The following is a 208,149-nucleotide window of genomic DNA, read 5'->3' on the forward strand; positions in this document are numbered from 1 at the left end:
ATGATAATGTTTGTTGTCTTTCAGCAATCGAGTTTGAGTTGACCACAAAATTCTGAACTTGACTTTGAGACAAGGAATTGGACCAAGTCGGATCCCCTGTTTATACTCCAAAGAGGACTAATCCTCTGATGATATTCGAGCGTGGGCTGACCAGTCATCGATTGTCGCGGTGTGGAAAAATAAAGCCCAAATGTGGACTTCGTGGAAATTGGAATCGTTACTTTCCAATCAGGGAACAAAAGTGGAAAACAAATTTCACATTTTCTTTTTTTCATATTCTGTAAATGTCATTCAAGATGCATCTTAGGGGATACTAGTTGCTTCAACTTGGTAAGTCATACTGTCATGCGCAAACATAGTCCAAATGTGAATTATGTGTAAATTGGAATTTGTGCAGCACTTTCTATTTAACCACAAACTAACAAATACTGATTCAAAATAATAATAATGTTATGTTCATGAAGTTATTACACAAAATTTATAGCTCAAGTTAATTTTCATTGATTAAAATAATAAAATGTACCTTAATTTTATATAAATTATACATATATATGTGCTACGGGAGATTTTACATTTTAAATCTCACTTATGTCATGATTGAGGATGGGTGTCATTTTATGTGGTTTTTTTTTTATTTTAAATAAAAAATAAATGAAATTATAATAAAACGTGGGCCACTACAATTTTTCTAGAAAGTGCTTTGGGTTAGAATCCTAAAATGTTGTTTTCCTTGTTTTATTTATCCAAATCAAACTCAACGATTTTTATTTTTCCTTTACCTAAAACACATTTAAATAGCCTTGTAACGGTCATCTAATCTTATTTTTCAAAAGATAAAATTATTTTGTTATGATATCTATTTATATCCTGTATTGTAAGAAAATTGTTATTGAAAACAATTGCGCACTTATAGATACTTTTAGTATTCTTAGAAATTACATCAAAACTCTGAACTTCAATAATAGTTCCTTAATATTTGTCCATCATATTTTTAATTATTAGAATTACTGGAAATATAATTCAAATTTCTGAATGGTATCCAATCTTTGTTAGCTAAAATGGCTCTTTTTTAAATAATTTTCTAATCACGAATCAAAAGATTGTTGAACATTAAGAGAGTGTTTGTTTGTTAACTTAATGACTTCAAATGACTTAACTTAATTGATTAAGTTAATTAAAGATGTTTATTTTTATAGCTTAATGGGAGTTTTTAGATAACTTTGACTTAAACCAATTTTTTTTTAATTTTTTATTTAATGGAGAAATCTTAATCACACAACTAATTTTTTATGTTTAAAAAAATCTCTCTCCAAAGCCCACCCATACACGTTTTCCCACTAATAATCTCATCTTTATGTTTTTTTTAAACAGTCATGGAATCTCTTCTAACTTTTGCCTTTCTCATCAAGTTCTTCAATCTCCTATTAATCAAAGTTATTATTCTTAAGCTTTTATATGCAATTCTATAATATGTTTTTACTAAAAAAGGATTTTATATATTATAACTACAAAATCGTTATGTATTTACTTGAACTCTTATATATAATAAAATATTATGGTACTTATATTTTTTGAGATATATATTATTTATTTGACATTCAAATTTAATAAGAGTATAAATATAAAAATATATGTTTTTAGTTTTTTAAATTGTCAAAACAAACGACTTAATACTTTTTTTTTTTTATGTGTGTGTGCGTGTCAATTCATATTCAGACATTTAGGTCTATTTAAATTTCAAATAAAAAAAGCCACCTATTTCTCCACAATATGAATTGATAAATAAAACTAAATGTAATATTCATAATAATCTTTGGTCAACATATTAATAAAAAGGTTTTTATTAAATTACGTCATTTACAACTTTTACAAACGTAAAATCAAATTTGTTTTAAATAACTCAATTAATAGTTGTTAAATAACTGATGAGTTATAAAAAAATTAATTTTGAACCAACAGCTGCCTAATAAAACAATAATAACAATTTCCACTCCCCTTTGAATTTTCTTTTGCCTTTTTAGTTTTTTTTTTTTTTTTAATAATGTTTATTTTTTGGACTTCTTTTTCTTTGATGTAACAAAAAAGCAAAAACACGACGAGACAAGATACCATTAAAAAGCTTAAGGCCACAGCGCAGCTACCCGAACGCACTGTAAAGCTAAGATATTATCATCTCGGTTTGACTCAAAACGGTTTGAGGGAGATGAGGGTGCGGGTACCCCGTGGGTGGCGGACAAATCGGCGACCCCACCAGCTCTGCTCAGGACATGATTACTTTATCTCATTACTCTCCAGCCAGTGGGGCCCACCACATAGAATCACCTTTTATACTCCCGCAATCGGTGCCACGCTAAATAGCCTCAAAATTACAACTCAATAGTCAATAGCTCGTAGAAGCGGCGGACCTGAGTAGAATTTTCCAATCCAATTAATTAACTGAATGCCAGTTGGAGTCCGCTGCGTACGGGCACAACTTTTGGATTATTTGGATGGACTATCGGCGTAGGGGGCCAAGTATTTTATTATCTTTCTTTTTCTTTTGAGAAGAAATATTATCTAATTTTGGACCTGTCTATGGTACAGATTCTGTAACAAACATCTCCCGTCATCCAACGGCTGATGCTGCAGTCTGTATTTTACGATAAGGTACTAAGTAAGTTACTGTTTGTCTTTTTATGATGATAAGTAAGGTGGCGTTTATTTTTTAACTTAATGACTTAAAGTGACTTAACTTAATTATTTAAGTTAATTAAAAGTATTTATTTTTATAACTTAATGAGATTTTTTAGATAATTTTGACTTAATAAAATAAACTAATTTTTTTTTTTTTTATTTAATGGAGAAATTTGAATTAAGTCAATTACTTGCTAATCTCAAAAATATTCCTGCTTTATAATTTATTTTTCATGTCTATCCCAAAATTCACCCATAGACATTTACCCCACATAAAAATTTCCCTACTTTTTCTTTCTTATATTATATACGATAAAATTTAAAATTTATGATATTTTATATATTCACTTTAATATAGTTTTACTTATAAATGTTAAAATATTGTGGTATTTAATTTATTATTTATTTGACATTCAAATTTAATAAGGATTCAAATGTAAAAGTACATATTTTTAGCTTTTTAAGTTGAAAAAAACAAACAACTTAATACTCATTTTCCGAGATTCATACAAAAAAACAAACATATTATTTAGATTCAGACATTCAGATCTATTCAGAATTCAGATTAATTCATGTCTATTCAGATTTCAGATAAAAAAACAAACGCCACCTAAGTTTATGTTTGTTTATTTGTTTTTTTTTTATATATATTTACTTATTATTTGTTTTCCTAACTTATCATTTATTGTAAGTTAATTTTATGTGAACAGAAAGGTAAAAAATTCATTTCTATCTAAAATGTAAATAGCAAATTTTAATTTTGAAACTCAAAAATACCCCATAACATTTTTTGCATTATCATTAAAGATATTTTTTAATTCTTTTTAATTTTCATTCGTATGGTAACATTAACTAACCAAATATTGAACAACTTAGTGTTGTACTGTAATGGCTTCCATAGATGAATTATGTCCATTGTCATACAAACATGAAGACGGAAAAATTTGTGTTAATTTTATAACCACAATTGACGTAATAGTAATATCTTTTATTATAATGCTAAATTAAGAAATCACGATAGTAGTATTTTTTTTTAAATCCTATCAAACTAATTAACTTGCTAAATTTCTAAATATGAAGAAAAAATATATCCACAACTTAAAATGATGTTTATGTCAAACATAAAATATAAAATAAATATATCGTTTAGATACTTACATTTGTACCTATTCAAACTTTAGCTATATTCATTCCTATTCAAATTTCTTTGGAAAAATAAAATAAACACATCCTTAAGGAACAAATTGAAAAATAAAAAAAAAAATTATAAATTTTAATATTACAAGACAAAATATACCATAATAAAATATATTTTTTCTCTCTTAATTATATATTATTTTAATAAAACAAGAGAATTCTCTTATTGTAAAATTACTCTTACTTATCTAAATGTACATAGTTTGCTAGCTAAGAACCTGACCCTTAGGCTTCTGTTCTAACACAAATACCATTTACCCAACCCTTTTGTTTATTAGACTTTTCATTTTCGCGCCCCGACAACAAATTTAAGGTTCCCTAGATATGCTCAATTAATTAATTAGCTGCCAAATTTCTATTAAAAAAAAAGAAGAAAGAGAACAAAATGCAATGGGTGGTCTAAGAATTTGAATTAAGTGTGTATAAATTGAAGTAAAAGACACACTCCTTTGTTTATTTATATTCAAAACGATGACACATTCATGGTACATTCACTTTCTGAATTTGAAATCAGGATCATTAATAGTGTTTGCTTACAAAATTGAGGTTGAAATTGAAACCAAAATCGTGGGAAGCCCACAAATTTAAAAATCATTTCCATAGATTTGATTCCCAACCTTTCCAACAACTTCTAAGGAAGGGTTGGGAATCAAAATATAACTTCTAGAACTACTCATTATACCCTCATTAAATTCTTATAATCCCCAAAGCGTTGTCAATTAAGTTTCATTATTTTTTTACATTTTTTTACAGAATTTATGAAATATCTAGAAGTTTTGTATTACTTACAAATAGGTCCTATACTACTAATAATAATAAAAATAATGATGATGATGATTATTATTATTATAATCATCATCGCCATCATTATTATTTATTAATGTCATTATTATTATATTAATATTATTGTTATTAAATTATTATTATTATTATTACTACTAATTTCCTTATCATTAAATTTCTTAAATTTATTTTTCAGTATTATTATTATTATCATTAATGTCATCATTATAAATATATATAAGTTTATTATTTTAATTGTTATTATTAATATCATTATTTTTAATATTAATGCTATTATTTAAATTTATTAATTTTTTACTTTAGTTATTATTTATTATTTTTATTGTCATTAATTTAATTATTATTATTACTGTTAAAATTTATTAATTTTACTGTTTTAATTAATATTACTGTCGTTATTATTATTTTCAGTTTTATTATTGTTTCTATTCTTATTATTGTTATTATTATCATATATAAGTATTATATTAGAGAAAATAATTAACAAAGGGTATTTTAGTAATTTAAAATAATCCATTTTGATTCCAAGATAAAATAAATACATCAATGTTAATACATATTTCGATTCTGATTCTTACAATTCTAGTAAACAACTTATTCTGATTATAATTCTTTATTTTGATTCTTACTCATTCTAAATTGAATCTATTCTAATTGCAGCTCATTTTTATTTTCATTTAGTAAATACACGATTATTATAGATGGGACGGATATTTCTTTATCCTTTATAATTAGAGTGATATTTTAAATAATAATAATAATAATAATGCTGTGAAAGTGAGCTAAGTACCGAAAGGAAGAGGCCACACTGGGAAGGTGGCGCACGTCCGATCGGCCCACAATAATAAATACGAAAAATAATGAAAGATGCAACACCTGGCTGTCTAATTTTTGCAAGATTAGAATATGGCGAGAAGGGTATCTGAGTCCGCGTCTCTCACTCCTCCGGTCTTCCCTTCTTTTGTCACGCGAAAAAGCAAAAGGGGTTAGAGACTTAAGTGCAGATGAGCAAAGTGAACTGGGCAGTGTCACGTGAAGAGAGGGCGAGAGAAGCCTTAAATCATTATAGAAACCAACAAAGATGAAAGCAAGACGGACTTTGCTAGGTTACAGAATCTGTAAGTTACAGACTGCACCATCATCCGTTGGATGTGGAGTGAGAAATTAAACAATAAAAGATTGGATGGTGGGATGGTGGGAGATGTTAGTTACAGAAGCTGCACCATAGACAGGTTCAAGAAAGACACGTGAAGCGGATTTGGTCATCATGTAATAATGCGCCAACACCAATGTACAGATGCAGGTTACATCATACAGTGGCATGGATACCCTCTGACATATCTTTTCACTATCAATCTTAGTTAGTCTTAAGTTTCACTCCACACGCCGCTCGCCGCCGGCTAGGCCTGCCACAAGGCGCCTACCTACGGTTTAGGTTTTAGTTAGGGATGGCTATTATTTGTTTGTTAAAAGATAATTTATATTTGGGAGTCCCTATATTACCTATATCACATTTAATGTATCATACGTAACAAAACCACATAAATTGTGGAACCCATATAATTATGTAGTTCTTGTAGATTATGTATGGTACATTAAATGTAACATAACAAAATTCTTTATATTTGCTTTACATTGGTTTAATTTAATTTGTTGATCATATATTTAATTATATATTTTTTTTCATTTTATTTTTAAATTGATATTATTTGCAGTAATACATATTTAGATATCACTTTTTAAAATGAATAATTATGAAATGAAATAAAATTCATATAATAAAGTATATTGAATAATTCTGATAAGAGGGAGACATTCTCATTTTAACAAAATAAAAATATTATTAATAAAAAAATAAAAAAATAAACCTTTATATTTTTAATAGATAATGACTTTTAGATGTGCGGATGCCTAAATATAAATTTCATTGAGATTCATTATTATATTATATGATGTAATAGTTAATTGAATAGAAACTACAACATCATTTAGTGTAATAATAAATTGGTATAAAATTCACATTTAGATATTTATATCTAAAAAACTGTAAATATAAGGTAGTAGATATAATGAAACTACTCCACCATAAAATATTAATGATAACTGTCAGATTATAATAATAAATATAAATATAATATTTATTTTTACAATTATACGGTTATCATCCATGTTCCACTATAATTCAGTTCCAAGATAACCGAAACCTCTATATAAATATGTGTGTGTGTGTGGGGAGAGATCTCAAAATCTTAGTTGTTAGATTTATTATGGACTCGACTAGCTTACAGAATCTGTAAGCTACAGACTGCAGCATCAGCCGTTGGACGTGATTGGATGTGGAGTGAGAAATTAAACCATAGAAATGGGACGGTGGGATGACGGGAGATGTTAGGTACAGAACCTGTACCATAGGCAGGTCCATTTATTATATAATAGAAAAGAAAAGAAAACGAATTGGGTTGGGCTGAGTTGAGACGCTGAGTAGATGATGATGGTCAAAATTGTGGGCGTGGAATGCTTTGCACCGATCCCAAAATCCAAACAATCAGTCTAATCTAATTTTACCTTTGAATATTTTAGTCTATGGCTAACATAAGCAACATAGGCTGTTTTATATAATATTATCTATTTTCCTATAATACCCTCACTCATTATTTCGTCTACAATCTTACGAAACTATTGGTGGTTATTCGGGAAATATAAAATCGGTTTGGTATGAACACCAATCATTGATCAACATAACAATTAACACCGTCTTTCTCTCGTAGCTGCGAAAGCCACAAGCTCTTTATAAAAAGCCTAAACACGTGTTATCCCCGTGATCTCGGAATAAAAGCTCCCAGTGACTAGTGAGTGGCCCATCCACGTAATTTTCCCCAAAATCCATGTCCATTTACACTAGCACTCTGTATTAAGTTCACCTTCCCCAAACCACTCCATTTAACCACCACTCCACTCCCTCCGTCTCTCCGACTTCACATGAAACCAAGCTCTTGAAAAGAAGCGACGTCGTTTTCAGCTTCAGTGAAAATGACGTCGGGGACGAGAATGCCGACGTGGAAGGAGAGGGACAACAACAAGAGACGAGAGCGGCGACGGAGAGCCATCGCCGCGAAGATCTACGCTGGATTAAGAATGTACGGTAACTATAGGCTCCCCAAACACTGCGACAATAACGAGGTGTTAAAAGCTCTCTGTAATGAGGCTGGCTGGACCGTCGAAGAAGACGGCACCACTTACAGAAAGGTAATGGACTAATTACACCATAAATTCCCTTAATTTTTTCCATTGATTTTAGATTCGCATGTTAGTGAACTAGTTGTCTCCGGTGATTATCTGCGCCGGTACCGTTGGATTTTCCGTGCTCGATCTGAAATCTGAAATTATTGACATTTTTTTGGTCATTTGAGCTGAAGTCTGTCAGTTCAGGCGAATCACGTTTTCTTCTTTTAGTGATCGACGGTTGAGATTGGTTTGGTTTGGTTGATTTTACTTTATTTTTTATTAAAATCTTTATTCAGTTGAGAGCTCGGAACACAAGACCGTAATATTCGCTCCCTGTTTCATTTACTGATTTGACGTTATAACACCCTTTGTTAGTTTGTCGACTCAACCTACTTCTTTCCTCTGATAAGGTCCGAGGATTTTACTTTCAACGGGTAGTTTCGTCATTTCACTTTTAATCTATTTCTTAGATCGAACTTTCACTTGCTTTTAATGCAGCGTCTGTACCGTGAAGCCCTTTTTAAGTTTTTATCTTTTTTTTTTCATAGACATCGTGCATGCACTTTTTAGTCGTTACTGTAAGGATAGTTCCGTCATTTTCGGACATTTCCCCGAGATTTGCGGAATTCTATCCTTTTGTGGGCCGGTGAGTTTTCTTCTTGTTCACAAATTGTTGAAAGAAAAGTTTGTAGGTTTTAATTAGTTGTTTATATATGAAGGAGAAAAAAGATATTTGCATCTTTGGATTCCACTTTTATTAATAATTTTTTAATTTAGACAGTAAAGTGTGCGAGATATCTTTGGACTTTGATCAATGTAGGAACATGTTGGGAGATAGCGTGTTGTTTGGTGCATCATTATTTATTGATGTAGTATGTTATGTAGTGGCTTTGTCGGAGTGCAATGCCGATATTACCCATCATTACAATTGAAACATGGATAAAATGTGACGATGGTATAAGTTCATACAAAATCATTTATTCTGCATTTGCGTTTACTGTTTAACAGTTAAATTGTGCATCTTGTATTCTTGGTGTCTCAGAGATACCGGAAGGATAAGAACTATCATAAGGGATACTCTTAGCCAATTATATGACATGTTAAACTTAACATTGGCTTTCCCATTTGGATTGAATTATCCATCTTCAGGACTTGTGATTCTTACATTTCAAAGCAAAAAGAGAAAACAATACGAACCAGGGAATTTTGGCAATTTATAGCTTTTATCTTCATGCTTTTGGGTACAAACCCATAATATATAATACAGAGGAGCATTGAAGGGGATAATGTAGCTGATATGATAGGTTGTTATACTAGTCTTTGGCTGGTAAATAGTGAAGTTTTTCAATTTCCTCCTTTCACTTGGAATTGTGATTTGGCCGCCACTGACTGACTTATAGGATGTTTAGATTATGTTTTGTGATGCTGCCATCATTGATAGATGTCCAGCATGATACTACTATTGGTTTACAAACAAGTTTCACATATATTAAAAAGCTTTGTACTAGTATCAAAATCCAGGATCAAAATGACATTTAGCTAATGTGAATGAATTTGAAATCATCTTGACTCAAGATCAAGTAAAAACTATCTAGGACAACGCATAAAACAGAAAAGGTCTATTTGGTCTGTAGCGGCATTTGATAATAGCAATTTTTTCTCTAGATAAAATTGGTCAGCTGCATTTCTTTTTTGCTACAAAATTTGTTTATACCTGAAATTTCAATATTCCCTTCTGTGCTATTTCTTAGGGATGCAAACCTGTAGAATACATGGATGTCATGGGAGGGTCCGCATCAGCCAGTGCCTGCTCATCATACCAGCAAAGCCCATGTGCATCCTACAATCCCAGTCCTGGCTCATCTTCCTTTCCAAGTCCACGGTCTTCTCATTACACACCTCATGCTAATGGTAGTGCTGATGCCAATTCACTCATCCCATGGCTCAAAAACCTTTCATCTAGCTCATCATCAGCTTCATCCAAGGACCCCCACCATATGTACATTCATGGAGGTTCCATAAGTGCTCCAGTCACCCCTCCGCTGAGTTCCCCAACTTGCCGAACTCCTCGAACAAAAAATGACTGGGATGAACCAACTGCTGTTGCTGCTTGGGCTGGTCAGCACTATCCTTTCTTGCCTTCTTCCACCCCACCAAGTCCTGGCCGTCAGGTCCTGCCTGATTCAGGATGGCTATCAGGCATCCAAATTCCCCAGAGTGGGCCATCATCACCTACATTTAGCCTGGTTTCACGAAATCCTTTTGGGTTCAGGGAAGAGGTTTTATCAGGCGGACCATCCCGAATGTGGACTCCTGGACAAAGTGGGACATGCTCTCCTGCAGTTCCTGCTGGTGTTGATAACACATCAGATGTCCCAATGTCAGATTGTATTGCAACTGAATTTGCATTTGGCTGCAATGCGACGGGCTTGGTAAAGCCTTGGGAAGGAGAGAGGATCCATGAGGAATGTGTATCTGACGATCTTGAACTTACACTGGGTAACTCTAAAACAAGGTAACTTCAAACACACTTTGAGGCTATATGATGCAGCATGCAGTAAAATTCCTTATTTTCATTGTAGTTTTGTTAACTGATGAACTGTTTTGCTGGTGCAGATAAAGAAGCTTCTTCATAAAATGTGGTTTGAGGGAATCATCCTGTCCCTTGAGTTGGCTTCTCACATGAGCAAAATTAGACTCCAGATTATCTGGATTTCATAATGCACTTCTGTTGGCAAGGCAGCTGAATTAGAAGTACAGTGAATAGGAGCTCAGCCCCCCCCCCCCTCCCCCCCCCCCCCTTTTTCAACAAGAAAAGAAGACAAAAAGTTTAAATTATAAATAGTTCATGGTGTTGACTTTGCCCCCCTTTGTTCAATTCATTCTTCTGTTTATTATTCCATCTTATTTTCCAGATAGAAGTTCCAATTGAAGAATTGATAGATTTGCTATTAGGTTTTCTTGTGTGAGGTTTGTGATTAAAAAAAGGTTTTTGATGTCAAGATTAACTGACAGGTATTGAAGTTGTTACCACATTTGTGCTTGTGCATCCATACAACACAATTATGCTGTATGTTATATGGTGACATTATCCAATCGCAATCCCAGGTCACGCCAATTGTTGTCCCCGACTCTACCCACTGCCACTGCAATTGGTTTGGTTACCTAATTCCAACCAAACCAAAGCTAAACAAAAGTCTCACTTGTTTTTGAATCATGACCCTTCCGTTGAGTGGAGGCTTGATGTAATTATTATTATGTCTATGTCCTCGTTGCTGGATAAATGTGGTGGAACATCATGATTGATTTTGATGGTCAACAGCTTGCACGGATGATGAGATTGGCTGTATATCCAGCGGATCCCGCCTAATTTTGGAGAGTGATGATGAGCACAAGTCTGTGCTTGGCGACAAAGAGAGATCTGTTTGACGCATATTGTAATTGTTGTAAGTGCAAAATTTTTGTGTACTTTGTGGTTGTGACTAGTGAAAGGTAGTTTTCATTAGTAGATTTCATCCTAGGTCAACTAAACTCTAACTACTTATTTCGATTTAATTATCCCTCAAACCCTAGAGTAGATCTGAGAACATAATGGATGATGTTCCCATGTTGACCCAATCGGCGAAAGACTGAGCCAACTACCAGTCAAACAACTCCTTTGTTTTAGGTGGGCGTCCAAAACATGGCGTGATCTAAAGAGTTGATTGCCTTAATTTTCCAGTTGGTTCAATTGGTTAATTTTGGTTATTAATTAGCAGTTTTTAAGTGTAATAATATTTGCAAATTAGATTGACACATATCCAGTGCATATTCTGAAGATATATAGTTGCGAAGACATATAGTTGGCTAGTTGCAAGTTTATATGATTATTCTTACAACACTGGTTGAGCTTCTTAACTTCACATACTATATGCGAACTTGTTTCTTTCATATATATCACAGCAATTGTATCATGTACGGCTTAAACTGACTACCGTAGGATTTTAAAGATATGTAATTTGTTATAGTTGTAATATATTGTACTTGTTTTCTTGATTGTTTTGGTATTTGATTGGACGTGAATGTGATAGGTTATAATCTATATTTTCTCTGAGCCTCCGTCAAATTTCTCTTCAGATGCTATGCTACGTTGATGTTTAATCTTTCACATAGAAACTGTGGGTTGTTTAATGGTCAAGTTGCCAAGAGAAGATCAAGATTCAAGATAGAACGGACGGAAGTCTCAACTCCGTTGAGCTGTCTTTCTTTGTGCGTGCCTTTCAAAGCTTATCGTGCAATATGCATCATGCCTTTTAAATGTAATTATAAATGTTACCTATTTATGTATAAACAAGCAATTCTGTTAAAATTTGTTTAATCTTACCCGTCTCTCCTTCAAACCTAGCGTGACAGGTTAAACAAGTTTTAGTAAACTGTTATCAGGTAAATAATTTTTAGATCTTTGTTTTGTTGGGTGAAAATACTCTGTGATCCATGTAATTTATTTTTAAAATAAGTAATACCGTACTTAAATGAGATACACGCCTAACTTGTCATACATTGTGAGATATATAATTTACATCAATGTATATACTTTATATCCCAAATGACGTGACATCAATGTATCATTCATCCATAAATAGAGTAAGATTATCATATTAATTATTGAAAATAAAATCAACTTACACAAACACATGACAAAAAATAACTGGTAACGTACATCAAGAGCTGCGAACAATGTATATCCTCAATATGTAGGGCGAAAGCATATAATTAAGCATATCGTTATTGTTAATTTTGATAATTTCGTGTTGCATTCTACCAATACTATTATGCCCCACAAAATAACTTCGTGGCCCACGGAATTTGTCAATTACAAAGAATGCGAACCAGGGTGTAATAAACCCGCATTATACATGATATCATGCAATCACTTTTCGGGGATATGTATCCTATTCAAGTATGAATTTATGCATGCTGTACACTTCAGTTCAACTATTTACACGGCCACAATAGCGGCTAAAGAATCCTTAATATGAATTCCTTCACAGATATGCACAAAAGGTTCAGTGGTCCTAGGATTTCTTTTGTCCATATAAACATTTGGCAAACAGTATTCAATGCCACTCCAAATCAATCACCTCTGCAGCTTCTGATATAGATCTTCGAGTGCATGGTAAAGCATGGCAGCTGCAGGTGGAATAGGCATTGAGCCAAGAAGTACATCTGATGCAGTTACTGACTGGCTGCCATAAAATCGGGAATTCTCTTGTGTGCGGGTAGTGAAAACACTTCCTTCCAGAGAGCATCCAACGAAAGCACCTGCATATAATAAAAAGTATAAATTGAATGCCTCACAAGGAATCTAGACAGAGCTTGATGCTATTTTGGCCTGTAGATCATTTGCATCTTGGGTAGATTCTAAAGAACTTCTATGATTGTGCATCTCCAAAATTGTTTCCCTTCTGGATGCTTATTATGTTTCATTCTTCTTGGTATAAAATTCAATAATTTCCATTAAACATGACTTTTGGAAATGAAAAATACTTGAATCCTTAAGCATACAAGAACTCAGTTAAGAAAAAGATAAAAACTTGGAAAAAAGATCTACAGTACGCCTAATGTAACAGAATTAAAGCGAGTACCTTTACTGCAGCTGTACGTATAACAAGCAGCATAACCACCATCACCAGCCCGTACACCAGCTTCAACTACTCGTCCAACGGTGCCAACTGCTGCACTCAAGCCAGCTCCAATCGAGATGTGCGCATTACCAGTAAATGTCTTGACAGCGTCATTTGTTCTCAAAACGATTATGAAGTCGGTCAATTCTCCTCCAGCCTGTTGCCAAATAAACCCCACATTAATGGAAAGAGCAAACATAAAAGCAAACAGATATTAATAGCTGGGATCAAAGCTTTGTTGAATTTCTAACAATTGTAAAAGAATGATTATTTCACCTGAGCTCCCCATCCCATACCAAATGAAGAAATAGCAGAAGGCGGAGACCATGAGCCATCATTTCTACGAGCAATTACAAGACCCGTTCCAATATTGTAGGTAACCATCACACCAACTTTTGCAACTGATAATATGGCAAGGCCCTTTGCCTGTCGTAGAATGATATCTGGTATTGATTTTTCAGGTTTTAGAAAACCAACCTGAGAAGAAATATCACATCAAGACAGTGAGCGACACTTTCAAGAGATTTGCACAAATCAATAGTTCTTCCTACAGGCAGATTTCTTGAAGTATTAAAGAATAATAATCCCGTGAACTAATGAGTCAGTGTAAATAACAGCTTCTGGAAACTTTTTTATAGATGATCAAAACAATTCATTGCCTTTTTTCGCATGTGGCATCCACAAAAAGAGTGATACATTAATAAATCACGAATTATACCAGGAGGGATTTACCTTACTGTAACCCCGTATAGTATTTGCTGCCTTGTAAATCTCGTACTCCATGGACTGTCCCCATGGAAAATTGACCCAGGATCTCAATGTGCTGAGGTCTGTCAGGTCACGGGTTGGTAACTGAGCAGCATGACTTACTTGGTTCATTAGGTATGGTTGGACAGACTGAAGCCGCACACAGCACACATCACAAACTCGTTGTGGATCTGAAACTCGAAACTTTACAGGCAGCAAGCTCCTTCCTTTAGAACACTCACCACAAAATATTCCTCCACAAAAGCGGCAGTGATGCCTAGAGCACATGATTGGATGAAACCGCACACCACATAACATACAAGCAGAAGCAGAACTATCAGCCAACCATCTCGGTGGTTCAGCATCAAGAAGTTCGCTCACATTTCCAAAATTAGCTTCAGTGAGAGTTTGAGCCATCTCTTGCCAAGCTTGTTCAAGTAAATGGCTTGACATCCATGAAAAATTACATCCGTGAATATCACCTTTGGCTAAAGCGTGCACTTTTCCACGAGCTGCAAGTAACATTTCCACTACCACATCCCACATGGTCAACTCCTTATCTTCCTTAAGGTATTGGCTCCAACCCATGTCAACTTCAGGGAAGTAACCCCCATCGGAATGAAATCCTCTTGCCCACTCATCATCCTTGCTGTCCAACATAGGTGGAACAGATACAGGTATCCATACCCCAGTATCTTCGTAATGCGGCGAGTCGTAAAAGAAGTATTTTCCTTTCCTTGGACTGCTAGGTTGTAATTCCCTCTTCTTGCCATTCTCCTCATTAAATTGTGTTGGCAACTCAGTATCATATTCTTTAGAACCAACCATTCTTTGGCTCTCAAACTCAACAGCAGACATTGAGTTACAGCTCGCTCGAGAATTTTCTAATCCCATATCATCCTGTCATCAGCATCAAAAAGAAAAACAAAGCTAAAAACTTTACTAATGATGCAACAATCTGTTGTCCAATTTCCAACCATAATACAAAAAGTAAAAATTGTTTATGCATTCTACAGTCGTAATTGCGTCTCCAACCACCAAAATCTAACATAAAAATGGATTAATTCAAACAGAATACGATAATCAATTTGTAGTTCCATCAATGACTGTAAATATTTAACCAAGTCGAAATCAAAGAACAATGGAATTGAATAGGCTGAGCTACGGAATAGACAAGTTACCGGCGGAGAAGAAGGAATACGACGACTGGACGCCGGAGCTCCGATTTCTTCCGCATCGGGTTTGGGATTAACTGTCTTGCCCTCCATCCTACGTCAATAAAGCTACCACATAAACTATAGACAAATAAAATTTATTTTCAATCAGAGAAAAAAAAGAAAAAACTAGACGAATTTTTATTATGTTGCTGCTTACTTTTGGGGAATTAAAGCGGGTTTAATTAAACTAATTACGTAAAGGTTTAAAATTACAACGGGAATTGCGTCTCTTTGGCCGCCTGGCTTCCTTGTACATGTATAAAAGCAATAACAATGAGTTGCTGACGTGTGCAAGGCAAGGGCATTCGGGGGAAGCAACGGCCGCTTGTTGATTGTTTAATTAGGCTAAACCAATGAGACGCCGACACTTGACAACTCCGCATGGCATTTTAAGAAGGCTTTTATGGATTGTGATAATAAAATAAAATTCTAATTGAAAAAAAATAAATCCTATCATGTTAATAAAGTTTTTAAAATTATCAGAAATTATGCACGAGTATGAAAATCAAAACTTCAAGTTTATTATGTCCTCCACTTATGAAAGGGGGAGGTGAGACTACCGTGTTTGTGGGAATAAGATTTGAATTATATTGATTTTTAAAAAATATTTGGTCATGTATCTTTTAATAATAATGTATAGGTAAAATTTAATTTTTTTTAATTTTTTTATATATTAACAACCAATCAATAATTAATTAGTTTGCTCAGAGCATGATCAGATCAGGAGAAAATCTTGATCCTGTGTTTGTAACCACCCTAGCCAATCTAAAGTTAATTATTTTTTAGCACTTATAATTAAATAAAATTAAAGTTAATTAATAATATAACACCAATTAAAGTTAATTAATAAATGATGTAACGATACATGGCCAGACGGCCTAATAATTATTATCATTATGTGATCTTTTTTTTAATTTGTTTGACACTTTTTTTAACCATTTTTACCTTTTCTTATTCCCCTTTAAACCTGGAGTGGGGTAGCTGGGTGCTGAGTACTCACTTTGCGCACCGACTCGCCCACTTGGGTCTCATGGCAACGAGCTATAGATTTACGGTACTAATCTTCGTCGTCGTGCTATCAACGCTTTACCAATTTTCATCATTATCAGCTGCCGACTCTTCTTCGTCGTATCGAAGCCTATTGGCAGTTCAAAGGAGCAGCAACCGGATCCCACGCTGCAACGAAATGGGGTCAAGATCTGAGTGTTCGCTGAACCCCAAGTGCAAATGGTGCCGTAGTGAAGCTCTTGATGACATGTGCTTCAGCGAATCTGAAGCTTGGAGGCTGCCTCACCAGGTCTTCACTTGTGGTTCTTGATTCATCACTCTTCTTCTTCTTGTGCCAGGTTAGATGACTTGGTTAAATTTATCCTTCTTTTGAGTACTTTACCCAAACGGGGGAGCTTATCTTTGTAATGCTTTTCTCTCTTCTCCCTTTTGTATTCGTATCTTAACTTGTACTTGATTGTATAAATGAACTCAACGGAAGAAAATTGTTATCTTTCCTTGTTATTGGTTCGTATGAATTTGGAAAAAAATTTCTCTGTCGTCAATGAGGTTCTTTTTTTATTTTCATTTTTTGTTTATTTATTCATTCTTTTTCTTGAGGAGCTCGGTGTTTTGTGGCTACTGACTGATCCACAGGATTGGTACTGAATTTGGTAGAAAGCATTTAATTTATCACTTCAAACTTCAAAGCTCTTCTCTTTTTAAGCTTTAAGGACTTCATGCTCCATTTGGTTGGTGCGAGAATGTGTGGAAAGGATAAAATCTTAACATCTGTTTTTGTTAGGGAGCGATGGAAACAGTCAACCTTCAAAACTCTCCCTGTTTAAGAATTAATTGGTTCTAGATTGTTTCTCATTTCTGTGTCCATTACAATGCTGCATGTTGAACCGGCTCAATTCGCCATCTCATTGAATTTTATATGCCCCTTTTTAATATGTTCCATACTTCCATTGGACTAAAGTTCTGGCTCTTCATGCAGCAATCATCCATTATTCAAGGATGAGACTTTTTACTTCTTTGTATCTACTATCTATGATGCTATGTGCTGGTGCTAATTGCAGGTCCTGTCCTCGCCACATGCCTTCTGCTTTTCCAATTATGTGTTTTCTTATATCATTGATGTCCATTGTAGGATTAAGTACTGATATTTCTTCTTAAGAGAGTAGATAAATTAGCTTCTTTAAGTAGAATGTTAGACTTTTTTTTTTCCCTTGGGCAGCGGTTACGGTTTCTCTTTAAAGTTGTGGATTTGGCCTCCAATCTGATGTTGACATAGTTGGAGATTAAGGTTTGCTGTGATTGTGTTAGCTTTTGAAGTGAATTTTGTTAGTCTGCACCGCTCAGTTCATTTAATAAAGAACAGATTGATGATGGGGGGCAAGATAATGTGAGCTGGTAAAGCAACAGAGAAGGGAGTTCAATGATATGGCTTAAAAGCTTGTCTCAGAGATTTGAACTCTCTTGAAGAATTTACCTAGGAACTCTGATCCCCACTTTAAGAGAGTTGTAGTCGATTGTCAAGAAGTTTGCAGTAAATTAGATTGAAAGCAAAAAGAAGACCAGCAGTTAAATAGTGGATGGTGTTGGTGCTATTGACTTAAGAGACTAGTGGGTGAAAATATTTTCTGTATTGAGCATAACTCCAGAACCAAAAAAAATTATGAAGAGACGAATTGGGAGGGAAGAAGAAAGATGCTTTCCCTTTCTGAAATCTCAAGATAACCAGCTGACCGTTTATCTTGCATGTGATAGTGAAGATATATATAAATATAAAATCTTGTTTGCAAGATAGGTAATTTTTGTTTCTATCAAAATTAAGGTTTCATTAGAATAGGTGGCCCTTTGGAAGTTTAGGTTATGTTTCATTGAATATATAGTACAGTCAATTCTCAATAAACCAATCGCATTTAGACCGTGGAAAATTTATTAATTTAGCGAATACTAATTTTATGGATGTGTATTTGATAACCCCATTCAAGACTTCTCTTCGGTGCTTTTGTGCATATAATCAATCGGATATCCATCAATTTCTCAAAACGGAGAAAAAGAAACATTGAACTATCAACTATGTTGTGGATGGGTGGATGCAAACGTGTTATTTATGAAACTAGAAGAGACATTTTACAAGATAGTAGCGCCCTTGTGGCTACTATTCAAATTTACAACATTACCTTGAGATTGACAGTACATAGCCAGCATCAAAAGTTGAACTGGAATAGACTTTTTTCAAGTGCACCTCACCACACGTTGGTGCAAATGATTTTCGACATTCATCTGCAAAATGAACCACTTTTTGTAGAATTTCAAGAAACAAGAAACCCTACTGTGATATCACATGATACATATACTAGTTCTTTTTGGACAGATGAGAAGAAATGCTTCTCAAGCTGCAATTCTGACTCTACAATTGTAAACTCTATATATATATAATCTATTTTCTTCATTAAATCTTTAAGCCAAAGGAATGAACTGAAGTCCAAAATTTACTCGGCAAAATTGAAAGAACAATGTGACGTTATTGATAAGTAAAAGCTAAACTAAAAGGATTTGATCTTCACAAATCACCAAAAAAAAAAAAAAAATTGACTAAATAAATAAACAAAAGTAAAATAAAATAAAAGTAAAGTAAAGTAAAATAAAAGGATTTGAACAACTCCAGAAAAAAAATTAATCCTGGATTTGACAACTTAAATTGGAATCAATCAAAACATAGACTACAAATTGGATTACAATCAGAGGAACTTTCTACACGATTACCAACTTCAACTCAAGAAATTGAACAATCCTATGCTGAATACATATCATTTCAACAAATCAAAAGAACAATAAAAATCACATTTCTTCCAACTTCTCATACCTTTCGCCAAGATCAAACGCCTTCACAGCGTCCCTCATGTCAACAAAACAATCACAAGCCTCAAAAAAATTGACCAACTTCCACAACTCAATATCGCTAGGATCACCGGTGAAGGGCTTCACCGGAATGGCATTTTCCGGCTGAAATATGTAAGCATTAGGATTATCATCGACAATGACAACTTGCTTCAAGTTCCTCCCCATCTCGGATAAGTCCTTCACAAACTTGCCATCAATCTGCTTGCAAGAGTCACGATAAAGGCGGTGCGAAATCACCCCATTCCTGTCGAGCCTATTAAGAAGCAAAGAAGCATACTCTTTTAACCCGGCTGTGAACACGACCACCTCGTACTTCTTGCTTATTGCATCCAAAAAAGCATCAACGCCGGGCCGTTTCAACACATAAAAGTTCAAAACTTCTCCGTCAATCCTCGGCCTAACAATGAAATCAAATCTTTCGGGAGGAGGGTCAGGCTTGGAGTGAATCAAGGTCTCATCAAGATCAAGAAAAATTGTCTTCTTATCGGGGGAGATCAGAGGAGGCAACAGATGTTCATTGCCAAAGAAAAGTACTTGCGGAACAAGAAGTTGATCTTCGCCATTTGAATTTGAATCTTTATCTTGGGATCTCAGGATTTTGTAGCCTTTGGTCTTGCATCTTGACGGGGTGGTGATGCGTACCAATTTGGAGAAAATCCTGGCGAGGCGACGCTTGCATGTGTGCAAAGACTTGTTAATGGAGGAGATGATGGTGGCGGCGGAGGCGGTCTTCGCCGGAGACTTCTTGCGGTGGTGGTGGCGCCGTTGATGCTTGAAAGTCTTTGTTGGGGTTCTCTTGCCCATTTTGGCCACCATTTTTAGCTTGTGTGTTTTCTCGGATAATTTGAAAGAAAGAGAGGGTCCGAGATTTGGGGATTGAATTTAGGGGTGTGATTTTGTCTTTGTGGGAGACGCTGCCGTTGCCGTTGGGTGTTTTAAATTTCGCTTCGGTGTAACGGTAATGAAGTTAGGTTCGGTTCCGAAGCTACTTTTATTTTTATTTTTATTTATTTATTTTTTTGGCAAAATTGAAAAGTGAGGCCGCGAAATTGATAAGTGAGGCGGAGATTGGATTTGCTAATTTACAACTTATGTCGCGAGTATGTTACACTCACATCATCACCAAAATATTTTTCAAATAAGATTTTATTACTTATTTAAAGAGTTACATTAATATTTAAGGATTCAAAAGACACTCTAATTAAGATTCTTCAAATAAGAAATGATCATCTCTCTTTTCAAATTTGAAGAATTATTTTCTCCCTCTTTAATTTATATTTTATTACTTTTTGTTGAAGAAAAAGAGAAATGTGCTTTAATTATATTCACTTTTCCTTTTAAAAAATAGTTATTTAATTAAAATAATATTAACTCATTTATATTTGAAAAGTCTTTTGGAAAACAACATCTTTTTTCACTCATCTATTTGCCACATAGGTAAGCAAATGAATATTTTTCATGTTTATTGTCCTCCTATACCTCTAAAATCTCTAAATTTAAGATCAAGAAAATTACTATTTGTAGATCAATTTGCGCATACTCAAATCTATCATGGAGATGGCCATTTGAAAGTAGTAAGGGTGCATTGACATTCCTTCTCCTTGTACACAACAATAGGATTTTATTATTGGTTTATGTAATTGTGTTGATTACTTATAAATTAATCTAATGTCACAAAGGAATTTGCTTAGTTTAATTTTAAATCTGAGTTGAAGGGAGAAATACTCATTCATTGGCTGGATGATTTTTACTTTCCTTTCTTAATTTTAAGAGATGGGGTTCAATTTCTAGTAATAATAAATTAATATTAAAATATGAGTGTATTTTATTTGAAGTCGATTCCTTCAATTTTAGTGCCTATTTTTAGTTTGTTCTCCTCATCGTCTTATACTACTATATTTTTAATTGAAATATTAGTAGAACTGTCTGTAATATTTAAAAAAAAAAAAGAAATTGAGTTAGAGGAATAATTGAGGTTTATGTTTAATTTTTTTTTTCTTGAAAATGGAAAGCAAAGGCTTGGGCCTTTTTTGGGCTTTAGACATACTTCCGCTATTACTAAGTAGTAATTCGAACCGACAGTCTCAGGATTAAGCCCGTTATACAAACTTCACCCGCCAAAATCTTTTATTTTTGGGGTAAAAGCTTGGTGCGTCTACATTATTTAAAAAATAAGATTTGAATACACTGATGAGCTTTTGACGTCCGACCTTTAGGTTATGTTTGGGAGTCAGATTAAATATAAGGTTGGACTAATTTTTATGACAAAGTATTATTCTCATGTTTGATATATGCACTTGCATTTGACAAATGGACTAAATTTAAATTTTAATCCCAGTTTTCATGTGGATTTAGTTAGGATCAGACAATAAGAAGAAAAATACTTGTCCATTTACTATTCTTATTTATAACTTAAAAATTATTTATTTATTTTTGTTATTAATTAAGCAATTTTTTTATTTTTTTTATTCATGATTTACTTAAAAATTATTAATTAATTTATTATTTCAATAATTTTATTTATTTTCTTAATGAAATAATATATCTCATATGAAATCATCTATATTTTAAATCATATATATATATATTCTTATTAGCTTTATTTTTAATTAATTATAATATTTCTTATTAAATATCTATAAATAGTTGTATTTAAATTCAAATATTAACTTAAATACTATTTAACTTCATTTAAATTTAATGTAACATAGTCCAATCTAATACTATATAAATATAAGTTATCACTATGTATAATCCAATTAATATAATTCAATTTAATCCTTCGTGTCAAACGTAGCCTCACTGATTTATGGACTCCAACAAAAAATAGTCAAGTTATTTTACTGCTCGACTTATTCTTCTATTACACAGTGACAGGCCTTAATGATACTGTAAGCTAGTCGAGTCCCTAAATTCATGATATGCAACTTGGTGCCGCAAAATGAGGATGCAAAGATGTGGAATTTTGTGCACAACGGGAACGAAAGGTCAAAGTCTATGCCTGCCATTAATTTAAAACAGAGAATTTTGTTGAGTTTCCATGAAGTATGGGCGAGATTTGAGGAGTCAGCAAAACACTACTAATTTGATGTGAAATGTGAAACCAATGTGAAAGCGTAAAATTCCAAGAAGAAGATTGAAGATTTGAAGTGGCATCCAAAGACCCAAAAAAAAAAAGTCACAAAAAGTGAATAGGGGAAAAAGATGACCAATTGATCGACATCCATAGCTTTGAATATGTAATATCCTATAGACACCGACTGGGATTAAAGCAAAGATGGTGGGTGCATTAACAATATTAATGTAGATGACTACTTGAACGAATTACAAGGGTGGCATTTAATGGTGAGTTTGCACTTTGCGCGTTGAAATATTTATCTCATTGCTCGCTCCTCTGTTTGATCTTTACTGTTTGTAGCTTTCAATTACGCTTGTTGAATGAATCCAATGGAAACTTTTGAAGAGTAGTTGATGTTTGCATGCACTAGCTAGTAAGGATATTTTTTTCCCCCCCCCAAGTGCTTTCTTTTGACAATTTTACAGAGCAATACTTGCCCGTGGAAAATAGGAAAATAAGTATATGACCCATCTGTATGTGTGTGTAAAAGAACTACGGAAGCCGTGACAAAATGTGAGATCATCATGATCTAGATGATTGGACTTTGATATGTCAAACTTGTACAATTTTCTTCTTTCATAGGACCCATTAATTAAATTGTCCAAGAAAATAAATAAAGGAAAATGTACTTTGAAATATAACCTGTCCATTTCATCTTCATATTAATTCCGGTAGTTTTGGTATATTGCCGCCGTGAAATGGAATCAGTTGACAGAAGTTGCAAAAATTAATTAAGTAGAGTTTGTTTGAGGGGGAGCAGGGGAGTGAATTAATTAACGTGGGGTAAATCCATTTGTAAACAGGTGGTAGTATATTGTTTGACTGGTCTTTCAAGTGCTTGCCTCATGTTACAACTAATGGCGTGATTATATGGATTTTGTTCACCTATAAGTTGTATAAATAAAATCCAACCAATCGGGTATAGAAAATATGCATACTTATGTACAATTATGCCGGTAAGGTAAAGAAAACGAGGCTGTGGTTGGATAATTAATCTGTTGCTTTGTATGCAAGGAAGCAAAATAATTAGAGGAGAGATCTCTAGAGTCCATATAATTTAGAGCAGAGGATGCGGTATTTGTGTAATTTTGTTCAGAGATAATATTGCCATTGATGTCATTTGCTTGATCGGGAAAGCAAAATCCCTTAACCTTTTTATCTTATTCTTTTGGTAATATTGAGGGAAGCAGAATTCCCTCTTTGACCTTTTTTCTTTTTTTTTTTTAATTGAGAAGCTTTTTGACTTAAAACTTGTTTAAAATGTGGTATTACAGGAACTAAAGATTGATGGACTAATTGCCATTGATCTACCCTCAACATTTGAGCCGCCCCGTCGGGGCTAATTCATTCCCCTTTTCATATGTTTTGAAGAGTTGTAACTATTTATTCAAGAAGAAAACAAAAGATTGAAGGATTAATTAGTCAAATTGATAGAGATGTCAAAAAGGTGGATTATATGAATTTAAGCCTTAATTTGGTTTTGAATAAATGTCTGAACTTATTATTTTTCTTGTATTTTTGACAAATAAAAAAAATTATAAGATATTTGTTAAAACTTACCATCACTTTTTGTTTCTTTGTTAGACGTGGGTAAATCCCGAATCCATAATGCAGCCCTACTACTAATACTGCGACATCTATCAATTTGAATTTAAAAATGTTTCTTTATCAATTGGAAATTTCAGAGGATTTACAAATCAACATTATAGGGTTAAATAAGAGACGAATGGCATAATTGGTTTTCGATGATGGCGAGAGAACATTGAAAGAAAATAGGGTAAAAGAGAAAAAAAAAAAAAAAAGAGAAAGAAAGGGAGATAAAAAAAATTAAAACTATTAGTCGGTTTTGCAAGTGTAGAATTAGTTTCAACAGAAAATGAAAAAGAAGAAAACAACTTAGTTCTTTTCTAAAATATGGTATGTCCAGAATGAAAAATTACTTCCATAATAAACATATTGACATTTTTGCCAGGAAAAATGTTAAATAAGGTAAGCAGAAATTGCCAAGTAAGTATTTTTGAATATGGGTAAGGGAAGCAATATTAATTGTGGCTAAATCAAATAATGGATTTATTCAAAAAAGGGAAAAATAAGTACATTAGGTGTTATTAAAAAAGGAAGGCCTTGCTTCATGAGTTTCTGTATTTCCGGCGGGTGGTTGGAAGCAGCCTTCAATGCCTTTTCTTAACACTAACTATTAATTGTCGCATATTTCAACGATATCTCCAAAGCAGCAAACGGATAATGACATTGAAAAATAAAAATTAATATAAACAAGGAAAAAAAAAAAAAGATTGAAATTCTAATTCAATTTAAAGAAGAAGAAAAATAAAAAGGTGGCCATAAGCGTCTCACAATAAATACTTTGTGACGAAGTCCACCTATCCATTTTCTCAGGATTCTCTTTCGCTTGTCCATAAATTGCATGTGATTTCAGAAGGACACCAAATAAAACTCACTCCACCTCCCGGCCCCAAGTAAAGAGAAATCACTGTGCCTTTGTCTGTCCACTTTGCTCTCCGATCACTGTGCCTTGATCCTATATAGATAGATCATGGCCGATAATTCAGGGACAGGGAGCAATGGAGTTTGTGTAACATTCAAAGATTGTGAAGATGCCATTCAGAATTGCCCTTCCTCTGCTCCTCCTCCTCCTCCTCCTTCATGCGACACAAAGGACTCCGTATATTTTTCAGTACCCTTCATGCAAAAGGTGACTAAATGTAAATTATTTTTCCTTATTAATTTTCTTTCATTCATTCATACATTTTGTTCCGTTGTCGATGGATTGATGGGATTGATGAGCATATATATGTATGTGCAGTTGATGGCGGAGATTTTGGGGACATATTTTATGATATTCGCGGGATGTGCATCGGTGGTGGTGAATCTGAACAATGAAAAGATAGTGTCGCTTCCAGGAATATCAATTGTGTGGGGACTTGTTGTGATGGTGCTTGTTTACTCCCTCGGTCACATCTCCGGCGCCCATTTCAATCCTTCTGTCACCATTGCTCATGCCACCTGCAAACGTTTTCCCTGGAAACAGGTTCATCTTCTTTTCTTTTCTTTATCTTTTCTTTACAAATTCTTATTGTCACGGTCAAATTAAGTTCTCTTAGGGATTCAACTATTTCTTCTTCTTCTTATTATTTTTCACCAAATTTGGTAAACTACTCAAACCAACTTATAGTTAGGTTAGTCTTTTCTTTGTCACACTGTCGTTAATGATTATGTGGATTTGATTAGAGAAGTCATACAACACTTGAAATCTCTCAAACGGCTCGTCCTGACACTGAATCCTATCTCGTATAATTAATGAATGTTGCAGGTTCCGCCTTATATACTATGCCAAGTTCTGGGATCAACGTTGGCTGCGGGAACACTTCGGTTACTGTTTCAAGAAAAACAGGATCAGTTCGCAGGAACACTTCCAGCTGGCTCCAATATTCAGGCGTTTGTGATGGAGTTCATTATCACCTTCTACCTCATGTTTGTCATATCCGGTGTCGCCACCGATAACAGAGCTGTCGGTTCATCTTTCTTTACCTATTAAGAATAATCATTGCTTCTAATTTTGTCATTATATTTGATTTAAGTATATGTTTAGTCAATTTGGGTTGGCAGATTATATTGCTTAACAAGTTTTGGCATTTCATGATCACCCTGTCTAATATTTGCCAAAGAGTGCTTCTTCTGCTGTGTCAACTCACAATATATCTTAAACCATTAGTTTAATTTTGACGATGACTTAAGCTTACCTGTATTGAGTATTGACAAAGATAAATATATAGACATTTAATTTTATATACATATGCATTATTTTGATAAATAATTTGTTGGGTTGCTTATGCAGATAGGCGAGCTTGCAGGTCTCGCTGTTGGTTCCACAGTGCTGCTTAATGTCATGTTTGCCGGGTATATGTATATGTTAACTCGATCATTTCTAATTGATACCTGTACATGTGTGCACGGGAATGATGCTTATACTGTGATGTGGAATGCAGGCCAATAACAGGAGCATCAATGAACCCAGCAAGAAGCTTGGGGCCAGCAATTGTATCAAGTCAGTACAAGGGTTTGTGGATATACATTGTGGCGCCACCTCTAGGGGCAACTGCAGGGGCTTGGGTTTACAACATGGTGAGATATACTGACAAGCCTTTGCGAGAGATTACAAAGAGTGCCTCTTTCTTAAAGGGAGCTGGACGTTCTTAATCTCAGATGATTGGATTTGTTCCAATAGTTAATAATTGATGGCTTCTGATTTGAGATAAGATGCTAATTCTGTGATTTGTGTAAACTAGAAGAGCCAAGAGGAGGACGCTGTTTTTTTCTTCTTGTTTTGCTTTTGTACTTCAATGCAAATCTTAATTATGTGTGAATGGCATGTACTGGACTTCAAAATGAAATGAACTACAATATATTAAAATTGTAGCGTCTTTGCTCGTTTCATCTTTCATTACGTGTCTTCAGAAATTTCTACAGATAAGATCAATTCTGCAGTCTGATTTTTTTTATTCTAGAAACTTGTCCAACGAAAATTTTCTGATTATGCGCATTCCATTCTGGCTTGTATTGCAATAATACGTGTTCATTATCCAAAACCTGAATCTGGTACACATAATCTACGTGAATGGCGTGCTAGTAGTAAATGACTTTTAAAAGAGAAACATGAATTGAAATTTGCTAACCACACAACACAACACGGGCAAAGTGAATTGGGGTATTCAACCGTCCTTAGTATTCTCACAATTTGGATAAAATAAGAGACGATGTGTCCTGGTCTGAGATGATCATTGAACAGAACGTGTTGCCGCCGCCCTCGAATGGATAAGCAACAGATTTAAGATTATTTCCTTAACCAAATTGTTGTTCCAGAGGTCACATGATTCAAGCTCCATACACGTAAAACAGAACACGTTAAAATATAAGTATGCAAAACGCAAGATTTTGCGAGACCAAGTGGCCTTTAAGAATTACAGATGCACTTGCATCACAACTTTTTCAATTTCCATCTAAAAGAATCATACAAACCATGTGAACCATTTTGGCGTCATGAGAAGAACATTGAATTATAGAAATTTACAATGTAAAATTAGTATTACAACTAATATGCAAGAGCATAATCTGCTCTCTAAGTTCACATATTTTAAAATTCTGTTTTCGACAGGTAAACCATTTACTGCTAAACAACTACACTCAGTTAAAAAACACATGCATTGCGGCCAAAGTAGAGTTGCAAAAAGTTTTTTGAACAATCAAAGTAAGAAATTACTTGAATATGAATGAATTTGTTAGAAAATGTGAGTGCTGATGTACAGAGGTTAATCTTCACCTAACATCATTTCCTCAAGTTTGCTGAGGTCGTGGCCTCGATTCTGTTTGTGATGGGAGACTACCTGGAGTAGTGCTACTGCTAGCAGGATCCTCCCTACGCCTCGGTCTTGGAAGTATAAGAGGTCTACAGCATATAAGTGCAAAGAACAACTGCGTCATAAACAATGTCATGGTAATCCACACAAAAATAGTTCTCTTCCAGTACCATATGATCCTTTTGAATAGTGGAAGCTCTGATTCAAGGATAAGGGGTGTATCGTATAATTCAGGGATACCAGCACCAGGCTGGAATTCTGCTCTTTGTTCAATCATCACCTTCAAGCAGGAGGTAGGAACATCCCGTTCTACAAAACCTCTAAACTTCACATTCAGAGTTTGAGTTTCCGATACATATCCAACAACAATAGGAGCAACTTTGAAGAAAGTCAAAAGATGACGGACAGGTTCACTTTTAAACTTTAACATGGTACGATGGCTTGAACTTGAGAGGGTTTCACCATTACCAGAAAGGAACTCTACTCTGACCTTCAAAACAAAAACAAAACAAGTCAGACAAACATTCATCCTATATTGATATTGAAAAACCAACATGATAAATACACAGGCAGATTAAAAAAAAGAAATAAAAAAAGGAATAGAGAACCAAGAATTCAAATGCAATAATTACACTCACTATCTTCAGTAATAAAAAAAGGGAAAAGAATAAGGCTGCTTTGAGATAACACGTCATAAGTTAAAGTGATGCTCTTCAAAAGAGAACTGCTTATAATAGTAGAATCTCTCAATTTTCAACATCACAAGGAGGGGGGGGGGGGGGGAAGACACTTTCTTTTTCAACAGCAGCAAGTGGTCTAAGTACTAAGTTGACATAATATACCATCAAGTGCATAATGTTAGGTTAATATGGTATTTCATTCCTAACTTTTTATGATGTTACCACAAAGAAAAGTTCCCCACAAAGGTTCTTGGTAATCTTAGGAAAGACAAAAATTGCTTGTCATTGGGTGAACTGCAACTTCAATGACAAGAAGGGAGGAAGGAGGTGCGGTTTTACCTCAAAAACTGGGAAATAACTCTTTCCATACTGAAAAACTATATCACCTTACTAAAGGTCTAAATGAGGCCCTTTCATTCTCTAAATAAAAATCATGTCTAATACTTTCCACACGGTATGATTAACCAACTTGCACGAAGAAACTGCTACTTCAAATACATTTATGGAATCCAGCAGAACATACAAGCTATCAGTTTCCTTGTGCACAACACATCTTAAGTAACAATGTGGTAATTGGAAATAGCAATAATCCTTCCAAAGGAATTGAGCTTCTAAATTGCACTAACAATGCAAAAAACAATAAGAATCACCTAAAATTTTATCTTGGCTGTTATAAAATTAATCCATTCAACTTCCTAATTATTTTTATGCAAAGATAAGATGTTTCAAGCATAGAATGCTGTAGCTTGAATTTGAAACAGAGAAATCAGAAAGATTTACCATAAACTCAATAACAACTTGAACAAAATGAACTTTGAAAAAGAACAGATGTAAACTCGAAAGTAAATGAATCAAATAAATACCTGAAAAATCCCAAGTCTTCGGTTGTAGTCCGACTCTGGCAATGTTAACTTCACAGTAACCTGTAGTTTATGACCAATTGGTATAACCCGCGGGCCTAAACCCCAAGGAAGTTCTTTCTTCTCTTTACAATTGACACCAGAGAAAGCGCAATCACATGACATTATAGGCACAAAGGCAACCGGTCTATTCTTTGTGTAATCAAAATTCAATGTTTCCCTTATTTGAATTGGTTTCTCAACCAAGAACCTCATCAAAATCCCACTTGTAAGAATTGAAAAAAGCAATAACCCACACAATATGGAACACACAAAAATCGCCCAAAACAAGCCCCAACCAAAACGCGAAACGAACTTCCATATTGATTCGTGCCCTTTAAACCAATCATGAATCAGAGGACTAACAAACCCCCAAATTAAATTCCAGAAATTATACAATTTTTGTAATAAATAATCCTTTCCACGATTCACAGTACCAAACGGGTTCGTAATTAACATAAAAGAGTAATAAATAACGTTAAAAGGAAGCAAGATGAAGCCAATTAGCAAATTAACTTGAAAACCAATTGCTTTAATCACCAATCCAACAGTCCAATCAAGCAAACTCGACGGTTGTGGCGACTCAGCCTCGGAAACAAGCGAGTCAACAACTCGTTCTTCATTCTCAGTAGTCACCGTCGACTCCTCCTCCTTCTCTTCGCTAACACCACTTCCGAGATGGACTGAGACATCTCGGTCCTTCATGATGGGCTCAGATTTTATCAAATTAGTTTCTTTTTCTCTCTGATTTCGAGAAAGTTTGTACCTTTTCTCTCCGGAGTTATTAATATCAGTTCGGCGGTTGGGGATAGAACGGCGTCGTAGAGTGGAGGTGGTCTCTTTGTATTCTGACGTGGATTGATCTGATTGGTCGGTGGAAATGCAGTCGTAAGAGGGAAAATCGTCGAGCGTATCAAAGAATTCGTCGTCGTCATCGTTGGTTTGATTCCGTTCGTCCATTCAGCAACCAGAGATTAGGGTTTCAGTTTCCGGTTATCGCTTATCAGCATCGAATTTACTTGCCATTCACCATGTTTGCACCTTCCACGTCATCCCCCTTTTTTTGGGGGGGTTCGGTTAATAACATTTGTATCCCTAATTTTAACCATTTCTCAATAATACAATTTTTTTCTTATTCGCTCAAAATGTCATATATTCTTTCTTGCACATTAAACTTTTTCTTTTCTTTTATTTTCTTTTTTTAAATAGCCTTCGCAATATTAAACTTTTATCATTAGTAATTGTTTGTAACTTAGGGGTCGTTTTTTTTATTTAATTAACTTAATTCAATCAGTTAAAGTATTAAAATTCTATTTGGTATAACTCTTCAAATAAAGATTATTTAAATAGAGTTTTCATAATTAAAGTTTTTACTAAAAAAATTTTAGTTATTTGGTTGTCAATGAAAATTTTTATTAAAAATCATAAAATTATCTTAATAGGCAAGTTATCTAAAGTAACATTAGAAAAAAAAATGAAATAAGATTATGGAATAAATAACTGATATTTTAAACATTTTAACATTTTAAAAAAGCTTTTCAACATTTACTCCTCAAAGTTTAAAATTTGAACTTTTACTAGTAGAAGCAGAATAAGTAATTTAATCTTCAAAACCTCTACTAAAAAACAATCAAACGATAATAAAAAAAATTTGAAAACAACTTATAGATTAAATAAATACTTATAGCCATTAGATAAGCCATACCAAATATGCACCAAGTCTATTTGGTTTTTTCAACTTAATAAAAAATTTTAGTCATTAAGTTATTAAGCTAATTTTTTTAACTTTTGGTTTAATCTAAAAAGTTTGAATAATGTTATTAAAAAATAGGGTAATTATCCACCAAACACTTTTTTTTTCTAGATTTTTCAAAAATACACAAATCTTTTTTTTTTTGGGCAGCGCTCCACCTGAAGTTATCATTTTTTGCACTAGTCCACTCTCGTTATAACATTGTTAGAACTTTACTGATATCATAAAGGTAAATTTATCATTTCACAATGACATTATTTGAAAACAGAAGTGGACAGGTGCAAAACAATATAACTTTAAGTGGATTTCAGCAAAAAAAAATTAAGAATTGTGTAATTTTCAAAAAACTGTGAAAAAAAGTGGTCGGTGGTAATTGTTCTTTTACATCTGGGGGTAAAAAAGTCATTTAAATAATATTTTGTTAGTTCTCTTAACATTTTGAAGACAGAAGTGGACATGTGTAAAATAATATAATTTCGAGTGGAGTTCATAAAAAAAATTAAGAATTGTATATTTTTGAAAAAAGTGCGAAAAAATAAGTAGTTGGTGGATAATTGCCCTAAAAGATATTCTTTAAAATATCACTATCTAATTAATTAATTTTCATCCTTACCTAAATAAAATTTAATAATTAGAATTATTACACAATCTCCATAACTTGTGATAATATAATGGTTGATCATTGTTATTTTTATCTTTTTATTTTCTTCAAATTAGCATTATTTTTTTACAAATTTTTATGAATATTTTTCATATAAAAACATCATAAACTATAATGATTAACATTCACTAATTTAGAATATTAATTTGCAAGCGCACAAAATGTAAAAATACTTGTTTTTAGATTTTTTAAAGTAAAAAAAATGACTTAATATTTATTTTTAGTGATTTAGAGAAAAAAAAATAACTATATCATTTAGCTCTATTAACATTCAGACTAAAGTGTAAGAGTTTGGATCATTAGGCATGTAAGACAATAAGAAATCCTATAATGTGTGTATATATATATATAGTCATTCTTTAGTGAGAACATTCATATTTTGTTAAAATGAGAATGTCACTAACAAAAAAAAAAAACACAGATTCCAATATAATAACAGATAAAAAATACTGATTTTAATATATTAAAAATTATATTTTTTGTATTCTAATGATATACTCCGCTTAATAGAGTGAGAATGTCTTCATTAGAAATTTCTTAAATCTCACGGTGGGGACATAGTTTTTCCATTTGTATTAAAAAGGTCACAAACCCTTTTTCTTAAATCTCACTGTAATATATCCGAAATTGTAATCATTCAAACGAAAAAGGGGTTTGTGACCTTTTTAATACAAGTGGGAAAACAATGTCCTTACCGTCAGATTTAAGAAACAATAGCAAACAAGATACGGGCTTATTATTATTTTCTGGTTCCGCTAAACTTCCAAGACACGTGCCTCTCGGACCCGGCGGGAAACGCCATCGCCCATCGCATATATATACATTTGTTTTGTAAATTTTTCTCTTTCATCATTGAAGCCAAATGGAAATGGTAACATAAATATTTTATTTCTTCAGTGGGAAAAAGAAAGAAGAGAGAGTTCTTTGCATGAGCATAATAATCTCGAAGTCCGCTGAGAAATGTACTGTAAAAATAAAAAGTCTACTAAGAAAAGTAAAGCCAAAAATTTATCTTCAATCTTGAGAAAATTTTTGAAACAACCAATAGTCGATGCGTGTATTTTGTGAAAGATAGCCAATGGGAACGGGGAGGTAACGTAATCAAAGTGAGACATGCATCTCCAAGTTAATATATATATATATTTTTAACCACCAAGCCAACATGGATTTCTCTTTTTTTGTTTTAAAAGGTCCAATTAACTAACTAATCAAATTCAGATTGTATATGGACATCTGTGACTAACTAGTTAATTAATATACATAATATATATATATATATATATAGACACACACACGCACACATATATATCTCTCTCTCTGTAATCTCTTCTATGGATCCTAATGCTGCTATTATATACACACTCACACACACACACACACTATATATATATATGTATGTATGTATGTATGTATGTATAATAAAGGAAAAATAATTAATTTCCTAAGACATGCATTATTGCACTAAAATAATAGTGATTGATGTGAAAAATATCAGAAAGCCGTGGCCACGTTGCCTAATTTCGATGGTCAAAATTAAGTTATTTAAAGCAGAATCCTACAATATGAACATGCAAAAAACCAATGACAATTCAAAATCGGGGATTAATTAATCAGATAAACTGCGGATGAGGTTTAAGTCACTGGCAGCCAGGCAGGCGGCAAGTGGACCATGTGCAGAACCAACTTTTGATTAAAATAATGCATTTGGATACTATGCAGAATTAGGGGGACAATGGGGCAGATATGGGTTGGATCTACTCTGCTCTATATTTAAATTTATAATAAAAATCAAGATTTGTATTTGCTCCAGATTCGTCATGAATCCATATTTTTCGTTTCATATTCAGATCCAAAAAAGAAATAAATATCTATATTTACTTCAAATCCGAAAAAAAATTAAAATTCATATCTGCTCTAAATCTGTCATGAATTCTAAAATTCAGTAATAAAAAAAAAATAATTTTTTAGATTGAAAATTGAAGGCTATAATGTATTGATAACAAATAAATTATATAATTTTTCTCAAAAATATAATAAATATTGTAGCTTATACTTTTACACCAAAACAACAAATAAGAAAGATAATAAATATCATTCAGAAGTAATTGCAGGAGTAAGATCAATATAATATTCTATTGTCTCCTTCATCATTCTAATATCCACGATACACCTACCATCATTCCTACAACATTAGATAATGACATATAAATTAAATATGATTTATATTCAGTCCTTTATTATTTTTATTATGAACATATTTGACTAAATATATGAATAATTATATTCCTTAAAAATTATTTGGCCAATATAATAAAATAAATTGTCAGGTTATATTACTTGGCTTGCAATTTGAATATTGCATGTACATGCTTTGAGGCTGGCTGACCTTTAAATTTACAAAACTAATCTCTAAGTTTTAAGAATTTAAATGCATGATAAATACTACTAATATGCTATGAATAAAATTTATTATCATTATAATTCCACAATTGTTAAGAAAATTTTAAAATAAAATAAAATTAAAAGATGAGTAAATATAGATATGGATTTAGATATTAAGATAGATCTAGATCTGCTCCAGATCCGTCTTAGATCCGCACATCAATATCTAAATCCGATCCAAATCTATTTTAAACCGATTCAAATCCGATCCGATTAAATTTAAATCACGTGAATCTTGGATGATATCCAATCCATTGCCATCTATGCAGAATATGATAAGAACAATCTAACTTTAATTTGACTGGTACTGCATTCTATAATCGCCCCATGACGAAAGACAAAATCATATTAGAAGGATAGACTGAATTTTCTTAATCGAGCTATTTGCTTGGAATATTCATCATTCCTGCAGCTCAGCGGATGCAAAAGAAGAGCAAGATTATTAAAATAACGTAATAATAACAGCTCATCCGAAGATCCATACGGTACAGCAAGGAAACTGGAGAGAGTTGAAAGATATAGCCCGAAGCTCATACCTCACACACAGCTAGCTTTTCTGGGTTTTCAAAGATGTTCTTCTTGAAGCTTGATCTTCTACTTGTTTCACTTCTGTCTTTAAGCAGCTTATGGACACAAGTACTTGTTTCTGCTATGCTGCCTCAAGCTGAAGGTGGGAATGATAACTTTCATTTTATTTTCAATATTCCCTTCTTCATGATATGCTGTGACCAGTTGTAGCTTATGTTTCCGTCCTTTTTTTTTTTTTTTTCTTTCTCCCGGTATTAGTAGTATAATACTCTCAGAAATAAAGTAATAAAACATTGTTAAGAGCCTAACATGATTATTGAATTGAGGGTCAACGATCTTCAAATGATCAGATTAGTTGCATTCGTAATATTATTAAAAAAAATAAAAAAATAAAAAAAGAACTTCAAATTTGGTGACCGGTCAAACTCAAAACTGTTACTTTCAGAAGTTCTGATGTTGAACTGAGAGATGCTTCTGTGTGTATGTAGTTGATGCGCTCAATCAAATTGCCAAAACAATGGGAGCTAGAGACTGGACGTTTGATGCTAATGCTTGTGACCTGAATGAGACACCGATAGTGCTGGAAGAAGATCCCACCAGGATCATCACTTGCAACCTTGGAATCGATAATACAAGCCACATTACTGAAATGTAGGTTCTTTTTCCGTTATTTTATAAAATTTTAAGTGGCATATTTTTATTTTTCTGTTTTGCGTGTAGGTTGATTTTGGGTATGTTTTGTTTTCCATTTTCAGACAATTCAAACGTTGCAACCTTTCTGGAACACTTCCACCGGAATTGGTTCAGCTTCCTTCCATCCAGAAAGTGTGAGTTGAACAGTCTCCAATTTAATGCATTGGGAGATTAAACTTATAAATAAATTAATCGTTTTTGTTAATTTGCAGTGATTTTGCCTACAACTATCTAAATGGTTCCATACCAGTCGAATGGGCTTTGTTGCAGTTGAAGTTCATGTAAGCTATATCTAATTCTCTCTAATCAGGTTAAGCATTTAGCATTCTACTAGTTTCGTACAGTTAATTGATCGTCAATAATCTTAATGCAGCTCTGTTTTTGGAAACCGGTTATCAGGCAATATTCCAAGCCATTTGACGAACATTACCAGTCTCACGTACTTGTAAGCTCTCAATTCTTGGTTTATGCAAACATATTTAGGCCACTGATGTAAATGATAACAAATTTATTCCATTTGTAATCTGAATGGGTCTATTTTACCAGGGACATTGAAGCAAACCAATTCTCAGGAACCGTACCTGAGGAGTTCAGGAAATTAGTGAACTTGGGAACTCTGTAAGGCATTTTCAAGCTTTTTTGTGGCTGATATTTGTTCATGATCAATGTAATCATTTGGACGATAAATTGTCATGGGTTACAGGAGACTATCGTCCAATCAGTTGAGTGGAAGTTTGCCCACGGGACTAGCTGAGCTAAAAAATTTAACGGACTTGTAAGCTTTCTTGATTAGTGTCAGATCATGCTCAAAATTCATCAGAGGTATATCATTCTTATTGCACATTGCAGTAGGATCAGTGACAACAACTTCAATTGGAGTATACCAGAATTTATACAAAACTGGAAGCAACTTGAGAGACTGTACGGTGATCTACATTACAAAGATTTCTCATCTTACATTCTGGTTCTTGATTGTTCTTGATTTGTTAATTTGAGTTGATGCAGAGAAATGCAAGGTAGTGGATTCGATGGACCCATTCCGTCATCCATCTCTGTCTTGGAAAATCTGAAACAATTGTGAGTAAATATTTCTCTTACAAGAATCGGAATGATTCAATACATCAACTTATGCATTTGATTCAATGTAATTAATGTTACTAAAAGGATCTGTTAATCATGGCTCTCAAACAGGAAGATTAGTGACATTGCTGGAACAAATCATCCTTTTCCAGATCTTAGAAACATGACAGGCATTACTATGATGTATGCTGCTTGCCTATTTTCTATCATGTTGAAGGAGTAGAATTCTTTGCCTTATAATTACCTTACAGGGTTAACGTTGGATTTTCAGAAATTTGAGAAACTGTAGTATTTCCGGGGAGCTTCCTGAATATATCTGGGGAATGAATAAACTGCAAATTTTGTAAGTACGCTACACACTTTGTTTTTTAATGCAGAAATTAAATACTTGAAAAATGAAAGCAAAATTCCAGGTTGGCATTAATGCAATGTAACAACTAAGTAGTAATGTAGTATTTTTCTATACTTTGCAGCTGCAATAACAGCAATAGAGTTGAAGTATCAGCACTTACAGGCCACTTAATGTATTTATGTGGATAATCGTTATCTTTTGAATTTGTTTTGGATAGGGATCTCAGTTTTAACAGGCTAATCGGGGAAATTCCCAATGTTGCAACTCCTTCGACTTTGAAGTTCATGTAAGTTAACCAACTGTCTGGATTTACAATGTTAATTATGAGATGTCCAACTTATTAACCACTTGATATGGCCTTGGTCAGCTTTCTTACCGGCAACTTTCTCAGCGGGAACATACCAGCATCGATCTTGAGGAAAGGAACTAATGTGTGTGTATCTTATCACCTGGATGCCTTGGTTCTTCGTATTTGAGTAATTTATGTTCATATATCTTTGTAATCCGTTGATTTACAATATAGTAAATGGTGATGCATAGTCATATATAGCTTCTTATCCTGTTTCTAAAGAGACGACATTAAACATCAATTTTGAAAAGCACCATATGTGAAATTTCCTTCGGTGCTTCTTTCTTGCATGCAGGGATCTGTCATACAATAATTTGACTTATCAAAGCCCTGAGCAGCCTGCTTGTCTGGAGAGACAGTCAGTATATTTTCCCTCTCTTTGTGAATAAATAATCTTCTATGCTTATAATATCATTTGGTATATCTGCGTGCTGATATTTGCTTCGTCTTCTGTTATTTCGTTAGGAATTTAAATCTGAACCTGTTCCGAAGTTCTTCTGTGGACAGCAATTTGTATGTCACTTTTCATGCTTTGTTATTATTGTAGCTTATGTGACAGATTTAACAACCAATGAATCAAGAATTTTGCATATATACAGTCATTTTATCATCCAATAAATATAAAAGCAACATATATTTTTATATTAGACAATGCAATGTCTATTGCATGCTAATATTCTTTTTTCCCTTGGCTAAAACCAGAAGTGGAGTTCTTCCATGCAGGAATAATTTCAAATGCGATCGATGTAAGTATACTCTAATATCTATAAGCCGCCATGAAATCTACATCTCAAGTATGTTGACTTTTAGAATCACAATTGGTAGCCTAGCTATTAATTATATCATATTCAAATCAACTTCAATTCCTCCATTTATTTTTTCAATTGTCAATTCATTTCTGGTTTCTTGAAAGCTCATTGCTCAAATTGTCTTTGAAATTCTTTTGTCTCGGCAGATTGGCACTCTCTGCATATTAATTGTGGTGGAAATGAAGCAAAAATAAATGGCAGCACATTTGAAGGAGATGGACAAATTGGTGGTGGTGCTGCAACGTTCCATTTACAAGATGATACTAACTGGGGTTTTAGTAGCACTGGAGACTTCTCTGATGATAATGATGACCAAAACACCCGTTACACTGCAACTTCTGACTCATCAGGCCTTTCTGAACTATACATTAATGCACGCATTGCTCCTCTTTCACTTACGTATTTTGGATATTGTTTAGACAATGGGAATTATACATTGAGTCTACACTTTGCGGAGATCCAGTTCAGTAATGGAATTACATTTCACAGCCTGGGAAGGCGTTTGTTTGATATTTATATTCAGGTAATTAATTAAAATTAGGAAATAGATTTTCATTGGACGCATTTCTCTCCGTGAGTTCTTGGGAGACAGACATGCTATTGAGTAATATGATGGATGATTCTCAAAATGTTTCTCTGGATTTTCTTGTTTCAGGACAATTTAGTTGAGAGGAATTTCAATATAAAAGCTGAGGCTTCTGGGGTTCTTAAGCCAGTTGCAAGATCCTATAATGTCACTGTTACAAATCACATTATAGAGATCCGTTTCCATTGGGCTGGCAAAGGGACTACCGCACTTCCTAAAAGGGGAATCTATGGCCCCCTAGTATCAGCTATTTCATTGAATGACCCCAGTGAGTACTTTTCATCTCTTATTCTGTTTCTAAAATGCTTTTAAAATCGACTAACATTATAATACGTTCCGAAGTCCTGATTTTTAGTAATACAAGTTCAAATGTTTTTGTTTGAAGTTTAACTCTTTACGGCCATTGCCATTGTACATTAGAAAACAACCAAAATTCAGATATCTAGTTTGTTTCCAGCCATTTTCTTATGTATCCATTTACGTAACAGGAAAAAGAAAATCCCCATTAGTTATTTAGCCTATTCAATGTAGTTCTGAATTTTTTTCATAGCCACACATTTCTGTAAGGCATTTGTTCCATGTTTTCACATGCTTCTGATAATCAAAACTGCTTCATGGATTCTCATCGGCAGAGTTCAAACCTGAGAAGAAGAAGGTAGTACCGATTGTTGTTGGAGTAGTTGCAGGATTATCTCTCATAATCTTGGTGGTCAGTATCCTCGGTTGGAGATACTATTTGAGAATCAAGAGGCGCAAAGAGACAGGTGTGCGCTTCTTTTAGATAAAAATTTAAAAATGCTTCAATTTGCTACTCAACATTTATTCACATTCATTTTCTTTTTCATTAGAATAATCAAAATAGTAGTTTTATAACAGCATTAATTTTAGTTCTTGACAGCATTTATGTAAGCATTTGAAGACATTTGGGTTCAAACTACATGCTGATGCTAATTTTGTTTAATGAACCCGGAAACTCATCTAAAGGCTAAAGCTACTTGTCTCATCTAAAGGCTAAAGCACACTTGTCTCTCTTTATTTGGACAGGTTTTATGAAAGAGTCGGATCTCCAAACAATTTCTTTTACCTTAAAGCAAATTAAAGCTGCAACTAACAATTTTGATTCTGCAAAGAAGATTGGAGAAGGTGGATTTGGACCTGTGTACAAGGTATATTGGCCAACCTTTTGCACCTAATCATCCTCTTAACACAAAATTTCCTTCAATGGTTACTTAAAATTTGTACATTTCTTTTTTCATAACTGGGATGCAGGGTCAACTAGCAGATGGTACTATAATTGCTGTGAAGCAGCTCTCTTCAAAATCAAGGCAGGGGAATCGTGAATTCTTAAATGAGATAGCCATGATTTCGTGCTTGCAACACCCAAATCTTGTTAAAATTCATGGCTGTTGTGTTGAAGGGGATCAACTCTTGCTAGTATACGAATACATGGAAAACAACAGCCTTGCCCGTGCTTTGTTTGGTAAGTTTAGTCTAGTAAAACAAGAAGCAAATGTTACATACAGGTATACTATGTTTCATTTTCTGTAGGGATGTTTCTGATTGGATTCGGAATGGTTATTGTATTTTTAAGGTCGTGAAAACTGTGAACTGGAATTGGACTGGCCGACCAGGCAGAAGATCTGTCTTGGCATAGCCAGGGGGTTAGCTTTTCTTCATGAAGAATCAAGATTCAAAATTGTTCACAGAGACATCAAAGCTACAAATGTTCTGCTAGATAGGGATTTAAACCCCAAAATATCAGATTTTGGACTAGCTAAGCTTGATGAGGAGGATAAAACCCACATCAGCACTCGCATTGCTGGAACCATGTAAGCCTCATTTCATGTCTCTCATTTAAAACTGATAATTTTGTTATTGTTTCAGTGTAATACAAAATTGATAATTTTGACTTCAGAGGATACATGGCACCAGAATATGCACTCTGGGGCTATTTGACCTACAAAGCAGATGTTTACAGTTTTGGGATCGTGGCCTTGGAAATTGTTAGTGGGAAAAATAATATGAGTTATGCTTCAGCTCTGGAGTTCGACTGCACTTGTCTTCTCGATTGGGTCAGCAACTAACTCATATAATTCACCTTCTGCATTTTCATTTCTGTGGTTGTTGTGTCTTCTCTAATGCTATGTTTTGGTTTGGGTAGGCCTGTCATCTTCAGCTAGATGGAAAGTTAGTGGAGCTAGTGGATGAAAGGCTAGGATCAAAATACAACAAGGAAGAAGTAGAAAGGATGATCAAAGTATCTCTTTTGTGCACAAATGCTTCGCCATCACTAAGGCCAACAATGTCGGAAGTGGTAAACATGCTGGAAGGAAAAACTGCCATACCAGATATGATACCAGAAGCTGGAAGTTATAGTCAAGATTTGAGGTTCAAAGCCTTGAGAGACCAAAAGGGGCTGAGGCGTAGTCAGAATTCGACAGCAACTCAGTCCCAGCATTCAATATCAGCTGAGTTCTATCAGGCCTCTTCCTCTACTTCTGCTGCCCAAGATCTCTACGAAATTAATGAGGAGTCATATAAGAAGTATAAAGTCATTAGAGACGGTTATAAGCTGATCCACGGAATGAATTCAGAGGTACAGCTTTCGACGACTATGCCCTCATGAACCGCCTATGATCTTTACAACCATAATTCATCGAGTTCCTAGAAACATACGTCATTTTTGGTGTTGTCAATTCCGCAGTTCCTTTTTCATTTTTTGAAAATATGTGTGTATATACACATGTATATTATTGTGCATTTTGTTACATTGGTGACTGTAAGATTACAAACTAACTATACATTTGGAGTCCACAAAACAAGTGTGAAAAGAACAAATTTGATGATTGCTGGCTTCCTCAATAATTTTAGAGGCGCACGCAACCATTTCCAATCTGATTGGCCCTAGCTGACTGCCATGTCTAGCCGCTCGCATCCGTCCTGCTTTGGAAAAACAGCGGCGATGAATGTATAAAAATTAGTTAAAAAATAGCACATCACTATTAAAAGATAAAAGGCATTCACTGCAAAATAAAAAAAAATTCTGTTACAAGATATGTTTAATCTTCACTTTTCAACATTTTGACTAAAGAAAAATTGGATGTGCGTGCATACAGCATATTTTATTTATGGAGCTGCAATGTATTTTAACCTTTTCTACTGTGTAAAACAAAAAGTAAGGATAAAGTAAAATAGAACAATTGGATGACGTTGGCCGCTAGAGGCAAAAAGAGAGCTGCTCTGCTGAAGGCATATTTTGTGTACAAACTTGAATACAGATTCCTATTTTGGGTTTTGCGAAAATGTTCTTCTTCTTCAAACGTTTTCTACTTCTTGTGCTGGTTATGAGTTGCTTTTGGGCTCAAATTTTTGCTGCTGTTAAACTGCCTCGAGATGAAGGTAACCTCAATTTTTTGCGATTTTAGTACAGATTTTCATTTTTAACAAGTAGGATCTACTTCGATTAGTAGGTTTTGATTGTGTTGGCAGTTGGTTTGATCCTATCTCTGAATAATTACTTTATCAAGATAGTAAAAACCCAGAATCTCAAATATTCTTTTAAAAGCATTATTAACAGTTTTTTTTTAACTTTTAAATTTTCTGATGATGATGATGAAATGCAGTTGATGTTCTCAATCAGATAGCTCAAACAATGGGAGCCACTAACTGGACTTTTGGTTCTGATGCTTGTGAAGATCACATCACTATAAAGCAGATTTTATTAACAGATCCTTTGAGAAACATCACTTGCAACTGCCAATTTCAGAATGAAACCTGCCACATTATTGCCATGTAAGTTAGTTGCCTTGATTCTCTCGTGAACATGTTCTTCCTTGAAAGTTAATTCCAGAATTTATTCTAAAGATATCTTCTGCAAATCACAAGTTTTTGTAGCATTCTTTCAAAGAGGAATCTTGGTCACGCTGTGTCAATTTTTAATATAGTAAAAAAAAGTCTGAACATTGCTATTGCCCATTAATGGAGTGTGAAAAGTGCTTTTTTTGCGAAAAGGAAATTTCTTTTCCCATAAAATAATCTGGGTTTGCTTTACTTTTTCAGGAAATTCATGCTTTTCAGCCTTCCAGGAACTCTTCCACCTCAAATTGTCAATCTTCCTTACCTCGAAACTGTGTAAGATTGTACACAACTTTCATCAATGCATATATATGGTAATTTTATTGTTCGCTAATTTTTTATGCATTTGGGATTGATGCCCAATTTTGTTGAGAGGGTTTCTGTGAATGCTTGTGAAAGAACTTTAAAAGCACTTACTGATGCTTCTCCATAAAGCATTTCCAGTACATTTTTGACCCTCAAAGCATTTTCTAGAAATCATCTACAAGTGCTTCCTCAGAAGGAATTTTGCATTTTTGTTTATTTTTAGACTAATGCAACCAAAAAATAGACCCATGCCAAAAATGTAACTAAATGCACCCCTATTAGTCTACTGCATTATGAATATCTTCGTTTCCTTCTTTCTTTTACAGACCAATTTGTAAATTTGATTGATATTGTTGTGGAATGCAGTGATTTTGCTTACAACTATCTGCATGGTTCGATACCACGTGAATGGGCCTCGATGCAACTGAAGTATATGTAAGCTATATCTGCATCTTTCTATCAGTCGAGCAAATAAAATTTTGTTTGTCTCACTGAATTAACCATATTGGAATTGTCCATGCAGCTCTGTTTTTGCAAACCGATTGTCAGGCAATATTCCAAGCCATTTGGGGAACATTACTAGTCTCACATACTTGTACGCTTCGAAAACTCATCATGACTACAATATCCAGTTGATGGACTTGCAGAAATGAACTGATTATAGTTTTTCATTATTTTAAATTTCATGAATTTTCCAATTATTTTTTATTTCTTTGACCGAGAGAACAAAATTCTTGTTAAAATTCTTGTTTCTTCAAGGAGATAAACTAGAAGTCTTATGCTTAATTATTCCTCAGAATATTTTCTTTGTTCATGTGTATGTGCAAATTTGCAGGTAAGAGTCCTTTAAGTTTTTATACCAATATGTTCTGCGATTATTAGAAATCTCAATGGATCTGTTTACCAGGGACCTTGAAGAAAACCAATTTTCAGGAACAATACCTCGAGAGCTTGGGAATTTAGTTAACTTGGAAACCTTGTAAGGCATTTATGGGGTTTCTTTACGTTCAGTTTTCGTCCGTTATCAGCATATTCATCGGAGGATAATCTACATTTTATTGCAGGAGACTATCATCCAATAGATTGATTGGAAATTTACCAATGGAACTTGTGAAGCTGAAAAATTTAACGGACTTGTAAGCTTTTCAAAAGTTTATTCTGAGGATATTCTAAAATTTGGCAGAAAGTGTAAGCCATAATTCATTCTTGTTCTTGTTGGACAATGCAGTAGGATTAATGACAACAACTTCAATGGGAGTGCGCCAGATTTTATACAAAGCTGGACGCAACTCAACAGACTGTAGGCTCTTCGACATGCCAAAAATTGTTCAAGTTACTGTCAGGCCCTTGAAATATTATTGATTGCTTTACTTAACTTAATGCAGAGAAATTCAAGGTAGTGGACTTGAAGGACCCATTCCGCCATCAATCTCTGCTTTGGATAAGCTAAATCAATTGTCAGTGAAAATTTAATAAGTATTCTTTTACAATAATTCAAATGATTTAATACTTTCATTGTCATAATAGTTTAGCATATTGAATATTGCTGAAAAGATCTGTTAATGACGATACTTATATGAACAGGAGGATTAGTGACTTGCAAGGACCGAATCAGACTTTTCCGATGCTTAGAAACATGACAGGCCTTACACGGATGTATGACTCTTCATTTTTATCACATTAATGGAGTTTATTCACCTCAAAATTGCTTCATCTGATTTGATTGTTGATGGATTTCCAGAATTTTGAGGAACTGTAATATAGCTGGAGAGATACCTGAATATATATGGGGAATAAAAAATCTTCGGTTTCTGTAAGTATGTTACTTACTTACTTTTCGATTACCTATGTTCTATTGTGCAGATCATCATATGTAGTTAGGGTCTCTAATTAGCACACGTATAAATTTTTATTCTCGCTCTTTTTTTTTTTTTTTTTGGCTTTTATAGGGATCTCAGCTTTAACCAGCTAACTGGGGAACTTCCCGATGTTGCAGTCCCAGCCGATTTGAAATTCATGCAAGTTACTTAAACAAAAGTTTTAATTTTACTATTCTAATTTTCAAATGTCCAGATACTAACTGCTTGATCTGGCCTTTATCAGCTTTCTTACCGGCAATTCTATCCAAGGGGATGTACCGGAGTCAATCCTGAAGAAAGGAACTAATGTGTGTGTACCTTATCTCTTGGATTTTCGATTCTTATGTTTATCAGAGGAGTTTATGAGCATCAATCCTTGTAACGTGCATTTGTTATCCATCGTTAAGCTCTATAAATTTGTTAATCTGTTAATTTACTATTGTTGAAAATGAGTTTCCTGGAGGCATATGAACAAGCCATTATGTTAGGCTTAGTGGAGCACATCACACATCACTACTAGCACATATTAGAAACAAATCAATTTTGAGGTTTAGCTTTTTCATTTGATGAGGATAGCAGTGAGGGGGTTGTGTCAAACACAAAGACAATCTCTTGTATCTTTCAATTGCTTCATCATTTTAAATTAAATTTCCATCTACACTGAAAAGATCGTTGTTTCTTTCTTGCATGCAGGGACCTTTCTTACAATAATTTCACTTGGCAGAGTCCTGAGCAGCCTGCTTGCCGTGAGAAACCGTCAGTATATTTCTCTTAAGTGAATAATTATCTGATTCTGTTTACTTCTATGTATATCCTGTGATGGATCTAAGTCCTGATAGATGTATCATTTTTCACTAGGAATCTAAATCTGAACTTGTTCCGGAGTTCTTCAGTGGAAAATAACTTGTAAGTTCCCTTTTTCTTTCCTATTATACCAGCTTAAGTTACAGTGGTAATTCCTTGCAAAAAAAAAAAAAAAGTTACAGAAGTAATTACCTCAACATGAAGAATTTTGCGCATATACCTGGTCATTCTATCATTAAATCTTCATTTCTTTTTTGATGGTGCCATTTGCGTTTCAATGAAAGCAAGAAATCTTCTCATGACAGCCATTTCTAACTCTACTGTTGTTGACTTCACTTGGCAACGATATGGAGCTAATCTGTTTTGTTTACATTTTTTCTTGACTAAAACCAGAAGTGGAGTTTTTCCATGTACAAACAATTTCACATGTCATCGATGTAAGTATCATTCGGATTTGATGTTGTTAGAATTCTCTTTGTATTAGAATTTCTTCGATATTCTCTTCACATTTATTGACTCCTGGAATCACAATTCTTTGTCATGTTCTTTACTAATTCAATCACAAGTCTTGTTATCACGTACGTAAGTGCTTTATCTGAAGTACTTAAAGGCAAGGTGAAGTAATCTAGTTGATCCCTAGAATTGATGATCATACAATTACGTTTGCCGATCACTCACAAGTTCCCCAACCCCCAACAAAATAAATAAAAAAAATAAAAAACTGACCATATGAGCTTGTTTTCCTTTTAATGTTTTCAAATGGATTAACAGTATGTGAAAATGTCTTTGCTGCTTTAGTAGTTCACATTGTTTTCTCTTCACAGATTGGCACTCTTTGCACATTAATTGTGGTGGAGGTAATGTAAAAGTAAATGACAGCACATTCGAAGGAGATGCAGGAGTTGGTGGTGGTGCTGCAACATACCATTTACTGGATAGTACTAACTGGGGAATCAGTAGCACAGGAGATTTCACAGATGATGATGATGAGCAAAATACTAATTATATTGCAAATTCACAGTCATCAGGGATTTCTGAATTGTACATTGATGCACGTATTTCTCCTCTTTCGCTTACTTATATTGGATATTGTTTAGAAAATGGGAATTATTCAGTGGTTCTACACTTTGCGGAGATCCAATTCACAAATGACAAAACATATAAAACCCTTGGCAGGCGCATATTTGATATTTATATCCAGGTACTTTATGACAATCAAGAAATATATTTTCATCAAAGTCAACTCAGGCTGTGATGCCTGAGAATCAGATGATGGGTTGTGGGCTTGTATATTATAATTTTGTGCCAGATGTGTTCCATTCAAAATGTACCATCTTGTGAGATGTCTCTAGTTGTGTGATATGTTTAAAGCTATTCTTGAGAGCCCATTTTCTTGGTCACTTGGTCATATGGAGTTTGTTTCTTTCAGGATAACAAATACAAATTTTGTTGGTTTGCTATGTTGCAGGACAAATTAGTTGAGAAGGATTTTAACATTGAAGCTGAAGCTCATGGAGTTCTTAAGCCAGTCACGAGACCATTCACTGCCAATGTTTCCAATCACATTTTAGAGATTCGCTTCCAATGGGCTGGCAAAGGCACTACTGCAATTCCTAGTGGTGGAGTTTATGGGCCTCTTATATCAGCTATTTCTGTGGATCCCAGTGAGTGATTTTCTTTTCCTCTTCTTCCATGTTCCATGTCGGGCTAACAATGTGACATGTTGTACAATCATTTTGAGAATAAAAGTTCAAGTGCTCCAGTAGTGTGAAATCTAAGAACTGTAAGCCACAGCACCTATGGTAGAAAACCATTTGAAAATTTAAAGCAAACATCCAACTAATCGATATAGTCTTGAATACTCACAGTCATTCTTTCTTCCTATGTTTGTGTATATGTTTCTGATTATCATAATTTCTTGGCTTATGCTTTCTGGCAGACTTCAAACCCCTTTATGGAGCAGGAAAAAAGAAGATTGCACCAATTGTTGCCGGCGTTATTATAGGATCATGTCTCGTTATCTTGGTGTTGGGTATCTTCTGTTGGAGGCACTATTTTAGAACCAAGAGCGGAAGACAAGAAGGTTTGGAATCTTTCAAATAGATAAGTAACTGCTTCGGGAAGAGAGAACTGAAACTAAAACAATCATAACAAAACCTTGTGGCTGGAGGATATTTATCCATTGAAAATGTTTTTTCAGCTGGTCTATGGTTCTTTTACAAAGCGTATACACTAAAAATCAGGCAACTTTTTAAAACTGTACTTCTCTTTCATTCGAACAGATCTTGAAGGACTAGAATTCCAAGCCAGTTCTTTTACCTTAAAGCAAATAAGAGCTGCCACTAGCAATTTTGATCCCATGAACAAGATTGGTGAAGGTGGATTTGGACCTGTTTACAAGGTATATACTCAAACCTTTGTTCATTGTGATTATTCTTTGGTATACAGGACTTCTTTAATGGTTCTTCTTGATACATACATACATGCAGGGTCAGTTAACTGATGGTACTATAATTGCCGTGAAGCTGCTGTCTTCAAAATCAAGACAAGGAAATCGTGAATTCTTGAATGAGATAGGCACTATTTCGTGCTTGCAACACCCAAATCTTGTGAAACTTTATGGCTGTTGTATTGAAGGGGATCAACTCATGCTGGTATATGAATACTTGGAAAACAACAGCCTTGCCCATGCTTTATTCGGTAAGTGTAATCTATTGATGATTTCTTGATTGATTATATGAGAGGAAAATAAAATAGTAACTTAGAAACACTTTACAAGTTTATAACAATCTATTATTCGCCCTAGTAATATTTCTTGGAATGGTTATGTTAAGGTGGTGAAATCAGTCAACTGAAATTGAACTGGTCAGTGAGGCAGAAGATCTGCCTTGGGATAGCCAGAGGTTTAGCTTTTCTACATGAAGAATCCAGATTCAAAATAGTTCATAGAGACATCAAAGCTACGAATGTTCTGCTAGATAGAGATTTAAACCCCAAAATATCTGACTTTGGATTGGCTAAGCTTGATGAGGAGGAGAAAACTCACATCAGTACTCGAGTCGCTGGAACAATGTAAGCTACATGTCTCTCTTTTCAATGACATTTTGTCACTGTTTTAACATCAAAACTCATGATAATTTTATATGCAGAGGATATATGGCACCAGAGTACGCTCTATGGGGTTACTTGACCTACAAAGCAGATGTTTACAGTTTCGGAGTTGTGGCTTTGGAAATTGTCAGTGGGAAGAATAATATGAGTTATGTGCCAGACAGTAATTGCACCTGTCCTCTTGACTGGGTACGAGATTAACTAAATTTTTATTCTTTAGTAGCACATTTAACTCCATTTTAGTGGGGACATGTTTGTTTGTTTGTTATTTATTTATTTGGGACAACAGTTATGGCATGAGTTTAAATCCAATAAATGTAGAATTTTTAACATAATTGTCTCGGTTATGTATTTCCCAGGCCTTCCATTTACACCGAAGTGGTACGTTAATGGAGTTAGTGGATCCAAGGCTCGGATCAGAATTCGACAAGGTTGAAGCAGAGAGAATGATTAAAGTAGCACTCTTGTGCACCAATGCGTCACCTTCACTAAGGCCAACCATGTCTGAAGTGGTAAGCATGCTGGAAGGATCTTCTAACATTCCGTATGTAATCCCCGAAGCCGGTGGTTTGAGTGAAGACTTGAGGTTTAAAACTCTAAGAGATCATCCAAGAGAAATGAATAGTTCGGGTTTGGAAGGAAGTCTGTCTCATTATTCATCGTCAGCCAGCTTCTTGCCTGGTTCTTCCTCTACCAATGATGTCCGTGAAATTAATGCAGAGGCATATTTGAAGTTTAAAGCCATGAGAGACAGTCGTATTCATATGGAAAGACAAAGTTCGGTTGCCCAAGTATCAACACCAGTCCCCTCATGGACTGGCTCTTCAAAATCTGCCCATGATCTTCACAACACAATTTGAGTCCAGCGGATGTGCAAAATCATCCGCAAGCTAGTTTCAAGTTTCAACATTCAACTTTTTTGTAACCTACGTCTATGTGTCATACCTTCTCGCACCATCTTTGTATCTAAAATTTTCAGCGACTCAACCTCGGAAACAAGCGAGTCAACAACTCGTTCTTCGTTCTCAGTAGTCACCGTCGACTCCTCCTCCTTCTCTTCGCTAACACCACTTCCGAGATGGACTGAGTCAACTCGGTCCTTGATGATGGGCTCAGATTTTATCAAATTAGTTTCTTTTTCTCTCTGATTTCGAGAAAGTTTGTACCTTTTCTCTCCGGAGTTATTAATATCAGTTCGGCGGTTGGGGATAGAACGGCATCGTAGAGTGGAGGTGGTTTCTTTGTATTCTGACGTGGATTGATCTGATTGGTCGGCGGGAATGCAGTCGTAAGAGGGAAAATCGTCGAGCGTATCAAAGAATTCGTCGTCCTCATCGTTGGTTTTATTCCGTTCGTCCATTCAGCAACCAGAGATTAGGGTTTCAGTTTCCGGTTATCGCTTATCAGGATCGAATTTGCTTGCAATTCACCGTGTTTGCAGCCTTCGCGTCATCCTTTTTTTTTGTGGTTCGGTTAATAACATTTGCATCCCTAATTTGTAACCATTTCTCATGAATATTTTTTTTTTCTTTTTAGCTCAAAATGTCGTATATTTTTTCTAACACATTAAACTTTTTTTCTTTTCAATTTTTTTTTTTTAAATAGCCTTTGCAATATTCAACTTTACCATTAGTAATTGTTTGTGACTTAGAGGCCTTCTGCTTCTTTTGATTTACTGACTTAATTAATTTAATTTTAAGTAATTAAGGTATTAAGGTGGCGTTTGTTTTTTAACTTAATGGCTTAAAGTGACTTAACTTAATTAATTAAGTTAATTAGAGGTGTTTGTTTTTATAACTTAATGAGATTTTTTAGATAATTTTAACTTAATAAAATAAGTTAATTTTTTTTAGTTTTTTACTTAATGGAGAAATTTAAATTAAGTTAATTACTTGCTAATGTCAAAAATATCCTTGTTTTATAATTTATTTTTCATGTCTATCCCAAAAATCACCTATAGATATTTACCCCATATAAAAATATCCCTGTTTTTTCTTTCTTATATTATATATGATAAATTTGAAATTTATGGTATTTTATATATTAAATTTTTAAAATAATTATGTATTCACTTGAATATAGTTTTACTTATAAATGTTAAAATATTGTGGTATTTAATATATTATTTATTTGACATTCAAATTTAATAAAGATACAAATGTAAAAGTACATATTTTCAGCTTTTTAAGTTGAAAAAAACAAACAACTTAATACTTATTTTTTGAGATTCAGACGAAAAAATAAACATATTATTCAGATTCAGACATTCAGACCTATTCAGAATTCAGACTAATTCAGGTCTATGCAGATTTCAGACAAAAAAAAAACGCCACTGTCTTTTTATTTTTAATTTAATGAAAATTTTTAGTCATTAAGTCAATTCTTTTTTACTTTTTACTTAATCTAAAAACTAAAAAGTCTGGATATTATCATTAAAATATATTCTCTAAAATATTTCTATTTAATTTATTAATTTTTATCCTTACCTAAATTAAATTTTAATAATTAGCATTATTACATGTTTCTATAACTTGTGATAATATAATGGCAAACTATTATTGTTTTTATCTTTTTATTTTCTTCTAGTTGCACTATAAATAAATAAATAAATAAATATATATATATATATATATATATATATATATATATATATATATATATATATATATATAGATAGATAGATAGATATCTAAAATCTAAAATCCTAGTAGATTTCAAGCTGTAATATATCCGAAATCGTAATCATTCAAAAGAAAAATGGTTTGGGACTTTTTTAATACAAACGGAGAACCAATATCCTTTCCATGAGATTTGAGAAACAATAATAGCAAACAAGAAGTCATCTTATTGTTATTTTCTGGCTACGCACGATATAGGATCCGGCGGGAATCGCCAATCGCCCGTCATATTACAGCTTGAAATCTGTTTTGCAAATGTCTCTTTCATCATTGAAATTAAATAGTAAATAATTATTTTCTTTCTTTAATGGGAAAAAGCAAGAAGAGAAAGTTCTTTGCATGAACACAAAAATCTCCAAGTCCACTAAGAAATGTACTTACAAAAATAAAAGTCTACTGAGAAATGTAAAACCAAAAATTTATCTTCAAACTAGAGAAAATTTTTCAAACAACCAATAGTCAATGCGTGTATTTTGTGAAAGATAGCCAATGGGAATGGGAGGTAACGTAGTCAAATAATTTATTGATTTATTCAAGTCATCAATATCAAAGTGAGACATCCATTTCCAATTGGAAGAAAAAAAACATATTTTAATTACCAAACCAGAGTGGATTTCTCTCTCTCTCTCTCTCTCTCTCTCTCTCTTTTTAAGGTCCAATTAACACACTAATTAAGTTCAGATTGTGTATGGACATCTGTGAGTAATTGGTTAATTGATTCATTAAACTATATCTCTATAATCTTTTCTATCCATATTCCATTCTAATGTTGCTATGACATATATATAAATAAATAAATATTTATTTGTGTGTGTATAAGGAAATTTAATTAATTTCCTAACACATGCATTATTGCATTAAAATAATAGTCACTGATGTAAAAAAAAAAATCAGAGAGCCGTGGCCATGCTGCCTCAATTTCGATGGTCAAAAGCAAAATATTTAAAGCAGAATCCTACAGTTTGACCATGCAAAAAAACCAATGAAAATTCAAATATCGGGGGGTCGTATACCAATAGATTCGATAGGGACCAACAATTCAATTTGTGAGGGATGTATCTTTCGTTGACCTGTAAGGTAGAAAAATTCATGTCGGCGATTAATTAATCAGACATGCTGTGGATGAGGTTTAATAAGAATCTTATCATTGGCAGCAAGTCAACCTTGTGCCGAGACAATTTTTTATTAAAACAATGCACTTGGATACAATTCAGAATATGACAAAAACAAATCTAACTTTAGTTTGACTGGTACTGCATTCTAAAATCGTACCAGGACGAAAGACAAAATCACATTAGAAGGGTGGTTGGAATTTTCTTAATCGAGCTATTTGCTTGGAAGATTCATCATCCCTGCATTTAGCAAATATAAAAGAAGCGCAAGATTATTAAAACAACGTCATAATAACAGCTCATCAGAAGATCCGTACGGTACAACAAGGAAACTGGGTAGAATTGAAAGATAGCTCATAGCTCATACCTCACGGCTAGCTTTTCTGGGTCTTCAAAGATGTCCTTCTTGAAGCTTGACCTGCTCCTTGTCTCAATTCTGTCTTTAAGCTGCTTATGGACACAAGTACTTGTTTCTGCTACTCTGCCTCGAGCTGAAGGTTCGACTGATAAAATTTTCTTTTTATTTTCAATATCCCCTTCTTCATGATATCTTGTAACCAATTGTAGCTTATGTTTCATTTCTCTCTCTCTCTCTCTCTCTCTTGGTATTAGTAGTGTATTATTCTCAGAAATAAAGAATAAAACATTGTTAAGAGCCTAAGATGATAATTGAATTGAGGGTCAGCGATCTTACAATGGTCAGATTAGTGGCATTCATAATATTATTAAAAAAATAAAAAAAATACAAGGGAGAATTGCGTGGGATATACCCCATTTCCTTCTAAATACCCAATATATACCTAAAATTATAACACTCTTAAATTTTACACATATATACTCTAAAAAACTAGAGAAAGTACAAAAATAACCACAACTAAATCCTCATAAAACTAAACCCAACTCCTCGAAGTCGGGTAAATATTCGAGAATACTCGACTTCAACCAAACCATACACAATTAGTAATTCAGCATAAATTCTCAACTTTTTCATGTTAGTCGGGTAAATAGTCGAGAATACTCGACTTCAATTGAAATAAAAAATTATTTGAAATTTTTTTGATTTTTTCAAGTAAGTCGAGTAAAGAGTCAAGAATATCCGACTTTAATTTAACCTTACCTAATATTCATTCAGCAAAAATTTTTGATTTTTCATTAAAGTTCGATAATTAGTTGAGAATACTCGACTCAAATTGAAATAAAAATTTTCTTTTTAATTAAGTCAGGTAACAAGTCCAGTATACTTGACTTTGGTTGTGTTATTATGTAGAAATCATGAGAGAGAAAGTAAACGTAAATAGATGGTTTTTTTAGGTTATTTTTTACTTTTTACACTTTCACGAGGTATATGTTTGTAATGGGGTATAGATTTAGTATTTAAGCACAAATGGGGGCATATTTAAATAAAAAACCCAAAATACAACTTCAAATTTGGTGACTGGTCGAACTCAAAACTGTTATTTTCACCAAGTTCTGATGTTTAATTGAGAGATGCATCTTTGTGTATGTAGTTGATGCGCTCAATCGAATTGCCAAAACAATGGGAGCTAGGGACTGGACGTTTGATGCTAATGCTTGTGACCTGAATGAGACACCGATAGTGCTGGAAGAAGGTCCCACCAGGATCATTACTTGCAACCTTGGAATCGATAATACAAGCCACATCACTGAAATGTAGGATCTTTTTCTGTCATTTTATAAAATTTGAAGCGGCATATTTTTATTTTTCAGTCTTGTGTTTAGGTTGATGTGAAGGACCAATTTTGGGTATCTTTTGTTTTCCATTTTCAGACAATTCAAACGTTGCAACCTTTCTGGAACACTTCCACCGGAATTGGTTCAGCTTCCTTCCATCCAGAAAGTGTGAGTTGAACAGTCTCCAATTTAATGCATTGGGAGATTAAACTTATAAATAAATTAATCGTTTTTGTTAATTTGCAGTGATTTTGCCTACAACTATCTAAATGGTTCCATACCAGTCGAATGGGCTTTGTTGCAGTTGAAGTTCATGTAAGCTATATCTAATTCTCTCTAATCAGGTTAAGCATTTAGCATTCTACTAGTTTCGTACAGTTAATTGATCGTCAATAATCTTAATGCAGCTCTGTTTTTGGAAACCGGTTATCAGGCAATATTCCAAGCCATTTGACGAACATTACCAGTCTCACGTACTTGTAAGCTCTCAATTCTTGGTTTATGCAAACATATTTAGGCCACTGATGTAAATGATAACAAATTTATTCCATTTGTAATCTGAATGGGTCTATTTTACCAGGGACATTGAAGCAAACCAATTCTCAGGAACCGTACCTGAGGAGTTCAGGAAATTAGTGAACTTGGGAACTCTGTAAGGCATTGTCAAGCTTTTTTGTGGCTGATATTTGTTCATGATCAATGTAATCATTTGGACGATAAATTGTCATGGGTTACAGGAGACTATCGTCCAATCAGTTGAGTGGAAGTTTGCCCACGGGACTAGCTGAGCTAAAAAATTTAACGGACTTGTAAGCTTTCTTGATTAGTGTCAGATCATGCTCAAAATTCATCAGAGGTATAAGCTGTACTCATTCTTATTGCACATTGCAGTAGGATCAGTGACAACAACTTCAATGGGAGTATACCAGAATTTATACAAAACTGGAAGCAACTTGACAGACTGTACGATCATCTACATTACAAAGATTTCTCAGCATACATTCTGGTTCTTGATTGTTCTTGATTGGTTAATTTGAGTTGATGCAGAGAAATGCAAGGTAGTGAATTTCATGGACCCATTCCATCATCCATCTCTGTCTTGGAAAAGCTGACACAATTGTGAGTAAATATTTCTCTACTTTTCAATTACAATAATCAGAATGATTTAATACATCAATTTATATGATTAATTTATTATATTTAACGATACTAAAAGGATCTGTTAATTATGGCACTCTAACAGGAGGATTAGTGACATAGCTGGAAGAAATCATCCTTTTCCGGATCTTAGAAAGATGGCAGGCATTAAAAGGATGTATGCTCATTGGCTATTTTCTATCATTTTGATGGAGTATGATTATTCGCCTTATAATTATCTTACAGGATTAATGTTGGATTTTCAGAATTTTGAGAAACTGTGGTATTTCTGGGGAGTTTCCTGAATATATCTGGCGAATGAATAATCTGCGAATTTTGTAAGTATGCTACATTCTTTGTTTTCTAATGCAGAAATTAAATACTTGAAAATGAAAGCAAAATTCACGGTTAGCATTCATGAAATGTAACACCAACTAGTAATGTAGTATTCTTCTATACCTTGCAGCTGCCATAGCAGCAATAGAGTTGAAGCATCAGCACTTACAGGCCAGTTAATGTATTTACATGGATAATCATTCTCTTTTGAATTTGGTTTGGACAGGGATCTCAGTTTTAATAGGCTAACCGGGAAAATTCCCAATGTTGCAACTCCACCGAGTTTGAAATTCATGTAAGTTAATGAAATCAACTGTCTGGATTTACAATGTTAATTATGTGATGTCCAACTCATTAACCACTTGATATGGCCTTGGTCAGCTTTCTAACTGGCAACTTTCTCAGCGGGAACATACCAGCGTCGATCTTGAGGAAAGGAACTAATGTGTGTGTATCTTATCACCTGGATGCCTTGAGTTTTACTTATTTTGGTGATTTATGTTCATATATATTTGCAATCTGTTGATTTACTATATAGTAACCATATGTAACTTTGTAATCCTGTTTCTAAAGAGACCATATTAAACATCAATTTTGTTAAATAAATAATCTTATGCATGAAATTTCCTTCATTGCTTCTTTCTTGCATGCAGGGATCTGTCATATAATAATTTCACTCATCAAAACCCTGAGCAGCCTGCTTGTCGGGAGATACAGTCAGTATATTTCCCTCTCTATGTTAAATAAATAATCTTCTCCGCTTATAATATCACTTGGTATATCTGAGTGCTGATATTTGCTTTGTCTCCCGTTATTTCGTTAGGAATCTAAATCTGAACCTGTTCCGAAGTTCTTCTGGGGACAGCAATTTGTATGTTGCTTTTCATGCTTTCTTATTATTGTAGCTTATGTGACAGATTTAACAACCAATGTATAAAGAAGTTTGCAAATATACAGTAATTTTATCATCCAATAAATAAGAAGCAACGTATATTTTTAGATTAGACAATGTAATGTCTACTAATATTCTTTTTTTCCTTGACTAAAACCAGAAGTGGAGTTCTTCCATGTAGGAATAATTTCAAATGCGATCGATGTAAGTATACTCTACTATCAGTAAGTCACCATAAAATCTATATCTCGAATATGTTGACTTTTAGAATCACAAATATTTGGTAGCCTAGCTATTAATAATATCATATTCAAATCAACTTCAATTCTTCTGTTTATTTTTTAATTGTCAGTTCATTTCTGGTTTCTTGAAAACTCATTGCTCAGATAGTCTTTAACATTCTTTTTTCTCGGCAGATTGGCACTCACTGCACATTAATTGTGGTGGAAATGAAGTAAAAGTAAATGGCAGCACATTTGAAGGAGATGGACAAATTGGTGGTGGTGCTGCAACATACCATTCACAAGATGATACTAACTGGGGTTTTAGTAGCAGTGGAGACTTCACTGATGATGATGATGAACAAAACAGACGTTACATTGCAACTCCTGACTCATCAAACCTTTCTGAACTATACATTAATGCACGCATTGCTCCTCTTTCACTTACGTATTTTGGATATTGTTTAGACAACGGAAATTATACTTTGAGTCTACACTTTGCGGAGGTCCAGTTCAGTAATGGAATTACATTTTTCAGCCTGGGAAGGCGTCTGTTTGATATTTATATTCAGGTAATTAATCAGAATCAGCAAATAGATTTTCATCGGACACATTTCTCTCTGTGAGTTCTTGGGAGACAGTTGTGCTATTGAGTAATATGATGGATGATTCTCAATATGTTTCTCTGGATTGTCTTGTTTCAGGACAAACTAGTTGAGAGGAATTTCGATATAAAAGCTGAAGCTTCTGGGGCTCTTAAGCCAGTTGCAAGACCCTATAATGTCACTGTTACAAATCACATTATAGAGATCCGTTTCCATTGGGCTGGAAAAGGGACTACGGCACTTCCTAAAAGGGGAGTTTATGGCCCCCTAGTATCAGCTATTTCATTGAATGACCCCAGTGAGTCCTTTTCATCCCTTATTCTGTTTTCAAAATCGACTAACATTATAATACGTTGCGAAGTCCGGATTTTTAGTAACACAATTTCAAATGTTCTTTTTTGAAGTTTAACTCTCTACGATTGTACATTAGAAAACAACCAAAATTCAGATATTTAGTTTGTTTGCAGCCATTTTCTTACATATCCATTTTATGTGAAAGGAAAAAGAAAATCTCCATAAGTTATTAAGCCTATCAATGTAGTTTTGAATTTTTTTTCATGCCCACACGTTTCTGTAATGCATTCGTTCCATGTTTTCACATGCTTCTGATAATCCTGCTTCATGGATTCTCCTTGGCAGACTTCAAACCTGAAAAGAAGAAGGTAGTGCCGATTGTTGTTGGAGTAGTTGCAGGATTATCTCTCATAATCTTGGCGTTCGGTATCCTCGGTTGGAGGTACTATTTGAGAACCAAGAGGCGCAAAGAAAGAGGTGTGGGCTTCTTTTAGATAAAAATTTAAAAATGCTTCCGTTTGCTACTCAACATTTATTCACAATCATTTTCTTTTTCATTATAATAATCAAAATAGTAGCTTTATAACAGCATTAACTTTAGCTCTTGACAGCATTTATGTAAGCATGTGAAGACATTTAGGTTCAAACTACATGCTGATGCTCATTTTGACCATCCACATTAAATTTAGTAAGGAAATAACTTAATGAATCCAGAAACTCATCTACACTTGTCTCTCTTTATTTGGACAGGTTTTATGAAAGAGTCGGATCTCCAAACAATTTCTTTTACCTTAAAGCAAATTAAAGCTGCAACTAACAATTTTGATTCTGCAAAGAAGATTGGAGAAGGTGGATTTGGACCTGTGTACAAGGTATATTGGCCAACCTTTTGCCCCTAATCATCCTCTTAACACAAAATTTCCTTCAATGGTTACTTAAAATTTGTACATTTCTTTTTTCATAACTGGGATGCAGGGTCAACTAGCAGATGGTACTATAATTGCTGTGAAGCAGCTCTCTTCAAAATCAAGGCAGGGGAATCGTGAATTCTTAAATGAGATAGCCATGATTTCGTGCTTGCAACACCCAAATCTTGTTAAAATTCATGGCTGTTGTGTTGAAGGGGATCAACTCTTGCTAGTATACGAATACATGGAAAACAACAGCCTTGCCCGTGCTTTGTTTGGTAAGTTTAGTCTAGTAAAACAAGAAGCAAATGTTACATACAGGTATATTATGTTTCATTTTCTGTAGGGATGTTTCTGATTGGATTCGGAATGGTTATTGTATTTTTAAGGTCGTGAAAACTGTGAACTGGAATTGGACTGGCCGACCAGGCAGAAGATCTGTCTTGGCATAGCCAGGGGGTTAGCTTTTCTTCATGAAGAATCAAGATTCAAAATTGTTCACAGAGACATCAAAGCTACAAATGTTCTGCTAGATAGGGATTTAAACGCCAAAATATCAGATTTTGGACTAGCTAAGCTTGATGAGGAGGATAAAACCCACATCAGCACTCGCATTGCTGGAACCATGTAAGCCTCATTTCATGTCTCTCATTTAAAACTGATAATTTTGTTATTGTTTCAGTGTAATACAAAATTGATAATTTTGACTTCAGAGGATACATGGCACCAGAATATGCACTCTGGGGCTATTTGACCTACAAAGCAGATGTTTACAGTTTTGGGATCGTGGCCTTGGAAATTGTTAGTGGGAAAAATAATATGAGTTATGCTCCAGCTCTGGAGTTCGACTGCACTTGTCTTCTTGATTGGGTCAGCAACTAACTCATATAATTCACCTTCTGCATTTTCATTTCTGTGGTTGTTGTGTCTTCTCTAATGCTATGTTTTGGTTTGGGTAGGCCTGTCATCTTCAGCTAGATGGAAAGTTAGTGGAGCTAGTGGATGAAAGGCTAGGATCAAAATACAACAAGGAAGAAGTAGAAAGGATGATCAAAGTATCTCTTTTGTGCACAAATGCTTCGCCATCACTAAGGCCAACAATGTCGGAAGTGGTAAACATGCTGGAAGGAAAAACTGCCATACCAGATATGATACCAGAAGCTGGAAGTTATAGTCAAGATTTGAGGTTCAAAGCCTTGAGAGACCAAAAGGGGCTGAGGCGTAGTCAGAATTCGACAGCAACTCAGTCCCAGCATTCAATATCAGCTGAGTTCAATCAGGCCTCTTCCTCTACTTCTGCTGCCCAAGATCTCTATGAAATTAATGAGGAGTCATATAAGAAGTATAAAGTCATTAGAGACGGTTATAGGCTGATCCAAGGCATGAATTCAGAGGTACAGCTTTCGACGACTATGCCCTCATGAACCGCGTATGATCTTTACAACCATAATTCATCGAGTTCCTAGAAACATACATCATTTTTGGTGTTGTCAATTCCGCAGTTCCTTTTTCATTTTTTGAAAATATGTGTGTATATACACATCTATGTTATTGTGCATTTTGTTACATTGGTGACTGTAAGATTACAAACTAACTATACATTTGGAGTCCACAAAACAAATGTGAAAAGAACAACTTTGATGATTGCTGGCTTCCTCAATAATTTTAGAGGCGCACGCAACCATTTCCAATCTGATTGGCCCTAGCTGGCTGCCATGTGTAGCGGCTCACATCCGTCCTGCTTTGGAAAAACAGCAGCGATGAATGTATCAAAATTAGTTAAAAAAATAGCACCTCACTATTAAAAGATAAAAGAAATTCACTACAAAATTAAAAAAAAAGTTATGTTACAAGATATTTTTTGGAGTCTCCCATGCTATTTGTGCTCATTTTCTACATAAGATCTATGACTCATCCATATCAAATTGACAGTTTGACACTAACTATTCATATATTTGAGCTATCAATGATCAATGCGTGTCCAAATGATTCACTTCGCTCCAAGCTCAAGAAGTTTTGCGAGTTTGCAGGCGTGGCAAAGCTACAGCAGCGAAGGAATCTGAAACCTTATCATTGATTTGACAAAAGCAATAACCGGCCCTTTCTGTTAGAGTTACTATCATTAGTCATACGAAATGTTAAACGTTGATTCCTACTAAAAAAAAAAAGAAAAAAAGTAAAGGTATTCGTATTGCATGCTCATGCATGCACGGAAAGGTGAATTGAAAGTAATTAAGATGGCTGTTTAATCTTCACTTTTCAACATTTTGACTAAAGAAATATTGGATGTGCGTGCATACAGCATATTTTATTTATGGAGCTGCATAATATTCTAACCTTTCCCACTGTGTAAATCAAAAAGTAAGGATAAAGGAGAAGAGAACGATTGGATGACGTTGGCTGCTAGAGGCAAAAAGAGAGCTGCTCTGCTCAAGGCATATTTTGTGTACAAACTTGAATACAGATTCCTATTTTGGGTTTTTCGAAAATGCTCCTCTTCTTCAAACGTTTTCTACTTCTTGTGCTGGTTATGAGTTGCTTTTGGGCTCAAATTTTTGCTGCTGCTAAACTGCCTCGAGATGAAGGTAAGTTCAATTTTTTGCAATTTTAGTACACATTTTCATTTTTGCCAAGTAGGATCTACTTCGATTAGTAGGTTTTGATTGTGTTGGCAGTTGGTTTGATCCTATCTCTGAATAATTACTTTATCAAGATAGTAAAAACCCAGAATCTCAAGTATTCTTTTAAAAGCATTATTAGCAGTTTTTTTTTTAACTTTTAAATTTTCTGATGATGATGATGAAAATGCAGTTGATGTTCTCAATCAGATAGCTCAAACAATGGGAGCCACTAACTGGACTTTCGGTTCTGATGCTTGTGAAGATCACGTCACTATAAAACAGATTGTATTAACAGATCCTTTGAGAAACATCACCTGCAACTGCCAATTTCAGAATGAAACCTGCCACATTATTGCCATGTAAGTTAGTTGCCTTGATTCTCTCACGAATTAGTTGCCTTGATTCTCTCACGAACATGTTTCTTTGAAAGTTAATTCCAGAATTTATTCTAAAGATATCTTCTGCAAATCACAAGTATTTGTAGCATTCTTTCAAAGAGGAATCTTGGTCACACAGTGTCAATTTTTAATGTAGTAATTAAAAAGTCTGAAAATTGCTATTGCCCATTAATGGAGTGTGAAAAGTGCTGTTTTTACGAAAAGGAAATTTCTTTTCCCATAAAATAATCTGGGTTTGCTTTACTTTTTCAGGGAATTCATGCGTTTCAGCCTTCCAGGAACTCTCCCACCTCAAATTGTCAATCTTCCTTACCTCGAAAATGTGTAAGATTGTACACAACTTTCATCAATGCATATATATTGTAATTTTATTGTTCGCTAATTTTTTATGCATTTGGGATTGATACCCGATTTTGTTGAGAGGGTTTCTGTGAATGCTTGTGAAAGAACTTTAAAAGCACTTGCTGATGCTCCTCCATAAAGCATTTCCGGTACATTTTTGACCCTCAAAGCATTTTCTAGAAATCATCTACAAGTGCTTCCTCAGAAGGAATTTTGCAATTTTGTTTATTTTTAGTCTAATGCTACCAAAAAATAGACCCATGCCAAAAATGTAACTAAATGCACCCCTAGTAGTCTACTACATTATGAATATCTTTGTTTCCTTCTTTCTTTTACAGACCAATTTGTAAATTTGATTGATATTGTTGTGGAATGCAGTGATTTTGCTTACAACTATCTGCATGGTTCGATACCACGTGAATGGGCCTCGATGCAACTGAAGTATATGTAAGCTATATCTGCATCTTTCTATCAGTCGAGCAAATAAAATTTTGTTTGTCTCACTGAATTAACCATATTGGAATTGTCCATGCAGATCTGTTTTTGCAAACCGATTGTCAGGCAATATTCCAAGCCATTTGGGGAACATTACTAGTCTCACATACTTGTAAGCTTCGAAAACTCATCATGACTACAATATCCAGTTGATGGACTTGCAGAAATGAACTGATTATAGTTTTTCATTATTTTAAATTTCATGAATTTTCCAATTATTTTTTATTTCTTTGACTGAGAGAACAAAATTCTTGTTTCTTCAAGGAGATAAACTAGAAGTCTTATGCTTAATTATTCCTCAGAATATTTTCTTTGTGCATGTGTATGTACAAATTTGCAGGTAAGAGTCCTTTAAGTTTTTATACCAATATGTTCTACGATTATTAGAAATCTCAATGGATCTGTTTACCAGGGACCTTGAAGAAAACCAATTTTCAGGAACAATACCTCAAGAGCTTGGGAATTTCGTTAACTTGGAAACCTTGTAAGGCATTTATGGGGTTTCTTTACGTTCAGTTTTTGTCCGTTATCAGCATATTCATCGGAGGATAATCTACATTTTATTGCAGGAGACTATCATCCAATAGATTGATTGGAAATTTACCAATGGAACTTGTGAAGCTGAAAAATTTAACAGACTTGTAAGCTTTTCAAAAGTTTATTCTGAGGATATTCTGAAATTTGGCAGAAAGTGTAAGCCATAATTCATTCTTGTTCTTGTTGGACAATGCAGTAGGATTAATGACAACAACTTCAATGGGAGTGTGCCAGATTTTATACAAAGCTGGACACAACTTAACAGACTGTAGGCTCTTCGACATGCCAAAATTGTTCAAGTTACTGTCAGGCCCTTGAAATATTATTGATTGCTTTACTTAACTTAATGCAGAGAAATTCAAGGTAGTGGACTTGAAGGACCCATTCCGCCATCAATCTCTGCTTTGGATAAGCTAAATCAATTGTCAGTGAAAATTTAATAAGCATTCTTTTACAATAATTCAAATGATTTAATACTTTCATTGTCATATTAGTTCAGCATATTGAATATTGCTGAAAAGATATGTTAATGACGATACTTATATGAACAGGAGGATTAGTGACTTGCAAGGAATGAATCAGACTTTTCCGATGCTTAGAAACATGACAGGCCTTACACGGATGTATGACTCTTCATTTTTATCACATTAATGGAGTTTATTCACCTCAAAATTGCTTCATCTGATTTGATTGTTGATGGATTTCCAGAATTTTGAGGAACTGTAATATATCTGGAGAGATACCTGAATATATATGGGGAATAAAAAATCTTCGGTTTCTGTAAGTATGTTACTTACTTACTTATCGATTACCTATGTTCTATTGTGCAGATCATCATATGTAGTTAGGGTCTCTAATTAGCACACGTATAAATTTTTGTTCTCTCTCTTTCTTTCTTTTTTTTCTTTTTTTGGCTTTTATAGGGATCTCAGCTTTAATCATCTAACTGGGGAACTTCCCGATGTTGCACTCCCAGCCGATTTGAAATTCACGCAAGTTACTGAAACAAAAGTTTTAATTTTACTATTCTAATTTTCAAATGTCCAGATACTAACTGCTTGATCTGGCCTTTATCAGCTTTCTTACCGGCAATTCTATCCAAGGGAATGTACCGGAGTCAATCCTGAAGAAAGGAACTAATGTGTGTGTACCTTATCTCTTGGATTTTAGATTCTTATGTTTATCAGAGGAGTTTATGAGCATCAATCCTTGTAACGTGCATTTGTTATCCATCGTTAAGCTCTATAAATTTGTTAATCTGTTAATTTACTATTGTTGAAAATGAGTTTGCTGGAGGCATATGAACAAGCCATTATGTTAGGCTTTGTGGAGCACATCACATATCACAACTAGCACATATTAGAAACAAAACAATTTTGAGGTTTAGCTTTTTCATTTGATGAGGATAGCAGTGAGGGGGTTGTGTCAAACACAAAGACATTCTCTTGTATCTTTCAATTGCTTCATCATTTTAAATTAAATTTCCATCTACAATGAAAAGATCGTTGTTTCTTTCTTGCATGCAGGGACCTTTCTTACAATAATTTCACTTGGCAGAGTCCTGAGCAGCCTGCTTGCCGTGAGAAACCGTCAGTATATTTCTCTTAAGTGAATAATTATCTGATTCTGTTTACCTCCATGTATATCCTGTGATGGATCTAAGTCCTGATAGATGTATCATTTTTTAACTAGGAATCTAAATCTGAATTTGTTCCGGAGTTCTTCAGTGGAAAATAACTTGTAAGTTCCCTTTTTCTTTCCTATTATACCAGCTTAAGTTACAGTGGTAATTCCTTTAAAAACAAAAAAAGTTACGAAGGTAATTACCTCTACATGAAGTATTTTGCGCATATAGCTGGTCATTCTATCATTAAATCTTCATTTCTGTTTTGATGGTGCCATTTGCTTTTCAATGAAAGCAAGAAATCTTCTCACGACAGCCATTTGTTACTCTACTGTTGTTGACCTCACTTGGCAACGATATGGAGCTAATCTGTTTTGTTTACATTTTTTCTTGACTAAAACCAGACGTGGAGTTTTTCCATGTACAAACAATTTCACATGTCATCGATGTAAGTATCATTTCAGATTTGATGTTGTTAGAATTCTCTTCGTATTAGAATCTCTTCTATATTCTCTTCACATTTATTGACTCCTGGAATCACAATTCTTTGTCATGTTCTTTACGAATTCAATCACAAGTCTTGTTATCATGTACGTAAGTGCTTTATCTGAAGTACTTAAAGGCAAGGTGAAGTAATCTAGTTGATCCCTAGAATTGATGATAATACAATTACGTTTGCTGATCACTCACAAGTTCCCCAACCCCCAACAAAATAAATAATAAATAAAAAAACTGACCATATGAGCTTGCTTTCCTTTTAATGTTTTCAAATGGATTAACAGTATGTGAAAAGGTCTTTGCTGCTTTAGTATTTCACATTGTTTTCTCTTCACAGATTGGCACTCTTTGCACATTAATTGTGGTGGAGGTAATGTAAAAGTAAATGACAGCACATTCGAAGGAGATGCAGGAGTTGGTGGTGGTGCTGCAACATACCATTTACTGGATGGTACTAACTGGGGAATCAGTAGCACAGGAGATTTCACAGATGATGATGATGAGCAAAATACTAATTATATTGCAAATTCACAGTCATCAGGGATTTCTGAATTGTACAATGATGCACGTATTTCTCCTCTTTCGCTTACTTATATTGGATATTGTTTAGAAAATGGGAATTATTCAGTGGCTCTACACTTTGCGGAGATCCAATTCACAAATGACAAAACATATAAAACCCTTGGCAGGCGCATATTTGATATTTATATCCAGGTACTTTATGACAATCAAGAAATATATTTTCATCAGAGTCAACTCAGGCTGTGATGCCTGAGAATCAGATGATGGGTTGTGGGCTTGCATATTATAATTTTGTGCCTGATGTGTTCCATTCAAAATGTTCCATCTTGTGAGATGTCTCCAGTTGTGTGATATGTTTAAAGCTATTCTTGAGAGCCCATTTTCTTAGTCACTTGGTCATATGGAGTTTGTTTCTTTCAGGATAACAAATACAAATTTTGTTGGTTTGCTATGTTGCAGGACAAATTAGTTGAGAAGGATTTTAACATTGAAGCTGAAGCTCATGGAGTTCTTAAACCAATCACGAGACCATTCACTGCCAATGTTTCCAATCACATTTTAGAGATTCGCTTCCAATGGGCTGGCAAAGGCACTACTGCAATTCCTATTGGTGGAGTTTATGGGCCTCTTATATCAGCTATTTCTGTGGATCCCAGTGAGTGATTTTCTTTTCCACTTCTTCCATGTCCCATGTCGGGCTAACAATGTGACATGTTGTACAATCATTTTGAGAATAAAAGTTCAAGTGCTCCAATAGTGTGAAATCTAAGAACTGTAAGCCACAGCACCTATGGTAGAAAACCATTTGAAAATTTAAAGCAAACATCCAACTAATCGATATAGTCTTGAATACTCACAGTCATTCTTTCTTCCTATGTTTGTTGTTTCTGATTATCATAATTTCTTGGCTTATGCTTTCTGGCAGACTTCAAACCCCTCTATGGGGCAGGAAAAAAGACGATTGCACCAATTGTTGCTGGCGTTATTATAGGATCATGTCTCATTATCTTGGTGTTGGGTATCTTCTGTTGGAGACACTATTTTAGAACCAAGAGCGGAAGACAAGAAGGTTTGGAATCTTTCAAATAGATGAGTAACTGCTTCAGGAAGAGAGAACTGAAACTAAAACAATCATAACAAAACCTTGTGGCTGGAGGAAATTTATCGATTGAAAATGTTTTTTTAGCTGGTCTATGGTTCTTTTACAAAGCGTAAACACTAAAAATCAGGCAACTTTTTAAAACTGTACTTCTCTTTCATTTGAACAGATCTTGAAGGACTAGAATTCCAAGCCAGTTCTTTTACCTTAAAGCAAATAAGAGCTGCCACTAGCAATTTTGATCCCATGAACAAGATTGGCGAAGGTGGATTTGGACCTGTTTACAAGGTATACACTCAAACCTTTGGTCATCGTGATTATTCTTTTGTATACAGAACTTCCTTTAACGGTTCTTCTTGTTACATACATACATGCAGGGTCAGTTAACCAATGGTACTATAATTGCTGTGAAGCAGCTCTCTTCAAAATCAAGGCAGGGGAATCGTGAATTCTTAAATGAGATAGCCATGATTTCGTGTTTGCAACACCCAAATCTTGTTAAAATTCATGGCTGTTGTGTTGAAGGGGATCAACTCTTGCTAGTATATGAATACATGGAAAACAACAGCCTTGCCCATGCTTTATTCGGTAAGTGTAATATATTGATGATTGCTTGATTGATTAAATGAGAGGAAAATAAAATAGTAACTTAGAAACACTATACAAGTTATATAACAATCTATTATTCTCCCTAGTAATATTTCTTGGAATGGTCATGTTAAGGTGGCGAAAACAGTCAACTGAAATTGAACTGGCCAGTGAGGCAGAAGATCTGCCTTGGGATAGCCAGAGGTTTAGCTTTTCTACATGAAGAATCCAGATTCAAAATAGTTCATAGAGACATCAAAGCTACGAATGTTCTGCTAGATAGAGATTTAAACCCCAAAATATCTGACTTTGGACTGGCTAAGCTTGATGAGGAGGAAAAAACTCACATCAGTACTCGAGTTGCTGGAACAATGTAAGCTACATGTCTCTCTTTTCAATGACATTTTGTCACTATTTTAACATCAAAACTCATGATAATTTTATATGCAGAGGATATATGGCACCAGAGTACGCTCTATGGGGTTACTTGACCTACAAAGCAGATGTTTACAGTTTCGGAGTTGTGGCTTTGGAAATCGTCAGTGGGAAGAATAATATGAGTTATGTGCCAGACAGTAATTGCACCTGTCCTCTTGACTGGGTACGAGATTAACTAAATTTTTATTCTTTAGTAGCACATTTAACTCCATTTTAGTGGGGACATGTTTGTTTGTTTGTTATTTATTTATTTGGGACAACGGTTATGGCATGAGTTTAAATCCAATAAATGTAGAATTTTTAACATAATTGTCTCGGTTATGTATTTCCCAGGCCTTCCATTTACACCGAAGTGGTACGTTAATGGAGTTAGTGGATCCAAGGCTCGGATCAGAATTCAACAAGGTTGAAGCAGAGAGAATGATTAAAATAGCACTCTTATGCACCAATGCGTCACCTTCACTAAGGCCAACCATGTCTGAAGTGGTAAGCATGCTGGAAGGATCTTCTAACATTCCGGATGTAATCCCTGAAGCCGGTGGTTTGAGTGAAGACTTGAGGTTTAAAACTCTAAGAGACCATCCAAGAGAAATGAATAGTTCGGGTTTGGAAGGAAGTCTGTCTCATTATTCATCGTCAGCCAGCTTCTTGCCTGGTTCTTCCTCTACCGATGATGTCCGTGAAATTAATGCAGAGGCATATTTGAAGTTTAAGGCCATGAGAGACAGTCATATTCATATGGAAAGACAAAGATCGGTTGCCCAATTATCAACACCAGTCCCCTCATGGACTGGTTCTTCAAAATCTGCCCATGATCTTCACAACACAATTTGAGTCCAGCGGATGTGCAAAATCATCCGCAAGCTAGTTTCAAGTTTCAACATTCAACTTTTTTGTAACCTACGTCTATGTGTCATACCTTCTCGCATCATCTTTGTATCTAAAATTTTCAGCAAGTACGTACTATAGAAGTCATATCTGTGTGTTTGGAGGAAAGAGTTACCATTTTTCTGGAGTTGTTGAAATTATGGAGCTTGAAGGTTGATGCGGAAATCCTTCATCATTGAATAATATTGTGATTTTTTTTAATTAAATTCCTTTATTTGGATGAATGTATGTATACGTATATATGTACGATTTTTTAGAAATAGGTGAAAGATGTGATAAAATTGATGATGTTGATAACACATATAAAAAGTTTTGAGTTGAGGAAAATTATCAATTGGTAATAGCGATGCTGATAATGAATAGTTTATAAACTAATGCGCAAATACTATACGCGACCCAACCCGATCATATATATATATATATATATATATATTTTTTTTAATTTTTTTATGTGAACATTCTAAGTCCATCCTTTTTAGATAAGGAGTGCAATGCATTCAGACAAGCCGATCCTTATACCCTCAAAATTTAGGAAAATAATTAAGTAGACATAAATTTTCAACAAAAGATACTTAAATTATGTTCTGATTATAATACCCTTAGTAAATAATAATTAAAAATTTTACTTTAAAATTATTTAATAAGTACAAATATAATGTAAATAGTTTAATTTTTCTAGTATTCTAATAATATTAGAATATTTTTTAATATATAAAATTATCTTCAAAATTATTGAAATTATTTTGAAATGCATATATTAATTTATAAGTGCACAAATGTAAAAATACTTGTTTTTAGATTTTTTAAGTTAACAAAATAACTTAATTTTTTTTTTTAGAGATTCAAACAAAAAATAAATAGATCATTTAGATTCAGACATTCAGTTCTATTAAAATTCAAACTAATTCAAGTTTATTCAAATTTTTTAGATAAAAAAATAAACACCACCTTAGGTTTTAAATATACTTTTATTATTTTAATAAGAGTTTAGAAAATTAGGTATGTAATACAATAAGAACCCCTATACCTACAATGTGTATATATATAGTCATTTTTTAATGAGACATCTTTACTTTGATAAAGTGATGATGCGACTAATAAATAAAACACATATTTCAATATACTAATAGATAAAAAATATAAATTTTAATATATTAAAAATTATATTTTTTATATTTTAGTAGCATCTTTATTTTAACAAAATGAGAATATCCATATTAAAAAAGAAATATATTGAGAGAGGGATAGAAAATTGTAAGGGAGAGAAGATTTATGAACTAGATATTTTAGTTGCACTATAAATATATATATATATCTAAAATCTAAAATCCTAATAAATTTCAAGCTGTAATAAATCCGAAATCATAATCATTCAAAAGAAAAATGGTATTTTCTGGCAAACGGAGAACCAATATCCTTTCCGTGAGATTTGAGAAACAATAATAGCAGACAAGAAATCAGCTTATTGTTATTTTCTGGCTACGCACGCTATAGGATCCGGCGGGAATCGCCACTCGCCAATCGCCCACAACTCAAATATCTGAGGGGGGGGAGGACTCACAACTCAACTTGTGAGGGGATATACACAAATATCTGAGGGGGGAGAGGACCCACAACTCTGTAAGGGAATGTACCTTCCATTAACGCGTAAGGTAGGAAATGCATATCGGGGAATGATTAATCAGACATGCTGTGGATGAGGTTTAATAAGAATCTTATCACTGGCAGCAAGGCAACCACGTGCACAGACAATTTTTTATTAAAATAATGCACTTGGAAATTTTCTTAATCGAGCTGTTTGCTTGGAGGAAGATTCATCATTCCTACATTTAGCAAATATAAAAGAAGCGCAAGATTATTAAAACAACGTCATAATAACAGCTCATCAGAAGATCCGTACGGTACAACAAGGAAACTGGAGAGAATTGAAAGATGGCTCATACCTCATACCTCACGGCTAGCTTTTCTGGGTCTTCAAAGATGTCCTTCTTGAAGCTTGACCTGTTCCTTGTCTCAATTCTGTCTTTAAGCTGCTTATGGACACAAGTACTTGTTTCTGCTACTCTGCCTCGAGCTGAAGGTTCGAATGATCCCCTTCTTCATGATATCTTGTAACCAGTTGTAGCTTATGTTTCATTTCTCTCTCTCTCTCTCTCTCTCTTGGTATTAGTATTGTATTACTCTCAGAAATAAATAATAAAACATTGTTAAGAGCCTAAGATGATAATTGAATTGAGGGTCAGCGATCTTACAATGGTCAGATTAGTGACATTCATAATGTTATTAAAAAAATAAAAAAAAAATACAACTTCAAATTTGGTGACTGGTCGAACTCAAAACTGTTATTTTCACCAAGTTCTGATGTTTAATTGAGAGATGCTTCTTTGTGTATGTAGTTGATGCGCTCAATCAAATTGCCAAAACAATGGGAACTAGGGACTGGACGTTTGATGCTAATGCTTGTGACCTGAATGATATACTCCCAGTGCAGGAATTAGATCCCACCAGGAACATTACTTGCAACCGTGGACTCGATAATACACAGCACATTACTGAAATGTAGGTTCTTTTTCTGTCATTTTATAAAATTTGAAGCGGCATATTTTTATTTTTCAGTCTTGTGTTTAGGTTGATGTGAAGGACCAATTTTGGGTATCTTTTGTTTCCATTTTCAGACAATTCAAACATTGCAACCTTTCTGGAACACTTTCACCGGAATTGGTTCAGCTTCCTTCCATCCAGAAAGTGTGAGTTGAACAGTCTCCAATTTAATGCATTGGGAGATTAAACTTATAAATAAACTAAGAAATAGAACTGCGTTTCGCGCGACTTTAAAAAAAAAAATTGTATTATTATTTTTTCTTACTTTACATTTGATGAAACAGATAAAAAATATGAATTGATTTTTTTTTTAAAGATTAAGTAGCTTTATAAAATTAATGTTATTTATGAAAGTTAATTATTTTTTTTGTTAACTTTAAAAATATATATTAATGTGTATAGTGAAAGTGTACATACCTCATACCTTTTATAATTATTGATAAGTTCCAAATTATATTCAACTTGCTAATTTGGTAGAACTTTTATATCTCTTTTTTTTTCAACCAGCTCTAACAATCTCAATATTGATATGAATCTTAACAGTTCATTCTTCTAACCTCTTAAGCGAAGTTATAACCAAGAAAATAATCTTATACTAATTTGAAAGTGCTCTGTACTCACCTGTAGTTGAAACAACTTTTAAATTTTGACACTGTACAAAGAACCCTCACTCAACATGTGCCTAAACCTTGTCACTAAATTTTTCCTGATTGTTGCATGCATTAAATTTTCCTACGAAAAAAAAATGCTACATTAAGTGTAAAACAATTGGGAAAAAAATTAGAGAAAACAATGGGAGAATGAATTTTTTATATAATATTTTCATCAATAAAAATCATGTTCATGCTAATCAATTCTCCATTCTTCTTGGTATTATCAGACTCACACATCCTACAAATTCTAACCCTTATCATCCAACTATCTTTATCATTGTTCAACTCATGGAAAAGAGTACTCCATGAAGCACACAATATTAAAAATTCAAAAAAATAAAAAAATAAAAAGACAAGACATTTATAAAGAGGATGTTGGTTAAATAATAAAAAAACTCAAACGTAACAAATCTTAAATACTTAATGTTTATAAAGTTTGAAGAAGGCAAAATACACTAAACAAAATGTTGCATAATTAAATATGTGATTATGATATTAAAATTAGGTTTTAATGGCATTAATGAGAGAAGATGAAGGAACCTTCCTTCCTATATTAATTAGTTGATGTATTTTAAGCCACTAAAATTTAGTTGTTGGCTTAATAAAATAAATTAATGTTTCAAGACTTATAATTAATTATTATTAATGGTTACATATTGTTGAATTTAAATAGAAAGGGAGAAGAGACATGTAATCTTGTGTAATCTAATAATTATTTTCTATTTTTAATATTTTGTAATGTAATTATTTTTAATCTCAACCAATATATTAGATAATAGAGAATATAAAAAGATGAGAAATAATGATGCCACAAATCTTAAATACTTAATGTTTATAGAGTTTGAAGAAACCAAAATGCACTAAACAAAAGGTTGCATAATTAAATATGAGATTATGACATTAAAATTAGGCCCTAATGGCATTGTTGAGGGAAGATGAAGGAACTTTCTTTCCTATATTAATTAATTGATAAATTTTAAGCCATTAAAGTTTAATTGTAGGCATAATAAAATAAATAAATGTTTCAAAATTTATAATTAATTATTATTAATGGTTACATATTGTTGAATTTAAATAGAGAGAGAGGAAGAAAAATGTAATCTTTTGTAATCTAATAATTATTTTTTATTTTAAATAATTTGTAATATAATTATTTTTTAATCTCAACCAATATATTAGATAATAAAAAATACAAGAAGATGAGAAATAGTGATGCCACATCACCTCTTATGATCCCAGTTTTATATATATATATATAGATAGATATGAATCGTTTTTGTTAATTTGCAGTGATTTTGCCTACAACTACCTAAATGGTTCCATACCAGTCGAATGGGCTATGTTGCAGTTGAAGTTCATGTAAGCTATATCTAATTCTCTCTAATCAGGTTACGCATTTAGCATTCTACTTGATTCGTACAGTTAATTGATCGTCAATAATCTTAATGCAGCTCTGTTTTTTGAAACCGGTTATCAGGCGATATTCCAAGCTATTTGGCGGACATTACCAGTCTCACGTACTTGTAAGCTATCAATTCTTGGTTTATGCAAACATATTTAGGCCACTGATGGAAATGATAACTAATTTATTCCCTTTGTAATCTGAATGGGTCTAATTTGCCAGGGACATTGAAGCAAACCAATTCTCAGGAACCGTACCTCAGGAGTTCAGGAAATTAGTAAACTTGGGAACTCTGTAAGGCATTGTCAAGCTTTTTTGTGGCTGATATTTGTTCATGATCAATGTAATCATTTGGACCATAAATTGTCATGGGTTACAGGAGACTATCCTCCAATCAGTTGAGTGGAAGTTTGCCGACGGGACTAGCTGAGCTAAAAAATTTAACGGACTTGTAAGCTTTCTTGATTAGTGTCAGATCATGCTCAAAATTCATCAGAGGTATAAGCTGTACTCATTCTTATTGCACATTGCAGTAGGATCAGTGACAATAACTTCAATGGGAGTATACCAGAATTTATACAAAACTGGAAGCAACTTGAGAGACTGTACGGTCATCTACATTACAAGGATTTCTCATCTTACATTCTGGTTCTTGATTGTTCTTGATTTGTTAATTTGAGTTGATGCAGAGAAATGCAAGGTAGTGGATTCGATGGACCCATTCCGTCATCCATCTCTGTCTTGGAAAATCTGAAACAATTGTGAGTAAATATTTCTCTACTTTTCAATTACAAGAATCAGAATGATTTAATACATCAATTTATAATTTATACGATTAATTTATTATATTTAATGATACTAAAAGGATCTGTTAATTATGGCACTCTACCAGGAGGATTAGTGACATAGCTGTAAGAAATCATCCTTTTCCGGATCTTAGAAAGATGGCAGGCATTATAACGATGTATGCTCATTGGCTATTTTCTATCATTTTGATGGAGTATGATTATTCGCCTTATAATTATCTTACAGGATTAATGTTGGATTTTCAGAACTTTGAGAAACTGTGGTATTTCTGGGGAGTTTCCTGAATATATCTGGCGAATGAATAATCTGCGAATTTTGTAAGTATGCTACATTCTTTGTTTTCTAATGCAGAAATTAAATACTTGAAAATGAAAGCAAAATTCACGGTTAGCATTCATGAAATGTAACACCAACTAGTAATGTAGTATTCTTCTATACCTTGCAGCTGCCATAGCAGCAATAGAGGTGAAGCATCAGCACTTACAGGCCAGTTAATGTATTTACATGGATAATCATTCTCTTTTGAATTTGGTTTGGACAGGGATCTCAGTTTTAATAGGCTAACCGGGAAAATTCCCAATGTTGCAACTCCACCGAGTTTGAAATTCATGTAAGTTAATGAAATCAACTGTCTGGATTTACAATGTTAATTATGTGATGTCCAACTCATTAACCACTTGATATGGCCTTGGTCAGCTTTCTAACTGGCAACTTTCTCAGTGGGAACATACCAGCGTCGATCTTGAGGAAAGAAACCAATGTGTGTGTATCTTATCACCTGGATGCCTTGAGTTTTATTTATTTTAGTGATTTATGTTCATGTATATTTGCAATCTGTTGATTTACTATATAGTAACCATATGTAACTTTCTAATCTTGTTTCTAAAGAAACCATATTAAACATCAATTTTGAAAAGCATTATGCATGAAATTTCCTTCATTGCTTCTTTCTTGCATGCAGGGATCTGTCATATAATAATTTCACTCATCAAAGCCCTGAGCAGCCTGCTTGTCAGGAGATACAGTCAGTATATTTCCCTCTCTATGTTAAATAAATAATCTTCTCCGCTTATAATATCACTTGGGATATCTGAGTGCTGATATTTGCTTTGTCTTCCATTATTTCGTTAGGAGTCTAAATCTGAACCTGTTCCGAAGTTCTTCTGGGGACAGCAATTTGTATGTTGCTTTTCATGCTTTCTTATTATTGTAGCTTATGTGACTGATTTAACAACCAATGTATAAAGAAGTTTGCAAATATCCAGTCATTTTATCATCCAATAAATAAGAAGCAACGTATATTTTTAGATTAGACAATGTAATGTCTACTAATATTCTTTATTCCCTTGACTAAAACCAGAAGTGAAGTTCTTCCATGTAGGAATAATTTCAAATGTGATCGATGTAAGTATACTCTACTATCAGTAAGTCACCATAAAATTTACATCTCGAATATGTTGACTTTTAGAATCACAAATATTTGGTAGCCTAGCTATTAATTATATCATATTCAAATCAACTCCAATTCCTCCATTTATTTTTTCAATTGTCAATTCATTTCTGGTTTCCTGAAAGCTCATTGCTCAATTGTCTTTGAAATTCATTTGTCTCGGCAGATTGGCACTCTCTGCATATCAATTGTGGTGGAAATGACGTAAAAGTAAATGGCAGCACATTTGAAGGAGATGGACAAATTGGTGGTGGTGCTGCAACATGCCATTCACAAGATGATACTAACTGGGGTTTTAGTAGCAGTGGAGACTTCACTGATGACAATGATGAAGAAAACAAACGTTACATTGCAACTTCTAACTCATCAGACCTTTCTGAACTATATATTAATGCACGCATTGCTCCTCTTTCACTTACGTATTTTGGATATTGTTTAGACAATAGGAATTATATGTTGAGTCTACACTTTGCGGAGATCCAGTTCAGTAATGGAATTACATTTCACAGCCTGGGAAGCCGTTTGTTTGATATTTATATTCAGGTAATTAATTAAAATTAGGAAATAGATTTTCATTGGAAAAATTTCTCTGTGTGAGTTCTTGGGACACAGACATGCTATTGAGTAGTATGATGGATGATTCTCAAAATGTTTCTCTGGATTGTCTTGTTTCAGGACAAACTAGTTGAGAGGAATTTCGATATAAAAGCTGAAGCTTCTGGGGTTCTTAAGCCAGTTGCAAGATCCTATAATGTCACTGTTACAAATCACATTATAGAGATCCATTTCCATTGGGCTGGCAAAGGGACTACCGCACTTCCTAAGAGGGGAATCTACGGCCCCCTAGTATCAGCTATTTCATTGAATGACCCCAGTGAGTCCTTTTCATCCCTTATTCTGTTTTCAAAATCGACTAACATTATAATACGTTGCGAAGTCCGGATTTTTAGTAACACAATTTCAAATTTTCTTGTTTGAAGTTTAACTCTCTACGATTGTACATTAGAAAACAACCAAAATTCAGATATTTAGTTTGTTTGCAGCCATTTTCTTACATATCGATTTTATGTGAAAGGAAAAAGAAAATCCCCATAAGTTATTAAGCCTATCAACGTAGTTTTGAATTTTTTTTCATGCCCACACGTTTCTGTAATGCATTCGTTCCATGTTTTCACATGCTTCTGATAATCCTGCTTCATGGATTCTCCTTGGCAGACTTCAAACCTGAAAATAAGAAGGTAGTGCCGATTGTTGTTGGAGTAGTTGCAGGATTATCTCTCATAATCTTGGCGTTCGGTATCCTCGGTTGGAGGTACTATCTGAGAACCAAGAGGCGCAAAGAAAGAGGTGTGGGCTTCTTTTAGATAAAAATTTAAAAATGCTTCCGTTTGCTACTCAACATTTATTCACAATCATTTTCTTTTTCATTATAATAATCAAAATAGTAGCTTTATAACAGCATTAACTTTAGTTCTTGACAGCATTTATGTAAGCATGTGAAGACATTTAGGTTCAAACTACATGCTGATGCTCATTTTGACCATCCACATTAAATTTAGTAAGCAAATAACTTAATGAACCCGGAAACTCATCTAGAGGCTAAAGCACACTTGTCTTAATTTAGACAGGTTTTATGAAAGAGTCGGATCTCCAAACAATTTCTTTTACCTTAAAGCAAATTAAAGCTGCAACTAACAATTTTGATTCTGCAAAGAAGATTGGAGAAGGTGGATTTGGACCTGTGTACAAGGTATATTGGCCAACCTTTTGCCCCTAATCATCCTCTTAACACAAAATTTCCTTCAATGGTTACTTAAAATATGTACATTCCTTTTTTCATAACTGGGATGCAGGGTCAACTAGCAGATGGTACTATAATTGCTGTGAAGCAGCTCTCTTCAAAATCAAGGCAGGGGAATCGTGAATTCTTAAATGAGATAGCCATGATTTCGTGTTTGCAACACCCAAATCTTGTTAAAATTCATGGCTGTTGTGTTGAAGGGGATCAACTCTTGCTAGTATATGAATACATGGAAAACAACAGCCTTGCCCATGCGTTATTCGGTAAGTGTAATATATTGATGATTGCTTGATTGATTATATGAGAGGAAAATAAAATAGTAACTTAGAAACACTATACAAGTTATATACCAATCTATTATTCTCCCTAGTAATATTTCTTGGAATGGTCATGTTAAGGTGGTGAAAACAGTCAACTGAAATTGAACTGGTCAGTGAGGCAGAAGATCTGCCTTGCGATAGCCAGAGGTTTAGCTTTTCTACATGAAGAATCCAGATTCAAGATAGTTCATAGAGACATCAAAGCTACGAATGTTCTGCTAGATAGAGATTTAAACCCCAAAATATCTGACTTTGGACTGGCTAAGCTTGATGAGGAGGAGAAAACTCACATCAGTACTCGAGTTGCTGGAACAATGTAAGCTACATGTCTCTCTTTTCAATGACATTTTGTCACTGTTTTAACATCAAAACTCATGATAATTTGATATGCAGAGGATATATGGCACCCGAGTACGCTCTATGGGGTTACCTGACCTACAAAGCAGATGTTTACAGTTTCGGAGTTGTGGCTTTGGAAATTGTCAGTGGGAAGTATAATATGAGTTATGTGCCAGACAGTAATTGCATCTGTCCTCTTGACTGGGTACAAGATTAACTAAATTTTTAATTCTTTAGTAGTACATTTAACTCCATTTTAGTGGGGACATGTTTGTTTGTTTGTTATTTATTTATTTGGGACAACAGTTATGGCATGAGTTTAAATCCAATAAATGTAGAATTTTTAACATAATTGTCTCGGTTATGTATTTCCCAGGCCTTCCATTTACACCGAAGTGGTACGTTAATGGAGTTAGTGGATCCAAGGCTGGGATCAGAATTCAACAAGGTTGAAGCAGAGAGAATGATTAAAATAGCACTCTTATGCACCAATGCGTCACCTTCACTAAGGCCAACCATGTCTGAAGTGGTAAGCATGCTGGAAGGATCTTCTAACATTCCGGATGTAATCCCTGAAGCCAGTGGTTTAAGTGAAGACTTGAGGTTTAAAACTCTAAGAGACCATCCAAGAGAAATGAATAGTTCGGGTTTGGAAGGAAGTCTGTCTCGTTATTCATCGTCAGCCAGCTTCTTGCCTGGTTCTTCCAGCTTCTTGTCTGGTTCTTCCCCTACCGATGATGTCCGTGAAATTAATGCAGAGGCATATTTGAAGTTTAAGGCCATGAGAGACAGTCATATTCATATGGAAAGACAAAGTTCGGTTGCCCAAGTATCAACACCAGTCCCCTCATGGACTGGCTCTTCAAAATCTGCCCATGATGTGCAAAATCATCCGCTAGCTAGTTTCAAGTTTCAACATTCAACTTTTTTGTAACCTACGTCTATGTGTCATACCTTCTCGCATCATCTTTGTATCTAAAATTTTCAGCAAGTACGTACTATAGAAGTCATGTTTGTGTGTTTGGAGGAAAGAGTTATCATTTTTCTGGAGTTGTTGAAATTATGGAGCTTGAAGGTTGATGCGAAAACCCATTGTTTGGGGGAAAAAAATGAAAGATAGCAGAACGTCACGTGTCGACGAATGGAATAACTTTAGTATAATCTGAGGTACCTGGCATGATTCGAGGTACCCCACATGATTCGAGGTACCCCACATGATTAGAGGTACCCGGTATGATTAGAGGTACCTGGCACGATCGGAGGTACACCGCATAATTCCAGAGTAACTCGAGGTACTTCGCATAAATTGGGGTATCTTGTATAATTTGAGGTACCTGGAATAACTCCAACATAATTCAAGGTATCCAGAATAACTTCAGCATAATTCAAGGTATCCGAAATAACTCCAGTATAATTCAAGATACCCGGAACAACTCTAGGTACCCGAAATAACTCGAGGTATCCGGCATAATTCAATGTACCCGGCATAATTCAAGGTACTTGGTATAACTCCAAAGTAACTCGAGGTACCCTGCATAGATCGGGGTACCCCATATAACTTGGGGTACCCGACAAATTCGACTCAGGAGTATCCTTTAAAAAAGTCTGTCATGAGAAATGTTTCGACCTCTTAAAAGATAATATTCGATTTTGTCAAAATTAAGAATAAAAAACGTCGTACTAAAAGGGGGGGACAGCTGCCTACTACCTCTGCCAAAAGTGAAGAACATTGTCCCGAGGACAGCGGTCCTCAACCGCCTACCCGACAGCCACTGCAGAGGTACCCTGGACCACTCTCCAGCGCGAGTCATGTTTCCAAATGATGAGATACACCGCGAACTTGTACATAACGGCTCAAAAATCATAAAAAGGTAAAAAGACGTTAGCCAAAAAGGATACGCCACATGGCAGCTGAGGTACTTCATATATAAAGATGTCTAGGTTTTATTCTCGATCAGGTTCTCATTCACCATCAACACTCACACTCCGAAAAATATGTTTTCTTCAACTTTAAACCCTGATTTACAGAGGGATGACCAGCTCTGTTTGCTATAAAAAGCTTGAGTTTGCTAACTTGAGCGTCGGAGTGTGAACGCCGGGGTATCCCGGCTTCACCTCGAACCTCTATTTCACTGTTTTGCAGGCGTGAAGCTCATTTGGAAGGAATTTTTTTTTCTTATTTATGACATTTCTCCATTGTTACCACTCACTCTTCCCTTCTCACCTCCTCCAAATTCAGAAACACCGCACACAACAAACCAGTGAGGTATCTCGTCTTCTCTAAAAATATAAATTCATTGTTCTAGATAGATTTGTCTTTTCCTACCCCCAAAATATGTCGAAAACACCCATCATCACTGAATAATATTGTTTTGTTTTTAATCAAATTCCTTCATTTGGATGAATGTATGTATAGTATACATTTATATGTACGATTTTTAAGATGTGATAAAATTGATGATGTTGATAACACATATACAAAGTTTGAGTGAGGAAAATTATCTATTGGTAATAGCGATGCTGATAATGAATACTTTATGAACTAATGTGTAAATACTATATGCGACCCAACCCGATCATTATTTTTTAAAAAAAAATTATGTGAACATTCTAAGTTTATCCTTTTTAGATAAGGAGTGCAATGCATTTAGACAAGCCGAATTCATAAATTAAAGTGAAAAATACTAGTCAAAGCATTTGTCCCGAGGGAAAAAGATACTCATATTCTCAAGATTTAGGAAAATAATTATGTAGACTTAAGTTTTCAATAAGAGATACTAAAATTCTCTTTTGGTTATAATACCCTTAATAAATAATAACTAAATTGTTTAATTTAAAAATATTTAATAAGTATAAATATAATTTAAATAATTTAATTTTTCTAATGTTCTAATATTATTAGAATATTTTTTAATATATAAAATTATCTTCAAAATGTAAAATATTATACTAATTTTCATAATATATTTGTATTTATTATAAAAATTTAAATAAATCTTCGGTTAAATAGATTTTACAATTAATAAAATGTGTCTCATGTATTAATAGTATGAAAATTATTTTATAATATTGAAAATAATTAAAATTTTTATATATTTAATTGAATATTGTGTTTCTATTTATTATAGAATTTAGTTTAATATAATATAAGATTGTAAAGTATTAAAATTTTTAAATATTGAAATTATATCAAAATGCATATATTGTTACATTTATTTTAATTTCATATTTTTATTCATTATAAAACATTGGAGTCAATTTTTGTGAGTTAATAGAGCCAAACAATATTTTAGTTAAAAATGAGTCTTGCTGTTCTTTATTACAAACATGAATACTTGACCATTTTTCTAAATTTTAGGGGTGTATGTGTCGATTTCACTAACATTAATAATAATGAGAAAAGAATCAAAGAAAGAAGAGATATTTTTTGGTAACAAGAGGAGTTGCCCTTGATTTTTAGGACCCGTTTTGTATTGCTTTTAGAAGACTCAAATGTGATTTTAAAAAGCTATAAATTAATTTTAGTATTTCGTAAATTTGCTCAAAATTCCTTTTAACAAAATTGTCCATTCTGCAACATATTTTGAAAAGCGAGAAATGAATAGTTTTTTAGAATCTGATTTTAAAAATCAGTTTTATACTTAATACAATTTCATATATATTTTCATATATATTATATAAATACAAAATTATCCTTATTAATTAGGAAATAAATTTATTAACGTTAAAGAAATTATTATTATTAATTTTTTCTAATTTTATTGAGATAACAAAATAAAAAATAAAATTAATAATATAAAATATTTATTTTAGCTAGCAATTATATTCACACACACATGTTTTATGTTTATAAATGTATAAGTAAATTTTTTATTCAACATTATGTCAAATTCAGTCACTTACATTCTTATAATAGCTTAACAATAAGATTTAGTCAAAACACATGCTATTGCTTGTAAACTCACAATATTTTTAAAAATAAATTTTATTAAACATTTAACTGATTCTCTTCTACCTAATTATTTCTACACCATTGCTAACATCAATTATTTTAAAAAGTATAATATTACCAAACTAACCCTTAATGTGTCTTAGGGATGGCAAACACATGGCTTAATGCTACAGTTAAGGGCGTGTGGCATGATTTTTTGATTGGATTGTAATGAATATGATTGATTAAGATAAAATTAAACTAGATTAGATTGAGAAACATTTAGTGGTGTTCTCATGATTAGTTTAATACATGATTGGACTAAATTGTATAAATAAATTTACCATTAAATTACTTAAAATACAAATAAATATAACTCAATTTAATTATCCTTAAAAAATTAAATTTGATTATAGACTATATAAATATGCACTTCGATTAACGGATTTTGGTGGAGTGAAACTGTGGAGGATTTATAAGCAAGGGAATGAACAATTTTTTATGGGAAGAGAGATAAAAGATTTTATTTTATTTTATCTTTCTCGTCCACCCTTTATCGTATAGACAACTTTTTAGCCTCAAATTATCTAGGACAAAATTTTTAACTATTTAGGGACTAAATGGTAAGATCATGATAATTTAATTTAACACAAGTAAACTTTTTTGTACCGAATTTATTTTCTACTAAAATAAACCAATTCCATGATTTTATTTGCACCAACAAGCCCCAATGTTGAAAGGAAACTTTACATAACTAGCCCAAAATTTTTTGAGTTTTCTAAAATTGGTCACCCTAACTTTTTCCATCATAGTTAGACAAATACAAATTTTTTGGACTAAATTACATCATTATCTCATAGCTCTCTCTCTCTCTCTCTCTCTCTCTCTCTCTCATACTGTAACCCACTAATTCCCGCTCTCAAATATCCACAGGGGCAACAACCAAGATCCAACATTGGAAACACTACAATAATGTCAGCATAATGGCTCATCAGCTTATTTTTAGCGACAACATGTCTATCCTTTAATTTATAAATATTAATTTTTTTCGTAGGTTAGTATTAAGTTAGTTAATCCTTTAGTTATTGGAATTTTCTTATTGATTAATTTTATAATTGATTTTGCACTATTAGTTATCATTAGGATAATATTTATGAATCTTATAAACCATTTGTAGTTCAAATAGTTAAACTTATTATTGGACATAATGTATTTGAGTTAAACTTATTATTGGACATAATGTATTTGACGAAATGTGTGCGAAAGTGAATGTGTTATTGTAAGCTTCCCCTTTTTGTGTGAATAAGTGTTTCTATCACATCAAAAACTGCCACAATCATGCTGGGTGTGATGGGCATATTTATCTCATCTGTCCTTAGTAAGAGAGGTGCTTGTTGCACTAAAACTCAGTATATATATATTTTTTTAAATTTTTATTATAATTTTATAAATAAATAAAAGTTTAGATTTGACCGTTTGAGTGTGCTATTTTTCTGTGATAGAATGGTGTATGCACTTATTTGGTGCGATAAACATCATATGTGTCTCTATTTTGGTGCTTATCGCATGGCTTATTACACCCGTAGGTTATGTTTTGGTGCGAGAGATATTTGCTGCACTAAACACAAGTTCGACAGTTTTTTTTATATACTAAAGCAAACTAGGTATTTTATGAACTCACATTATTAAAAATAAAATTTAAAACAAACTAAGTATTTTATAAACCCACGTTATTAAAAATAAAATTTAAAACATCATCAATATTATTTTATGAATTTGGTGAATTGTTGAAGGTTGTGGTGACTGGTGAGGTTCGGAGATTTTTCAAGAGTACCATTAACTTTTTCTATTATAATTAGTTAATTACAATTTTTTTTTTGTGATATTTATCCTCACTATATCAATAGATTACCAAACCAATAGCATAAACAAATCATCAAATTTTAAGAAATTTAAAAGATTTTGGGTCATTTATGTAAATTTTCCATGTTGAAAAGTTGAAAAAAGTAGCAGTCAACTGAGAATCCAGTTCCAGCCAACAAAAACGCGTTTTAAGACATTATTGTAGTCAAAAGTCAAAGCCCCCACAAGCACATTACACATTTCAACACGTACACATTTGTCCTAAAGCAACAGCAATCAAATAAAAACAAGAGCAACATAAAATAAATAAATTTTTTTTAAAAAAATAAAAATACTCTTCTTCAGTTTTCACCAACTACAAGGTCCCCCCTTTCTCCCTTCTCCGTCCCCGACTTGGCCCACAACACAACAACAAATAAACTGAAAAAGAACAAAAACAATATATTTCAATTTTTTTGTTATTTTGTTTTTACATCATGAGATAAAAGAACTATTTTTCTTGTTTATGAATGAAAAAAGAATTCCCGTTCTATGGAAAATCAGATTGCTACTACTCTTCGGTACTCAATCCAAGCTCTGGGGCGTGGCTTTGATGTCACATCTGATATAAGGCTTCTTTATTGTAAGGGAGCACCTGGGTCGAGGCTTGTTCACATAGATGAGGATCATCATGCAGGAGATCTTGTTGTTTCTGATGGTGTTTTGGTGCCTAATGTCTCTGTTGATATTGAGTGTTCTAAAGGCAATAGAAGCATTGAGAGAATACCTGTTTGCAGCTTCCATGAGGTGACTGTTTCTCAGATTTTCAATCTTCTTTTTTTTTTTTTTTTTTATATCGTCTGTTGGCTTGGTGAGCTAAAATTGTTGTCTGGGTATGCTTAAATCTTATTGCTTTATTGAAAATTTTCTGGTTGCTGGCATGCTGGCTTCCTTGCAATTTGTTTTTTCCAATGCTTTAATTTGATGATTTGTTGGGGATGTGTGACATTTATTAGCTTAGTAAGACCAGAATTCTGTTTTCCTGATTTCTGCTCTTCAGCTGCTTTCACGTTTAGAAACATCCATTTATTTATTATAGGAATCTGAATAATTTCATACTAGTTGGATTAACAAACTGCATTTTGTGAATATTGGTTTCTCCCGGCTAAGTTTTGGCGATGTCTTAAAATTGAAGCTATTAGGCTTTTTGGGTAATTGCAACGTTATTATAGCTCCTGTCATAAGTTCGATTGAAGTGAAAGAGTTAATGTTCTAGATTGAATGGAATGTCCATGTTGTCAATAGTTTCTGTACATTAGAAAATCACGTCTGAATCAATGTTTTGGCATGAGTTTCTTGATTGCGATGAACGAATCTTGTTTCTTGTTAAACTGTGAACTTTTAATGGAGGCCTTTGATGCTTGAAATTCCAGATGGCAGGATACTTCAATGAGAAATCCGGTATATCGGGAAACATTCCACTTGGAAGCTTCAATGCCATGTTCAATTTCACTGGTTGCTGGCAAGCTGATGCAGCAGCTACAAAATCCCTTGCCATGGTTGGAAATTTCATTTCCCTTTATAAGGTTAAGCTAGCTAAGCTAAATTTAGTTCTCCGTGAAGAAATCAGGCGTGCTGTTCCTTATTCATGGGATCCCCCTTTGTTGGCAAGGTAAAGTGGTAAATTACTAACTACACCATCTTTGTGTAGTGCTGTACACTCTTTGACTTCACGCACATGCACCACATTTTCTATACAATATCCATTTGATAGATGTTTCCTCATTTCCACTTCTTTTTTCGTTTTTGCCAGTTTTATTGAAAATTATGGTACCCATATTGTTACATCTATAACAATTGGTGGAAGAGATGTGGTTTATATCAGGCAACACCAATCATCTCCTTTGTCAATGATGGATATCGAGAACTACGTGAAAGACATTGGGGATGAAAGGTTTATGGACTCAAAAAGTCAGTCAAGTGCTGCTCCCTTAAAGTACAAGGACAAGGTAGGTTTTCTTTCTATTTGTTATTTTTTAGTTAAACCTAACCCTGGTGTGAGCAAGATTTGATGTTAAGGCCTCTCATTTTATTTATGTTGCTGCCTCTTCTTTATTTTTTTATTTTTATTTTTTGGAGATTAGAGCTGTTGTTGGAATTGAACTATTTAATCTGCTAGTTTTACCGACTTATTTGAGCGTCATTGCACTTTTAGCTTGTTATATTTTGTTTTTGCGAAAGTAAAATTCTGAGGCACTTCCTGTTTCCTTAACATAGATCTTCTCTGGCACTTTTCTGTAAGAATATCCATTTAAAAAATTTCTTCTTGTAGGATGTCACAGTCATTTTTAGGAGGAGAGGAGGTGATGATCTAGAGCAAAGTCATGCTAAATGGGCAGAGACTGTACAACTGGCACCGGATGTAATTAACATGACATTTACGCCCATTGTTTCACTGCTTGAAGGAGTGCCTGGTATAAAGCATTTAGCCCGTGCAATTGAATTATACTTGGAATGTAAGTTTTCACCTAACGGTTAGATGTTCTTGTGGTTTGAATTGTTCATTGATTTCACATATATTGTAATTCATCAAGGATTCCTAGAGAATCTAGCATATCATCATTTATACTTCAAAAGTCTTCATGGAGCCGATTCAATTGATTGTCCAATAGTATCCCTGATTTAGCAGAGTCTGGGAAACACCTCATCACATTATCTCCTTAATCATAGGAAATATTGTAGAGAGTCCTAGTTTGCATAAGTTCAGTTTCACATATTCACAACAGGGTTAGTGTTGCTTTCAATTGTCCTGTTGTCTTGCTCTTTGTTCTGATCATAAAAGATGGAGCTCAAATTTGTTGAAATTTCTACAACAGTGCATCAGTTACATTGACTTCAATCGGTGCTTATTTTCTTTCATAGTAGATGTGGCCGTATTTATGCAAATACTATCACATTTGCTTTTGTCTTGCATTAAAATAGATTGATAATAATTTACTGATTGATTGACTGTTTATTTCTTTACCAGACAAACCACCGATTGAGGATTTACAGTATTTCTTGGATTATCAAATTCCTCGAGTTTGGGCCCCACAACATAGTAATATTCAAAGAAAGGAGCCTGTTTGTTCATCCCTTCAATTTAGCTTAATGGGTCCTAAGCTTTATATTAGCCCAGATCAGGTATTTTTCATTTTTTTAAAAATTTTTCATTTTTTTTAAATCTACAGTGTGAGATTAAATTATTAAATTATAATCTACTGAGGTAATTATAATATAATTCTTTCATGTCCAAGTGAATTAGAGGTAGCCTACTAATATCTCTCATTATCTGTAGCCCAATTTCCCGTTCAGTTTATTTTGCTTTGACGATAATGTGATGGTTTTAGTTCACACAAGAAGATAAAAATGACGACAGAAAAAAGTTTAGGTGCATGTTTAGTTAAAGCGTAATGCTATGCTTAGTCAGTTGGGATACTTAGTTTGTATCCCAACTGATATGCACAGAAGAAATTATTGCTTGTATGAAATGAAACATAGTGGTGGCTTCTGGTCTATCATTTTGGTGATCTTTTCTCGGGTGTTGGAAGATCTTGAAGTTGCAAGTCTTTAATTTATATGTTACTAGCAAAGGCAGAATCCTTGTGTAAATCTACAAAAATGAAATAGTGAAATTGTAATCCTGTAGTGCTGCACCTTCTTTTCCTGGTGTACATTTATGAGGGAGAGTAGTGGTTTCAGACCTTTTAGTAGTGGACGTCTCAAAGGGATGGTCTCCTTCTGCCCTTGTAGTGAAATGTGCAAAACTAATATATATCTTAAAAGAGTTGCCTGATATTGTTTAGTATGGCAATAACTTTTCTCTAGCTAAGCCAAAATATGCCATGATGTTATCAGGTAACTGTTGGCCGTAAGCCTGTCACTGGTCTTAAACTTGGCCTAGAGGGCAGCAAACAAAATAGACTTGAAATTAACTTGCAGCATCTAGTGTCTCTTCCAAAGATCCTTCAACCCCATTGGGATGCTCATGTGGCTATAGGTGCACCTAAGTGGCAAGGTCCTGAGGAGCAAGACAGCCGCTGGTTTGAGCCCATCAAGTGGAAGAATTTCTCCCATGTAAGCACTGCACCAATAGAGTATACTGATACCAGCATTGGAGACCTCTCTGGTGTTCATGTAGTTACAGGGGCTCAGCTTGGTGTATGGGATTTTGGAGCCAAAAATGTATTACACCTGAAACTCCTTTTCTCCAAAGTACCTGGATGTACGATAAGGCGGTCTGTATGGGATCACAGCCCTTCCATCCCTTCCACCTCTCAGAAGCCAGGCAGTGCTTCTTCATCAGTCTCAAACGAGAAAATGCCTGAGGATAAGAGGGAAGATAGTTCAGGCCACATAGGGAAACTGGCGAAAATTGTGGACGTAACTGAAATGTCAAAGGGACCACAAGATTTACCAGGTCATTGGTTGGTAACAGGGGCTAAGCTTGGAGTGGACAAGGGAAGGATTGTATTGCGTGTAAAGTACTCTTTATTGAATTATTGATAGATTATTTCTGTTTACTTTTGCAGGATTAACCCCCTTTATTCCTCTTACAACCATATTCTACATTCTTTGCACAGGATATCCAGTTCTTTCTTCTGTTGTTCAGGACCTTAGGAGTTAGGTCAGCATTACATTATTGATGTTCAATTTTTTTTTTCTTTTTTGGGGGGTCGTGTTTTGAGGATTACAGGTTTTAAATTTAGATTACACTGTTAGAGGAATCGAGTTACAGTGATGAAAGAGTTACCAAATGTTTTGGAATTCATGGATTAAGTAATGATTTGTTGTATGTAGTCTGTTTCAAGATTCTTGTATACCCAGCGTAAGTGTCAGATTTCACTCGGCTTTTTCATCGTAGTCAGGATCAGGGATGATAATAAGACACAGGTTCCTCCTGACTGCCGTTCTGTTTTTGTAATGTAAGCAATTATATTAATAACTCGAACAGTCGAACTCTAATGGTTTGGTGGCCCAAACAAAAAAAAATGCTAACTCGAACTCAGAAGCCTGAGTTTTACTCTAAAATACTTTCTATCTTAATAATTTTTAATAATCCTTTAGTCCCTTAGTTTGAGTCAATTGAAGACAATTCATATTTTTTTAACTATTACCTAAAACATCTATGTCATTATTTTCATAGTAGTTAATTTAACTTTTCTGAAATAGATTTTAACCTGATATAATTTATAAAATTCAAATAAATCCGAAATTTAAATAAAAGTAGATGATAATTAAATTGATTTTGATCAAAACAGATTTAAGATATGGACCTTTTAGGTAATTTTAGAAAATAGCTCTTACGCTTTTGAAATAGTATTTCAATTTTATTCATTCTAAATGGTAAAAGAGGTCATATTCATCCATTAAATAGTGATATACATCAAGTTTTCTTTTAAGTCATGAAGTTTAATAGAATCAATTTTTAGTACATATTTGATATGTCTTATTTAATTATCATAAGTGTTTATTTGATCTCATAAGCTTTATCAAAATTTTTATTGTTGTTTGGTTATTTTTTAATAGAGATTTTGAATCTTAAATAAGCTATTTTACCTCAACTAGTAAAAACTCCAATTTCGGACTTTTGATAGTAAAGATTGAAAGTTTTTTTTTAAATGTTAAAATATTTAAAATATTCTCTCCTTAGTTTACAATTTTATTTTATCCTTTCATAACGTTACAATTTTGTTTGGTTATTTTTAAATGTTACAATTTTAAAATATTCTCTCCCTGGGGGCATGGTAGACGGAGCCTTTCATAACATAACTTTTAAAAACTTACATATTAAAGTGATTTTATAATTTTTAATAAAAGTTATCATTGACAACTAAACAACTAAAATTTTAACAAAAATACACTATAAATCGTGCGACTTAACATAGTTAATTTTTAATACACTAGAAAGCCGTGCAATTTAATAGTATTAAGACTCCATTTGATACAACTTTTTTAAATAGAGCTTATTTAAATAAAGTTTTAATTAGTAGAGTTTTTATAAATAGAGTTTTTACCCACAAACACATGTACACACACTAATTTGCAATTTTACATGATATAAAATTATCATTTTATTGGATGCAATCAACTTCAGATTAAAATGTTGGGATACTATGTCATTAACATTTTTACCTTTTGGAAAAGACATGAGCCGGCAACAAGTAGATTAACATATAGACTGGAGGTAACACTCATTCAATTTCACACTGGACAACGAGCAATGCAATAAGCTCGGAAAATTTTTGTTGGTCGTCCATGACCAATTCAGTATCATTTAATCAGTCCAATGTGGGATCACAAAAGTTTCTGTCGTTATTTTGTTTTAATTTTTCCTTATTAACAATAGACATGACCTTTTCAATGAAATCACTTACATTCTTGGACCCACTTCAGAAAATAGAATTATATCTGCTTAAATGCCTGCAGCTTCCGGTAAAGAGACATTTGGCTAAACAAATCAATAGGCCACCTTCATATTTAATTAAAAAAAAATAATCAACACAAATTGCTGAAATGTCTGAAAGGAAGAAACTGATGACTACGAGCGAAAATACAACTGGAGAAGTGTTGGGATGCTTTTGGATTAAGCATCATGTCTTTCTGCTTGTAATGTTTCTCAACTTAAAATATTTACTTTCACGCCATTGTATGCATCCTGTTGTCAAAAGCCTGACAGATACATAGAATCTCTCGGCCCAGAAGTCGGCAAGCTTTCAATAGCGTATGCAAACAAGCAGAAGGGCCTAAGAATTGTGGTCGCCAATTCCATATTCGGATGTTGAGTTCGTACTCTTTATATATATATAAAGCTTAAGCTATCTATTCTTCAGCATTAAGGCACCAAATCAGCTGGGCTACCTTGAAGCTATGGTACTTTCTAGTTCACAATTGCTTATGGCTTTTTAGTTAAGTTATGTTTTTCATTTAACCATCATTAACTAATTTTGTGATTTCCTTATAGGAGAACCTTGAGCTTGTTGAAGGAAAGGTAGATTGGAAAGGAAGACCAGCTGTGAAGTATAAGCATGGAGGAATAAAGACTTCTTTGCTCATACTAGGTCGAAACTCTATCATGCATGGTCTAGATTTTGAAGTATAATCAGAGAGGTTGTGAAGGTCGTTTCAGTCTTGTAATAACTATAATGGTTGTGTTTTGTGTTGCAGCTGCATTTGGTTTCGAAAACTTGGCAACTATAGCACTGGGAGTGAATTTGGTGACATACTTCAATGGGGTGTTGCACTTAGATCTAGCTGAGGCAGCTAACCAAGTGACCAACTACATGGGTACTAGTTATATCCTCAGCATTGTAGTGGCTTTGCTTGCAGATGCTTTCATTGGCAGATTCAAAGCTGTGCTAATTTCAGGAAGTGTTGAGTTTCTGGTATATATGCTAATTCAGCTCCAACAATAATAATAAGCCAAATTTGGCTATGCTACTTACAAACTCGTTGGTAACTGTTTTTCTTTCTTCTTTTTTTTCCTTTTTTTTCCTTCTCTCTCTTCCATTCAGGGACTAGCATTGATAACAATCCAAGCTCACTACCCCGATCTTAAGCCACCTCCTTGTAATGTCTTTGACCCGACTGCTGGTTGTAAGAAGATTGAGGGTAGTGATGCTGCGCTTCTCTTTGTTGCACTCTACTTGATAGCCACTGGCACAGCAGGAATTAAAGCTGCACTTCCACCTTATGGTGCTGATCAATTTGATGAGAAAGACCCAATAGAGGCTAGACAAATGTCCAGCTTCTTTAATCTGCTCTTCCTAGCAGTGTGCATAGGCGGTGCAATTAGTGTAACCCTCATCGTGTGGATCCAAGATAACAAAGGATGGGATAGGGGATTTGGTCTCTCTTCGGTTGCCGTATTCTTGGCTACGATCATCTTTGCAGCCGGATTGCCACTGTACCGATTTCAAGTTGTTCAAGGAAGTAGCGTGCTCATTGAAATTATACAGGTATTTTAATTATATATATATATATATATATATATAATCTAGTGAATATTTCCGTATTTTATTAAAATGCGAAAATGCTATTATACATTCTTGTAATATCATTTCTGTACTTTAATAAAGTGCAAAAACTCACTAAATACTGAATTTATATATATATTTGAACTTTAAATTTTACAATTTAAGAATTAATGATTTAATAATTTTATTTTCTTGTCTTCAGGTATATGTTGCTGCCATTCGAAATAGGAAACTTGAACTTCCTGAAGACCCTATGGAGCTCTATGAGATTAACATGGACAAAGAAGCTGCTATAGAAACAGAATTTCTGCCTCACAGAGATATTTTCAGGTTAATTTTAAAGTTTGTTACAAACTCCTTATACATACATAAATACCAACATCTCATATAGAAATTTTCCTAGTACAAATGCCAATATATTAAATTTGTGTTATGACATTCAGGTTCCTAGACAAAGCAGCAATCCAGAAAACATCCACAGAAAATCTTGAGATAACAGAAGCTCCGAATCCATGGAAACTTTGCCGGGTAACTCAAGTAGAAAATGCAAAGATCATCCTAGGCATGATTCCAATTTTTTGTTGCACTATTGTGATGACACTATGCCTAGCTCAGCTCCAAACTTTCTCCATCCAACAAGGTCTAACGATGGACACAAGCGTCACTACATCATTCCACATACCACCAGCTTCATTACCCATCCTCCCAATTTTATTCATGATCCTTGCAGTTCCCGTTTATGATAGAATATTTGTACCCTTTGCTGGCAAGATCACAGGCAACCCAACAGGGATTACTCACTTGCAACGCGTAGGAGTTGGCTTAGTCCTTTCTTGTATCTCCATGGCTATTGCTGCAATATTTGAAGTGATACGCAAAGACGTGGCACGTGATCACAATATGCTTGACGCTATCCCAGTAGTACAGCCATTGCCAATCAGCACATTTTGGCTATCAATTCAGTTCTTTATATTTGGAATTGCAGACATGTTCACATACGTAGGATTGCTTGAATTTTTCTATTCAGAGGCACCAAAAGGGATCAAATCTCTTTCTACTTGCTTTCTTTGGTGTTCCATGGCGCTTGGATATTTTTTCAGCACCATTTTGGTTAACATAGTTAACAGTGCAACAAGGGGAATTACTCAAAGTGGAGGCTGGTTAGCAGGCAACAATATTAACAGGAACCATTTGAATCTATTCTTCTGGTTGCTTTCTGCATTGAGCTTCATCAACTTCTCTGTGTATTTGTTTATGTCTAGTCGGTACAACTACAGACCTCAGACTTCTGTTGGAGGGACAGCATGCAAGAGCTTTAGCCAAGATTTATCGAAGTAGAATGAATATTCGTGGGGCAAAAGCGAATTATTAATGGAAAATTGTTAGTGTATGCCTGTGTGTGTGTGTTTTTTTTTTTTGGTCCCCTCTATAATCTCTTAATTTGTAGTTATTTGAATTTGATACGTTGTGATAGAAAAGGGAAACGTGAAAATGTAATATTTATTTCAGAAATTTCATTTCTCAATTCAAGTGATTTGGCAGTAAGTATCAGCAGACGTCGTACAATTGTATATAAAATAACATATGGTTTAATTGTGAGGATCTAGCGATACATTCTAAATTAAAGTAAAAATTAATTTGATTCCTCGGTTTAAGATTGCTATAATTTTAACGTGCCTCAAGAATATGAGATCAATACTAAAGTGAATAGCACGTAGATCAGCTAGTACGAGGCTATTCTAACTTAACCAAAGTTTTTGGTTCGAGACTTGGAAATACAGCTACGTTAAATATTTGTTGGGAGAGATTTGCCGTCCTAGTAGTTTCACCCAACTCAAATCTGAATTAGTCGGAGCCCAATGTAATTTTTAGATACCAAATAATTTAATACATCGAAAAAGAAAAGTGAATATTTTACTAATTAATGAATTATATTAACATCTTTCACATAAAATTTCCAAATTAACTAGCTAGTAATTTTACTTAGCTAGGTACCAAAATAGCAGCATAGATCTTGATGATCAACTAAGAAGGCCAAGTTTAGCTCAAACTCTTCCATTTGTCCGCACCCTTCACGATTCTTAGCCACCTCATAACCAATGCATGCACACGTGTACTCGCTTTAACTCCCCCACGTCGTTTTCCAAGCACTCAGATATGCATGCATCTCTCAGAATAGCATATATATATATATATATATGATCAACTGAACTAGCAAAACCGAATACAGAAAACATAGATCAAAATTCAAAGGCGGTAGCTAGGTAGCTGCGTTTTATGAATTAATGGCATCAAGTGACAAGTCCCCGGAACCCACACCGCCGTATGGAGGGGAGCAGCCGCCAGGGAAGCCTATGACGATGAAGCAACACGTGTTGGACAAGGGAGCGGCGATGATGCAATCTTTGAAGCCCATAAAGCAGATGAGCCAACACGTTTGCACTTTCGCCTTGTACAGCCACGACATGCCTCGCCAGATCGAGACTCATCACTATGTGTCTAGACTCAACCAAGACTTCCTCCAATGCGCCGTTTATGACTCTGATGACTCCACTGCCCGTCTCATCGGTAATTTATTTAAAAATAAAATACCCACCAAACCGGTTATTAATGTATCCTTTAGTTTAATTTTGTGTATTTTCATATTATTATTATTTTACACGTCAGGAATGTTTTATTTATTGATATATTGTGAATGAAATATTGACATCAATTTGTACGTATCGTTACAGGAGTGGAGTATATTGTTTCTGATAAGATATTTGAAGCTTTGCCACTAGAGGAGCAAAAACTTTGGCATTCCCATGCTTATGAGGTTAATTAATAAACTATGTACTTATTATAGTATTCCTTGCAATTATTTTTGGATCATTATGTAAAAAGTGTGTGTGTGTGTAATGATGAGCATGCAGTATTAATAAATAATTAATTGGAATCATCCAATATAGTTTGTTAATTAATCCAGGTGAAATCAGGCCTATGGGTTAATCCTAGAGTTCCAGAAATGATAGGGAGACCGGAACTGGATAACATGGCGAAAACCTACGGCAAGTTTTGGTGCACTTGGCAGGTTGATAGAGGTGATAGGCTGCCACTGGGTGCACCGGCGCTGATGATGTCTCCACAGGCAGTGAACTTGGGCATGGTGCGCCCAGACTTGGTTCAGAAAAGGGATGACAAGTACAACATATCAACTGATGCGTTGAAGCAATCGAGGGTGGAGATTGACGAGCCTGAATGGATTAGTCCACAGGCTGACTACTGGAAGCAGCATGCCAAGGGCTTTGCCGTCGATATTCAATCAAGCGAAATGAAGAAGAGGGCACCGTTCCCTTGAGCTTCGCACAGCAACAGCCACAGCCGCAGCCTCAGCTTCTGTCTTTCATGTTCAAGCGTTGTTTCGTTGCATGTTACTCTATATTAGTCTTTTGTAAAATCTGTGTAAACTGTTGCTGCTTTTTCTTTTTCTTTTTCTTTTTCTTTTTCCTTTTATGTATTTTCTGCTACGGAAGTCTGAAACTTCCGCTTTATTTGTATGTATATTTTGTAGCTTCCATGTCAACAATTGGCGTTTGCCATGTTTGTGGTCGTTTCCATGTCAACATTTTGGGCGTCTGCCGTGTTTGTGATTGTTGATTTCTTGAGTTTTCCATGATGGTAGTCTGTAGACACACTGGAATTGCCAACGTACCTATAAATTAGCTTCTAAGAATATAATTTCTCAGAGGTAGATTTTTATAATTTAGATTGGGTTAATAAAAGTTCCAAGTTATTGTTCCAAATTAATATATCCAGAGTGCATGGATATATTAATTAAATAAACGTCCTATTAAAATATGGCTTGAAAAATTGATAAATATAATACAGAAATAAATCTTCACCATGTATATATTTTTTTTTAAAACAATACATTGAAATTATGCTTAGAAATTTTAAAAATGGGTGTGTTACAGGAGAACTTTTTACGAAGTTACTCACCTATCTATCTTCATGGTACTTTTTTTTTAAGTACTTTATTTACACACTGTTCCATGCGTATGCTATTGAGTATTGAGATATTGAGTATACAGATTTTATTTTATATTTAAAAGTTGTAGATTTTAAGTTGTGGATGCCGTAAAAAAATTAATTATAAAATAAAAATGAATAATGCATATGATTTTTAAATATTATTATAAAATAAAAATTAATAATATAGGATAAATATAATTTTTAAATAATTATTTTAATAAAAAAAATAAAAAATTATAAAGATATTACATTTTTACATTATAAAAATAATTAATATTTTTTAAATATTTAGTAACTTTTAATTTATAACCGTCTGATAGATTGAACCAAATCAACATTAATTGTGAGTTTTTCCAGGCAATTCCTATTCGGAGAAGTAAACCCAATACTAGTAGTACTACTTGCGAATTAGGACTATAATTTAGTCGATCTCGCTTAACACATGGACGGCCAAGATCAAGTCAAAGGAATAAAAGGAAAATGCCCTTATCCACTCGCGCCGCATGTGATTACGCCACTTCTTCAGATCCCCAGCATATATCCAGCCACGCGCCAACTTTCCCATCTCGCCAATGCCGCGGACACCTCAAGATCCCCAGCAAAGAAAGCTGCTAAACTCATAATCAACTCACACTTCCCTCAAGACTGAACAGAACGCTTGTTGATTTATCTTAATCATTAATGGAAGCCCCTGAAACGGTCGTAGTTGATAAAAACAAAAAGGGTTTTTATTCTGTGTGGGCGATTCCACCTGATGAGGTGAGGGCGAGGGTGAAGAAGTTGATGGAGGGTCTGAGGTCCGAGTTCGGTGGGCCCCAGTTCGACCCGCATGTTACTGTTGTTGGGGCCATGAGTCTGACGGCGGATGATGCGTTGGAGAAGTTTAAATCAGCGTGTAACGGGCTTAAGGCGTATAACTGTACTGTGAATCGGGTGGCCACTGGGACTTTCTTTTACCAGTGTGTTTTTCTGCTGCTTCATCCCACCCCTGAGGTTATTTGTTTTTATTTATTTATTTTGGGAAACCTTAGCAGTTTTTGAGCCCATAATGATAAATATTGTTTTTTTTTTTTTTTTGGGTTTTTCAGGTGGCGGAACCTAGCTCACATTGCTGTGGCCATTTTGGTTACAAATCCTCCACACGTTAGTTCTTAAATTTTTTTTTTTTTTTCGTTAAAACTCTGATTTTTGACTGAGGCTATGATGTTAAAGGGCACCATGAACGGAATTTTTAGGTTTAAATTCTCTGGAAAGATGCTAATACAAGCTGCTGGTGTTTTCTTGGGGACATTTTAGGATAAAGAGACATCTAATTATGTTATATTTGAGGAGATAAAATTCTTATGAATTTGTGACGGTGATTTTAATATTTTAAGAGTGTAAATGCCAAGACATTTCTTGAAAGTTTGAATATCTCAAGTAACATAAAAGCTAAACTGTTATCATACTATTGTAATGTTAATTTTGAGTCTCATCTGGTCGTAAATGCTGAGGGACAATTTTAGTATTGTATGTTTTGTTCTGTATCCTGATATTCAGGTCCCTAGATTGACAGGTGCTACTTAACTAAGTCTTGATTTCAAACTATTTGAGATTAGTTGCACAAATCAACTTCCTTCATTCTGCATTATCTGGTGTAATGTTTTCTATTTGTTGGAAGTTGTAATTTTCAGATCCCAGATAAAACAAGTACAGCAAGCCTTTCCTGAGAGCTTTAAGATGAGCTCTTTTTCACATGACGTGGCACATACGTAATAATGTATAGCTCTTGAGATTTGTGATACTTGCTAAGACTATGGAAATGCTACGTATTTAGACAACTCATTAGGTAATGTTGCTTGGTTGTAATGAATGTTTCATGTCATTTGAATTTTTGTGGGAGATTAGAAAAGTACATGTTTTAGTTGAAGGCTGCAGTTGATTGTGTGATGTGATTCATTCTAGACTTGTAATTGATCTTTAACAAAGATAAGTAATGGCATTTCAATCAAAACTTTGAAATGTTAATGCACAGTTCTTGCATAACAGAGATATTGTCTTGCAGCTTACATGCCACATTTGAGCCTCCTTTACGGGGACCTCACAGATGATGAAAAGAAGATTGCACAAGAAAAAGCTCACAAACTTGATGAAAGCATTGGCAGTTTGAGCTTCCCAATCACTCGCCTTCAATTGTGGAAGACAGACACAGAGGATACCACTCTCAAGTCTTGGGAGATGGTTGCTGAATGCAACTTGAGCCCAGATTAGCTCTTTTTGTGGTCCCTGATTTGAATAACTAGCATTATCTTTCTTTTTTTCTTTTTTTTTGGGGGGGTGGGGAGTTGGTTGATACTGATCTGATCTCCCCCATGATGGTATACAATAATAAAGCACCCCCATCTTGTCCACGGTCTGTTGTCAATGATATTGGCTGTCTCCTCTTGTGTTATATATATGGCCAATTGAATATGGAGTGTAAATGAATCTTGAAAGGGTTTAGTATATCCAGTTCCAGTTGGTTGTCAAACAAAACTATTCCGACAATTTAGCTAAACAAGCTATAGACTCTCTTATGAGTTATGATTCAATTGCAGCAGAGGTTTTGCATAAAAATCTTGGATTCAGATGTGTTTAGACTGCAGATGATGAGACTGATACAACAACCTTAGGCGTCGTGCTTGGGTATTCACTTACATACCAGAGACGTGCATTGGATGCCAAATTTGTTACAACTACTCAGCTGCCTATAACGTATAGACCTACTAATTTGGGCTCATTATCATCCAGGGACATATGAGCCGGAAAAAGGAAATGCTAGGAAACTTTTGCGTAAAAATGAGGAGCAAAAGTTTCATCTGGGAAGTGGAAACTGCTAGAAGTTCCATATGATTTTATCCATTGTCACGTGTGGTAAATTACATTAGTCCTTGTTTTCAACAGTCAACAGCAGCCTTCATTTGTTTCTGGGTATTTATGAGCTGGACTGGATCACTGTTCTGTATCGCTAACCAAATACTAGTCAAAACCCTACCCACACAAGTGACGCAACTCACAGTCTGATCAGATCATATTCCCTTCAATGCTAGAGTAAAGATAAGATTTCAAGGTCAAGTAATGCCACCTCAATTTCACTTTGGTAGATTGGACATTAGTTTATGATTCAACAATTTGTAAGGCCGCTTGCTTAAAGTCTTAGCAAATTTGACTTTGCATTAAAGGAATGAATCAAATTTGGGTATAAGCCAGCTTTGTTTAACTTGCAGAATCAACGGATAATAATTTTTTTTAACATTAATTCTCATAAAATGATTGAAGGAGTTTCTTCCCTTTTTTTTTTTTTTTCAAGAAAAGATATTCCCTTATCCAGTTGATTGTGTGCAAAATTGATATCTTTCAACTATATCAGCAAGTTGAGAGATAATTAAGATAAGGAGTAATGATATAACCACAAATTCTTGTACAAACTTATTTTGTACAACCTGATGTGGCATGATAAGATTGGTTGAATTAAATATCACTTGGCCCACTTGATTTGTTTTTATTATTTTATATTTTCATTCAACCAATGAATTAATGCCATGTCAGTTTGTACAAAATAAATTTGTCCAAGAGTTGCTGCACATGAAAAATTCGGTGAACAGGTAAAAACGCAATTATAATAAAGAAAAGGTTCAATTTAACTTTTAAAAGTTCACCAGAACACAGGAGAAATTGAACCAAAACACAGGAGAAAATGAACTTTACGAACTACTAATCACGTTTTCTCCTAAAGGGGTATGGACTGTGGTGCTGCCTACAATCATCTGAAACGCGCCATGGCAGCCAGTGACTGCGTTAACGCCCTTTAACTGACAGCCTGGCCGGGATGCCGTTAACCCTAAGGCTCACGTTAGTCAACTTCTATTTACCTTTCGCCTGATCCGCGTGCGCCGACATCTTGTTCACGTGCTTTCCATGCGCGTTGCCCACAATTTTCCTCCCAATTGAACGTTAATACATTCAATTTTTCACCAAAATCGTCTAACGTTACCAAACCCCTCTTAACTTCAGGACACACACAAGCTTCAGAACAACGTTACTAAAATCGTGAAGTGTGATCTCTTCTTAATCGTCTCTCTTCAAATATCTCATGTTATAGATCTCCTCCAATTCTAGTTTAAGCACAGTTTTATTTTCAACAATTAAAGAAAAAACAAAAGAAATATATTCAGCCAGAGAGTATGGAGACGAAGGTTCCTGTGAGGACGACATTATTGAAGCAGTCGTCGTTGGCGCCGGATCGCGAGCGGAAGGAGGCGGAGCTAAACGGCTTAGATGACGACGGTGAGGAAATTAAACCGGAGTTCAGGCTGATGTTCTTAGCAAATGAACGTGACGTGGAAGGAATCAAGGAGCTCTTGGATTCTGGCATCGATGTCAACTTTCGAGATATCGATAACCGCACGGCTCTCCATGTGGCCGCCTGCCAAGGCTTCACCGAAGTTGTTAGCTTGTTGCTCGAACGTGGCGCCGACGTTGACCCCAAAGACCGCTGGGGAAGCACCGTGAGTAACAATGAACTTTCAACTCAACCCTGTCGTTTTGGTAATTGATAATTGGTAATTTTTTTTTCAAATTTGATAATCTAGTGTTGGTTAAACAGCCTCTTGGAGATGCTATATATTATAAAAACCATGAGGTGATCAAACTCCTAGAGAAACATGGAGCAAAGCCTCTGGTATGGATTTCTTTTCTAGTTTATGCTAATGATTCGAAATTCTTCATGTTCATACAAAGAATTATGCGTATGCACTGTTTCAAGTTATTGTGAATTGATATTTCAGATGGCTCCAATGCATGTTAAACATGCTCGTGAAGTCCCGGAATATGAAATTGACCCTCATGAACTCGATTTTACTAATAGCGTTGAGATTACTAAGGTAATTTGTTGTTTTTCAATATTTGGATAGCTGGGAAGTGAAGTTGTATTTTAATTCTAGTGATTGATTGGTTAGATAATGCCCATAAATATGGTAAATTTGATTACATAATAATACCCTACAGAAGATGAATGTGTAGTAATCCAGGGGACTTACTTATCAGAAGTGTTGTAACATGGAATATGATAATCTGCATAGTTCTTTGCTGGAGGTTGACATTGATTACTAGTGGAGGAAGTTGAGTTGCTTTATTCCTGGAATTGTTTGTTTTAGCAATGTATCAGAATACACAGGAGGGATCTTAAGGTTAGATATTGCAATGCAGGTCTCGCTTAAGGGGTTATAGGAGATTTGCCAATTAGAGCAAGGTTAATGCCATTTTGTGAAATATGCTGAAATGAAGGTTCAAGCAAGTGGAAGGCCCTAGCTGACAGCTTAAAGGAATTTTTATAAAGTTAACATTGTTCAAAGAAGGAGGCAAAAGAGAAAATACATCAAATTAAATTCTCAAAAATTTTATTTGTCAAATTGCTGATGTTGAGGAAATGAGGTTTTTTTTTTTTTTTCCCCTTCAGAAGTGTAGTGGCTCTGTTTCCGCTTGCCACTGTTTCATCTTTAACAAAGTTAATATTAATATATGCCAGGGGACATTCATTCTTGCATTTTGGCGTGGAATTCAAGTCGCTGTGAAAAAGCTTGGGGAAGAAGTGATTTCTGATGATGATAGAGTGTAGGTTATTCGTCAATTGAGAAAATCTTTTGTTCCTTTTCTTGCTTTGACAACTTGTTTCTTCCTCTATTTTTTCTCACTGTTTGCCTGTTCTCAATCCGGTTATTTTGTGCACAGGAGGGCATTTAGAGATGAGCTTGCATTGCTTCAGAAGATACGACATCCAAATGTTGTCCAATTTCTGGGTGCTGTAACTCAAAGTAGTCCTATGATGATTGTAACAGAATATTTACCGAAGGTCTTCCCTAACCCTTGATGGCTTGATTCACTGACTGTCAATATAGCTATCCTGATGAAGTCTGGAATTATTTCTCTTTGCTGAATCTCTAACTTATTTTTAACTTTTTTCTGTTGGGCTTTCATTTTGCTGTATTGACTTTTTGATTTAGAATATTTTTGTTACCTGCTATTTTAAGTTCTAGGATAGTCAATGTAAAAAGTATTTCCTAAATATGGTTTCTGTTCAAATTTTAGGTTCACAACATGCCACATATTTGTGAAACAATGACTTAAATTGAATCAAAACGCTGGTGCTTTGATTTTTGTGCCTATAGTACTTATCTTGTTTGTATAGAAAGAAATTTAGAGCTAAAGTAGTTAAATCTCATCATGAAGCTTGGTTATGTAACTATATATATATAAGTTTTCTTTCATGTTGCAGGGAGATCTTCGTGCATTCTTGAAAAGGAAAGGAGCTTTAAAACCGTCAACGGCTGTGAGATTTGCGCTTGATATTGCAAGGTAATGTGATGAATTTTACTTACAAATAACAAGTTAGTTCTAACAGTAAAACTATGAGCAATACTATTTTTGCATTTGTTATCTTGGTCTGAGCCATTCATACTTCCAGCTTAGCTGAAAGATTGTTAACCTGTCTTTAATTGTAGAGGAATGAATTATTTGCACGAGAATAAACCGGTACCAATCATTCACCGTGATCTAGAGCCTTCGTAAGTTCTTTTACAATACGATTTTGGTTTTTCTTACTCAAAAGTAATTTGGTTGCCTCTGTTTCCTAATATTATTAGGGACCTTTATGTTGCTTATTGGCAAAATGACAGAAATATATTGCGAGATGATTCTGGAAATCTTAAAGTTGCAGACTTTGGAGTTAGCAAGCTGCTCACAGTTAAAGAAGATAGACCTCTAACTTGTCAAGACACTTCTTGTAAGTGCTGTTGCTTGTCAGAATATTTCATTTAATTTTTTTTTAAAGAAAAAAGTGTCTGAATTTCCCAATTGAGTTTCTTATTTATTTATTCAGAGTAAAACTGATATTGTGACCTTTCATTTTTAGTTGAAGGTACACTTATTGATTGTAATTGAAATGTGTTATTTGTCACTGACAGGCCGGTATGTGGCACCTGAGGTTTTCAAAAATGAAGAATATGATACCAAAGTAGATGTGTTCTCATTTGCTTTAATATTGCAGGAGGTGAAGTTTTATAATCAATGAGCAGTGTATTTAAATTACTCCAACAATGTTGATTATTTCTTGCTTAATCGCTAGTCTTTACACGTGAAATTGTGTCTGGTTTTGAACCTTCCATTGACGGTACAGAATGAAATCAAATTCTTATGAACAGTACAGGAGTCATATATATGAAACCTGATTTGGTGTTCTGTGAAACCTTTTACCATATATTACGTGTATGAGATTGGCTTAATAATTGATGCCTGTATTGGATGTACACCAGATGATTGAAGGCTGTCCCCCGTTTACCATGAAGCATGACAATGAAGTTCCTAAAGCATATGCTGCCAGACAGCGTCCACCTTTCAAAGCTCCTGCAAAGCTTTATGCACGTGGACTGAAGGAGTAAGTCCTTGTTTCTTAGATGTTCATTGTATTGTGAATTTCTTCTTCCTTAGATATAGTTGTACACTAGATTCCTTTAGTCAATAAAACCAGGATTCCCTATTTCCCTCTTGTTGTTGAGAGCTATAATCAGTGAATCTTGATTTTATTGTGTTGGTGCATATAGTTTAAGGATAAATGAAACTTTTGCTAACATTTTCTGCTTGCAGGTTGATTGAGGAATGCTGGAATGAGAAGCCAGCTAAGCGACCAACATTCAGGCAAATAATACCAAGACTGGAATCGATTAATAACAGTATTAATCATAAGAGGCGCTGGAAGGTCTATCTTTTTCTCTCTCTCAGTGTGTGTTTGCATCTGTTTACATGGATATCAATCATCATCATTCTATGATCTTACGTGCTAGCACCCTAACCCTTGGCCTTTTTTGAGTTGGATTCTCATTGGATGAGGCATGTCAGCTAATTTGGTGATTTGTATCAGTTGTTTAAATTTACTTTAGTACCTTGACCCATCCCTTGGGAACTAGGTAGGGAGCCAATAGGCTTCTGTTTTAGGCTGCATAAATGCTTGAGGTAGTCACTAGTCACCATTATTAATATTATAGAACTAATAGATCCCTTTTGTTAATTTGTAAAATGTACAGATTAGAACAATGAAATGCTTTCATAATCTGGAAGCCATGCTGAAGAAAGATCATTCCAGCCCCAGCAGCCGCAGGAAATCATCTTGTTCAACCAGCAGCATCTGAATAATAGATTGCCGTTTCCATTAGCTTGTGAATCTGCAGAAGTTATCAACTTTCGTCATGAATCAATAGTGTGACAAAAAGATTGGGTTTTCAGGTGGTAGGATAGCTGTCGCATAGGTGAATTCTGTTGTGGTAGTAGTCAAATGAAATTTCTTTTCCACATTTTTGAGATCTCCCTTTGAAATTGTGGGCTGAGGATAACATTTCTACGATGTATTGATTTGTCAAAAATTATAGCCATAAGTGTACATCATGTGCATATGACAAACTAGACATTCATCTTTTTTTTTTTTTTGGAAATAATGAATTTAAGAATGTATTGACTGAAAAGTTAACTCCGTTTGATGAACTGCGACGATGGGTTGAAACCAACGTGAGTGAAAATCTCATTGGTTGCTTTTTAGGCCCAGGTTTACTTGGGGGCCCAAATAGTGATTTGAACTTGGAGTTGGAGTTGGAAACCTTCTTGAGAGTTAGCGGTCTTTCCTTCCTACAATTGTAAGCAGCCCAACAGTGGTCGAATGCACAGTCATACAGCTGGCAAATAAAAAATCCATGATTTAATCACTGTTTCTTTAAAAAAAAAAAAGAAAAAAAGATATATAATGAGTCATCCAGGTATTTGTCAAAGGATAATTTCATGGACCACAAAGTTGTAGCTGAGTTTGCAGAAGGTTTAATATCAAATGATCAAATATTATTGACAAATTTTTAATTCAGTCCACTCTTAGTCGTGCGACTGACCATTACACTCGTAGAATTAATGTCTTATGCGCCCCCAGCTCAACTTTCTCTAGTCTTTCCCGACTTCGAATTTCGGTTAATCAAAATTATCGTTACTCTTGAAATCTGAGTTTTCAAAGGAAGAAACTTTCGTCGCTTTTATTTCTTGTAATTTTAGCTTTCCTCTAGAGTTGAAAAGAACATCCGTAAACTTCAAATTCTTACTATTTATCTTGTATTTTCAGGGAGCTGCTTGTGGATAAAATCATCAAATCTTTTTGAAAAAAATTCCTATAAAAATGACAAGTAATTCACTTCCGGAAAATGAAATGTGCATCTCACTTACACGAACATTCTTTTGTTCGTGTCATGATAATATTATTGGTGGTTTGTGGACCCATTTGAACAATAAAAGAGGATTTTCCTCTATATAGGGGAAAACTTACAGCAATCGGTGACTTTGGTAATAAAGTAAAACAAGGAACTGGAAACTGGAAAAAGAAATTCATAATTATAACTGAAAACTTGTGAAAGTAGTTGTGTTGATGATTTGTCTCCTGAATTGTGACAAGCTGTGCACACATACATGTATATGTTGAAGATGAAGCAAAATCCAAACTGAATTTTCTAATAGCTGAAAAATAACCACCAAATCTATTTTATTTTTTTTATTTCACTTTGATCTAAAGAAGGAAAAAGAACTGCAAGACTTGGGATTCATCACAACCAGTTTTTGCTTCTTCAATGAAAATACTGTCACCCGCAAGAGTAGATGCTGTAAATGAGAGGTAGCAACTTGTTATAAGTGTATGCATTCAGCCCACTGAAGATAGCAAGCAGTACACAATTGACAATTCTCTCTCTCTCTCTCCCCTTCTTTTATTTTTTGATATTTGATAGACTCACTCTCTTTTTCTTTTAATTTATATTATTGTGCTTTAAATATTTAAATTATTTCTAAAAGATTCATGCGATGGACTGATGCTGCAATTTGGATAACATGGCGAATTGACCCAGATTAATTAAATCAAATCGAATTTCAAATAATTTTTTTAATTTTTTTTTTACCTAATTTATGAATTTACCGCCAAGATATTCAATGTATCTCAAACAATAAAACAAACCTTAGAATGCTCTCAAAATTATATCGTTAATAATTAAGTGAATATACTATCCTTTTAACCAATCTCATAATGCTCTTTGAATTATTTTACACATTTAGGGATGCATCCATGACAAATTTTTTAAAAGTCTGGGGTTACAGATTCTAGATTAGGAAATGGCACTGCTTTACATTGTGTGAGATAGGGCCACAACTTTGCTTCCTTTGCTGGCAAGATCTGCGATTCCTTGGTGTATTTTGGTTGTGGCCATTATTGTAAATTAGGTAAAACTTTATTTAATCCCTATATTTTAAAGTTAGTGTCCTATATTGTAAATTGACCATCTATATTTTGATGTTTTGATATATTTTTAAAAATACATGGACTAATTGGACATTAACCTCAAAATATAGGGACTAAACAAAGTCTTACCATTATAAATTTCAGCTTTGTTAATTTGCTCGCTAATAATTGTTACAAATAAATTCATGTCCTTGCCTCAGGCCTCAGCACACACCTCCTGAGAGATTGAAACAAGACATTGTCAAAGCAAATTAATCACAGTTGACTTGTGTGATGAGGATTAGTGAAATAAAAAATTGCCCCATCTGGGTATTTCAAAATGCGCACAGCAAATTGCTGCTTTGTTGTCTTAACTGGCGGGAATGATTCATATGAAATCAAGTAACACTCATAATAACATGTGGGTGGTGTGTATGTTGCATGAGGACGTGGCCATGAAATGTAAATTAGTCGGCTATAATTCAAATGGTCATGAAACTCGGAGTCATTTCCAACCACAACTGTTCAGAAAAAAAAAAATTGTGATTACGCATACAAACCAATTAAGGAATGAGGGCTACCCATGCTAGCTCTTTGCAGCCAGCCGCAAAATTTGTTGTTATTGGTGACAAATTGAACCCTAACTTGAATGGAGCCTTTAAGGTTAGTAGCTGCCTCAACTTTAACAGAAAGCAAAATCATTAACTGATTGACACAAGGAGAATTGTTCGTTGTGAAAGGAATCATGAACATTAGCAATGTATATAATTCGCCATTGACCTTGTTGATTTGAGGAAATTGGATTCGGATAAAGTATATTAGCTAGGACTGTGAGTGGGCAAGTTGAGATTCGATGGGAAATGAAGCTTTCGGTATTGACAAAAGTATGCATGTGAGCCCCCACATAAAAAATATACATCATATGAACATTAAAAACGTGGAAGCAGCAGGCAAATGTCTATGGCTTTCATTTATACATAATACATTATCAGCTGAATCGAGGCTATAAATAACAATTTGGTTTTTTCCCTCCTATTGATCTTTGTTAATTTCAACGCCCCTCGCCCTCCCTAAAAATCATCGAGACAATCCAACCATTAGAAACATTGTTAACTTCCAATATTTTTTTATTGTAGTATCTTAAATATTTTTATCCTTAGAAATTTATATTGGTTAATTGTGAGTTTTATGAATTCAAGAGTAAATTATAAAAGACACACACAAAAAAAAAAAAAAAAACGAAGAGAGAAATAATTAATTTACTAAAACAATCTTGTGGTGAGTTTGATCATTGTTCATTTTCAAAACTATGTAGATCGTTTATGAGCATGATAATAGTGAGCCGGCGTGGAGATAAAACGTGATACAAAAATGATTCATAGAAGTAAGCTGGCTTCGTCGATGAGAATGTAAGCAAAAAAATATTTGACATCTTATTGCATGCCGATCGAATTGACTAATAATGGCAGAATATATATAAAACAAGGAGAAGAGTCCAAACTATAATGCAGGTTAGTTATTTTGTTTATGATTGAGGCTAATAGCTAGCTAGCTACGTGTTCGTTGGGTTTATGTCGGTCAAATTATTGACTAGCCATCGCATGTAATTCAAGCTTCAACTTCTGTGTTTTCTTTTCGGCCGCAATAAAATTGTTTGTTTGACGATAAATGTCGGCGAGTTAAGTACGTGGCACCTCTAAGAATTTAACCAACTTTTTCACTATCGAACCAATATTTAATTTTATAATCATATTAGACTATCGGCACCCCCCCACCCCCCCATAATCCTCTTTAAATCCTTTTTCAATATTTACAACTTTAACCTTAATTGTGATTACAATATTGAATGAGAGACTATATATCAAACTAAACCTACATATTTTATATACACACACATATATTACTTTTGTACGTAGTAAAAAATCTTTACACAATCAAATATGTTGTATGTATTTTTTTTTATTTTTAACACTCTTGTTATAAACTCCCTTTTATATATATTTAGCCCTAAATTAAATATATTTCTTTTATTAACTATTTTTATACCAAGAGTGAGCAAAAAAGAATCATAAATTTATATAAATAAAAAAATCTGATGAATTTTTTTTAGAAGTAATTATGTAGGAAATCTTAATCACCTTTTTTTTTTCTTCAAATAAGAGAGAGAGAGAGAGAGAGAGAGAGAGAGAGAAAGAAACTCCATGGATATTAGGTGTGAACAATAAAAAAGAAAAAAAATGAAACATTAGTTTTGATGAAGAATAATTTTAATTAAAACAAAATTTTTTGTTATAGGTTGTTATATATATTTCTAGATATTGAAATTAGAAAAATGAAGAAAATGGTTTTAAGAAATATATATAGCCATATAGGGGTGCCTATGTTCTGACTCTTAGGTAGCGTTTGTTTTTTTATTTGAAATCTAAATGAGTCTAAATTTTTCTGAAGTCTGAATAGGTTTAATTATGAAAATATGAATGACATGTTTGTTTTTTGTTTTTAAATATCTGAATAAAAGTGGCATCTTATTTGTTTTCACAATAAAAAACATCTTAAATTTGGTTATTTGACATTTATGTCCTTCTAAATTAAAACAAAAAAGAGGATTAAATTTTATATTTAGGAAATAAATTATTTTACAAAGATATTTTTGGAATATAATATTTACTTGTCATTAAGACCTTTTTTCATTCAGATAAAAGTCATAAAAATTTACTTTTTCTATTCAGATGTAAATATATGAAAATCAGACATAAGTTTCAAAAAATAAACAAATATATTTTAAAAAATATATAAAATTAATAAAATTTCATATTTAAAACATTTAATAAACAACCTCTAGTGTGTTAGTGTGTGTGTATATATCGTAAGAATGGCATATAAGAAACGTATCGGCAATGGAACCCACTTGTGCATTTGTTGTGTGGAGTTTGTTGGCCATATTTTCCTTATTAGCACTATTTTAGCTCAATCACAACTCAACTCAATTTATTGTCTTATGCTTTGAATCTTGATCACTACATTAAAGAATCACGTGACTGATGGAACAACTCCACAGAATGATCCATTTCCCATTAACCTTTTATGCTTATGCCCTTTGCTTTCCTTTTTTACACACCATTTATCGTGGAAGCTTTTAATCAAGCTTCCGCATTTTGAATTTTCGATTAATTTCAGAACTTGTTACTGTGCTTTGATAGTTTGATTTAATTGTTTAAATAATGTTAAAGATCCTAATATCTGGATCCCAATTTATATAATACTGATATTTATATATTAAATAATATAATAATAATTTTACTACTTATAAAAGTCACATCTAATACATAAGTGATATATGGGGTTAATTAGGGTAGAAATTGAGACTTAACATTCCCTACCATTATTAATCGTTAATTGTTCTCCTTTAAAAGGGGTTGATTTGGAGGGTGAGCACTTGGTCTGAAGCAACATATAACTCATCAATGTTGTAGTTGCAACTTGCAAAATCAATTACTCTATCACATGGTTCGTTAGTTTCTCAGGGTTTTGCTTATTTACCGCATCATCGACAAAAGTTTAGAGCAAAGGGAAACCCCCCATTCAGTCCCTTATTTTTGGTTTCTCATTTACTCAGATTGTCAAAAATACTTAAATATTTATCTATCAATTGAAAGATTTTGTTAAAAGTTTACCATTTTTCCCCACGTTTTCATGTTTCAAATGGTCTGTGAGTTTCCTTTTTTTTTTTTTCCCCCTTTTCGATATTAATTAATATGACGAGAAAGGTGACGTTTAGCCTTCAAATATAAAATTTAGATGTCAATTTTCTAGTAGTCGATAGGTATTAAGTTTTTTTTTTTTAAGAAAATTGGAAGTCAAAGTATGAAAAGTTCCAGTTATGTACATGTCTAGACTTTTGAACACTATTTATCACTCCGTAATGGATTAACAGAACTTGGAACCACCATTTTTAAGAGGCAGAAAATTCATCAAGCTCAAAAGCAGAAGTCCCCATTTCGGGGGTTTCTAACGTGAGGGCTTAAAATGTCATCAATAATCAATAAGATGATTAATTAACCTGTTTTTATCAAGAACTACCCGGGGTAAAAAAAAAGAAAAAAAGACAAGCTAATTAAGTATACTAGTAATCAAGAATCTCTGTACACAGTTTATTGTGAAAAATAGTAGGTGAGTTGAGTGCGTTGGTTTACTTGTACATATATACAAAGATTATTTTTAAGGATCACAATGACAATGGCCATGGCGATAGTGACTAGCCACGAAGCATTTAATGAATTAGGTCTTGGCATTGAAGCTGTGAACCATCCAGCATCTTTCGAAGGTCTATTGTTGAAAATCTCATCTTATTTTGTGGTCCCATTCATAATCAAAGAGAATATATATTAGTTTCGGATGTGACTTGTTGATGCGCGTACTTTCCTTAGTTTTTCCTCCATATTATTATGATCGAGTGTACAAAGTAACAATATTATTGACCTTGTTAATTAATTACTTTCTTAAGGCATACACACCTTGGTAATAAAGTCATTCATTCTTAATGTTGATAATCAAGAAATAGTATTTCCTTTTTCTGCTAAACACGTCAAAACCCTTGGCTTTGGATTTTCAATTTGTCCTGACAATTTCCATGAAACACAAGGGAAAAAAAACAGGAACCAGTATTAAGGTTTAAGTTCGACCGTTTCTTGAAGTCTTTTAAGGACTATGGGTCATTCCAACTCACTTAGGAAACTTATTTCGCATATGGTTAACACTTAATGTGCGGTCCAAATTGAGAGAGAGAGAAGAAATTGGCTTCCAACCCACACAAAGATTTCCCTTTTTTGGTAAATTTTTAATTGCTACGCACCTTTACCATTCATGTCGGATACTTTTTGAATTTGAGCTTTAATTTTGAGCCACTACATGCTTAAGCTTATAGCTCATGATTTCCAAATAAAAACAAAGGAATAGATTTTGACCATAGATCAATAACAATATATGCGTGTTAAAAAAAAAAAAAAATCAATAGTTTTTTGAAATGATAAAAATTCTTACCTGAATTTCTTTTCGATTGTAATGACCTCATTGGAATATTTTTTGTTTTTTTTGACAAATTTCTTGGAATCTTTCTTGTAAATCTCAAAGGTTAAGGAACGCTTTATGAGGTTTTTAAAATCAATCTATGTCTTTCTCCATTTTAGGCAAAAAGTATTTATATGACTTTCTTGTTAGGAAAAATGATAGCATGCTTACACTAAGGAAAAGAAAAATGAGAAAAGAAAAAAACGATGTCCCTCTTGATATACTCGAAACAATTTACCACAAAAGACAAGTCTGAGGTGTAGGTATTTTCGTATGTTACATCTTGCAAAATTAATTGAAACACATATAATTCAGCGGTAAAACTTTCTATATATTTAGTTGTACAAAATGTGATAAAAGCACAGTACTAATTGCCCTCAAAGTGGTCCTCTTAAGAGATATGGGGAGATTTTCTTGTTGTGAACCCATTAAGAAAATTTGACTGAAGAGACCATCCATAATTATATCATTAATTGTCCTTTCTACTTTAAAAATAATCAGATTCAGCCTCATAGCTAATTGTAGTAAAAGAGTTTTCAGAAAGTCCATACTCTAATGACACAGGAAGAAAGAAAATTTAAAAACGATCATCTAAATTGATCTTCTTATTGCCAAATGAACAAGCTTGAATTTTCTAAGAAGATCGATCATATTGTGTCATCTTTTTACTACGAATTTAAGCATATGAAATTACGCACGAAATTGCACAGAATTTGTTACTATGTCTGCGTCACAAATATTAGCCCTAGCTAGGTGAAATAACTACGTTTAATTAACGTGTTTCCTGTACAGTCACAATAATCGCGGAAAAAAAAAAATAATGCAAATCATTAAGAGAAAAAAAAAATCTTCATATTAGTGAAACCACTTGAATCAACGACTTCAAATACGACTCAAAAAATTAAATTGTTTGACAATTGCTTGAGTAACACTTGCGTGATTGCTTGTGTTACGGAAATCTGATCAATAGAGAACCCTAAGGTGGCTGACTATGTGTAAAGAATTTGAAGACGTTTGAGTGTGAATGCTATTGCCACGCATCAATTAATTTTTGACTACTTGATCAAATGATAAAATATCAATGTATATATGAACCATGGACTTGAATCATGTATGCGTGGTTCCATGTCCATAGGAAACACTATATCACTCATAATGATCGCTAAAAAATGACTAATCATTCCAACATTTAACATGTAATGTCAAGGTGGGTATGCAAAAAGTGACCTGTCCTTGAGAACTATTAAGTGACGTCTGGCACGAGGTAAAGCAGAGAACAAACTGTGTGGCTGGGGGAGATAATCATTAGTTCAACGTTGATCCAATCGAATTAATCAAAGAGAGAGTGAGGTGACAGAGGAATATTTGAGAAGCAATGCCAGTTGGTAAAGTCAGTAATTCTCATTTGAGCAGTGCATATGATTGCCAAAGTATAAATTAAAGCAGGAAACAAAAAATGAAAGAAGAAGAAATAAGTTAATTAGAGCACTAAGTGGGATTGGCATTGAATCATGAAACGGATGAACAAACCCGTCAAACCTATGGCTCTCACACAATACTAAAATATTGAAAAAAAAAAGGGAAACGATTAATTGATTCGTTGATTGCCAAATGCTTCTTCTACAACTACTATAAATGAGTTTAACAGTATAAGTAGATGAATGCTAGATGCATCACATGGAGTTGCCTTCACTTTTGTCATAACCCATGAGTCACAACCCTAGTCCTAGTAAAACAGTCATGCTTTCAAGAAGGTAAGAAAATTGAGAGCTGAAGAGAATAATGGAGCCTTTGAAGTGTGAGTGGGGTCTAATTCTAATAAAGGAAAGAGGTCTTATTGTATTGATTATACCTTTGAGCAATTTTGTACAAGTATATTTTTCTTATATAACATTTATCATATCGCCATTGCTAATTATTTAATAATTAAATAAATTATTCTTTTATATATATTTGTATGTATGTATTTAATTCATTCATGTAGTCAAAAAGTCTAAGTAGAAAACAATATTAATTGAAAATGGCACTATTCATAAAAAATATTTCTAGTGAGGCACAATGGGAATTGAAACTATGAGAAGAATAGATCCATTAAGCACACACAAACTTGAAATAGTAATTAAAAAAAAATTAATGATATAGTCACAAACTCTTGTATAAGTTTATTTTGTACAAACTGATATGACACTAATTCATTGGTTGAATTAAATATCCCTTAGCTCACATGATTTATTTATATTATTTTATATTTTCATCCAACCAATGAATTAATGCCACATCAGTTTGTACAAAATAAATTTGTACAAGAGTTTGTGGTTGTATCATCACTCTAAAAAAATATAACAATCTATTAAAAGTTCATTGCGCAAGTGTAAGGTGTGTATGCAGCTTAAGTTTCATTCAGGATTCAGATTGAAACACTATAAGGGGCTTATTTCATATATAATTTTTTCAGCAAATATGATATTTTGTAAATTTCTTAAAGGCCGCTTATTTTATAAGTTTCTCTATATTGAAAATGGTTAGTAAAAACAAATATGAGGTTAGTTTTTATAAGCATCTTATTAAATTTTTAAAAACAGATGGCAGCTTACTTTTTATAAATAGCCTATTATTAAATAAGTCAACACACTTTTTCAAAATTCCTATTATAATTTTAATATCTCAACAAAAAAATGTATTATTTTTCAATGCGTCCTAATATATAAATTAAAGGAAATTTAAACTTATGTCATTCTTGTCATTTTATAATAAAATAACATTTTTCGTAATAAAATTTACCAAATGTACGTTGGTTTTTAAATTCATAGCAATTGCAACAATATATATTTTAACAAACACCAAGTACTTTTTTTATCAGCAGCCTATTTTATCCGCACAAGAGAAGAAACTTATTTCATCATCTACCCCAATTGAAAACTGGCTCTTAAGTAATTTAATCTCCATAAATTGAATAAAAATAATTACCCGCTTATATATGGTTTCTGAATATTATGAGAGAGTGTATGCGATTCCCAAATTTAGCCTCCTCTTTTGCTTCATCTCCAATTCATACCACTTGTAATTTTTATTTTTATTTTTTTAAAAAAAAAAAAGAAAAAGACAATAAAGAAAACAACAAAAACTATAAGCATAAAATTTTTATTTTTTTATTATTTTCTTTCAGTTATAAAAAAAAGGTAAAAATCTTAGAAAGTTAGCAGAGTAGAGATTAAGTGAATATATAAAAACTAAATGGACGAACCCCAATTAATTAATTAAGAGTCGTAAATATACTTTATAAATACCCACCTCATCCTCAAAAGCTCCATCTCCTTAACTTTCACTTTCTCTTCTGCTTCTCTCCCTGCTCTGTTCTCATTTTTTGTTAAGTAAGAAAGAAGAGAGAAATCCCAAATCCTGCTGAATCCTGCTGAAACCTTTGTTTCTGCTGTCCTTTTGATAATCAAAATCATTCTACATTCCTTTGGTTAGATAGTGAGTGAGAAAAATAACACAATAAATCCCATCTCCGTTTTAATTGCTCCTCCGCTTTTGTGTTACTCTCAACTTATATATGTATATGTTGATCATCGCAAAAAGTACAAATTAATTAAGATACACACAGTCTATATAACTAGAATATCAGCAATATTGTTTCTTCTAAAAATTTGCCCGACTAAACCAAATGATTCTAAATGTATTACAGCTAGCTACCTTATAAATTAATTAATTAGTTATATATTATAAGTATTCATCACTTTTGTTTTTGTTCTGTTGAATGAATGAATCAGGCAGGTGGTCAAGAAAAGAATGGCGTTTCCAAATGAATTAGCAGCAGGAAGAGAGGAATTATCACCAAAGAGAAAAATGGGGAGAGGAAAGATCGAGATCAAGCGGATCGAAAACACAACAAATCGCCAAGTGACCTTCTGCAAGAGGCGCAATGGTTTGCTCAAGAAAGCTTACGAATTATCTGTTCTTTGTGATGCTGAGGTTTCTCTTATCGTCTTCTCCAGCCGCGGCCGCCTTTATGAGTATTCCAACAACAGGTATAATATTTTATATACCTCCACTAATCTCTACACATATTACATACATATCTGTATGTCTCTACCTTTCTCAATCCCAATTTCTCAACCCTACTTTGATTTTTTTTCTTTTTTTCTTTTTTAACTTAATTTCATGTTTTTTTTTTTTAAATCACTTAAGTTCTGAAGAAATCTTGTAGCTTTTTTCTAAGGTTATATGGTCATGGTGATTTTCTTTAGTTTTCTTTTCTAAAATTGGGACTTTTATTTCTTTCTTGATTTCTTTTTCCGGGGGTTATTCTGCAAAAGTTTCGGAATATTAGATCCTAGTCATGATTTTTTTTTTTTTTTTTTTTTTTTGCTTCTGCTATAGATCTTTGGCTGGATTTAAGGTCAAAGAACATACTCATTAATTTTTTTTTTTAAAAAAAAAAATAGATTCACTTGTCTTTCTTCTTTCTGTTTTGTTTTTTTTCTTTTTATGAGCTTTATGGGGGTGTTTATATTTTTTTTTGTTTATTTATTTATTTTAGCTTTCTGTTTATGATCATATTTTGAGCTCTTGGTTTGGTGAATACATAGATCTGGTGTAATAGATAGAAATAGAAGCATTATATATGGTTATGGTCACACAGTAGTAGAAGTAGCAGCAGAAACAAGCATAGGTTTGGCAGTGAGATCACCTCCCTCCATTGTTGTTAAATTTTCTGTTTACTTTCTTTTTTGCCCTTCCCCATTATTCCTCTTTGCCTTCTTTTGCTCTCTTTCCCTTTCTCTTCTGTGTTTGTTATTGTCATCTATGAGGCTGGCTAGCCAAGTGAAAGGCCTACTAGCCAACTGAAGCTAGCTGTCCAATTTCTTTGTCACTTCCTTAATGGCACGTCAGTCGCACATCAACGCAATCACAAGTACATAGTCAAAACTCAAAAGCAAAATTATCAATCCAGTCTCAAATAAAGATTTTTTATATACATATGAACATTAGGGTTCCGAACAAGGAACCCCCAATTTTGGTTTCTCTGATCAAAACTTTTATCAAATCTAACTCTTTCAACCAATCAAAACCGAATTAAGTCACGTTTAATCAACACCCATATTACGTCTTCGCCAAAATCACACGAAATCTTCTCTAGCCAATCAGATTTAATCACAAATTTTACTTTTTCTTAAAAAAAACTAACCCTAGTTAGGGTTTGAGGACCATACCAGACCGAGATGAAGTTGGTTTGTGGTTTGTTGTCTTAGTTACAAGAATCTTGGGTCACGTCACACACGATTTTTCAGTTTCTTTCCATTACTGACAAAAGAGTTTATGTCATGATTCCTAAAACTAGCTTCTCCTTATTATTATTATTATTTTAATTTCATCCCGTCATCTGAACCCTAATTTTTTTTTTTTAACACTTTTAAATCTTCTATGGTGCTAAAATTCAAATATCCCACCTGCTGCCCCATTTTTTACAAATTTGATTTACCTGTTTCTCTCTCTCAGTTAAATTCTTTTACAAAGCTCTGTTAGACACAGTCGTGGAACCAATCAGATTGCATCAACTGAGAAAATCATTACAGCAAGTCACTGTTGGCATTTTCCAGAGAGCTTTGCATATGTTGAAGATCTTGCATAGATATTTTTATGTAAGTTTAGTTTTATAGAGAGAGAGAGAGAGAGAGATTACAAGAAAGATGGTGATGATGATGTGGGTTCTGCGAGCCAATGAGAGACTTCTGAGCTTTTTTTTATTTTCCTTTTGGCTTCTTTCATGCAATCAAAACTTTGGCTGCTCAGTCGGACTCGGACGGCTCTGATTCACTCTGACCTTCAGACTGAATAAAGTTTCTGATTTGCAACAAAATAAGATAAAAACTTAAATCTTATACAGTACTTTCACTAATCGAGGTGGATAATAAGGTTAGGGTTCTGGCTATCATCTATTGGTTAATGGGTAAGTGACACATGGCGCATATTTGACCATAGACCGCATTTAGCCAATCATATGTTTAGGGCTTATGCCAGCTTGGCAGAGACAGCCAGTCACAGGTCGAGGAAATTAAGGTATCTGAACCACGATCGAGAAAAGATAAGTGGATCTCTTTTCACTGTTGCAAATAGAAATTATTATTATTACTTTTAGCAAAAAATTCATATCATATCACACGAATTTGGGATAATTTTTCAGACAAGAGTATGAGTCTGACTCAGCAACTGAGATTTCATCCTTCGCCATTATTATACGCTTTAAGGTTTCGTATTAGGTTTAGTTAACTGAAAGAGTTGGTTGATTTGACCGTTGAGACGGCACAATTTGGCGGTTAATTGCATTAGAGCTTTTCCCACTGTCCAGAATTAGAGTCATCATAACATGCCCACGTGAGAGATTCGAAAAGGTTGCTTATTTTTTTGCTGAAAATCAGGAGCTACTTGCATTCGGGACAATATATATATGTGTATTGTCACCATTCAAATCCTAATGTTGCTTTTTTAGCCATTATGGGAAATTTTTTTTTCCTCTATGTTCAATTATTCAAAGATTTGTACTGATCTATTTTCTATATATCAAATCTCAATGACTTCGTCTAGAGGGTTTGAGATTGGAAGAGGACAAGTTCTTGTAGAGATATTAATTTTCTCATAACAGCTAACTAATTTGCTGCTTGATTATCCATAAATCAACATAAGTTATGCCAAGATTACTGTAATATGCGTATGTGTTTGTTGGTAGATTGGATACCTTTATGGCATTTAAATATAACTGGGAGGAGGGTAAGATTATGTCTTTCAATATTAAAATTCGCCGGTGGATTTTTTTGCATTTGTTTTCTTTAGTTCTCCTTCTATATTGAGAACTAATGCTATGAATATGGTATATTGCAGTGTGAAATCAACAATTGACAGGTACAAGAAGGCCACTGCAGATACCTCAAATACTGGGTCTATCTGTGAAGCAAATGCTCAGGTACAATTTAAGCTCTCAACTTTACTTGTAATGGAAGAAATATAGGTCTTTTAAGGTGGGTTACTGGCTACATTTGGTTCTTAGACTAATGATGATTTCTTATAGTGTGGTAAGAGTGGTTGCCACTTGCCATTGCCTTTTATCTATTTGCTTAATTAAATTAAGGTTGCGAAAATGGTGCTTTGTGTTTCGACTTCAAAATTAAGTACTACAAAGTTCATTTGATGAAGTTTGCCAGATAAATCAATTCAAGAAACTGTTGTACCAATGTTAGAGAAGATCAATATTAAAGGAGAGCATATGTATGAGAATTTTGAATATTGTTATGATTTATAGTATTTATGAATTTATGTAAAACAAGTATACGTAATTGCATATGTATGACTTAAAATAACTTTTTTCTGCCCTCTAGAGGCTAAGATCAAGTGGTTTTCAAACAATTCTTTTTGACTTGCTATCCGAGTTGAATTCTAAGGCAATAGAGGACAAAAAAATTGATTTGGACTTAAGTGACCCCTTCTTTTTTAAAGAAAAATAATAATTTTTTTTTCCTAAACCATGAATTGAGGTCTTAACATTTCTGAATAATGTAGCATCAAGAAAAAAAAAAACAAAAAAGAAAACCTTGCAAGAGAGAATGCAACTAATAAACAATTCTATGGTCAATTACCATAAATAATTTCATCTAGGTTTAGAAGAGTTCCAGCATTTTTTTGCTCAGCACCGTCGATGCAATCATATAAATATGTTTTTTTTTTCTTTTTTTGCATGACTGGAAAAATGTTGTACACTTTTGATTTAACAAATAGGCATCATGAATTATGAATTTTATGTAACACTTTTTATTTGACTGCATTGTGCACCTTAAAAAACACTAGTATAAATACTCTCAAAATGTTGCAAGGCTGTGAAAATTCAATGTGTTATTATGAAGAAAAACAAACTTCTGAGAATGATATGGAAAGCAAGAGAGATGAATATTTTGTGCAAAAATTATTTTTAGAAGAATGCTAGGAGATGGGAGAATTTTAAGAAGGTTAATACACTTTTTAAAGTACTGTATGTGCCTTTTCCATATAACATTATTTAATTATCTTGTAAGTTCTCTGACAACATAAGTCTTACACCATTAATGTTTTGCTAATCCTAATAAAATACGTCAGCATCAATGTGGCTCCAAATCCCTAGTTAAAAAATTTTCTTCACTTGATAGTAAGCCGTTCACTAATTAATTTGTTATGCTCATTGCTATTGTATCCTTTGAGGTTCTAAAGTACTTTCTTGTGGTCACAAATCTCAGTTCTACCAGCAAGAAGCTGCCAAGCTGAGGATACAAATTAGCAATATGCAAAATTCAAACAGGTAATTATAATCTCAAATGGTCCTAGTCAATAATTGATTATTTGGATTGTTTTTGGGTTGAAACAATGTTTTGACAAAGCTATTAATTTCCAGAAACATGTTGGGTGAATCACTAAGTGGGTTAAATTTCAAGGAACTCAAGAACATGGAGACTCGTTTAGAGAAAGGTATTAGCAGAATCCGATCTAAAAAGGTATTCACTATCAATTCACATATATATTTATGATACTTATTTATGATCATTATAATATCAAGAAAAATAAAAGTAAATATATGTGATTTATATCTATGTTACTAGCTTCAATAATACTGATACTTTTATTTTCCTTTTCCTCTTAAACTGTGCCAGAATGAGCTGCTGTTTGCAGAAATTGAGTACATGCAGAAGAGGGTATCTAAACTTTACCTCTGTTATCTCTCAATAAGTTCTTGTTTACGTTTCATTATGTAATTCGTATGCTTATCCTGACATGGATCACTGTTATAATTGAATTTTTATTATTTGTTTAGCCTTGTTTAAATGGGGTGGGGGAATCCACAATTTTAGGAGTGATGATCGATTACTTAACATTGAGGATCTAATGAAGGTACTTCAGTAAATTGCATGGCTAACCGTCTAATCGAGAAAAGAACAAGATACAAATTTGTGGAAAAGATACAATATAGGGCTGTATTGATACGGCTGCCATTCATATATCGTCAGAAATATGAGATATGGATATAGTATAAGAGAAAATTAATGAAGAAATATGAGTGAATTTCTATACATTGAGCTGTGATTTAACTGTGCAATGGGAATCTCAACATTTATAGGTTGATATTTTTATAGTAGCATATATAATTATAGTGGTCTGTCTCTTTGTTTAAGCTACATAATGTTGCCTTCAGTGCGCTTATATAAAATAGTTGCATTGCAGGAAGTTGACTTGCACAACAGCAACCAGCTTCTCCGAGCAAAGGTTTCTGTATTATACCTTGTTATCAATGTTTGTGTGTGTGTGTCACTTTGCCAAATTTGTAGTACTGGCTAGTAACTGAATGAATCTTCTTATGGTTGGTCTTTGTAGATAGCCGAGAATGAAAGAGGACAGCAGAACATGAATTTGATGCAAGGAGGGAGTAGCTACGAGATTATACAGTCTCAGCCATTTGATTCCCGGAGCTATTTCCAAGTCAATGCATTACAGCCCACCAATCATTACCCACGCCAGGATCAGATGGCCCTTCAGTTAGTGTATGAATATCCTCTTCTCCCTAAGCTTTCCCAGCTTATTTATAAATTTAATTATCTCATCATTGCACTGCTCCAAATGTATAGTTCTGTTGCATTGATTGTCGACAGGGATTCAGATTTCCCCCCTTAAAATATGTAGTCTTAAGTGCTTCACTAACTGCCTGACTCAAATGGGCTTATGTACACACATATATACATTTTGATGGTTCTTGTTAATTGATTCATTTGAGGATGATGATTGTTGAAAAAGTAATGGAGAACAAATCGGGAGTCATGCTGATCTTGTAGATAAATTCATGATGCATTTTTTGGAGATTCCATGCCTTTGGTTCTTCATTAGTGAAATCATTTGTCTGATATAATCTTCTTTTACATGTGCAGTTAATATGTTTGAAGAATATTCTGCCATGTCATATCCTATGGAGGGTATCTAGCTATTACTTCATTCTAGATAAAAGGTGTGCAGGTGCGCGCTCAAAATTGCTATAAGATGCAGCGAAGAAATCAACTTTGCTTAATTAAGTGATCATCAGGGGCCTAAGCTAGTAGCTATATAAACTATTTTAAGACTCATAAATATTATATATATGTTTGTCAGCCATGAATTCATATTCTGTATGCCTAATGCAAACACAAAGTCTCTGCATTTTATATTAATTTCGAATATGATATTAATGATTAGTAAATGTCGAGTGTCCGTATGTATGTGCATGGCTTAGATTTAAAACACACACACACACACACACACGCACACATATATACCAAGAGTATGTGCAAGAAGATTTCTGTGTATATACTTAATCAGAAAGTTCCTTTCACTAACTGCGGGTAGAGTGAGCTTCTGGATTAAAATGAACTAAACGTTGAATATCCGTGGGATATGCATCAGATGTGGCTTCAGAATGGAAAGCTTTATTGGCTGCAATGAGGTTCAACACTTCTGCAGGATGGAATGAATCCCAAAATATGTGGGTTGCCCTTTGACTGCAAGGAGATTTAGCACGGATGCAGAGACCAAAGTCGTTTACATCACAGCACCTTAAGGTTGACATATTGAATCCTGAAGTGATTAACGTATACATATCACCAGTACACTAAGACAGAGACAAAATATTGAGGAGATTAACTAATTAAATTAATTACCAGGAGGAAATCCCGGTGGCGTTTGGACTAAGGTGTTCAAAGCGATAAATTTGGAATCTTGGTGTTTGGCATTGAGTTGATCAACGAGTGTTACTAGCCTTTTATTAAAAAGCTGGACGGCAGAATTCATCTTGTCCACGCATAGGGAGCCATTAGTCCCATAATATGATGTTGCATTTGGGGTGCAGCCAATTGCTCCGATTCCAGCCAACGTCACCTTCCTGGCTCCGTAACGGTGCAAAGTCTAAACAAATTACTTAGTTAACATTAACAACACAGCGACTCAGAGGAAACTGAAATAAAATGATCGATTTCGGTCACCTTCAGTTGACGAGAATATTGTTGGGAAAGGATTCTTGCGTAGGCGGACGGTGTATAGAGCTGGCTTGAATTATAAAACTGCGGCAAGAAGTAATTGTTGATGTAATCGTTACTGCCTATGGTGAACGAATATAAGCACTTTTTCAAATGCTCATAAGCTGAGTGGTAACTCCCTAGGAACCCAGCAATGCGTGAGATTATAATTTTGTGATTTTTCAACTGCTTATTTAAGCTTATGCAAACACCCTGCATGCGCCACGTAACGGATATTAATTTTTCAATCGTCAGTTGTTATTTGTTAATTCATTTCAAGTGTTCGGTTTTATGAATGTCTACAAATGCAGGTGATTAAAGTAACATATTAATATTGTGTGTATATTCGTATAATACCTGATGCGACCCGGTTTCGTCGCGAATTCCAGCACTCCCGGATGCATAATTGACTCCTTTGATTATCTCCGGGCCATTAGCAGTTGCAAATGGTGGAATGTAATCGTCAAATCCCAGTCGTTCGGCTGAAATGATCAAACAAATATACATATGCATGCTCAATTAATATATATATATAGAGAGAGAGAGAGAGAGAGAGTAATAGAACTAATTAAGATTTCAGTTAGTAATTATTAATAAATATATGTACACCGACCGGTTACATCAGCTATGGTTCGGCCGTTGCAAAATCTTCCGGTAGGACCCTTGGGAAAATCAATCCCATATGGCCAGTAATTTACTTTGGCATCTGTTGCAAGGTTATTGTTGTTGCCACTATCAACCAATGAATCTCCAAAAACAAAGTAACAAGGCACTGCTGGTTTTCCCCATACAGGGCTTTGCAGGTTGAAGACCGAAATAAATACAAATGCCATAACCCAATTCCAGCAGCATGATTTTGTTTCACAAGCCATATTCGCTAGGCAAATGAATTCAGTACGTATTAAACTAAGAACAAATAAATACAATTACAAAGATTAGCACATCACGTTTGTAAGAGATTGAAATTTAAAAATTTTTAAAAAAAAAAAGAAAAGGGGAATAAGGCAGGAATTTAATGCATGCGATTAAGGTGAGCCGAAAGAGATTGTTAATGAAGCAAATGATTTGTAAGGTGAGGAATAATTGTAGGCTAGGAAGACTGTTCGAAAGATAATTTTAAAATGGAGGCAACATAGTTGTGACAAAACCGAGATGTATAGATTACCAAATGAATTAAAACATTAATTGATTAATTTGCATGGCAAGAGGTTTCTTAATGGGCACAAATCGGCAGCTAGCAAGAGGTTACCAATTAATGTAGCAAGCTCTCTTGTCTCTACCTCTAGAAAATTAGGCAATTAGCATAAATCACGCTGGCTCGTTGTGAGGCAGGACAAAAATCCGAGACGATTCGCGGGTAGAATTATCGCCTGTGTTTTCGCTCATAAATTGTAAGTCGCTTCTCACCTCCAAACTTTTATTTAAGTTTATTTCGTAATTATCATCTAATTTAGAAAAACTAAAAATCTTGGCACAAGCTTCATCAGGGTCAAAGTTCGTATCAATTCTTATTTTTATTTTTGTTTATCAATTGTAAAAATACCTTGTATTGCAATACAAGGAGCATCTCTCACTCTGAAACCTACCATACATAGACATACACAAACACTAGGTATAAAACTACGAAAAATAAAAATAAAAGAAGTACATGTATATTTTAACATTACAATGTGTCAATTTTCAGAAATTAAAATAAATTAAACAATAAATAGCTCATAGATGAGGTACCAGCTTGGTAGCAGCATTGAATTGATGGACGAGTGATTTAAGCCCGTTATGAGATAGTTTGATGACTTTGTTCGTGCTCTCTGCGCATCTGGAGCCATTTCCTGGATGTGTAGCAATTGCATTAGGAGTGCAACTCATTAGTCCCTCAGGCCAAACAACACCACCTTCGATTCCTTGCTCCCAAATGATCATGCAGTGTTTAAAGAAAAAATAATGTAAAGATTGTTTACATCAAACACTTTTAACTTTTGTGCTTTCAGAACTAATTGAAGCATGCGATACTATATATTAATTAATTAAAAGAGTAATTATAAATCGTACTAGGCATTAACTTTTATTTGCGATGAATATTGTTCTCTAAGAAGCGCGGCAAATTGCTCAGGGGTTAAGAGGATAGTGGCATAAAGTACGTTGTTAATGCAATCGTTGCTGCCCATTCCAATTGTATACAAACACTTGTAAAGGTACTTAACTGAAAGCTCAGTCCTCATCTCCCAGTCGAGTAATGATACCAGTGGCTATCAATTTGTGAGGAATAGTTTGACTATTGAAACTGATATCATCACACAAGTGAAACGAATCAAACATCATGATCATCACTTGAGAATGTTTAAATTTAAGTGAGTGTGTGCGTACAGATGATATGATATCATCTGTGACAATTGACATGCATGCCAGTTATGTCGTATGCAGTACGGCCACTGCAAAACCTTCCAGTGGATCCAGAAGGAAAATTGGATTTAGCTAATATTGGAAGCAAATTGTTATTGCCACTACCAGCCAAGGAGTCTCCAAAATGAAATAGCAAGGCACTTGTCGTCGTGCTTTTCCTTTAGGGAAATGTAATTGAAAGTAATTATCTAATATCACCGGCCAAACCCAGACGACCATCAACCATAGCTTTGGTTCTTTGGCGAACAGGAACAAAGTAGGCAGCAGGCGGGACGGGGGTGTTATGGGGGTGGCCATACGGAGATGAGTTATACTATTGGCGAAGTGTGTTGATTTTGGTGTGTATAAATTAGGAGAAATCAATATACATGTATGCATATATTATAAATGTAGGCTAGAGAATAAAGTTAAAGAAGTTGTGAAGTGAACGGCATGCATAGGGGTGGGCATGGGTTGGGTTGGGTTGGGTTGGATAGAGTTTGTGAAAACTCAACCCAACTCATTATTGAATGGGTTGAAATAAAAACAATTCAATCCAATTAAATAAACATATTCAACTCAACCCTTAAATCATCGGGTTGGGTTGAAGATTTGAAAATCGAATCAAAATTAAAAATTAAATAAAGAAAAAGATATGAAACTTATAATAAAACTTATTGAAATCAAATATAAATATATTATAGTATGAAAATTCTATTCATGGTCTAGTATTAAAAAAAATATAAAGAATATAGAATAAATAAATAAGATAAATACCTTTTTGACTGAGAATTGAGATTTAAGAGAGTGATTTTAGTTATGATATTAGAGTCTATAGTAAATGCAAGAACAAAATAGTCTCTTTTATAAAAGAATAAAAAGAGGATAAAAAATATATTAGCCGTTTAGATTTTTAGGATTTTTCAAATTGAGAATTATTATTATTATTATTATTATTATTATTATTATTATTATTATTATTATTATTATTATTATTATTATTATTATTATTATTATTATTATTATTATTATTTATGAGGGTTGGGTTGGGTTAAATAGGATTCATCATAATTAATTGGGTTAAAAAAATTAATCCAATTAATTCATAATAACCCACTCAACCCGTCGAAATTAAATTGAGTTAGGTTGGGTCTATTGGGTTGGATTAGATTTGCCCACCCTTAGCATGCATGCTTCGCAATTGCAAATAATTTAAGAAAGGTGTGTGTTGTCTTTCAACGACGACATTTTGCAATAGATGTGTGGATCTCTCTCTCTCTCTCTCTCTCTCTCTCTCTCTCTCTCTCTCTCTCTCTCTCTCTCTCTCTCTCTCTCTCTTTCTCTCTCTCTCTCTATGTGTGTGTGTGTGTGTATGTCATATTGTTAAAAAGAAAACTAAAGGGCAAACCAGATTCCAGGAAGCAAATACTATATGTTACTTAAAAAGGTAGCCTAATGACTTGCATAACTTTAAAACATGCAGATATGCTCAATTATCTAGTTGATCACACTCAAAATTCATGTCATGTCGTATTAATTTATGAATAGCGTATGACATATTGTTATGTAAATATAATAATAGATCATGTCATGTCATATTAATTAATCAATAGCGTATGACATATTGTTATGTAAATATAATAATAGATCATGTCATGTCGTATTAATTTATGAATAACATATGACATATCGTTATGTAAATATAATAATAGATGACATATCGTACATATTTTACTATGGAGTAAAATTTTTACCATACTCATTTATAAATTGAGTGTGTAGAGGACATGTTGAAAGTCAATTAAATAATAAATATGTGGCGTCGTTTATATTTTTAGCATATAGAAGCATGTTCTATTATTAAATAATTGAATAATCTAAATAAAATTTGTTTAAGTATTTTATGCTAGTAAGTATTATCATGGAATAATTTAAACCATACTCATTTATAAATTGAGTGTGTAGAGGACATGTTGAAAGTCAATTAAATAATAAATATGTGGCGTCATTTATATTTTTAGCATATAGAAGCATGTTCTATTATTAAATAATTGAATAATCTAAATAAAATTTGTTTAAGTATTTTATGCTAGTAAGTATTATCATGGAATAATTTAAATTAATTATAAAATATTTTTGGAGTATTTTATGTATAATAGTAAATTAGTGACTATTATTTTATGAATTAAATATTTAAACTACTTATATATTAACATCAATTTTCATTAATGTAAGTTTAATTATTTTTTATGAAAATAAAAAATTAATAAATAACATATTTTCATGTTATCAATTAATAATTATAGATGTTATAATTTAATATTAAAATTTTAGCCGAATAACTAAATATCTACATTTTAATTTAAATTAATTACATGTTAATTATAATACATTTTTCTATAACACGCCGCATCAAATTGAGAAACTCAACACCAAATTCAAATTCAATAAAAATGGCTAATTATTTATTGTAACTTTAGTTGATCACCAATTCCGCTGGAACTAGGTTGAAAAGGGAAGCAAAAAAGTATATGATTGATTATGTATGGCAGAAGAAGTTATTGATCGATAAAAAAAAGACAACGTGGAATGACCTAACAAATTCCAGAAACAAATCCTAATCCTAATGGCATATAAAAGATTATAATATTTGAGATAATATATACTTTAACAAGGTCGTTAATGGGGTGGTCGTTAGAGTTTTCAGATGATCTTATTCGATGACTACCATTTTCCAAATTAATTAGAGTTGACAGTGATGTATCTTATAGTTATACCATTAATTTTTTATTTTCTTTTTATTTGGTAGTTTAACAACAATAGCAAGTATTTGAAACAAAAATAAAAAACAAACAGTACAACACATTTAGAAAACGCCATTTCCAAATGAGTAATGATAAGCCACAAACTCTTGTACAAACTTATTTTGTACAAACTTATGTGGCATGATAAGATTGGTTGAATTAAATATCATTTGGTCCACATTATTTGTTTTTATTATTTTATATTTTCATTCAACTAATGAATTAATGCCACGTCAGTTTGTACAAAATAAATTTATACAAGAGTTTATGGTTGTATCATTACTCTTTACAAATTATTCAACGAACAAAATTTCACTTAATTGAGCTAGCTATTTTATTTTTCATAAAAGGTTATTTAAAAAACAAAACACCATATAGGAAACGAAACGATACCATGCAAACTCCCAAGGAAAAAAAAAAAGGAATAAATAAATGATGATGGGTGGATGATGGATGTTGATTACATGTTGATCAAATGGCTGATATCAAAGGGATAAGCATCAGAGGGATGGGCAGCATTTAATGCTCTCTGTCCAAATCGATTCATAGCCTCTGTAGTGTGGAATTCGTCCCAGAACCTGTACTCATTCCTATTTTTACGTGCACTTCGGAAAGGAGTGCTTGTCAGGTTACCCACTGTTTTGCAGCAAGGAGCATCGATCACCTTGAAACCTGCCATGGCATGCATTTTCATACATCCACAAAATTAATTACAATCAATAATTATGCTTACTATATATTTTCTAAGACCTGGCAAAGAAAATGAGCAAAACAGAATTCGAGCTGATGGTTATTACTTGCTGGACTATTTTGAAAGCAAGGAATATATTCTTGTTTGAAGCAAAGAAACCTAGTTCTCAAATGTCAGTAGCAAAGGCAGAAGCTTTATTGGAAGCCTATCAGCGAGTAAAGCCTTCAGGATTGACTTGTGGAGCTGATAAAGAGAAGAAAACAGCCAAAGTTTGGAAACCTCCACCGCAATACTGGTTCAAGGTGAATGTTGATGCGGCCATAATTAGGAAGAAACATCTATCAGGGTTGGGAGCAGTGATTAGAGATTCAGCGGGGAATGCCATAGTTGCTGCTGTTAAGACTTCAAGGTTTCATGGGTATGTATCATATGCAGAAGCTGAAGCAGTAAGATGGGGATTACAGGCAGCTGAGGATGCAGGCTTATCTTCATTAATTATCGAAACTGACTCTCAAATGGTGGCCAATTTAATTAACAACAGAAAGGGCAGCAAGAATTAGATTTATTGGGTTATTTCAGAGATCCAAGACAAGATTAAGGATCTCCGCAATGTTAAATGTTATTATACCCCGAGATCTTGTAATGCGATTGCCCACTCATTGGCTAAATTAACCTTTGATCATTTAGGAGCTGTTGTTTGGTTGGGTTCTTTTCCAACCGAAGTTATGAATGTATTCAACTCTTTTGATTAAATGAAAGTTTTTAGTCCTTTTAAAAAAAAAAAAAAAACGTAGCATCCAATTTGCTATATATATATATATAATCGACAAATTAAATTATATACTATATGGACTATCTAGGTATATATATACCTAGGGGTGTGTGTGTGTACCTTGGGCGGCAGCATCCCCTGAGATTATCCCAGAAGCGTTTATAAATATAAATTGTGCATTAGAATGATCTTTATTGAATTTATCTACCAATTATTTGAGTCCCTCATCGAATAATTTGGCTGCGTTGTTCATTTTCTCAACGCACTTGGCACCATTTCTGGGATATGTAGCAATTGCATTTGGAGTGCAACCTAGGGGTCCCAGGCCAACCATGGCAACCTTTCTTGCTCCCATATTATACAAACGCTAATTTGAGAAACAGTTAACAACAACAGAGAAATGGTTAGCCAGATCGATCGACCAAAAATAACTTAATTGATAGAAGAGAAATTAAGGATGGAAATTAATTAAACTAAAGAAAGTAATAACTTTGATTTGCGGAGAAAAGTGTTGAATAAGAAGTTCAGCAAATTGGCTTGGGGGTGTAAAGGGGGCCTGATGGGTAATAGGGCAAGAAGTAGTTGCGAATGTAATCGTTGATGCCCATATTCACTACATAAAAGCACTTTTTAAGGTAACTGGAAGCTGATTCAGTATTCCCCAGCTGTGACTTGATATAAAAGACACTATTAATCCGTGACGGGTTAGCTGCTTTTTCATTGGGATATTTCCGCCCTGCAATAAATAATTGCGTGCGCAGCCCAGTCAAATTAAAACATATGGTCAGAATTTCGAAAACTAGCCTTTATGCTCTATTCATTTAGTTAATTCGATCTATGTCCATTTCCCATCATCTCATGTCGCGCTAATATGAGACGTGGTTCAATACAAATTATATAGCTAGCCAACGACACAGGTTGTTAATTATGTTCCAGGAGTAAATGCACATTCGCTAGCTAGTCAATACAGTTTAATTTTGGAAAATGAGAAGACCTTATTTTGTGGTGCCTAGAAGGAAATTAAGGGCAACTAAAAGTCAAAGGTATGACTATATTATCTACTCTACAGATTAACTTCTTAGCCAAATACTTAATTATTATTTATTTTAGAAAATTAAATTCTTATGCTAATATGGGAGCGAATTAAATAATTAATGACACTTTCCCCTTCCTCTATAGCTACGACTTCCTCTTCCTTTCTTTCTTTCTTTATTTATATCTTTATATTTTTTGGGTTTTGGGGGTGGGGAGGAGTTGAAATTTATTAGACATCAAAAGAGTAATGATATATTTGAAAATTTATATATAAACTTTAAAATTATGGAAAAATTGTCCATTTTCCTTTGGAATCCCAAAAACCACTTGGGCATAGATTTGCAAGATCTTTTTTGGGTTGAACAATCTAATACAAATCCTTTCTTTCAACTATATTTTAATTGTTTTCAAAGGAAAACATTTTAAAGTGAACTGATTGTTGTCATTTTCAAGGATATTTTACAAATTTATTCCTGAGCCCAAATCTTAGTTCTTTCCTTGAAATTACTACTCATTAAAGGTACAGTACACCACTAATGAATGGTGATTGAAGTATTTTTATGTTACCAACAATCTCACCCAAAAGTTTATTCATACAATTTATGACATTAATTTAAATGTACATACATTTAGTCGTGTTGCTTATTAATGTTATACCAGACATAAATTATATTTTTGTAACTTATTCATTTAATTTATATTAGATCATTTATTAGATATCATATCTTACATAATAGAAATAGATTCTGAAGCATTTATGCTTTTAAACTAAAGTAATAATAATAACAACATTATAAATTTAAAAGAGGGTTAAAATTTAATTTTTTAAATAAACCATATGTTCCAGTGAAATTATTACGAACTATGAGGGTGATGATAATTATTTTACAAAAATTATCCTCCTCCTCAAAAGTTAAAACAGTTTAAGAAACGGTTGCAATAACTATTAAATAATTTATCTTTTTTTAATACAAATATTAATCCAATGGTCGCAGACATTTTTAACATCATTGATGCTACAAAAAAATTAATGGCACCATACAATGACCTAGTAAATAATTCCTGGACCGGTTAATAATGGCCCAAAAAAAAAAGTGATTGAAATTCTTGGTTATAGATATTTTATATTGACGCAAAAAATAAAACAAAATACTGTGATTGAAATAGAAAATTAGACAAATGGAAAGATAGGGTGGCAGCCAAAATCTGTTACATTAATTCCTCATTGGATAAATTGAAATACACGCATAATTTAACTTAAAATACATGAGCTTTAGTGATTTGAAATATTTATGTATAATTCCACAAACTGATATAACAATTGCAACAAGAAATTAAAATGACAGAGTAATAAAAGAAGTTGTTTTGGAGCGAGTAATATATAACGCTATCACATAAAAGTTTATCTTAATTTAATGCATGTAAGAAATTATATGCTTTATCTTAATAGGCAGCCGTGTTGGTGTTGAGAATCAGAGCTGAGCTAAGCGTCGAATATCAATGGGGTAAGCGTCTGATGGAGACTGAGCAGAGTAAGATCTGGTGGCGATGATCGTATTCGCAGCTTCAGTTGGATGAAAAGCATCCCAAAACACGTACTCCCTCCTGTTTGGGCATGGATTTTGAAGAGGAAGACATGTAATTTGCCCATTGTTTCTTCCAACACCACAGCACCCAGTATTTGTCACTCTAAAACCTGTTACGTACAAATATAAATATAATGAAATGTGCACACGATGATACAAATATTTCTAATTTGATTGATTAATTAAATTAAAAGTTACCATAGCGTGCAGGATTGGCTGTAATATCTTGGAAAATCCCATAAGCATTGATGTAGATAAACTTGGCATCAGAATCGTTGTTGTTGAATTGATCAACGAGGCCTCTGAGCTTGTTATTGAATATTACGTTTGCGTCATTCACTCTCTTCACACAAGTTCTCCCATCTGGACTGTTTTGAGCCAATTGATTCGGGCTGCACCCTATCTGTCCCACTCCAATCAACACAAATTTCCTTGCCCCATAGTTGTACAACGCCTATATTATACACATATTCATTCACGATTCATCAGTACTTAAAATTATTTGAGAATTCATAATGGAAAAAAAAAGGGGTCTGAGCGACGCAGGTACGTACCTGAAGTTGCTGAGTGTACTGTTGAATAAGAAGGTCTGCATACTGCTCGGGGGTGTATTGACGACCGGTTGAATAATAGAGGGGCTGGAAGTAGTTGTTGAGGTAGTCGTTGCTGCCTAATCCGATTGAGTATATGCATCGGCTCAGGTAATTAGCAGCTTGATCTTGATTTCCTAGTAAGTTCACTACTTGCTGAACCGTGTTTTGGTAATTCTTTACCTGCCCACTAAAACTGATTCGATCTCCCTGCAATATAATATTGCATGTGCATGTATGTATAACATTAGTTATTTCAGGATTCACACTTCATCAGTTGATGCATGCTATTGTTAATTATTTGTTGATATGAAATGGACATTATTAAAGTTCATATATGCATGCATGCATTAAATAAATAAATTAACTAATTAATGGGATTGATTATTTTCTTTTTATTTACCAGCTGTCGACCAGTTTCCTCCCTGATACCAGCAGCTGCAGATGCATAATTGACTCCTCTGAGTATATCCTGACCTCTTGCAGCCGAATATGGAGGAATGTAACCGTCGAAGCCCAGAAGTTGGGCTGCAGACAAGCAAAACTAATGTGAGATTAATTAGTGGCTGGCAGGCATAATTTTTCAGTAGATTAAGTTGAGCTTACCAATGACATCGACGGTAGTTTTGCCATTGGAAAATCTTCCTGTAGGGCCATTAGGGAAGTCAATTCCATAAGGCAAGTAATTAGCTCTAGCCAATGAAGATAGTTGATTATTATTCCCGTTATCCACCAATGAATCCCCAAATATGAAGTAGCAAGGCACTTGAGGCGCTGCTTTGGCCCCATAATAATAATTCTGTATATTGATCAAAACCAACAACACCATCACCACCCACCATTTTCTTAAATCCATCAAGCCCGAAAGAGGAAACAAATTCTAAAACCCAGATGAGATGAGGAATGATCAAAATTGATTAGAGGAATGGTGAGTATGTGACAAAACAAAAATGATAGGTCATAGAGTTTTATATAGAGAGAACAGAAGTAGCAAATTGAAGAAGATGTAATTATTAGCTTTTACAGTTGAGGAGTTGGTTCGGGGCATTAAATTCACGCGGAGATAACGTGAGAATGAATGCCAAATAAAAATCAAAGCTCTCTGCTCTGAATTTCAATTTCCTCTGCCTGTGGGATTAATGGATATAATTACACTAAGTACATTACATGTGCAATTGATACACGGCACAATTTTGAATTGATCAAAGCTTGTTTGTGAGTGAGAACGCGCCTCCTCGCCCTGTGCCTTGTCGGTAGTCAGCTACCCAGCTTTGGTCCATCGCCACAAATTTCAACCCCCACTAATCATTAATGTGATCAATTAATTATGTATACCATTGCGACACTTTACGTTCTGAAATCCCCAAATTTTCTATTTTGTATTAGCAACTGTTTAACATGCCCGGGAGTTTAAATAGCATATGGACAGCAAAAAACTGAATATTTCTTGTCCTTTTTTTTTGTCAATTAAATAACACGATAATTTTTTTTTTAACTATAAAATTTGAGTAGAGATATTCTTCAGATTTTTCTTTTTTTTTAAAAAAAAGAAAAGAAAAAGAAATAACCATAGAATACACATTAACACTATTTATATTATCCTTAATTGGAAAATATACATAAACACCTTATGATTTTATTTAATTTCTGTAGCTGTTCTATAACTATTATGAATAAACATAATTTTTCTCGCTCTATTACAGGTTAACTAATACCCAATTCTCTTTCCACTAATATGAACAGTATTTTAATCCCAAATCTCTTATTTTAAGCAAGTGATTTTACTAACTGAACTAAATAGACCCACTCCATTAGCATGATATTTATAAAAAAAAAGATGTAAAATGCAATTATCTATTTTTGGGTTCTCTAGAGGGAATACAAGATGACGACAAGATATTAATTATTCAGAGTTATTAGGCATTCAAAATAGAAAATGAAGTATGGTCGTTAATTGATTACTTTCGGGGTCCCATTGTGATGAATATGAAAGCAAATCGGTTAGACTATAGCAACTAAATTATTTGACGATGGCACAACAACTAATTCAGAAGAGTAGGAGTAACTGTAAGTGAAAATTAAGATAATATTGCTGTCATATGTCAATGGTATGGACTTTGAGCCCACTAAATCACAGTTGTTACCCTAGAAAATTCTCAGAAAAAATCAACTTCCAGTAAGACTGGCTACAATTTTATCACAAACCATTACAATACCAAATCCAATCATGTGATGCCGGTGACCTTTTTCGAGTCAATATCATTTTGATTTATGGATTACAGCAAAATGATGAAGAAACGCGTTACTCTCCCAGAGGAAAGAACATGCTCTTTGATTGGAAACAGCTAGAGAGTGGAGATATATAGGAGAGAGCATGGAGACATAGCTGCGCTGTTTCAACGGTTGATAATTAAGAAAGGTAGAGATCCAACGGTGACTGCGTTGCATGGTAAGAAGCGTAGCTGGCTACTTTGCCATTAATACCAGTGGGTGAGAAAATTTAATGCATGAAGACAAGAAGTCATACACAGTAACGTGGGTGTCGTGTCTACAAGTACAGAGACGACCTTTCTGAAATGAAGGTGCAATTTTATCACTCGATCATCTTCCCAACCAGTTTGGCTATGTCGTAGTCATTAACTCAACATTAACTTGTACTTGAAATAATAATAAGTCGTTCTTCAGGAACTGAGACGTAAACAGATTATGAAAAGTTCTAGCAATTAGTTTCTTTTAATTTTAGTCAAATCTCTCATTTCACATAAAGTGCATGCCAAGAAAAATATTATTGCTTAGAATTTGAGGAGGCAACTTGGAGTTGACCTATCCGTCGGTGGTGAGTGGTGGACCGACGACCAGTAGTAGCAAGAAAATTGGAAGCCTGGCATATATTGTGCAACCTTCTCACCGAGATGATTGATTTGAAGTATCACTAGCATTTCTGGTTCTAGTATATCAATTTGTTACTTCAATTTTATTGGTTTGAATACGAGGATTTTCTTATCATGTTCTCGTCATTATCCTATGATGTATAGTCATATTTATTTAAAAAGAGACACTGAAAAAAAAAAATGTTCGTAGAGGCAAATAAATCACCATCATAACCAGACACAAGTATCAGTCCACACTGAACAATCAACTGCAATAGTTCATTGGGATGCTTATCACTTATGAAGCTTGTTTGCAAAATCATAGGTTCTTAATTAAAAACTAGAACTTTAGTTGGCATTTATCATGCATGTTTCCGTTTCATCACCCACCATATGAAATATTTCATAATTACCAGCTTCTGTTGTCAATTGCCGTGCCTTTTGTCCGCGGCCCGTTCCATAGATTTTTAGTGCGGGGGGACTTGCAGTTTTAACAAGCTGAAATCTGGAAATTATAATCTTTAATAAAATGAATTTGTTTGTTTTACAGTGAAATATTGCAATTTACATACAATATCATGCACAAAATATCACGTCCCGGCTGGTCCCCAAAAGCTAGAATGCCGGATTACACAAAAAGATAGTTTGAGCCCCAATGGTTAGTTAACAGTAATTTTGGAAATTGATGCAGGCTGGGCCTCCACCAGCTGTTGTTACTCGAAATCCGACTTTTTCCCAGAAAGAAAAATAGCGGGATGTGATATTTGATTATCGAACAACCACATTGATTACAAAACCAAAAAGCCAAAAAAATTACAGTTTAGAGGGAGATAGAGCCCCAAAAAAGAAAAAAGAAAGAAAAATCAGATTTCTCTCACTGAGTACTCAAAGATCACTCCTATCGTCCTGATCCTGAAGGGTGGGATAAAATTGCAAAACGAAATCTTTGATAATTTGAATTAATCCTTTCAAGTCATTACTGCCTACCTCCAAACAGTCCCTTAATAAATCCCCATCTACCACCTCTCTTTGCACTGCTTCCACCACTTCCCTTAATGGACCCTGCCAATAACATCCATAGCATATGCATAACACATCCACCAAATAATATATTTGATTTTCAAGTAAATATGAAATTAATTGCTGATGTCATAGCAAAATCACAATGACGAAATTCTTTTTCTTTTGCCGTCAAACTGTTAAAAACCAGTAGAAGACTTTTAAAGCAGATAAAACCCAGAGTGTTGTGAGCTGGTGGATGTCTATCCACATCTCTCTTGCCTTTAGCTAATTGAGCATGTGATTTTGAAAATCAAGCAGCATGTGGAGCCGAAAGGCACACAAAACCGCTTGCAACCAAGCCAAAATGAATACAGCCAACCTTCACGGCTAAGCCAAATTCCCCTAGTAAAACCACTAAAGCCGAGCATGACATGACCAACTATAATTGGATCATGGTTGCCATGAATAAGTGAATTCTTGCCTTGTATAATTTACACAATTCCCAACGATAAAAGCAGCATAACTTCTTTCTACTATATCTCTATGCTCCTTCTCCTTCATTTAATTCAATTATTTTTTTTCATACTTCATATACTCTCTAGCAATTATTACACAAAGCTAATTATATTTTCATTTAACGGAACCTAGCTCCAAGACACGTGAAAATAATTGTAAACCATATTCTTGGTATTTTGAAAAACATTCTAGAACGACTGATCCCAAATGTTAGGGTGGGTCTCTTTGTCATAAAACACTCTCTACACCCATAATTTCATAATATATTTTATTACTAAGACATCCATTAAAACAACTACTTAAGGTAGGGTTGACAGAATTGCCCGATTCAGTGCAAAATTTTATCCCAATTTACTATTTGAGTTAGGATTCGCGACTTAAATTTATCCTAATTCACTGTTCGATACAGAATTCACGATGTTTGAAAATCTCGATCAGGATCCCGAATATCTCAAAATATGGGTTTCCAAAAACATATGATAAATCAGTCTGATGAATCACATAAATCTGACATGTCAATCATATGATAAGTCATCTTGATAAATAGTATATATGACATGTCAGTCACAGGTGTATGACATATCGGTTATAAATATATGACATGTCATTTATAACAAAATCTACATAGTATGACAGAAAATTCATGTCATCTAGGACGGTTCGTTATCCCAATAGAAGCATATTTTTGTCCTCACATACTATTCGACTATTCAACACATATTTTTTGTCTTGATTATCAATTAGAACAAGATTGATAAATTTCAGCCTGTTCCATTGCCAACCCTACCTTAAAGGACAAATATTATATGAAAGAAAAAAACTCTCGCCGTTGAGAATTACACGAAAATTTTGCATAAACTATCAAAAAAGAAATTCTAGGTCCTTATGAACGACTAAACAATCAAAAAGTAAAGTCAATCAAATATAAAGAATTATATTGGATGAGTTAAAACTTTTAGTAGAAAGACTGAACTATAAGTTGTCTTGAACTCTACTGCAAGTCCTCTAGTTTTTAACATTTTCATGAAGGTCAAGGGATGACGAAAGAAACCGGTAATTTCATTGTAAATCCACCTTGAGTTTTTTGGATCCGCAACTTGCAATTCATTCTATTTACATGCGTGAACAATTTTTTTTTCTTTTTCATTGATTTGACATTCACAATAGCCAATCATTAAATATTTGCATAAATTGATTTTGCTAAGTATGTTAGCAAGATTGATCACGGATAACCCGTCATTAACTTAAGGGTGAAAAAATGAATGCAAGAACAGAGAAAAAAAGAAGATTAAGAAGATTAAGGAATGTCAAGGATATTGCTTTGCGTTGCTGACGTGTATCAAGGAAAAGAGCTGGCGTGTATCTAACTCCAGCTGATATGTCAACAGTTTTGGTTATATGAATTTGTTGTAACTACTAGCCACTTGACATCTTGTAATTGGCTATTCTAGATCAATTAGTTATTAGTAAGAGTTGTTATAACGGTATGGTTACTATAAATTGAGCTAAGCTCAATTGAAGCATTAAGCTTTCTGTTATTCTAGAAATGAATCTAGAAAGTTTCCATTTCTCTCTGGTTTTCTCTCTGAATATTTTCTTGGAAGCCAAACACCAAGTCAATTTCTAATAAGGAAAATAAATTCAGCATGACTTTTAGATTTTTGGAGGGTTTATAGAGTATAATCTTATTTTTTAAAATTTAGATAGTGGGTGTGTTTAAAAAATGGGTGTGAAAAAAAAAATTATCAGTTTAAATATCCCAACCCAAATATTATTTGCACACTAGCAAGCAGCAATAGCAAATTTAAGTGGGGCAATTACTATTTTTCCACGCAGTAGATGGTAAAGAGTTAAAAATATTAGAATGTCTGAAATTACTATTTCAATACCCAAAGCTTTCATATATACTATGACATCTTGTTCTGATTAGTCAATTTTTTTGAAAAGACAAAATTGCCTTTTAATGTATTTTAATATTATGATATAGAACTTTATTTAAGAAGAGTTAAATAAGACAAATAATGTCAAAATTGAGTGCATAAATATATGGTTTGAAGTTCTTGAAGGAGGAAGAAAAGGAATGTTTTCCCAATTTCTGTGGTTGGGAGCCTCCAAAAGCTCTTGAAACAGATTTGTTTTTTTTTGGGGGGGGGGGGGGGGAGAGGAGGGAGACTAAATGAAAGAATTTGACAAAAAATTTATTATAACTTTTATTTTTCTTATTTAAAATTTGAAATAGTACATTATGGGTGCGTTTAACACACTGTGTTTAACACACTACATTATATTATCCTTTATTGCATTAGCACTGTATAATAATAATATTGTACAATGTTTGGTGCTACACTGTACTATATTAATTTTTAATTATACTATGTTTGTTGCTCTATTCTATTGTATTAATTTCTTGTAGTTAATTTAAATTGTATATTTAAAAAATAATATTTATTAGTACTTAGAAAAATGCTAAACATAAACGACTTAAAGATTAGAAATTTAACATTTTTTTTAGTATAAATGTTAAAAAATATCATAATTCTTCATAAAGATCGAAGCTTATATCCTAAAATTTTCATAAGCATAACAATTACTTTTTAGTATTTTCTAAAAATAATAACCTATGAAATAAAAATTGAAGCAAATAATTTAATCAGAAAATCTCTACATAATGTAATAACATAAATAAATGGTAAAAACCTACAAGATTGGTCCAAAAGTCATCTTAAGATGATATAATAAAAGTTTATACATACCACAAGATAATCACAAAAATAATAAAGTGATATAATTATTGTAACATATTCATTAACATAATGAATTGTGCTAAATAATCCAAGTAAGAGTTTTATGGTATATGTAATAATATTTTATATCATTGTTTATACTATTATTAATTTTAAATTAATATTATTCAAATTTATCCATATTTAAATATGTATTATTTGTTATATTAACTTATTTAAGAATAATTAATTTTTATATATTAATCATTATAATATAATTAAATAATACATTATTTAGTTATATTTTTAATATAATAAAAATTAAAATACAATAATTTTTTTATTAATTTATATTAAGAATAATTCTTAATATAAATTAATAATTATATTAATGCAGCCAGCCAAAGATGGGGTTGCAATACCATGTTTAGCCAATGCATCTAGGGCTAACAAGGGGTGCCAAACAACCCTATATGCTTAAATCTGACGTCAGCAAAAATATATATTTGGAAACTTTAGGTTAAAAAAAATAGATTTTCCTTTAAAAAGAATGGTAAACTCCAAAGGCGTTAGGAAAATTATTTGCCTTTTACCATTTTGCCATCTTCTTAAAAAGGGAAAATGGTAATTTCTCCTCGAATAAATGAAGAAGAAGAAGAAGAACCGGAGACTGAAAAACGTACCGACCGACGAAACACGTTGAGCAGCCTAGCAGAAAGACGTTTCGAAGTGGCAAGGATTTTGCCATAATTTCTTCCAACCCAAGCAACTCTATCGATGTCCGAGTTCATCGACTCGCTTAAAATGCTACTAAGCTCATTCAAATCTGAAACGGCATCGTACAGCTCCCGGTAATCCAACTCCCTCCAAGCGTAGTTTTTCACGTAATCCCAACCCAACGAGAAGGCTAATCCCCAGCAAGCTAACCACAAGTGGGCCCCTCGCTGTAGCTTTTGAGATATCGCTTTGGCCCGGTTGGCGCCCGATATGTCGCCTCGTTCGGCGCGCAGGTTTGAGACGCGCATGAGGAGGGAGTGCGACAAAGAGAAGAAAGTGCGGTAATTTGAGACCGAAAGGGAGTGAATGGGTGCCGGTGCGGTGCGGTGCCGGTGAGGAGGACGAGGATGAGGATTGGGGCGGCTGTAAATCGGATCTTGGCCATGGATGATCCGACGGTCGAGGCTTTTCTTACTTTTTTCTTTTTCGAGATTTTATAGAAATTTGACCACCATTGCATACAATTTGTGTTTTGTCTATCGAGTGAGATTTGGGCCTTGGGGTTGGGGCCATATGTTGCCAAGGGGCCTTCTGAGTTGTATTATTATTATATTATAGAAAAGTGAGTGATAATGACTCAAGATTTTGGTCCCTTTCAGATTTGGGAAAGTCGTGATGAATTTGGATGAAGCTCCGTCGTTTTGGCTGCTGAAAACGTCCCTGATTTTCAATTCCAAAATATTGTCCCATGGTGAGGGCACACACATTTAGGAAAATAGCCAAAATGAAATACTATCAATCCATTTTTTTTTTCTTTGGTTTTTTAAAATAAAGTAATCCAACGCTATCAATTTCTATGACTACATCAATGAATTTGATGTAGATAAACTCAACACATTTAAAGTTTCAATTTTTTTTTTTTTTTTTAATGCATTGACATTATCACCCAAAAAGAAAATCAATGCTCTTAAGCTTTTCTTTTTTATTTAAAGTTTATATATATGTCAAAAATTTACCTCATTGCGTGTAAATGACGTGGCATGCTTATCTTATTAACACACGGTGTTTATCGTTTATCAATACATTTCAGTATTCGGAAGTTCATATAAATATTTACAAAAAAAATTTTTAGACTGTCGAATTGATTGAGCAAATTATATGATGTTTATCACTTTTCTTTATAGAAAAGGCTCATATTAATATATGATATAACTTAACTCATGAAAAAATATTAATTAAAAGGGAAAAAAAAAAAAAAAAAGGTCGTCCAGTCGTATACAAATTGGTGACAAACTAGACTAAGGTGTGTCACGTTGCATGCAAATGAAAAAGCAAAAGCATATGTATGTGTATAAATGGATAATAAATTAATATGTATAGAATATGATCAGGCGAGGTAACGCCATAGGGCGAGTGAAGATTTTTCTTGCAAATGTATGATGCTACAACAGAGACCTGACCACAGCCCCCCCAAAATATCGGCTGGCCAACTTGCTCCCTCAGTCCCTCTCCTTCGTCTCCATATGGCTTGGCCTCGTTGTTTTCATTATCATTTTTTTTTTTTATGTACGTTTCGTATAACATTAACACAAGCTGAGTCACTGCCACTCTTTCTTTCTTGGCCATGAATGTGAATTCATTTGAGGAAGATCTCTGCGTTTTGCCTAATAATCCGGTATTTTCTTATTAATCCACTCTAGCTTTTTGTATTTTTGTTCATTCATTGATTTTCTTCTGTTATCTAACTGCAGATGGGTTCTTGCCGTAGTATATGTTTATGTTATTCACGAGCATTGTCTTGTTTTCGTCATCAAAGATATTGTGTCAGATCATCATTTTGTTTTTGTTTTCTTGCCTTAGTCTCCACTAATTTACTTATTATATTCGTTGGCTACCCTCGCAATTTGTTTTTATTCTGTAGTTGGTAACTGTGTAGCGTGATGATTTCCCAATTTTTTTTTTTTTTTTTGTGGGTGTGTTTTCGTTGTTGATCAAAAGACTTTTGGTATATATTCTAATTGCACAATTTCGTAACAACATAACCATATCTGCTTACAATAACAATAGTAATATAATTTCCCAGTTGTTAAATTTTTGTTCTTATTCGTTGGTAAGTGTATCCGCAACGATACTTATTGGAATAATGTAATTTCTCAACTTTATCAACCTGACTATCCATAAGCACTGGGGTATTTTATAATACAAGTATTTCCTTCTTTAATTTTCTGAGTGTACCTAAACAGTTTGTTTAATATTTGTAGTTTGAGATTCAACTTTCTTTTGAATGGAACTTGATGTGTTGTAACAGCACATCAGCTTGATTGATTGAGTATGTCTGATTCAGTATTTCCATTTTATTTGTTAGGTGGTCGATTGGATAAACTGCTTGAAATATTTACTGAATTATGTGCAATTCATTATGTTCATGAAATTTTACTGACATGATTCATTGCAACCTGAAAAATGCAGCCTCTGTTGCAGACCAAACGTATGCCAGGGAACAAGTATAACAGCAGTCCCCTCACACCAAGAACTAGATTAGAGAGACTTCTGAGGGAAAGAGAATTACGGAAAAACAGGTCTTTCCTTCAGAATGAAGGAGAGCCAGATTTCTTTGCAAGTGAATCATTTTTAAATGCAAGTGAAAGCTGGGGTCAAATTGATGAGGAAGAGTTTGCAGGAACAAGGTCTTCTACCGATAATGGAGAAAGGCTAGAAGGACGGTGTAAACAACGTTTATTGGTGGTGGCCAACAGGTTGCCTGTGTCTGCTGTTAGGAGGGGTGAGGACTCGTGGCAACTTGAGATTAGTGTTGGGGGGCTGGTCAGTGCACTTCTGGGTAAGTGATGGCTAAATGTTTTCCGTCTTAGTGTACCTCAATTTTTCTAATTAGATTTTCTGTTTCATCCACTGTCACACCAGGGTTCTGTAATGATGATCTTGCCTACAACTTCTCCATTGTTCATTTTATGCTTTCAGTTGATATATGGGTTTCTATTTTGGTAGTGAAGACCAACTAACCCTGATTATTTTCTGAAGGAGTGAGAGAGTTTGAAGCCAGATGGATTGGTTGGGCTGGTGTAAACGTACCTGATGAGATTGGGCAAAAAGCACTAACTAAAGCCCTTGCAGAAAAGGTTTGAAATTTTGTTTACTTGTACACGGAGTTCTTATAAGATTAGATTTTGTGCATCAGCTGTTATCTTGGATTATGGTAGTGGTGTTAGCAACCTACATTCTTATGTGAGCTTTACACACACACACACATAACTTTCATTCTTCCCCACCTTGCTTGTCATGGTTGCAGAGGTGCATCCCAGTTTTCCTTGATGAAGAGACTGTCCATCAATATTACAATGGTTATTGTAACAACATGTTGTGGCCTCTTTTTCATTATCTTGGGCTACCACAAGAAGACCGCTTGGCAACAACTCGTAGTTTTCAATCTCAATTTGATGCATATAAAAGGGCAAACCAAATGTTCGCTAAGGTGGTGAACAATATATATGAGGAGGGAGATGTTGTTTGGTGCCATGACTATCACTTAATGTTTCTTCCACAATGTCTGAAAGAGTATAACAACAATATGAAGGTTGGTTGGTTTCTTCATACACCCTTTCCGTCCTCAGAAATACATAGAACTTTGCCTTCTCGAACAGAGCTTCTGAGATCAGTTCTTGCTGCTGATTTAGTTGGGTAAGAGTACTGGTTTTTCAGCATGGTATCTTAATTGACAATGCTATGGTTCTTTGTTTTTATTTCATTTCATTAATCAATTTTATATGTTAGATGAGTATCTACAAGAAGGTCTCCAAGTTCCCTCTAATTTTAGTGCTAACAGGATCGGGCTTAGTAGTGGTGCATGGTACCCACTGGAACAAATGTCTCCGTAGTGCTTGACCTGTTTCTTCACCTTTTATCTCTTCTAATTCTGTGGGAAAATGGTAGATGTATGAAACACTGAGAGCTCCATATTTGATGGGAGTAGTCTCTATACTGAGCATTAACATCTAAACCCTTGATATCAGACACCATTTGTAATTCCTACATCAAATTTGTGCCAAGATATGATAGTGAATTATATATTTATCCAACAGTGACAGTGTTGGTTTAGTGCAACTGCACCGAGTATAGCAATCATGCTACCCATGTCATCTTCAAGAGTTTGTATTTTTAGCATCAAAGCAATATTTAATCTGAACCCTGGCTGGAATAGTCATTTTCTGCTCAGACATGGATTACTTTAATCATTCACATAAATACTAGCCCTTAAGTGCAAAATGCTGCAGAAGAATAAAAAGACAATCAATAATTTCCTCTCCCCAAAATTATCATGCTTGTGAACTAGTTAGGTTCTGTAGATTCAAAAAATTTATTTCTGTCTGCTATCAATTTCTGATATCTGTTTCTTACTATTGGAATTTTTAATTTTAAGTTCTGAACCACTATACTATCACCTACATCAGTTTTTTAACTTTGCAGCTTTCACACCTATGATTATGCAAGGCATTTTGTTAGCGCTTGTACTCGTATTCTTGGGCTTGAGGGTACACCTGAAGGTGTAGAGGATCAAGGAAGGCTGACTCGTGTGGCTGCGGTAAATATTTGCTACTAACTTTTTCCTTCTCTCTTTTGTATGTACAGCAACAAAACTGGAACTTTAGGTTGTCATGATTTGTAGGTTTGTGTACATACAAATATCTTTTTATCAATATGAACTCCGGGGAATCTTTCCTCATGATTGAAATCTCTGTTTCTTTGGGAGAGTGAAATTACAGTTTCCAATTGGGATAGATTCTGATCGGTTTGTTCGAGCTCTTGAATTACCTCAAGTCCAGGATCACATTAACGAATTGAAAGAAAGATTTGCAGGCCGAAAGGTGGGATCTGTTTGTTCTAGTGAAAGCACCATATTAGCTATTATAATTGAGCTTGCCAATTGTGTGTCCAAAATTTGTGGCTATACATATAGAGATTTTGTTAATTTTCAACAAAATATTTATAGATCTGCATTTTAATACAGATTCGGTAATATATTGTTTACTCTGTTAACCCTTTGCATACTTCATGCATTAATGGCAGGTGATTGTAATTTAACCTGATAATCTGTTTTAATTCTCTAGTGATTCCAACAAAAAGAATTGAAAGAAAGATTATCTCTCACATGCAGAGCTACGCACACAAAAATGCACTGAAAATTGCAGACACACTTGCACAAACATCAAGTTAAACTACAGTTCTTCCCATTTGGAAATTTCAAAACATTTTCATTTTCTTTCTTATGTTGCCAATGACACCAACATTAAGCATTATAATATTTCTTGACAGGCACAGTACCAGTTATGATCGCCACTGACTGAATATATTTTGCTAATGTTAGCTATTTTTTTCCCCCTTGCACATGATTGAAACCTCTACCTTTTGATGTTTATATAATTTTCCTTCATACCTAGCCATGTTCTGCATTCGATATCTTGACCAATTATTCTTATTTTTCAACTATGGGCAGGTAATGTTAGGTGTTGATCGTCTTGATATGATTAAGGGAATACCTCAAAAGATTTTGGCTTTTGAAAAATTTCTTGAGGAAAATCCAAGTTGGCGTGATAAAGTAGTCTTGATTCAAATTGCTGTGCCAACAAGGACAGATGTTCCTGAGTGTATGTTTCTTCCTAACACACTCTTTCCCCGGAAGTATATTTGTCATTCGTTTCAAATTTCTATTTATTTGTTCAAACTGGAAGTCTGACGAAATCACTGCTTTGCTGCCCTGCATATTACAACCTTTTACTTTAAAGTTTCTATCTTAATATGCAGAATCATTTATCAGTTATGTCCTTTACCTTTATTTATTTATTTTTTTTATTTTGCAGATCAGAAGCTTACTAGCCAGGTTCATGAGATTGTTGGGCGCATTAATGGAAGATATGGAACACTTACTACTGTTCCAATACATCACCTGGTTTGTCATGGTCTTACTTTTATCCATCAACTCAATAGCGGAATGACTATATCAAAAGGGGGGGGAAAAACAAAAAAAAAAGAAAAAAAAGCCTTCTAGCAAATTAAAATACTTCATATAATATACAATTTACAAGGGCTTTTCGAGTTACCGGTCCATATTGGAAATATACACAATACATATTACAGTATCATGGAATGTGTTTACAAATTAATGCAAAACCTGAATTACAAGCAACAATCGTAGGTTAAATTTCCACTCACTAAAGCCCTATTTTCATGAAGACTTTCTATATGATCTTCCTACAGTGCTCTAAGCCTCTAACCAAATTACTTTTGGAGGCTATATAAGATGAAATGTTGTCATTTCTGTAAATTTTGGCATCTAGAAATAAAAAGTTAGAAGAATTAGTCAAAAGTGCATCAGGTTAATGGTTTTGCATGCATGTACTTGCCTTTTTCTTGTGGCTTAATAATACATTGGTTTCCCCTTTTCATTTTTAAAATTTTATTAAATATATTGTGTAAAATTTATCATTTGACCATTGCCGTTCACCGATCATCTGAAGGTCTCTAAAGCATTTTATTCTCTATGACAGGATCGATCTCTTGACTTTCATGCATTATGTGCACTATATGCCATTACTGGTACTAATTTTGTCCCATAATGCTCAGAGTTGTTTATTATTGTCGTATTTTTTATTTGATACTCTGTCTTAAGGACTGTCCAATAATTAATTGATCTCTTATACCTGCAAAATAAGATGAATAAGCATAAACAAAGGGAATTTTAATTATTAGGATTTTCATTCTTATGTGTTTATCGAATAGCTCAATCTAGTTTGTGCTTCTTGTGCTTTTTAATGATGATTTCGTTTCTTCGCCAGTATGAACTTTATCCTTTTTTTCTCTTTGGTATTAGCATGCCCTGCATGATCCAAAAAAATATTCTAGTTCTTGAAAAGTGAAAACTATTCGCATTGCAATTTCTCTGGCATACTAGCCAAGAATTGGAAACAGAATTCCACTTTTACAAATCCTATCTGAAATGAATCCGTCACGTGCTGCTATGAACCTTAAATAAAATAATTCATTTCTGAACACCTACAAATAGACTTATCAGATATGGAAGATGGTTATTTTTCTGTAGCATGCCTCTAACTAGCAGATTTTGGTGTGTACAGAATAAGTAACAATGTTATGGTGTTCATTCACATTCTCATAATTTTTCAACTTCATTCAAAGCAGGCTTGCTCTCTTATTCACTTAATTCTAAAAGCATTGATGTCTGAATAGGAGTCTGTAGATTATCACTCTTTGTTCTTTTGGGTCTTTTTTCTTGTTCAGATGTAGCACTTGTTACGTCTTTAAGGGATGGGATGAACCTCGTCAGCTATGAGTTTGTTGCCTGCCAAGCTTCCAAGAAAGGAGTACTCATTCTGAGTGAGGTAATCTAAACTCTTTAAATTTATTTATGATTAACTCTTAGATTACTCAAAGAGTAGCTGTCGTTAAAATAAGTAATTGCGAAATATGGTTTGGCTGCCAAGTGGTTGAGAAAAGGAAGATAATGATGTAGGCTAGTGTCAATTATACTTTCCCATATTTATAAACACGGAACTGCATCAATCTTGTGATAATACAAGGCAAAGTAAGTTTTCATTTATGTGAGCCATGAGTTTTGATTTAATGTATTTTTAAATCCATAACAGAGATTAGGATATTTTGGTGGTCTTAGAAGTGGTACCATCAGTAATGCTAAAGTACATTGCAGAGTACTGTGGGTAGTATTACTTTCTGGCTTTTGAGTTTGGAGGTAGGAAGAAGTTTGGAGGTGAACTCTTTTAGAGATCTATTGCTGGTAACCTAACCATCAGAAATTGGTGTCTTTGGAACAATGAGGTGTACTTATTGATGAACTTGTGTTTGTCAGTAAAATATAACTTTGCCTGATTTGGAATCCATTGCTTTTCCACTGTAAATATTTATGTGTGTATGGTAGGTTCTGTTATATTGAAACATTGGAGATAGAAGGTAGTAGGCCTTCATTAATTGCGTCACACCAATTAGTAAATTTTTGCATATTATAAAGCTTAAGTTTTTGTTAAAAGAATTCTATTCATTCCTAGTTTGCAGGTGCTGCACAGTCTCTTGGTGCCGGCGCAATCTTAGTAAATCCATGGAATATTACGGAAGTTGCTTCTTCAATTGGTTATGCTTTGAACATGCCAGCTGATGAAAGAGAAAAACGGCACCTGCACAACTTCATGCATGTGACTACTCACACATCTCAGGAATGGGCTGCAACCTTTGTAAGGTGTTCATCATTCTCTCTCTATGATTTACTTATTTTCCATGAGTATTCCACTCCCAACTTATATATTTGCTTGATGAAGGTCACAGAATTTGAAATAAGTAATCTTTTCTTGTTCTCCTCGACATCCAGAATGTCAATAAGTTCACCACCCTCACATCGACACATTAGTGAAAGTCTGCACACAAAGTGGAGAAAATGGTTGTTTCATTGTTTTCTAGTTGTGATGAGCACTATCCTTGTATTGACTGTTCCATGGCTTGTTGGTGCTTTCAATAATTTCACATGACAGCACACAAAATATTGTATTTGACATGGCCAAAAAAATTTCTATTGTTGTCTCAATCACTAAATAAACTTGTGTGTGTGTGTGTGTGTGTATATATTTGCAGAATAGTAATGTTTTATCTTCATATGTTACTCTAATTCTGATGTTTCTTGCCACATAGTGAACTCAATGATACCATAGTTGAAGCTCAAATAAGGACTAGACAAGTTCCACCATCTCTTCCAATCAAAGGTGCAGTTGATAGCTATCTGCAATCCAATAATCGATTGCTTATACTGGTATGCTTGTTTTCAAATTCCTCTCGCCTAGTCATTGTGCCTTGTAAGAGGGTTTATGGAATATCAATTATCCCCCATATTGCACTCATGTATCCTCGCTCTTAATGTAGGCTGGGTAGTGGGCATTAGTTATCTTTTCTCTTTTTCATTAACTGTACCAAGTCTAGTCTAAGCCATTTTACAAAAAAACTTAGTATTCTGGTGAAATATGACTTAAAGACTGTCAGAGTAGGTGGTGAAAGAAAACATTCATGCATTCGACAACATTTGTTAGATTCTTACCTCCATGATCAACATGAATTGACATTACAGGGATTCAATGCAACTTTAACTGCACCAGTTGACTTCCTGGGGAGAAGGGGTGGTCAAATTAGAGAAATGGAGCCTAAACTGCACCCAGATTTAAAAGAACCCTTGAAGAGGCTATGTGATGATCCAATGACTACAGTTGTTGTTCTCAGTGGAAGTGACAGAAATGTCCTAGATGATGTAACCTCGTTTCTCAAATGATCTGTTCTTCTATAATTTGAATATTCCACTTTGGACTAACAGCTTCATATACAGAATTTTGGTGAATACAATATGTGGCTGGCAGCAGAAAATGGAATGTTTTTACGTCTTACAACAGGAGAGTGGATGACAACAATGCCAGAAAATTTGAACATGGACTGGGTAGACAGCGTCAAGGTTTAAATCTTAACTACTAGAAAACTAAGTATATTCTATGTAAAGTTCTCTAGACTCTGAGCTACTGATGGTTAACATTTTTCAGCATGTCTTTGAGTATTTTACTGAAAGGACACCACGATCACATTTTGAGGTCCGTGAAACATCCCTTGTGTGGAACTATAAGTATGCAGGTATATGACCATAAACAGTGAATTTCGATTTATGCTATATGAAGAGACTTTCATTGGTTTATTCATCCATTTTGGGAAAACTGAATCTGCAAATTTAGACCTTGAGTTTGGAAGACTTCAAGCTAGGGATATATTGCAGCATCTATGGTCAGGCCCAATATCAAATGCATCCGTTGATGTAGTCCAAGGTGGTAGATCCGTTGAGGTTCGGGCTGTTGGTGTTACGAAGGTAAATCTATGTTGGTTGGCAGCGAGTGTTTCGTGCTTGTGTAACTATCAGTGATCATACTTTTTCTGTTCCTTGTTGAACTTTCACATATATCAACAGGGTGCAGCAATTGATCGTATCCTGGGAGAAATAGTTCGCCACAAAGGGTTGAAGACACCTATTGACTATGTCCTGTGTATTGGACACTTTCTTCAGAAGGTGTGCTTTTCTTGGCTTACAACTTATGAGCAACTTTCATTTATTAGAAACACTGTTTTATGCATGTTTTAGCCAGAAAATATGCCTCTGTATGTATTGGTCCTGAAATTGCTTTCAATTATTCAATTACTAGATACATGATTATTGTTTAAGCTTTCACAATAGTCAGAGAGCAATGCAATGTTCAAAATTGCCTCTTTCTTGTTGCCCTGTGTTCCGTGATGCTTTACCAAAATGGAGTTGGCACAACATGCTCTTCAGAGATTGATTTGGGAAGCCACAACCTATGTGTTGTTTCTATTTGAAGCACAATTGAAGTGAAATGGATAAAATGAAACGAACGATTGATTTTGAAGCAGAAAAATATGATTAGTTGTTTTTGAATGATGTTGCCTCAGGATGAAGATATTTATACATTTTTTGAGCCAGAGCTTCCTTTCGAATCACCTGCTGGACCAAGAGCAAATGCAGCAGATCATTTGAGGAGATCATCCATATCACAGATTCCACAAGCTAAAAGCGGACCCAAGGTTCGTTTTAGGAAACAACGGTCGTTGTCTTCTATAGAAAGAAAAGTAAGCAATTACTTAACAGGTGGCATTTGGCGGCCTGCAATGCGTGATAGAATGACACTGAATGAAGGCTCTTCGGTACTTGATCTCAGGGGTGAAAATTACTTCTCTTGCACTGTCTCGAGGAAGCGATCAAATGCAAGATATTTTCTTGGATCGTCCGGTGATGTTGTTACACTTTTGAACGAGCTGGCTGAGTGTCCACAATCAAATTGAGAATCCCACCAACTAGTACCGATCAACAGGGGGCATCATGCCATGGTGATTTTGTGAATCTATATATCTACTACTTTCTGGTCAGCTATTACAATTTTTCTTTCCAAAATGCGTAGAATGTTGAGTTTTAGCCAGCAATAGATCGCGAACTGTAGGTATTACCGTATTACTGAGATAAAAAATGATTCAATTCAATGATACTCTTACCTTACGGCAGCAAATTTGAAGGGATAAAAGATAGAAATAGATGAATCTCATGACTAAACCAAAAGAATGTCAATTGTGTACAGCTTGATTCTTTATTTCATGGTGGTGTATATAAAGTAGTTTGATTTTTCACGGCGTTGGTTGTGTCATGGCTGCATGGTATCTAATAAAGAGATGAGAGAATATTCTAAAATGGGGTTGCGGCGGTTGCGCTAGGGAGTAGAGATGGTTGAAAATCTCTATGGAATCCATTATATTAGGGTCGGGCATGTGTCTAATTTTACTCGTATTTTATAAAAAAAGATCAGGCGTAAGTATAATTTTTTATACTCATTGATTAGACGGATAAGGTACAGGTACAAAACCGACTAAGGACAACATTGGGCCTTAGGCAAAAATTTCAAATAAATATTAAATTAAAATTTATTTTGTTCTTGGTGGTAAACTAAAAACTAATGCTTATGTTAGTTGATAAAAAAAAATAGAAAAAATAAATAAATAGAGAAAATGTGTATGTTTAATGCTATAGGTATAGCTCTGAAAAATGTAGATTAGGAGTAAATTTTTTTTCTCAATTATTTGTGGGATTATACTTTCTAATTAGTGCTTCACTAATCTCTAAACTGTATCACAAGTGTATGGATCTAAAATTCTAGTATATTAGGAGTAAAATTTTAATTTGTGAAAGTAATTTTTTTTCTCGATTATTTATGGGAGTATACTTTCAAGTTAGAGCTTGACTAATCTTTGGACTATATAATATATTTTTTAGAATTATAACAAAAAAAACTTTGAAAAAGAAAATGATAAGTGATGAGATTGGATAATGATTCAATATTAATTTAATTTTTGTGCTTTTTTAAACTATCTTCTGAATTTTGATATATCGAAATAGATATATGCTAACTTTTGAACTTTAATGAGCTATTAAAATAAGGTTCGGTTATATTGGAGTTCACCTACGGTTGAGCACGAATCTTAATCACATACACAAAGTGATAAATAATAAATAATGAGTTATATGGATATTGATATCCCCACACAAAACCCAACTCGTTATCGTCCCTAAGCGGAAACAGTCACAGCCACAGCCTCAGAGTTTTGACAACTTAGAAAGATCTCGTAGGCAGGTTATGTATGTGGGTATATATATACCTTTTACCTAGGTTTAGAACGGTGATGCACCTAGCTGTGACCTAAGAGAACGATGCGTGCTCAGAAGCGTTTTGAAACTCCAAAAGTAATCCAAGACAGACGTACATGGTTGAAGAAGAGATCGAGTTGCCGTGATACGTAGGATACTAGTGACTAATGTCAATTGTCATGCCATTTGATAATTTAAAAATGAAAAAGTTTGCACACGCCATAATAGAACAACAATGTAATGTCAAGCCCATCAAGAATCATCTGTGTATATATACTTCGTATATACGAGACATGCATGGGATATATTATTTAAGAAATCTTAGTGGACAGAACTAATTGAATTAATGCATCAAAGCGAAATTCTAAATTTACGATGATATTGAGATATTTGCTTCCCTAAGGGATCCCTTCCGACTCGTTGACCCTCAAATTTTGATTCGTCGATGAATTTCATTCCCCATTTCTTTATGGTGGCTGCCGATAGTTTCAATGCATCAAATTTTCAAACGCTATTATTCGGCTGATAGGAAAAATAGTTAAACTCTCCTGTTATTTGATACATACTAATAGAATCCTCGAAATATTTTAAAACACATCCAAGCTCTCTTGAGTGTCAACTTTTTCACGGATCTTATCATTTTATCCTTGATGGTTATTTGATGTTGGGAATATGGATATCTTTAATTATTTAATTAATAAATATAGTTTTCATAATTAATTAAAAATTAAATAAAAAAAGTAAGGGAATTGTCATAATTTTTCAGTTCAGTCTAAAAAACTTTTACAATTAATTGAGAAATTATTGCAAAATTGCTATATTTGTATGTATGGCGATCCCTTACCTTTTCTCATAATTTTTCAATTAAAAAAAAAAGTTGACACCTAAGAGTTTGATGTGTTTTTGACCCCGCGAGGTAGCTCCAAATTTCAAATTTCTTTCCTTTTCTAAAAAAAAAAAAAAAAAAATTTAGTAGTACTTTATAGAATATAAGTAAATTATTGGCCGGTTATCATGTTCACTCAAATCAAGGATAAATATCTTTTGTGGATGTCATTATGAATGAATAATTAAAATAGACTGCGATGGAAAGGCCATCTTTCTTTCAACTTGCTCATCATATTTGGTAAAATATTAATTTGTATTTGGTGAGTTTTATAATAAACATATAATTTTATATTTGTTTCCCAATTATTTTGAACATTTATATAAGGTATTATACATAGTATTTAATTCCATAATATCTTTAATTTTTGTCTATAAACACATCAAATTTCACATTACTTATATATTATTAAATTGTTTATCAAATACTACTTTAGCTGGATTAAAATTCTGTAATTTCCATTGTATTGCTATAATAAAGATGAAGACATATATCTTTAACGCGCAATGAAGACTCTCTGATTCTCTCAACAAGCTTAGAAAGGAAGATAGCGACAGAAGTGCGTCAAATTGGAGGGGGTAATATCCAATTATCCATCCCAAAAAAAGAAAAAAGAAAAAAAAAAAGAAGATTATAAAAAAAATTTAAATCTATTTACCAAATGGAATCGTATAGTATTGATACCCTACGACTCTATAAAGGAGCAAGAGAGACCGTTTTGATTTGTACTGCTACATACATACCTTTTAAGGTTACCTTAATTTAAACTACTCCCATTATCTTCGCAACATTGCGTAAACAACCATGACCAAAATCTTCATCTTCTTTCTTTTTCTCCTTACCCTTTTGGCCTCAAGTGCCCAAAAACAAAAACAGGTCTATATAGTGCACTTTGGTGGGAGCGATAATGGAGAGAAAGCTTTGCATGAGATACAAGAAACCCATCATTCATATCTGCTATCTGTGAAAGACAATGAGGAAGAAGCCAGAGCTTCTCATCTTTACAGTTACAAGCATAGCATCAATGGCTTTTCGGCAGTGCTCACGCCAGATGAAGCCGCCAGACTTTCTGGTAATTATCATTTAATCGATCATATGGGTTTTATTACATTTGTTAGATAATTAGTTAATTAATCTCTTCACATATATATATGTTTGACAGAATTAGAAGAAGTGGTATCAGTTTATCCGAGCCACCCAGAGAAGTACTCATTGCAGACAACAAGGTCATGGGAATTTGTAGGCTTGGATGAAGTGGCAAAACAGAACTCGAATCACTTCAACATGGGGCAAGACTTGTTATCAAAAGCAAGATATGGCCAAGATGTAATTGTTGGACTCGTGGATAATGGTAAAACCAGAATAATTAACATTATCACTACATTTAATCTTCTGTTTTTCATGTGACTCCATCTCTTATCACTTTTTGTAGTTTTAATTGTATATATGCCAAAAAGTTGTTGTTTCGTTTTCTGTGTGCATCCAGTTCATTCGTTTACTTACTGCTGCATGTGAATGTAAATTCTTTTTTATTTTTTAATTTGTTATATATTTTGATTAGGTGTATGGCCAGAATCAAAGAGCTTTAGTGATGAGGGAATGGGACCCGTTCCTAAATCATGGAAGGGAATCTGCCAAACTGGAGTTGCTTTCAACTCTTCCCTTTGCAATAAGTAAGTGATTTTGCCATTTCTTTCCTTTTATTGACATTTCTTTTCTCATGTACTTGTTACAATAGTATATAGTTACGGGATACCCCTGGGTGAGTGAGTTAGTTCAGTTTTCCTCTACATATGACACTACTTGACAAGCAAAATGATCTCATGTTGCATGAGTTCAAGATTTAAGATTTAGGGTTAGTTTAGTCATAAAAACTTTGTAAAGATGGTAGGCACAAGCTTATCTAGTCTTAAAGAAAATGAGCTCTTGCTAGCTGCTTTTCTTTTGGAACAGTACAAATTAAGAAAGAACCAATGAGCATGCAGTCTTGAAAAAAGCATCGATGTTAACTTCAGAGATGATGGGTTATATATAATAGTGTAAAGTTGATGTGGGGATTCTCAGTATCGATAATTTTGCACTAATTTCAACTATGACCGCTGGCTTGCAATCAACATCCTTTTTACGAAAGCTATCCTCTTCAAAACTTCCAGAATCTTGCATTTTAGTAAAAATTAAACCACAAAAAAAATACTTACTATATCTATAATCTATATACAGTTTATAATGATTGATATATATTGCACTGAAAATTACGTACATGGGGGTGTTTATTAAATAATTATTCAAGATGGTTGTTCTATAAATTGATTATAATATTGTCGACCAGATGGCCGTGGCCACCTCTCAGTTGGACGTTTTCGGAACTACCAAAGAGGCCATTTTCAGTGACAGCGTTCACTTTTGGACTTTTATGTGATTGTATTGCAAAAGTGATCCCATTGGTGGTTCGTTTCTTGTGTGTACGAATTAGACGACAAAGAAGCAATTGACCTATATAATTATTGTTTTTGGCTGCTTTTATTTCACATGCATGTATGTATGTAATATAATTTATCTTGTGAACGTTTATCACTTCGATATAATGCCGGCCCCCAGGCATTCGGAGTCAGATTGCCCTGTACGTACAGTGACTGCTTCGTTAACATTGCTGCAAATTAAATTGCAATCTTCACAGCCGTGTGATGATGCCAACTTTCATGATTTGATCATCAACTCGCTAGTCTTGGAGTTAGGTAGACTGTAGGCATTTTTTGTGTGCACTAGGTGCAGGCTGCAGGTGATATATATAATATAGGGTCCGTTTGGGATTGAGGTTGGGCAGCTGTAACTTAAAAGCTACAGCACTAAAGTGTTTGGTAAATACTAGCTACTGTAGCTTTTAAGCTATGTTGATATAATTTTTCACTTGTATAATACAAAATTTATTATATCTTTAATAATTTTATGAAAATTATTAATTAAAATTTACATTTACTATATATTATTAACTTTTGTTTCATAATTACAGCTTTTTTTTCACAGCAGCTGTAGCTTAAAAGCTACAGCACCTCAATCCCAAACGCAACCATAATATAATGATATACCTATCGTAGCCATTAATTATCATTCATCAATCTAATTAAATTCGGTGACAAGGGAGCATAAAAACATGACGTGAATAAATCTCAAATTAATTTGTATTTTGGAAAGCGCTGTAAGTGAACATGAGAAGCATTACTACTACACATGTACATATATAATTTATTGTAGGATGTTTAAAACTAAGTGATTGAATTAATATTTTACTACAATGAGTATATTGGCAACCTTAATTCAATTGTCAAAAAAAAAAAAATAAAGGGAAAGTCTCTCAGTTAACTAACTACTCTTAATTTGTACTTTTACTTTGCAGGAAGATAATTGGAGCAAGGTACTACTTGAAAGGCTTTGAGCAAGTATACGGGCCCCTCAATGCGACGGAGGACGACCGTTCGCCACGAGACATGGATGGACATGGGACTCACACGGCATCCACGGTGGCTGGTCGTCGAGTCCCAAATGCGTCAGCCTTTGGTGGGTTTGCAGAAGGCACTGCTTCCGGAGGAGCCCCACTGGCCCGGCTAGCCATCTACAAAGCGTGCTGGGCGACTCCCAAGGCGTCCAAGGCAGCAGGGAACACATGCTTTGAGGCAGATATGCTGGCAGCCATCGACGATGCCATTAGGGACGGTGTTCATGTATTGAGCATCTCAATTGGGACAAACCAACCCTTTGCTTTCAATAGAGACGGCATTGCAATTGGGGCATTAAATGCAGTCAAACACAACATCCTTGTCGCTTGCAGCGCAGGGAATTCGGGTCCTGCCCCTTCTTCATTATCAAACCTAGCCCCTTGGTTGATCACAGTTGGTGCTGGCTCCCTCGATCGTGATTTTGTTGGCCCTGTTGTGCTAGGGACTGGCATGGAAATCATTGTAAGCAACTTCATTATAATATTATTCACTGTTCAATGCATAAATATTGTGATAACCTTTTCTTTTCTTTCATTTCATCTTCATAGCTAATTACATTACATTTGTTTTCCTTCATTTGATTGATTTTAGGGAAAAACAGTCACTCCTTACAATCTTAAGAAGATGCACCCATTAGTCTATGCAGCAGATGTTGTGGTCCCTGGAGTGCACCAGAATGAAACAAAGTAATTTTTAATTTTGAGGGTTAATTAATTTATATGACAGTTTTAACAAATATATGTATAATTTTTTTTTAGTGCAGGCACCCTCTTTTTTTTTTTTTTTTAACATAGAGACTTTAATAAAATCATATTTTAATATTACTAAATTGCATGGCTTAACAGCATGTCCGTATTAAAAAAAATTGATAGTACTTATACATGAGAATGGTTTTATATATTTAACTAATTAATATAATTAATTAATGTCTTGAATCTTGATCCTGGGAATTGATTAAGTTGATTTGTTGTTTTTTGCAGTCAATGCCTCCCTGGTTCTCTGACACCGGAGAAAGTAAAAGGAAAGATAGTGCTGTGCATGAGAGGTAGTGGGTTTAAACTTTCCAAGGGGATGGAAGTGAAGAGAGCTGGAGGTGTAGGATTAATACTAGGAAACAGTCCAGCTAACGGAAATGAATACAGTTATGATGCTCATTATCTTCCGGCAACTGCAGTGCTCTATGATGATGCCATTAAAATTCATGAATACATCAAGTCTACCAATAATCCAACAGCAATTATCAAACATGCCAGAACAGTGCTACACACTCAGCCAGCTCCCTTCATGGCTAATTTCACAAGTCGAGGTCCTAATGCTCTTGATCCTTATATCCTCAAGGTAAGCTTCTAAGTTTGCAAATATCATATCAACATATTACTACTACTGTCAGGATTCCATTTCCAGCTGGCACACGATGATGAGTACATGTGCATCTATATATACCTACATTTTAATTTGTTGCAGCCCGACATCACGGCTCCAGGACTGAATATACTGGCGGCTTGGAGTGAGGCATCATCCCCGTCAAAGTTGGCATTTGATAAGAGAATCGTCAAGTACACTATATTTTCGGGAACTTCAATGTCTTGCCCTCATGTTGCTGCTGCAGCTGCTCTTCTCAAAGCCATTCACCCTGATTGGAGCAGTGCTGCTATACGATCCGCCCTTATGACCACAGGTAATAATAACTGTTGTGTTTCTGCTTGATTTTGAAAACATATGGTCTAAATGCCTTCTTGCTTAATTTCTTATCACTTTGTCCTGCAGCCTGGATGAAAAACAACAAGGCTTTGCCAATAACTAATGCAGATGGCAGCATAGCGACTCCATTTTCATTTGGTTCTGGCCACTTCCGCCCTACCAAAGCAGCTGACCCAGGTCTTGTGTACGACGCCTCATACGAAGACTATCTTCTCTACCTTTGCAGCCACGGATTCTCATTTACCAACCCAGTATTTAGGTGTCCGAACAAGCCACCCTCAGCCCTCAACCTCAATTATCCATCAATCGCCATTCCAAATCTGAATGGCACTGTGATTGTGAAGAGGACAGTTACAAATGTTGGTGGCAGCAAGAGTGTCTACTTCTTTAGTGCAAAACCACCAATGGGAGTTTCCGTCAAGGCAAATCCGAGCATTTTGTTCTTCGATCATATTGGCCAGAAGAAGAGCTTCACCATTACAGTGAGACTAGGTAGCGAAACAACGAGGCAGGGTCTTACTAAACAGTATGTCTTTGGGTGGTACCGCTGGACAGATGGACTCCATCTCGTGAGAAGTCCAATGGCAGTGTCTTTCGCATAGATTGAATCTTTCCTCTTTTCTTATAAACTTTTCTTTCTGGGTTTAATCATTGTCCAGATTAGTGAAACGTAAAGAAAGACATTAGAGATGAGACATCTCTAGAGCTTCAATCAGTTTGAAGCATGGTTTTTGGGGAAAATTGACTATCAGATAGGAAAAATATGTATTACCTTTCTTGGATTTGAACTGTAATAAAATTAATCTCCTTTCTCCTCAAAAGCCTGGCTTGTTAATTAACTGCATTGAAGCTTGATAAAATTATAAACTTATTTTATACATAACGTCAAAACATAATAGCAATTGCCAAGAGGCTGGCACTTTTTGGATTTACAAGCAAGGATATGAATGAAAGCCTAAGTCGCGATGATATTATTTAATATTTGAGGCGATTTTATCTGCAGCAGCAGCCATGAAATTTCTCTGCTCAATTTCTGCAGTAAACTCCAAAGAAAGTGATAGGATCACAGGGTATGCCCTTTAGGCATTCAGTTGGTTGAACCAGATTCATACCATGCATCTCTTCTCACTCTGACTCTTTCACCTTTAAAGTGGATGTATTTCCATTTAGAGAGATACTTTTTAAGAACAAGCTTCTGCTTGTCATCTTGACCTACTCTCTGAAAGGCACTTGCAATTCTCCTCACAGTATCCTCATCTGGTCTAACACCAAGCTCCTCCATATCTGCAAATACCTGCATAAGCACCCAAAAAAAAAAAAAAAACACTTAGGCCCCAGAGATATGAAATCATTCTTGAGTAAGAAAGGAAAAGCTCCCAAAGTTCATTTTTCATTTAAAAAAAAAAAATGCACAAGTCATTTCAGGAGTGAGGTGAAACTGCACCCTCATCTTTTATTACCTCAATAATCTTATTTGGCATGTCATGATGATCGTATAAAGAGATCATCCTCGAAAACAATCGCTTTGAGATTGATCGAGTTTGCGTATGTAAAATCATATTCCACAATGATTCGGCCTCATCTGCCCTATGATCCTTGTCAAATGCTAGTAAAAGTGTGTCATATGTTCCCATTGTGGCTCCTTGACCCTTGCTCAGCATCCATTTTGCTACCTGAGAATTGATAGAATTGATAAACTTATACGAATAACAATATCCAAAACCGAGATGCATCAAGTTCTTATTCGTAAATTATTCCATCAGACCATTTAATATAATTGCTTAAAACAAAGAATTAAGTTCTCTGAAAACCTCTTGAACAAAGGATTCATCTCTCTTCATTTTATTAACAAGTAGCTCAAATTATTTTTCTAAAACCATCAAGATTAAAGTAACAGAGGACAGATGTTATCTGAATTGAGACTGCAATCACATATATATATTATTACCAGAGAAGCACAAGCACAACAATATCAAGTGAGTTAAAGTGTTATACTTGAATGACACGCAACCATTGACCCCTTTTCCTAAGAATTCTTAAAGCCTTAGCTGCTGCAATCAATGGAAACTCTGTCTCCCAAGCTGTCCATTTATCCAGTGCTCCATAAACAGCATGTTTCTCATTAGGAAGCTCAGAAACCTGACATTTCAAGAGTTGCACCCTAACATGAAAAGATGATATCACATACAGAACAAGCAAAACTCATAGTTTTTTTTAATCTTTTTTTTTTAGAGAGAGGGGGGGGGGGGGTTCGGGCGGGGGTGGTGGACTTACAATTCTGACAAGATTGAGGGCCTTCTGCCCAGACCCAGCAGAATCCCTTTTCTGCCACAAGTGTTGCTCTTTCTTTCCCACCTTCACTACTAATTTGCTGCATTCAATGTCAATGGTTAAAGTAGTAATATGACTAAAGTGAACATACATAAATAAACAAATGAATTAAGAAGCAAGAGAAAGCACCCACTTCTTCTTTGAGGCATTGGCATTGGAATTAGATACTGGTGGTTGTTTATTTTGATTGAGAAAGCACTTGAGATGGGGATTGCTAGTTGCCAGCTTCACACACGCACAGATACACAGATTGCTTATGAGAAAACAAACAGAACAAGAACAAATTACCGGATTTTCAAAATTAAAGAAACGAAATTTCACCAGTATTTTAATTTTTAAAAAAAAATGATACGAAAGCTGTTTCTTTGCACACCTTAGTTGTGAGAAGAGAAAAACCGGACGCAGTTTGCAATGGGGGAATTCTGCAGCTATTTGAAAACCCAAAACCCATCACCCATGAACTCCGACAAATCATTCAAACCCCCCACTCTCATTTCTCGGCATTATGCTTCACAAAGAATGAAAGGGCAAGCTCCAAGCTACAATTTTCAATTTACCAGATGGTTTTCAATTCCATTTACGGGCAAAACCCAAAAGCTAAAGCTCTTGAGACTTGAGCTTGAGAGAGTTTCAGAACATAAAAGAACGACAACCAACGATCGTGATTTTTTATTTTATTCCCCTTAGTTCCTGGACGGGCCGAGCTGATTAGTTTTTTTGAATAAGGTCCAGCTTAAATTGGACTGGGCTACCTGTTTTCAAATCAGGTCCGAATTAAATTAGACTGGACTTTCGATTTATTTAAAAAGAAATCAATAGTAGATCAGATATAATAAATTTGACTTCAAAAATAAATAAATATTATATAACCCATTAGGTACGGGTACAATCTACCAAATACTCCAATGTTCTAAATTGACGGCATAACAAAAGGTTTAACAACATAGTTTGAAAATTAGTGCGGGTAAGATGAAATCTCCTCCATTTTAGAATAAATTTGACATTCCTAATAAAAAATAAAATAAAATAAAGATAAATTTGACATTCCTAAATTTTGTATTCAAATATAGTAATAAAATTGAAAAATAACCTTCGCGAATGCCACATTTTGATGTCAATACAACATCAGATTCGATCCAAATCAAATTGCTCACATGAATTTTCGGATGTTTTCTTAGAAAAACATCTAGTAGCAAAATTGCCTTACTTCCTACACCAAATCCTTAATCAGTTGTATGCTTGAAGGAACGAATAACATTGTTTGTGGGAGAAGGTTTTCCCATCTACCGAATATTCTGAAGCCTATACCATGGCTATATATCCAAATTTTATTAAACTAAACAAATTCCAAAACTGAAAGTGGATCGTCTCTTATTCGATTATTTCAACTTTGGGCAAGTTTACGAAGAAAAATTTGGAGAAAAATCGTTTGATGTGCCAATGCACCAACATGCATTGCATGCATGCAGTATCAGCTAGCTAATTCCAATATTCCAAATTTGACAAACACTAAACAAGCTGTTGGCCAAACCCTAGTTCCGTGACAGCAATACCTGCTCACTCACCAAATTTTAACCACAATTAGAGATGAAATTGAAGTCACGATCGCCCATCTTCATGAAATTCATATATTTACATATAGTTTATAAATATCTGATGGTAAGTTTGCATGCATGTAAAGGACAAAATTGCAGGAAAAAGACTCCTCAAAAGTCCAAACAAATGGGTCTAATCCAAACAATAAGTTTGTGATAATCACTAACGAACACGTAATCATGTACAGGGTTTTCCAAATTCGTACGTACTTTAAAGACGATATCGAGTTGTAAAGCACTGAGAGCCATAAGCTACGTATAGGTAGGGTTTTAAAATATATATATATATATATATATATATATTGAGAGAGAGAGAGAGAGAGAGAGATTAATGTAATTTTATCTTCTGGCTTCAAAACTTCAACGTTTAAGTTGGCAATTAAAACTACTCGAAGAAAGAAACTCATACATAGTTAATATAATACATGTGACGAGTTCGAATATATTATTGTACACGCCCGCACGCGAAAACTTGCGCGAAAACAACGGGAAGCAACGTGGCATATAATCTAAGCAGAATAATTGAGATTCTCCTAATGATTTCGTTTTCCACGTGGCGAACAATTATTGGTTTGTCGTATTCGAAATCATTCTCGTTGGCATGAGGGGATCAATTAGGTGGACCTCAGGCGTAACCATTTGTTTTCGTTTTTGGTGATGTGGGCCCCACATACATCTGACGCAGCGCATGAGCCGTGGGATGCGCCTGTGACTGTAGCCCTGAATCCTGATTGATTTGTAGCTTTCCGCATACGCTCTTTACCCAATCATTAACAAATGAAGAATATTAATTATTACATCTTCCGTTATCTGCTGTTTCGTCTAGTTTAATAATCGGAACCATTTGATTACTGCAAGCAACCCGGCTCGGCTTGGCTTCTTTAGCAAATCAGATTCTTATTAGTTGTTATTACTCTCTAGTGTTCGTTGTGGATCAGATACTTAGGCTAATGTTCAAGCATTTTATTTTTTTAAAATTGAACGGAAATGACAAAATTTTCCAAAATATTAGTTGAAGTTGAAGTACAGCACAGACATGGGGAATTGACCAAACATGAACAATTAGAACAAAATCCAAACCCTGAAAGTAAAACAGTATGAAAAGGAAACGCATCAGCTGTTCACATATTTTCCCAATACAAATCAGAAAGAGAAGCTCAAAATCCAGAAGAGCTAGAGAGCCAAGCAAGTCAAGTCAAAACGTTAGCTTAACAAGCCAGAAGAAGCAAAAAGGTCCGTAGGCCGCAAGCAAAGTAGCTGTGGGGTAATGGTGTAATAGGCAGCCGACTCTCCCTCATTCATCCATAACACACACAACCCCATAATACTTTTTTTTTTTAGGGGAAAAAAATGAAAACAACTCTCTTACAATCTTCCATAAACAAAACTTACAAAAATCAAACACATTAAAAAAAAAAAAAAGTTGCGGGGACCGCACTCAACGCCATTTACAGTGAGTGACGCCATCTTATAAATGATTTGTGTAGTGACCACGATTTATATTTAGATTCTTTTATCTATAAATCCCAGCCTCAATTTCCTCTCTTGCATTCTTCCATTTGTTCTACTTCTTCATCAATAAATCAAATCCAAATCCAAGATTTTCTGTCAAATTAATTAATTCCGATCCTACGATCAACATGGCCGAGGAGTTTCAAGAATCCGAGGTGAACTTCTCCGGTTACTATAATAACGATAACGGTAACAACGACGACGACAGCTACTTGAGTTATCAGGAAATGGTATTATCAAATAATAGCAGCGGACGCGTGGCACGTGGTGGTGGTAAGAAGAAGAAAACAGTTAATAAGAAGAATAAGTCAGTTCCGGTGAATATTAATATCCCGGCGGATAACACATTCCAGTACGTGGATAGGGATTATGAGTTCGAAGAGGAATACGACGATGATGATGGAGAAATTGTACCACCCCATGTCATTGTTGGCAGAAGAATTACAGGCAAAATGGCCTTTTCAGTCTGTACCGGCAATGGCAGAACATTAAAAGGCAGAGATTTGAGTCAAGTTCGAAATTCCATTCTTCGAATGACTGGTTTTTTGGAAACATAATTTTTTTTTTCTTTTTTACATTCTATTTCTTGAGAGTCAACCCAACTCCAACAACAACCAAAATTTAAGAATAAAAAAAAAACTGTTACTTTTATTTGTTATTGTAACAAAAATGGAAATTTGGAGCTAGAATCAGAATTATATGTATATATTCATATGGGGTTTATTTTTGTTATTATTATTAGTTGGCTTTTCTTCCGATGAATGATTAATTTGCTGGGCTTGGAGGGTTAGTGATGGCGTGAATGATGAATATTAATATTGTTGAATGAATGCTGCAAGTTATTGATTTACAGGCTGGTGAGCATGTGATAATTTGCTAATGCCCTAAATGGTAATACTACTATTACTTGTGCCTGTTGCTGGAGAAGCTTTGTGTTGACTTGGACAGAAGAAGCCCCCCAACATTAACAGCTGTTTTTGCTTTTAAGACAGAGAGATAAGACTTTTGCCTGCAACTTTTAAAGCATTTGCTGATGGATCATTACTGGATTTCATCATTCATGTGAAACTGTTGTTCCCCCTGTGTGTGCTGCCAGTGGTGTACGTACGTGCGTGTGTATTTTATTTATTCATACTTTATGGTAGTTATTCATTCATACATTGCTTCTTATCTTAAAGCTCATTCCGACAGTCAGTCCATGTAAAAATATAAGATTATGGAGCTTTCGTACTAATCATCCAATTGTCAGCATGATAAATTATTGTAACGGTGGGAAGGAGTACAAGTCATCCCTTGTGCATTATTGTTTAAGGATGATGTTCTTTCAAATCTTTTTAAGTAGGTCCGGCTTATTTTGGATATAACTATTCAAATTATACCAATTAAGAAGTTGATGTATAATACTTCAATATATTTTTGTTTGTAATGTTTTAGTAGATTTGTGTATATGTAATACCAAAAATAAGTAAAGATTTTCTATTGTTGTTTTAAAGATCAATTATGTCCTTTTAATTTATATTCGTGAAGGATTTTATCGAATCAACATGAACAATATGTAAATTCAATTTTATGATGTAACGACGTGTGAGAATTATTTTGAAAAACTACTATACAAGTCGTAATTATATTAAATTTAACTACGTACACATGTCATATATGTATTAATTAGTTACGTAATCTAATCTCTTATGTGTTTTAGAATTTCTTAGTGTTAATTTAAAAAAAAAAATTTATCAACTCAGGCATTCATTGAAGTTCAAACTCAAGACATGTATATTAAGAATGTCACTGTTTACTAATAGAGCTATCTATATAAAATGATAATAACATATACGCTTCTACAATCAAATTGAAGCAAATGTCCCTCCTGAAGTACATTCATGCACGTAAAGAGAATCTTGATTTTACATTATGATTGATTCTATTATGGAGGGATATGTGCGTAGGTGTATGTTTTGGACATGTGCCTTTATCATTGATGTAGGGGTGGATGGATTTTTGCATAATAACGACATGTACCATAGTGTTAATATTTTATTCCTTTATTTTGTTAATGACAAAACTTGAATTAATTAGCCTGCAAGAAATAGGGTTAGGAATCTCTTGGGTCTCTAACTATTAGATGACACCGGAATTTAGGGATCCAACTGGAATTACGCCAACTAGGCCTTAAAATAATTGTAGAGTGGCGGCATTTTGCTTACTTTGCCGTAAATTTGAAAGACGGTTTTAATTAAGTTATCGCACGCAATTCAACTTGAATAATTCTAGAACAACAAATATTTACATAAAAGAATATTATATAAATTGATATTCAATGTAGGTCTATAATATTTTTTAAGTCAACTAATTGTAATAACCTACATTAACTTATGCAATTGTATTTATACACAAGTCTTTGTAATCTCATTACTACGCAAACTTTAAACAATTTCTTTGTTTTTTTACGTTCTATTCTAGCGTTTAATAAATAAATAAGTATGAAACTTCAAATTTAAAGAAAGGTGGATAACACAATTGGATATAGCTTGTAAAACTCTATTTGTTTTAATAAAAAAATCTATATTATTGTTGAAATTGCTAGCAATAATAATAATAATATGTAACGGAAGTAGAGTGCTGTGACTGCATAATCGCGAGACAGCTTAACTCAACTTGTTCCTTATCAACATGTTCCAATATATATTATGTTCCCGTTTTTGCATGGTTCCATTATGTATGATTATAAATTTAATAAAAGTTAATCAATCATGTCATGTCCTGTCCGGTCCGGTCCCAATTGTCCGAAAATGTGCATCACATAATAAAGAAATCCAATATTTTATTGACATTGATAAAGTAAAGAAAATTACACATTTATATTATACTTACTTCAGGATTATATTATTATTATTAAAATTGATGCAATTTATTTTAACAATAAATAATTATTAAGCAAAAGTCTGGATCCGAATAAAAGCAGACATTGACACCGAGGCCACATGTGAAACAGGAGAGAGGATACGTAATTGATGTAAGAAGACACGTGTTGGATAATAATTAAGTTGTCCCGGACAAATGTCAGCTCACCCCATGTTTAGTCTATGACGTGTACCACATCCCAGCCTCAGCAGCCCCCCTCGGATGAGATTCCTCTTGTTTAACTCTATATTTTATTTCGTAACAATATTTTGAACTCATCAAAATACTCGCCCTACTCATTTGTTAAACCTATCAATAATCCCACCCATCGCTAATAATAAAAAATTAACATTTTACTTTACAAACTCCTTAAATGCCAAACGTACTTTGTTTAAATAAATTTTTGTGTTAACATTTTATAAATGAACCAAAAAAAAAAAAAGTGGGAAGAAAGCTATTTTCTTTCTGATCAAACCAATTCATAGAACACGAAAGAATGTAAGAATTACAAATAGAGTTTCACCTCCTCATGTCTCTTGTTGCTTTATTCAGTTACAATATCATGAACGAAAATATAAAAAAAAAAAATTACAATTAATCGTATGTAATCCATTACTCATTGAGAGGCTAGTCAAAATTGGGGGGGGGGGGGGAGGGGGGGAATCCTTGAAGTATAATACGAATACAACGAGGCGTTGGATTGAAAAAAAAAATCCTTAAAACCTTTTAGCAAGCATTATCTTTTTATTTGTATGGATTGAGTCCTAATTTTGTAGTTGAACTCCTTCCGATATCTGGGTTTTGCTCTATATTATGATAAATTATATTCATTGTTGCAAAAATAAGGAATATGGAAGGATGAATATGTGGGCTCTCGGCAAGGATTTGTTTAGAAAGTAACTAAAATACTTTATTTAATAATATTATCATGTGCTTTCTAGTAAATTATTAAATGATACTATGGTAATAAATTAAATTAATTTTGAAAAAATGGGTGTTGGAAAGTATTTAAATAATCTCACTTTTTATTTTATTTTATTATTATAATTACAAAAGTACCCACCCGTGTTAATTTCGTTACAACACGCCTCGTTGTATTGGTATTAATTACTTAATCGAATACTGGTTATTATTTTATCATACATTTCTCGAATGCCGGTTTCCCATTTGCTGTTGCATGTCATATGGATTTAGTTGTTGTTAGGTATAAGAGTTTTCCCAAATCTGATAAATTGACGATTAAGAAGATAGCAGGTAATTCTTGAGATTATTTTATCTAATGACTGAATCAAATTCAAATCTAACTTAATACATATTTTGAAAAATAAATTTAATTTAATAAAGTTGAAAGAAACGAGTGGTTGCTGGGAAGCAACATGTCGACTTTGTAACTATATATTTTATCTTCTGAATTTGTCAACCGCAATAGATTTGATTGTCGCGTGAGTAAATAGTAGATTTGCTAACGTATATTATCATGAAGATCACACAATTCACAGATGAGTAATGATATAACCATAAATTTTTGTATAAATTTATTTTGTATAAACTGATGTGACACGATAAGATTGATTGAATTAAATATCACTTGCCCCACATGGTTTATTTTTATTATTTTATATTTTCATTCAACCAATGAATTAATGACACATCAATTTGTACAAAATAAATTTGTATAAGAATTTGTGGTTGTATCATTACTCTTCACAAATATAAGGAGAAAATTAAATAGTGACATAAGTCAATAAAATAATCGGAGCTGATCTTAAAGTGGCAAATTCATACAACACACAGCAGGGCAGGCTTTGATTTCTTCTTTGTTTTTGGGGGGAAAAAAATTGTGGAGCTGCCTGGTGCGATAAGAAGAATCCCACCTATATATAGAATTATTATTATTATAATACTTTGCCCAAGGGGTAACGTACCCATTTGTTTGTCTTTAATTACAAAGTCACCGTTGGATATTATCTAATGGCTAATAATTAAAGAACAAGGAGTAGATTGATCAACAGGTAGTTAACTTGTGCCTCCCGATTCGAGCGGAGACTTCTAATCTGAGTTGTGGTACAGGCTTAAAGATGTTTCCTACAGTTGGGGCCCTCCCCAAAATACTTTGTGGATAAGACCAAAAAAAAAAACAGGTAGTTAACAGTTGTTCGGTACGAAAATATAACTACTTTGCTAAACGTAGTTAACAACTAATGCCGTGATGAATGCAGCAACCCGTTGCACGCAAGCAATTCAAGGTTGCAAACTGCATTTTGCATCCATGCAAGTAAAAGTTACTTTTTGCATCCCTGCCAGTTTCGTTGGACTAAAATTCATGTAAAATTTTATAAAATATTGTCTTGAATATTTACAAATAAGGCATACAATTTGAAAAATACTTGCCATTGCCTAATTTCGGATCTCCACAATCATCCCTCCATTATATGTAGTTTTTCTTAGTTCTGAATGATCGACCCAGAAACTGCCCTTTTTTGCCCTGTTGGTTGGATATGATAAATTTTTATCCACCCCTCTATTGAAATTGATTCTCACATTTTCCCCCGCATTCCAACAGGGCAATGCGAGCGAGCTAGATACAATGCCCTCCAAATCCGCTATCTGATGTCATGTCCCGACCACCGATGTTATCTATTTACCGCCGAATCTCCGTTGTTGCCTTCTGCCGCCTCGCACACACCGTTGATTTCGTTGATACCCAACAGCCTACCTCACATCCACTGGAACCCACAAAAGACCGTTGTCCGCATTTAGCTGTTAAAAGACTCTAATGTCTGTTGCAGACATGGGCCCTCCAAAAAAAAAAAGGACAAATGCAGCTTTTTGTATGCTTTACCCATTTCATTGAAAAAGTGTCAGCAAATTCATAATTCAAATTCCAGAACACAGAAGAATTCTAAACTGATGACGGTGTTTTAAATTCCACAAGAATAATCATTTGCAGGAAGATCTGGGTTCCTGTCGTCCAAGCGAAGAAAGATTCAATTTTTCTGTGCTGAAAAATAAGGTCAAAATAAATTAAGATAAGAGAAAGTGACATAATAGAGTAATCCCGATAATTTGCGCTTCCTAATGTAATTGGCGAATAGAGATGTCTCTCTCTCTTTCTCTCTCTCGCTAGTATTATTATATTTCTTTCCCGTTCAACTTAACATCTTGATTATGGCACCTCCTGTCTCCATTACTACTGTAACTAAATCACAATTCAAATTGTCTAAATATGATAAGAGAAATCTCGGTACGAAGACTTTTTCAGCTCATGCTGACGATAACACTGCCGATTACAGATTATTAAACAGGCTTTGGGACCTAGTAGTTCCAACCGGTGTCCTATCGTATGGTGCTGTGCTTTTTATATAAATGACGAAGCTTCGAGCATTGATTATATTCGGACCTAACTAATTAATTGAAAGAACCGTAAGACGGTTAATGATGGATGATCCACACACATTCCGTATCATATGCCAGCTTGGTGACAAGGAAACTTTTTTTTACTTTTAGGGATAGCGCATGATGGATTGAAATTGAATTGTAGTAATCGCCACTTAAAGCGTTTTATTTCGACACTCGACACATAATTCTGCTGCCAGTTTTGTGTTGGAGAATGAGATCCAAAATCCTTTCAACAGTGATCAAAGAGAAATCTTTTCCTGATAGGCCAGAAATATTCAGAACCCATTACACAACTCTTTATGAATAACAATTACAGAGAAATCGGCAGCATTTTCGTACAAATGAAAAGGGAAAACACGAAACGCTGAAATCTCAACTTAAGGTCATAGTTGATGTAAAATTGAGGAAACGCATCAATTGTGATGATGGGAATGAAACCAAACCAAAATAATGCCTCCACTCCAGTTTTTCCAAATTAAGTCTTAGAGTCGCTATACCAGACCTGAATGAAAAAGCAAAAAGAGAAGTTAATGATACCACAAAGATACCAATGAGACAAATGAGTTTCAAGGAGAAGGAAGAAAGAAACCAAGTGAACCAGTGCCAACTTACATTCGCCGAGGAGAAAAATGGACCCTAGAGATTATGCTTCCAAATTCAAAGGATCACGGGATGCTCCGCTTAAATAGTATCCAAACACCAAACTCAGAGTCTCCGTGATGCTAAGTCAGACTTTCGGCTTTTTGGTACATATTCGAACTGGCTAAAATCCACCGCAACGGGTGACCTTCAGAGGATGAGACCGACACATTGAGGAAAGATTTATACCTAGTTATATAACAAAAAAGAATGACGTTGTCGGGAATGAATTACTTTACCTAACAGTACAAGTGTTTCGAACATCTTTCAGAGGAGCACGAAGACCACTAGCACGGGAACCAGATGTGCACCTATATTTTGATATCACCGAAACAAATCTTTCCATTGATTTCTCAGCTATTTCAGAATAACTGCCCAAGTGCGAAATGTTGGCACCAAACTTTGCTTCATCAGTTTCTGTCGCTATAGTTTTGTCAAGGTTAGGATCACTATAACCTGGAGGTTTAAAAATCAAATTAAAAATTAACGAAAACTATTCTCTGTTAACATCGATGATCAAACAGTGACAGCATAAACAATATGGATGCAATCAAGCAAAGTCTTGTCTATCTTGTCAACTTAGCCATAACATTCTGTAAATAATCGTGTATGCATGAAGAAGCTGAATTTTCATAAACAAGTGTCCAGGGGTAATCATAAGGTTGCAAAATCCTAGCACAATACGGAGCTGAATTTGATGAATAAGGATGCATATCAGTTGATTAATAAATATATTACTTGCCAAACCAAAGTACACTAAGAGTTCTAGGAATAAGTACATACCATTGTTATGAAGAGATGCATTTGTACGCATGAGCTTGGATCCCATTTTGTCCTGAAGGAGTTAGAGAAAGTTAAAATGAGAAAAGTTCCAGAACTTCTCAACCCTACACCGCCAAAAGAACATATTGAAGGAACATGGAGACAAACAAATGAAGCACCTACTGTGTGAACACTGTCAATCAAAGAGGTTTTCCGTTTTATGGCGGTGCCCTTGAGATAGCTGTAGTCAAAATGAGCACTCTGAAGACCAGTGTTCTCAGACATATCAATGGCAGCATCATTCTCAACTACAAGTTTTTCTTGTTTATTCTCCTGATCATCCTTGTTAACTTGCTTATGCAGAAAATAAGAACTCCTTACAATGACCTTTCTGTTCTCTGTTCTTCCCTTTCCCACAACTGAATCTGTACAGTTCTTATTCTCATGCTCCTTTCGCAATGCTGGACAAGGTTTACGAATTGAACGGCAAAACTGTGGCAGGGAAGTATGTTCTGCATTTCTCTCATTCTCCATCTCTTTCAAATTCATTAACACAACAAGTCAGTCACTCCGGACTAGTGAAGTTGTGGACTTATATGTGAGTAGACTATATTCTTACCACGACTTGGAGATGCAGAAAATTCAGGAACTTCAGATGCAAAACAATTTTTTTCCTGCAGAAAAGGAAGAAAGCATAAGCAGAGTTCAAAGCAGCTATATTCAACTGAAATTTTTCACAATTCTCTTCATGTCACTCACAGAGCTGTTATGAGGGAAATTTCCCACAGTTTCGAGTTCCATGCGGGATGATGATTGGCAGCTTATATCACAACTAGCTTCTGCAGTGTGATGCTCACCAGGACTGAGGGAAGAGGTCTCCTCTGGACTGAAATGGTTCGGCGATATTCGAGGGGTGGTGAATTTTCTCTTTGCTTCGAGAGATGCAAAGCCTTAAGGTGTTGAGGAATACTATTCACACAAGTTCACCAACCACAATAAAACTTTATTTGAAAGGAAGTCAGATGCTATAGTATGACATTGTGTAACATAAATATTCAGACTCATTCTATTATACAGAAATATTGTAAGATCTACCAAAGGACTTCATTGGATACAGAAATACTTGGTTAGGAGATTCTTCTGCACCGGCAAATCCAGCTTTTTTCTTTCACTTTCAGGTTTAAAATTTTTGAGGTGGGAATTTTGGCCAACCACCAGATGAGAATTATCAGAGACTTCCTGCCATTTTAGAGAAGACAGAAAGCAAAGTCCTGTCGGTAAAGCAGAAACTTTACGATTCATCTCAAAAAATAAAGGGAAGGGGTTGGGGGGGAGGGGTATCAATGAGGTCAAAGATAGACTTTAAGCAACATACAACCTTTTTTATTCTTACTTTTTTGTTTTTCATAGACAATATCATATAAAATGAATATGAGTATCAGAGCAGAGACTATCCTGAAAATGTGTTTTAATTTTGTTTTCCACAGCAAATTAACTTCTGCAATTTGCATTCCACAACAATATAATGTGACTAATAATGAAACTTCTTTTAAGCATTTTTCTGAATTTATACATACATTATTTTAGCCAGTTAACCTAAAATGGTATAAAAACGGAAGACATACTTCAACCAAGTGCATGCACAAAACATGAAGGTATAAGCAAATAATAGCACACAGTATACCTGGAAAGGCAGTTGAGTAAATGGGTCCAGATCGCCTATTGCTATCCCTTTAGCTATATGTTGCGGAAGCAATGTACACCAGGTTAAGGCATGATCTTAAGTATTTTAAGTAAAAGAGCTACAGAAAACATGTAATTCAATGAATAAGATGAATTCTAAATAAAGGATATGGGCCTAGAAAATCCAAATCATTGCCAATGTTGTCAGATATGCAAGACAAATGTACAATATCTTCTGTCTTTGGATCATAAACTCGTTGATGCTGGAAGGTCAGAACTGCTTTCCCGAATGACTCTTCATAAAAAGGAGGAACTGAAACTGTGCTGTACTTCAAGTGCTTAATTACCTGAAAAGACCCAATGAGTATTTGGTATAAACAAGAGGAAATGAAGTTATAGAAAATATTTAAGCAGTTTATCTGAGGCTTACTCAGTGTCAAGAAGACTTTTTGATCTAGAAAGTATTCAAGTAACTAGAGCAATCGCAAAGATATTTACCTTGTCATAACTTTTGAACTTGCTAATAAGTGCATGAGCTCTTTTCAGACCCATTCCTGGCAGTGACTGCAAATAGTCACAACCACTCAAGATGCACATCTCAAGAAGCATCTGCTTGGTGAATCCTCCAAAACTCAGGTCCTTGTTCTTCTGTAGCATGGAACACTGAAACTCAACACCTTGCCCAAACTTGTCCATTTTAAAGATGATCTGGATCAGAGAAGGATTGTCAATGCAGCCCACCAGAATGCAACAATCAGAATAACAAGCACACAAAATTAAGAGTTACTATAGAACATGAGAAGTTTGAAGCAATCAATTTCAAGAAAACTCACTCTAGAGCAGCCAAATGGTATCAGATCAGAGTCCTCAGTAATAACTGCCTCAACTTGTTTGCTGACTGCCAAGAAGGTCATCTGGGCATCAGCCTCGTAAGGAGCAACAATGTAGCTTACATTCTGCTGCTTTAAAACCTTCCAAAAGCATCCATGTCAACAGAGGGAAAATATCATCTAAGATGATATATTTATAAAAGAGATTCTCTGAAGGGTAAGGTTAACATGATGCCTCTAAATTCTCCTTCCATACCTGGATAAGTTCATGTGCAATTGAGGGTGAAATATCAACAGCTTTTTGGTAGAACTCATAAGAAGCAGAAGAATTTCCTTCTGACTCACACTCAATGGCTCGTGCAAGATTTTCCTTCCTTGACCTGCATGTGTAGGGAAGACAACAATTCTTTAGGCCACATTTGGCCTCGACAAGGTCAGACCAAAACCTTAGGTAGTTAAAATGTTGGAAGCAATTAAACCACCAGCCTCTAACTATAGAAAGCCATAAATACAGAAGTCAGACAAAGAGTGACAAACAGCATGGCAACTCCACTTTGTAAATTTCCTAAGGGCAGAGGCAGACCACTGATTTTAGGCAAACAAGGTAGGCCAATAAGGTACCATATTGAAGGGAGATTCACACTAGACGAAACAATAAGAATGAGGTAATTGAAGAGCTAATTACAGATATGAAAGAAACACAGCTAGTGGTAGAGGCGGTGACATTATGCCTGACTCATCTGTACAGCAGACAGAACAGGTAAATTTGCACTTATCTGAAATTTAATGTCTCCAGCTTTTTGTAACACTTAATGGTCAATTGGAGCGCTGAGTCATGACTAAAGATATATTCTGCCAGCCCCAAGTACTAAGGACTAGAACCTTTTAAGTTTTTGGCACTTTTTTACTGTTAAATAAAATTCTTAAGCAATAATAACTAAGCTATCATTATATTCAAGAGGCATTAATTGCATACCTAGCACGCTTGTTCTCTTGTTCAATCTTCATTGGCAGAAGACCTCCATCAAAGATAAGAATAGGTTTAACACCATAATGCCGCAACAAATTTACTCTATGCATGCAATAGTCAATGTGCCTATGATAAGAAAGAGGAGAAGCACATTAGATCATAAAACACATCCAGAATCACAACATTACTTGAGAAAAATATTTCCTCTGGCCTTCCAAAATTTCCTGTTCATTATTGTACTTGCTAGCCCCAACAAAAATATACTTCTAAATGAACACAACAAGAACATCGCTTCTAATAAAAAAGGTTGCCTTTTTCAATAAGAACTGTGCTCAAAAAGTCTTATAATGAGTTACAAGTTGAAGAAAACCCATTTCGTTTGCTTCCATAACCACTCACACTGTCACACATAATCATTCCACAAATTCTTTGCCCATCAGTTAAGAAAAAAAAAAGAATGAAAGTTCAACAGCAGATTACAAACCACTATGTAGGAACAAAGTTCAAGTCTACCGGTCAAATCAAAGAAAGGGGACATTTCCAGGGCTTGGAAATTGACAAAATAACATGATAGAACACACGAAATCATCAATACAAGTAAACCAATATCATAGTTTGGCATACGCCTCCACAAATGATCCTAAATCCACATCACATCAAAATCACTAGATTTTATCTCCTTTTGATTCCGATAGAACTTGAAACTTTTCCACTACATTACCCCAGTATAGACAAAAGGTGATTTCTTTTAGAAGGATTGCGGCATTAAGCCTAATCAAATGCGTGAAAATTTACCCATTACCCAATATCAATCAAATCTCGAGATTTGATAATAAAACAACCCAAAAGGCAGAGAGAGAAAAAGAAAACTGATAGTTAAAGAGAGAAAGAGAGACCTGGAGGTGGGTAAGCCCTTGCAAAGCTCTCGGCTACAAGACAATGCACCTTTGTGAAGCCAAGAATAAGTATCAACAGCCACACAACAGCCCTCTAGCTCTTTGATGTGAATTGGTATCATTATCGATTTCAACAGTGGCAATAATCCTTGAATCCCCATTTTTGTTGTTATTATTATTATTATTATTTTTCTCTTCCGCTTCTAGTTTTTCTTCTGTTTGATTCTTCAATTCAATTCAATTTGTAAAGAGAGTTTATAAAACGAGCTGGGTGTTTCTCCAGCTTCAACTCAAGAACTGCAAAATGTTGTCTTTGAGTGAAAATGTAAAGAGACTGTAACTTGTAAGAGCGAAGATTCAGGAGGATTTAGGTTAACGAGCTACTTGGCGGGAAATTTTCATTTTTGGGGACGATGGCGAACCTGGACCTGCCAGACGGGCTGGCTGTCAGTTCCGGGTTCGGGTTATGTTTGAAGAGCCTTTCTCCAATAAACATCAAAGGTGACTTCTTGATCAGAGTCCAATTCTTTATCAAAAAAAAAACAAAAAACTAAATGAAGTCCAATTAAAGTCATTTAGTAATGGCTAAGCCAATTAAAGTCCTAAAAATATTGCATGCAACAATAAATTATTACATGATTAAGAAAATTAATATCTAGACATTTTCCGAGAATCATAGGCAGAGAATTTTTAATTGTTTAATGAGGAAAATCTCGTTATGTCAAAATCGGATCGCTAAGTCAAATAAGAAAAATTTAAATCACTATTGAGTAAAGTATTTGTGACAACATTACCATTTTTCTGAATATGGGAATAATAGAATCGCATAATCTTTATCATGATTAGTCAATTGAGCCATCTAATACGAAGTTGTCAAGTAGGAGAAAAAAAATCAATTTTTTTTTAATAACAACTAACCATCAAATCATATTTTAGGCATAATGAATGCCAAACTTCATGATAAGTAAATTTAATAACATAAATTACGACACAAAGTTCTCAATAAAAAGAAGTTTGATTCTTAATTAGTAAGCAAATACCCCAAAAAAGTTCCATGAAATATCTAAAAAATAGTCCCACAAGAATTTGGACCCAGATTTTCTTTGGAAACAGGGCGGACCCAGAACTTAATATTATATTTATACCGGGCTAAGTTTTAAAATTTATATTTTGAAGCAAACATAAAAATTTATAAGTAAAAAAGAAGTACATTAAATAAGGGGGAACGGCAAGAATCCTATCCCTTTAAATATGTACTGTAGACAAAAATAATTATAAAAAAAAGTAGAAAACAAAAGATAATTCAAATATCAAAACACTAATTTTCAATTATGGAATCTAACATTGCAACCTATAATAACATGTAATTGTATAAGGATTAATAAATCAATTAAGAATTTCAAACTAAAATAGATCAATATATGTAATTATAATCAATTAAAAATTACAAGTAAAACCTTTATTTTTGAAATCAAGTACTAAATTTACCAGGCTTAATAATTTAAACAATTAAAATTTATTCATCCATTCAAATTATAAAAGTATTATTAATCAAAAGTTTCAATAATAAACTAAACTCAATTCAACAAAAAGGTACTCGAGTGAAGTTGTTTCTTTAGTAGGTGCTCTAACTCTTTTTAAATAACTAGATGTTGATGATCCTTCTATCAAAAACTCCTTAAAATATTCAAATTTTATTTTCCAACTTGTCCTCCTAGTTAATGTTACTAAAAAATAAAGTCTGATAATTCACATAAAAAATTTATGAAAGTATTGATAATTGTTACTATATGTTGTTTTTTGTAAGTATTTTTAATATTAGTGATGATGTTAATTAGATTATATTGACATATTTTTTTCAATTAGAAGTTTTTAAAATATATTAAAGCAGTACTAAAATTTTAGCTCGCTAATGTGTACAATCTATTCAGTAAATATATAATTTAATCATTTTATAAAATAAGTCACTAATTTCAATTGAAAATAATATAATTGAATTAGGGACATATTTGAAAATAAAATAAAAAATCTATTATTATATGAAATTGATGGAAACATAAGGGTAATCGAGTTAGGGACATATTTGAATATAGAATAAAACATCTTTTATTATACTAAATTGATGAAAACATAAGGGTAATTGAGTTAAGGACATATATGAAAATAAAATAAAAATTCTATTATTTTACTTAATTAATGAAAATATAAGGGATATACATGATTTTTTTTTATACTACAGCCTGGTCTAGCTCACGTGTAGATCCGCCACTGTTTGGAAAAACCATTAATATTAACTTTAACTCAAAAAAAAAAGACCAAAGGATGCTAAAGAATTGTAAAGATCTTTGAAGAAGTGTGAAGAAAATTGCTCAAGCTAAACAAGTTATAAATAAGAAAAGAATCACGAAGACTTACAGAGCCTGAACATATCTTGCTTAAGTGAGAGACATAACCTGAACTCTACTCTAATGCTTGATACATGCAATTAAAGGTTGAATATTTTCAAATGTAAGTTTATTCCAGTGCTTCTTAATGTTGTACAAAATTACAAGAGGAGACATCAACCACATATGATATGTGTGAACCATATATGAGCCCAATTAATTTTCGTTATAACGGGTTAATTACTTAAAATTACACAAAACAAACAAGAAGTCGATTTACTTATCTTGTTAATCAATAAAATGAATTAATGAATCATGAATATATTGTCCCTTTCGGGTGTCCAGTTTAAATTAATCTAATAACACGTTCTTCGCTTCATTTGACAACCTTTCTGCATTTTATATTTTGACCAAAAAAAAACGCAGACAATAAGTTATTACCACGAAAACAAAATGCATTTGATTAATATTAATATATAAATCAATAAGTTTCGAGAATTTATTAAAATATTCACACTGAAATGAAGTGAATAGAAGACGTGCATTCGTGCAATGCTCTTGAGCAACCCTAACACTTTTTGGCAGCAAACATATGCATCCATGTAATTTATTTTTTATTTTTTCTAAAGGGACAAAACTACCCCGACTTATTCGCTATATAATAAAAACAAATCCAAGATTTTGAGGGAGTAATGATGAGTTTTACCCCGGGCCAGTCTGTGCCACAAAAACCAACTACTTGGTTGTTCGGATATTGTCTGGTTATCGTTTATAGATTCTTGATATGGGCATGAGATGAATTCTGACACGTGCATAACAAATACATGTGATTGACACAGTGGCCAGTTCAAATGGGGTCCTTTTAATTTTATTTTCTTTATTTTTTTTAATATTATTATATAAGACCGTAGGTATTATAATTAATATTTATAAATAAATTTTATAATTGGAATCTTATTTGTGGCATGTATTCTTTTGAAATGTTGTTCAAATTCTTTAAATTTTTTTAAGTATTTGAAGAATGTCAATTTCACTCACATTTCGCTAGAGATAGACTGACTCTACTCAATTATTTGATAATTAAAAAAAAATTGTAAATAAGCTCCATAAATATTTTTACAGAGACTCAAATTCTTACACTCAATATTATAAATGTAAGAGTTTTCTTACTAAACCAAAGACCCGTTGATATTTTTTTTTTTCTTCTGAGTTCCACTTGGAGTCTATCAAATATCCCCTCCACGAAAGTTCCTCGGTTCCCCAGTATTATTAAATTACTATATATTAAATATACGACACACAAAGACACAGTTGATCTCCAGTCTCCACCACATATATTATTTTAGAAAGGGATAATATTTCTAATATGCGTTGATTTGATGTGCCTCTGTTTTTTTTTATTTTATATATTTATCTAAAAAGACAAAATCATTTGAAAGGCAAATTCAAGGCCACTAGACATAAGAAGCTTTAACAGACACATAACTTCACAATTTGACAAATGAATGGCTTTAAATGTTCCTTCAAGGCATACTACATATATTTATTCGTATATGGTCTTTCACAAGCAAACTTTAAGTTCTGCACAAAGCTACAAATTAGCAAGGCAGAAGAGGGGCAGAGAGAGTCGGCATTGGTGTTGAATTGAGTGATCAGTGAATTGCAAGTGAAGTTTTAGGGAGATGTCTTCAGTTGGGATTTCTTCAATTTACTCAGGTTGTAGTGTTGCAGCTGGCGTTACTGGTAAATTTTTCATCATCCTACAATCTCATCTGCTGCATTATTCTTCTTTTAATATGCAAGATTGAAATCTTATATGCTTTTTTTTTTCCTTTTTTTTGGGGCTTAAAGATTGTACATCTAACTTGTTTTCTTTATTTTGGTCTTGTTTAAACTGTTTCAATTGAAGAAGAGTGACTTGGCTTTTGTTGTTTTTTGTTGCCAAGAACATGCAGTGAGGAAAGAAAAGTTGAAAATTCTTGCTTCGTAGAATCTTTAGCATGCAAAGTTCCGGTATCTAAATTAATTGCTTTCTAGAGTTTCTCACAAACTATATGTTTCACTTTCTCTCTATGGTAAAGAATTGCTCTAATATAGAGAAGTTTACATGAATTCCCATTTGGTAAAATCGGAACTCTAGTACACTGCAGTTTTTCCAACACTGTGATGATGGTACATGTGATTGCGATGAATTGATCAACCTTAATTCCAGATTATAATTTGTTAATTGCTTCAGTTTCTGGAAGCTAAAGTGAAAGTATTCTAATACTATTTTATTGATTGCAGGGAACATATTTGCTTTTGTATTGTTTGTATCGCCCATGTAAGTTGTTGTTTAATAATCTTTCCATTTAAACAAGAATTATATTGGGAAAATGAAACTCCTTGAGCTTATTTCAATATTTTTCTCCCTCTTTCAGACCTACATTCAGGAGAATTTTGAGAAACAAGTCAACAGAACAATTCTCAGGATTGCCTTACATCTGTTCTCTCTTGAATTGCTTGATTACCCTTTGGTATGGCATGCCTCTTGTATCCCCTGGTATTATATTAGTCGCTACAGTGAATTCAGTTGGAGCAGTTTTCCAGTTGATTTATGTTAGCATCTTCATTTCATATGCTGAAAAAGCTATAAAGGTAATTCTTTTATGCTTGATTGGTCTTGTTATTGGAATGATGAGAAATTCTGTCATATCTCATTACCATCTTTGAATGCCTTTTCCAGCTGAAGATATCTGGATTATTGATAGCAGTTTTTTTAGTATTTCTTGCCATAGTCTTCACGAGCATGGAAGTTTTTGACTCCAATGGGCGGCGGCTTTTTGTTGGATATTTGAGTGTTGCTTCTCTCATTTCTATGTTTGCTTCGCCATTATTCATTATTGTAAGCTCATCTGGAACTCAAGCATTCCGACTTTTAAGACTACACATTTCCTTACATTCATATGGTTGCATGTATATTTTTATGCAGAAGTTAGTCATTAAGACGAGGAGCGTTGAATTCATGCCCTTTTATCTTTCTCTTTCAAATTTCTTGATGAGTCTCTCCTTCCTAGCTTATGGATTGTTCAAGGATGACCCTTTCATTTATGTAAGTACTATCTTTCCTGCAGAACCATTATAGTTAATTCTAGATTTTCATGTAACATTGACAAGCAGAGTAGGCATGACAGACTTAAAAAAAAAAAAAAAAGGAATTGTACTTTTACAGTTAATGAATCAGTGGTGGGCTGAATTGTTGCTGTTTAACTCCAAGTACTATCTTTTTGCTTCGTTTGTGTACTCAGAAATCAATTCAAACAATAACTATGAGTATTGCATCAGAGAATTTTGATTCATTTCATTATCATTTTCGGATCCAGGTCCCAAATGGAATTGGAACACTTCTGGGGATTGCTCAAGTGATGTTGTATTCCTACTATAGCACTAAATCTGGTGAAGTCTCAAGACAACCCCTGATCGATTCATTTGCATAAATTAATGTGAAAATCATGTGTAGCAGAGAAGTTAGCGATCAGCATCTGTATAATCAGTAATTCAGTGACTTGATTATTCTAAAGCTCGAATTCCTTTGGAATCTAGGCGCTTCACTACTTGAGGTCTGAGGCAGCAAATGTAAGACTGGTAAAATGCTATTTTAGACTTTCCAAATCACTCATTAAGCAACAAGTAATCTTATATGGAGCTACGTGCCCTTGTTGAACGCAGAGACAAGTCTCAATCACACAACATTGTCCAGGCTTGCTAGCTGATAGATGGGATGTCAAGTGGATTTTATTTGAGCTTGATCCCTTCTATTGCCAAATGCCTTGTCTTATTCTTTACTGCGTCCAAATCATTTGAATTAAGTTTATATGGAAGAAGAATCAGATATCTGATATATCGATGAATCTATATCTTATGCTGCTCTTGTATTAGAGCTTCCTCAAGTGAGATGTATATTGAGCAATTATCAGCATAAATGAAATTTCAACACTCAGCTATTCTGGGTAACTTTTTTGCATGATAAATCTTCTGTCCCTGCAGTAAATGTTTATATCAAACAAAAGTTTTAGTATGGGAAGAGGTAATTGGTACAAAGTGTAGTTTGTTTTAATGCACACCAGTTATGTATAGGAGAACAGATACTGTTAGATCATCGAGATTAAGAAACAAATAACTTGTTAGTAGTAGCAAAACGGACGAGCATAAAGTGCATTCAAAAAGAAAAGGAAAACTACTATTCCATTAAGAAAGCTGACTAAGAACATGAAAAGAAAAGCAAATGCTAACTACTAATTAGTTATTCTCTTCAGCTTGTCATCCCTCGATCCGTCAGGGAAGGATGAGAATGGAATCAAGTCATTGGCTGTGACTCCAGTCTAAGATAATTAAACTTAATTTTTGTCTTTTAGTAATTTGTTCATCAGATTATGAGCAAAATGGTCCAACGGCTTTGAACTAATATAGAAAAATGATATAGTCAGCGGGTTACTGACATGACCTGTCTGATTTTAATCACAAAAATTAGGGCTATCTTCGCATTAGCTGTATCAAGCCAAACTTCTCTTAATTAGGATTTTATTAACATAATTCGTTAATTGGTTTACCTTTAAATTTTTACAACAATATATGGGTTGTGAGTAATATATTTGCTCGGCTGATGATGATGAATCTTCATTGAATGAAATTTGGTTGTATCGATTTTACTATACACCTGAACTTGAGTAGAGATACTCATGCAAATTAATAGGTTTTATTGTCTTGCTCCCTGAAACTAGCTTGCTTATGTCGATACACTTTGTAGAATGCGGGTGATATAGCAGTCATCATTAAATAGCTAGACTTGTAATGTTTATCTGATATCTGAATAATTAAGCGTCACCTGACAGGCAAATCCATGAAATTCCTTAGTTGGAAAAATGTCAGCAAGATTTGAGATACATTTTACAGTAATTGGAATGCAGGAATGGATGGATTCTGAGCACTCCTGATCCTTCCGAAATGGGATCTAACAACCTCACAAAGCTAAATTGCGGAAGACTGAAAAGGAAATTATGTTGTTGGCTAGTTGAGAGAATTCACATGGTTAGGTGCGTAATAGAATTAATTGAATGGTCGTGAGTTAGAGCTTAGTGCCAGCAGTTTTGGGCTCCATAATGAGAGTAACCGACGGGTATCTCACGCTAACAATGGTGTTGAATATAACTTTTGAGGCTTGTCTTTTTGAAAATTGAAGTGCGGGCTGTTTTTCTTTTTGTGGAATCGGAGGAAATGAATATCACATGGAATTATGTTATGTGTGTTTTGCAGTAATAACAAGAATAATATGTTATCTATTGATTTTATGATTGCAAATTTGTCATTTCTTGACGTCGGTGGCCGAAGTCTCAGCATACATCACTCGAGACAGGAGCTGATTATGAAGGAATTAAATGCCCCAAGAACTTGCGATATTGCATCTTGTTCCTCCAACCCTGTGATCATCATTCATCATATGGCCTTATTCAAGATCTCATTACTTTAGTACGAAATTAATATATTTCTCCATGATAGCAACAACTTCTTAATCGTTAGCAGGACAGCTTCGGTATTGTTTGTGCCACTGATAATTAGCAAATTAATCAATACAATAACAGTAGCAAGAACAATTTGGAAATATCAGATCACATGTTTCGCATAATAATTACATGTCTGATGGACATAATAATTACATGTTTGATGGACGCATGTACAGGATTTAACATCAACTTCATTTTTTCCTCCTTTTTATTTTTTACATTATTCAACATCTTCGTATTGCAAGAGTTATTCATTTGACACCACTAGGCTAGGCCCAGTGGATAGAATTTTTAATTTAAGTGTGAGGAAAGTGGTTCGAACTCCTATAAATTTTTAATTTAAATTTTATTTCTCAAAACTTGAGTAAAGACAATATTCTCTCATAAGTGGAGTTGACGTCCTTTAAATTTTAAAGAGAGTTAAAATTTAAGCGATGCTATATAAAATTTAATGTAAAATAATCTCAGTAATTATATAATTATAAATATCATGCACAATAGTCTCATAAAAAAAAAAGAAATTATCTATTTGAGGTGAGGATGACTTTGGAACTACTTGGTAGCAAGATAATTACTATATCAATCTATATAAAATAATTTTCTTGCAAAATTTTTTTATAAAGGACGACCTCTTCGAAACAGATAAAATATTTTAGCTAACGATTACAGACATCGTTCGAATCTGTATAAGATATGATCAGATCAGAAGAGAATCTTAATATATTTTTAATGCGCTTGAAAATTTTAGGTTTAATTTAAGATTAAATGGTAGTGAGTTGTTCATCGCGTAGAAATAACAACCCAACTACCAAAAAATCAGAATGAAAGAACTCATAAAATAATTAGAATCATGCACACAAGTAAGTTCATATTGGAATAATAACATGGAAGATAAACGTGAGAAAGAGGGAGAGATATGATTTTTATTTATTTTTTTATTTTTTTTATAAGAGAAAAATGATTGGAAGGAAAGAGCGTGTAAACTTTAATATATTTGAGGGAAGAGAAGTCATCATAAAGTCTTCATGTACAAATAGGAGCTGGCGGTAGGTGGAACATATCCAGCCAAACACACACCCATTTTGGTTATAACATTCGCACGAGGATCACGTACGATGGCGAGGAGACATTACAAATTAAACCCCCCAAAAGACACTTCATAAAATAACGCTGACTTCTTTTAATTCGTCACAATTTCTCAATGATTGAACTCATCCAGCTTCATTGTTAGCATTGAAACAGTTTATTTAAAGAGTGCGGCCGCAATTTTTGAAAAGAGCCGTGTTTTGTTACTCTACTCTAGTAACCACAAATCAATTTCCCTGATGAAAAAAGTTTTTAAATAATTATATTTTGGATGGGGCTATTTGTGGTCTCTAAGTTAGTTTGGTCATTCACATTCTAACGAAATTATGCATTTTTAAAATATCTATAATGTGAAGTACGAATAAGTAAAACATATTATTTGGATGCTTACTTATCAAACCCACATCATAAATTCTGATTTTATTTTTCTCAATTTCGTCAGTTTTGGGTCTCGAATTCTAATATCATAATTAATTTCGTTAGTAAAGTTCAAACTTCTGCCATTCTTTCTTCTCGAGTAAGAGACAAAGAGGGAAAAAAATTGTTCTTTCTTGTGTTTGTGAAATCAATGGATTGCTTACTAAAATCAATTGATGCTTTTAAAAATTACAGACATAGCTGATTCTAATACGTTTTGATGTTCGTGTGATAAGATCATGAAAAGGGATGACCATATATTTTTCAACTGATATGAACACATGCTTATTCAATAGTAATAACTGCAAAATAAACTTACAATGAATTCTTTTTTGGGTGTTGAGAGAAAATAAAAAAATTCTGCTAGAAGCCTAGAACACTGTTTTGGTATTTTAAGATTGTACTAAATAAAATTTTAAATTTTAAAATTTATTAAATAAACATATTAAATAGATTTATAAAACAGTGTTTAGAATATTTTCTAGAGTACAATTTTTTTTCGTCACGTAACCGGATCAAAATAAATACAAACACAGGAATGGAAGGTGTAGTTAGATTTCTTTTGTTTTTTTGGTGGGAGTTAGATATTTCTCTTTGACTAATATAAAAAAAATCTCTCAATTTAACCACCCAATAAAAGGGCGATAAAGTAATTTCATTCGCTCGCCTTTCTTCCAGCTGTACAGACCTCGCAATTGGGGAAGTAAGTAAATTGGGAGACCAAGCCGAGTAAATCAGCGCGTCAACACTGAAGCCAAAACCAAAAACCCTAGAAGGGCAAGCCTCGCTTTACTGGTACTACTGCTTCACTATCCCCTTCTTTCTCTCGAAAACCCAAAACCCAAAGCCTCTCATCTGAGGGATTCTTATTTCACCGATCGATTTGATCGATTTGTTGAAGTTGACGACTTTCGCCGACGGTGCTTCGATTCGGTTTGGGTAAGTTCTTTCAAAACGCTTAACCCTAGCTATATCACAACTTTTTCTCTTTATTTTTAATCGTTTTACGCGTAATTTTGATCACTCTTATGATTTAGTGCGTTTCCGAGTTTCGAATTGAAGAAATCGAAGTTTGCGAGTTCTGATATCTTGATTGAGTGTATAAATATACGCACTTTTGGTATACTCTTGATATTTGATATGTTAATTTATATGGGTTGGTGTCGAATTTGGAGGTTTTTTTTTTACTCACTTATTGTTGACTGTTGTTGGAGGGACGCGAAACCCTAGTTTATTTTTCCCTTCTGTTTGATACTTGGATTTGGTGAAATTGAGTTGCAAGATTTATTATTATTGTTAAAATAAGTTTTGGGCGGTGTTATTTCTTATTTTTCTATTGGGCTTTGATCTATTTCGACCTGTTGTATTTTTAGAGAATTTGGGTGCGAATGGTCTACCAAAACGTAGCACTTTCCCTTCTGTTTGATTCTTTGGGTTTGGTGAAATTGAGTTGTTAGATTTATGGTTCTTCACTAAATTAAACTTTGGGCTTTGATCTACTTTAGCCACTGTTAATATTACCAGTGAATTTGAGGTGCAATCTCATTTCCTGAGTGTCTCTTTTCAGAACCCAGAGTGTACTGATAACATTCTTCGCCATAATCATATGATTCTGCATCTAATGGCTCTTGAGATGCTTATCTGTTGTAAAATTTGTAACAGGAGTCTTGCTGAGTTATCCATGCATGTTATTGTTCTTTTTGGAGGACACTGCCTTACTCAGTGCACTGTTTGAGGAGGTCAGTTTTTATATTGCTTGACAACTCGTAAGCATCGAGGCTTCTTCCTTCGGTATTTGCAGCTTCTCACCATGATTGCTACTGAAGCTGTAATAACTAAGAAGAAGTTAAAGATTAAATTTGGGAGCCAGAGAATTGAAGCCGTTCCTGGGTCGCAACCATGTGAATATGGCCAGCAGCAATCTCACGTTGAAAATTGGCGCCACAGTTCTTCTGTGGCAGAAAGTAATCAATTGATGATGAGTAAACCATATCGTTCATCTGGTGGAAAAAAGATGATTGCTTCTGAGCACTCAAAGGAAAGATCGTCTATTCTACCTTTTAACAAGCGTCAAGCCCAGGAAGTAATTGAGGGTCCAAAGGATAAGAGGCCGAAGATGGATCGTGGTGTAACTCATCAGTGTTCTGTCATTTTGAAGTCACTGATGATGCATCCAGCTGGCTGGGTTTTTAATCGGCCAGTGGATCCCATGAAGTTGGACATCCCTGATTACTTCTCGATCATATCTAAGCCCATGGATTTGGGCACAGTAAAAACTAGACTGGACAGGAATTTGTACTCTGTATCTGATGAGTTTGTGGCTGATGTCAGACTGACTTTTTCTAATGCCATGCTTTATAATCCTCCTGAGAATAATGTTCATAAGATGGCACAGGAGTTAAACAATCTCTTTGATATAAAATGGAAATCCTTGGAGGAAAAATGGAGCTCTGAAGTCCCAAAAGCTGGGCTGGGGAAAATCTTGAGTGGAAAAATGATGGAAGTGAATGACACAAGGCAGAATTGTCCGAAAACACCTCCCTTGCATAGTACTCTCTCGTCCAAGAAATCAAAGATGTCTGAAGAAAAGGCTGCAAGGAGTTCATATTGTGCAAGAGCTGTTGAAGTAAGTAATATCCATTCCATAGGCGATATAATGGCAGCTATGCGTGCTTTTATACTATATGTTTCATATATTCTTAGTATTCTGCATTGGGATGGTGCCCTGACTTTTTTATATTTTGTTCTAAGGTTGAGCGGGCCAAACCAGCACAGAACTTTTCAAGCAAGCTGGTTATAAAAAACTTACACAAAGGTATGCAATGGCGGGGTAAAGTTTTTGCTTTGTGGCTGTTTACAGGAGCTAATTTGCAATGTGTCTTATAGGCACCAATGATGGTGGTAGACTTGCTTGCAACATTGTCAATGCTAAGCCACCATTGAGCCCCGTTGCCTGCAAAAGTTGTGGTAAATGTGGCAGCGCTACATGTGGATGCAACTTGCCTAGTGATTCAACTCATGCATCGTCAGGTAGTTGATCTTCCTGTTTTGTTATTCTGTTCATAGTTTGTTGTAGATGGTCAGTTCATAGTTTGTTGTAGATGGTCATTATATCCTTCGCTTTATTTTAGATATCACTTCGGAAAGATCATTGGGTGGAGATCGTGCTTGTAGCACTGATGCTTCTAAACCGGTATGTATGATGGGTACTGATAATTTTAAATAACATTTTTCAGAGCTACCGTGAACAATCCTCATCCTTTGTAATGTGTAATTGGAACGTTATATGTAAATTTAGGATTGTCAAGTAAAAAGCACGTCAACATCACAGATGAGCAAGTCAGATCCGGATTCCGATGGTGAGGATATATACTCATTTAAAGTATGTGTTATTGTTGCACTTATATCTTGTTCTGAGCATTGGCATGCTGTCGGAATGATATGAAGGAGCCGTAAGTGCTTTGGATGATGGGAATTTATGTCCAAGTTCTCAGCTTACACCTCCTGCCACAGACTCTGCTTCTGCTGAAGGTCTGTTTACTCTCTTGTGACTATGATGCCTAAATTTTATGCTAACTGATGCCTATCCAAGTGGTGAAATTGGTTTTGACTTCTTGGGTTGGTTTCAATATGAACAACTCCCGTGTCAATATATAATTGTAGTAGTGGATGATGTTAGTGTTTAACTTTTGTGTTTGTTTCTTTGGTTTAGAATGGACAACTCCACTTCTTGATGTACAAATGTCACCAAAGAAGGCTCTTCGTGCTGCGATGTTAAAGAGTCGTTTTGCAGACACAATTTTGAAAGCTCAACAGAGGACACTGCTGGATCATGTAAGCCTTTTCTAGCCATTATTTTATGTGGCTTCCAAGTTTTGTGGTGTTTTAGTGTCAACTGTTATTTATAGACCAGTGTTTTCTTTGATTTAAAGGGTGATAAAGCTGATCCAGTGAAGCTGCAGCAGGAGAAGGAAAGATTAGAACAAAGGCAGCGGGAAGGTGATTAAGCAACTTGTCACTGATTTTATGCAATAAAACTTCTTGCACTTTTTTTTTCTGTTGAGTTTGAAATATGAATTTTTTTTTCTGTTCCATACTTGTATGTTTTTGCTGAAATGTTACATTTTTTAGAATGTATGAAAATCCTGTTCTCTGTTGGATTGTTTCGAGTTGTGCAAGGCTTTGTTCTTATGTTTCTCTGCTTTTATATACAATCCCCTAATTTGGTGGTGGTCATGTTTTGCAGAGAAAGCTAGGATTGAAGCCCAAATCAAGGCTGCCGAAGCTGCCTCACGAATGAAGGCAGAGATTGAGTTGAAAAAGCAAAGGGAGAAGGAAAGAGAAGCAGCTCGAGTTGCATTGCAGAAGGTAAAACCTTTGATGTGCATTGCTTTTCAGCATATAGATTTGGTTGGGGAGTGTTGTCACCTTTGCTATTTATCTTCCCCCTTCAGATGGAAAGAACTGTTGAGATTGAACACAACCTGGAGATTCTAAAGGAGCTTGAAATGTTGAGTGGATGTTGCTTGTCCCCTCACCTGCTAAATGGGTCCGAAGCACAAAAAAGGGCATTCAAGGAAGCCCATTTTAAGAACCCACTGGAACGGATTGGCTTGTTTATGAAAAGTGATTATTTGGTAGAAGATGAGGATGAGGAGATATTGAATCTGGATGGGGATGGCGAGGAGGGAGAAATTTTTTCATGAATTAAACGTACCTTAAATATTGTTACTATTTTTTCAACCCTAATGTTCCAGCCTCTTGTTAATACTTGATAGTGAGGAAGAGAGATGTTAGCTGTAAATGAATATGATTTTCCAGATAGGATATCGGAACTTTGTAACGAAAAACAAGTATTTATACAGATTAATATAGGCGTAAGCTACTGGCTTAAATCGTACATCACTCTACCCCTCTTCAAACTTTTAAATCGTAAATATCAAGGGTAGGCTTAAATCGTGCTCTCCAGATTTTTTATCAAGAAAAATATTATGGTTCTTCCGCTTTCAGTATTTACATCTCGGTGTTACTTCTCTGACGGGCCGTTATTTTGCCACTAAACATGCAGGAAAAGTGTGATCTTTTAAAACAATTTGTTATTTTAGATTTTCTCTATCCTTCTTTGAGACGGAGAATGGTCTTTACCAATACACAAATGTATAACTTCCCCCAAAGTTTCAAATGTGGTAAAATTTTGATTGCGATTTGATCAACTTCTAATGATGCAAAATGAAATCTCCTAGAATAGTGCTTGAAATAGTGTATGATCTGAAATGAAATTTCTTAGAACTACGGGAATTCTAGCTCTAGAGTGCAGTTAAATTATTGAGCTTGGTTATCTCTGAAGAGTTCTATATCAACCGAAAAAACTGGGAAAACCAGAAGAAACAAACTTCAAATATATTGCAAAGGTAAAATCAGCTAGTGCTTTAAAGAACCTTTTAAGAGGGTATTAGTACAGAAAACAGGAAATGGCAAAATGTTTCAGAGCTCTATAACAACTAACAAGCCTACTGTCATCCAGAAAATACAATGCATTTCCTGGGACTACACTGCAAAACTCTGTACAGTTTATGTTGTGTAGCGATTCTTTGACCTGTTGTCATGCTTTGCATCCTCCTGAAAAAGAAAACCACAGCCATAAGCTATTTATTGTGTGGTCCCTAATCCTTGATAAACTAAGCTGCACAATTTAGGGCAAACATTAACAATGGACAAAAATAATAACAACAAATCCTTACATGAAAGATGAACCCTATGGTGTCACTATAATCAAGCAACTCCTTCCACTGTTTCCCAATGCTCATCTGCAACAAGATATTTAATGTTATTGTGAAGATTATACAGTCAGAATCAAAGTAACAGGTACAAATTAAAAAGGGATATATTGAAATGCCCAAGCAGTTTCAAGGACCTGATCATGTAGTAAAGACATGAATCATCTACCACTGATATGTTACAACACAAGACAAGGAAAGAGTTGAAAAAAAAACAGGCCATGACAAATTACTATTGAGTCTTACATACATGTCATCAAATTAGAATAGGAAAGAAAACTGAACTTCCTCTCTCTGTCAAGTAAAGGATAATTAATCAACATAGATGCTGTTTAACTTATTTAAGCGGACATTATAATAAGTACTGTTAATATGGAGGACGGAGGCAGGTGCAAGGACGGATTAGAGTGCACAGTATGGGATAAATTGCGTGCAAAACATCTAACATCTTCATCTAAAATTCTACCCCCATACAAAGTCGTTAACTTTCTAGCATAATTTTCCGCATTACTATGGGAACTGTAGCTGTTTGATTAATAAGTTACCTGAGCAGCTTCATTTGAAGCATTCTTGGTCCACAGAGATATCTTTTCCTGCCTAGCTCTAACATTTACAACTGCTCCACAGATTTCATCTCCATGATCAAACTGTTCTCCAATCATTGCCAGCAACTACCAAGTACATGTACAAATTTAAACCCATACTTGGTATTTAATATTAGGCTGATAAACCAACATAAACAAACAAACCCACTCATTGAGTCAAGACATACCGTATACAGCCAAGAAGTATCAGATTTTCCTTTAGGAAAGATGACAGTCCACTTCCCGCCATTAGCACAAACTGGGTCCTCCCATTTTGGCTCAATCTTATTCTTGAAACAATAAAAGTCTGCTCCCACAGCCAACTTGCTCGGATGATGTATATTGTTGTAAAGGCTGAATGCAGAAAAACTTGAATGAAAACTTTTAAGAACCATTTACAGGATAAACAAACAAAGAACGACAACTAACAACAAGCCATTCAAAACAATAAAGCAAAGAAAAGTGAACACATTAGAAATTTCATGATAAACAATCCCTATAACAGAGTTCAAAAGCATGTAAAATTTACCAATGAATCTTTCTCCAAAGTTCAATTGCGTTATTAATGGTGCCACTCAAAGATCAATCCTTCAAGCAGTAAGGACGGACCAAAAAGAAAATTAAATCCAAAAAATAAAAAGGCTAAAATTATGACGACATCTCGCAAAGATTGATTCTTTAGGGAAAAGAACCAGAATTTCCCTTCAATTTCCATCAAACTTTCACATAATCTAAACAAAGAACATTCATTGACATCAGAAAACAGAGAAAACTTTTAGTCTTTCCTAAATTATCTCAAAAACCTAACAAATCGCACAAGAAAAAAATAAAATAAAAAAATTTTACCTCCAGAACTCTTCAACGGAGGAGAAGGTGTAGATGGAGCGCATGGAGCTACCCCACGTGGCTTGTTTTGATTTGGCAAAAGGGTTATCGAACCAGAAGGTCCAAGAGTGTTCGAGAGGATGCGGCTGTTGCATCACGGCGGTTGAATTCTTCGAGGGCTCATCGTCGCCAACGATCTCGCCTTCCTCCAGCTCCTCTTCTTCGCTAGGGTTAGGGTTTTTGGTGTTTGTTTGGTCTTCAGTTCTTGGGTTATCGCTCTCTCCAGCCATTTCCTCTCGTGGCTTCTGCTTTTTTGTTTCCGGCTCTTATTTTGCCTCGGGACTATGAGAGGGAAATATATCCCTCTTTATCTTGTGGGTCGGGTCTGTCAAGCGGTTCGGGCGGTGCACTTTTTAGTTTACGCTTTGTCGATGTTTTGTCGTTACTTTAGTTCTCTTCAAAATGTATTAAACGCTAAAACATTTATGGGAAGATACCCCTTTAATTCTCTTTAATTTTAATTTCATCAATAAAAATTTCTCGGATCTCTCTATACTTACTTTTTGTTCCCATTGTATACGTTATTTCTGAGAATTGTTTCTTATCTTTAAATCAGTAACTAGTCCTCTAAAATAATTTTCTTGAAAGCCATAAAGCTACAACGTGTGATAAACACATTTTAATTTCTTAAATAAATCTTGAGGATGATCCATAGCAACCACTGGTAACTGGACCCTTTGAGAATGATATTGGGCAAGCACAACAATGAACATATGAAGAAAAATAAATAATTTGAAAATTAAACTGGCCAAAGAACATTATTAGGGCCCCCGGCCGCGACTAAGTTACCCCGGTTTTGTCGGCTTCTTGTGGCATCGTTGGATTTATAGGGACAAAATCAAACGGCTGGTATGAGCCAAGGAACATTATGGAGTGCGTTAATTTTTTTATTTTTTGGGGGAAAAATGCATTGTGAAGTTTCTCTTTGTTCATAATAATTATGTTAGATTTATTCTAATTTATTTCCCATCAAAATTCTTTAACATAAAGTGTTTCCAAAGTGCAATAATTCTTTAACATAAAATTCATAATGCAATCCATTTAGAAGCAGACATTACACACAACAGGCCCGGGACACAAATATCATATGGAACCCCAAAAGTCATTCCACATAAGAGATCTCTTATTGCCAAACAGCTAGCATTCGTAGAATTTTGCTCAGCTGCCTCTACTATTATCAATTTTCATGCACTCGAGGTATGATTTTTCATTGAGCTTATGGGAGAAGAAGGTTTTGACGAATTCTTCCATCCCTACTCTTATAAATAATGGTGGATTCTCAGGGCTTATGAGGCTGGTTGCTGGTCCAACTTGTGCATCAAATTTGGGGCTGACGAAAAAGGCAATGGAGATCCTCTCTTTCACTGAATTGACTGTTGCCCTGTGCTCGACGCTGCGATAAACTCCGTTGCTCATAATCTGTAAATTTAAATTAATCACATATAATGTGATTAGAGAAATAGAATACAACTTGCACCACGTTGACATTTAAATTAGTAATAAAATAATACATCATATACAATACACTCAATTTGTGTACGGATGGTATATAATATAAATTGATAAGAAATTAACGATAAAAACAAAAACAAAAAAAAAAAAGTTTGATATATTGGAATTAATAAATACTATATGTCGCTAGTAACATATATGACAGGTGTAGTTTCATTTGATGGATGGGATGGGATGTACATGAACGCATACAGATAGTGGCGGAACTAGTCGGGCGAAAAGAAGAACAACAAAATTCAATAAGCAATAATAAAAAATCTACAAAAGCAAGGGCCTAAAATTAAAGTTTAAAAGAAGTAGACTAAAAGTTTCAATGGACACGTTTTTTTTTTTAAAGAAAAAAGAAAAAAATTTGACATACATACCATCGAGGCTCAAACCAATTGGACCTAAAGTGAAACGTGAATGCGCACACAATTCTTAAACCAGGAATTTGGTTATAATATTAATTTGTCCTGTCTGGAGCAAATAGGAATGGAGAAAAATTGAAACTGACAAATGAATAAAGTAATTTACCTCAAGAATATCACCGACATTGACAAGAAGAGCATCGGGGAGGATGTGAGCAGGAATCCAGACCCCATCTTTTTTAATCTCAAGACCATCAACTCCATTAACTTGGTGAAGGATAGTGATGCCACTGGCATCAGAGTGAGGTGCAAGCCCCATAACCTGACCCGGTGTCGGGCATGGAGGATAGTAAGCCATCCTCACCGATTGCCTCCCATCTTCAAACATTTCTTCCATTTCTTTGGCGTCCATCTTCAGAGCCTTTCCCATCGCTCCAAGAAGTTCCATGGAAAGTTTTTGTAATTCCTGGACGTATGACTCTAAAGTTTTCCTGCATATGTCGATTATTAACGAACTAATTAATTAATCTCTGTTAAATTGATTAATTAGCTGGCTAGCTAGCTAGTGAGAGAGAATTATATTAACCTTAAGGATGGAGGGAGCTCTGGAAATAGGTGTGATTTCCTTTGATGAAGTGGGTTTGTTACCGTATAGAACCTGTCTCCCCAATCAAGTATTCCATCTGATCCGGCCACGCTTCCGTAGCCTTCAGCATCACCTGGCTTTCTCTGGTATCTCATTTTCTCTTCTATTGGAAGCTTGTAAAATTCAACCATATCATGCTTCAGCTTTTCCAGCAGTGAAGACCCAATTCCATGGTTCACCAACTAGAATACGTACGAACATATATACATACAAAAATCATAACGTGCTGTAAATATATAGTTAATAAGATTCGGCTGTTTTTTTTTTTTTTTGGTTAATAATTATTTATTTGTGCTTTTACTTTTATTTTTACAAAAAAAAATTATATCTATTACCTGAAAGATGCCCCATTCTTTGCAAATAGCACGTAAGTTGTCCAGTTGAGAGTTTGTGTCTTCCTCGGAAAGCAAACATTCCAGGTCAATAGTAGGAACTGGGATGGAGGGAAAGTGATGGGTTCCTCCATTCGAGAAGTTTGGTGGCTCTTGATCTGCACGAAGGAAGCACTGCGGCACCGTGAGCTTATCGGGGTTTTTTATCATCAGTTCCTGAACACTTGGTATGGAGGATTCTGAGCCTTCAAGACCTGCAGCTGACTCTGAAGATGATGCCATATCATTCACAGAATTCGGTGCTTCCGAATTATTTATTAGGAAATCTAATCGAGGAGGTTTTAATATATATGCACAGTTTTAAAAACTAAATCTTCTAACATATTTGAGAGTAATCAAGAATTACACGCACCCATATATATATACACACTCACACACAGAGACTTTGATTTTTATTAATTATAAAATTAAATAAAAATAAATTTTACAGTGCCCGCTGAGGATGCTCTCCTGAGGCAAGTACAAAATGGAAACATAAGCGGAGAATTTTATTAAAAAAGAAAAAAAGAAATTGAAGCTAGCCCAAGAAGTGTATTTTTTTAAGTAAATTAGGGTGCACAAATAATCTAATTCAATCCAATTCAAAATATTCGGATATGAATCAAATGTGGATGAATAATCTAACCCAATCGAGTTGAATTTTAGTGGACTCAATTGGATCGAATCGTGGTCAGATTGAGTCAAATCTGATATGATCCAATCTGAACTGATAGCAAATATATGTTGAGTTTGGATTACTTTTTTTTTTTTAAATCTAATTAACCCAAAATTTGATCGAGTTTATTCGAATCCAATCCGAACTTGAATTAGCCCACCCCTAATCTAAATTACACAAATATATGCATAAGCCCAACAGAAATTCATAACTAAAACTCAACATAATACAAACTCATAAATAAAGTGCATCACAGAAAATTAGTTAAAATAAACTCCAACAATAGCATAAGGAGAATCAAATCTTCCACCAAAAGGGAAATTAATTTTAATTTTAGTAGTCAATTTTTTTAGGGTTACCAATCATAAGTGCTCCGGACTTTTTGCTCCTTTTTCTTATTCCTTTTAATTTAATAAACATTTCCTTCCTTTAGTAGGTTCACTTAAACAAAATAATGTTGTCTTATAAGAAGAGTGAATTAAGATTGTTAAATTAAAATAAATATCTAATGTACGTAGTATGAAACATCAACGCTGAATGAACAGGCCCCCCGAATGACCAGAAAGGGAAAAAAAAAAAAAAAAGGCATGACGGATAGACCAATCAAATTATAATAAAAATTTTCATTATCTCTTTCAAAAATCTATGGGCGAAAACCAGAGTGTGGAAAGTTTTGAATCTAATTAGTTGTATCAATTTTATAGAAAGAAACGCAGTAAAAAAAACTACCCACTTGTTTCCAAGAATATCAAAAAGACGTTTGAAAAAAAAATTATACATTGAACGAGTTGAGATCACGTGAAGGATGACATTTTCTCCCAAGCTTGTTATCAAGTCAAAGAAATGCAATCCTATTCTAAAGGCAGTACAAGTGACTGAGCTAAAAACGTGCCTAATTCGAAGCGGATATTTTTAAAGTTAATAAAGTTATTTTATGTGGTTTGACTATTTTGCACCAATTGTTTTTTACTAGCCGGACGAGCCACGTCTATGATAGCATTGATTATTCCTCTTGCTTGCAGAGAAAACATATAAACAAGTTTTTTTTCCCTTGATTAATAATATTTAGCACAGCGTTGCTTTAATAAAATGTTATATGAAATTAATTTGGACAAAGATTGAATTAGAAAGGTCTATCTGACCATGTAGATCTAAAAGTTTAGTTATATTAGGCTGCTTCAGCCAGCTAAGTAATGTTTTCTTTTTTAAGCATATTTTTACTTTAAATAATACAAAGAGCGGTGACTATTTAAAATCCTAACGAGTGAGCAAGTTAGAGTGAAAAATGCATAATAAATTATGTACATACTCTGTGTTTTTTATGTTTTAATTTTCTGCACTTTTATTTAATGCTCGTCTATGTACGAGGTTCATGTGAGATTTTATGTTTAAAATTTGAGATTAAGTTAATATGGTTTTAAGAAATTATTTCACCTAAACTAAATGATGGAAATGTTTGGGATTAGAGTAATGTTAGAGACTCCAATAGTTAAGTTCTAACTTGAGTCTCGGTATAACATTTATCTATTGGATAGTAGAAAATTAAATTTATTAGTTATGAGATTTGTTATGCAATAGATGAATATAGGACTCATCTGTTTGGATTATAATTGTTGTGGAATTCATAAGTAATTTTAAGAAGTTAATTAAAATTTTATTTTAGTGACTTGTAAGATTTGAAATTAAGGTTTAAGCCTCAGAAAAGTAAATCCATAAACTATCTATTTTCATTCCAAACTCAATCCACTAACAGAAAAGTAAATCTAAATAATTTACCACTAAAAGTTTAGTTCGTTAAAATTTAGAAGGAAAAATACGAAATCTTCGTGTATGTATTGGCGCTCATCATCAGTACAATTGTTATTATATTTCTTTTCGAAATTCATAAAACCAAAAGTATTGTCGCACACAGAATGAAGTTTTTTCATCGAGAACGGAAGTAAAAACATGGCGAAGGAGAGAAGGAGAAGCAAGGAAAATAATAATAATAATAAACAAAGCATGACATAACATAAAGATTGGAACTCAAGAAGGCAAAAGCGTTTAGACTTCAAATATTGTTTTGATACTTCTTCTATCATGTGGGCTTGGAAGAAATAAAACTCCATCAAAATGTTTTTCCCATACAATAACTATTCTAATCTTCTTTGATTCTTTGACAATTATTATTATTAGCGTCGAGATTATAACTTTCCTCTTGTAAATTAAGAATATTAAAAAAGCAACTGTAAATCAAATTCTCAAACTTCATTGATCTTTTCAGAATAGTTATCAGAAAGATTAGATTACTTTTAAATCCTTCGAAAAACTAACTAAAATCAAAGGTAACAAGCCAAGTGCAGAAAAAATGTTGATCATATAATAGGGATGGCAATGGAGCATATACGGATTGGATCTACTCTGCTTCAGATCCAGATTTATAATAAAAATTAAGATCTGTAGCTACTTCAAATCCGTCATAGATCTATATTTTTGCTCCATATCTAGATCTGAAACAAAAAATAAATATCCATGTCTGCTCCAAATCTAAAAAGAAAAATTAAAATATAAATTTGCTCCTAGATCCGTCATGAATTCGAAATCTCAATAATAAGAGATCAATAATTTTTTAGAAAGAAAATTTAAGACTAAAATGCATTGGTAACAATTAAATTATATAATTTGTATCAAAATAAACAAATAAGAAAGATAATAAAATATCCATCAAAAGTAATTGCAGGAATAAGATCATTATAATATTCTAATGTCTCATTTACCATCCTGATATCCACGGCACACCATCATTATTCTTATATCATTAAATAATAACATATAAGTTAAAAATTATTTATTATATTCAGTACTTTATTATTTTCATTATGATCATATTTAACTAAATATATGATTAACATAATTATTTTATAGTTGATAGCCACCGCTGATTAATGATTATACAAAATAAATAAGATTATGAGAAAATGATAGGAAAAAAAAAACTCAACTCTATAGATTTTCCTAATAATTAAAGGACTGATCCAAGCATTCAAATGAAGTGGAGAAGCAAGAGTAGACTAAAGAGAAAAAATGAGACTAAATTATAGAGTGAAAAAATAAAAAATAAAAATTAAGGCAGGCCATCCTAGTTTTATTTTACACTTGATAACTTTTTATCTTATTATCATTTAAATACCTTTAAGTTTTAAGATTTTTAAATACATTCTAATGAATAAATTTTATCTTAAATACATTCTAATGAATAAATTTTATTATCATTTATAATTACATAATTGTTAAAGAAAATTTAAAATAAAATTACTTTAATTTGTGAGTGGATATGGATATGGATCTAGATATTAAGAAAAATCCGAACTTGCTCTAGATCCGTCTTAGATCCACGCATCGATATCTAAATTTATTTTAATCTGACCCAAATATGATCCAATTGGATTTGGATCACGTGAATCTTGAGTCAGATCTGAGCCATTACCATCCCTATCATATATACGAATAATAATTCTTACCAATAAAATCACTTTCAGGATGTAACAATAATCGATATCTTTGATTAAGTTCAGCTTTCTTTAATTTGAAAACCCGCTAATGTTGTGCTAATTAATTAGCATCCACATACAGTCCACTTGTTTGCATATAAGTTTTCCAAATATAATACAATCAGCCGAACCAACCAGCCAAAGAAACAAAATTCAGTAACTCAAGCGAAATACTTTTGTTCAAGTGAAACGTCTTGTGCAGAGTTTACAGTAGAAAGGAGAAGAAAGAGAAAAATATTTTTTTTATAGAGAAAATATGAGATTTAAACTAGAGTAATTTTGATATGCTTACAAAAACTAGGATACACAAAAATGACTGCCATGTGTTTGATAATTATTAACTTTTATTCCCATCATTATTGAGGTGATTTCACAATAAAATGAATGAATGGTAAATTAAAAAATTTGCACTCAGACTTTGGAAGTTAAATCTTATTCTTTAAACCAAAGGGTAGGTCACGTTAAGAAAATCTGTATCCCAAAACTTGGGATAAATTTCACATTTCACATTAAGTGTTAACTTAAAATTTTTAAATTAATCTTATTCACGTACAAAATTACTTATTTTAAGTGTTAAATAAAGAAAGTTAACGTGTTAAAACATCCAAATCATTGAAAATTGTAAGTGATACTAAGCACTGAACGGTGAAACAAACAGCCCCTAGGTTTCATCAAAAGGAAAGGGAGGGAAGTAAAATTTTTTCTACTCTTCTTCACATAGTTGGTGAACAGAAGTTAGAAAATATTTTTGGACAAAACTGACTCACAGATCATCATCAACGACATCCTATACACAATTTGCGGGCTGAAAATTGCTCTAGTTTTGATTTTCCATTAAACTTACGAGGATGAGCAGTAAAACATATGAAGAGAAAGTTAAGTAGATGTTTACTAATTAGATAAAGTTTATCATGGAAACAAACTAAGTAGATGTCACTAGACTCTGGACAAAATGTAATGTTTTCAATTATTTAATGAAGTTTATTTAGAAGAGGGGTTTAATTAAGAGGATAATAGAGGGGTGCTGTTAGTACTTTAGTAGCATCACTCCGTAGAAAATTATAGTTGAGAAAACAAATTGTTTACTCTCATTACACAAACACAAATCCACTTTTATTCTTAGTCTCGTCGAGAAAATATTACACGATATCAAAGATCAAACAAACAATTACATACTGACATGCATGGGCCGATTTATTTTTCTGCAGAGTCCATGTAGAAGCAGACCGAAATACAAACCCGTGATACAAATATCAAACAGCACACCATAAACTATATGAAAAACACATAGGATCGTTTTATTGCCAAAAGTATTATTATTGTTGTTGTCACGTGTCTCTTGTTCAGCTGCCTTCAGCATTCTCAATTTTCATGTACTCGAGGTGTGATTTTCCATTGAGCTTACGAGAGAAGAAGGTTTTGACATATTCCTCCATCAATACTCTTCGGAACAAGGGTGGATTATCAGGATTTATGAGGCTGGTTAAAGGACCAACCTGAGCATCGAATTTGGGACCGACAAAAAATGCAATGGAGATCCTTTCCTTAACAGAGTTCACTGTTGCCCTGTGCTCCACGCTACGATAAACCCCGTTGCTCATAATCTGTAGAGTCAACTAAGCACATATTAATCAAATATTGATATCACACACGCACACACATATACAGATACGACTTTTCCATGTCTGCGTGGTGTATGTTCTATTTTATCTCTTTAAATAATATATATACATATAGACATATGGTTTAATAGTATTATGCCATTATAATAGTAAATCATATAATTTAATAGCTTTCCTAGACTTTATAAATCCAAGATCTACACACACATGTAGTGCTTACATATATATGTATAGTTGTGGATGCTTTCATTTTTTTTAATGCGGACACGTTGTTAAACCATTCAGTTTAATAGTAAATCCGACTCCATTAAACCACATAGTTTAAAAAGTATGTCCACATGAAAAAAGAATAAAGACAACCGCAAATAAATAAGGAAGAAAAAAAAAGTTTCAAAATGATAGTTAAATTTCCAATAAAAAATGAAGGATATATAAATTTCAAAATATATACCATGTTTTCTTTTGTTAATTATCTTCTTAATCTTCATTTTTTCTTAGTTTGGGACAAAAGAATAATAATACAAAACTCACTAACCTCTAGAATATCTCCTACATTCACGACAAGAGCATTAGGGAGGATTCTGGCAGGAATCCAAACCCCATCTTTTTTAATCTCAAGACCATCAACTCCATTAACTTGGTGAAGAATAGTGATAGCAGTAGCGTCTGAGTGAGGTGTAAGCCCCATTACCACCTCTGGTTTTGGGCATGGAGGATAGTAATTCATCCTCACCGATTGCATCCCGTCTTCAAAGATTTCTTCAATCTCTTTGGACTCTATATTTAGTGCCTTTCCCATCACTAATCCAAGAAGTTTCAATGCAAATTTTTGTAACTCCAGGAAGTAAGACTCTAAGGTTTTCCTGCATATATATTCATGTAGATTTAAAAAAAAAAAATCTTATCAGGGGTCATCATGATGCCTAATCATTATGTTTAAATTAAGAATAACTCCATTGTAGTCAGTGGTGAAACTAGCATTTCGGTTCAACTAGGGCTAAAATAAAGAAATCACAAACTTTAAGCTTCCGTGGTTGATCAAGAATTAATAGTTAAATTGTCGAGCTACAGTCTCCAAAATCTTTTCCCATTGTTCTCATATCTACCACCGAGAAGGCAATCAAAGTGGCAAATTTATAGGTCAATTTGGGTTTGTGTTGTCCTAGTTTTTAATTGGTTTGACAAGCGTCCAAAATTTCAAACTAGACCGCAACATAGGTTCATACATGAATATAATATAGATTGTTACAGATAAGTGTATATGATATAATGAAAGTATTATAGAGGGAACGGAAGGACGAAAGAGAGAGGGAGAATTAAACCTTAAGGATGAAGGGAGCTCTGGGAGGTGTGATTTCCTTCTCTGGATAGGGTTGGTTATCATATAAACCCTGTCACCCCAGTCCAGTTTTCCATCAGAACGGGCCACGGCTCCATATCCTTCGACATCACCTGGCTTTATTTTGTATTTCATTTTCTCTTCCATTGGAAGCTCATAAAATTCAAGCATGTCATGCTTCAGCTTTGCCAGAAGCGAAGAGCTAACTCCATGGTTCACCAACTACATCATGAACATAACAAAACATAATAAGACAACCAGTTAGGAGGTTTTTTCAAATATTAATAATACTCGTGCACTTTTTAACGCTATATATTGTTAATTATTTGAACTTTTTGTTTTGAGCGTGTTCCAATATTTCTTGAAACTTCTTTTGAAGAAATAATAGATATATAAAACAATTACCAATTTGTACGACCTGTCCTTCAAAATCAGAACCAAAAAAAAAAAACTGTTCATCATATAGATTCATCACGTCCAAATAAGTAAGAAGAAATAATTATAAAAATTTATACTAACCTGAAAGATGCCCCATTCTTTGCAAATTGCATGCAACTTCTCCAGTTGAAATTCTTTGTCTTCCTTGGAAAGCAAACTTTCTAGGTCAAAAGTAGGGATCGAGGCTGGGACATGGGTTCCATTCAAGGGATTTGGAGGCTCTTGATCTAAACGAAGGTAGCTCTCTGGCACAGTGATCTTATGGTTTTTCATGAGTTCCTTAACGCTAAGTACGGACGATTCTGAGCTTTCAAGAGCTGCAGACTCTGAAGATGCCATGTTATTCTGGTGAATTGCAACAACGTGAGTAAGGTATTTATACACCCGGCCAGAAGTCAGAACAAATGAGGAATAGTTTATTTTTTTTCGAAATAATTGTGAAATGAATGTAAAATTAACAATTAACAAGGGCACTACTAGAAAAAGCTTTGAAATTGAAGAACACTAATGGAATATTATGTGGCACTGACGGTCATTAACAGACACTTGCAATAATATCACGTTCACCCTACACTTGTTGTCACTATTTTCATGCAGCAGATCTGATTGACATCTATCTACCTTCTGTCTATGCATGCGCAATAATGCAAACTTCGTTTTCTTGACACTATACATATCATATATAATATTATTTACCTACCTTCTGTGTACTTATTGTTCAAGTTTCAGACTTTTCTAAATTATATCAGGGAGATCTTTTGAAATACAGTTTTTAAATCTAAAGGTTAAAAATACACGAAAACAATTTTAAAAAAAAAAAAAGGAAGAAGAAGTTAATTTTCTATTTCTATTTCAAAACTTAACCACCAACCATTTGCAGCATCTTCAGGAGATAGAAGGTATAATCCCCATTTTAGTTTCTATTTTCAGAATTAATCTCAAAATTAATTAATTAAAAGTTCATCTCAATGGTATTTATCATTTTAACATGTAAAAATTACTATCTATCCAAAGAATAATATCATCATATGTCATTTCATTTAGAATACATTTTTTAAAAGATAAATTTGGTATGTTAATATTAACTAAAAATAGTACAACATTAGAAGTTTTATAGGCTCAAAATCATCATACATATAATATACTGCCCTGTGTTTTCGAATATGTATAAACATATTGAGATTTATCTTTTCATGGAGAGAAACACAAGCACCAACTGATAGTAGTGATGATGATGATGATGGACGGTCTAATCGAATGATATAAATGTTTTGTCATCTCTATTGATCAGAAGGAAAAAAAAAATGGAAGTACTGGTAGGATTCAGATACTCTTTTTTCTTTTTTTCTTTTTTCCTTTTTCTATTGTTTACAGGAGAAATTAGGACAAGTGATAGTTAAGTCTTTCAAGAACTAAGATTTTATCCATCTTTTTTGTTCTTTTTAAATACCAAAACTTTTTTTTTTTTGTGACCAACTAAATACTTAATACTAACAAATGTTAACTCTAAAATCCCCAAATTCTGTTATTTCTTCTTCATACGGTTTGAAAAAAAAAAAAAAACCTCATATTTCTCTTCACACAAGTAAACTCTCATAACATGTAAATTTCTTTTCTTTCCCTTTTTGATATAAATTCCTCTTTCTCTTATTTTGTATTTGATTTTCGTACTCAAACGATTATCACAATTTGATTAAATCAAAGCAAAATAAAAATATTAGTTATATGTAAATAAAGTTATTTGTTTGTTATAGTTTTGATCTTCTTTGACATTGTCTTATTTATCTTTTTTCAGTTCTCAGAACACAAAAGAAAATACGGGCACATAAAATTTGCTTGTGGTGAAACATTATCAAATCTTATCCTCTGTTAGTTATCTTTTGAACGACTGAATATTATTAAATAATAAATAGAACTTAGCTTAACATATCCTTCGCCTTAGCACGACTGTAGGGATGGCAAAATCCTCCATGGGTTTGGGTCCCATGGAGCCCCACCTCAAATGGGAAAAATTTTGAATAATTTTTGGAGAATGGGGTGGAGAGTGGGGGAAAAATAATCCCGAAATTCTTAATGGGGTGGGGTTTGGTTTTGCACTGTCCCCACCCCACCCCACCCCACCCCCACCCCCACCCATTATATATAAATATGTTTTTAATTCTTATTTAATAATTTTTATTTTATCAACTATAATGTCAATTAATAATTTTTTTAATTTTTATGTAATATAAACATGATATGAATAAAAGAAAACTTTACAATATTTTTCAACTCTGAAACATTATTATATTTTCTTTTCTCCTTTAAGGTGCTACTCTCTTTAAATATTTTTCACTTTTAATATCATTTTAACATATTGTTTCAAATTTTTAGAGATTTTTTTAAAAAAATTTAAATACTTTATAATATGATGATGATTTTATTTTAAATCATTCCCCACATGGGAATTCCTCATCCCCGCTCCACTAAATTTATTAAAAAATAGAGGCATAAATTTCTAACGGAATGAGGATGGGGATGGGGAGGCCTCATTGCCATCTCTACACGCCTGTTTAATAAGATATTATTTCATTCCGAAATTAATTAATTAAAAAAAAAGTAGAAAGAAAAGACCAAACGTGCGATTAAGCATACATTAGTGGCATCTTTTAAGGTGGGCCTGTCTTGTGTTTGCTTTGGTGAGTCAAGTAGTCAACGTTGCGTGATGTCGAACTATCGATTGCCACATTATTTTTGCCTTTTGTCGTGTTCTCACAGCGGCGCATTTTCGAAGCCAGTAAAGTCTAAAACACGTGCTTAATTCGATGTGGATTATCTTCAACAAACTAATTTATCGAGGTTTTGACAAATATTATACTACAAACAGATAAACTACACCGCTTCCGACTTGACAATCCAATTGCTATGAGAGTCTTTTGATGCATGCTCCTAAATCCTTATCAATTCACTAGTTGTGACGTCTATATCAATATTATCATAATTGATTGAAATATATATATATAATAAAGCTTGAGAGTTTTATTAGTTGAACTAATTAACATCATATTAAAGAGTATGGTTTATATTTAATTTATTATTTTAAATTTATCTAAACTAATAGGGTAATATAATTAAGAATCTCAATATTTCAGTCTCATATAATAGTTTATACACTATGATCACATTTGATTAGTTATTAATATTTACCATGATGTAATAATACATATTAACTGCCACGACATTTAGGACTGAAGTTAAAATTTTAAATATTAAGATCTCTAATATTATTAGTACTAAAATTAAAAAAATATAACATATATACATGTATGTTTTGTTGTACACTAGCATAATGAATTATCTATCATCTTAAAAAAGATTATAAAATTTTATAACTGAAAAATCATAGTATTTTGTAGACTAATTAATGGCATCTTTAAATATTTATTATTGGAGCCCTTTTGTCTCTAGCGCAGCTACGTGCATATGTTTCTCTCCAATTTTCTATTACATTTATTTATTTTTATTCTTATCTAGATTCTCTTGAAATGATTGAAATACAAATGCGCCACTCGATCTTTGGAAATAAGTGAGAACAGTGGTTCGAGTCCTTCAAAGCCCACTCTCCCTCAATTAGGTGCGATTGAGTGGAGCTAGTTGCAGTCTTTCTCCCTTACAAGTATTTAAAAAAAAAGGTAAGACATAAATGTAAAAATCAATATAGGAATCACTATGTCATTTTACATTATCTTCTAGATAATTAAAGTGAAACACAAATGAAAAAATCAATCTAAGAACCAGTACGTCATTTTACATTATCTTCTAGCTAGATAAGTAATGGCCAAATAGAATTGGATTGTAACGACACAAAAGTGGAGTACATTGACTTACCTTTCTATTAATATAATATTACAATAAGAGGAGATGATTACTAATTTTAATTTGTAAGGATAAGAAATAATCAATTTGTATATAAAAACGTCACGTGTATATTTTTTTATGGTTGCTTTTTAACAGTAAAAGTGAAATGAATATTAAAAATTTAAGTGATAAAAAGTAAATTAGAAGAGATAATGAAATTAAAGTCATGGCTACTTTGAAGCTACTCTAAGGTAAAGCACGAATCACAATCACACAGTAAAGTGATAAATAATAAAAAATACGTTATAATTTTTATCATGTAGTTATGAAAAAGTATTATACTTTAGAGTGGTTACAACATAGCCGAGCCCTAAAATTAATCATTCTCCATGTTCAGATTCTCAAAGAGTCAAGATTTATGCACAAACATCTTCTAGTTGGAACTACAAGCCTTTGATGATTATAACTTGTTTATACTAAACACACATTGTAATTACATATACACACACATATGGCGATTGAACCTTTAATTTATTAATTGCATCAATCTACAAGTAATTAATCTAGTAATAAAATGGATGTTAAAGTATTGTTGCAATATAGGAGGAACACGTAAACACATTTTATTAAGAGAAACCAACCATAATCATATGGTGATTGAACCATTAATTTATTCATGTTGGTTGCTAAGGATGCATATCTTATTCACTGGCTTGTTTGCTTAAACATTAATTTAGCAAAAAATTTTAGTCAAAGTCTAGAACACAAAAAATATTTATCTTCTTAGCAGGTTGAGTTTATGCATCAAATATTATCAACTCCGTGTTGCAAAAGGGGTGTATTTATTTAATTATTTTTATAAGACTGATGTTAATACAAACGTGCCTAAATTATATTTCATATGTATTTTTTTATTTTTTGGTTAGAAACTCAATGCATAATTCGGTTGATAATGCATGTGATTTGACTAGTTTGTGATTTGATTATTTCATTATTTAACAGGAAAATCACGTTTCTAATTAAGATTAGTAAATGGAGTAATAATCTCAGCCACTAGAAGCTAGCACGACTTGTTCAAAATTTAGTTTTTTTATTACAACACAACATCGTCACTGATGACGTGCGAAATACGTAAACCAACCAAAGGCTGACAAATGGGCGGTTAGGATGATCCAACTAGTATGATAATCACTCCGCCCATCATAAATAATTTAAATTAAAGTGGTGCCTTCGATTCAGTGAGTAGATAATTTAATCGAGATTGATTTAGCTGGGCAACGTTCAATGTTTCTGTATAAGTTTACAAAAAAGGCCGTTGAAACTTAACGCTATATTTAGAATAATTAATGGGACAAATGTTAAAAACGGTTGCTTGAGAGAATCT

General features: G+C 33.9%; 27 protein-coding genes across 41 annotated transcripts; 16 read left to right on the top strand and 11 right to left on the bottom strand.

Moving 5' to 3' along the window:
- Window positions 1-7,431: 7,431 nt before the first annotated feature.
- On the top strand, window positions 7,432-10,934 carry LOC102622318 (BES1/BZR1 homolog protein 4). 2 transcript variants are annotated; one of them, XM_006467529.4, is made up of 3 exons: window positions 7,437-7,920; window positions 9,651-10,414; window positions 10,516-10,934. In XM_006467529.4, exons 1-3 carry the CDS (start codon window positions 7,705-7,707, stop codon window positions 10,517-10,519), a joined length of 984 nt encoding a protein of 327 aa, XP_006467592.1. In that variant the 5' UTR covers window positions 7,437-7,704; the 3' UTR covers window positions 10,520-10,934. The 2 variants fall into 2 exon arrangements, with proteins under 2 accessions (XP_006467593.1, XP_006467592.1); XM_006467530.4 differs by lacking the exon at window positions 10,516-10,934 and having other exon boundaries at window positions 7,432-7,920; window positions 9,651-10,418.
- Window positions 10,935-12,663: 1,729 nt separating this feature from the next.
- LOC102622012 (hypothetical protein) lies at window positions 12,664-15,846 on the bottom strand. 3 transcript variants are annotated; one of them, XM_006467528.4, is made up of 6 exons: window positions 15,740-15,846; window positions 15,491-15,578; window positions 14,295-15,209; window positions 13,839-14,039; window positions 13,524-13,719; window positions 12,664-13,200 (listed from the first exon to the last, which is right to left on the bottom strand). In XM_006467528.4, the coding sequence occupies exons 1-6, from the start codon at window positions 15,829-15,831 to the stop codon at window positions 13,016-13,018; spliced, it is 1,677 nt and encodes a 558-aa protein (XP_006467591.1). In that variant the 5' UTR covers window positions 15,832-15,846; the 3' UTR covers window positions 12,664-13,015. The 3 variants fall into 3 exon arrangements, with proteins under 3 accessions (XP_006467591.1, XP_015382534.1, XP_024951165.1); XM_015527048.3 differs by having other exon boundaries at window positions 15,491-15,604; window positions 15,684-15,838; XM_025095397.2 differs by having other exon boundaries at window positions 15,491-15,604; window positions 15,740-15,758.
- A 2,754-nt stretch (window positions 15,847-18,600) lies between these two features.
- LOC102621726 (uncharacterized) lies at window positions 18,601-20,392 on the bottom strand. Its single transcript, XM_006467527.4, has 2 exons — window positions 19,392-20,392; window positions 18,601-18,808 (listed from the first exon to the last, which is right to left on the bottom strand). Exons 1-2 carry the CDS (start codon window positions 20,243-20,245, stop codon window positions 18,805-18,807), a joined length of 858 nt encoding a protein of 285 aa, XP_006467590.2. The 5' UTR covers window positions 20,246-20,392; the 3' UTR covers window positions 18,601-18,804.
- A 4,510-nt stretch (window positions 20,393-24,902) lies between these two features.
- On the top strand, window positions 24,903-27,009 carry LOC102621434 (aquaporin NIP1-2). The gene is made up of 5 exons (XM_006467526.4): window positions 24,903-25,260; window positions 25,372-25,596; window positions 25,879-26,076; window positions 26,404-26,465; window positions 26,555-27,009. The coding sequence occupies exons 1-5, from the start codon at window positions 25,102-25,104 to the stop codon at window positions 26,763-26,765; spliced, it is 855 nt and encodes a 284-aa protein (XP_006467589.1). The 5' UTR covers window positions 24,903-25,101; the 3' UTR covers window positions 26,766-27,009.
- A 586-nt stretch (window positions 27,010-27,595) lies between these two features.
- Window positions 27,596-30,600, bottom strand: LOC102621151 (seipin-2). The gene is made up of 2 exons (XM_052435194.1): window positions 29,466-30,600; window positions 27,596-28,412 (listed from the first exon to the last, which is right to left on the bottom strand). The coding sequence occupies exons 1-2, from the start codon at window positions 30,459-30,461 to the stop codon at window positions 27,900-27,902; spliced, it is 1,509 nt and encodes a 502-aa protein (XP_052291154.1). The 5' UTR covers window positions 30,462-30,600; the 3' UTR covers window positions 27,596-27,899.
- Window positions 30,601-34,628: 4,028 nt separating this feature from the next.
- Window positions 34,629-50,276, top strand: LOC102620031 (uncharacterized). Its single transcript, XM_025094635.2, has 48 exons — window positions 34,629-35,027; window positions 35,374-35,536; window positions 35,641-35,712; window positions 35,791-35,859; window positions 35,952-36,023; window positions 36,125-36,196; window positions 36,282-36,353; window positions 36,428-36,499; window positions 36,584-36,655; window positions 36,770-36,841; window positions 36,930-37,001; window positions 37,228-37,296; window positions 37,378-37,443; window positions 37,655-37,717; window positions 37,825-37,872; window positions 38,062-38,105; window positions 38,315-38,691; window positions 38,824-39,022; window positions 39,387-39,518; window positions 39,799-39,920; window positions 40,024-40,234; window positions 40,346-40,583; window positions 40,670-40,826; window positions 40,916-41,377; window positions 42,033-42,153; window positions 42,378-42,546; window positions 42,814-42,885; window positions 43,282-43,350; window positions 43,439-43,510; window positions 43,823-43,894; window positions 43,980-44,051; window positions 44,144-44,215; window positions 44,301-44,372; window positions 44,500-44,571; window positions 44,657-44,728; window positions 44,865-44,933; window positions 45,019-45,084; window positions 45,468-45,530; window positions 45,633-45,680; window positions 45,972-46,015; window positions 46,403-46,779; window positions 47,047-47,242; window positions 47,518-47,661; window positions 47,861-47,979; window positions 48,068-48,278; window positions 48,413-48,650; window positions 48,728-48,878; window positions 49,049-50,276. The coding sequence occupies exons 1-48, from the start codon at window positions 34,928-34,930 to the stop codon at window positions 49,547-49,549; spliced, it is 6,258 nt and encodes a 2,085-aa protein (XP_024950403.2). The 5' UTR covers window positions 34,629-34,927; the 3' UTR covers window positions 49,550-50,276.
- Window positions 50,277-52,732: 2,456 nt separating this feature from the next.
- On the top strand, window positions 52,733-68,838 carry LOC102620861 (uncharacterized). Its single transcript, XM_052435003.1, has 48 exons — window positions 52,733-52,976; window positions 53,988-54,150; window positions 54,268-54,339; window positions 54,418-54,486; window positions 54,579-54,650; window positions 54,752-54,823; window positions 54,909-54,980; window positions 55,063-55,134; window positions 55,219-55,290; window positions 55,415-55,486; window positions 55,575-55,646; window positions 55,871-55,939; window positions 56,026-56,091; window positions 56,298-56,360; window positions 56,468-56,515; window positions 56,697-56,740; window positions 56,953-57,329; window positions 57,462-57,660; window positions 58,002-58,133; window positions 58,407-58,528; window positions 58,632-58,842; window positions 58,954-59,191; window positions 59,278-59,434; window positions 59,524-59,985; window positions 61,029-61,149; window positions 61,376-61,544; window positions 61,836-61,907; window positions 62,304-62,372; window positions 62,461-62,532; window positions 62,833-62,904; window positions 62,990-63,061; window positions 63,154-63,225; window positions 63,310-63,381; window positions 63,509-63,580; window positions 63,666-63,737; window positions 63,881-63,949; window positions 64,035-64,100; window positions 64,484-64,546; window positions 64,650-64,697; window positions 64,818-65,029; window positions 65,417-65,793; window positions 66,061-66,256; window positions 66,527-66,670; window positions 66,870-66,988; window positions 67,078-67,288; window positions 67,424-67,661; window positions 67,739-67,889; window positions 68,060-68,838. Exons 1-48 carry the CDS (start codon window positions 52,877-52,879, stop codon window positions 68,558-68,560), a joined length of 6,426 nt encoding a protein of 2,141 aa, XP_052290963.1. The 5' UTR covers window positions 52,733-52,876; the 3' UTR covers window positions 68,561-68,838.
- Window positions 68,839-69,967: 1,129 nt separating this feature from the next.
- Window positions 69,968-79,037, top strand: LOC102618093 (probable LRR receptor-like serine/threonine-protein kinase RFK1). Its single transcript, XM_052434555.1, is given in 24 exon segments — window positions 69,968-70,694; window positions 71,011-71,173; window positions 71,290-71,361; window positions 73,159-73,227; window positions 73,320-73,391; window positions 73,493-73,564; window positions 73,650-73,721; window positions 73,804-73,875; window positions 73,960-74,031; window positions 74,163-74,234; window positions 74,323-74,394; window positions 74,619-74,687; window positions 74,774-74,839; window positions 75,039-75,101; window positions 75,209-75,256; window positions 75,438-75,481; window positions 75,694-76,070; window positions 76,203-76,401; window positions 76,743-76,874; window positions 77,156-77,277; window positions 77,381-77,591; window positions 77,727-77,964; window positions 78,042-78,192; window positions 78,364-79,037. Coding segments are annotated over 24 exon segments (3,234 nt in total). The 5' UTR covers window positions 69,968-70,546; the 3' UTR covers window positions 78,922-79,037.
- Window positions 79,038-84,098: 5,061 nt separating this feature from the next.
- Window positions 84,099-88,619, top strand: LOC102619755 (MACPF domain-containing protein CAD1). The gene is made up of 6 exons (XM_006467520.4): window positions 84,099-84,567; window positions 85,194-85,432; window positions 85,574-85,769; window positions 86,093-86,276; window positions 86,789-86,943; window positions 87,658-88,619. Exons 1-6 carry the CDS (start codon window positions 84,313-84,315, stop codon window positions 88,303-88,305), a joined length of 1,677 nt encoding a protein of 558 aa, XP_006467583.1. The 5' UTR covers window positions 84,099-84,312; the 3' UTR covers window positions 88,306-88,619.
- A 918-nt stretch (window positions 88,620-89,537) lies between these two features.
- LOC102617813 (protein NRT1/ PTR FAMILY 4.5-like) lies at window positions 89,538-93,310 on the top strand. The gene is made up of 6 exons (XM_025095433.2): window positions 89,538-90,672; window positions 90,764-90,860; window positions 90,967-91,184; window positions 91,314-91,757; window positions 91,978-92,105; window positions 92,219-93,310. The coding sequence occupies exons 1-6, from the start codon at window positions 90,670-90,672 to the stop codon at window positions 93,111-93,113; spliced, it is 1,785 nt and encodes a 594-aa protein (XP_024951201.1). The 5' UTR covers window positions 89,538-90,669; the 3' UTR covers window positions 93,114-93,310.
- A 665-nt stretch (window positions 93,311-93,975) lies between these two features.
- Window positions 93,976-95,364, top strand: LOC102619445 (hypothetical protein). The gene is made up of 3 exons (XM_006467519.4): window positions 93,976-94,343; window positions 94,508-94,590; window positions 94,741-95,364. The coding sequence occupies exons 1-3, from the start codon at window positions 94,061-94,063 to the stop codon at window positions 95,110-95,112; spliced, it is 738 nt and encodes a 245-aa protein (XP_006467582.1). The 5' UTR covers window positions 93,976-94,060; the 3' UTR covers window positions 95,113-95,364.
- A 946-nt stretch (window positions 95,365-96,310) lies between these two features.
- On the top strand, window positions 96,311-98,300 carry LOC102619157 (cyclic phosphodiesterase). Its single transcript, XM_006467518.4, has 3 exons — window positions 96,311-96,779; window positions 96,875-96,929; window positions 97,831-98,300. Exons 1-3 carry the CDS (start codon window positions 96,468-96,470, stop codon window positions 98,034-98,036), a joined length of 573 nt encoding a protein of 190 aa, XP_006467581.1. The 5' UTR covers window positions 96,311-96,467; the 3' UTR covers window positions 98,037-98,300.
- Window positions 98,301-99,562: 1,262 nt separating this feature from the next.
- LOC102618860 (integrin-linked protein kinase 1) lies at window positions 99,563-104,322 on the top strand. 3 transcript variants are annotated; one of them, XM_025095270.2, is made up of 12 exons: window positions 99,564-100,312; window positions 100,411-100,485; window positions 100,592-100,687; window positions 101,332-101,417; window positions 101,535-101,655; window positions 102,079-102,158; window positions 102,305-102,367; window positions 102,446-102,585; window positions 102,767-102,852; window positions 103,115-103,236; window positions 103,446-103,557; window positions 103,883-104,322. In XM_025095270.2, exons 1-12 carry the CDS (start codon window positions 99,989-99,991, stop codon window positions 103,985-103,987), a joined length of 1,410 nt encoding a protein of 469 aa, XP_024951038.1. In that variant the 5' UTR covers window positions 99,564-99,988; the 3' UTR covers window positions 103,988-104,322. The 3 variants fall into 3 exon arrangements, with proteins under 3 accessions (XP_052290717.1, XP_024951038.1, XP_006467580.1); XM_006467517.4 differs by having other exon boundaries at window positions 99,574-100,312; window positions 102,479-102,585; XM_052434757.1 differs by lacking the exon at window positions 102,305-102,367 and having other exon boundaries at window positions 99,563-100,312.
- Window positions 104,323-114,457: 10,135 nt separating this feature from the next.
- Window positions 114,458-121,408, top strand: LOC102617808 (agamous-like MADS-box protein MADS1). The gene is made up of 9 exons (XM_006467514.2): window positions 114,458-114,639; window positions 114,936-115,193; window positions 118,045-118,126; window positions 119,427-119,488; window positions 119,582-119,681; window positions 119,838-119,879; window positions 120,406-120,447; window positions 120,556-120,722; window positions 121,104-121,408. Exons 2-9 carry the CDS (start codon window positions 114,955-114,957, stop codon window positions 121,105-121,107), a joined length of 738 nt encoding a protein of 245 aa, XP_006467577.1. The 5' UTR covers window positions 114,458-114,639; window positions 114,936-114,954; the 3' UTR covers window positions 121,108-121,408.
- A 132-nt stretch (window positions 121,409-121,540) lies between these two features.
- On the bottom strand, window positions 121,541-123,244 carry LOC102617531 (GDSL esterase/lipase At1g29660-like). The gene is made up of 5 exons (XM_052435004.1): window positions 122,833-123,244; window positions 122,577-122,701; window positions 122,187-122,432; window positions 121,866-122,109; window positions 121,541-121,782 (listed from the first exon to the last, which is right to left on the bottom strand). Exons 1-5 carry the CDS (start codon window positions 123,089-123,091, stop codon window positions 121,541-121,543), a joined length of 1,116 nt encoding a protein of 371 aa, XP_052290964.1. The 5' UTR covers window positions 123,092-123,244.
- Window positions 123,245-131,093: 7,849 nt separating this feature from the next.
- LOC102617527 (GDSL esterase/lipase At5g45670-like) lies at window positions 131,094-133,027 on the bottom strand. The gene is made up of 5 exons (XM_006467511.4): window positions 132,683-133,027; window positions 132,480-132,604; window positions 132,041-132,286; window positions 131,685-131,940; window positions 131,094-131,596 (listed from the first exon to the last, which is right to left on the bottom strand). The coding sequence occupies exons 1-5, from the start codon at window positions 132,930-132,932 to the stop codon at window positions 131,373-131,375; spliced, it is 1,101 nt and encodes a 366-aa protein (XP_006467574.1). The 5' UTR covers window positions 132,933-133,027; the 3' UTR covers window positions 131,094-131,372.
- Window positions 133,028-135,450: 2,423 nt separating this feature from the next.
- Window positions 135,451-140,598, bottom strand: LOC102617238 (uncharacterized). The gene is made up of 2 exons (XM_006467510.4): window positions 139,871-140,598; window positions 135,451-136,008 (listed from the first exon to the last, which is right to left on the bottom strand). The coding sequence occupies exons 1-2, from the start codon at window positions 140,210-140,212 to the stop codon at window positions 135,832-135,834; spliced, it is 519 nt and encodes a 172-aa protein (XP_006467573.1). The 5' UTR covers window positions 140,213-140,598; the 3' UTR covers window positions 135,451-135,831.
- Window positions 140,599-141,194: 596 nt separating this feature from the next.
- LOC102616341 (alpha,alpha-trehalose-phosphate synthase [UDP-forming] 1-like) lies at window positions 141,195-151,160 on the top strand. Of its 9 annotated transcripts, none has more exons than XM_052435403.1 (19): window positions 141,196-141,579; window positions 142,374-142,743; window positions 142,944-143,041; window positions 143,212-143,600; window positions 144,387-144,501; window positions 144,683-144,784; window positions 145,414-145,564; window positions 145,778-145,866; window positions 146,465-146,513; window positions 147,213-147,313; window positions 147,995-148,182; window positions 148,629-148,746; window positions 149,059-149,235; window positions 149,311-149,433; window positions 149,519-149,606; window positions 149,705-149,835; window positions 149,935-150,033; window positions 150,432-150,563; window positions 150,628-150,804. In XM_052435403.1, the coding sequence occupies exons 1-19, from the start codon at window positions 141,529-141,531 to the stop codon at window positions 150,661-150,663; spliced, it is 2,607 nt and encodes an 868-aa protein (XP_052291363.1). In that variant the 5' UTR covers window positions 141,196-141,528; the 3' UTR covers window positions 150,664-150,804. The 9 variants fall into 9 exon arrangements, with proteins under 9 accessions (XP_052291361.1, XP_052291363.1, XP_024951338.1 ...); XM_052435402.1 differs by having other exon boundaries at window positions 141,197-141,579; window positions 150,432-150,608; window positions 150,698-151,160; XM_006467509.4 differs by having other exon boundaries at window positions 141,197-141,579; window positions 150,698-151,160.
- A 2,568-nt stretch (window positions 151,161-153,728) lies between these two features.
- On the top strand, window positions 153,729-159,074 carry LOC102616059 (subtilisin-like protease SBT5.6). The gene is made up of 8 exons (XM_006467505.4): window positions 153,729-154,130; window positions 154,221-154,409; window positions 154,620-154,731; window positions 156,453-157,014; window positions 157,144-157,238; window positions 157,533-157,890; window positions 158,017-158,230; window positions 158,320-159,074. The coding sequence occupies exons 1-8, from the start codon at window positions 153,863-153,865 to the stop codon at window positions 158,853-158,855; spliced, it is 2,334 nt and encodes a 777-aa protein (XP_006467568.1). The 5' UTR covers window positions 153,729-153,862; the 3' UTR covers window positions 158,856-159,074.
- A 7-nt stretch (window positions 159,075-159,081) lies between these two features.
- On the bottom strand, window positions 159,082-161,236 carry LOC102615756 (pentatricopeptide repeat-containing protein At4g18975, chloroplastic). The gene is made up of 6 exons (XM_052435178.1): window positions 160,958-161,236; window positions 160,718-160,809; window positions 160,528-160,624; window positions 160,249-160,392; window positions 159,714-159,926; window positions 159,082-159,547 (listed from the first exon to the last, which is right to left on the bottom strand). The coding sequence occupies exons 1-6, from the start codon at window positions 161,057-161,059 to the stop codon at window positions 159,341-159,343; spliced, it is 855 nt and encodes a 284-aa protein (XP_052291138.1). The 5' UTR covers window positions 161,060-161,236; the 3' UTR covers window positions 159,082-159,340.
- A 2,289-nt stretch (window positions 161,237-163,525) lies between these two features.
- LOC102615454 (uncharacterized) lies at window positions 163,526-164,849 on the top strand. Its single transcript, XM_006467503.4, has one exon. It carries the CDS (start codon window positions 163,820-163,822, stop codon window positions 164,246-164,248), a length of 429 nt encoding a protein of 142 aa, XP_006467566.1. The 5' UTR covers window positions 163,526-163,819; the 3' UTR covers window positions 164,249-164,849.
- Window positions 164,850-170,109: 5,260 nt separating this feature from the next.
- Window positions 170,110-176,286, bottom strand: LOC102615179 (exonuclease 1). Its single transcript, XM_052433407.1, has 15 exons — window positions 175,772-176,286; window positions 174,882-175,001; window positions 174,162-174,285; window positions 173,909-174,046; window positions 173,574-173,783; window positions 173,245-173,422; window positions 173,077-173,147; window positions 172,508-172,631; window positions 172,152-172,342; window positions 172,012-172,066; window positions 171,576-171,928; window positions 171,414-171,465; window positions 170,870-171,086; window positions 170,604-170,778; window positions 170,110-170,493 (listed from the first exon to the last, which is right to left on the bottom strand). The coding sequence occupies exons 1-14, from the start codon at window positions 175,930-175,932 to the stop codon at window positions 170,697-170,699; spliced, it is 2,076 nt and encodes a 691-aa protein (XP_052289367.1). The 5' UTR covers window positions 175,933-176,286; the 3' UTR covers window positions 170,110-170,493; window positions 170,604-170,696.
- Window positions 176,287-179,599: 3,313 nt separating this feature from the next.
- On the top strand, window positions 179,600-182,148 carry LOC102614587 (bidirectional sugar transporter SWEET2a-like). 2 transcript variants are annotated; one of them, XR_369467.4, is made up of 7 exons: window positions 179,600-179,898; window positions 180,442-180,478; window positions 180,576-180,792; window positions 180,881-181,039; window positions 181,127-181,246; window positions 181,518-181,770; window positions 181,864-182,148. XR_369467.4 is itself a non-coding variant. In XM_006467500.4 (6 exons), exons 1-6 carry the CDS (start codon window positions 179,838-179,840, stop codon window positions 181,629-181,631), a joined length of 708 nt encoding a protein of 235 aa, XP_006467563.1. In that variant the 5' UTR covers window positions 179,600-179,837; the 3' UTR covers window positions 181,632-182,148. The 2 variants fall into 2 exon arrangements, 1 of the variants encoding a protein (XP_006467563.1); XM_006467500.4 differs by having other exon boundaries at window positions 181,518-182,148.
- A 3,716-nt stretch (window positions 182,149-185,864) lies between these two features.
- Window positions 185,865-190,098, top strand: LOC102614300 (transcription factor GTE12). Its single transcript, XM_006467499.4, has 11 exons — window positions 185,865-186,137; window positions 186,861-187,824; window positions 187,950-188,013; window positions 188,085-188,228; window positions 188,330-188,391; window positions 188,497-188,557; window positions 188,646-188,729; window positions 188,911-189,032; window positions 189,131-189,197; window positions 189,445-189,566; window positions 189,653-190,098. The coding sequence occupies exons 2-11, from the start codon at window positions 187,009-187,011 to the stop codon at window positions 189,902-189,904; spliced, it is 1,794 nt and encodes a 597-aa protein (XP_006467562.1). The 5' UTR covers window positions 185,865-186,137; window positions 186,861-187,008; the 3' UTR covers window positions 189,905-190,098.
- Window positions 190,099-190,582: 484 nt separating this feature from the next.
- LOC102614001 (eukaryotic translation initiation factor 4E-1-like) lies at window positions 190,583-192,731 on the bottom strand. Its single transcript, XM_006467498.4, has 5 exons — window positions 192,406-192,731; window positions 191,748-191,913; window positions 191,521-191,646; window positions 190,940-191,005; window positions 190,583-190,817 (listed from the first exon to the last, which is right to left on the bottom strand). Exons 1-5 carry the CDS (start codon window positions 192,672-192,674, stop codon window positions 190,770-190,772), a joined length of 675 nt encoding a protein of 224 aa, XP_006467561.1. The 5' UTR covers window positions 192,675-192,731; the 3' UTR covers window positions 190,583-190,769.
- Window positions 192,732-193,436: 705 nt separating this feature from the next.
- LOC102613700 (protein SRG1) lies at window positions 193,437-195,684 on the bottom strand. The gene is made up of 4 exons (XM_006467497.3): window positions 195,288-195,684; window positions 194,893-195,134; window positions 194,473-194,797; window positions 193,437-193,863 (listed from the first exon to the last, which is right to left on the bottom strand). The coding sequence occupies exons 1-4, from the start codon at window positions 195,564-195,566 to the stop codon at window positions 193,603-193,605; spliced, it is 1,107 nt and encodes a 368-aa protein (XP_006467560.1). The 5' UTR covers window positions 195,567-195,684; the 3' UTR covers window positions 193,437-193,602.
- Window positions 195,685-200,620: 4,936 nt separating this feature from the next.
- Window positions 200,621-203,581, bottom strand: LOC102617242 (protein SRG1-like). Its single transcript, XM_006468133.4, has 4 exons — window positions 203,010-203,581; window positions 202,474-202,712; window positions 201,687-202,014; window positions 200,621-201,133 (listed from the first exon to the last, which is right to left on the bottom strand). Exons 1-4 carry the CDS (start codon window positions 203,265-203,267, stop codon window positions 200,873-200,875), a joined length of 1,086 nt encoding a protein of 361 aa, XP_006468196.1. The 5' UTR covers window positions 203,268-203,581; the 3' UTR covers window positions 200,621-200,872.
- Window positions 203,582-208,149: the final 4,568 nt, after the last annotated feature.

This window comes from Citrus sinensis, chromosome 2 (assembly GCF_022201045.2).
Source record: "Citrus sinensis cultivar Valencia sweet orange chromosome 2, DVS_A1.0, whole genome shotgun sequence".
Taxonomy (NCBI): Eukaryota; Viridiplantae; Streptophyta; class Magnoliopsida; order Sapindales; family Rutaceae; genus Citrus; species Citrus sinensis.

What these genes read in the sequence shown, in the direction of transcription:
- LOC102622318 (XM_006467530.4), top strand. Translation starts at nt 7,705, where the DNA reads ATGACGTCGGGGACGAGAATGCCGACGTGGAAGGAGAGGGACAACAAC. An exon ending in ACGGCACCACTTACAGAAAG is followed by an intron (nt 7,921 to 9,650) that starts GTAATGGACTAA and finishes GCTATTTCTTAG; the next exon opens with GGATGCAAACCTGTAGAATA.
- LOC102622012 (XM_006467528.4), bottom strand. Translation starts at nt 15,831, where the DNA reads ATGCCCTTGCCTTGCACACGTCAGCAACTCATTGTTATTGCTTTTATA. An exon ending in GTATGGGATGGGGAGCTCAG is followed by an intron (nt 13,720 to 13,838) that starts GTGAAATAATCA and finishes ATTTGGCAACAG; the next exon opens with GCTGGAGGAGAATTGACCGA. An exon ending in TACGTACAGCTGCAGTAAAG is followed by an intron (nt 13,201 to 13,523) that starts GTACTCGCTTTA and finishes TATTATATGCAG; the next exon opens with GTGCTTTCGTTGGATGCTCT.
- LOC102621726 (XM_006467527.4), bottom strand. Translation starts at nt 20,245, where the DNA reads ATGGTGGCCAAAATGGGCAAGAGAACCCCAACAAAGACTTTCAAGCAT.
- LOC102621434 (XM_006467526.4), top strand. Translation starts at nt 25,102, where the DNA reads ATGGCCGATAATTCAGGGACAGGGAGCAATGGAGTTTGTGTAACATTC. An exon ending in AACGTTTTCCCTGGAAACAG is followed by an intron (nt 25,597 to 25,878) that starts GTTCATCTTCTT and finishes TGAATGTTGCAG; the next exon opens with GTTCCGCCTTATATACTATG. An exon ending in CTTAATGTCATGTTTGCCGG is followed by an intron (nt 26,466 to 26,554) that starts GTATATGTATAT and finishes TGTGGAATGCAG; the next exon opens with GCCAATAACAGGAGCATCAA.
- LOC102621151 (XM_052435194.1), bottom strand. Translation starts at nt 30,461, where the DNA reads ATGGACGAACGGAATCAAACCAACGATGACGACGACGAATTCTTTGAT. An exon ending in GAAGACTTGGGATTTTTCAG is followed by an intron (nt 28,413 to 29,465) that starts GTATTTATTTGA and finishes TTTGTTTTGAAG; the next exon opens with GTCAGAGTAGAGTTCCTTTC.
- LOC102620031 (XM_025094635.2), top strand. Translation starts at nt 34,928, where the DNA reads ATGTTCTTCTTGAAGCTTGATCTTCTACTTGTTTCACTTCTGTCTTTA. An exon ending in GCACTTGTCTTCTCGATTGG is followed by an intron (nt 40,827 to 40,915) that starts GTCAGCAACTAA and finishes TGGTTTGGGTAG; the next exon opens with GCCTGTCATCTTCAGCTAGA. An exon ending in ATGACAGGCCTTACACGGAT is followed by an intron (nt 44,572 to 44,656) that starts GTATGACTCTTC and finishes ATGGATTTCCAG; the next exon opens with AATTTTGAGGAACTGTAATA.
- LOC102620861 (XM_052435003.1), top strand. Translation starts at nt 52,877, where the DNA reads ATGTCCTTCTTGAAGCTTGACCTGCTCCTTGTCTCAATTCTGTCTTTA. An exon ending in CCACCGAGTTTGAAATTCAT is followed by an intron (nt 55,940 to 56,025) that starts GTAAGTTAATGA and finishes GGCCTTGGTCAG; the next exon opens with CTTTCTAACTGGCAACTTTC. An exon ending in CAATTTCACATGTCATCGAT is followed by an intron (nt 65,030 to 65,416) that starts GTAAGTATCATT and finishes TTCTCTTCACAG; the next exon opens with ATTGGCACTCTTTGCACATT.
- LOC102619755 (XM_006467520.4), top strand. Translation starts at nt 84,313, where the DNA reads ATGGAAAATCAGATTGCTACTACTCTTCGGTACTCAATCCAAGCTCTG. An exon ending in CTGTTTGCAGCTTCCATGAG is followed by an intron (nt 84,568 to 85,193) that starts GTGACTGTTTCT and finishes TTGAAATTCCAG; the next exon opens with ATGGCAGGATACTTCAATGA. An exon ending in GATCCCCCTTTGTTGGCAAG is followed by an intron (nt 85,433 to 85,573) that starts GTAAAGTGGTAA and finishes CGTTTTTGCCAG; the next exon opens with TTTTATTGAAAATTATGGTA.
- LOC102617813 (XM_025095433.2), top strand. An exon ending in GACTTCTTTGCTCATACTAG is followed by an intron (nt 90,861 to 90,966) that starts GTCGAAACTCTA and finishes TTTGTGTTGCAG; the next exon opens with CTGCATTTGGTTTCGAAAAC. An exon ending in TGCTCATTGAAATTATACAG is followed by an intron (nt 91,758 to 91,977) that starts GTATTTTAATTA and finishes TCTTGTCTTCAG; the next exon opens with GTATATGTTGCTGCCATTCG.
- LOC102619445 (XM_006467519.4), top strand. Translation starts at nt 94,061, where the DNA reads ATGGCATCAAGTGACAAGTCCCCGGAACCCACACCGCCGTATGGAGGG. An exon ending in CTCCACTGCCCGTCTCATCG is followed by an intron (nt 94,344 to 94,507) that starts GTAATTTATTTA and finishes GTATCGTTACAG; the next exon opens with GAGTGGAGTATATTGTTTCT. An exon ending in GGCATTCCCATGCTTATGAG is followed by an intron (nt 94,591 to 94,740) that starts GTTAATTAATAA and finishes TAATTAATCCAG; the next exon opens with GTGAAATCAGGCCTATGGGT.
- LOC102619157 (XM_006467518.4), top strand. Translation starts at nt 96,468, where the DNA reads ATGGAAGCCCCTGAAACGGTCGTAGTTGATAAAAACAAAAAGGGTTTT. An exon ending in TGCTTCATCCCACCCCTGAG is followed by an intron (nt 96,780 to 96,874) that starts GTTATTTGTTTT and finishes TGGGTTTTTCAG; the next exon opens with GTGGCGGAACCTAGCTCACA. An exon ending in TGGTTACAAATCCTCCACAC is followed by an intron (nt 96,930 to 97,830) that starts GTTAGTTCTTAA and finishes ATTGTCTTGCAG; the next exon opens with CTTACATGCCACATTTGAGC.
- LOC102618860 (XM_025095270.2), top strand. Translation starts at nt 99,989, where the DNA reads ATGGAGACGAAGGTTCCTGTGAGGACGACATTATTGAAGCAGTCGTCG. An exon ending in AACATGGAGCAAAGCCTCTG is followed by an intron (nt 100,486 to 100,591) that starts GTATGGATTTCT and finishes TTGATATTTCAG; the next exon opens with ATGGCTCCAATGCATGTTAA. An exon ending in AACTTGTCAAGACACTTCTT is followed by an intron (nt 102,586 to 102,766) that starts GTAAGTGCTGTT and finishes TGTCACTGACAG; the next exon opens with GCCGGTATGTGGCACCTGAG.
- LOC102617808 (XM_006467514.2), top strand. Translation starts at nt 114,955, where the DNA reads ATGGCGTTTCCAAATGAATTAGCAGCAGGAAGAGAGGAATTATCACCA. An exon ending in TATGAGTATTCCAACAACAG is followed by an intron (nt 115,194 to 118,044) that starts GTATAATATTTT and finishes GGTATATTGCAG; the next exon opens with TGTGAAATCAACAATTGACA. An exon ending in GCAGAATCCGATCTAAAAAG is followed by an intron (nt 119,682 to 119,837) that starts GTATTCACTATC and finishes AAACTGTGCCAG; the next exon opens with AATGAGCTGCTGTTTGCAGA.
- LOC102617531 (XM_052435004.1), bottom strand. Translation starts at nt 123,091, where the DNA reads ATGGCTTGTGAAACAAAATCATGCTGCTGGAATTGGGTTATGGCATTT. An exon ending in AACCATAGCTGATGTAACCG is followed by an intron (nt 122,702 to 122,832) that starts GTCGGTGTACAT and finishes TGATCATTTCAG; the next exon opens with CCGAACGACTGGGATTTGAC. An exon ending in AATATTCTCGTCAACTGAAG is followed by an intron (nt 122,110 to 122,186) that starts GTGACCGAAATC and finishes TAATTTGTTTAG; the next exon opens with ACTTTGCACCGTTACGGAGC.
- LOC102617527 (XM_006467511.4), bottom strand. Translation starts at nt 132,932, where the DNA reads ATGGATTTAAGAAAATGGTGGGTGGTGATGGTGTTGTTGGTTTTGATC. An exon ending in AGTACACTCAGCAACTTCAG is followed by an intron (nt 131,941 to 132,040) that starts GTACGTACCTGC and finishes TGTATAATATAG; the next exon opens with GCGTTGTACAACTATGGGGC. An exon ending in AGCCAATCCTGCACGCTATG is followed by an intron (nt 131,597 to 131,684) that starts GTAACTTTTAAT and finishes TGTACGTAACAG; the next exon opens with GTTTTAGAGTGACAAATACT.
- LOC102617238 (XM_006467510.4), bottom strand. Translation starts at nt 140,212, where the DNA reads ATGCGCGTCTCAAACCTGCGCGCCGAACGAGGCGACATATCGGGCGCC. An exon ending in TCAACGTGTTTCGTCGGTCG is followed by an intron (nt 136,009 to 139,870) that starts GTACGTTTTTCA and finishes TGTTATTGGCAG; the next exon opens with GGTCCATTAAGGGAAGTGGT.
- LOC102616341 (XM_006467506.4), top strand. Translation starts at nt 141,529, where the DNA reads ATGAATGTGAATTCATTTGAGGAAGATCTCTGCGTTTTGCCTAATAAT. An exon ending in CTAAAGCCCTTGCAGAAAAG is followed by an intron (nt 143,042 to 143,211) that starts GTTTGAAATTTT and finishes TCATGGTTGCAG; the next exon opens with AGGTGCATCCCAGTTTTCCT. An exon ending in GGCTGACTCGTGTGGCTGCG is followed by an intron (nt 144,502 to 144,682) that starts GTAAATATTTGC and finishes GTGAAATTACAG; the next exon opens with TTTCCAATTGGGATAGATTC.
- LOC102616059 (XM_006467505.4), top strand. Translation starts at nt 153,863, where the DNA reads ATGACCAAAATCTTCATCTTCTTTCTTTTTCTCCTTACCCTTTTGGCC. An exon ending in TGAAGCCGCCAGACTTTCTG is followed by an intron (nt 154,131 to 154,220) that starts GTAATTATCATT and finishes TATGTTTGACAG; the next exon opens with AATTAGAAGAAGTGGTATCA. An exon ending in AACTCTTCCCTTTGCAATAA is followed by an intron (nt 154,732 to 156,452) that starts GTAAGTGATTTT and finishes TTTACTTTGCAG; the next exon opens with GAAGATAATTGGAGCAAGGT.
- LOC102615756 (XM_052435178.1), bottom strand. Translation starts at nt 161,059, where the DNA reads ATGATTTGTCGGAGTTCATGGGTGATGGGTTTTGGGTTTTCAAATAGC. An exon ending in TTTCTCTTCTCACAACTAAG is followed by an intron (nt 160,810 to 160,957) that starts GTGTGCAAAGAA and finishes GCGTGTGTGAAG; the next exon opens with CTGGCAACTAGCAATCCCCA. An exon ending in GCCAATGCCTCAAAGAAGAA is followed by an intron (nt 160,625 to 160,717) that starts GTGGGTGCTTTC and finishes CATTGAATGCAG; the next exon opens with CAAATTAGTAGTGAAGGTGG.
- LOC102615454 (XM_006467503.4), top strand. Translation starts at nt 163,820, where the DNA reads ATGGCCGAGGAGTTTCAAGAATCCGAGGTGAACTTCTCCGGTTACTAT.
- LOC102615179 (XM_052433407.1), bottom strand. Translation starts at nt 175,932, where the DNA reads ATGGGGATTCAAGGATTATTGCCACTGTTGAAATCGATAATGATACCA. An exon ending in TACCATTTGGCTGCTCTAGA is followed by an intron (nt 173,784 to 173,908) that starts GTGAGTTTTCTT and finishes TCTCTGATCCAG; the next exon opens with ATCATCTTTAAAATGGACAA. An exon ending in TGCATCTCTTCATAACAATG is followed by an intron (nt 171,087 to 171,413) that starts GTATGTACTTAT and finishes TTAAACCTCCAG; the next exon opens with GTTATAGTGATCCTAACCTT.
- LOC102614587 (XM_006467500.4), top strand. Translation starts at nt 179,838, where the DNA reads ATGTCTTCAGTTGGGATTTCTTCAATTTACTCAGGTTGTAGTGTTGCA. An exon ending in ATGCTGAAAAAGCTATAAAG is followed by an intron (nt 180,793 to 180,880) that starts GTAATTCTTTTA and finishes TGCCTTTTCCAG; the next exon opens with CTGAAGATATCTGGATTATT. An exon ending in AGGATGACCCTTTCATTTAT is followed by an intron (nt 181,247 to 181,517) that starts GTAAGTACTATC and finishes TTTCGGATCCAG; the next exon opens with GTCCCAAATGGAATTGGAAC.
- LOC102614300 (XM_006467499.4), top strand. Translation starts at nt 187,009, where the DNA reads ATGATTGCTACTGAAGCTGTAATAACTAAGAAGAAGTTAAAGATTAAA. An exon ending in GCACTGATGCTTCTAAACCG is followed by an intron (nt 188,392 to 188,496) that starts GTATGTATGATG and finishes ATGTAAATTTAG; the next exon opens with GATTGTCAAGTAAAAAGCAC. An exon ending in GTCAGATCCGGATTCCGATG is followed by an intron (nt 188,558 to 188,645) that starts GTGAGGATATAT and finishes AATGATATGAAG; the next exon opens with GAGCCGTAAGTGCTTTGGAT.
- LOC102614001 (XM_006467498.4), bottom strand. Translation starts at nt 192,674, where the DNA reads ATGGCTGGAGAGAGCGATAACCCAAGAACTGAAGACCAAACAAACACC. An exon ending in TCCGTTGAAGAGTTCTGGAG is followed by an intron (nt 191,914 to 192,405) that starts GTAAAATTTTTT and finishes TTCTGCATTCAG; the next exon opens with CCTTTACAACAATATACATC. An exon ending in CCATAGGGTTCATCTTTCAT is followed by an intron (nt 190,818 to 190,939) that starts GTAAGGATTTGT and finishes TTTCTTTTTCAG; the next exon opens with GAGGATGCAAAGCATGACAA.
- LOC102613700 (XM_006467497.3), bottom strand. Translation starts at nt 195,566, where the DNA reads ATGGCATCATCTTCAGAGTCAGCTGCAGGTCTTGAAGGCTCAGAATCC. An exon ending in AAGAATGGGGCATCTTTCAG is followed by an intron (nt 195,135 to 195,287) that starts GTAATAGATATA and finishes TACGTATTCTAG; the next exon opens with TTGGTGAACCATGGAATTGG. An exon ending in GAGCTCCCTCCATCCTTAAG is followed by an intron (nt 194,798 to 194,892) that starts GTTAATATAATT and finishes CGACATATGCAG; the next exon opens with GAAAACTTTAGAGTCATACG.
- LOC102617242 (XM_006468133.4), bottom strand. Translation starts at nt 203,267, where the DNA reads ATGGCATCTTCAGAGTCTGCAGCTCTTGAAAGCTCAGAATCGTCCGTA. An exon ending in AAGAATGGGGCATCTTTCAG is followed by an intron (nt 202,713 to 203,009) that starts GTTAGTATAAAT and finishes TTCATGATGTAG; the next exon opens with TTGGTGAACCATGGAGTTAG. An exon ending in GAGCTCCCTTCATCCTTAAG is followed by an intron (nt 202,015 to 202,473) that starts GTTTAATTCTCC and finishes ATATATATGCAG; the next exon opens with GAAAACCTTAGAGTCTTACT.